Source organism: Heloderma suspectum, chromosome 3 (assembly GCF_057233095.1).
Source record: "Heloderma suspectum isolate Gila_16-S chromosome 3, 16-S_ref, whole genome shotgun sequence".
Lineage (NCBI taxonomy): Eukaryota > Metazoa > Chordata > Lepidosauria > Squamata > Helodermatidae > Heloderma > Heloderma suspectum.
The window spans coordinates 12,057,644-12,346,001 of record NC_139460.1 but is presented as its reverse complement, the minus strand read 5'-3'; the positions used below and the strand labels follow the sequence as shown (position 1 = coordinate 12,346,001).

At 46.4% G+C, this 288,358-nt stretch overlaps 2 protein-coding genes across 2 annotated transcripts; both read left to right on the top strand.

The window, feature by feature from the left end:
• Window positions 1–33,459: 33,459 nt before the first annotated feature.
• On the top strand, window positions 33,460–34,428 carry LOC146349352 (taste receptor type 2 member 9-like). Its single transcript, XM_084845395.1, has one exon. It carries the CDS (start codon window positions 33,460–33,462, stop codon window positions 34,426–34,428), a length of 969 nt encoding a protein of 322 aa, XP_084701521.1.
• An 18,306-nt stretch (window positions 34,429–52,734) lies between these two features.
• Window positions 52,735–53,658, top strand: LOC146349351 (taste receptor type 2 member 40-like). The gene has a single exon (XM_084845394.1). The coding sequence runs from the start codon at window positions 52,735–52,737 to the stop codon at window positions 53,656–53,658; it is 924 nt and encodes a 307-aa protein (XP_084701520.1).
• The last annotated feature ends 234,700 nt before the right edge of the window (window positions 53,659–288,358 follow it).

Genomic DNA, 288,358 nt, shown 5'->3' with positions numbered 1-288,358 from the left:
CGCAGCCGGATTTCTGGCTGCAGAGGGCTCTGGGAAAAAAAAAATTGCATACGCAAATGGCGGCGGCTATGGCTGCTGCCATTTGTGTTCCTTATTTTGGGCCATCTTAGTCTACATAAATAATTACGTAGACTAAGACGGCGAAAATAAGGGGAATCCAAATAGCGTCCACTACGCTATTTGCGTTCCCCTTATTTTCGACGTCTTAGTCTATGTAAATATTTACGTAGATTAAGATGTCAAAAATAAGGAACACAAATGGCGGCTGTAGCGTATGCAGTTTTTTTTCCCCAGAGCGTTGCCCTTATTTTCACCATAGTCTACGTAAATCTTTACGTAGACTAGACGTGCCAAAATAAGGAACGCAAATGGCGGCGCCCATGGGCCGCCGCCATTTGCGTATGCTAGGGTTGGCGGAGAATTTCTCCCTGAAACTTCGGGGGGCCGAGCACCAACATGTTCGGCCCCCCGAACAAGTTTCGGGGAGAAATTCTCCACACACCCCCGCCCCCCGCCCTCCCCCGGGACGTGACTTACCTTTGGCGAATGTCCCTCCCAGCGGCGGGTCTGGCCGGCGGTTCGTTGGGTCTTCGTCCGGGGCGGGAGCGGCAGCCGGTCTTTTGACCGGCTGCCGCCGCCGCCATTCCAATCAGAGAAAAAAAAAACGCCCCCGTGATAGGCTACGTGATGATTAATGTAGCCTATCACGGCTAACTTTCCAGATCTAGCCATGATAGATAGCGTTGCCCTTATTTTCGCCGTAGACTACAGCGACCAAATAAGGAACGCAAATGGCGGCTCCCTATGGAGGCCGCCATTTGCGTACGCGCTTTTTTTTTTTTAAAGTCACCCATGATAGGCTACGTGACGATTTACGTAGCCTATCACAGCTGACTTTGCAGATCTAGCCGTGATAGGCTACGTTAATCGTCATGTAGCCTATCATGGGGGCGTTTTTTTTTTTTAAAAAAAACTTTTTAGTTCGCGGCCGGGCGAGGCGAGGCACCTCCTCCCCGGCCTGAATTTCGGCCGGGCGAGGCGAGGCGCCTCCTCCCCGGCCTGAATTTCGGCCGGGCGAGGCGGGAAGCCTCCCCCCCGGCCTGAATTTCGGCCAGGAGAGGCGGGAAGCCTCCCCCCCGGCCTGAACTTCGCAGGGGGAGCAGTGAAGTGCCTCCCCCCACCGCGAAAAGCTTCGAGGACACGTAAGTGATTTTCGTCCATCCCTAGCGTATGCGCTTCCCCCCCCCCACAGTCACCCGTTATAGGCTACGTGACGATTAACGTAGCCTATCACGGCTGACTTTGGAAATCTAGCCGTGATAGGCTACGTTAATCGTTACGTAGCCTATCACGTTTTTTTTTTTTTTACTTTATTTTGTAATGGCGGCGGCGGCAGCTGGTCGGAAGACCGGCTGCTGCCCCCGCCCCCGCCGAACTGCCGCCGAACCGCTGCCGGGACCCACCGCCAATAGGGACACTCGCAGGAGGTAAGTCCCATCCCGTGGGGGGTGGGGGGGTGGAGAATTTCACCACCAATTTCGGGGGGCCGAATGCATTGGCATTCGGCCTCACCGAGATTCGTGGAGAAATTCTCAGAAATTCTCCGCCATCCTTAAGTAGAAACCTACATAGAAAGCCTCTCATCTCCAGTTATCTAAATGACTGAGTGAAAAACTAGAAGTAGAAGATGCTTTTAGGGATGTCAGAGAATTCTGCCATGGATTCCAGTGAGGCCGGATTGTAAAGAATCCATGGTGGAACTGTCTCCTGCCCCCCGCCACCCTGCGGAATCCCCCCGGGATGGAACTTATCTGGGGTGGATGTGGCGGCGGCTCCAGCGGTGGCGGCTGCTCTGGCTGGTCTCCTAGCCAGCTGCAGCCGGGCTGCTGTGGCCGCCATTTGCATCCTTGCAGCCGTGATAGGCTATGTAAGTATTTATGTAGCCTATCACGGCAAAGAGCAGGGACGCAAATGGCAGCCACTACGACGGCTGCCATTTGTGGCTGCAGCAGCCCGGCCATGACCGGAACTCTGGCTGTGGCTGGCCCTGGCTGGCAGCTCTGCGGAGTCACCGTGGAGCGGAGCTGGCCGGGGAGGATTCCGGGGGGAGGGATGGAGTGCCTCCCCCCCACCGTGGATGCCCTGGTGCGGTGCCAGGTAAGCGATTCGTACATCCCTAGATGCCATCCAAAGCAAAAACACAAGTTTTATAGGATTGTTAGGTTAGGAATTGGAGTTTGACATTGTGCAGAATAGAAAGAGCTATATGAAGCAGATTCAGAAAAGCATTTACGATGGAGACATTCTGACAAAGAGGGTGGGTGACAGAAGTAAGGATGGGGGATAAATCTACTGAGTTTGCATTTTAATAATGCAGAACATGGCAATATATTAGGGGAAACTGTTTGCCAAATATGCATATATTAGGCAGAATTGCATTACAATGTTCATGCTAGGTGTACACATTTTTCTGTGGACTCTAAGAAAAATCTCAAACTGATGTGGATACAGGACAAAATGAACTTAAGATGGGAAAAATGAGAAAGGGAGAGACACTGGAATTGACAGATTTGTCCATCCCATAGCCATCCATTGAAGCCAATAAGAAGTATACCCTGGCAAAATCCCTGCCTGAACAGGAAGACTGTAGAACCCTTTCTGTTGAAAAGAACCAGTGGCCAGCCAGGGGTGAGGTGGGGTTAACATTAATACCTGGGAACCTTTTACTGACAAGGGAAACTCTAACCTGTGGCCATGATCGCTCAACACAAGAGATAAATATGTACAGAATCCTGAGTTCCTGGATTTGGCCATGTGGGGGACCTACAGGCACTCTGATGAAATGTAGATGGTTGGCATGGACACAGCTCTGCTCTACAACATACCCCAACTTTACCTTGGTAAAAAGTGACTGCTACTACAGAGCTATTTGTCCCCCCACCCCCAGACTGCAGGGCTCCAGACTAGGAATGCCACCAAATTTCCTAAGTAGTCAGCTTGTTGGTCGAAAGTTGTCCATTCGTAGTGATGTATGAATCAGCAAAATTTAATTCTCTGAATTCCATCTCAAATCTGGTTCTGTCTCGAGACTGTATCAGATTGCAAGCTTCGTTCTTTTTCTTTTTGCATAAAATCTACGTGTATTTCCCCAAATGTGCACATCAATTGTGCACACATTTGAAATGTACACATTCTTCTCCCATTGATTAAAGTGTAGTTGTGCACTTTTTAAAAAAGTACACATTTTTTATGCACATTTTTCAAATGTATGCATGCTGTTGAACACATATTTTGGGGGCTTGTGAATCACATTGCAAGCTCAGAAATGTACAGACTTCAGCTGCAGATTGCATCCAAGTCCATGTTCAGTCCGGAAGATGCAAACTGGGTAAAATCCTGATCAAAAATGAACTGAAATGAATTTCTCATACACCCTTATTCATTAGAAATGCTTACCTTTGTAGTGAGCCTGGATCAATGTATTACAAGTTTGCTATTAATTTCAGAATTGATTGTGAGCTTCGAAGAATGCATAGTAAAGTAGTAGTACACAGATCCCCCCTAACATTTCGGCAGCCTTACCATTTAGACCCCCCCTCAACCTACTTGAAGTAGTCTCCTTAGCTGCTTTCTTCATCATCTTCACTGCCACTGGAGCTCTGGCTCTGAGGAGGAGAAGAGGAGGACTCCGAAGGGTCCATCTTTACCCTGGCAATTGGGACAGTGAGTAAACATCACATGGCATTTTCACAGAGGCAGACCACATGAAAACAACCAATCAGAAAGGTGGCACACAATGCGGTGGCACATGATGTCATGCTGCACTGTGCAATGCCAAACTACAGCTCCCAAGATGCACCATGGTACTGTGCATGCACAAAAAATGGTTGTACACACAGAATGAGATTTTGTAATAAACAAGAACTCTTGCCTGAGCTCACATGGATGGATTCATTACTTTCCAAGTAAATAACGAATGCGCTTCAGGTGAGTTAACCCATCACTACTCCAGAGCTCTGCCCTGCTGCTTAGAGCTAATGATGCTACTGAGTATGGGCAGGTGAGCTGGGGATGGGGTGAGGTAACTCCCTTCTTTTGTTGTGATGTTGAGTAAATGGCAGCATAATGGGGCCATTTACACATTACATTTCTGGAAGAGGGGCGGGCGGCTGGCAGGCGCTCAGGGACCATGGGGTGCTAGGTGAATGGGCCTCATAAGTGTGTTGTGGCTCAGCGAGCGGGGTCTGGGAGCCTGAGCAGGGGGGAGTCTGCCAGACTCCACCCCCCTCTTGGACTCCTGTGACATCCCTATTCAGGACAAAAACAACTTTTAAAAAGTGGGAGAAACTGAAACTGATTGATCCATCCCGGCCCAGGGCTTTGCTGCTGAAAGCCTGGGTTTGAATCCCTGTGTATCCAACCATGTTAGTACTGAATGAAGGTTGCCAGCTCTTTTGTTTCTGACAGGCTCCTAATTTTTAACAGCTATAGGGCAGGCAGGTACAGCAGGGTCCTCTCCATGCTGGAGAAAAAAGCTGTATCTATTGAATTTGGCTGGTGTGACTAGGGATGGATGGGCACCCCTCCATGTGGGTTCTCCTGGCGCCTGCCTAGCCCCTGTTTGTGCCCACCCCCCGTCCTGCTCACCAAGTCACCTGCACTCACCCGGGCCTAGGGATGTATGGACTGTGTAAAATCCGCTCTGTCTGTGTTTTGTGGATTGTCAGGAGCCTTTCGTTCCATCATCCGCCCACAGACGGATGCAAATATTATTTTTTTCATCATGTGGAAAAATACATAAATAATTACATACGTATTTACACAAGTATTTACATAATTTACTTCAGTATGTAACATTCAGTGTATTGTCCCCCATTCCATTCAACATTTCCTCAGCAGAAACCTAAGTATTTTCTACGGATTTATATGCATTAATTTCGGGAAAGTAAAAAAATCATCTGAAAGTCCACGGATTCTTCACGGCCTGAGGGAGTTGCTCCGTAGTAGATTCCGCAGGTTGGATTCTTAGAAATCCGAGCTCATTTTAATCTGTCTTGAATTTCTCCAGCATCCCTACCCAGGCCTGTCCGGTGATCTCTGTGGCTGCCATTTTGCAAAAAAAAGAAAAAAGAAGTTGGCACCCACAGATATGCACACATTTGCTCTTACGCAAAATGGCACTGTGAATGGCTGATACGCAAGGTTACAGACATAAATGGCCCATTTACTCCTGCAACCTTGTGTATATTGGCCATTCACAGTGCTATTGGGCATAAGAACAAATCTATGCAAATCTGTGCCTGCCATTTTTTTGCAAAATGACAGCCACAGGAATCGACAGATGGGCTTGGGGTGAGTGTGGGTGGCTTGGCAAGCAGGGGGGTGTTGGGTGGGGCAGGGGTCTCAGTGGGCGCTGCTCAGGGTGGTGGGCAGGGGGGAGTCAACTGGACTCCTGGACCTGATCAGGTGCCCATGCCATCCCTAGGTGCAACTGAGCAGGAATTTTGTTTCAGTTTGTTTTTGACAAGAATTTACCAAAATCCATTAAGTACAGATTTGGGACAGAAAGAACCTGAGATTTAAATAATTTGAATGGAGGAATAGGCAAAGTTGATAGATTCACCCATCTGCCTGAGACCTTGAAAGCTACTGCCCATCAGAGTGGATGATACAGGGTTAATATGACCTGATAAAAAGCTGCTTCCCTGTTCCTATTTTGCCCAATGTGCCAGTCACTTTCAATGCAACTTCAGTTAGAGATAACAGGAAAAGTTAAGTAAAGTATTTAACAGCCCATAACTATTAGGATTATCTTGAGAAGCAGAGTGGCTATTGTTAGTTGCCAACCTGTCTTATTCAAAATTATATAGATGAATGAATCGCTTAATGTAACAAAACGAGAGAAATCTTATCTGCAAAAGGATATAAAAAATACCTTCCCAGCCATCAAAGCAAATGCACTCAGAGTAATTTATGCTTTTGCCTTAAGTCGGCGAACAGCAACACAGAGTTAAAGTAAATTCCTTTATGCCCAGTCACTAAATCCTCTAATATACATGTCATTAAAATAAAGTATGGAAGGAAATATGCGACTCTATCAGAAATTGGGGTCAATTAGGGACTCATTATGAAGGAGCAGTGAAATTGATTTGTAAGTGTATCTCTTCAGGCCGACTGCCGTTCCATACAGCTAATAATAAAATCTGAATTCTGACAAGGAAAGTCATTAAGGCTCTTCACAGGCAAGAGTTATTCATTACTTTAAAACTTATTATCTGGAATTTATTCCCTCCTGCTAGTGGGATTCATCATGTCCAAGAGATTAATGATTTTGAATACAAAGGAGTTGAGCTGTTATCTGTGCTAATATTCCCCCATTTCTGGCAGTGGATGGGCCATGTTTCCACATGCTTAGAAAGAGCTCCATATCCTAGGTAGTGGCTTTACCTGAAAATCTGGAGAGATACTGCAAGTCATTGCATTTCTGTATGTATGTATGTATGTATTTGCAATATGTATGTACTGCTCCATATCTAGAACAGATTTCAGAGCTGTGAACACAAAGGATAAAATAGGAAGAGCATAAAATATTCAAACACCACATTAAAACCACACTTGCTTACAAACACGGTGCCAATTACAAAATGTCACTGGTCAATTAAGGAATGCCTCCTGGAAGAGCGCTGTTCTCAGGAGGCACCAGAAACTAGGGGTGTCAGAGAATTTCTCGCTGAAACTTCGGGGGGCCGAGTGCCAACGTATTCGGCCCCCCGAAGTAGTTTCAGGGAGAAATTCTCCGCCCCCCGCCCCCCCCGGGATGGTATTTACCTTTCCCGAATGTTGCTCCTGGTGGCGGGTCGCAGCGGCGGTTCGGCAGGGCTTCGACAGGGGCGGGGGCGGCAGCCGGTCTTTCGACTGGCCGCCGCCGCCGCCATTCCAAGAAAAGTAAAAACAAAAACAAAACGCCCCCATGATAGGCTACGTGACGATTAACGTAGCCTATCACAGCTAGATTTGCAAAGTCAGTCATGATACGCTACGTTAATCGTCACGTAGCCTATCACGGGTGACTTAAAAAAAAAAAAAAGCGTGTATGGCTAATGGCGGCCCCCATAGGGAGCTGCCATTCATGTTCCTTATTTGGTCGCTGTAGTCTACGTAAAGATTACGTAGACTACAGTGACCAAATAAGGAACGCGAATAGCGGCTCCCTATGGGGGCTGCCATTAGCCGTACGCGCTTTTTTTTTTTAAAGTCACCCGTGATAGGCTACGTGACGATTAACGTAGACTATCACGGCTGACTTTGCAGATCTAGCCATGATAGGCTACATAAATCGTCACGTAGCCTATCACGGGGGCGTTTTTTTTTTTTTTTTACTTTTCTGTTGAAGTTCGCGGCCGGGGAGATGGGGCGCTTCTCCCCAGCCTGAATTTCAGCCGGGGGCGAGGCGGGAAGCCTCCCCCCCGGCCTGAATTTCAGCCAGGCGAGGTGGGAAGACACCCCCCGCTCACATGAACTTCGGGGGGAGCAGCGAAGCGCCTCCCCCCCACCGCGAAAAAAGCTGCGGGACAAGGTAAGTCCCTTTCGTACATCCCTACCAGAAACAACACAGTGTTGGTGCCTGCCTGACTTCCAGAGGCAGGAAGTTCCAAAGAAAGGGGGTCACCATGCTGAAGGCTCTTCCCCTGGTGGATTCCAATCAGGCCATAGGTCCATGTAGAGCCAACAGGAGCAAGCCCTCTGATGACCTCAGTGATTGGGCAGGTTGGTAAGGGAGAAGGTGCTCTCTCAGGTATCCTGGTCCCAAGTTGTTTTGGGCTTTGTACACCAATACCAAAACCTTAAACCTGGCCCAGTAGTGAATAGGCAGCCAGTGCCATTCCCCAGCAAAGGAGTTACATGCTGGAAAGGGGCAGTTCCCGACGACAAGCCCACATAGAGTGTATTGCAGCAATCTAGTCTTGAGGTTACTAGTGCCTGTACCACTGTGGCCAAGCTGTCCCTGTCCAGGATTGGCTGTAGTTGGCGAACCAGCCATAGCTGGTAAAGGAAAGGGTGCTCTGAGCTGCCATGGCCACTTGGGCTTCCAGGGATGGATCTAGGAGTACCCTTAAACTACAAGCCTGATCTTTCAGAGGGAGTGCAACCCCATCCAGAACAGGCAACTGGCCTATATCCTGGACCCAGGGACCACTCACTCACAGGGCTTCCATCTTCCCAGGACTCAGCTTCAGTTTATTGGCCCTCATCCAGCCCATTGCTGAGTTCAGGCACTGGCCCACTAGTTGAACAGCCTCTCCTTATTCAGATGTCACAGGAAATTTGAGCTGCATGTCATCAGCGTACTGGCTGTAGACAGTCTGGGGCTAGGAAGGCTAAGGTAGACCAAGTAACTACTAGTCATTACTGGGGTAGACATTACTGTTCATGGGGACCAATTGTGGGACTCATCATAAAAAGGGCGGTGACTTAGGCAGCTTGAAAAAAAGAGGACAAAAGGCAAAACAAATCTGTAGAATATTTGCATGAGCTTATATATGCACAAATATAAAAAGTGCTGGACTTTAAATAGAAACACAGTAAATCTCACCATAGTGGGGACGACTGTGATGAGGTGACCTATATGGTGACTGTTTGCTCTGCTGTCCAGATGCTAACTACGAATGGGCAATGTCAAGGCACAAAACAGCTTCCTAGTTGCTTCCTAAAGGTTCTAAAATGAACATGGGAGGTTTCTCTGTATTTTTTCCCCTCATGAAGGTGCAGTATTTCTATCATGTCAATAGTGATGTACAGATTGTGTAAAATCCATTCTGCCTGTGTTTCACTGATTGTCAGGTGCCTTTCATTCCACCATTCGTCCATCACTGGAATTCAGAAGTTTCGTTTCTGAATTTGCACAGATTCGCATTTTGCACATTTCTGCAAATTGACACCTGCAAAAGTGCACGAATTCCCCCCAAATGCACATTTTCAGGCTTTCGCTTATGAAGAAATGCACATTGTGGGCTAGATTGTGTGTGTGTGTGTGTGTGTATTTCTATGATGAAATTTGTACAAAAATCAGGAAAGTTAGAAAAATAGTCCATACCTTTGCACAGTCCATCTGGTAGGGATGTTGGAGAAATCCACCATGGATTCTTTGGAATCCTGCCCCCCTGGAGTCTGTGGCAGAACAGCCTCCCCCCCCCAAATCCCCCCCAGGACGGACCTACCTAGCAGTGAATGCGGCAGTGGAGGATGCGGTCGTGAATGGGGCGGTGGCTCTGGCTTGTCTTCCGGGTGCTGCCAGGCTGCTGTGGCTGCAAATGGCCATCGTAGTGGCTGCCATTTGTATGTCTGCATTAGGCTGTGATAGGCTACATAAATACTTACATAGCCTATCACAACCTAATGCAAGGATGCAAATGGTGGCCGCTACAATGGCCATTTGTGGCCACAGCAGCCCAGCAGTGGCTGGAAGTCCGACTGCGGCCGGCCCCGGCTGGTGGCTCCATAGCCTTGCCACGGAGTAGAGCCAGCTGGGGAGGATTCTAGGGGGAGGGACGGATCGCCTCCCCCCCAGTGGACCCATGCAGCAGACTGGTAAGTGGGATTCGTACATCCCTACCATCTGGTGTGGGAGGAAGCTGGCCTGCTGTCAAATCTGTGGATTGGAATCATGAAAATCCAAACTCATCTGGTTCCATTGCATATTTCACCAACATCCCTACATGTGATCCCCCCTCCCCCCAGTCTAAAGTGGTATTGTCCAGAATCACAGGTATATCTTTTCAGGTAGAAATAGGCCCGAACTCTTCTATGTATAACACAGAGTTAATGAAGTGTTGAACTGCACTACTTCAGGCAGCTAGTGAGGGTGGTGCTGGTAGGGATGGGGGAATGGGCAATGTCCAAGCTTCTAGAGGATCTCTGTTTTCTACCTCAGTCCTCATCTTGCTGTGTCCTTGCTCCTGAAAACCAGTGTCTTTTTTTGTTTCAAACAACAAAAGTGCAATTTTTGAACATGCACCCAAATGTGCACTCGCCCCCATAGGCTAAAGTGTGAAAATGTGGAGGGGTGAGGGAACATGTGAGCTCAAGCTCAGGAAACAGAGAACATATACCCAAATGTGCATGAACATTTGAATGTCTTTTTGACATGTGGGAACATGAACATATGGGAACATGTGGGAACATGAATCCAAATGTGAGAACATGCACTTAAATGTGCATAAACATTCAAATGCTTTTTTGAACATGCAACCAAATATGCACTCCCTCCCCCATAGGCTACAGTGTGAACATGTGGAGGGGTGAAGGAACATGTGAGATCAAGCTCAAGAAACAGAGAAAATCTCCAGAGAATTATGCTCCCCCTGGCATTCGGGATTGCGAACTGGAGATGTTCACATCATGATTTGTTGACAGGGATGATGTTCTCATGAATCCCCAGCTGGTGGTCACATTTTAAAAGCTTCCCACAATAAAAGGAAAACTGTGCTACATGTGGTCAACTAGTATATACATGGGCTATGCTAAATCTTGCTCCCTGGTTGTTAGTTTCCTACATATGGGGATGACAATTGTGCGAAATCTGGCCCTTTTAAAGCCTTTTAAAGATTTCCCCAGAGCCCCCGGCTCCGCTTGTATTTGTAAGCTGAGCCACAGGCTTTTGCCCAGAATCCGGGCACTTTTCTTGGCTTTTTTTGTCTTAAAGTAATATGTGCAAATTGCAGCCATAATATGCTTAATTTGTGCAAATTGTACCTGCAAATTACAGCTGAAATTAGCATAAATGTCTCTCTAAGAAAGAAAAAACAACAACCAAAAATCTATGCGCTGGCCTGACTTGATCTGCATCGAGCCAGGACAGTTCATGGATAAACAAATCAAAGTATGAGGGCCGAGCTGTGAATGGTTCAGTGAACTTTACCTCCCAGATGGATTCCCCAACATCCCTACCTACATACAGGGAGTGTTTGCACATGGAGGAGCACCCAAAATTTCAGAGCTTACTCTAGAATAAATATTTGAGAAGAGTATGATATTCAAACAAGATGTCAATCAAACACCGCACCCCCTGTTACTAGGGGTTGACCATTTAGAAAAAAAGTTGAGCTCATTGAGTTTCTCTGATTTCCATGTTGAAGGTAGTTCTGCCCCATATTTGTATAGGATGGTGAGCTTTGGGGTGTAGGGCAGAGGTTGAACAAACATTTTCAAATGTACACATAAACTGTGTGTACTTTCTAAATACACACATTTTTTTTCTCCCATTAACTGAAGCACTTTGGTGCATTTTCAAACAAAAAATTATTTTACATGCACGTTTTTCAAATATATGCATTGATCACACAAACTGCAAGCTCAGAAATGCATGGTCCACATGGTGCATTTGAGTCCAGAATGGTGGACAAGATGGACCTTTGGTCTGATCCAGCATGGCTCTTCCTATGAGTTGGCATTTGGTTCTGAGAGGCATGCCTTTCATAAATTCTGGTCAAAACTGAACTGAAGTGAATTGTTCACCCATCTCTCTACTCATTACTTGTTGAAAATGAATATTTGCTAGCTGTTAAGTTCTGTTTTATGGTTAGGTACAAAGCAGAAAAAACAAACAAACATTTGTTTACTCCCCACCACCACCCCTCCACACCACCACCACCACCAAATGGCACTGTGATTTTACAATATAAAAATTATATTCTTTACTGCTGAAGTTAACTTCCACTGTTTGGAAATATGGGTGTAAATTCACTGTTTTGGAAGATAGAAGTGGTGGGGGTGAGTGGGGAAGTGCTGAGGAAGGTAATAAAAGGCAATGAGGCTTACTGATTCTTGACACTTGGGGCATTTGGGGATGATTTCTCAGCAAGCACAAAAACAGCAACGAGACTTTTAAAGGCAACCCTGAAAAAACCTCAAATGCACTTTCTGAAGCAGTCAGGGGGAATTCATTACTCAAATGCCGTGTCTGCTCTGATGATTATCAACGTCACTTGCTAAATGGGCTAAGGGATGGGAACACAGGCAGCTATTTCCTCATAACCTTTTGAGCCATGATTTGGATTATTAACAAAGAGGTCAGAAGGGTGTTAGCATTTGCAAAGATTTCTGTTCCGTCTGCCCCTTTCCGTTTGCTCGCACCAGCAGAAAAGAACTGGCTGTATGACTCTCTATTAGGGATGTACAGATTATGTAAAATCCATCCCATCCCTGTTTCATGGATTGTCAGGTGCCTTTCGTTCCATCGTCCACCCATCAACGAACAGGATTTGTAAAAAAGATTTCGTATTTGCATGAATGTGCAGTTGCACAAATGCACAGTTGTCAAATTCACAAACATGAATATGCGCAAATTTCCCCCAAATGCAAATTTCACACTTTAGCCAATGGAGGAAATTCACATTTGCATATTTTTCTATGATAAATTTTGTGCAAAATTCAGGAAAGTTAGAAAACTGGTCTGCAAGTCCTTGGAATCTGCCCAACAGGGGGAAAGCTGGTCCACTGTGAAATCCACAGGTCAGATTCATGGAAATCTGAACTCATTTGGTTCCATTGATGATTTTTCCAACATCCCTACTGTCTATGCTGTAGCTTGTTTGGGGTAATGCTCTTACGAACACCCAGTAAAAAAAAAAGGGGGGGGTTAGAAGTAGGGATATATGAGAAATTTGTTTCAGTTCATTTTTGGTCAGGATCTACCCAGCTCACACCTTCTGGATAAAACATGGACTTGGACACTATTTGTGGTCAACATCTGTACGTTTCTGAGCTTCCAGTGTGATTTGTGGACCAAAAGAAAAGCATATGGCATCATGCGTACATTTGAAAAATGTGCATGAAAAATTATGCTTTTTTGAAAAATGCACACAACTATGCTTTAATCAGCAGGAGAAGAATGTGTACATTTCAAATATGTGCACAACTGATGCGTACATTTGGAAAGAAAATGTGAACAAATATATGGAAGAATTTTCATTTGAAAAGGAAAATAAAAGCTCACAGTCCAATATGGACTCTAGTTGGAACAAGCTTCCTGATGGAATTTAGAGAACTTCCGTGAGCTTGAGTTTTGCTGATTCTCACATCCCTAGTTGGAAGCCTTCTTACAACTAGCACAAAGCTTCTTCTGGTTCCTGCCTGAGCTTAACAGACTGAGCAACCTAGGGAATAGAGCTTTTCAGGGATGCCCCAAAATGACTCAGAAGGTGCTTCGTGGCTTCCAAGATGGGCCCGATTTGCTTCAGGCTGATTTGGAGGAGGGGCAATCAACCTCGGCCCTGACCCAGAAGTGGGATTGGGAAGGCCAAATCCCACTGCACCCTGCCTTCCCATTGCCCACCCCACAAACCCCCAATCCCCCCCACAAACATGGGCTACCACCTCTGCCACATCCATGGCCTCCACCTCTGCTGCTGCTGCCACAGCTATCACTGCCAATGCCATCATCGCTACCGCCACCCGCCGCTGCCAGTTCCTGAGCCCCAGACATGTGCTGGCTCTTGTTGCAGGGGGGTGGTGTTTTTAAATTGGCAACCCCCTGCAACAAGAGCTCTTGCACATCCAGGGCTCAGGAGCTGAAGGAGGCAGTGGGCAGTGGCAGCGATGATGGTGACACCAATAGTGGCAGCGGTGATGGCGGAGGCGGTGGTGGAGGCAGAGGTGGTTATGGAGGCAGTAGCGATGGTGGTGGCAGCAGTGGAGGTGGTGGTGGCGGTGGCAGCAATGATGATGGGGACTCCTCCTGTGATGGCTCAGGGAAGGAACTGGAGGTGCTGGCGCAGCTGATCCGGGGTGCTGAAATTCCAAAGAGCACCAAAGCACTTTGGAGTGCCTCTGACCCAGTTTGGCTTGGTTCATGCCCTCTCTGTTTCACCTCAGAAGGGGCCTGATGTGGCCTGAAGCGACCCGCTTCGACTCAGGGTTCCGGCCTTGGGCCAAAGCAGTGCACAGCCCTGCTAGGGAGGGGAGATGGGTGGGCACACAAGCCCCACCTACAATATCCCCACATGGCTTTAGAGATCTTAGACCATTTAGTGTGATGATCTCAAAGGGGGTTGTAAGCCCATTCTGTTGCATGGGCTGACGACTAGGGATGGGAGAATCAGTGAGGTCTGTGCTCATCATGATTCCACTTCAAAGCTTGGCGGTCCTCATTCCCATTCCCAGCTGTGAGTTTCCCTACCTGCATTTGAATGGGAGAAGTATGCATTTGGTTGTGCATTTTAAGTGCACACCCAAATATGTAATTTCCCCCATTGACTGAAGTGCTAAGATGCACATTTTCTCAAAGTTCTCATTTTTCTAATGTATGCATTTTGCTAATGAGCACTGCAAGCTTGGGAAGCTGTGAGCTTTGCCCACAAAATGCACTCACATTCAGGGATGCAAATGGGGCAAGTTCTGATCTTCAGGGAATGGAAACAAAATTGTCATATGTCCATACTTACACCCCTACCTGAGATTGTGAATCCTGATAGGCTGGTTGCACTTACACCCATCGTTCCTATCTTCATGCACACAAAGATATCTAAAGCAGCCAGGTTGTGGGACATTGGGGGCAGGCCTTGTCTGGGCACCTATATACCCTCCCTGGTTTAGTGGATGGACAAATCTGTCAATTTCAGTTCCTCACAGTTCCTTGTTTTTCCCATCTTACAGGCAGTTCATCCTGAACTTAGAGAATTCTTCCAATCTTACAATCAAAATTGTTTTTTTTAAGACATTTATAAAATGCGATCAGCAGGATGTGCCCATAGACTTATACGCAAAATAGAGTGGTGAATCTTGTGTATAAGTCTATGAGCACATCCCCCCAATCGCCATTTTTTTTTTTTTAAAAAAAAAGACTTTTTTTTTTAAAGGCAATCGGCAGGGACAGGGAGGAGGCAAATGGCTCTGGAATCTGAGCAGAGTGGAATCGCTCTGGAGGATTCCAGGGGGAGGAACGGATCTCCCCCCCCATGGATTCCCCACCGGAACAGACGGTGGGGAATCTGTACACCCCTACTCAACAGAGATGCTGATCTTCACAGCCTATATAACATCTATCAGTTCTCAGCTAGTATTTATTTATATATTTATTAGATTTATTAGCTGCCCATCTGGCCAGCTACCTGTCCACTCTAGTAGATGCATCAAAATATACCAACCAACCAGACTATTGAAGTTTGCTTGCAGAAAATGTCCATTATATTTACTTTGCACAACACAGTCAGCAAGCTCAAAAAACACACAGGGATGTTCAATCTGCTGCTTCGGGGGGCAATTTTGCAGGGAGGTATACAGACACATTACATTCTGCAGATTAAAACTGTTGGCATGTTAGAGAGAAGGGAATGTGGGTTTGTTATCTTCCATTGTGATTGCTATAAGGCTGAGAAACATATGTTCAGATGCTCAGAGCTGCTCATCTGCCAAATCAGAATTATATTCACAATATGGTTCTCCAAGTAATTCCCTTTCCTGGGGCTACTAAAAAGGTTGTGTAGATGGAAGGAAGATGGGGAAATAAACCAAATTTCTCCCTGTCTGCTAGGTTTCTTGATCGTGCCTGGCTTCTCATGCAAGGCCTCTCATCTGGCTTGGTTCTTTGCTTTGATGGATATGCTGGTTGCTTTGTTACATGATCTAGATGGGCTTTTACCACTCACTCAGCATGCCTGCCACACAACTGCTGAACCACCTGAGCAGCTGGATCTAACACAGAGGAATATAATTTAGGGGCTTTTCTGGCCAAATAGGAGAAACAAGTAAAGCCAGGGCAGCTCTCCAAGCCCAACTAAAACATGGCCTGTATGCCATGCAAAAATTACTCTTTCTTTCTTTCTTTCTTTCTTTCTTTCTTTCTTTCTTTCTTTCATATCCTGCCTTTACACCAAAAATGGTGCTCAAAGCAGCTAACTTTAATAAAATACAGATTAAAAACAAAATCTTAATTCAGACAAGGATGGCAACAGATCCATTAAAACACAATTTAGAACATGGTAGTAAAAGAAATAAACAGCACTCGACCAATTAGCAACCCCTTCAGCAACAGACCAGCTTACATGCCAAAGTCCTGCCTGAACAACAACAACAACAACAACAACAACAACAAGTTGTCTCCCTGCTGGTTGAAGGTAAATGAACACCTGAAATCTGTGGAATGTTGATGTGTACACCACACATGACATCATGTGTAATCCACATGGAAAGGCAGTTAACCAGCAACCGTGATTGCATGATAAAAGCCTTGCACAACAATGCCCTTACAAGGCCGGCCTACCCATGTAGCAGAGTGAGGCACCCACATCACGTGGCGGAGTGGGGAGTTGCTCTGCTCCACTTCCCTCCCCTGCCCCCACCAGGAGGGCCTGCTGCAACAATCTCCAGTGGGTGTTCTGGAGAGCTCCACCAGCTGCCCTCCCACCATGGCATTTGCCAGAATGAGAGAACAGCTGGTGGGGCTCTCTTGAGCAACTGCCCACTCTCCCCTTTCCACATTGTGCATGGCCTGCAGGAATGGCTGCAGAACTCTTGCAAAAGCTCACTCTGTGAACTCCCATGAGACCCCGCTGTCAGGAATGCCCTTGCTGCCTTCTGAAATCCTCAAGTAGCCAGAATCAACACACAGATGATAGGGCTCTTTTCCAAGGCTTTATTTCCATTCAACCTAATGACACTTACAGATGCTAATTTCATGAGCCTAATGAGGGAAACTTAAGAGAGCTGCCTACTAGGGGTTTCTAGCCTTGATGAATCAGTTGATCTCCATTTGGAGGTAAAGGCGGGAAGCCTCTGAACTTAAGGGCTAGGAGGCATAAGTCCACCCCTTTCTCGTGGGGCATTGGGGTGCAGCTATTGACATCATGCCAAGCAGGCTGAGCATCTCCTTTCGGCGCCCTCCATCTTCTGCTTGTCTCTACACCAGCGCCTAGCATCCCAAAGCTCCATTTGTCCCTCCCCCTGCCTGCCAGGGTGGCTACCTTTCTCAGGAATGTGAGCAAGGAGGGACTCTCCCTGCGGCGGCACCTCTGAACAGCGCGTGGGTTCCTCTCCCATGGTTTCTATCTCTTCCACAGAATCAGAACTGCTTTGGGGCTCTATGGGCTCTGATCCAACCCTGACACCCTGCAAGGGCCACGTCTTCCAGCCATGTGGCTCTTCATGCACCAGGCCTGCAACCTTAGATGCAGAGCTGGGAAAGGCAGTGCTCTGCCCAAGGGCCTGGAGAGCTACCACCTCGCACTGTTGACCATACCTAGAAAGATGAACAAATGATCCAACTCAGTCAAGGTCAACTTCATATGTGGGGTTTAATAATAGGCTTAACACACAAGTTTCACACTCCTGTTGTCTTTTGGTTTCTTGTGACGTACCCTGCTAGAACTCTCAAACACAGCAAGACTGCAGTCCTACACTTTTTCCTGGGATTCAGTCCCGTTAAGTTCAACTGGGCTAAGTTCTCAGTCAGCCTTGCCGAACCTGGTGGACTCCAGAGGTTTTGAACTTCAGCTCCCATCAGCCCCAGCCAGCATGGCAAATGGTCAGGAATGTTGGGAGTTGTAGTCCAAAACATCTGGAGAGTGCCAGATTGGGGAAGGCAGTTCTAAGTAGACACATAGAGAATTGCACTGTAAGGCTGCAGCCCTGTGCACACTTTCCTGTGAGTAAGCCTCATTAAAAACAGTAGGGCTCATTTCTGAGTAAACATGGATAAGATTATCGCTTCAGTTGATATCCCCCATGCTTTCTGCATGACAAAGCACTACAATTCTGAGGCTAGCAATCAGGACTAAGTAAACTGGATCCATTAATATACCACATGCTCTTCATCCTAGCTCTTATGATCCTTCAGAAATTATAATACTGTATATTAATGAATTAACTAATTCATTATCAGAGTTCTGGTATGCAGTGTAGTATGCAAGTACTGTACAGGCTTAGTTACTATGGGTACCACTACTGTATCAATAATTTAAAGCACCTTAACCAAATAATATAGGGGGGAAAGCTAAAATATAGGTGAAAAGACTTAGGTGCCAAACTAGTGCTGTTACTTAGGGTTAAAGTAGACACAACGCAGCAGATACTGCATTAGGATCTCCTGGATATGGATGCTTTGCTGCAAAGGTGTATACGGTAGGCCTGCATTTACTAGGGAAGTGCGAAACCACCTGGGTCTGGCCTGGGGGATGTCTATTGCAGGGAAATCTGGCCCTCTTGGGGCTTGATGGATTTCCCCAGAGCCCCAGCCCAGTTTGTGGATGTTGCATCTGTAATTTGCTCAAGATAAGCACATTGCTTACACAATTTGCATTTCTTGCCATTTTTAAAGGGAAAAAATAGATGGAACTCACAAACAGCACACGACACAACCCTTCTCCTGTCCCTGCCAGTGCCAAGCAGGGAGAGAGGGCCTTCTGTGGATTCCTAAGAATCCACCCTCATTTAAATCCATTGAGGATTTCTCCAACATCCCTACTATCTAGCACTGTGGATGGTGAGTAGACATCATATTTGTTAGTACCAGCAAGTAGCTGTTCTGACTATTTCTACCATAGGGCAGAACTACATGTTACCTGAAGCTCTGCACTTTTCTTTGGGAACATTTTTTTTAAAAACACAAAACGCAACACAACTAGGGATGTACAGACTGTATAAAAGCCGCTCCGTCTGTGTTTTGCAGATTGTCATGTGCCTTTCGTTCCATCGTCCACCCATGGACGGATGCGAATATTTTTTTCCTCGTCACGTGGAAAAATATGCAAATAATGACATAAGAGGTTTCATAAGTATTTACATAATTTACCTTAGTACATAACATTTAGCGTACTGTCCCCCATTCCATTCAACTTTTCCTCAGCAGAAACGTGCATATTGTCCTATGAATAGATATGTGTAAATTTTGGGAAAGTAAAAAAAATCATCCAAAAGTCCACGGACTCCGTGCGGCCTGAGGGGGCCACTCCTCAGTGGATTCCACAGGTCAGACTCTTAGAAATCCAAGCTCATTTTAGTCTATCTCTAATCTCTCTAACATCTACCACAACATCTGAGGCTGCAGTTTGAAGTGGAAGACTGCTACAGGGAGAGAGAGGCTTCTTATCCCTATATCTTATAATCTTAGTGGGCTTGTTTTTATTGAAAATAGCTCCCCTCCCAGTTGCTTTTCCACCCTACTAGGGGAAATATGAATGCTCCAGTTCCGAATGGCCAGGCTTTTTAACTCACTGCAGTAGAATGGGCATTCCTTTCATGGAATCTCTGGACTGGATCACTTCTCTGTGCTTGATGTTCTTTCCACAGACATCAGATGTCTATCCCCCCAAGTGCCGTGATATCAGGAATGCTCTGCTGGGCTTCTAGCATTCCAAATATTGACTATTTGCTCACCTCATTGTGTTAGATACCCTCTTAATACTGAGTGCTAAAATGAGGTTGCAGAGGATAAGAGGAATGGAAAGTGGAAACTCAGTAGTCAACGACGCAAAGACAGTACTAATTGAGTGAAACAGCCTGGAACAAAAACAAAAGCTTGGATCCAGACTTAGTCATACTTAGAGTAGACCCATTCAAATTAATGGGGCATATGTTAGTCCTGACTAACCTAACATAATAACATATTAAATAGAGATCTGAGAACCCACCCCTGTCTGGGTTCTCTAGGTGTCCGCCTATCCCCTGCCCCCACTCACTGGTCCCGGGACCACTCTCGAACCCCCCAAGCTCAGCGAGCAGCCTGCACTCACCCTCATGACCTCATCGAGCTCTGTGGATGCCATTCTTTGAAAAATAAAATGGCAATCACAAAAATGCACATCTTTGCATATGCAAGATGCACATTTTGTGAATGCACATATTTGCACATGCATGAAAATGTGCATTTTCACAGGAATGTGCATTTCCATGCATGCACAAATATGCACATTAGCAAAATGCACATTTTTGAGATCGCAATGTTATTTTTCGAAAAACGGTGACTGCAGAGCTCAATGAGGCCGCCAGGGTGAATGCAGGCTGCTCGCTGAGCACGGGCGAGGGAGGCAGGGGCTTAACGAGTGGGGCTCCGGGGTGTGAGCAGTGGGGGTTCTGCCAGATTTCTGGATGGAATCAGGCGCCTGCACCATCCCTAGTAATAAACCAGTGGATCAGTGATGGAATTCTTTAGCCGTGTGTGTGTGTGTGTGCATGTACGAGAGAGAGAGAGAGAGAGGGAGGGAGAGGGAGAGAGAAATAGTGCAGCAGAAAGTGGTCATGAAATGTACACACCTTTGGATAAATTAATACTGGCTTACAGCAGTGGTTTTCAAACTTCCTTCTTCGGGGAACCAGTTTCTGTACTTGGCTCCTAAGGAGCTCCTGCACATGAAGTCCAAAGCATAGTAGAGCAGGAGTCCCCAACCTTTTTGGGCTGGTGGGCACATTTCAAATTTTAAGTGTATGTTGCTTTCACAAAATGGCTGATATTGTGGGTGTGGCCAGTCCCAAAACACCCATTCCCTGGAAGCTTAAGCTCATGAGGTTAAAAGAAAACTAGATTCCCCAAGAACCTGAATACAAAGGTACAGGTGGAGTCTGAGGTCCCTCTTTTGAACTCCCAGTTATCTGCTGCAACACCTATGTCACAGAAGGCAAACCAATGAGGCTGAGAGACAGTGAGGGACCTGAGTAGAAGGCAAAGATGGGCTCTGAGCCCCAAATGTCAAATCACTTAATTGCCCCATAAAGCACCACAAAATACACCCCCCTGGGATAATCCCCTGCCCACAGCTCACCTTTCTTTTTTCTGGGTGTGCTTCAAAATGAAGTCCTGAGAAGTGGCAGCCCACCATTCCCCCCCCCCCATAACAATGCCACTGGGGCCCTGGTGCATTCTTGGAAATAAAGGTAGTGCTGGAGGCTGGTGCATTGCTTTGTACTTTATTTGTTCTGAGGCCTCCAAGGTGCAGAGAAAACTATGACATTGCCACCTCCTTGGTACTCTACAGGCCTCAGAGCCTTCAAGTCCTACAGCAGTCTGGGGCTACGGAGTGGCCCGTTTGTGTAGGCCTCTCTGTGCATGCTCCAAGGGTGTCAGCATGCCAATGGGGTGTGACCTCAGCCTGCTTCAGCCAAAGGCCCAGCCAGTCTGTCTGAATATATCTGGGATCGGTCATGATATTTGTTCAGGGTGCCACACTGGTGTTGTGGTGGAATGGAATGCCATCATTCCCCTCCTTCCAGCTATTTGCTTGATAACCATTTAAACAGGAGTAACCACAAGAACTGCATGGCAAAGGGAGCTCTGTATCTGAAGTCCAGTGTAAGGATATCTCACATCCAGTGAGAAGTGCCAGACCTTCAGATGGGAGAGCAGGGGCCTTGCCCATCAAGAGTCAGTGCACGGACAGCAGACTGAGCAGGCATGCAGGCATCCTGGTTAGCATCTTCCCCACTATTGTGAGATGCATTGTATTTCTATTGAAGTTATACTAATGCTTCCTACATTTCCCTCTATACAAATGAATCAACAAATGCAAAGTTTATATGCACATTGGTATCCTCATTCGTCCTCTCTTTTGGGAGATGCGTAAGTGGACACCCTATGCTAATAACACTGCTATAGTGATTGCGACATATGAAAAAAAGAAATCCTAGAAGTAAGGATGTGTGAACCCACCCCGCCCGGATTCTCCGGGGCCCCCCTCCCAACCCCTGCCCCCCCTGTTTGCTGGTCCTTAGAACACACATGAACTGCTCCTGCACTCACCCTGGCAGCCTCATCAAGCTCCCCACTCACCATTTTTAAAAAAAATAAAATGGCATTCGCAAAAATGCACATTTTCATGCATACGCAAATATGCACATTTTTGCACTCCCCATTTCATTTTCGAAAAGTGGCAACTACGGAGTTTGATGAGGCCTCTGGGGTGAGTGCGGGCCATTCGCCAAGCATGGGAAGGGGGCAAATGGCGGCAGGGGCTCAGTGACTGGGGCTCGGGGATCCTTGTGTGTGTGGGGTTCCACTGGATTCCCAGACAGAATCAGGCGCCAATGCCATCCCTACCCAGGAGGTTGTTCTTAAAATACACTTTCTGCAATCAAGAGGGGAGCTTCACAAATGTCGACCCTCACCTTCCTTTACTACAACCATTCTCTTTCTTGTCCCTCCAGTTACCAAATGAGTTTGTTTGCTTCTTTTCATGTGTTGGTTTATGAAGAGCATCCCCCCTACATCAGGGGTGCAGAACCTCAGACTCAATGGGCCACTTCTGTCCCTTTGGGGTCCTCTAGATGGCCCCATCCCTTTGACTGCCCCCTCCCTCTTTCCCTGGCCCTCGTAGTTTGGCAGTTTCCTGGCTTTGTGCAGCTCTGCCTCCATTCTAAAAATTTGAAATGCCTCTCTCAAGGCTTAGTTACTGGCAGTAAGCGCTTTAAGCTAAAACATACTGCCATTTTTGTCGGTTTGCCCTGTCCTGTTTGCCTTTGGCCCAGCCTGTCACTGGGATGCATCCTGCAAGAGCTTCTCCAAAATGGAATTCAGCCTTCTGGCTGCAAGAGGTTAAGGACTCCTGCCCAACAAGAAGTACATGACCTGTATTAGCTGCAACCTGACTGTTCCATGAAGTGCCCTGCTCTGTCTGGCCAGGTCTAGCCTCCATCCATGGAAAACCCTGAAGGTGCTTTTCTTACCATGATTCAGCACGACCTGTCTCGAAGCATAAAATGTCACCATGTCCCCTGAGTGAAGCAGGTCACCAAGGTCTATTGCTCTGACTGATGCAATTAGAGATGTCGATTCCAGGGGCAATGTACAATCACTACCATTTGGGCACAGGAGCAGAAAGGACACAAGGGAGACCTCCGTCACTATAACAACCTGGAGAGCTTGAATAATTCAGCTGGCTTCAAAAACAAACAAACAAACAAACAAACAAAAACTTGTTTATTTATGGAACACCTTAATTACAGCAAAATAAAATCTCCGAGTTACTGAAAGACTTCCCTTTGGAGATGCTTGCTCTTATTGCTTATCAATTATTGAAAGCTGGCTGGATTATTTATTTATTTATTAAAGAAAAGGAAGTCACCCTGGATACAAAGGGTTTTGTAGAGCTCTGAAATAAGAACATGCAGGGCATAAAGCCTTACCTGTCATGCAAAACCATTTGCCCTTTTTCTTGTTCCCCTACCTCCAAATCACCAAAAATGTGAGCAGGGGATACTTACAGGAGGGTAACAGGTTTGCAAAATGTATTCCCTTCTGCTCAACCCTAGTAATATGCAATTGTAAAAGGGTAAAGGTAAAGGTGTCCCCAACCAGTCGTGTCCGACTCTAGGGTGCGGTGCTCATCCCCGTTTCTAAGCCGAAGAGCCAGCGCTGTCCGAAGACGCTTCCGTGGTCATGTGGCCGGCATGACTGAACACCGAGGTGCACGGAACACTGTTACCTTTCCTGCCGAGGCGGTACCTATTTATCTACTTGCAATTTCTTGCTTTCGAATTGCTAGGTTGGCAGGAGCTGGGACTGAAGACGGGAGCTCACTCCATCATGTGGCACTCGGGTCTCGAACTGCTGTCCTGCCAACCTTCCGGTCTGCAGTTCAGCATCTTAACCACTAAGCCACCGCGGCCCTCTCATTGTATTTGAATATAATTGATTGCTCCATTCAAAGGCAGTTGACTTACCATTGCTATAACTGACTGACAACCCTATAACTCATAAGCAGACAGACAATTACTTGTCCATGTCCATTGTGAGCATCATGGCTGACTGAACATCTGGATTCTTGTTTCCCCAAGGCAGTACAACACTTGATCCAGTGTTGCTCCTTCGGCATGTCTGATTTGGCTTTTTGTTATTATTCCCAGTGCAAACATTGCAGAATTGTAACTATATGTAAGTGCCTTGAATAAAACAGCATGTTTCAGAAATGTTTTCATGGAGACATGAAACAAATGAGAAGAAAACTGCAATGCGCTATGCAGTGGACTGTGCTAATAAGCTATTTGCATATAATAGGAAAGGAAGTGCAATAGTCCAGCCTTTTAAAGTCCAGCCAGACCATGTGCAATAGCAAGCGGTTTAACATTTTTCTGGTAAATAAACATAAGCAACATAAACAAACAAACAAACAAACAACATAAAAAAAACATAAGCTGGGAAAGACTGAAGGCAAAAGGAGAAGGGGACGGCATAGGATGAGATGGCTAGATAGCATCACCGATGCAATGAATATGAACTTGAGCACACTCCAGGAGAGAGCGCAGGACAGGAAGGCCTGGCGTGCTATGGTCCATGGGGTCACAAAGAGTCGGACACGACTGAATGACTGAACAACAACAAAACATAAGCAAAAGCAACCTGATTGGCAGTAGAGGTGCTGGCAAAGTTCTCCAGTTCAGGCTCAAATAAAACCTTTGGGGGCCCAGGAACCTAGGTCAAAATGAGTAGGGGTGGACGAAAGTCACTTACCTGTCCTCGAAGGCCGTTCGCGGTGGGGGGGAGCGCTTCGCTGCTCCCCCCGTGAAGTTAAGGCCGGGGGGGGAGGCTTCCCGCCTCGCCCGGCCGAAATTCAGGCCGGGGGGGAGGCGCCTCGCCTCGCCTCACCCGGCCACGAACGCGAAAGTAAAAAAAAACAAAAAAAAACGCCCCCTGATAGGCTACGTGACGATTCACGTAGCCTATCACGGCTAGATCTGCAAAGTCAGCCGTGATAGGCTACATGAATCATCACGTAGCCTATCACGGGTGACTTAAAAAAAAAAAAAGTGTACGGATAATGGCGGCCCCCATAGGGAGCTGCCATTCGCGTTCCTTATTTAGTGGCTGTAGTCTACGTAAATGTTTACGTAGACTACGGCGAAAATAAGGGCAATGCAAATAGCGTTGCCCTTATTTTCGCCATAGTCTACGTAAACATTTACGTAGACTACAGCGACCAAATAAGGAACGGGAATGGAGGCTTCCTATGGGGGCCGCCATTATCCGTACACTCTTTTTTTTTTTTTTAAGTCACCCATGATAGGCTACGTGACGATTCACGTAGCCTATCACGGCTGACTTTGCAAATCTAGCCGTGATAGGCTACGTGAATCGTCACGTGGCATATCAGGGGGCATTTTTTTTTTCTTTCATTACAATGGCGGCGGCGTTCGGGGGGGCCCAACGCGTTGGCGCTCGGCCCCCCGAAGTTTCGGGGAGAAATTCTCCGCCATCCCTAAAAATGAGAGATAAGCTTTATGTGCCCCAAACATGTTCTCTGACCCAGATAAAAATCAAGCCATAGAAGGATTCAAGTATCTCCCATGCCCAACCAGCCCTGCCCCCTGCCCCCGCCATCAAAAGCATCCCCTTCCATTATCTACATTAGCAGGATCCCTTAGGAGTAGGAGTGCACGAAAGCCACTTACCTGGTCTCGCAGCTTTTCGCGGTGGGGGGAAGGCGCTTCGCTGCTCTCCCCACGAAGTTCAGGCCGGGGGGGGAGGCTTCCCGCCTCACCCGGCCGAAATTCAGGCTGGGGAGGACGCGCCTTGCCTCACCCGGCCGCGAAATAAAAAGTTAAAAAAAAAACGCCCCCGTGATAGGCTACGTGATGATTAACGTAGCCTATCACGGCTAGATCTGCAAAGTCAGCCGTGATAGGCTACGTCAATCGCCACGTAGCCTATCACGGGTGACTTTAAAAAAAAAAAAAGCGCGTACACAAATGGCGGCCCCCATAGGGAGCTGCCATTCGCGTTCCTTATTTGGTCGCTGTAGTCTACGTAAACCTTTACGTAGACTACGGCGAAAATAAGGGCAATGCAAATAGCGTTGCCCTTATTTTCACCATAGTCTACATAATCTTTACATAGACTACAGTGACCAAATAAGGTCCCGCCGGGAGGGACATTCGGGAAAGGTAAGTCCCGTCCCGGGGGTGTGTGTGTGCGGGGTGTGGGGGGGGGGTGCGGAGAATTTCTCCCCGAAACTTGTTCGGGGGGGCCGAACACGTTGGCGCTCGGTCCCCCAAAGTTTCGGGGAGAAATTCTCCGCCATCCCTACTTAGGAGAAGTATATCTTCAGAGTCCCTGCACCCTTGAATTTGGTTATCCACTGCAATGGGACACTACAGATGTAAGAGGGAGGGGAGAATCAAAACAAAAGCAACATCCCTACTCTCTCCTCCATTTATGCCTTTCCTGCAGCTCCTACCATCACTCATGTTCATAGGGAAAGGGAACCAGTGTTTGGGGGTGGACGGAAGCATTTGAAGTTAGTGGTGAGGGGAGCATCTTCCTGAGCCCTTGGATTGGCTCATGATTTTTTCCCCCAAGTTTTTCTTCTTCTGGAAAACTGGGAAAAGTCATTGGCCAATTGGAGGAGAGCTACAGAGAGCTCACTGATCTCCACCTTGAAGCTGGAAAAAGATGCACTCGTACTAGAATATGAACTACATAATTCAGAAAATCCTATCCTGGTGAAAATTACACATTTGCTTCATGGGATAAATACCCTGAATGCTTGTGGTGACTTTTTGGTGAAGTTGAAATATTGGTGGTAATAACAGAGAAGTTTGGGTTTGTTTGTTTGTTTCAATTCCTTAGTAATCATTTCTCAGAAAAGAGACCTAGATGCTTCATTTGTTGTCCTTGAGGATGCAAATCCAAGAAGGATTTCATTAGTGAGTGTTCAGATTACTTGTGCACACAGTATTTACATAAATCTCATCTGTGGTGTTGTGTACGGATTGCCGGCTGGGATTTTGCATAGCATTGTCCAGTGTTTCATTGAAATTGTTTTCCTGTGTTTTGTATGGAGAATAGGTGAGAGAATGCTCCTGTGAGGAGAAAGCTGTTATCTAAGCTATTCATTTTTGCAAAGTATTTTTTAGGGAAGCAGAATCTCATAACTGAGAAAGCAAAACCTAGCCATGGCGAGAGTGGTAATTTATCAGAAGCACTCAAAAACTCATTTCAAAGTAAGCAAACAAAACAGAACAGGGCAAAACAATCAGGCACTGGTTGCTTAGAGATGTTTGCCACCTTATGTTTCCTGATTTCTTTCTTAGGCTGTGAGTGGAGGTTTCTCGAGGACTGGAAAGTTAGCCATAGCTCAGTGGTAGAGCACATGCTCTGCATACAGAAGGTCCAAGATTCAATTAGTGGTGCATCCCATTTCATAATTAATTGGCTTGTTGGTTGAAACTCATCTGTTCATAATGCTCACCGTGGTAGCAGGCCTGGATCGATGTCTTATGAATTGACTAATAAGTTCAGAAGTGATTGTGAGTTTCAGAGCATGCACAGTAAAGTAGTACAGAGCTTCCTTTCCTAAGTCATCCTACCACCTGGACCATCCAAAACTTACTTGAAGCAGTCTCATTAGCTGCTTCCTTCATCATAATTTCTGCTGCTGCCACAGCTCTGGCTCCAAGGAGGAGGAGGACTTTATGAGTTCATCTTTATCCCGGCAATCAGTGATGGTAAGTAAACATCACATCACATCATCACGCAGGCAGGCCATGTGAAAACAACCAATCAGAAAGGAGGCACATCATGTAGTGATGCACGACATAGTGTTTCACTATGCGATTCTAAACCACTCCTCCCAAGATGCATCTTGATATTGTGTGTGTGTGCAAAAAGTAATATACAAAGTATGAGACTCCATATCAAAGGAGAACTTTCATCTGAGTTCACATGGACTAGAGATGGCAGACGAATTTTCCATCGATTCAGATGAGTTTAGATTTCTATGAATCTCACCCGTGAATTCTGCAGCAGACTGGCTTTTTCTGAGTCTCATGAACTCCACAGACTTGCGGGCCAATAGCCAGACTTGCGGGCTATTGAACATTAGCACTCATGTGCAGTTGTGCAAGTGGAACAAAATTCTCCAACATACCTAAAAGAAATCTGAATCCATCAATGAATGGACGATGGAATGGAAGAAGCCTGACCATCTGGGAAACACAGAGATAATGGATTTAACAAAATCTGTACATCCTGAACATGGACAAATGTGTACTCCAAATACAAATACAAATGTGTATTCCAAGTAAATAATAAACTATCTCTGGGTAAGTTTGCCCATCACTTGATTCAGTCTCCAGATGCTCCAGTACACTTATTCCAGAGACCTTGGAGAGGTGTTGTCAGTCGGAGTAGGCAATACCAACATAGAGTGGGGATGAGTGAGAATTTAACTTAGGGTGCTCAGCTATGTAAGCTCGCCATCTCAAATTGTAGTGAGCAGAATCGATTTTGTTCCCACCCCCAGCTGCAGTGCCATCCCTCCTCCCTTAAGGCTCAGTGCACAGCAGCCTGAAGAGGACTCCCACAAAACAGGCGGGCCCTCCTAGAAGGTATCATTGATGAGAGCAAATGTTACATAGAGCATCTTTTTCAATGGAGGAATTATGCACCAAGCAACAAGCCACATGATTCCCCAGCATTGCAAGAAATGATGTTCTGCTTGCCATTTCTGATGGGCTGAGAAGTTCTCAGCAAGCCCCTACCCCCCGCCCCCATCATCCACCAGCTGCTCCTCATCCACTTTCCCCCAGGTGAGATGTGGTGGTGGGGAGGGTTGTCTTGGGAGATGGGATAATAATAATGCCTATCATTTGTGTAGCACTTTCAAAGTTCTCCACATGCATTATGTAGTGACATACATTATGACAATCCTGTATGGTTAGTAAATCAGTATTATTTCCCTCCATCCAGCAGATGGGGTGGAGGCCAGTCGGAACTGAGGCTGAGAGGAAGTGGTTTGCCTATGGCCACCTAGTGAGGTCCTGGCAGACATGAGATAAAAACTGAGGATTTCTTGATTTGGAGTTATGGTTATTAGCCGTGATGTTCTACTGGATAGTCCCCTTGAGGCTTCCTGAGCATTCAGCTTTAATGTTCATGGGGCACAAATGCTTTTCAGGAGGAGCACAAAGCCATCTTCAGACTTCATGGAATGATCATCACATTATATAAAGTGGCTTCAGATGTCGACATTCATGATATCCTGCAAGCTTTTGACCCATGATATCCTGATGAGCAAACTAGCTCAAAGTGGGCTAGATGAAACAACGATCCAGTGGATCCACCATTGGCTACAGAATTGGGCTCAAAGAGTGCTTATCAATGGGACCTTCTCAAACTGGGGAGAGGTAATGAATGGGGTACCACAGGGCTCAGTCCTGGGCCCAGTGCTCTTCAATATTTTTATGAATGACTTCGAGGAGGAGGTTCAGGGAATGCTGATCAAATTTGCAGATGACACAAAATTGGGTGGGATAGCTAATACTTTGGAAGACAGAAACAAAATTCAAAGTGATCTTGATAGACTGGAGTGCTGGGCAGAAAACAACAGAATGACATTTAATAGGGATAAATGCCAAGTTCTGCACCTAGGAAAAATAAGCCAAATGCACAGTTACAAGATGGGGGATACGTGGCTCAACAACACTACAAGCGAGAAGGATCTTGGAATTGTTGTCTGTCACAAGCTGAATATGAGCCAACCATGTGATGTGGCTGCAAAAAAGGCAAATGCTCTTTTGGGCTGCATTCATAGAAGCATAGCTTCCAAATCGCGGGAAGTACTAGTTCCCCTCTACTCAGCACTGGTGAGGCCTCATCTGGAGTACTGTGTCCAGTTCTGGGCACCACACTTTAAGAAGGATGCAGACAAACTGGAGAGGGTTCAGAGCCGGGCAACAAAGATTATCGGGGACTGGAAACAAAGCCCTATGAGGAGAGACTGAAAGAACTGGGCACACTTAGCCTTGAGAAGCGAAGACTGAGGGGAGATATGATAGCGTTCTTCAAGGACTTGAAAGGTTGTCACAGAGAGGAAGGCCAGCATCTCTTCTCGATCAACCCACAGGACACGGAATAATGGGCTCAAGTGACAGGAAGCCAGATTCTGGCTGAACATCAGGAAAAACGTCCTGACTGTTAGAGCAATACGACAGTGGAACCAATTCCCTAGGGAGGTGGTGGGCTCTCCCAGACTGGAGGCATTCAAGATGAGGCTGGACAGCCATCTGTCAGGGATGCTCTGACTTGGATTCCTGCATTGATCAGGGGGTTGGACTCAATGGCCTTGTAGGCCCCTTCTACAGGTACTGGCTGTGCCTCAGGCTCATTTCCTCTAATGGTGTTAGCATGAGTGCACATTAGTGCTAATTCCCATTCGTGCAAGTGCACATTAGTGTAAAGGTTAATTATCACAAAGCATGAATTTGTGTAGATCTCCACCCAAAAGCTTAAAAAAAAAAAAAATGGTCCTCAAGTCCGCAGAATCCATGCAACTCGGGAAAAGCCAGTTGACAGAGAAACCTATGGGTCAGATTCATAGAAATCTGAGCTCATTTGAATCCATTAGAAATTACTCCGATATCCCTAGTTGCCACCTCTTTTTCTCTGTCAGGCTCCTCGTTTTTAATAACTGTATGGCAGGCACGTATAACATGGTCGTGTTAGGAATAGCTACACCTATTGAATCTAGCTGGTGCAGATAGGTGAAAATTTTGTTTCAGTTTCTCATGAGAGAATGAATTTGAGATGTTAATAGGGATGTATGAGAATTCTGTTTGGGGGGTGAAATCCCCCCCCCCACTTGGGAAATGATGAAAATTGACAAGTTATTTGACAACTATAGAATATGGTTCTGCTGGACTAAACAGAGTAGTGTGTGTGAAACTGACAAGGATATTATTACGAGGGGAATATGCCTCTGCGGGGTACACAGCAGACAGGCAGAGCTGTGATCGTGCTCATGTGTGCAAGATCACTGATTAAAAAAAAGTATTAAAAATTATGAGCCCATTTGTGCAAATTTTAGAGACCCCCCAAAAGGGGGTGGTGCTGGAGAAGACTCTTACAAGTCCCCTGGACTGCAAGGAGGTCAAATCAGTCCATCCTCAAGGAAATCAACCCTGAGTGCTCATTGGAAGGACAGATACTGAAGCTGAAGCTCAAATATTTTGGCCACCTAATGCGAAGAGAAAACTCCCTGGAAAAGACCCTGATGCTGGGAAAGACTGAAGGCAAAAGGAGAAGGGGACGGCAGAGGATGAGATGGCTAGATAGCATCACCGATGCAATGAATATGAACTTGAGCACACTCCGGGAGAGAGCACAGGACAGGAAGGCCTGGCGTGCTATGGTCCATGGGGTCACGAAGAGTCGGACACGACTGAACGACTGAACAACAACAAAAAGGGGGTGGGTAGTGGGTGGGAAAGAACCTATTTCCACAAATCACAATTTGTGCAAATTATGCCCCCCCAACATGCCAATTCAATGTGTGCAAAAAAAAAAAAAAAAAGTGAACGTTTCTAGAAAAAGAAAAAAAATCTGCTACAGTCTGCCGCTGCTTATCAGAATGGAAACACTGTGAAAGCCCATCCGGCTTAAATGGAATGGAATTTCCAGCGCCACAGTTCAAATGTTAACCACTCAACATTTGGCTGGGGGCTGGACTTGATGGTCTTATAGGCCCCTTCCAACCCTATGAAATGCATGAGAAAGGAAAACTGACAGGTTTGGCCATCCCTAGATAATGTCTAGCAGGGCAAGGAGCACATTCAGAGACAAGGTTGTTGGGACTGCAAGGGAGTTATCCAGCCAGTTAGCTAGAGTGGAAGCATGAATTGTTTAGAAGAGATGTTGCACTAGGAACTTCTAAACAGCAGAAACACCTTATAGTTGGCCCTGAGGTCCCACCCATTGCTGGTGAGTTTGTGGGGTCAATCTGAAGCCTCACCCCTTCCTGGTGCACACATGGGACCTATCCTGGTCACATTTAGGTCAACAGTGCTAGGAACAGGAGGGCTCCACTTTGCAACACAGGCACTCAACTTTCTATTGTTGTCTTTCAGTCAGACCTGATGGCATCTTTGTCCTGGGATTTGTGTGTGGTGGGGAGACATGTCCTACATTGGGAGGTGTGTCGAAACTTGAGTCAATGGGCACACAGTTATATCCCAAGATTCAGCAGGGAACAAGCCTGGAATGTCCACTGTGGTGGATCCTCCAGGGTACCCACTAGGGTGTGTTGACTCTTTGTGTAGCCTTTCACATGAAAAAAAAGCAGGGATGTAAATGGCATCCAGGATGCCATTTGCGGCTGTAAAGGTCTTAGTTTATGCTAAATGCAGCCATTTACGGCTGCATTTACCTTAAACTATGACATTTATGGCCACAAATGGTGTCCTGGACACCATTTGCGTCCGCAGTCAATACCCCATAGCCAGTGATACAGCATGGTGGCCATATTGCTGGTGCTTCAGAGCTGGCCAGCCACTCTGCAGAATCTTCGTGGAGCAGAGCTGGCCGAAGAGGATTCTGGGGGGAGGAACAGATTGCCTCCCCGCCATGGATGGATTCCCCACGGAGTGGCAGATATGGAATCCGCCCATGCCTACTCCTCATAGGGCTTTGTTTCCAGTCCCCTGATTATCTCCCTTGCCCTCCTCTGAACCCTCTCCAGTTTGTCTGCATCCTTCTTAAAATACAGTGCCCAGAACTGGACACAGTACTCCAGATGAGGCCTAACCAGTGCTGAGTAGATGTCCATTCTTAGTTTGGCTTTGGGAAATGATGGGACAGGACACAGCCAGGGCAGGATGGGATAAATAAATTGTCCTTAAATGATTTGCTCCCCCCTTACCACTTGTTTTTACCTCTGAAGAATGAATGTCTTGCTGATAGGGATGTGCGAGAACATTGTTGTTGCTTGCCAAACATGTGAGCCTGCCCTATTCGAAGCTCTAAACATGAGCATCAGCAGGAGACCCCTGAAAATAGTCACAAGTTGTGACACATGTGCTCACATCCATCTCTTCCCAGTTCCCAGTTGGATTTGCAGACATTTCCTAATTTGCACAAATTTCCCCCGTAGACTGAATCAGTTCCTCTCTAGTCTAGGGTAGAAATGTATGCCAATTAGGGGATTTGCATAAACTTTGGGAGATACGTGCAAACCTCCCATTCTATCACTGCTCGATTTGCAGAAGTTTCCCATTTGCGCAGAGCGAGATGTGATCACAAGTGCAAATGAGAATCAGGCATGAGATAAGTGGCAACGCAATGTTCGGAAAATCCTAGCAATTTTGAACACTGTTTGTTTGCCGTTCCCACTTGCTCATAGCCTAAGCCTAAGTGGGATACAGCCCTGCCTTTGGGAAGCTTGTGACAGTCTAGAGATCCATAATGTCACATGTACATGATTTTGATATTAGTAATCAGGATGATCGAAAAAATAACTCATCATGGTACCTGATAGTAGGTACACACACAGGTATGGAAAAGAGCATGCAAATGTTCTGAGCAGGATGTATGCCTAGCCATATAATGTTTATGTTACCAGGAATGATCCTAGGTTAAATCTATATAATATTTCTAGCTCCCCTGGATAAAAGACAGAGAGATGTGTGGTGCATTAGCCACATATCATCTGCTGGCCAGAACACTGGAAGTTTCCCACCAGCTTCTGCTTGCTCACAAATTGAGGGAAGATGTTGAAACTGGATCCTCTCAGTTTGCTCTATCTAATTATCATCGCAGCTGTGGTTGTTGTCGGGCTGATGGGTAACGGTTTCATCACCATTGCAAATGGCTATGACTGGATCAGGAGCAAAACGTTGTCATCATCTGACATGATCCTGATGGCACTGAGTCTGTCCCGACTTCTTTTTCTTGGGTTGACTCTGAGCGTCCATTGTTTTTTCTTCATCGATCTGAACAAACCAAAATATTTGACGAGGCCCATTGTTTTCCTCTGGGCATTTTTCAATGCTCTCAGCACCTGGGTGGCTACGTGCCTTGCCGTCTTTTACTGTATGAAAATCATCAACTTCACCCATCCATTCCTTGTGAAGATGAAGCTAAGCATTTCTGGGATGGTTCCCCAGCTGCTCCTAGGATCTGTGTTGACTTCCTTGGTTACCTCTCTTCCTTTTATCTGCATAGAAAATTGCTACTATTGTTGTAATAGAACAAGGATTCCTCTGAATGGCAGCAACGAGACATGCCAAGTTCAGATTCCCCGGGCTCCATTATCTCCTCTTCTATACATTGCAGGGACATCTCCATCTTTTATTATATTTTTAATTTGTTCGGTCTTCTTGATTCACTCCCTTCTGCATCATGTTAAGAAGCTACAGCAGAACACAGAAGGTTTTAGAGATCAGAGGATGGATGTCCACATGAGAGCTGTTAAGACCTTCATTTCATTCCTCATCTTGTACAGTGCCACCTTTGGATCCATGATCTCAATGACATTGTTCCCCAGCCCAGTGGGAATCGCCATATCCAAAGTTGTGATTACTGCATACCATTCAGGACATGCCATTATTTTAGTTGTCACAAATACCAAACTGAAGGAGGCATTAGGCAAGACTCTGTGTGATACCATGGGGCACTATATGAGGAAAACAACTTCATCTTCCTATCCTAAGACCTCCAAAGGGACTTGCCCTTCTTAGGGATGCATGGACCATCTTGTCAAATTTTGCTACCCTTGTCAAAACCCTTCCCCCTGCTTTTTGCCTCCCTCAATATTATTTGCAAGCTTTTATTGAGCATAATGCTGCATGTTTACATCAACGCTTCACTTTAAGCAAGACTAGGTGGCAACTTGCACATGAGAGGAACTTAGGGATAGACACATCTGCCAATTTCTGTTTCTCTCAGTTTCTCATTTTTCTAATCTTGACTTTGGTTCATCCCAAACTTAAAAAACAAACCAACAAAACCAACAAACAAGCAAACAAAAATGAAGTGAAAATGAATTAAAGGTCCATGAAAATGTATAGGCCTTTTAAATGCATTTTTCCTAATATGTACAGTTGTTGTATGCAATACTCATTTTTTTGCAAGGAATTTTCCTAATATAATGCATTTTAATGTTATTTTTAATTAGGCATTTTGTATGCATTTTTATTGAAAACTCAATTGCAAAAGAGTGTCAGTTCTGAAGGATAACTGAGGTTTGGTTCGCATATTGATTTGGAAGTATGATATTAGATACCATCACATGAGAATGCAAACCAAATGAAATTCTTACTCCTTCCTAGTCGAACAAACCTAGGAAGGGATGAATCCGTCAGTTTCACTTTCTTTCACATTCATTTAAAAACAAAACACCTCAGTTCCATCTATCCTCTTTATGAAGAAGTTTGTGAATTACGGTAAATTTGTCTCAAAAACTATCCAAACAAAATTAACACCCAACTGCACTGGCTAAATTCAGTTGGTATAGCTATTCCCAGCAGGGAGAGGATCATGTTGTAAATGCTTATAGATGTTAAAGATAAAGAGCCTGTCAGAAAGAGAGAGAGAGTTGGAAACTGTAATTCATTAGCACACTTATGGCTGAGCACACAGGGATTCAAATGCAGACTGTAAGGACTTTTAAGCATAGACTTTTAAGACTTTTAGCATAGACTTTAAAGACTTTTAAGCATGGACATTTAATTCATACCCACCTGCAATTGTTAAATTCAGTGGGTATAGCTATTCCCAGCATGGAGAGAATCATGTTGTACCTGCTTATAGCTGTTAAAAGATGAAGAGCCTGTCAGAAAAAAAGAAAGTTGGCAACCATAAGTCATCAACACACTTACAGCTGAACACAAAGGGATTCAAATGCAGACTTTAAAGACTTTTAAGCACTCAAAGCCTTCTGCCTGGATAGATGAAACTGCGGAGCACAAATCTCTGAGTTTGCCTCAAAATATTTTTCTTTTTTGTGGGGTAGGGGAAGTATGGAAACACTTCTTAGACAAGGTAAAACCGAACTTAGGCTTAACATTCCTACCCACCTTATTCTTCAAAGGCAATAGATGAATACAAGGGGCCACACTTTAGGATGCAGACAAATTGGAATGGGGTTCAGGGGATCTCAACAGTGATGGTCAAAGGTATGAAAAACAAGTCCTATGTAGAAAGTTTGAAGGAAATGGGTACATTTAGCCTACAGAAGAAAAGACTGAGGGGCGATGTAATACCACTCTTCAGATATCTGTAGATCGAACAGGCTTATGTCTGGCTTTTGACACCAGCCAGGGCACTGGCTGCACCCCTGTTTCCCAGGAATAATACCAAGCCAAAGGGGAGACCAACTTAGCCCCTCCATTGGCCAGAAAAAAGAGCATCTGCAGGAAGCTTGCTTCCCCGGTCCCTGACAGAAGGAGCACTCGACTGCAACTGATGGTTGGCCTGGAACTGCAGAAGTGAAATGAGAAAGAATGCTTTGGCTCCATCCATTGGACTAAAGAACAAGAGCCTCATTCAAGCAAAAATACCAGCAAGGGAAAATCAGCCTGGCCTAAAGTGTATGTAAATTTCTACTTATAGCTCAACACCTTGTTCTGGCCTTGAAAAACTAATCCCTCTCCTTTTTTTAGTTTGTAACCCTGATGGCAGGGTCTATATCTTTGTGGTGGGGGTGGGGGTTGATGTGAGCTGTTCTGGGAGACAACAATTGTCTGAAAAGTGGCCTAAAAATGCAGTAAATAAATCAATAAATAACAAAGGTCACAGGAAGGTAGATTTTTGATTGAATGTTAGGAGAAACTTCTAAGAATGCTTCAACAATGGAACCAATTACCAGGCGTGGGGGATCGGTGGGGGGCATTCTCCATCACTGAAGCTCTTCAACCACAGGGTTGGCAAATAACTGTTGGGAATATTCCAAGTATGTGTTTCCTGCATCAATCAGGGGGCTGGTCTAGATGGCATACAAGTGCCCCCCTTCCCCCCGATTCTATAACACAATTGTTTTCCAAGTGGTTACTTACGCAGTGGAGGCTGGTGGCTCTGATGTCAGTGGGCTGGTGAATCCATTCTGGGTTTCAGTCAGAACCACTCAGAACTCTAAAGGTCTAAACAAGGTGTCACTAAGGATGTACGGACTGTGTAAAATCCACTCTGTCTGTGTTTTGCAGATTGCCAGGTGCCTTTTGTTCCATCCTCCTCCCACCGACGGATGTGGATTATTTTTTTTATCATGCAGAAAAATCCACAAATAATTATGTAATATTTATGTAAGTATTTACATAATTTACCTCAGTACATAACATTTATCGTATTGTCCCTCATTCCATTCATCTTTTCCTCAGCAGAAACGTATGTATTTTCCTACGAATTTATATGCGTACATTTCGAGAAAGTAAAAATAAAATAGGACTGTGCAGGGATCCCCCGCTCCGACTCGGAAGCTGCTTCATGGCTTCCGAGGTGGGCCCAATCTGGCTCAGGCAGATTCGCCCCCCCGACCCACCTTGGCCCCAAACCCAAAGCAAGTTTCCCTCTGACGCCCCCACGCAACCCCCCAGCTCCTTACCTCTGCCGCCACCTCCTCTGCCACCGTTGCCACCTTCTCCATTGCATTGCCTTCATCACCACCAGCTGCTGCTTTCTTCACTGCCTCCACCGCCTCCACCACCTCCTACCACAGGAGTTGGCAGCAGCGGGTGTTGGTGGGCGGCAGTGGGCTGCTCTCACCCACTGCCGCTGCCGCCATCTCCTGAGGCCTGGACATGCAGCAACTCTTCTTGCAGGGAGTCACCATTTTTAAAATGGCAACTTCCTGGAACTTCCAGGAGGTTGCCATTTTAAAAATGGTGACTCCCTGGAAGAAGAGTCACCTTGTGTCCAGGCCTCAGGAGGCGACATGGTGGCAGAGGCGGCACAGTGGCAGAGGTGGTGGCAGTGAGGAGAAGGATCTGGAGGCACTCGGGGTGGGCTGGGCTGGGGGCCAAAGCACACTGAGCTCCTGAGCTGCTCTGGGCTGCTTTGTGCCCCTCTGCATCGCCTCGGAAGGGGCACAAAGTGGCCTGAAGCAGCCCGCTTCGACTCGGGGTTTGGGCCTCAGGCTGAAGCAGTGCACAGCCCTAAAATAAAGCATCCGAAAGTCCACAGACTCTGCACGGCCTGAGGAGGTCACTCTGCAGTGGATTCCACAGGTCAGATTCTTAGAAATCTGAGCTCATTTTAGTCCATCTATAATTTATCCAGCATCCCTAGGTGTCACCAGCCTCTGCTGGATTTATCTATGCAATTTGGAAAGCTGGTTGTCTGTATTTTCCTGCCCAAGAGTATCTTAGCATTAGCCTGAATCTTGTCCTATTGTAGAACAACATACCACTCTTCAGCCTCTATAGCTTTCTGAACACTTGCAGAATTGTGGTATGGTTTTCATCACCATTTGGCAGGACAGTACAGATGGCCACGGTATGAAGTGATTATATGCACACCATGATATATCAAATTCTGCAAAGGTATAACTCCATGTATAATATATTGCTTGATCATAAACAAGGGAATTACATCCAAGTTTCTTTTTTTTTACATAGTTATTTGTTCTCAGACTTCACTAGGTGCAGGAATACCCTTAGGAATATATGCAAAGATTATAAAAGTATTGTCTATTTGCCATGTCTTGGCTTCGTTCACACACCTGTCTCTATCACTTGATTACATTATGGTTGATCAATCTTGAGCTCCTTTCACACATTCTGATGAATGCACATGTTTTTACCCAGACCCCCAGAAATGACAGGACAAGGCACATAAGGTTGGGTTAAACCAGGACCACCATTTTATTCAATAAACAACCAGAAATCTGCAAATGGTGCATTGGTCTTTCTAACTTAGCGAACAAGGATGAGCCTAACCCAGTCCTCAACCCAGATCTCAGCCCTTCGAGTCCCATGACTCTTAAGTGTGTGACCCATTCGAGCTCCATGCCCTCCTCCTGATGTGGATTAGAACATCTGAAAGGGGCTTTGATAACTCCCAGATGAATGCATGAAATGACTCCACTTGAAAGGATTCATGTTTCAGATTCATTTAGTATAGTGTTACTTTGCTTTTATACTGTAGTTTTAAAGCTTTGGATTATATTTGATCATGCTGTATTTTATGGTTTTAATTGTTGCAGACTACCCAGAGTGCCTTGACTATTGGGCGGTATAGAAATGTAATAAATAAATAAATATCATCATAATGGATTACTTTAAATTGTGTGCTGTTAGTAAGGATGCTGGAAAAATTCAAGATGGATTAAAATGAACTCTGATTCCTAAGAATCCAACCTGCGGCATCTGCTGCAGAGCACTTTGCCCCCCCGCCCCCAGGCAGTTAGGAGTCGGTGGACTTTCGGATGATTTTTAAAATTTCCTGAAATTTATGCATACAAATCTGTGGGAAAATACGCATGTTTCTGCTGAGGAAACATTGAATGGAATGGGGGACAATACACTAAATGTTACGTACTGAGGTAAATGATGTAAATATTTACATAAATACTTACATAGATATTTACGTATTTTTCCACATGGTGAAAAAAAAAATATTCGCATCCGTCTGTGGGCGGATGACAGAACGAAAGGCGCCTGACAATCCACGAAGCACAGACGGAGCGGATTTTACACAGTCTGTACATCCCTAGCTGTTAGCCCTTCCAATTACTTGTAAATGTAAGTTGTTTTGAAACTGGGAATTAATAAAAGACATAACTTTTTAAAAAGTCAAAAAGAAGAAGAAGAAGATAGGGTTTGTGGCAGTGGAGGCTGGTGGCTCCCTTTTCGGTGGAGCTGTGAATCCATTCTGGGTTTCAGTCAGAACCAGCCAGAACTCTAAAGAAGTTTTGGTGGTATCCCCAAAATATGTATTCTGGCTGGTCCTGACTGAAATGGATTCACAGAATGGATTTACAGCCCCACCACAATTGGAGCCACCAGCCTCTACTGGATTGTGGCGATCTGAGGATTCTGTCCATGATCTTAGGTACTGAAAGAAGGATAAGGCCTTATAGCAGGTCAGACCATTTCTCCATCGAGCCAAACATTGTGTATTTGGATTGGTGCTGGCTCTTCGGGGTCTCAGGATCAAACTGCACATTAACGTTAATCTATAGTAGGGATGGGGGAGAATTTCTCCCCGAAACTTCGGGGGGCCGAGTGCCAACGTGTTTGGCCCCCCAAAGTAGTTTAGGGGAGAAATTCTCCGCCCCCCCTGCCCCCCGCAGCCCCCCTGGGACGGGACTTACCTTTCCCGAATGTCCCTCCCGGCGGCGGGTCCCAGCGGCGGTTCGTCAGGTCTTCGACAGGTGCAGAGGCGGCAGCTGGTCTTTCGACCGGTGGCTGCCGCCATTCCAATAAAAGTAAAAAAAAAAAAATGCCCCCGTGATAGGCTACGTGACGATTAACATAGCCTATCATGGCTAGATTTACAAAGTCAGCCGTGATAGGCTACGTAAATCGTCACGTAGCCTATCACGGGTGACTTTAAAAAAAAAAAAGCGCGTACGGCTAATGGCGGCCCCCATAGGGAGCTGCCATTCGCATTCCTTATTTGGTCCCTGTAGTCTATGTAAAGATTTATGTATATGGCGAAAATAAGGGCAACACAAATAGCATTGCCCTTATTTTCACCGTAGTCTATGTAAATCTTTACATAGACTACAGGGACCAAATAAGGAACGCGAATGGCAGCTCCCTATGGGGGCTGCCATTTGCGTATGCGCTTTTTTTTTTTTTTTAAAGTCACCTGTGATAGGCTACGTGATGATTAACGTAGCCTATCACGGCTGACTTTGCAAATCTAGCCGTGATAGGCTATGTTAATCGTCACGTAGCCTATCACGGGGGCGTTTTTTTTTTAACTTTTTATTTCGCAGCCGGGCGAGGCGAGGCACCTCCTCCCCGGCCTGAATTTCGGCCGGGCGAGGCGGGAAGCCTCCCCCCTGGCCTGAACTTCGGGGGGAGCAGCGAAGCGCCTCCCCCCCACGGCAAAGCAAGCTGCGAGACCAGGTAAGTGGCTTTCGTGCACCCCTAATCTATAGTGTGCAGCTCCATATGGTTTCTTCACCTTCTTCTTAAAGGTAAGCATGAGGAGGGCAATTAAGATCAGGATGGTAATGTGTGGGGCAGTTTGATCCTTCCCTCCCCAGTTGTGTCCCCCTTACATTCCACCCTGCTCATTGGAAGTTAGTGAGAGTAAAGACAAACTCCCATTGGCACCAATGAGATTTTTTTTGGTTTTTGTGTTTTTACTGTCACTAACTGGCACATTGGAGGGAATTTTGAGGGTGGGATATGGCTGGGGAGGGAAGGACTAAACCTCTACACAAGGGATGTACGAAAGTCACTTACCTAGTCTCGCAGCTTCCTTCGCGGTGGAGGGGAGGCGCTTCGCTGCTCCCCCCGAAGTTCAGGCCGGGGGGAGAGGCTTCCCGCCTCACCCGGCCGAAATTCAGGCCGGGGAGAAGCGCCCCGTCTCCCCGGCCGCGAACTTCAAAAGAAAAGTAAAAAAAACACCCTGTGATAGGCTACGTAACGATTTACGTAGCCTATCACGGCTAGATCTGCAAAGTCAGCCGTGATAGGCTACGTTAATCGTCATGTAGCCTATCACGGGTGACTTTGAAAAAAAAAAAAGCGCGTACACAAATGGCGGCCCCCATAGGGAGCTGCCATTCGCGTTCCTTATTTGGTCCCTGTAGTCTACGTAAAGGTTTACATAGACTACAGGGGCCAAATAAGGAACGCGAATGGCGGCTCCCTATGGGGGCTGCCATTAGCTGTATGCGCTTTTTTTTTTTTTAAGTCACCTGTGATAGGCTACGTGATGATTAACGTAGCCTATCATGGCTGACTTTGCAAATTTAGCCATGATAGGCTACATTAATCGTTACGTAGCCTATCACGGGGGCATTTTTTTTTTTTTTACTTTTCTTGTAATGGTGGCGGTGGCAGCCGGTCGAAAGACTGGCTGCCGCCCCCACCCCTGACGAAGACCTGCCGAACCGCCGCCGGGACCCGCCTCCGGGAGGGACATTCATGAAAGGTAAGTCCCATCCCGGGGGGGGGGCGGCAGGCGGGGGGGAGAATTTCTCCCCGAACAACCTTCGGAGGACCGAATGCGTTGGCACTCGGCCCCCCGAAGTTTCGGGGAGAAATTCTCCACCATCCCTAGGGGAGGTTCTCCATCCTATAGCCCTGATCCAGATAGCCACCCCTATCTACAAACTACTCTGACTTGGATTCCTTCAATGAGCAGGGGGTTGGGCTCGATGGTCTTGTAGGCCCCTTCCAACTCTACTATTCTGTGATTCTATGATCTACAAATATAAAATATGGTAGGGCTGTGCATGGACCCCCCGATCTGCTTTGGATGCTACTTCAGATCCTCCAGAGTGACGCCTATCCACTTTGGGCCAATTCAGACCCCCTCCTCTTTGACTCAGATGTGAATCTGAAGCAAGATTAAAATATCCGGATCACCTGTTTTTGGCGTTTTCCCATTGACTTGCATGGGAAAACACAAATGGTCATAACTCTTTTAGTTTTTAAGACACAGCCATAAAATTTGGGAAGCTCTGCACCCCCCTGGAGATGAGGCCATCTGCCAAATTTCAGACAGTATGGCCCAGTGGCTTTTGTGCTAGGTGGAGTTAAATTTTGATGTTTTCCACAGAAACTCTCAAAGCAAAGTGCTATAACTTCTCCCTGTTTCCACACATGCACATGACACCTTGCCCCCCCAGCCCCCCCAGAAGGCATAGCACCCCCCAAAGTCCAGGCAGTTTGGTCTACTGGCTTGTGTGCTAGGCACAGGTGACATTTGAGTTTTTCCAGGAAAACCCCAAAGCAAAGAGCTGTAGCTTCTCCCTGTTTCCATGTATGAATGTGACTCCATGTATGAATGTGACTCCTTGGCCCTTCCCAGACCCTCTCGAGGGCATCGCACCCCCCAAAGTCCAGGCAGTTTGGCCCAATGGCTTGTGTGCTAGGAGCAGGTGAAATTTGAGTTTTTCCAGGAAAATTCCCAAAACAAGGAGCTGTAACTAGGGATGTATGAATCTCTTACCTCGTTCTGTGTGGGGGCATCTCCGGTGGGGGGGAAGTCACTCTGTCCCTCCCGCCAGAGTCCTACCTGGCCTGCTCTGCTCCACGGTGACTCTGCGGAGCCACCGGCTGGGGTCGCCCGCAGCTGGAGTTCCATCCGCTACTGGGCTGTGCCAGCTGCGAATGGGGGCTGCCGTAGCGGCCACCATTTGCGTCCCTACGGAGGCCGTGATAGGCTACGTATATATTTACGTAGCCTATCACGGCAAAAGGCAGGGACGCAAATGGCGGCCGCTACACCGTTTGTGTCCCTGCCTTTTGCCATGATAGGCTACGTAAATATATTAGGGATGGCAGAGAATTTCTCCCCGAATCTTCGGGGGGCCGAGCGCCAACGCATTCGGCCCCCCGAAATCGGCGGTGAAATTCTCCGCCACCCCCCCGCCACCCCCAGGATGGGACTTACCTTTGGCGAATGTCCCTCCCGGTGGCGGGTCCCGGCAGCAGTTCGTCGGCCTTTTGTCGGGGGCGGGGGCGGCAGCCGGTCTTCCGACTGGCTGCCGCCGCCACCAATACAAAGTGTAAAAAAACAAACAAACCCCATGATAGGCTACGTAATGATTAACGTAGCCTATCATGGCTGACTTTGGAAATCTAGCTGTAACGGGCTACATTAATCATTACGTAGCCTATCACGGGTTTTTTTTACACTTTGTTTCGTGGCCAGGGAGACGGGGCGCTTCTCCCCGGCCTGAATTTCGGCCGGGCGAGGCGGGATGGCTCCCCCCCCTTGCCTGAACTTCGGGGGGAGAAGCGAAGTGCCTCCCCCCCATCGCGAAGCACCCCCTGCGAAAAGGTAAGTGACTTTCGTACATCCCTAAAATATATACGTAGCCTATCACGGCCTCCGTAGGGATGCAAATGGCAGCTGCTATGCCATTTGTGTCCCTGCCAAGCTGTGATAGGCTACGTAAGTATCTATTACGGCAAAAGGCAGCCGCCGCCGCCAGGTAGGCTCCGTCCCGGGGGGGTTCTGCGGGGTGGCAGGGGGGATTGCCCCATTTCACCATGACTCCAGGGGGCTGGATTCTAAAGAATCCAGCCTCACTGAAGTCTGTGGCACAATTCTACAACATCCCTCGTTGTAACTTCTCCACAACTCTGCCCTGGCCAACACCCCAAAGATGCCTTATATTGCACTGGATTGCTTTGCCACACAGTGGAGTGTTATTTGAATAAGAAGTTAATTAATATAAATAGTATGTGTGTAGTACTCTATGGACATATTGTGTTGCAGGAACACCACACAAGCACACACACACACGCACACACACACATGGACACAGACACACAACAGCAAAAGAAAAGCAGAACTACCTCAGCAAATAAAGTTTTTTTTTAAATATTGTTTTATATTTAATTTTCTTTTAGGGAAGGCAGGTAAAGTTCAAGAAATACAGGAGGACAGTGGAGGCAATGGGGTGGTATATAAATGTAGATGATGATGATGATAAGAGCCAAGTCCAAGGAAACAGGGAAACTCTTCTTTAATTTCTGTTTTGGGAGGAACAAGACAGAAAAGAAACAGAAAGATCACTAGGGATGTTAGAGAATTCTGCCACGGATTCCAGGGAGGCCGAATTCCAGTGCATTCGGCCCCCCTGAATCTGTGGCAGAACGAAGCAACCCCCCCTGCCACCCCCCAAAATGGGCCCAGAAAGGAACCTACCTGTTTGTGTCTGTCCGGTGCTCTGTGAATAGCTGCTGCGTCTGCGGCCGCCATACGCCTTCCCACTAGGGATGGGGGAGAATTTCTCCCAGAAACTTTGGGGGGCCGAGTGCCAACGCATTCGGTCCTCCGAAAGTTCAGGGAGAAATTCTCCGCCACCCCCCTGCCCCCCGCACCCCCCCTGGCATGGGACTTACCTTTTACGAATGTTGCTCCCGGCGGCAGGTCCCGGCGGCAGTTCGGCAGGTCTTCGTCAGGGGCGGGGGCGGCAGCTGGTCTTTCGACCGGCTGCCGCCACCGCCATTACAAGAAAAGTAAAAAAAACACACGCCCCTGTGATAGGCTACATAACGATTAACGTAGCCTATCATGGCTAGATTTGCAAAGTCAGCCGTGATAGCCTACGTTAATCATCACATAGCCTATCACGGGTGACTTAAAAAAAAAAAGCGCATACGCTAATGGCGGCCCCCATAGAGAGCCGCCATTCGCATTCCTTATTTGGTCCCTGTAGTCTATGTAAAGATTTACGTATACGGCGAAAATAAAAACTTTGCAAATCTAGCCGTGATAGGCTACGTTAATCATCACGTAGCCTATCACGGGGGCGTTGTTTTTTTTTTTACTTTTATTGGAATGGTGGCGGCGGCAGCCGGTCGAAAGATTGGCTGCCGCCCCCACCCCTGACGAAGACCCGACGAACCGCCGCCGGGACCCGCCGCCAGGAGGGACATTCGGGAAAGGTAAGTCCCGTCCCGGGGGGGGGGCGGAGAATTTCTCCCCGAAACTTCTTCGGGGGGGCCGAACACGTTGGCGCTCGGCCCCCCGAAGTTTTGGGGAGAAATTCTCCGCCAACCCTAACAGAAATAGAAGGCAGGTGGAATGGGTGCCCAGGCAGAAAACAAACTCTCCCAGAGGGGAAGCTCATGCACAGAGCAAAGGACTGATATCAGAAGAAATGTAGCCATTTTGCTTTTAGAAATCTAGCAAAGCCTGGATGATAGCAATCAAGAACAAAGGAATAGAAAGAGTAGGAACTGCAAGGAATGTACACATCCTCACACACCCAATCAGCTAACCATACGCCAGCCCTCACACAATAAACAAGCACAGCCATTTGCTGAACTATATATACTACCCCCCCATTCTCTCTGATTGGAGACTGTTGGAGTGGGTTCCACCCCAGAATTCCCATTCACCAAAGCACACACCCTTCTCCCCCTCCACTCGCCTTCCCTCCTGCCTCCCCCCACCTCCTGCACCCACTCGCCTTCCCCTTCCTTCCTTCCTTCCTTCCTTCCTTCCTTCCCTCCCTCCCTCCCTCCCTCCTCCTCCTCCTCCTCCTCCTCCTCCTGCCCTCCGTGTGAGCATTCTGAAGTTGATACAGTTTGGAGACAGCCTGTCTGGACTGCTCAGGCATTCAGAAGAGCTCTGAATATATGAGGCAGAGGAGGCACTTCGTGGGGGAGGCGCCTCACCTTGTGGAGCCTCGGTTCTGCTCTGATCCACTTCATATCATGAGGAGGGTCCTCCGAATCAGCCGCTTTGCCTCGTTCTTCGGACTTTGTAATGAGGCAGTGCACAGCCCTAATATATGCTCTGAATCTCAGAGAGATTTTTTTTTTTTTTCCCCATCACCTGCTACCTGGACCTTTTTACTTGGAGATTCTGGGCATGGATCCTGGGATCATCTATATGCAATTTCTAGGGATGGGTGAACTGTCCATTTTGCTTTCTCTCACAGTTTGATTTGTTGTTGTTGTTGCTTAAGCTCAACTTCTTTCTCTCCTGCATCTGAACTTTGTGGATTTTGGTAAATTTTCATCAAAACCAAGTGGTAACAAAAAAATCTCAAACATCTGCCCCAGCCAAATTCAATAAGTACAGCTTCTTCCCACCATGGAGAAGATGGGGATGAAGAAATTCCTAGGGATGTATGGAAGTGACTTACCTTTCACGGATTATGTTGATGGTGGGGGGGAGGCATTCCGTCCCTCCCCCCGGAATCCTCGATGGGGGGGGAGGCGATCCGTTCCTCCCCCCAGAATCCTTGATGGCTGGCTGTGCTTCGCAGAGCTGCCGGCCAGGCCCAGCCCAGCCCAGAGCTGTCCACAGCCGGATTTCTGGCCGCGAAGGACTATGGGGGGGGGGAAACCGCGTATGCAAATGGCGGCGGCTACGGCCGCTGCCATTTGCGTTCCTTATTTTTGGCCGTCTGAATCTACGTAAATATTTACATAGACTATGACGGCGAAAATAAAGGGGAACGCAAATAGCGTAGTGGGCGCTATTTGTGTCCCTTTTTCATTCCCCGTTTTAGCCTACGTAAATATTTACGTAGGCTAAAACAGTGAATCAAAAAGGGACGCAAATAGCGCCCACTATGCTATTTGCGTTCCCCTTTTTTTTTGCCGTCATAGTCTATGTAAATATTTACGTAGACTAAGATGGGCAAAAATAAGGAAGGCAAATGGCAGCGGCCGTAGCCGCTGCCATTTGCGTATGCAGTTTTTTTTTTTAAAACCCACCCAGCCATGATAGGCTATGTAAAGATTTACGTAGTCTATCACATTTTTTTTTTTTTTAACCTAGCCATGATAGGCTATGTAAATATTTACATAGCCTATCATGTCTTTTTTTTTTTTAACAACACTGGAAATGGCGGCGGCGGCAGCCATTCGGAAGACCAGCTGCCGCAGCCGCCGCTGTCTGGAAGGTCCGCCCCAGGTAAGTTTCATTCCGGGGGGGATCTGTGGGGGGGCAGGGGGGCCAGGCCATTCCGCCACCGAGTTCAGGGGGCCGAATGCACTGGCATTTGGTCTCACCGAGATCCGTGGCGGAATTCTCTGCCATCCCTAGAAATTCCCCCACATCCTGTTCAGGCACCACTTGCCAGACTCCCACCTCTTGCCCGACCCTGGCAGGTATGTGTGATGAGCCACCAGATGGTCCACAGGTGCCCTGAGAGAGCTTGCGGTTTCCCACTTTTCAGTAGGTATGTCAGAGAGTTCCGCACGAATTTTAAATGGGATCGAATTCTGACAAATCCTCCACAGAATGGGGTGGCCCAGTCGACCCAGACCTTTTTGTTTCTTGTCCACCAAACAGTGGATTTTACTAAAATAATCACGAAAAGAAATCCGTCCATCGGAAATGGAAGAACAACGCGAATGGCTTTATCCTTTTTACGATATAGGCATTTTCCCTGTGACACGAGGCTTTATTTCGCTGGGGCTGAGTCGCGAAGTCCATAGAAATCTTCCATCTTTTCTGTTTATTGTCTGTGGAGGTGAGGTGAGGTCAGGTGAGGTGAGGTCAGGTGACCAGAAGTTACGTGGGGAATCCCTGTGAAGGGCTTTACCCTTACAGAGACTGACGGCGGGTGCACAAAAAAGGATTTTTTGGTAGTACTTATGGAATTATTTTCATAAGTTCAGGGAGTCAAAAAACCTGAGGGAATCTGGGGCATGCGCATGGCAGAACGGGGTGGGCATCGGCTCTACAGAATCCTGCGGCTCCACTCCGTGAGGATTCTGGGGTGGGGAGAAATGGATCACCCCCCCCCCCCGTGGATTCCCCACCGGAATAGACAGTGGGGAATCCATACATCCCTACTTTTCAGCAAGCCGCCATTTTGCACAAAATTGCAGGTATAATTTAGCTATTTATGGAAATCACAATTTGTGTAAGATCTCAGCCATAAATAGCACAATTTGCATACAATTGCAGGTGCAAATTGTGTTATTTATTGCCATGATTTTATGCAAATGATGATTTTGTTAATTGCTATACTCGTGATTTTGCACAAAATGGTGGCTCATGAAAAAGTGGGCACTGAGTTGGGCAAGCTCAGGGATCTGCAAACTGGCATCGGCGGGTGGGGCAATCTGGCAAAAACTCACCAAGTTCCACCCACAAACTGGATTTCCTCGACATCCCTAGGAGAGGACCATAATGTACCTACCTTTAATGTTTCTGTTAAAGAGGAGGAGCTTGTCAGAACAAAGAGGGGTTAACTCTAGCATGGTTATATACTCAGGGATTTAACCCCCAGCCTTTTAAGCGGTAAGCAGTCACACACCCTGGCCCTAGAAGGATGAATCTGTCAGTTTTAGTTTCTCCCACATTTTTTTTTTTTAAATTTCAACTTCTTTTTGTATTGAATATGGAGAATAGCACGCCCAATTCCATCTGGGAATCCGGCAGAACCGCCCCTGCCTGCACTCCCGATCCCCACTAGCCAAGCCCCTGCCCCTGCTTACCCCCTGCCCATGCTCAGCGAATGGCCCGCACTCACCCTGGCAGCCTCATTGAGCTCCACAGTTGCCATTTCTTGAGAAATAAAATGGTGATAGCAAAAATGTGTATATTTGCAAGCACATGAAAATGAGCATTTTGCGAATGTGCATATCCATGTGTACAAGAATGCACATTTTGTGCATTTGCATATTTGTGTATGTGCCAAAATGCACATTTTTGCAAAAATGCTCATTTTGCGCATATACAAATATGCACATCTTTGTGATTGGTATTTTATTTCTCAAAAATGGTGATCGCAGAGCTTGATGAGGCTGCCAGGGTGAGTGTGGGCTGCTTGCCAAGTGCAGAAGGGGCTTGAGTGCGGTCCAGGTACTGGTGAGTGGGGCCAGGGGGTGGGTGGGTGCCTGGGGAACCCAGACGGGGGTGGGTCTGCACATCCCTAAGGAAAACTTTACAGATTTTGGTATTTTTTTAATGACAACCAAAACAAAATTCTCAACTGTCTCTACATAGAAAGCATGGACTCTGCCACTGAGTTCTGGTCCCTTCCTTGGGATTGCCCATTCGAACATTTCAGTCATTACTGAATCTTGTAATTACCAAGTGATGTTTGATGTGTGTCTCAGCCCTTCATAACCTAGCCATGCTCGCTGGAGAGATGCTGGGAAGAAATGGAGACACTGAGCAACCTTTAGCAATATCTTTCCACTTTAATTGGCCAAGTTTCAATACAGCATCTTGCCCTCCTGTCATCTTGCTTGAAGAAAAGATTACTTGCTATGAACAGCTGAGGAACACACTTGGTTCATCACTGAGGCATCTTTTCATGTTTCAGTTAATAAGTCTTGATGATTCAGGCTATGATCTTCTGATGCTGGTGCCCGTGTATTCCATTGGCTTTGCATACTCAGAAAACAGGAGTGTGTGGACAACTGCAGCTTCAGTTGTTCCAGCACACTGCCACCATAGGTCAGGGGTGGGCAACTCCAGAGGGGCCTGGGGGGCATTTTCTGCCCCACCTCCAAACCAGTGGGGTTGCACCCGCCAGATATTGTCACCACTGAAGTGCAGCTGACTTTTGGTGGGAATTTGGTAGCCAAGAAAGAAGGCACATTTCCCTTTCCAAATACAGTGTGTGCAGAGTGTGCATCCTTTAAAAAAATCAGAATAGCATTCTTGGAAGCCGGGGTGGTGGTGGTGATTTTGCATTCAAACACGATTAGCCCCTGCTAGGGATGTACAAAAGTAACTTACCTTTCGCAGATTATGTTGATGGTGGGGGGGGAGGCATTCCGTCCCTCCCCCCGGAATCCTGGCCGGGGGGAGGCGCTCCGTTTCTCCCCCCCGGAATCCTCCATGGCCGGCTGTGCTCTGCGGCAGCTCTGTGGAGCAGCCGGCCAGGCCCAGCCAGGCCAGAGCCGTCTGCAGCCGGATTTCCGGCCGCGGAGGGCTCTGGGTAAAACAAAACAAAACAAAACCGCATACGCAAATTTGCGTTCCTTATTTTTGCCCATCTTAGTCTACGTAAATATTTACGTAGGCTAAAACGGTGAATCAAAAAGGGACGCAAATAGCGCCCGCTACGCTATTTGCGTTCCCCTTTATTTTCCCCGTCATAGTCTACGTAAATATTTATGTAGACTAAGACGGGCAAAAATAAGGAACGCAAATGGTGGCGGCCGTAGCCACTGCCATTTGCGTACGCGGTTTTTTTTTTAAAAAACCCACCCAGCCATGATAGGCCACGTAAAGATTTACATAGCCTATCACGTTGTGTGTGTGTTTTTTTAAACCTAACCATGATAGGCTACGTAAATCTTTATGTAGCCTATCACGTCTTTTTTTTTTTTTTACAAGAGTGGAAATGGCAGCGGTGGCAGCTGGTCGGAAGACCAGCCGCCGCTGCCGAAGCTGCTGCCGGAGCTGCCGCCACCCGCAAGATCCACCCCAGGTGAGTCTCATCCTGGGGGGGATCCGCAGGGTGTGTGTGGGGGGGTGTCAGGCCATTCCGCCACAGAGTTCGGGGGGCCGAATGCACTGGCATTCAGCCTCACCGAAATCCGTGGTGGAATTCTCTGCCATCCCAACCCCTGCACACTTTGTTTTAAAGGCAAAATTGAGCTTGTTTTTTTCTCAGCGCTGAGATTTGGAGCAGCGGGGGCCTACAAATGACAGGGAGCTCCATGAACCCCATGGACCATGTGTTTCCCATCCCCTGCCATACGTGATTTAAGGATGACCTGATGACTGACAACCTAGGATGCCAAAGAGGGCAGGATGACTCTAAAGAGAGCCCTGTTGGGTTACTACTGGGAGTCTACATATGTCAGTATTATCCCATTCCCAACAGTGACTACCCAGATACATCAGGACAAATAACAGCAATTACTTCTTCATACAACACATAGTTACACTATGGATTTTGCTGCCACAAGATGTAGTGATGGCCACCAACATGGATGGACTTAATTGAGGAATGGTCAAGTTCATGGAGGATAAAGCTAACACTGGTTACTAGTCATGATGGCTGTATGGTATTTCCAGCATCACAGGCAGTATGGTGGGGAAAAACAATGCAAGAGGGCAAAGGGAGACAGAGAGAGAGAGGGGAGAGAGAGAGAGAGAGAGAGAGAGAGAGAGAGAGAGAGGAAGAATAAAACCTAGACAGAAAGGATTGTTCAATCATTATTGGGAGAGGAATAGTTTTGGTTATATTTTATTTTATACGATGCTTTCAATGTACAGGACACTTTAGCCAGGGTGGCCAATCCTTTGAATGTTTGAAAGTATGCTTTGAGTAGAGATGAAGGAGAAATTCATTTCAGTTCATTTTTAAATCAGGATGTACCCACTTCACACCATCCGGATCAAAAAGGGACATGGACGCAATCTGCAGTCTTCCGAGCTTGAAATACAATTTGCAGACCAGAAAATTTGCATTCGACAGCAAGTTTACATCTGAAAAATGCACATGACACAGATGTGTACTTTTGAAAAATGTGCACAAACACACTTTATTCAAAGATCAATACATTTGGAAAAATACACCAGGAAATATGCATGGATTTGTATGCAAAAAGAAAAAAATAGCTTGCAATCTGGTATGGACTTGAGTTGGAACGAGCTTCAAGATGGAATTTGGAGGCGATTGGTGAGCTCAGGTTTTGCTGATTCACACAAATCGCAAATTGAGATTTAGGAGGTGGGTGGGGGATGGTGTTGATGGCAAAATTGGGGAACAAAATGTTGACTCCTCTTCTGCATTTCAGGAGGAAACAGATTTGGGGGAAAGTCAGAACTTCACCAGAACTCCCTTGCAACTCTCTTGGGCTGGTAGGCACCATGTTCCTCCACCCCCCTCAAAATGCCCTGTTTGGAAAGGCATTCTGGTGGAAAACAAACCCCCAACAACTGTATGGCCTGCAAATGGGGCCTTGAAAGGGTGGGGGAGAAGATCATTTTTTGCCCCAAGGAGCTTAGCATCTAAAGTCTGACAGTAGGGAGAGAATGCATAACAGGAAGGGGAAACAGTAACCAGATACTAGTTGGAACAAAGGATATTGCAAATATTAGGTGTTCATGAGAGAGATTTGGATAAAAGCCAAAATGGAATTTGACTCCAAATTTGCATGCCCTGAAACAGCACCAGAATAAAACACACAGTATAGATTTCAAGTGACTTCCTTCACTCAGAGAATGAGACATGTTTGAGGATACGTTCTGAAAGGATACCATGCCCATGGAAGGATATAGATATGAGTCTACTAGGTCAGGCCAGTAGTTCATATTGCCCCCGATATCCTGTTTCCAAAAGTGGCCACATCTACATGCTACCATTGAAGGGTACCAACAGAAGACCACCTGGTGGCTTGTCCAAAATAACTGATTACTTCTGGATATTAGCAGAATAAAGCAAGAAAAAAGGCCAGGCAAGGGTGAGGATCAGGATGTCCACTCCTATTCACACCACCTTTCAAGTTGTTATCATGTTCCACAGTGCTGTGGGAGTGATAGCCAGTTTATTTATTGTGGCTGTGGACTACATAGACTGGGTGAAACGGAAAAAGCTGCCCACCTGCGATGTGATCCTGATGTGCCTCAGCTCATCTCGGCTTCTTCTCCAGGGGACCGTCCTGCACTCTGCGCTCTTCCCAGAGATACACCAGTGGAACGTGCTCAGAACACACACAGTCCTGCTGGTGTTGTCCAGCACAGCTTGTCTTTGGTTTGCCTCTTGTCTCAGTGCCTTCTACTGTGCAAAGATTGCCACTTTCACCCACCGGTACTTTCTACTAATGAAGCTGAGAATCTCCAGAATGGTTTCCCAGTTGCTTCTAGGGTCAGTGTTGGTCTCTTTGATCTCTTCCCTCCCTTTCATCTGGATGGATTACAGTGCTCACCTCTGCAACTCAACCAGGCGCCATCTGAAAAATGCCACTATTGAAAGCCCTATTGGAAACATCTCCTACTTCAAGGTTTTCAGCATGTACCTGACTTGGGCTATCCTTCCCCTTCTACTCTTTCTAGCATCCTCCATCCTGATAATTGTATCTCTGTGGAGACACACCAGGCAGATGAGAGACAGCACAGTGGGCTTCAAGGATCCGAGGACTGAAGCTCACATCACTGCCATCAAATCTCTGATCTCTTTCCTAATGCTCTACATCTGCAGCTTTGTAGCTGACATTCTGCTGGGAATCCCTTCCTGCCGAGCTAGGAACAGATGGAAATATAATATCTGTACGCTCGTGATTGCTGTATGCCCTTCTGCCCATTCCATCCTTTTGATTCTCCTTAATTTTCGATTGAAACTGGCACTCAAAAGCATTCTGCTTTACATGAAATGCCATTGGAAAAAAGACTTTTCATAAGCCCATTGTAAAGGAAGAGGGACCAAGCCATGTAGCTAGCAACTGGAGCTGAAAGGGATTTGAGGGAGTAAATCCTCAGACCAGTTTTCTGACCGTAAATGTGTTTGCAAAGTTCCACATTTATATTTCACTCCTTCACATTGTTTGCAATCTCACCCAATTAGCAATGTTTTGGATGTAACAAAAACCACAGTGTAGATTGTTGCATTTAGGAAGTTAAGACTTATTAGCATTGCCTGGATACTATTAAAGCTGTTGTTATTGTTGCTGTTGATATAGCACCATCTCCATGCATATGCAAAAACACAGAGCACTGCCCTAAATAACGTAACATCTGAAGTAGGCCTCTGCAGATGGTTTTAATTTATATAAATGGTTTTGGTTTTTGGCTTTTGGCTTTGTTTTTAAGATCAAATAAAATAAACCAGAGGAATCTGCCTTACATGGAGTTAAACAAGAGGTGGGGAAACTTTCCCATTGAGATCTGCATTCCAGCAGTTGATAGAGTGGCCAGGTATCCTACTTTATGGTGGACACTCCTCTGTTGGAAGAATTGTCAGAGGGCTGTCATCTCTTTGAAGGTGTCCTTTATTTGATAGGCTGGCCAGTCTAGGATTGGTTTAAAGTTGAAGAACCATTAGATCCCTAAACCAAACCTGGACTGGCCAGCCCATCAAATAAAGGATGCCTTCAAATGTCCTTGAGCAGGGGCCGTGAAGCTGCCCATCAAGAATTAGCCCCTGGACATCAGACTGAACAAACAAACACACAGGTCACCTGGTCAGTCTTCCCCACTATGATGATATGTACTGTATTTCTATTTAAATTTTATAAATTATTTCTAATGTTGCATTTTTACACATAGATCAGCATACACCACTGTTATGCAAATTGATATCCTCCATTTTGGCTGATGCATTTCGGCTTTTTTGGCAATGCATAAGTAATGATGTGCGAATCAGCAAAACTCAAGCTTGCCGACGTTCTCCAAATTCCATCTTGAAGCTCGTTCTGACTTGAGTCCATATCAGATTGTGAGCTTTGTGAGTTTTTTCCCCCTTTTTGCATGAAGATCCGTGCATATTTTTCATGTGTATTTTTCCAAATGTAGCAATCAATTGTGCACATCTTTCAAATGCATGCATTCTTCTCCCATTGATTAAAGGGTTGTTGTTCAGTCATTCAGTCGTGTCCGACTCTTCGTGGCCCCATGGACCATAGCACGCCAGGCCTTCCTGTCCTGCGCTCTCTCCCGGAGCGTGCTCAAGTCCATATTCATTGCATCAGTTATGCTATCTAGCCATCTCATCCTCTGCCGTCCCCTTCTCCTTTTGCCTGATTAAAGGGTATTTGTGCACATTTTTTCAACTGTCATGGATTTATACTCAAGCCAGGAGAGTCTTTCTGCAGGATCCATCCCCTCAGGTGCTCTATCTGGCTGTTAAAGGGCCAGCCACCTTTCCTGTAGGTCTTGGTTGGATAAGGAGCTGACTGGGGATACTCGTCACGATCTTCCTGGTCACTAGATGTGTCGGAGGTCCACTTTTCAGAGTCAGGGGCCATTGCGAACTCCAGGGGGTCAGATTGATAGGATATGAGATCTGAAGCATTGGGCCTCAGTTCAGAAGGACTAGGGACTGGTTTTGGTACTTGCTCATAGTCACTGTCGTTAGGATATTCAGTCTAGAAGGGCTTCTAGTCCTAGGCCATGACATTGCTATTATTCACAGGGCTGTATATTTTTAGGGTGCATATTTCCCACATGTTGCTGTGGACAAGACTGGATTTTCATGACCCACTTCCTATTATAAACTAGTTTTAGGGATGTTACTTTTCTATGTGCAGGGATGTATTACTACTACTACTAATAATAAGGAAAAGCCTCCAATCATTTGAGTTCTCACCTGCAGTCTGAAGAGGTAAACCAAGACACACATTGATCAGCTCACCTGCTGCAGCATGTAAGGAGCCGCATGATGGGGCAAAGAGGACCTGAACTTCTGTTGTTTCTGTTGTTTCCATTTGAGTGACAGAGAATGTCACAATTTGTCTGAGGCAGGATGTAGACTCCACAGTGAAATATTTCCCGGATTTGCATCCCAAGCGACAGCAAGCCCAAATGTTCTCCAACAGTGTTTTGAGATAGTTCCTGTTCTTAGATAAACATTATCCTACAGCACAGCCTCCCCCAACCTGGTGCCCTCCAGATGTTTTGGACTAGAAGTCCCAGTATTCCTGATCATTGGACATACTAGCTGGGGCTGATGGGTGATGAAGTCCAAAACATCTGAAGGGCAGCAGGTTGGGGAATGCTGCAATAGCAGGTGTATTGGGTTGCTATAGTAGCTGATCCAAACATTATGATGCAAACGTTAGCTTATATAGAAATCCTACCAAGCATACCTTATGATAGTATCACCCCCAATATGACTTCTCATGAGATGCCATCTCAGGAATGGCTGGATGACTGGGATCTATGCTGGAATGACTTTAATGATTTTCTACATTGAGAATCTGCTGAGATGTCCACTCATGATGTGAAAACTGACACAAAATTCTGAAATGGCCGTTGAAGACTCCACCCTTTCTGGGATAGATGTCATGAGGAGATCTAAAGGCAGAGAAACAGCCTTCTACAAAGACCTGCAGGGAGAATGCCAGCAGGGTGAAAGCAATGGAGGCTGGTGGCTCTGATTTCGGTGGAGTTGTTCTGGGTTTGAGTTAGAACCAGCCAGAATTCTGAAGAAGCTATTCAAGGTGCTGAACCTGATCCCCCAAATTAGGTTCAGCAACTTGGATAGCTCCTTTAGAGTTCTGGCTGGTTCTGACTGATACCCAGCATGGATCCACAGCCCCACCAAAGTCAGAGCCACCAGACTCCACTGGGTGATAGGGAAGAAATTTCAGCTTTTTCCTTTCCCCACCTTTTGGGGTGGGGGGAGGTTTAGATATTGTTTTTTCTTAAACAGTTTCCCTCCCATTGTTTGCAATGGGAGGGGGGATGAACTATGTCAGCTCCAGGGCTAGTGCAGTTCTTTTTCCCCATTAAGGGGAGGTGTCAGGGGCAGAGCAGGGCTTTGGATTCTGTCGAGGCATCCCAACCCCCCTGCCCCCTGCCCCCAGTATGCTTCCTTTTTGTGCTTTCTAAATTCTAATGTTGGAGAAGCACTGGCTGCAGGCCTTTCTGTAGCTTTATCAGGGAGGTAGGCAAGTGCAGGTCTTCTTCTCCAAGTACTGACCTCTCTCTCCATCTTTGGATGGGGAGAGCCAAAACAATCCTATGGCTCCGGAGTACAGAGGTATGGACTGTGTAGAATCTCCTCCATCGGTGTTTCACAGATTGTCAGGCACCTTTTGTTCCATCGTCCCCTCACAAACAGATGTGATTTTTCCCCATCATACAGAAAAATACGCAAATGTAAGAGGTTTCATAACAATTCACATAATTTACCTTAGTACGTAACATTTAGCGTATTGTTCCCCTCCATTCAACTTTTCCTCAGCTGAAAGTTGCATATTTTCCTACAAATAAATCTGGGTGATTCTCAGGATTTTTTTTTTTAAATCCCAAAGTCCACAGACTCTGAGCAGCCTGAGGGGGTTGCTCCGCAGCAGATTCCACAGGTTGGATTCTTAGAATTCCAAGCTCATTCTAGACCATCTCAAATTTCTTCAGCATCCCTATTCCAGACACCATAGGTTTGCAGCCTTAATCTCCAAGACTGACTACTAGGGATGCTGGAGAAATTCGAGATGGTCTAAAATGATCTCAGATTTCTGAGAATCCGACCTGCAGAATCTGCTGTGGAGTGACCCCCTCAGGCTGCACCGAGTCCGTGGACTTCCGGATGATTTTTTTTTTTTACTTTCCTGAAATTTATGCATATAAATTTGTACGAAGCCATGTAAGTTTCTGCTGAGGAAAGGTTGAATGGAATGGGGGACAATACGCTAAATGTTACGTACTGAGATAAATTATCTAAATACTTCCATAAATACTTACGTAATTATTTGTGTATTTTTCCACATGTTGAAAAATATATATTCGCATCTGTCTGTGGGCGGATGATGGAACAAAAGGCAGCTGACATTCCATGAAACACAATCAAAGCGGATTTTACACACTTTGTACAACGTGATGTAGTTTGGGCTGCCCTTGAAGATGACTCAGCTACTTCTGCTGCTACACAGCACTGCTGCTCACCTTCTAATAAACAGTGGGAAGTGTGAGGGACTAGCTGCCTATGGTATTTGGGAAATGTGTTTTTTGTGGCCCAGTTTGTAACGGATGCAGTAGCAAGGCTAAAAAGAAGATTTTTTTTTTGCAACATGGTAATCGTGGTGCAGGAGGATGGGGCCCGGGTGAGCGCGGGCAGTTTGGCAAGAGCATGTGTGTGTATGTGTGGAGTTGGCTTGGTGGGAAAGGCTTGGGGGAGTCTGGGCAGGGGTGGTCCACTGGACTCCCAGACTGAAACGGGTGCCCCCACCATCCCTACCCACAGTAATAATGAATGAATGAATGAATGAATGAATGAATGAATGAATGAATCACATGTTGTTTTCAACCTGAATATGGGCAAGTCTTTATAAATTCTTCTCACAACTGGACTGAAAAAAAATTTCTCACTCATCTCTTGATTCAGTCAGCTTGCCAGCACAATTTGTGTGTGTGTGTGTGTGTGTGTGTGCATATATCACCTCTTTTTGTGTCAGGGAGAGGACAACAGATCCACAAATTTGCTTAATTTTTCACTATTTTTAAAGTAAGGCGCCTGACACTTTAATGAGCACTGCATAAAAATTTATCTGGAGCACCTGTTCATACTCCTATTTTTGTTCCCAACCCATTCATTATTTTTCAATCTTGGTTTAAGCTTCCCACCATAGGGACTCGAGGAGACGGTAATCAAACCAAGTTAGTGACAGACAACAGGACAGTTGACTGCTAAGCTGGCCTTCTGCCACATTTCAAGTGGTCATTCATTACGGTGCCGCCGGAGGGATTATTTGACATATCGTCCAAGGTATCATGTGTTTCTCATTAGAAGCGCATGACGCAGCCACTGAAGACTGCTACGAGCCAAATATAACTGATCAAATGAGGTCAGCATAATGGAACTTTTCCTACTGTGGTAAAGTTACACTTGTAATAAAATCAGGACAAATACCTCTCTTAGGAAAAGTCATATAGAGACTCCAAGTCGCTTGGAGACTTTTCTTAGGAAAAGTCCAATTTCAGTAGAGCTGAGAATCCTTTCTGGGTTTCAGTCGGAACCAGCCAGAACTCTAAAGGTGCTGAACCCTGTCCTCAAAATAGGTTCAGCCCCTTGGATAGCTCCTTTTGAGTTGTGGTTGGTTATGACTGACACCAGCTGGAACTTGGGTCAAATGAGGGACCAAAGCAGACATTACTACAAATTTGGGTCTAGCAGCTATGTCTTTCTTCATTTTTACTCTAGAGTAGATAAAATGGTAGAGCATGGGGCCTGACCTAGATCTTCAAAGCCCACTCCACCACACATGCTAGGTCTGCAATCTGGATTGGGGCCCAAGCACCTACTTTAGAATAAAAAAAGGGGAACAAATACATCATGGCTAAACACATATTTAAGGCACAATCCTATGGGGATAGGCGGCCGACTCTGATGCAGGGCAGGAGAAGCACAGAGGAGATTGTTCCCTCTGAGCTTCAGCCGCCCTGCATTTGTGGCTACACAGCTGATTTCAGCTGTCTAGCCATGGGAAGGCGGAGCAGGGGAGGAGACTGCTGGACAACACGTTGGATGTGTCATACCAGCATATCCACCTTCCCCACCCCAGAACACACCCCGGAATGCCCCGTTTTGGCTGCTCCGTGCTCCTCTTCCAAGCACGGAGCATGGAGTCATTCAGCACTGCCTGTGAGGCAGCACAGAACGGGGGAAGGTCAGTTCTCGAGGAACTGACTTTGGAGTGTGGGATCCAAGGTCTGTTCCCAGAAAACCACATATCCTATGGATATGGCCGCTGACAAGTGGCCATAGGATTGCTCCTTTAAAGTAACATCTGTTTTGACCCTAGACCTGACATCAAATGCATATTTTCATTAAGCTCCATAAATAAATAAATAAATAAGCAAGCAAGCAAGCAAGCAAGCAAGCAAGCAAGCAAGCAAGCAAATAGCAGCTGCTGAGAAGGTTGGCCATTATGGAGTCATAGCAGAGTTTAAGCCTTTCCTCCCCTCCTACCATCCTGACATAAATCACCCTGCTAAACCTGCTATTTGCACAGGGAGGAAGGTTTCTATTGGCCCTGATCACAAGAATCATCAGCTTGACCCCCACCCCTTGGCTGCTGTTGAATTGGTAACAGATGTGCACTTTAAAAAAAAATGTCATGTCTATTTTGGCCTTCAGTTCTGTACTCCAATGTTCGGTAGAGAATAGGATTGAACTCTCAACTCCTCAGGGCACATATGACTGGCACCTCCCCCCACTCTGCCAAGCAGGGCTCCTTGGCCTGCAAAAGCAACACAGAAGGCAGAAGGTGCAACTATTCTATCACTACTAAGACACTGTGGTGTAGTGTCTCTTTGAGATCAACTGTTTCCCAACACAGCTGCAGAGTATTTAACTAACCAAGTACCTTCTGTTAGTCTGTTCCTACCACTGAGGTTATGCTGGTGCTGGGCTTGTACTTGGATTAAAGAATAAATCTTTGTCTGCTATATGGGAGCTGTCATTTATGTGTGAGCTCATTCCATGGAACCCTTGAAGGAAGAGTCATCTCATGGTGTCAGAAGTTGGTGTGGATTTTGTTTTTGATTTTTCCTTTGCAGTTGGGACTTTGTGTTAATTGAAAATATGGACTTGTTCCGGCCTCCACCTTCACTTGCTTTGCAAGGTAATTTGGCTGAGAATTGTAAACACTGGGACCAGTGATGGTGGAGAAATCTGCTGCGGACCCCAGTGGGGTTGGATTCAAAGGAATCCGGCCACCGGAGTCCGCAGCAGAACAGCACCACTCACCTCCACCTCCCTCTGCAATCCTTTGGAACCAGATCCTCCCCACAGCCACTCTGCGGAGCTGCTGGCCAGCTTTGTATCGCCAGTGATATGGCTGCCATTGCTGTGCGATATCGTTAGGTTAAGGGCTGACTCTGGATGCAAATGGTGTAGTGGATGCCATTTGTGGCCATAAAGCCCTTAGTTTAAGCTAAATGCAGCTATTTACAGCTGCATTTAGGTTAATCTAAGAGCTTTACAGCTGCAAATGGCATAGTGGACACCATTTGCATCTGGAGTCAGCCCTTAACCTAGTGATATGGCACAGCAATGGCGGCCAGCCATATCACTGGCGATATGGAGCTGGCGGCCGGCTCTGCGGAATCACTGCAGAGCAGAGCCAGCCAAAGAGGATTCCGGGGGAAGGGACAGATCACCTCCCCACGTGGGCGGATTGCCCCCTGGAGAAGCAGGTAGGGAATCCTCCCATCCCTACTGGGGACAAGCTTTTAAAGTATATTTAACTGCAGCAGGACTTGATAATCTTTCCAAGAAACAGCAAGTAGCTATTCTGCTTCATTGTGTGGGAGAAGCTTTAATGGTATAAACTGCTCTTGATTTTTCTGTGGAAGGGCCAAAAAATATAGCAGAAGTTCTTGAACCATTTAAAATACACTGCACTCCATGTAAGAACCTGGTGTCTGAACAATATTCCTTTTGGAGCTATTTACAGAGACAAGGAGAAGCCATTGAACTAATTCTTACTGAACTTAAACTTAAAGCTATGAATTTGGGAGTGCAGCTAATGATATGGTGAGAGATAAGATTGTGTACAGTGTGAAGGAGGAGAGATTAACGGAAAGACATTTGAAGGAAACTGATCTTACTCTTGAGAAAGCAGGTGAAATATGTCAGGTGGCTGAGGTAACAAGAACTCAACTGCAGACTATGGCAATTTCCTCCAAGGAGCTGTATGACATATATGTGACTGAGAAGAATCATGAAGAAATTCCAGTTCAAGTTCTTGGAGGCAAAATGTCACAATTTGAATGTAGATATGACGAGACTAGAGATAACAAGTGCCTAGGGATGTACGAAAGGGACTTACCTTGTCCCGCAGCTTTTTTCGCGGTGGGGGGGAGGCACTTCACTTCTCCCCCCGAAGTTCATGCGAGGGGGGGGTGTCTTCCCACCTCGCCCGGCCGAAATTCAGGCCGGAGGGAGGCTTCCCGCCTCGCCCGGCCGAAATTCAGGCCGGGGAGAAGCGCCCCGTCTCCCCGGCCGCGAACTTCAAAAGAAAAGTAAAAAAAAAAAAAGCCCCGTGATAGGCTACGTAACGATTTACGTAGCCTATCATGGCTAGATCTGCAAAGTCAGCCAAGATAGGCTACGTTAATCGTCACGTAGCCTATCACGGGTGACTTAAAAAAAAAAAAGTGCGTACGCTAATGGCGGCCCCCATAGGGAGCCGCCATTCGCGTTCCTTATTTGGTCCCTGTAGTCTGCGTAAAGATTTACGTAGACTACGGCGAAAATAAGGGCAACACTATTTGCATTGCCCTTATTTTCTCTGTAGTCTACGTAAATCTTTATGTAGACTACAGGGACCAAATAAGGAACGCGAATGGCGGCTCCCTATGGGGGCCGCCATTTGCGTACGCGCTTTTTTTTTTTTAAGTCACCCGTGATAGGCTACGTGACGATTAACGTAGCCTATCATGGCTGACTTTGCAAATCTAGCCGTGATAGGCTACATTAACTGTTACGTAGCCTATCACAGGGGCGTTTTTTTTTTTTAACTTTTCTTGTAATGGCGGCGGCGGCAGACAGTCGAAAGACCGGCTGCTGCCCCCGCCCCTGACGAAGACCTGCCGAACCGCCTCCGGGACCTGCCGCCGGAAGCGACATTCGTAAAAGGTAAGTCCCATCCCGGGGGTGGGGCGGGGGGTGGCAGGGGGGTGGGGGAGAATTTCTCCCCGAACCTTCGGAGGACCAAATGTGTTGGCACTCAGGCCCCCGAAGTTTCGGGGAGAAATTCTCCCCCATCCCTACAAGTGCCCTTATTGTGGTATAGTGCACAAGCCTTGAAAATGTCCAGCATTTGGGAAGACTTGTAATAAATGTGGCATGAAAAGTAGGGATGGCAGAGAATTCCGCCATGGATTTCAGTGAGGCTGAATGCACTGGCATTTGGCCCCTCGAAATGCGTGGCAGAATGGCCTGCCATCCCCCCGCCCACCTGCGGATTCCCCCCGGGACGAAGCTTACCTGGGGCGGATGTTCCGGATGACAGCGGCTCCAGTGGTGGCTCTGGCGGTGGCAGTGGCAGCTGGTCTTTTGACCGGCTGCCATGGCCGCCATTTGCATCCTGGTCTTTGCTGTGATAGGCTACTTAAGTATTTACGTAGCCTATTACGGCATGCCAAGCAAAAAACAAAAACAAAACGGCATATGCAAATGGCGGCGGCTACGGCAGCCGCCATTTGCATTCCCTATTTTTCGCTCTTTTATACTACGTTAATATTTTCGTAGGCTATTACGGTGAAAAAAAAAGGGGGAACGCAAATAGCGTAGTGGGCGCTATTTGCGTTCCTTTCCCCCCCCCTCGCCGTTTTAGCCTATGTAAATATTTACATAAGCTATTACGGTGGGAAAAAAAGGAACGCAAATAGCGCCCACTGCACTATTTGCGTTCCCCCCTTTTTTTTTTCACTGTAATAGCCTACGTAAATATTTACGTAGGCTAAAATGGTGAAAAATAGGGAACGCAAATGGCGGTCATTTGTGTATGCCGTTTTTTTGTTTTTTTGGTGCCCAGCCATGATAGACTATGTAAATACTTACATAGCCTATCATGGCAGCCTGGCTGGACGCAAATGGCGGCTGCTACGATGGCCGCCATTTGCATCCGCAGCAGCCCGTCCGCAGCCGGAAGTCTGGCCGCGGATGGCCCTGGCTGGCTGCTCCGCGGAGCTGCCGCAGAGCGGAGCCGGCCAGGCAGGATTCCGGGGGGGAGGACCAGATCGCCTCCCCCCATCGAGGATTCTGGGGGGAGGGATGGAGCGCCTCCCCCCACCGCGAATCAATTCTGCGAAAGGTAAGTGACTTTCATGCATCCCTAATGAAAAGTAATTATGTAAAGCAGCATCTTTAACTCTTGATTAAGGACAACAAAGGTATCAGACTCATGAGTTTGATGTAAGCAGTTTGTTGATAGGGAAATTATTTCAAGAGACTAGTGGTTTAGATACAGCCAAAGTGCTGGATGGTATGTTGATATAACTATACAAGGATCTTCAGTGAAGTTTAAATAAGATACAGGAGCTGAGGCAAATGTTTTGCCTTTCAATATATTTTGTGAGTTACCAGGCAAGAAAGTACTAACCAAAACTGATGCAACTCTTCTGGCTTATGGTGGGACTCACATACAGCCCAAGGGAACTATTATTCAAGAACAATGAATGTCACACTCCAAAGGAAGTAGCTAGATAATTGTTTTATATAACAGACTGCTCAGCAATCCCATTACTGGGTAGGTCAGACTGCGGGACCTTGGATTTGGTCTGTAGGGTTGATGTTGTACATACAGCTGAACCTTGTGACACGGGAATGGCTGCTTGCTATGTACTCTGATGTTTTTGAAGGTTTGGGTGAGTTTGAAGGTTCTCACTGCATACATATTCATCAAACAGTTGTTCCTGTTGTTCGTGGATGTCAGAAGGTGCTTTTGAAATACTTGATAGGCTGAAGGATACTTTGTGCCAGATGGAGGGTACAGAAGTGATATCTAAAGTTACAGGCCCCACAGATTGGGTGAGCAGCCTTGCAATTACAGACAAAAAGAATGGGAATCTGCGTATATGTCTTGACCCTCATGATCAAGCAGTTTGAAGGCAGCGTTATCCTATCCCTACAGTTGAAGAAGTTTTGAGTCACCTAGCTGGAATGAAAATCTTTACTATTATAGTTGAGAAAGGTGGTTATTGGCAGGTGAAGATGGATAAAACTTCATATTTTTATGTACATTTAATATGCCCTGGAGAAGATATTGCTTTCATCTTCTGCCATTTGGGCTTAAATCCTCTAGTGAAGTGTTTCAGCAAAAAGAATGAGGAGACTTTTGGGCACATAAAAGGGATGTTGTAAGGTTTTGCACAAGATAATGCACCATGAATTGCTTCGAATACTCAAACACACACCATAAATCAAGGGTAGACAACCTGGTGCCATCCAGATATTTTGGATTACAACTCCCAGAATCTCTGACCATTGGCCATGTTGGATGGGGACTATGGGAGCTGAACTCCATCTGGGGGTAACCAGGTTGTTCGCACCTGCTATAAATGCATGGGCCTCTGAAACCACACTGTAAGTGGCATTTTTTTGGTGCAAAGGTGGGGTATAAATCAAATAAATAAAATGAAGAGATGTGTTGTTTTCACATTGCCTCAATCACACAACTGCAATGCCTATGGAATTGGCAAACACGAGGCAGTAACCTCTACTGCCCGACTGCTAGCAGAATTGACCGCTAGCGGCGCTAGCACAATGAAAAATTATGGCTTCAGAAACATCCAGAAATGAGTGGCAACACTCATTTCCAGAATGGGGCAGGTCAGCAGAGCTCACAGAAGGGAGCTTGGCACACCAGTTTCTTTCCAGAAATGAATGTTGGAACTGCTAGGTCCTGTTGGTCCAGCAGTCGGCACCACTTGCACAAGAGAAGTAGTGAAGGCACAGCAGCACTATAGGATACTGTGACTTAGGGATGTACGAAAGTGACTTACCTTTCACGGATTATGTTGATGGTGGGGGGGGGAGGCGTTCCATCCCTCCTCCCGGAATCCTGGCTGGGGGGGGAGGCGCTCTGTTCCTCCCCCCGGAATCCTCGAACGGCTGGCTGTGCTCTGCGGCAGCTCCGCGGAGCAGCCAGCCATGCCCGGCCCAGCCAGGCCAGAGCCGTCCACAGCCGGATTTCCGGCTGCGGAGGGCTCTGGATAACCCCTCCCAAACCCACATATGCAAATGGCGGCGGCTATGGCCACCGCCATTTGCGTTCCTTCTTTTTGGCCGTCTTAATCTATGTAAATATTTACATAGACTATGACGGCGAAAATCAAGGGGAATGCAAATAGCGTAGCGGGTGCTATTTGCGTCCCTTTTTGATTCCCCGTTTTAGCCTACGTAAATCTTTACGTAGGCTAAAATGGTGAATCAAAAGGGTACGCAAATAGCGCCCGCTATGCTATTTGCGTTCCCCTTGATTTTCGCCGTCATAGTCTATGTAAATATTTATGTAGATTAAGATGGTAAAAAGAAAGAACGCAAATGGCGGCGGCCATAGCTGTCGCCATTTGCGTATGCAGATTTTTTTTTTAACCCACCCAGCTGTGATAGGCTACGTAAAGATTTACATAGCCTATCACACCTATTTTTTTTCTTTAAACCTAGTCATGATAGGCTACCTAAATCTTTACGTAGCCTATCACGTCTTTTTTTTTTTTACACAAGGCAAGCCTGGAAATGGCGGCGGCGGCAGCCGGTCGGAAGACCGGCCGCCATCGCCATCGAAGCCGCCGCTGGAGCCACTGCCCAGAAGATCCGCCCCAGGTGAGTCTTGTCCTGGGGGGGATCCGCGGGGGGGCAGGGGGGCAGGCCGTTCCGCAACGGAGTTTGGGGGGCCGAATGCACTGGAATTCGGCCTCACCGAGATCCGTGGAGGAATTCTCTGACATCCCTACTGTGACTAGTCCTGATGGTTCTGTGGTACCTCCAGGATCAGAGGCAGTGAGCCTCTGTACACCAGTTGCTAGGGAACATGGGTGGGAGGGTGCTCTTGCACTCATGCCCTGCTTGTGGGTTCCTGGTCGACAGAATGCTGGAGTAGATGGACCCTTGGTCTGATCCAGGATGGCTCTTCTTGTGTTCTTATGGAAGTGGCATCCAAAGCATGGACATCAGGTGGGCTGCTGGAAGGTACAATCCTGATCCACCACCTCACACAGGACCACCTCTGCACAGGGCTGTCCTTGTTAACAGGGGTCCAGCAGGGATCTGTATTGGGCTCAGTGCTTTTTCAATTTACTCATAAATGTAAGTATTTATAAGTATTTATGTAGCCTATCACAGCAGGCAAAAAACAACAACAGTGGCCGCCATTTGCATTCCTTATTTTTCGCCGTTTTAGCCTATGTAAATATTTATGTAAGCTATTAGGGCGAAAAAAAGGGACGCAAATAGCGCCCTCTACGCTATTTGCGTTCCCCTTTTTTTGCCCTAATAGCTTACATAAATATTTACGTAGGCTAAAACGGCGAAAAATAGGGAACACAAATGGTGGCTGCCGTAGCCGCCGCCATTTACGTACACTGTTTTTGTTTTTGTTTTTGCTTGCCGTGATAGGCTACGTAAATACTTACATAGCCTATCACGGCAAACAGCAGACGCAAATGGCAGCTGTGGCAGCTAGTCAAAAGACCAGCCGCCGGCACTGCCGGCGCTGCCACCGCCGGAACATCCGCCCCAGGTAAGCTTTGTCCCAGGGGGAATCCGGGGGTGGGGGTGGGGAGTGGGAGGCCATTCTGCCACGGATTTTGGGGAGCGAAATGCACTGGCGTTCAGCCTCACTGAAATCTGTGGAGGAATTCTCTGCCATCCCTACTGGCATCCCTAGCCATAAGCAGGTGCCTGACAAAGCTGAGCGTGGGCAAGTCAATCCGTCCTTAATCCAGATTACCACAGGCTGACACACGTTTTCTTGTGTCTACTCTATTATTTATTTATTATGTTAAAAAATTGCTCCATTTTTCATCTCCATCCCCTCCAAAGATGGAGTCACTCGGAGACGCTTATAAAATGTTGAAAGGCTTATAGCAACAACCAATCATTAAAATACTTTAGGGACAAGTAAAAACAGCAGCAAAGACAAAATCTCAAGTATCAAAACTGGTGGCCAGGAAATAACAATTATTGTACTGGTTGGGAATGAGATATAGTGTTGGGGGGCAGGTATGACCTAAATCTTTTCAGCAAGTTATTTGGTCATAAGGGCAGGGTTGTGCAGGAAAAGTAACACAGATGGGGTGTATGGATTCCCCACCATCTGTTCCGGTGGGGAATCCATGGCGGGGGAGGCGATCCGTTCCTCCCCCCACCCCGGAATCCTCCAGAGCAGCACCGTTCTGCTCAGATTCGGGGGGGGGGAATGGCTTGGAGGCCACTTATCTTCCCTCCTGCCAGCCAGAGCTGTTGGCCTCCTTCATGTCCCTGCCGATTGCCATGTCATTAAAAAAAAGGTGATCTGGAGGATGTGCCCATAGACTTATACGCAAAATTGAGCTGTGAATCTTGCGTATAAGCCTATGGACACATAGACCTAGATGCAAGATTCATGACTCTATTTGTGTCTAAGTCTATGGGTACATCCTCCCGATTGCCTTTTTTTTTTTTTAAGAAAAGAAATGGCAATCAGCAGGGACAGAGAGGAGGCGAACGGCTCTGGCTGGCAAGAAGCAGCCAAGTGCTCTTCCGCCTCCAGTCCTCCTGGAGTGGAGGTAAGTGGTCCCTATCTGCTATTGATTCCTGAGGCCAGATTCCAAAGAATCTGGCCTCATTTGAATCCACAGCGGATTTCTCTGACATCCCTAAACAGACAAGTAAGAGCATTGGTGAGCTCTTTGCACCTTCTAGGTGATGTGGGGATTCTCACTATTTCGCACTCAAGGGATTGGGACCAGGATCAGTGGGGTATGGAAGCCCTTGGGGATGGAACCTGTCTCACCCACCTAGAGTTCTGGGGCTGGGTGGGGGAGGTGATTCAGGAAGGACTCCCTCAATACCTGAAAAGGTGTGACAAGTAGTGGCAAGGATGAGGTAGTTCTTAACCAACCTCAAACTCATGGCCAGGTATGACCCACCTTGATTCAAGGGAAGGATAGACCTTGACTTTGGCTGTATGAGATTTCTGTTGGGTGTGTGTGAAAACTAGATGGATTTGTTTGGCTTGGCCCTTCAGATTTTGTTTCATTTCCCCCCTGCTTTTTTGTGTTGACTCGCTCTATAGTGAGTCAAGCCAATACATGTATTTCCATTGTCTTTAATGGCTTCAATTTGCACACACCCCCGCTTCCACCATTTGCACAAATTGTAATTTGTGTATTTTTTTAATGGATTTTGAAATGTGCATAAATATTGTCATGTCATTTTTTAAAAAAATTGCTGCTCTTGTGCAACTGCACAAGATTGCAGGTCCACCTGTCTGCTATGTAGGTCTGCAGAGGCATATTCTTCTCTTGTTAGTATCCTTGTCAGTTTCATCCTCTCCCCATATTACTTTGTTTAGCCCAGCAGAACCATATTCTGTACTTGTGAAACAACTTCTCAATTCTGCCCACCCTTCCTTAGGGATGTACGAAATCCCCTTACCTGGAGTCTGCTGGGGGTTCTGTGGGGGGGGGAGGCAATCCGGTCCTTCCCCCCAGAATCCTCCCTGGCCAGCTCCTCTCCACGGCAACTCCGTGGAGCTGCCAGCCGGGGCCGGACAAAGACAGACTTCCGGCCGCAGCCAGTCTTCAGACGCAAATGGCGTCCAGACTAGTGGATGCCATCTGAGTCCATTCCCCTTCCCATGATAGGCTACGTAAAGAATTACGTAGCCTATCATGGGAAGGGGGAAGGGACACAAATGGCATAATGCATGCCATTTGCATCTCTGGTTTTTACCATGATAGGCTATGTAAAGACTTACGTAGCCTATCAACGGGAAGGGGAAGGGATGCAAATGGCGTCTGCTAGGCAGGATGCCATTCACATCCGAAGACCGGCTGTGGATGGACCTGGATGGACTCAGCCCTGGCGGTGCCAGGTAGTATCCAGTCGGGTTGGACTTTGTGGGGTGGTGGGGTAGGGTGGCCTATTCCCCCTGGAGTCTGTGGCGGAATTCTCCACCATCCCTACCCTTCCTTGGCTTGGGAAGTGCTGCATGGTTACTGCAAATGGGAGCTGGGAAACGGGGGTCAAGGTCTGTGTTAAAAGCACTTGCCTGAGACTCAACCAAGTGTGGAATGGAAGTAGGGATGGGGGAGAATTTCTCCCCGAAACTTCGGGGGGCCGAGTGCCAACGTGTTTGGCCCCCCAAAGTAGTTTCAGGGAGAAATTCTCCACCCCCCCGCCCCCCGCACCCCCCCCCCAGGACGGGACTTACCTTTCCCGAATGTCCCTCCCGGCGGCGGGTCCCGGCGGCGGTTCGTCAGGTCTTCGTCAGGGGCGGGGGCGGCAGCTGGTCTTTTGACCGGCTGCCGCTGCCGCCATTCCGATAAAAGTAAAAAAAAACAACACGCCCCCATGATAGGCTACGTGACGATTAATGTAGCCTATCACGGCTAGATTTGCAAAGTCAGCCGTGATAGGCTACGTAAATCGTCACGTAGCCTATCACGGGTGACTTTAAAAAAAAAAAGCGTGTATGGCTAATGGCGGCCCCCATAGGGAGCCGCCATCCACGTTCCTTATTTGGTCGCTGTAGTCTACGTAAAGATTTACGTAGACTACAGCGACCAAAAAAGGAACGCGAATGGCGGCTCCCTATGGGGGCCGCCATTTGCGTACGCGCTTTTTTTTTTTAAGTCACCCGTGATAGGCTAAGTGATGATTAACGTAGTCTATCACGGCTGACTTTGCAGATCTAGCCATGATAGGCTACGTTAATCGTCACGTAGCCTATCACGGGGGCGTTTTTTTTTTTTACTTTTTATTTCGTGGCCGGGTGAGGCGAGGCGCCTCCTCCCCGGCCTGAATTTCGGCCGGGCGAGGCGGGAAGCCTCCCCCCCAGCCTGAACTTCGCGGGGAGCAGCGAAGCGCCTCCCCCCCACCGCGAACAAGCTGCGAGACCAGGTAAGTGGCTTTCGTGCACTCCTAAATGGAAGTGGGGTACATCCAAGTTTCAGTGCCACACTTCAAACCCTGAGGATTAGGTTATTATATGGGCAGTGTTCCCTTTTCCCGAGCTGTCAGTGACAAAGTGTCTGCAAAGTACTCAGTGATTATACTCACAAACATGCACATGCACGCACACACAATTTGTACAAATGGCAGATTCCAAGGCGGAAATGTGCAGATTGCAGCCATTAAACAACAACAACTGGGAACTGCAACAAATGTTGCAGTATATCCTCCCCACTCTTTAAGGCAGGGGTGGGCGGAAGGTAGTTCTCCAGATGTTTTGGGCTTCAACCCTCAGAAGCCTCTGCCAGTATGGCCAGTGCTCAAGTATGCTGGGAGCTGAAGCTACTTTCTGGGAAGCTACATCCTTCCCACCTTAGAAGGTGCCTTAGAGAGTGGGGAAGATATACTGCAACATTAGTTGCAGTTCCCTCTTGTAAATATATTCATGTACTAATAGAAATATGAATAAACAAGTAAATATATCAATAGACTAATTAGTATAGCAATATGCTAATGAATGAATACTGAGTTTTAGGCTATGTGGGCATTACGATGTGGGCATTATGTGGGTGTTCTGGGAGTCGTGAGATTAGCATTGTGATACAGTTTTCATTTTAGATGTGTATCAGTGATCAGTATTGCCATAGGCATATTTTAAGGGCATCTATAAATCTGCAAAGTAGGGATGGATGAAAGTCCCTTACCTGGTCCCGCAGCTTTTTTCGGGGGGGGGGAGGCGTTCCGTTACTCCCCCTGAAATTCTTGGTGGGTGGGGAGGGGCCCCATCCTTCCCTGCCGAAATTATGGCCGGGGGGGAGCGCCCCGCCTCTCCTGCCACGAAAGAAAAAATAAAGTTAAAAAAAAGTGATAGGCTACATAATGATTTACGTAGCCTATCGCGGCTGACTTTGGGGGAAAAAAAGTGCATACGCAAATGGCGGCGCCCATGGGCGCCGCCATTTGCGTTCCTTATTTGGGCATGGGTAGTCTACATAAAGATTTACGTAGACTATGGCGAAAATAAGGGCAACGCTATTTGTGTTGCCCTTATTTTCGCCGTAGTCTACGTAAATCTTTACGTAGACTACCCGTGCCCAAATAAGGAACGCAAATGGCGGCGCCCGTGGGTGCCGCCATTTGCGTACATGCGCTTTCCCCCCAAAAAAAGTCAGCCGTGATAGGCTACGTAAAGATTTATGTAGCCTATCACGGCTGACTTTGAAAATCTAGCCGTGATAGGCTACGTAAATCTTTACATAGCCTATCACGTTTTTTTTTTTTTTTTACTTTACTTGGAAATGGCAGCGGCGGCAGCCAGTCGGAAGACCGGCTGCCGCTGCCGCCACCACCGAACCACTGCCGAACCACCGCTGGGACCCGCCACCGCGAGGGACATTCGCACGATGTAAGTCCCATCCGGGGGGGGGGCGGGTAGTGTCGGAGAATTTCCCCACCAATTTCGGGGGGCCGAATGCGTTGGCATTCGGCCTCCCGGAGATTCATGGAGAAATTCTCTGACATCCCTACTGCAAAGTGGCTTCACAGAATAATACTTCTTTCAGCCAGCCCACTGAAACAGAAGGTTTGCTGAACTGTGCCTTGACCACATGTTCCTGCTCATCCATTGTTTCATTTCATAGCTGTAAGCAAATACTAGGCATGGTAGAGAATTCTGCCATGGATCTCAGTGAGGCTGAATGCCAGGGTATTCGGCCCCCTGAAATCCGTGGTGGAACGAATCCCCCCTGCCCCCCCACCCTGCAAAACAGGCCCAGAACAGAGCACCTACCTGCTGCCATCCACACTGCATTGTGAATGGCGGCCGCGTCTGCGGCCGCCATTTGGTTCTTCCATATAGTCGTGATAGGCTATGTAAATACTTACGTAGCCTATCACTGCTAATGCAGGGACGCCATTTGCATAAGTATTTACGTAGCCTATCATGGCAAAACTAAGGGAACGCAAATGGCAGCAGCTATGGCAGCCACCATTTGCACTCCCTTTTTTTCCTGCTGTGATAGGCTATGTAAATATTTATGTAGCCTATCATGTCGGGAAAAAAAGGGAATGCAAATGGTGGCTACTGTAGCCGCTGCCATTTGTGTTCCCTGTTTTTTTTTTTGCTGTGATAGGCTATGTAAATATTTATGTAGCCTACGGCGGGAAAAAAAGGGAACACAAATGGCGTAGGGGACGCCATTTGCATCCCTGCTTTAGCTGTGATAGGCTACGTAAATATTTACGTAGCCTATCACTGGCCAGCGTAGGGATGCAAATGGCATCCCCTACACAGGATGCCATTTGCGTCCGCACCAGCCCGGCAGCGGCTGGAGGCCCCGCTGTGGGTTGGCCCGGCCGGTGGCTCCGCGGCCTGGCTGTGGAGCGGAGCCAGCCGGGCAGGATTCCGGGGGGGAGGAACAGAATGCCTCCCCCCCGTCGAGGATTCCAGGGGGAGGAACGGATTGCCTCCCCCCACCTGCGGAACCCAATGGAGCCAGGTAAGCAGGTTTTTGTACACCCCAAGAAATACTCATGCCTTATTAGGTGCAGACAGGAAATCTGGAGAACATGTGGAGGCTTTCCTGAGAGTGGGCACCATAATGACGCAGGGTGCCAGCTCATACAGAGCATGCACACAGCAACCTTCCCATCTGCAGACATGCTAGCGATGGCATGGGCTCCCAATTCAGCCTGGGAATCTGGGGAAGCTGCACCTGCCTGTACCACCGAGCCCTGCTTGCTTAGCCCCTGCCCCTGCTTGCTTCCTGCCCATGCTTGGTGAATGGCCTGCACTCACCCTAGTGGCCTCACTGAGCTTTGTGGTCGCCATTTTTTTGAGAAATAAAATGGCGATCACAAGAATGTGCATATTTGTGAATGTGCGAAAATGCACATTTTTGCTAAGGCACATATTTGCATATGCGAAAATGCGCATTTTTAAACTATGCTCATTTTGCACATAAAAATATGTGCCTTTGCAAAAATGTGTGCTTCGATGCGAGTGAATATGCGCATCCGCACAATGTGCATTTTAGTGCACACAAAAACATGCACATTTTTGTGATTGCCATTTTGTTTTTGTTTTAAATGGTGATCACAGAGCTTGATGAGTCTACTGGGGTGAGTGTGGGCTGCTTGTCAAATATGGGAGGGGCTCAAGCCCAGTCTAGGGACTGGCGAGCAGGGGCAGGGGCTGAGCAGGCATCTGGAGTACCTGGACGGGGGTGAGTTCGCACATCCCTAAGACTATGCCCACAATGCATGGACAGCATGGGGAATAGGGCCAGCAGTAGACATGATGGCATGAGAGCTATCAGCACACGTGACCTCTCACTTGTGGAATAATCAGTGAAGCTGAATGGGGTTATAGCAAGGGTGGGCAAAAGGGAGACTGGGATCTACTAGAACTGGTAGTTTTCTAGGTGGTTTCTAGAAATAAATAAATATTTATTTATTTATCTATATATTTAATTTACAATATTTATATACCACTCCACCTCAAAGATTTCAGAGCGGTGAGCAACAAGATAACAGAATAAAACACTATATTAAACAATTAAAACTTTTCAAAAGAAGCAGATTCTGAACTTAATAAACTGCAGATGGTCACTCAGGGAAGGTCTCTCGAAATAACAATGTCTTCAGGAGGCACCGAAAGCAACACAATGTTGGCACCTGTCTGAATTCCAAAGGTAGGGAGTTCCATGGGAAGGGGGTCACCACTCTGAAGGCTCTTTTCCCAGTGGACTCCAGCCGGGCCATGGTTCCATGTGGAACCACCAGGAGCAAGCTCTCTGATGACCTCAGTGACCAGGCAGGTTGGTTTAGGAGGAGGTGCTCTCTTAGGTATCCTGGTCCCAAGTTGTTTGGGGCTTTGTACACTAGTACTAATACCTTAAACCTGGCCCAGTAATACATAGGCAGCCAGTCCAGTTCCCTCCGCAAAGGAGGTGCATGCTGAAAATGGGCAGCTCCTGACAACAGCCAAGTTTCTGCATTCTGCACTATCTCCAGCTTCAGAACCAGCCTTGAGGGAAGCCCCACATAGCGTGCATTGCAGTATTCTAGTCTTGAGGTCAGTAGTGCCTGTATGGCCATGGTCAAGCTATTCCTGTCCAGGAGAGGCTGTCTGACAGATTGAGGAAGGCTGGTCTAGCCTGACTCAAAACACAGCTAACAGAAGAAAATATCAAGAGCTCATGTCATCTGAACTCATGCTCCCAGCAACAGCCAGCCAGATGTGTTTTGAAAGCCCACCAGCAAGACATAAGTGTAACAACTAAGGATGGAGGGAACAAGGGATGCTTGAGCTTATTGAAATTATCCTAGCTTTACTTCAGAGCTCAGTTTGACCCCCCCTTTTTTCAATCTGATGTTTTTGGGTTGTGGAACACTTTTCCAAACTGCGCACTTGTCCCCCATTGACTAAAATGTGAAAATGCACAACTTTAAAAATGCACAATTTCAAGTCTGCAGTTTAAAAAGTGCACAGTTTTAAAAGTGTGCCCTTCGCCCCATAACACATGGAAATGTGAATATTTAAAAGTGTGCATTTTTTAAAAAAAAACACACTCACTTTTAAAAATGCATACTTTGAATTATGCATTTTTAAAATTGTACAATTTTGAAAGTGTACATTTGCGAATCTGAAGGCGTGCCTGGGAATTTTCAAAGAACATGGCTCCCATTCACATTCAGGGTTGTGAACATGATATTTTTGAGTGGTTTGAAAAAAATAGGGATGGACGAAAGTCCCTTACCTCATCCCGCAGCTGGCTTCGCGGTGGGGGGGAGGTTAGGGATGCACGAAAGTCACTTACCTGGTCTCGCAGCTTGCTTCGCGGTGGGGGGGAGGCACTTCGCTGCTCCCCCCGAAGTTCAGGTACATAAAGACTTACGTAGCCTATCACGGCTAGATTTTTTTAAAAATACCGTGATAGGCTATGTAAATCCTTACGTAGCCTATCACGGCTGACTTTGGGGGAAAAAAAAGTGCATACGCAAATGGCGGCGCCCATGGGCGCCGCCATTTGCATTCCTTATTTGGGCACATGTAGTCTACGTAAACATTTACGTAGACTGCGGCGCAAATAAGGGCAAGGCAAATAGCGTTGCCCTTATTTTCGCCGTAGTCTACGTAAATCTTTACGTAGACTACAGCGACCAAATAAGGAATGCAAATGGCAGCACCCATGGGCACTGCCATTTCTGTACGCGCGTTTTTTTTTTTTAACTCAGCCGTGATAGGCTACGTAAAGATTTACGTAGCCTATCACGGTATTTTTTAAAAAATCTAGCCGTGATAGGCTATGTAAGTCTTTATGTAGCCTATCATGTTTTTTTTTTTTTTAATTGGAAATCGTGGCGGCAGCAGCCGGTTGGAAGGCCGGCCACCGCAGCCGCCACTGCCGAACCGCTGCCGAACCGCCGCTGGAGCCGCCGCCACCAGGAAGATTCGCCCAAGGTAAGTCCCATCCTGGGGGGGGGGCAGACCATTTTGCCACCGATTTCGGGGGGCCGAATGCGCTGGCATTCGGCCTCCCAGAGATTCGTGGCGAAATTCTCTGACATCCGTAATCTCTGCTCATTGCAGGAATCTAAGTCAAAGTATCATTGACAGAGAGCTGTCCAGCCTCATCTTGAATGCCTCCAGTGTGGGAGAGCTCACTACCTCCCTAGGGAATTGGTTCCATTGTTGTACTGCTCTAACAGTCAGGCAGGTTTTCCTGAGGTTCAGCTGGGATCTGGCTTCCTGTCACTTGAGCCCATTATTCCATGTCCTGCACACTGGGATGATTTTTCCCAGTACTGGGAAAAAGGCGGGATATAAATAAGGCGGGATATAAATAAATATAATAAAAATAATAAATAAATGATCTAGGAGAGATGCTGGCCTTCCTCTCTGTGACAACCTTTCAAGTACTTGAAGAATGCTATCCTATCTCCCCTCAGGCTTCTCTTCTCAAGGCTAAACATGCCCAGTTCTTTCTGTCTCTCCTCATAGGGCTTCTTTTCCAGTCCCCTGATCATCTTCCTTGCCCTCTTCTCAACCCTCTCCAGTTTGTCTGCATCCTTCTTAAAGTGTGAATGCAGCCAAAACTGGTCACAGTACTCCAGATGAGGCCTAACCAGTGCTGAGTAGAGGAGAACTAGTACTTCCCAGGATTTGGAAGCTATGCTTCTATCAATGTAGCCCAAAATAGCATTTGTCTTTTTTTCAGCCACATCATATTGTTGGCTTATATTCAGCTTGTGATGGACAACAATTCCAAGATCCTTCTTGCTTGTAGTGTTGTTGAGCCAAGTAGCCAAGAATGAGTTTTGTTTCCAGGATATAAAAGGGTACTCCCTTGTGAAGCTGCAAAATTGGAATTCATTAGCAAATCTGACACTATGGAACTTGATCTCAGTGAATCCATGAAAAAATTAGTTAATCAAAGAAAGTAATAATTCCCTTTGATGTGATTATTTGCCCCCCACTGATCGAATCCTGTAATCATTTGAATGGATTCTGTATTCATGTTTCTATGGCTGACTTGGGATTCCTTGATCTTTCCAGCTGGCGCATATATATATATACACACACACACGCACACACAATTATTTCAGTGTTTTTATACCATCACTGAGTTCATAAGTCCTCTCAATGTAGCGTACAAAGAATATAATAAAACAGTCTAAATATTAAAACATGTTGAAGGTTTTATTCTGGTTTTATTCTGGCTGTATTGTTATACTGTGGTTTTAATGTTTTATATATTTTATATTGTTTGATTGTGTGCTCTTTGGTTTTAATTTTTGTGAACCGCACAGAGAGCTTTGGCTATTGGGAGGTATAGAAATGAAACGAATTAATGAATAAATAAATTTAAAACTAACACAACAGCCTAAAGCACTAAAAACATATTAAAAACTGAAGCAGCTGTACACATCCAATCCAGGCCAGCAATCCACCTAAAACAGATAAACCAAATCAACAAATATATCCCATAAAAGCATCAAGTATTTCCATTCTCTCTGTTTTCAGGGTATAAATAGCTACTTGCTCAAGTTATCAACTTCTGCATCTGACCAATCGGGCCATGAAAACTTATGCCACAATACATCTTTGGTGTTTTAAGTTGTCACAAGGTTCTGTTGTTGGTTTCCTCTAGGATCTGATATTTAGAGGAACAGTCAGTCTGTAAATGAAGGTTGCATTAGATACCATGGCCAATTGCCTTTGGTAGATCTATCTCCCTCAATGAATTTGGCTATGTCCCCCCAACCCCCAATTTTAGATAGCGGACAGTAGGGATGTACGAAAGTCACTTACCTTTCCGCGGATTATGTTCATGGTGTGGGGGGAGGCATTCTATCCCTCTCCCCGGAATCCTCGAAGGGGAGGAGGTGATCTGTTCCTCCCCCCCGGAATCCACGATGGCTGGCTGTGCTCTGCGTCGGCTCCATGGAGCAGCTGGCCAGGCCCAGGCCAGAGCCATCCACAGCCAGATTTCCGGCCGCGGAGGTCTCTGGGTAAAAAAAAAAAATGCGTATGCAAATGGCGGCGGCTACGGCCGCCGCCATTTGCATTCCTTATTTTTCGCCGTCTTAGTCTACGTAAATATTTACATAGACTATTACGGCGAAAATAAAGGGGAATGCAAATAGTGTAGCGGGCACTATTTGCATCCCTTTTTGATTCGCTGTTTTAGCCTACGTAAATATTTATGTAGGCTAAAACGGTGAATCAAAAAGGGACACAAATAGTTCCCACTACGCTATTTGCGTTCCCCTTTCTTTTCTTCATCTTAGTCTACGTAAATATTTACGTAGACTAAGATGGCGAAAAATAAGGAACACAAATGGCGGCGGCCGTAGCCACCGCCATTTGATTACGCGTTTTTTTTTAACTCAGCCATGATAGGCTACATTAGTCTTTACATAGCCTATCACGTCTCTGTAAAAAAAAAAACCCGACAAGACTGCAAATGGCGGCGGTGGCAGCCGGTCAGAAGACCAGCCGCTCTGCAGCTGCCACCACCAGAGCCGCCGCCAGAGCCGCCGCCGCCCGGAACATCTGCCCCAGGTAAGTCTCATCCCGGGGGTGATCCACAGGGGGGCAGGGGGTGGCAGGCCGTTCCACCACAGATTTCAGTGTTGTAAACTTCTACCTTGTCCTCCCTTTAGACTAGTCCTATGCCAAAAAATTCTCCTGCATTTTTTTGACCATTCTCATTCAAATTGACAGAAGAGAAATTGCTTTCAAAAAGAAATTCAGTGGTGAAGAAATTTCAGAGAAATTCTCCTGGGTTGGGTTTGGGTTTCTTGGGCTTGCCTTACTTACGAGGTGGCTGAGGAGTGAGCCCAAGTGCCCTGTTTTTCATTTTACAGTCATCTCTCTGGCCGCCTGTAGCCTCCTCGGCTTCCTACACTTCAATTAAAGCCCGGTTTAAGGCACCGTGAGGTAATTCCCCCCATAGGGCTTTTTCTGATCAGGACGTGCAGGCAGCCTGGGAGGCTAGATGTGATTAGGAAAGCTCAAAAACAGCACAAAAATAAATTATAAAACATCCTGAATGAAACAGAACAAGAGAAGGCTCTGTCATGGGAGGAGAAAATGTTCAGGACATTGGAGGAGAGATTTTGGCAAAGCACTGACTGTCACCGCATCCCTGGAGCTGGACACAAGACTGCCCCCATCTGGACTGCAGTGGATGCAGACTGGAGGCCAACACAGTTGATGCTGTTCCAGCACACACACACACACACACACCAACCCCTGACTAAAAAAGCAATAAGCTGTGCTACAAGCCCTGCCAGTGGGGAACTGTACCTGGTAGAAATAGTTGAGAATTTCTCCTCCCCCTGGATAAATTCGGTGAAATTGTCTCCCAAATTTCTCCACCCACAAGTAAGGTGGAGAATGTCAAAAGGCCATTTGTGCACAGCTCTACTTTAGTCTGCAATCCTATACACACTTATCTGGGAGTAAGTTTCATTAAATTGAATAGGACTTACTACTGAGTAGACATGGATAGGATTGTGCTGTTAATTATCTTTTCCCTAAATTGGAAGTCAAATCAAACATGAACCAAAAACCCAGAACAAAGCTTATTTCCTTCCTTCCTTCCCTAACAAATGGCGTGACATTTTCGTGTTTCTCTAAAACCTATATTGTGATAGGGATGTCGGAGAATTTCTCCACAAATCTCTGGGAGGCCGAATGCCAACGTATTCGGCCCCCCGAAATTGGTGGGGAAATTCTCTGACAACCCCCCCCCCACCGGGATGGGACTTAACTCGTGCGAATGTCCCTCACAGAGGCGGGTCCCAGCGGCGATGCAGCGGTGGTGCGGCGGCGGCAGCGGCCGGTCTTCTGACCGGCTGCCGCCACCGCCATTTCCAAGTAAAGTAAAAAAAAAAAGTGATAGGCTACGTAAAGATTTATGTAGCCTATCATGGCTAGACTTTCAAAGTCTATCACGTCTGACTTTGAAAAAGAAAAAAAAAAGCGTGTACACAAATAGCACCCATGGGAGCCACCATTTGCGTTCCTTATTTGGGCATGGGTAGTCTACATAAAGATTTAGGTAGACTATAGTGAAAATAAGGGCAACGCAAATAGCTTTGCCCTTATTTTCGCTGTAGTCTATGTAAATCTTTACGTAGACTACCCGTGCCCAAATAAGGAATGCAAATGGCAGTGCCCATGGGCACTGCCATTTGCATACGCGCTTTTTTTTTTCAAAGTCACCCATGATAGGCTACGTAATGATTTACGTAGCCTATCATGGCTGACTTCTAGTTTTCTAGAAAATCTAGCCGTGATAGGCTACGTAAATCTTTACGTAGCCTATAACGTTGTTGTTGTTTTTTTACTTTACTTTTTTCTTTCATGGCCAGAGAGGCGGGGCACTCCCCCCTGGCCAGAATTTCGGCGGGGAGGGATGGGGCGCCTCCCCCCCGGCCAGAATTTCGGGGGGAGAAACGGAGCGCCTCCCCCCCCCGAAGAAAGCTGCGGGACCAGGTAAGGGACTTTCATCCACCCCTAATATTGTGTTATAAGAAGGAACATACGGACTTATTAAGCTCAGTTAATAGAAAAGTTATTGAAGATATATACCTTATTTATTTATTTATTTAAAATTTATTCATGCATTTATTTATTGTCAATATTCATATACCACCCTTCATTAGAGATGTCAGAGAAATCCGCAACGAAACCAAATGAGTTGAGAGTTTTATGAATCCAACCCTTGGACTATGCAGCAGACTGACTTTTCTCCAGTTGGGCAGCGTCCGCAGACTTGCAGACTGTTTTTCTAGCCTTCGAGAATTTTGTGCAAATTTTGTCAAAGAAAAATTGGCATTTTTTTTTAAAGGCTGAAAATATGCATTCCCCCATTAGCTGAAGCATGGAAGTGCACATTATGGTGGGATTTGTGCATTTTTGGGGAATTTGCACATTTTTGCGCATGCAAATTTGTGCAAATCCTGAAACTAAAAAATCCAATTCTGTTGACAGGTGGATGATGTAAAGAAAGGTGCCTGACAACCTGTGAAACACAGACGGAACAGATTTTTCACAATCTGTACATCCCTACCCTTCTTTATCAAAACACACGCAGTGTACAAAATGCTTTAAAACAACAATTAAATAAAATACAAAAAATAAAAACAACAAAAAAGAAAATCCACCAAGCTAGGCATTAATATCAGCAAATGCCTGCATATATAGATCCATTTTCAGCAGGAGCCTAAACACATTAAAGAAGAAATGGAAAAACCTGACCTTTTGTCTTTACACTGAACTTTGATTTCACACTCTCTAGTTTCATAATGGGGGAAGAAAAAAAAATTAAAGGTTCAATCCTATGCATGTTTAGACAGAGAAAAGGCCTACAACTCCCAACATTCCCCAGCCAGCCCTGCTGGCTGGGGAATGCTGGGAGTTGTAGGCTTTTCTCTGTCTAAACATGCATAGGATTGTGTCCTAAAATGACCAGAATGCTGTATCTAATGGTCATCTGAATCTCTTGAAGACCGGCGGTGCATTAAGAAGTCCCTGCCATCCTGCAGCAGTGAGGTTCAGGCTCTAGGTCCTCAACACAACAAGAGAACATGGTTGCCCTTTTGCATCCCTGTCAAACCCGCAGTCACGCGACAGTCTCAGATTTATAATAATTTAACCACTGAACAATTATGACAGGTGATGAATTGAGCACAAGGAGCTGGTTCTCAGTGTGCTATTAATCACCAGGCCACCATGCAGGGAGCGAGAGAGAGCAGTCTATATCAGTTACAAATGTTGTAAGGCACACATTACTCTGACAGCGTGAAAAGGTCATTGTGCAGCTGAAAAGCAGGATGAGTAGATTTAGCTGGATTGATGAGAGGGTCTGATTTTCTGTATTTATTTTCAAGGAAAAATACCTCATTAAATCTGTACAAACACTATAAATAACCAGCTTAAGTGGAAGCAGGGGGTGGAGAGAACAAATTTTCCATAGCTTGATCAGCATTTGTGTATTAAAAACTTCCATGGAGCTTTGTTGTTCAGTCGTGTCCGACTCTTCGTGACCCCATGGACCATAGCACGCCAGGCCTTCCTGTCCTGCGCTCTCTCCCCGAGTGTGCTCAAGTTCATATTCATTGCATCGGTGATGCTATCTAGCCATCTCATCCTCTGCCGTCCCCTTCTCCTTTTGCCTTCAGTCTTTCCCAGCATCAGGGTCTTTTCCAGAGAGTTTTCTCTTCGCATTAGGTGGCCAAAATATTTCAGCCATCCCCTCATTTTTGTTGTTGTTCAGTCGTTCAGTCGTGTCCGACTCTTCGTGACCCCATGGACCATAGCACGCCAGGCCTTCCTGTCCTGCGCTCTCTCCCGGAGCGTGCTCAAGTTCATATTCATTGCATCGGTGATGCTATCCAGCCATCTCATCCTCTGCCGTCCCCTTCTCCTTTTGCCTTCAGTCTTTCCCAGCATCAGGGTCTTTTCCAGAGAGTTTTCTCTTCGCATTAGGTGGCCAGAATATTTGAGCTTCAGCTTCAGTATCTGTCCTTCCAATGAGCACTCAGGGTTGATTTCCTTTAGGATTGACTGATTTGACCTCCTTGCAGTCCATGGAGTTAGATAACTATTAACCTGAACTTTGCTTCTTTATCTTGAGCCTGTTGCCCTGGTCCAGAGATTATGGAGGAATAAAACGTGGTGGTGTGTGTACTGCACACATGTTGATAGACAATTAGGGATGTCACGAGTGCCCAATGCGGGGATGGAGTCCAATGGACTCACCAGACACACACATTCAGCCCCCCGGACTCCTGTTCATGGACCGCACAGCACTTACCGGACGGGTTTGCCAAGCGCCACATGGTCTGCGAACAGGGGGTGGCTGCCCGCTCCTTCCCCGAGCCACCATTGTTATCCAAAATGGCATCTTGGATCTTTCCAGAAAACTAACACTGCTTAGATTTCATCCAAAAAAAGTCATCTCTGTGACATTGCAGGCGTAAAGGGCTCATTTAGACCTGTAATATTGCATAGATGGCCCCTTTATGGCTGCAATCTATGCAACATTAGTTTTTCGGAAAGACCCAAGACCCCTGGGGGCTCACATAATGCAATGAGTGGGCACAGGCCGTGGTGACAGCTTGGCAAGTGACCGTTGTCACTGGATGGAGGTAAGTCCCTACAGACAACGCTAAGCACAATTTTGCAGATGACACAAAATTGGGTGGGATAGCTAAATACCTTTGAAGACAGAAACAAAGTGATCTCGATAGACTGGAGCGCTGGGCAGAAAACAACAGAATGACATTTAATAGGGAGAAATGCCAGGTTCTGCACCTTAGGGGTGTACGAAACAGTTACCTGGTTCCGCTGGGCCCATCCATGGTGGGGGGAAGGCGCGCCATCCCCCCTCCGGAATCCTCCCCGGCCAGCTCCGCTCCGTGGCGACTCCACGGAGCTGCCGGCCAGGGACGGCTGCAGCCGGATGTCTGGCCGCTGCCAGGCTGCTGCAGCCGCAAATGGCGGCCACTACGCTGGCCGTCATTTGTGTCCCTGCCAAGACGTGATAGGCTACGTAAGTATTTACGTAGTCTATCACAACAAAAGGTGATAGTGCTACGCCATTTGTGTGCCTGCCTTTTGCCGTGATAGGCTATGTAAATACTTACGTAGCCTATTACAGCAAAGAGCAGGGGTGCAAATGGTGTAGCGGCAGCTGTCATTTGAGCCCCTGCTCTTTGCCATGATAGGCTACGTAAGTATTTATGTAGCCTATCTTGGCCTAATGCAGGCACGCAAATGGCGGCCACTACAACGGCTGCCATTCGCGGCTGCAGCAGCCCGGCAGCAGTCAGAAGACAAGCCGGAGCAGCTGCCGCTGCCTTCTCCACCAGGTAGGTCTGTCCCGGGGGGGATTTTGGGGGATGGAGGGGGGGGAGGCTGTTCCGCAATGGACTCCAGGGGGCCAGATTCCAAAGAACATCCCTACTGCACTTAGGAAAAAGAAACCAAAAGCACAGTTACAAGACGGGGGATACTTGGCTCAACAACACTACAAGAGAGAAGGATCTTGGAATTGTTGTCGATCACAAGCTGAAGATGAGCCAACAATGTGATGTGGCTGCAAAAAAGGGAAATGCTATTTTGGGCTGCATTAATAGAGGTATAGCTTCCAAATCACATGAAGTACTAGTTCCCCTGTACTCAGCACTGGTTAGGCCTCATCTGGAGTACTATGTCCAGTTCTGGGCACCACACTTTAAGAAGGATGCAGACAAGCTGGAGAGGGTTCAGAGGAGCGCAACAAAGATGATCAGGGGACAGGAAACAAAGGCCTATGAAGAGAGATGGAAAGAAGTGGGCATGTTTAGCCTTGAGAAGAGAAGACTGAGGGAAGGTATGATAGCACTCTTCAAGTACTTGAAAGGCTGTCACAGAGAGGAAGGCCAGGATCTCTTCTCAATCACCCCACAGTGCAGGACAGGGAATAATGGGCTCAAGTGACAGGAAGCCAGATTCCGGCTGAACATCAGGAAAAATGGCCTGACTGTTAGAGCACTATGACAAAGGAACCAATGACCTAGGGAGGTGGTGGGCTCTCCTACACTGGAGGCATTCAAGACGAGGCTGGACAGACATCTGTTGGGGATGCTCTGACTTGGATTCCTGCATTGAGCAGGGGGTTGGACTTGATGGTCTTGTAGGAACCTTCCAACCCTACTATTCAGTGATTCTATGATTCTGTGTGGGGTTGTGTATGTGGATTTGAATGTATTAAATGATGTTCTAAATATTTGATTTATAATTCCAGAATCAACAACAAAATGAAAATGTACATTTACTCCTCTAGATAAGTATTCAGAAAGGGCAGCACATTTGTGATTATCACTGTCAGATCCATGGAAGAAGAAGAAACATAATCAACCAGTGGCAGGTTAATTGCACATGTTGCTGTTGCACTATTTATTTATTGCATTTATTGTTGTTGTTCAGTCGTTAAGTTGTGTCCGACTCTTTGTGACCCCATGAACCATAGCACGCCAGGCCTTCCTGTCCTCCACTCTCTCCAGTAGAGTGATCAAGTTCACATTCATTGCATCAGTGATGCTATCTAGCCATCTCATCCTCTGCCATCCCCTTCTCCTTTTGCCTTCAGTCTTTCCCAGTATCAGGGTCTTTTCCAGAGAGTTTTCTCTTTGCATTAGGTGGCCAAAATATTTGAGCTTCAGCTTCAGTATCTGTCCTTCCAATGAGCACTCAGGGTTGATTTCCTTTAGGATGGACTGATTTGACCTCCTTGCAGTCCAGGGTACTCGTAAGAGTCTGCTCCAGCACCACAGTTCGAAAGCATCAATTCTTTGGCACTCAGTCTTCCTTATAGTCCTTCCTCTCACAGCCATACGTTACTACTGGGAAAACCATAGCTTTGATTGTATGAACCTTTGTCGGCAAGGTGATGTCTCTGCTTCTTACTATGCTGTCTAGGTGTGCCGTAGCTTTCATCCCAAGGAGCAAGCATCTTTTAATTTCATGGCTACAGTCACCATCTGCGGTGAACTTGGAGCCCAAGAAAGTAAAATCTGTCACTGCTTCCATTTCTTCCCCTTCCATATGCCAGGAAGTGATGGGGCCAGATGCCATGATCTTCATTTTTTTAACATTGAGTTTCAATCCAGCTTTTGCACTCTCCATTTCACCCTCAACAACAGGCCCTTTAGGTCCTCTTTGCTTTCTGCCATTAGGGTGGTATCGTCTGCATATAGGAGATGGTTGATAATTCTCCCGGCAATCAATTCCGACCTGTGATTCATCCCACCCCGCGTTTCTAATGATATACTCTGCATATAGATTAAATAAGCAGGGAGACAATATACAGTCTTGCTGTACTTCTTTCCCAATTTTGAACCAATTGGTTGTTCCATGTCCGGTTCTTACTGTTGCTTCTTGACCTTCGTACAGGTTTCTCAGGAGACAGGTGAAGTGGTCTGGTACTCCCATCTCTTTAAGAATTCGCCACAGTTTGTTGTGATCCACACAATCAAAGGCTTTAGCATAGTCAATGAAGCAGAAATAGACATTTTTCTGGAATTCTCTTGCTTTCTCCATGATGCAGCGAATGTTGGCGATTTGATCTCTAGTTCCTCTGCCTCTTCGGAACCCAGCTTGTACTTCCGGTAGTTCTCGGTTCACATGCTGCTGAAGCCTAGCTTGCAGGATTTTGAGCATAACCTTGCTGGCATGTGAAATGAGCACAATTGTGCGGTAGTTTGAACACTCTTTGGCATTACCCTTCTTTGGAATTCGAATGTTAACTGACCTTTTCCAGTCTTGTGGCCACTGTTGAGTGTTCCAAAAGTGTTGGCATATTGAGTGCAGCACTTTAACAGCATCATCTTTTAGGATTTTAAATAGCTCAGCTGGAAGACTGTCATCTCTGCTAGTTTTGTTGTTAGTAATGCTTCCTAAGGCCCACTTGACTTCACTCTCTAGGATGTCCGGCTCAAGTTCAGTGACCACACTATCATGGCTATCAGGGACATTCAGATCTTTCCTGTATAGTTCTTCTGGGTATTCTTTCCACCTCTTCTTAATTTCATCTGCTTCTGTTAGGTCCCTGCTTTCTTTGTCCTTGATCATGCCCGTCTTTGCACAAAACGTTCCCTTGAGATCTCCAATTTTCTTGAAGAGATCTCTAGTCTTTCCCATTCTATCGTTTTCCTCCATTTCTTTGCATTGTTCATTTAAGAAGGCCTTCTTGTCTCTCCTTGCTATTCTCTGGAGCTCTGCATTCAGTTGGATATATCTTCCCCTTTCTCCCTTGCTTTACGCTTCCCTTCTTTCCTCAGGTCTAATCCCTTAAATCTATTCCTCACCTCCACTGTATATTCATAAGGAATATGATTGAGGTCATACCTGAATGGTTTAGTGGTTTTCCCTACATTCTTCAATGTAAGCCAAAATTTTGCAAGAAGCAGCTCATGATCTGAGCCACAGTCAGCTCCAGGTCTTGTTTTAACTGACTGTATAGAGCTTCTCCATCTTTGGCTGCAAAGGACATAATCAATCTGATTTCGATATTGACCATCTGGTGATGTCCATGTGTAGAGTTGCCTCTTGTGCTGTTGGAAAAATTGTATTTATATCCCACCTTTTTTCCACTTGCAAGGAACCCAAGGCGGCGTATTTTATCCGCCTCCTCTCCATGTTATCCTCACAACAACAACCCTGTGATGTAGGTTGGTCTGAGAGTGTGTGAATGGCCCAAAGTCACCCAGTGAGCTTCCATAGCTGAGTGGGGAGTAGAACCTGGATCTCCTGGCTCTCAGTCCATCACTCTCGCCACTACACCTTCACTGGCACAATGAAGCTAGTTGTGAATGTGACAAGGTACAATTTTCCAGATCCATACCGTTCTCTGGAGAAAGGAATGGGGAACATGATGTGCAATTCACTAATATCATATGTGATGTGCAAATTAATCCAATTGGGCATGTGATGAGTTGCAATTAGGGATGTATGGATTTTTTAAAATCCATTTTGTCCATGTTTTGTGGATTGTCAAGCATCTCTTGTTCTGCCATCCGTTCATTGACAGAATAGGATTTTTTGTAGAAGATTTTCATTCTACTTGTGCTAATTTGCATGTGGGCCAACACTTGCACAAATCTCCCCCCAAATCTGCATTGTCACACTTTACTTTATGGAACAAAAATGTGTATTTTTGGTATTTTCCCATTCATATTTTTATACGAGTAAATTTGTGTACAACACCAGAAAGTAAAAAAAGTAGTCTGCAAGTATGTGGAATCCATGTGACTCAGAAAAAGCCAGTCTACTGTATAATCGGGACTTGGATTCATAGAAATCCAAATGTATTTTAATCCATTACAGATTTCTCTGACCTCCTTAGTTGCAATGATTTAATTCTGTACTGTGCTTTTGAAGGGGAAACTTGGAGAGCCATCAGTGATGGCCGCTGACCTATATGGCTTTAAAAGGGGCTACACATATTCACAGAGGAGGGCAGGTCTATCAATTGTTATTAGTCACAACGACTCTATGGAATTGCCAATATACCACTGGATATCAGTTGCTGGATATCAGCCACAGTTGTTTTCATGCCATATCAACTGCAGTTGCTTTTATGACTTGGTTTGGTTATGATCTTCTGAGATGTATTAGATTGGCTCCTCTGGGAAGTAGAATGCTGGGTTGGAGGAATGTTTGGTCTGATTCAGCACAGCGCATATTATTGCAGATAATAAGGAGTGTACAATGGTGCAACAATTATTCATACTTTTTAAATATTTGTTTTACTATAAATTTCAACAAAAGAGATCATACAAAAGAAAAGAAGATGATAGATAGATAGATAGATAGATAGATGAAAGAGAGAGAGACGAGGGGGGAAGAGAGGTTGGTATAAAATGGCACAACAGCAAAGCAACAAGAAACTTCCAGGAAGCAAGTAAATAATTTAAGAGAATATGTACATCAATAAATATTAAAAAGTATTCCGATACAAAGTTTATCCATAGAATAACTTCTTCCCCAAAGGAGGTAACTATTGGGCAAAACGATCATTCATATCTGTTTTGTAAAAATCAAATCCCTGCTTTTGTGGATAAATGCCCTGAGCACATGATACCATTGCTTTTGTGGGAAAGTGAAAACATCCATGAAACAAACAAATAGGTTTTTCACATGCACCACCATATCTCTGGAGGAAGTCTGGAGGAGACATGAGTACGCAGTATGCTCAATGAGCATGCAGAAAACCATTTAAACTGCATTCAGTATGGTCCTCTCCATGCTGTGAATAGCTGTACCTATTGAATTTGATCAGTGCAGATGGGTGAAAAATTAATTTGATTCATCTTTTGATAAGAACTTCCCAGCATCCACAAATTTCAAGGGGTATATGAGAATTTGTTAATGTTCGCAAATCTTGCAAACACGACATGATTGCAACCCCAAACGTGAATGTGAGCAAGAGAGAATGTTCTCCAAAAATGCTCGTAAATTCCTGCACTAGTGTTTGCACTGGGGGGGGGGTGCATTTTGGGTGAGCTCTTTTGAAAATGCACCTGTTTCCTATTCAAAATGTGAACTTTTCCCTTTCAACTGAAATGAGAAAAGTGTGCAAAGTGTCAGGAATGGATCTGAGTGTGTGGAGATAGTTAGCAGCTCAGACTCAGAATGGGATCAGCCAGAACCGAGGGAGACTCCCTCCCTAGTGAGCTCAGAGATATAGATAGGAGTTCTTCTTAGGACCTTGGCACACAGATGGCTCAAGCTGAAGTCCCCCCATTTCTTCGTCCATGAGAACTCAGGTCTTCGGGAAGGAGGAGAGTGAGGGGTGTGACTTGAGGGATGCTAGGGTCCATTGCAGTGTGAAGCGGGAAAAGGTAGAGGTGGAGCTCAGACGCTCTTCCAGTTTGGCTATGCATGATAGCCTACATGGGGAGGTAAGGGAGGGGCACCCCCCAAGCTAGTTTGGCCAGGAAGTTCTTGTTCAAACTGCTGGCAAGATTTATAACTTCCACTTCAGCTCCTCTATTGGTATTCATAATTGTGTGGAGTAGCTGTTTCCTTTGTAGCCTGAGAGTTTCCTAGAATGTGCATCTGTAAAGAATCTGATTGTTAGGGATGTACGAAAGTCTTACCTGGATCCACTCTGGGGCATCCATGGTGGGGGGGAGGTGCTCCGTCCCTCCCCCCGTAATCCTTCCTGCAAATGGCGGCCATCATAGTGGCTGCCATTTGTGTCCTTGCAGTCAGCCGTGATAGGCTATGTAAGTATTTGCATGGCTGCCTCAACCGTGATAGGCTACGTAAATACTTACGTAGCCTATCATGGCAAAGAGCAGGGGCGCAAATGACATAGTGGCCTCCATTTGCATCCCTGCTCTTTGCCGTGATAGGCTACATAAATACTTATGTATTTAAGGACGCCACCGCAGCTGACTGCCGCCGCCACCGCATCCACCACCAGGTAAGATCCATCCCAGGGGAATTCCGTGGGGTGGGGGGGGAGAGGCTGTTCCGCAACAGATTCCAGGGGGCCGGATTCTAAAGAATCTGGCCTCACTGGAGTCCATGGAGGAAATCTCTGACATCCCTACTGGTCGTTAACTAATAAACTAGTGAGCCTGAAGCCTGGTATCTTGGAGTTTGTTGATTGCAAAGAGAGAGAGGATGAAGGAACTTAACAGAAATGGATGTGGGGAAATAAGGTGAGACGGGATTAATTTTGGTGTTCAGATAATTGGGGCAATCACAAAAATCACTTGTTTCCCCATCCCTACAAATTTCTTCATGGATGGAAATGAATAGAACTTGAAATGAAAATGTTTTTTGGGGGGCGGGGGGGATTAGCGAAACTGACAAAGGTGCACATTCCTAGTGAGTGGTACTTTCATCACTCCCAGCTCACAGTTGTTACATGTACACACTGAATTGTGGCCATGATAGGCAACTTCCCCAAAGGTATTCTTCTGAAATTCCCATCCTTTGAATTTCACTGGCTGTCTCTGTCTGTTTCCCAGTCAAATTCAAGGTGCTGGTTTTGACCTATAAAGCTCATAGCTGAGGACCACAATACAGGACAGAGCACCTCTCCCATCATGAACTTACCCATAAACTACAATCATCTGAGACCCTTCTCCAAGGTAGGTTCAGATAATAGCAATAAAGGAGAGGAACTTCTCAATTGGTGGTGGCCCTCCAATTGTGGAATGCAGTCCCAGTGAGTTCTGCCTGGCACCAACATTGTCTTCTTTTCAGTGACAGGTTAAGTCTTTCCTCTACTCCTAGGCAGTTGACAGCATATGATGGGACATTTTAATGTTACCTTTTTTATTGGGTCCAGGTACTTCTATCATTAATTGCTTTTAACTGTTTCAAATTGTTCTAAATGTTTGTACGTTAAAGGTTTTACATTATATTCATTCATAGACAAAGTGCCCCATGATATCCTGATTAGGGATGCTAGCGAGGGATGCTAAAAGCAACAAAAAGGCTTTCTTCAGCTACGTGCATAGTAAAAGGCAGAGGAAAGAAATGGTGGTTCATCTATTAAATAAGGATGGCAAAATGATACCTGATGACAAAGAAAAGGCAGAGGTGCTCAATTCCTGGTTTGGCTCAGTCTTCTCCTGAAAGAGGGTCTATGACCCCCCAGCGAAGGCGAAGTACAGGCTGAAAGGGCAGGATTGCAGCTTGAGATTGATAGGCATACAGTCAAGGAACACCTAGTTACTTTGAATGAGTTCAGATCTCCAGGGCCAGATAAACCGCATCCTACAGTAATAAAGGAACTGGCAGAAGAGCTCTTACAACCACTGTCTATTATCTTTGCGAAATCATGGAGGATGGGTGAAGTGACAGATGACTGGAGGAGGGCAAATGTTGCCCGTCTTCAAAAAGGGCAAAAAGGAGGAACATGGGAACTACAGACCAGTCAGTCTGACATCAACGCCTGGGAAAATTCTGGAGCAGATGATAAAGCAATCCATCTGGAAGCACCTTGAAAACAATGCAGTGATGACTCAAAGCCAACATGGATTTGTTAGGGATGTCAGAGAAATCCGCTGCAGATTCAAATGAGGCTGGATTCTTTGGAATCTGGCCTCAGGAATCCGCAACGGATCGGGACCACTTACCTCCGCTCCAGGAGGACTGGAGGAAGAATGGCACTCGGCTGCTTCTGGCCAGCCAGAGCCGTTCACCTCCTCCCTGTCCCTGCTGATTGCCATGACTTTTCTTAAACAAACAAACAAACAAACAAACAAATAAATAAATAAATGGCGATTGGCAGGATGTGCCCATAGACTTAGATGCAAATAGAGTCATGAATCTTGCGTATAAGCCTATGGACACATAGACTTAGATGCAAGATTCATTATTGTATTTGCATCTGAGTCTATGGGCACATCCTGCAAATCACCTTTTTTTTTTTTCAAGAAAAGACATGGCAATCGGCAGGGACAGGGAGGAAGCGAACAGCTCTGGCAGGCAGGAGGTAAGTTTAGCAGCCCACAAGCTGTTCCCCCCACCCAGAATCCATATGGAGCAGAGCCGCTCTGGAGGATTCGGGGGAGGGGACAGATTGCCTCCCGCCCCACGGATTCTCCACCGGAACAGACGGTGGGGAATCTGTACACTCCTAGGATTTGTCAAGAACAAATCCTGCCAGACTAATCTGATCTCATTTTTTGATCAGGTAACCTCCCTTGTGGACTGTGGGAATGCTGTAGACATAATATACCTCAACTTCAGCAAAGCTTTCGACAAAGTGCCCCATGATATCCTGATGAGCAAACTAGCTCAAAGTGGGCTAGATGAAACAACGATTAGGTGGATCCACAGCTGGCTATAGAATTGGACTCAAAGAGTGCTTATCAAGGGGAACTTCTCAAATGGGGGAGAGGTAATGAGCAGGGTACTGCAGGGCTCAGTCCTGGGCCCAGTGATCTTGAACATTTTTATTAATGACTTGGAGGAGGAGGTGCAGGGAATGCTGATAAAATTTGCAGATGATACAAAATTGGGCAGGATAGTGAATACCCTGGAAGACAGAAACAAAATTCAAAGTGATCTTGACAGGCTGGAGTGCTGGGCAGAAAACAACAGAATGACATTTAATAGGGATACATGCCAAGTTCTGCACCTAGGAAAAAGAAACCAAATGCACAGTTACAAGATGGGGGATACTTGGCTCAACAATACTACAAGCAAGAAAGATCTTGGAATTATTGTCGATCATGAGCTGAATAAGAGCCAACAATGTGATATGTCTGCAAAAAAGGCAAATGCTCTTTTGGGCTGCATTAAGAGAAGCATAGCTTCCAAATCCCAGGAAGTACTAGTTCCCCTCTACTCAGCACTGGTTAGGCCTCATCTTGAGTACTATGTCCAGTTCTGGGCACCACACTTCAAGAAGGATGCAGACAAACTGGAGAGGGTTCAGAGGAGGGCAACAAAGATGATCAGAGGATAGGAAACAAAGCCCTATAAAAAAATGGAAAGAACTGGGAATGTTTACCTTTGTGAAGAGAAGACTGAGCAGAGATACCGTAGCACTCTTCAAGTATTTGAAAGGTTGTCACAGGGAGAAAGGCCAGGATCTCTTTTCCAGCATCCCAGAGTGCAGGACACGGAAGAATGGGCTCAAGTTACAGGAAGCCAGATTCCAGCTGAACATCGGGAAAAACTTTCTGGTTGTTAGAGCAATACGACAATGGAACCAATTCCCTAGGGAGGTGGTGGGCTCTCCCAAACTGGAGGCATTGTAGATGCCGCTGGACAGCCATCTGTCAGAGATGCTTTGACTTGGATTTCTGCACTGAGCAGGGGGTTGGACTTGATGGTCTTATAGGTCCCTTCCCACCCTACAATTCTATGATTCTGTGTTGTGAACAACCAGAGAACTTTGGCTATTGGGAAGTATAGAAATGTAATAAATGAAGGAATGAATGTCATCCTAGAGAATCTTAACTACCTGATTTTATCTATGGATTGGCACCAATGGGTTGGTTTTCTGCCAGTCTTTTGGTCTACATTTCCAGAATGTATAAAGGCCATTGTCCAGGTTGGCTTGCTCTTCCTGCAGCTTTTTCTTCATGCCATTCATTCACCACAGATGGGAGAATCAGAGAAACTTGATCTTTTTGAGGTTCTCCAAGTTCTGCCTTGATGTTTGGTCCACCTTGTTTCCATTCCCAATTGTGTGTTCCTCCCCCCGCCCTTTTTCTTTTTGTTTAAATAGGAAAAGTGCACATTTGAATGCACATTTGTTTTTAAGTGCACACGCAAATGTGTACTTCCTCCTCGTAGATGACATTGTGGAAATCTGCATTTTCCCCAAATCCCCATTTTTAAAGGGTTGGATCCAGCTTCCTTGAGAAGAAGGCCTCCACTTGCAGGAGATCCCTCCATGTAATTTTTTTTTGGAGGGTCCCCCTCCCCACTGCACCATAGCTCACCCCATTCCACAGGTTCTCCCAACTCTCTGTGTAGCATTTTCAGGGGGCTGGAGGGACTGTCGAGGGAATAAGGTAGGAATGTACGGACCCACCACTGTCTGGTTTCACTTGGTGCTTGCTGAACCACTGTCAGTGCTCACTTCCTCCGGACCCACTTGCTGAGCCTCCACACTCACCAAGACTGGCCTGCTGAGCAGTCATGCTCCTGGCGAGCACCCAGCAGCAATCTGTCCCCTCAGTGATCTGTCATTTTTTATTTTTTAAAGAATAGAATCTTTTTTTCTTACCCTAATTGGGCCCCAGCTGTGGGTTGTAGATGGAGAAGCTGAGCAGGGCTAGTGCCAGCAGCTTCTCCTGGCCAGCTCCCCCAGCCATGGGGGCCACCACCATCCTGGGTCTGAACAGAGAGAGCATGGGGCCAGCTGCCTTGGTCACTATACACCATCAGGAGAGGGGGGAGAGGAGGGCACAGCTCTGGGCCCATTACCGATGGCCCCAACCAACCTATCTTTCATTCAGCCAGCTGGCCAGCTCTGTCATGGCCTACCTATGGGCACCGTCCCCCATCTCGCCACACTTCCTCTTCTATCCTGGAAGGGAAGTGGTGCTACCTTGGGCCTGTTCTGCCTCACTGTCCTTCCTTCCCCCCTCACAGGCTGGGCCTGCTGTCTCCTGCAATGTTGCATAAATGGTTCCTTTATGGCTACCTTTTACACAACATTAGATTTACGGAAAACCTTGAGCTGCCCTTTTTAAACAACATGGTGGCTTGCTTAGGAGATGGGTGGCTTCTGGGCACTCACCGGGTGTGCAGCTGCTCAGTGAGCAGGTCTGGGTGAGCATGGAGGCTCAGTGAGCATGTCCACGGGGGTGGAGCAAGCGGTGGGAGTCTGCTGGACTCCACCCCCTTCTCAGACTCTTGCAACATAGAATCATAGAATAGTAGGGTTGGAAGGGGCCTACAAGACCATCGAATCCAACCCCCTGCTCAGTGCAGGAATCCAAGTCAGAGCATCCCTGACAGATGGCTGTCCAGCCTCATCTTGAATACCTCCAGGGTGGGAGAGCCCACCACCTCCCTAGGTCATTGGTTCCATTATCATATTGCTCTAACAGTCAGGAAGTTTTTCCTGATGTTCAGCCAGAATCTGGCTTCCTGGAACTTGAGCCCATTATTCTGTGTCCTGCATTCTGGGATGATCAAGAAGAGATCCTGGCCTTTCCTCTCTGTGACAACCTGTCACGTACATCCCTAGAAGGAGGTGGTGAGGAAATCCACTTACATCAGTGCCATTGATCCAGCATAAATCTGGATTGAACTCCAAGTGTGCATTTTTTGAACCAGCATCGCAAGATCAGGAATGTGTGAGCTTTGTTCACAAAATGCATTCATATTTGTGGGTGCAAATGGGGCATGTTATGGTCACAAATGAACTGTAACATAGTTCTTGTACATCCCTACTTCTACTACATCCCTACTGCTGCTGCTGCTGCTACTACTACTATTACTACACAAACACATCCACACACACACACACACACACACACAGATTTTATATGTAAGGTAAGCCATGCACATGAACAATCATGAATCTTAAAAGACAGTGTGTGTTTTTATGCTAATGGAAAGCACAACAATCACATTTAAATTTCTTAAATTTCCTTGAAAAATCCCTACTGAGAAAAGTGCCCTGGGGGGCGGGGGGGTGGGCAGATTGCTTGGACAGCAATTTAATTCCAGAGAAAGCCAGGCAGAACTGTTTCCTAGTTTCACCCTAATCCAGATAAGGTACAGAACCAAGAGCAGTATGGAAAGCTGGCTATTCAGTTCCATTGAGTTCTTCCACTTGCAAAAACACTCAGTCTGGTTTGCATACCCTCAAACATATAAAAATATAGAACCTGAAGCAGGGATTTTGCAAGTGCTCAAATCAGGGGCACTGTATTGGCCGCAGGAGTGTAGCCAAGTCACCTACAGTGTTAGAGGGGCCTAGAGATCCATAATGCTTGCTAAATTCATTATTGGTGGAATTCCCTTCTTAGTAAGCCTCTGAGCATGCGCAGATGAGTCAAAAGGCCAATAATAGCCTTCTCAGCGCATTTCTTACTAACAAGTCGAAAGCCTTATCAGGCTGTGCCTGAGACGTGAAGCTATGTGTTTATGCTGAGCTTCAGGTGGCTGTGCTGAGAACCTAGTACTGTTAGTCTATGCTGGGAATGAATGCTAGGGGGCGCTTGCTGCTGTCATGCTGCCTGATTGCTAATATGTATGGTATAAAACCCATTGTACCCCATGGCTCATGGTTCAGAGAAGCTGTCTGAGCCAATCACTGGGTACACCTGTGTGCTGTAAGTTACCCAATAAAGTCTCCTTGTAAGTAAACGTTTGAATCTGATTTATCACTATCTTGGCACCTCTAACCTAAGAGTTCAATGCCCACAGCCGGGGCAACACAGGCACTCAAGAAGCGAGTGCCCCTGCTCATTCAGGGTGAGCAGGTTGCTCCTCACCGTTGGCTGAGAGCGAGGAGGTTAATGCCCTGCTCATCTTGAACTTGCAAGTACCCATGGCTGCAATTAGGATGGCCATGTGTCCTCTTTTACAAATAGAGGACAGGTAACTTGGCCCTTGGGTCAGGGGAGTGGAGAATCGGGGGCAGTTTGAGCCGCTGCAAACCCTTTGTGAATGTTTGACATGGTCATTCGCAAAACTCAATCCTTTTCAGGTCAACGTTCAGGATCATCATGTATTCCTAGCTACAGGCCAGAAGGGTAGAAATACAATGTGTGTGTGTGTGTGTGTGTGTGTGTGTATGTGTGTAAAAATTCTGAACAATGCTTCTCTTTGTATTAGGGTGGCCATGTGTCCTCTTTTACAGGACCCACCTTTTACAATCTTGTGCAATCACATGTATTTGGATTTGGACAAATCTAGTGGGTGCAGGGAAGCCCTTGCCATGATTCCTCAAAGGGGAGAGTGTTGTTTTGCACTGTGATTTCACTCAGCTGATCGAGTCCCATTTGAAGACTGCTTGAGTCTCCAGTGGGTTTTCATGATGTCCCAGAATTGTAAAATGGGTAGAGTGCTCTCCAAAAGGGAGCAAGTCAGACATGGGACAGCACCATTGCAGCAAGCTTTGGACTGGGGCCATTTGAGCCCACATACTCAACTACCTAATCCATGTGAGTTCTGCTCCATGACTTTGTCCAACACCTTTTAAAGCCATCCAAAGTGGTGGACATCATGACATCTTGTGGTAGCGAATTCCATAGCTTAACTCTGTGCTGCGTGAAGAAGCCCTTCCTTTTTTCAGTCCTGAATCTCCCACCGATCAGCTTCATGGGGTGACCTCATTGGGTTCTAGTCTTGTGTGAGAGAAGAATGTTTCTAAAGTATGCCTTTTGCGAATGTGAGCTCAAGGATGTGCAAGCCTTCTCCAAAAACTGTGTTCCCGTTTGTATTTGGGGTTGTGAATGGGGCAAATCCGAGTTACAAATTTATCAAAATGACTTCCTTGCACATCCCTAGTGACAGCAGCCTCTTAAGTACAGCTGCCTGCTTCCTCCTGATTGGCTGAACAGCCTCACAGGCCGGGGATGGCCTTTTAACAACAGCAGCAGCAGCAACAACAACAACAACAACAACAACTCCTGCTGTTCACTTTGGTTATGTTCCCACCGTGAAACGGTATTACTGCCCTGCAGTCAGTAGAGGCTGCTGGCTGCAATTTCATTGGGGCTGTGACTCCAGCCTGGGTTTCAGTCAGAACCAGCCAGAACTCTCAAGGAGCTATCCAAGGTGCTGAACCCTATCCCAGAAATAAGTTCAGCACCTTCGATAGCTCCTTGAGAATTCTGGCAGGTTCTGACTGAAACCCAGAGTGGATTTACAGCCACACCAAAACTGAAGCCACCAGGCTTCACTGTCTGCAGCACCTCATGTCTAAGGTCATACCAGCTACATTTACAATTCATTTCTTTTGCTGTTACGAGCTCCACAAACTAACACAGACAGAAAGCACAGGGTGTTACTCTCTCTGCAGCTTTACTATTAGCAGCAAAGGTTCTGACTCCAATCTTTATTGGGAGTGATATGTGAGGCAGGCATCAGGCAGAATGCCCTCTGTGTGGTTGCAGTTACAGAAAACTTGGCGTTAACTAGCACACCAGCTTTTATAAGCTTGTTAGCAAGGCAAAATAAAGACAGAGCCAAAAGATATCATTTCACAAGTTCTTTCCCCTTTGAGATACAATTTTTAGCTTCTTACGGTATGTTGTTTTGCATCTTCTGTGGCTTGTTGAAAAGCAAACACTAGTTATGAAAGATGCATGGGCAGAATATATAACTTAGAAAGGTGCCACTGCCTTATAATGAGTAAGATCTGGTGGATCCACAGTTGGGTACAGAATCGGACAAAGAGTGCTTATCAATGGGATCTTCTCAAATAGGGGAGAGATAACGAGTGGGGTGCCGCAGGGCTCAATCCTGGGTCCATTGCTCTTCCACATTTTTATTAATGACTTGGAGGAGGAGGTGCAGGGAATGCTGATCAAATCTGCAGATGACACAAAATTGGGCAGGATAGCTAATACCTTGGAAGACAGAAACAAAATTCAAAGTGATCTTAATAGACTAGAGCGCTGGGCAGAAAACAACAGAATGACATTTAATAGGGATAAATGCCAAGTTCTGCACCTAGGAAAAAGAAACCAAATGCACAGTTACAAGAGGGGAGATACATGGCTCAACAACACTGCAAGCAAGAAGGATCTTGGAATTGTTGTCAATCACAAGCTGAATATGAGCCAACAATGTGATGTGGCTAGGGATGTATGAAAATCACTTACCTGTTCGCAGATTATGCTGATGGTGGGGGGGAGGCATTCCGTCCCTCCCCCCGGAATCCTGGATGGGAGGGAGGCGATCCGTCCCTCCCCCCGGAATCCTGGACGGGGGGGGAGGTGCTCCGTTCCTCCCCCCCAGAATCCTCCTTGGCCGGCTGTGTTCCGCGGCAACTCCGCGGAGCAGCCGGCCAGGCCCAGCCAGGCCAGAACCGTCCGCAGCTGGATTTCTGGCCGAGGAGGGCTCTGGGAAAAAAAAAAACGCATACGCAAATGGCAGCGGCTACAGTCACCGCCATTTGCGTTCCTTATTTTTGACGTCTTAATCTACGTAAATATTTATGTAGACTAAGACGGCGAAAATAAGGGGAACGCAAATAGCGTAGTGGATGCTATTTGCATTCCCCTTATTTTCGCCATCTTAGTCTACATAATTATTTACGTAGACTAAGACGGCCCAAAATAAGGAACGCAAATGGTGGTGGCCGTAGCCGCCGCCATTTCTGTATGCCTTTTTTTTTTTACCTAGTCATTTTAGGCTACGTAAGTTTATACGTAGCCTAAAACATCTGGGTTAAAAAAAAAAGGCGTACGCAAATAGCAACGGCTGTAGCCGCCACCATATGCATATGCTTTTTTTTTAACCTAGACATTTTAGGCTATGTAAAAACTTACGTAGCCTATCACATGGCTGTAAAAAACAAAACCTGCAAATGGCAGCAGCGGCAGCCGGTCGGAAGACCAGCTGCCGCCGCTGCCGCCGCCGCTGCCGCCGCCGGAGCCGCCGCCGGAGCCGCCACCACCTGGAAGATCCGCCCCAGCTAAGTCTCATCCTGGGGGGATCTGCGGGGGGGTGACGGGGGGGTGGCAGGCCATTCCGCCACAGATTTCAGGGGGCTGAATGCACTGGCATTCGGCCTCCTCGAGATCCATGGCGGAATTCTCTGCCATCCCTAGATGTGGCTGCAAAAAAGGCAAATGCTATATTGGGCTGCATTCATAGAAGCATCGCTTCCAAATCCCGGGAAGTACTAGTTCCCCTCTACTCAGCACTGGTTAGGCCTCATCTGAAGTACTGTGTCCAGTTCTGGGCACCACACTTCAAGAAGGATGCAGACAAACTGGAGAGGGTTCAGAGGAGGGCAACAAAGTTGATCAGGGGACTGGAAACAAAGCCCTATGAAGAGAGACTGAAAGAACTGGGCATGTTTTGCCTTGAGAAGAGAAGACTGAGGGGAGATGTGATTGCACTCTTCAAGTTCTTGACAGGTTGTCACTGAGAGGAAGGCCAGGATCTCTCCTTGATCATCCCACAGTGCAGGACATTGAATAATGGGCTCACGGTACAGGAAGCCAGATTCTGGCTGAACATCAGGAAAAACTTCCTGATTGTTAGAGCAATACGACAATGGAACCAATTATCTAGAGAGTTTCAGCTAGTGGGCAGTATAGAAATAAATAAATAAATCTAGGGATATGGTGGGCTGTCCCACACTGGAGGCATTCAAGGTAAGGCTGGACAGGCATCAGTCAGGGATGCTCTGACTTAGATTCCTGCACTGAGCAGGGGATTGGACTCGGTGGTGTTATAGGCCCCTTCCAAACCTACTATTCTTTGTTTCTATTATTCTAGGGATGGCGGAGAATTTCTCCCTGAATCTTTGGGAGGCCGAGCGCCAACGCATTCGGCCCCCCGAAGTTGGCTGGGAAATTCTTCGCCGGCCCCCTGCCCCCCCGGGACGGGACTTACCTTCGGTGAATGCCCCTCTCGGCGGCGGGTCCCTGCGGCATTTCGGCAGTGTTTCGTTGCGGGTGGGGGCAGCGGCTGGTCTCCCGACCGGCTGCCACCGCCACCATTGCAAAAAAAAAAAACTAACGTAAAAAAAACCCAAAAACACCCGTGATAGGCTACGTAACGATTTACGTAGCCTATCATGGCTAGATTTCCAAAGTCAGCCGTGATAGGCTACGTAAATCGTCACGTAGCCTATCACGGGTGACTTTGAAAAAAAAAAGCGTGAACAGAAATTTTGGCTCCCATGGGGCGCCACCATTTGTGTTCCTTATTTTGGCACGTCTAGTCTACGTAAAGATTTACGTAGACTATGGCGAAAATAAGGGCAACTTATTTGCGTTGCCCTTATTTTCACCGTAGTCTACGTAAATCTTTACGTAGACTAGACGTGCGAAAATAAGGAACGCAAATGGCGGCACCCCATGGGCGCCGCCATTTGCGTACGTGCTTTTTTTCCCCCCAAAAGTCACCTGTGATAGGCTACGTGACGATTTACGTAGCCTATCATGGCTGACTTTGGAAATCTAGCCATGATAGGCTACGTAAATCGTCACGTAGCCTATCACGGGGTCTTTTTTTTTTTTACTTTTTGTTTCGTGGCCGGGGAGACGGGGCGCTTCTCCCCAGCCTGAATTTCGGCTGGGCGAGGCGGGACGCCTCCCCCCCTCGCCTGAACTTCGGGGGGAGAAGTGAAGCACCTCCCCCCCACCGCGAAGCCAAGCTGCGAAAAGTTAAGTGACTTTCGTACATCCCTATATTATTCTATGATTCTAGTATGGATTTCCAGGCCTGATTCCAAGCCCAGTTTCAGCAGAATTTGCCCCACCACTCATTTTTCCTCAGGATTGTTCAGGTGTTTCACCAGAAGATGATCCCCTCCCTCCAAATTTCCTTCAAATTTTAGTATACATGGAGCTATATTCTACATCTCACTAAAATCTTTCTGAAAGCCTTGGCATCATCCTTAAGGGTTTTCTTTTTATCTTAGCATCAAGCTGTGAACATGTGCTTTCCTACCTAATATGATCTCCACAGAGGTCTGTATAATATCTGTCACTGTCTTCAAGAAGAGGGATCTTCCTGGATAAAAACATTGATGTTTGGATGCCCACTTCAGTATTATTTTGAAAGCAAGCTCTATGGCAAGACTCATCCCAACCCTAACTATAGGTTACTCCCCTAAAAGCAGTACTTATGACCCCCCAAACCTCATGGGGGCCATAAGCACATTCAGCACAGCTCTAGTTAAAGTGCTTTACATATGCCATCCTAGAGTAATCTAGAGCAATCTCATTATTCCTGATGGAATATATGTCATCAGAGCTTTATTTGCATTACAGTCTATATGTTCTGGTGCCATCTAGCTATCTTCCAAGGTATATCCTTTATATCTTCGAAGAACTATATTTTAACAAATGTAATGCATTGTGTTTAAGACACTGAACTGCAGACCGGAAGGTCGGCAGGACAGCAGTTCGAGACACCAGTGCCGTGTGACAGAGTGAGCTCCCATCTTCAGTACCAGCTCATGCCAACCTAGCAGTTTGAAAGCAAGAAATTGCAAGTAGATAAATAGGTACTGCTTTGGCGGGAAAGGTAACAGCGTTCCATGCACCTCAGTCTTCAGTCATGCCAGCCACATGACCACAGAAGCATCTTCGGACAGCTCTGGCTCTTCGGCTTAGAAATGGAGATGAGCACCAACCCTAAAGTCGGACACGACTGGTTGGGGACACCTTTACCTTTACCTTTTTAATGCATTGTGTTGTCAACTGCAGGTGGGAAAAGGGGTAGGAATAGGAAAGATGTACACTAGGGATGTCTGACACTGGGAAATCCAGTTCTTTTTTGGCTTGATGGAGTTCTGCAGTGTGTAGGACTTGCTTTTGCATCTGGGAGCCAAGCTGTGGGCTGTTCCCTGAACCATGGGAACTTTTTTTGCACATTTTTGGAAGGTTCTGCAATTTGCACAAATTAGCCTGTAATTTGGGCAGATTGCTTAGAAATTTGCACAGATTGGAGAACCTTAAAATGCATGAAATTCCCAGAAAATTTGGCCTGACTCACTTCAGATAGAGTTGGGCACCACAGGGGGAACACAAACAAAGTCTGGGGGTCTGAGCCTAGGAAAACCTGTCAAATTCCTCCCCCCAAACAGATTTCTCTGACATCCCCGATGTAAGCAGACTATGCAGTTAACATTGCTAATGAACTTGGGCAGAGCCAGCTCTACAAGTAGGTAGAGTGATGTAGCGACTTCACTCTAGTGGATGCTGGTGGAGTGCTGTGGGATGCAGCATTAGCAATGCTTCTGGTTGTTCCTCCTGAGACCCCTGGCCATTCCCCTATGTTAGAGAGTTGTATGTGCTACATAGGCTGCCCTGCTACTAGGGATGGGTGGATGAGTAATGTTCTACATTACTAGGATTCTCTGAAAATCGTCACGCTGCTCAATTCATGCCCAATTCCCATTCATGTTTGCAATTGCCGCTGGGTCTGCACGAACGGGGAAATCGCACAAATTGAGCAGTGACTGAATGTCAAATTTGCAAAACTTAACCACATTTTGGAAAATCAGAAAATGTGTGCAACTGTCTTCCATAGACTAAAGGGGGGCTATGGGGAAATTTGTGCAAAATAGAATTTTGAACAAAATCGAACTGGGAACGTTGCACAAATAAAATGCAAGCACATGTCCTGCAAATTGCAAACATATTCAGTGGACACATGTTTGTGCTCACAATCATGTTCAGGGCTTTGAACAGGGCATCCTTGTATGTTTTGCAAGCAAATGTGACATTCTCATATATCTAGGGATGGACGAAAGTCACTTACCTGTCCTCGAAGCTTGTTCGCGGTGGGGGGGAGACGCTTCGCTGCTCCCCCTGCCAAGTTCAGGCCAGGGGGGAGGCTTCCCGCCTCGCCCGGCCGAAATTCAGGCTGGGGGGGAGGCTTCCTGCCTCGCCCGGCCAAAATTCAGGCCGGGGAGGAGGCGCCTCGCCTCGCCCGGCCGCGAACTAAAAAGTTTTTTTTAAAAAAAAAAACCCGCCCCCGTGATAGGCTACGTGACGATTAACGTAGCCTATCACGGCTAGATTTGCAAAGTCAGCCGTGATAGGCTACGTAAATCGTCACGTAGCCCATCACGGGTGACTTTTTTTTTAAAAAAAAGCGCGTACGCTAATGGCAGCCCCCATAGGGAGCCGCCATTCGCGTTCCTTATTTGATCGCTGTAGTCTACATAAATCTTTACGTAGACAACGGCGAAAATAAGGGCAACGCAAATAGCGTTGCCCTTATTTTCGCCGTAGTCTACGTAAATCTTTACGTAGACTACAGCGATCAAATAAGGAACGCGAATGGCGGCTCCCCATGGGGGCCGCCATTTGCGTACGCTTTTTTTTTTTTTAAAGTCAGGCTACGTGACGATTTACGTAGCCTATCACGGCTGACTTTGCAAATCTAGCCGTGATAGGCTACGTTAATCGTCACGTAGCCTATCACGGGGGCGTTTTCTTTTTCCTTTGATTGGAATGGCGGCGGCGGCAGCCGGTCGAAAGACCGGCTGCCGCTCCCGCCCCAGGCGAACACCCGCCGAACCGCCGGCCGGACCCGCCACCGGGAGGGACATTCGCCAAAGGTAAGTCCCGTCGCGGGGGGGTGCGGGGGGTGGGGGGGTGCAGAGAATTTCTCCCCGAAACTTGTTAGGGGGGCTGAACACGTTGGCGCTCGGCCCCCCAAAGTTTCGGGGAGAAATTCTCCGCCAACCCTACATATATCCCTTCCTGCTACTGGGGATGTAGAATTTGTTATTAAATGTGCACAGTCTACTGACCTGAGTGGAAACTTCCTGACTCTAGCCAGATATGTTTAGTTAGCCTAGCCTTCCCTTTCTTTTGCCCTCCAGATATGTTGGGATACAACTCCCTTCATCCCTAGCTAGGGGTTGTTGGAGGAATCTGGTTGGGGGGTAGAATTTGGTGAGTTATTGACAGCTCAGCCCCCTAAATGCCAGCTTGCAGATTCCCCAGCTAGCTTGAGTCAACACACACTAAGTCAGGCAAGCTCACAGTTTTCCACTTGTTTATTTTTGCAAAAGGATGGGTATAAGTATTTGTTGAAATCGCAATTTGCACAAAATGGTGGCCATAGATAGCACAATTTGCACAAAACTGCAGGCATAAATAGGACTGTCCAGGCTGTAGTTCAGTGAAGTCTGACCAAGTGAGCCCTGCAAAGTGTTGCAGTGTATATTATTCCATTTAAATGGAGTGCTTGTGTTCAAGGATCCACCCAGTCACTCCTTACAAGCAGGGCATTCCACTACTCCCCACCCTCCATTTTGTCTTGTTCAGCAATCAATCTTCATTCCTTGTATACTGAGCATGCTCAGCACTCATTAGGTTGTGTATTTCTATGTGTTGGGTGGGAGGGGTGGTGCTAGGGATGTATGAAAGTGACTTACCTGTTCGCGGATTATGTTTATGGTGGGGGGGAGGCGTTCTGTCCCTCCCCCCAGAATCCTCAATGGGAGGGGAGGCACTCCATTCCTCCCTCCCCCTGGAATCCTTGAATGGCCGGCTGTGCTCTGCGGCAGCTCCACGGAGCAGCCGGCCAGGCCCAGCCAGGCCACAGCCATCCGCAGCCGGATTTCCGGCCGCGGTGGGCTCTGGGTAAAACAACAATAACAAACACCCACGTATGCAAATGGCCATGGCTACGGCCACCGCCATTTGAGTTCCTTCTTTTTCGCCATCTGAATCTACGTAAATATTTATGTAGACTATGAAGCCTACATCTGAATCTACGTAAATATTTATGTAGACTATGAACTTATGTAGCCACCGCCATTTGCGTTCCTCCTTTTTCGCCATCTGAATCTACGTAAATACTCATATAGACTATGACGGTGAAAATAAAGGGGAACACAAATAGCATAGCGGGTGCTATTTGCGTCCCTTTTTGATTCCCCGTTTTAGCCTATGTAAATCTTTATGTAGGCTAAAATGGTGAATCAAAAGGGGACGCAAATAGCACCCTCTACGCTATTTGCGTTCCCCTTTATTTTTGCCGTCATAGTCTACATAAATATTTATGCAGACTAAGACGGCCCAAAAGAAGGAATGCAAATGGCGGCGGCCGTAGCTGCCGCCATTTGCGTACACGGGTTGTTGTTTTTTAAAACCCACCCAGCCATGATAGGCTACGTAAAGATTTACGTAGCCTATCACGTCTTTTTTTTTTTAATCCACCCAGCCGTGATAGGCTACGTAAATCTTTTACGTGGCCTATCATGTCTTTTTTTTTTTTACCAAGACTGGAAATGGCGGCAGCGGCAGCCAGTCGGAAGACCAGCCGCTACAGCTGCCGCAGCCGCCACCACCTGGAAGATCCGCCCCAGGTAAGTCTCGTCCCAGGGGGGATCCGCGCGGTGGCGGGGGGTGGCAGGCCATTCTGCCACAGAGTTCAGGGGGCTGAATGCACTGGCATTCGGCCTCACCGAGATCCGTGGCGGAATTCTCTGCCATCCCTAGGTGGCGCCACTTTAAACTTGAGTTTCGATTAAAAAAAAAAACTTCCGTAACTCTCTGGAGTATATGGGTTTGGGTCTGAACCAGCAAGGCAGTACATTCATTCTGCATCCAGTTTTGGGTGCCACCCTTTAAGAAGGATAGAGGAAAACTGGAACTGGTTCAGAGGAGAACAACAAAGATGGCAAGGGGTATGGAAAACAAGTTTTACAAGGAAAAGTTGAACTGGGTTAGGGATGTATGCAAATTTCATTTTTGCTGACCAAGCATGTAAGCATGCCTTCTGTAGCTCTGAACACGAATATGAGCACAAGTACGAGGAAGCATTCACCAAAAAATATTTGCGAATTGTCAAGTATGTCCTGGGGTTCATCTCATTCCTGATTCCTGGTTTGATGTGAGCCAATTTCCTAATTTCACCAAATTTGCTCTGTAGACTGGATCAGCCCTGCTTTAGTCTATGGAGGAAATCTGTACAAATTAGACACTCTGGGCAAAGTTAGGGAGATTGATGCAAATCTCCCATCTGACTGCTGCTTGATTTGCAGACGTTTCCCATTTGTGCAAAGCAATTGCCCACGGGAGCAGGAATCGGGTAGAAGGTGGGTGGCAAGATGAAGTTTGGAGAATCCTGGTGATTTCAAGCATCACTCATTCACCCATCCATAAACTAGGTATCCTTAGCCTGGAGAAGAGAAGAGAGCAGGACAAGGTGGAGGGAGTAATCCTGTGGCCACTAGTCAGTGGCTAGATGGACATACGATATGTGGTTTTATGGGAACAGACCTTGGAGCCTGCCTCCAAGGTCGGTTCCAGGAGAACCGACTTTCCCCACTTCTATGCTGCCTCACAGGCAGTGCGGGATGGCCCCATGCTCCACGCTCACAAGAGGAGTGTGGAGTGGCCAAAGCGGGGCATTCCAGCGGGTGCTCCAGGGTGGGGAAGGTGGAAAAGCCGGTACAACACATCTTATGTGTTGTCTGGCAGCCTCCTCCCCTGCTCCACCATCCTGCGGCTAGAGAGTTGAAATCAGCTGTCTAGCCACAAATGCAGGGCAGGAGAAGCACAGAGGGAACTTCTCCTGCCCTGCGTTGGATGGGCAGTAGCCTCCAAATTCGGTGGCAGCCGCCTATCCCCATGAGGTTGTGCCCTTAATTGTTTTAAGTTATGGGAGGAGATATTTTGGATGAAAATTATGACATTCTTAATGGTAAGAGCAGTCTAACAGTGGAACCAATTTCCTAGAGGATGGTGGACTTTCCCTCGCTGTACAGACAATGGATGGACAGCCTTTTATTGGGATGCTCTAGCTCCAGGTTTGATCCATTGGGCAGGGGCTGGACTAGATGACCCATGAGACCCTCTCCAACTTTGTGGTTCTCTGAATCTTCTATGGGTCCTGTACACATATGTGTAAATGGGAACAAGATAATGTTGAAGAACACTGGTAATCCTAAGCACATTGAAAGCCCAAAGCTCCCACAGAAGCCCAGCAATAGTTTCAACAGCAAGTAGGCATGAGCTGTTATGTCATGGGAGTGGTCATTCTAATATGAATCCTCAAATAGGTATGTTATAAAATTATTACAGAGTAACTTGCATATTAACTCACAAGGCACTTTGGATTGCTCCTTTAGAGTTCTGACTAGGGATGCTGGAGAAATCCATCGTGTACTCAAATGAGGCCGGATTCCAAAGAATCCAACTTCCAGAGTCCGCAGTGGACCAGCTGCACTCACCTCCACATCCGGAAGAGTTCCTGCAGGGTGGCTTTCCAGATTTCTAAAAAAAATGTGATAGCTTATTGCAGGAAAATGACAGCCGTAAATGGTGTATTGTATCATATGCCATTTGCGGCCATGAAGCACTGACTTTTATCTGAATACAGCTGTAAACAGCTGCAATTTAGGTAAGCGTAAGTGCTTTACAGCCACAAATGGTGTAAAATATGCCATTTGTGGCTGTAATTCTCCCGTGCTATGCTAATGGCAGTAGCCATAAATGTATCACATTTTTTAGAAAGCTGGAGAGCCACTCTGCCAACTCCAGCGGACACAGCAGGGCTCCAGGGGAATCTGTGGGGCACCAAGGGGCCTGAATTGCCCCATGGCAGACCCCCCCCCCGGACTGGATATTGGGGGGTTCATACATCATTAGTTTTGACTGGTTCTGGCTAAAACCCAGAGTGGATTCACCGCCCCACTGATGCCAGAAGCACCAGCTTCCACTGGTGGTATAGTAGTAGTAGTAGTATAAAGCTCCCTTCCTTGAGGGCCGCAGTTTTAGATTTCAATGCCGGGCAAGTCAGCGTAGGATTATGCATATTCTGAATGTATGTAATGGCTGATTTTTCAGCCACTAAAATATTATCCCTGAGGCATTACAAGCCTCATCCCTTTCAAATGTGATTCAGGTTGTTGCATTGCAGGTAACGGAATTTCATCATGCAGGGTTGAAGGTGGACTTGCTTGCCAAGATAAGAACGTGCTTTGCAAAATACTGTTGATTTATTGCTGGTTACCGGAAGATGAAGCAGGACGGCATGCTTAGCAACTGCTAGATAAATGGTAATTAGGCTCATCCAGGACTAGGGATGGCGGAGAATTTCTCCCCGAATCTTCGGGGGGCCGAGCACCAACGCATTCGGCCCCCCAAAATTGGCTGTGAAATTCTCTGCCCCCCCGCCCCCCCGGGATGGGACTTACCTTTGACGAATGTTCCTCCCGGCGGCGGGTCCTGGTGGTGGTTCATTGGCCTTTCGTCGGGGGCGGGGGCGGCAGCCGGTCTTCCGACCGGCTGCCGCCACCACCATTACAAAGTGTAAAAAAACAAACAAACCCCGTGATAGGCTACGCAACGATTAACGTAGCCTATCATGGCTAGATTTCCAAAGTCAGTCGTGATAGGCTACGTAAATCTTTATGTAGACTACCGGGACCAAATAAGGAATGCAAATGGTGGCGCCCATAGGGCGCCACCATTTGCGTACGCACTTTTTTGTTTTTTTTTCAAAGTCACCCGTGATAGGCTACGTAACGATTTATGTAGCCTATCACGGCTGACTTTGGAAGTCTAGCCGTGATAGGCTACGTTAATCGTTACGTAGCCTATCACGGTTTTTTTTTTTTTTGCACTTTGTTTCGCAGCCGGGGAGACGGGGCGCTTCTCCCCGGCCTGAATTTCGGCCAGGCGAGGTGGGATGCCTCCCCCCCTCTCGCCTGAACTTTGGGGGGAGAAGCGAAGAGCCTCCCCCCCACCGCGAAGCACCCCTGCGAAAAGGTAAGTGACTTTCGTACATCCCTATCCAGGACACATTAACTTCAGGGCCAACAGGCAAGGCTGGCCCAAGGTTTTCTTGCTATCCTAGGGAAATTGAAATCCCCATTCCCATGTCTTATTATAGCTGAACAGCATAACAATACCCCATTAAATGATCAAGAGTTGACCGGCTGTTTCATCATTTACATGTTTTTTAAATATATATCAAGTCTTTACTTCCTCCCCGTTACTACTTTTATGTAACCCAGGCCACCAATAGATTCGGAAACACGGGGGTGTCACTAGGGATGAATAGATCTGTCCATTTTTAATTTATCCAAGTTTCTCATTTTTCTGACCTTAACTGCAGTTTATCTTTGATAGGTTCTCTTCAGTTCAGTTCCATTCATTCATTCATTCATTCCATTTCTATAACACCCAGTGACCAAAGCTCTCTGGGTGGTTTACAAAGATGAAAAACCTTAGAAATAGAGTAGTGCACATAATATAAAACTGTTGACATACAAACATATAAATCAACAACACACACGCACGTGCAGCCACTCTGCCAGACTCTGGAGGTCAGATTCTTTGGAATCTGGCCTCGTTTGATTCTATGGAGGATTTCTCCAGCATCCCTAGGACCAGCCCTGCCAATAGATATCTGATGACACAGAAGGAAGAACGGGTGGGGAGGGAAGATGAAAAAAGCAAACTCAGATTAGGGATGTACGAAAGTCCCTTACCTGGTCCCGCAGCTTGCTTCGCAGTGGGGGGGAGGCGCTTCGGTTCTCCCCCCGAAGTTCAGGCCGGGGGGGAGGCGCCCCGCTGTGCCCGGCTGAAATTCAGGCCGGGGAGAAGCGCCCCATCTCCCTGGCCACGAAATACAAAAGTGAAAAAAACACACACCACACACGTAATAGGCAATGTAATGATTTATGTAGCCTATCACAGCTAGATTTCCAAAGTCAGCCATGATAGGCTACGTAAATCATTATGTTGCCTATCACTGGTGACTTTGGGGGGAAAAAAAGCGTGTACGCAAATGGCGGCGCCCATGGGCACCGCCATTTGCATTCCTTATTTGGGCACGGGTAGTCTACATAAAGATTTACGTAGACTACGGCGAAAATAAGGGAAACGCTATTTGCATTGCCCTTATTTTCGCCGTAGTCTACGTAAATCTTTATGTAGACTTCCCGGGCCCAAATAAGGAACGCAAATGGTGGCGCCCATGGGCGCCGTCATTTGCATATGCACTTTTTTTTTCCCCCCAAAGTCACCCATGATAGGCTACGTAATGATTTACGTAGCCTATCATGGCTGACTTTGGAAATCTAGCCATGTTAGGCTAAGTAAATCATTACGTAGCCTATCACGTGTGTGTGTGTGTGTGTTTTACTTTATTTTGTAATGGCGGTGGCGGCAGCCGGTCGGAAGACCGGCCATCGCCCCCGCCCCTGCCAAAATGCTGCCGAAACACCGCCGGGACCTGCCTCCAAGAGGGACATTTGAGGGAGGTAAGTCCCATCCCGGGGGGGGGGCGGGGGGGGCAGAGAATTTCACCAACAATTTCGGGGGCCGAATGTGTTGGCATTCAGCCTCCCCGAGATTCGTGGAGAAATTCTCCGACATCCCTAACTCAGATGCCAGTTCTTAAAGTACATAACTTCCTATAAGGACTAGTTGGAATGGAAACAGTCCAGGGAGAGAAGGAATCCACAGAACTGTCTTTGTAGCAGAGATGGTGGAGTGGTGCTGCTTCCCATCTTCCTCTTTGCTGAAGCCTGATGAAATCCTAAAAACATTTGCTGGGAGGGGGAAAGCTCCATTGTGAACACATTGGGACTTACCTCTGAGGAGACATGCCTGGGATTTTGCTGTTAGTCACCTTCACCAGCTTTGATGCTATTATTTCAACATTTTAATTTGTGCAGGACTCGAAGCACTGTACAAATTAAAATGATAAAACTACAGCATCATTAACAAATGACATCAAATTTAAATGTAGCCAGCAGTCTTATTGCAAATATTATCAATGTCAGCAGCAAACATCTATGCCTCAATTAATCAGTAAACAACAACAACAACAACAACAACAACAACTTTAAAACAAAGCAAACTACATGGAAACATCGGGACTGGTATGAATATGTCAATCATTAGGGGACCTTTTTCTAAATGAAAATGTATTTCTTTGGGAATACAAATAAAGCAGAGACGGACCACTTTGGGGGAGGATCCTGAATTTTAGGAGCCACTAATACATACAGTATAACCATATAGCTGTGTTTATTTATTTATGAAATTCATAAACCACCTTTTTTTCCAAAGAGATCTCAGGGAGGTGTGTGTACATTATAACATGAGATATACCATATAATGACAACTGTAAACATTTCAAAAATAAATATTAGAAATCTATTTAACCACCAGCAAACAAACAAGCCAATCAATCAGTTAATAAAGTCAAAATGCCTGGGCAGAAAGAGATGTTCTGATTTGGCATTGAAAAGAAAGCAAGGTCAGCATCCATCAGTGCTCCCTTGAGAGGGCCTTCCAAAGTTAGGGTTAAGAAAATGGTTGTCGAGCTACTGAGAGGGTAACTATGTTATTGCTGATGCCACCATTTTTTTTATTTAAACACACGCACATGCACGCACGCACACACACACACTATGAAGATGCCAACAGTAAGCATAGCATTCCACCCCCCTCCATGGTGGATAATTTTGCTAGTGCTGCTGAAAAACATCAGTGAACTTGCCTCCTGTTTGGAGGCCTGCATTCCCTCCTTCTGCCAATGAGATGTCCATGGGTAGCCATCTTTCCCCCCAGGAATGTCCATGGGTATCACACTACATCACAACAGTGCATCTATCCCATGGGGCATTCTGGCCCATGTCGGTAAAAGAATTGCAGCCAGTCCGTTGCGCAGCCAAACTGCCATTTTGGCTGTGCAATGGCTGTGCAACATGAGATGGCTAAGCATTTGACTTAGCTCTGTTTTAGGGATGTCAGAGAATTCCGCCACAGATCTTGGTGAGGCCGAATGCCAGTGCATTCAGCCCCCCGAAATCTGTGGCGGAACGGCCAGCTACCCCCCCCCCGCGGATCCCCCCCGGGACGAGACTTACCTGGGGCAGATCTTGCGGGCAGCGGCAGCTCCGGCGGCGGCTTTGGCTGTGGCGGCAGCAGCCGGTCTTCTGACCAGCCGCCGCCATTTCCAGGCTTGTGAAAAAAACCAAAAAGACGTGATAGGCTACGTAAAGATTTACGTAGCCTATCATGGCTAGGTTTAAAAAAAAAGAAAAAAAAGACGTGATAGGCTACGTAAATCTTTACGTAGCCTATCATGGTTGGGGGTGGGTTTTTAAAAAAACAAAAACGCGTATGCAAATGGCGGCGGCTATGGCCGCCGCCATTTGTTTTCCTTCTTTTTACCTTTTTGATTTGCCATTTTAGCCTACGTAAAGATTTACGTAGGCTAAAATGGTGAATGAAAAGGGGACGCAAATAGCACCCGCTATGCTATTTGCATTCCCCTTTATTTTTGCTGTCATAGTCTACATAAATATTTACATAGATTAAGATGGCCAAAAAGAAGGAATGCAAATGGTGGCGGCCGTAGCCGCTGCCATTTGCGTATGCGTTTTTTTTTTACCCAGAGCTCTCTGAGGCCGGAAATCCGGCTGCGGACGGCTCTGGCCTGGCCTGGCCTGGCCGGGCCTGGCCGGCTGCTCCGAAGAGCTGCCGCAGAGCACAGCCGGCTGTTTGAGGATTCCGGGGGGAGGGACGGAGCGCCTCCCCCCGGGGCAGGATTCCGGGGGAAGGGACGGAGCGCCTCCCCCCCACCATCAACATAATCCGTGAAAGGTAAGTCACTTTAGTACATCCCTACTCTGTTTTAAGTTTGAAAAAGCAAAGGGGAAACCATAGTGAAAACCCTCAGCCACCTCATTGCCATTTTAAGTCCCCAGACCCCCCCAAATACTTCAATGTTCACCTCCCTAACAAAGATGATACCATCTTTCACCCCAACAGCCCACCAAAGATGCTGAAAAACACAGGGCTGAAAACTCTGGCCAAGCAGCAGCATCACAATTGCAACGCCAGCTGGAGTGCCTACATCCCCCATTAACTAACCTAATTCCAATCACAGCATTCTACCACCACAGCAGAGGAGCAGGGAGGGAACCTGTTCTCGCAGTGCAGAATAATTCCAGCCCTTTCAAGTGAAGCCTCTGGGTGACCCTGGTTTGCCCATTTGTTCTTCATAATGGGACAGCACTTAGAGAGTGGCCGCTTCTTGGTTAATTTAAGGTTCTCTTCAACTGGGGCGAAAAATAATCTTCAGCTGTTACCGAAGTCGGAAGACCCTGTAGGCCTTCTGGTGAAGGAGCCAATGCCATTGCAGCAATTTTCAAGAAAGCAAGCGTACTTCCCTGGGAGCCACTGATTATAGCCACATTAAGCAACAATTACTATAATGGAAATTATTGGAGCAGCAAGGTACATGGCCAGCTGTGTACATCTGGACAGCTCGTGTGTTTCGATGCAGAGGGCTAGGGAAGGCTTGTGGAAAGAGAGCCAGAGCTGAATTTTTCACAGGAGAGCTCTAATGCACATGGCAGTTCGGCCGGGGGGGGGGGGATCTTCTCCCTCAAAGATGAGCTAATACTTCTGCTGCTGTTCCTCATTTTAACTCCCTCCTTAGGTTCCATTCTCAGATTACCAAGGAGGGGAGGTCTTCAAACAGAGAGTGCACTGTATATTGGGAATGCCTTAACTAGGGATGGGTGAGCATTTTCTTTCAATTCATTTTTTTTTTAATGAGGATTCATTTCTCCATATTTCAGATGGAAGGACCTTGAGATTTCCCCAAAAATCAAATTTTGGATAGAGAGAAACTGAAAGAAGTGTCCCTCCAGCTTTGAGTTCTTAGTAGGGATGTACGGACTGTATACACTCTGCTTGGTCTGTGTTTCGTGGATTGTCAGGCACTGTTTCTTCTGTCGTTCGCTCACAGATGGATGCAAATCTTTTTTCATCATGTGGAAAAATATGCAAATGATTACATAAGAGTTTCCATAAGAATTTACATGATTTACCTTAGTACATAACATTTGGCATATTATCCCTCATTACTTTCAACTTTTCCTCAGCAGCAACTTGCACATTTTCCTACGAATAAATATGCATACATTTTGGGAAAGTAAAAAAAAAAGAAAATGAAAGAAAGTCCACAGACTCCATGAGGCCTGAGGGGGTCATTCCACAGCATATTTTGCAGGTCAGATTCTTAGAAATCCACGGTCACATTAGTTCATCTTGAATTTCTCAAGCATCCCTAGTTTTTAGTTCTTAAAAGTTTGTATCCCTGTGTATTAAACCATGTTAGGCTTCACTTACAACTTAACCTGCATACCCCCACAACTTTTCTTGGCCTTTCAGGTCTCCAACTCCAGATGGGAGGATGGAGTGCCTGGGACCAGCAAAGATGCCCTACATTGTGCTGGTCCAATATTACCTTAAGAAGCATCTGAGCCTTACCCACCACTCTGTTTTTTTCTTATTTTATTGTTGTAAGCTGCCTAGGGAAGTACGAAAATCACTTACCTTTCGGGGATTATGCTGATGGTGCAGGGGGAGGCGTTCCATCCCTCCCCACAGAATCCTCGCCGGGGGGGAGGCGCTCCGTTCCTCCCCCCCAGGAATCCTGGTCGGCCGGCTGTGCTCCATAGCGATTCTGCGGAGCCGCTGGCCAGCTCTGCCAGCAGCTGGACATCCAGCCACTGGCTAGCAGGGACGCAAACGGCGGCGGCCGTAGCCGCCGCCGTTTGCGTCCCTGCAGTCAACCATGATAGGCTATGTAAATGTTTACGTAGCCTATCACAGCTGATTAAAAAAAACACACAAAAAACGTGTGTACGCAAATGGCGGCGCCCATGGGCTCCGCCATTTGCGTTCCTTATTTTGGCACGTCTTAGTCTACGTAAACTAACAACAACAAAAAGATGTCCTCTTCATCATAGGGGATTGGAATGCTAAAGTAGGAAGTCAAGAAATCACTGGGATAACAGGCAGGCATGGCCTTGGTGTACAAAATGAAGCAGGACAAAAGCTAATAGAGTTTTGCAAAGAGAACACGCTGATCATAGCAAACACTCTTTTCCAACAGCACAAGAGACGACTCTACACATGGACATCACCAGATGGTCAATATCGAAATCAGATTTATTATTTCCTTTGCTGCCAAAGGGCACTGACTTTGTGAGGGTATATAATGGGGTACATGGAAGAGATCTGGGTCTTCTTTCTTTACTCTGGGCCAAGCCTGCTACACTGTGGTCTATGTTATAGGCCATGGTTGAAGCCAGGGTTCAGAGTGGGAGAGAGTCCTTTTACCATTTTGGGTAAAGTAGCACTTCATGAATATGGCTTTGCTTGGTTGAATGTTTGTGTGCTTGGTAAACTTTTTGTTATCTTTCTTTAATAAATGCATTTAGCTTATTTTGTATTAATCCTTACTTATAGAATTTAAGTCATTCTGGGTGAATGTGAACACTCTGGTCTCAGTCCCCAAAGGAACCACGCCTACCACATCAGGGCCAAACACAAGCTGTTTAAAGTAGGTGTGCCTAGGTACCCAATACCAGGAAAGGAAAGGTTCCTCCTGTGCAAGCACCGAGTCATTTCTGACTCCAAGAGGGACGATGCTTTCACTGGTGTTTTCATGGCAGACTATAGTGGGGTGGTTTGCCATTGCCTTCCCCAGTCATGACTACCTTTCCCCCAGCAAACTAGGTACTCATTTTACCAGCCTCGGAAGGATGGAAGGCTGAGTTGATCTGAGCCGGCTACCTGGGACTCAGCTTCTGCTGGGATTGAACTCAGGTCGTAGGGAGAGTTTCAGTTGCAGTTAGGCTTAGGTAAGCCTAAGCCTACTGCTCTGTGCCACACGAGGCTCTACCCAATACCAGGGACCCTGAAATTTTAGCCTCCAGTTTTTCCCTTACAATACAACTTTGTCCTTCGTTCTGGCCATAGGCTGTAATGAGGAAACCTTAATAACTCTTGAACTCAGAACTACCCCAAACAAATGAAGGGCACATCTCGACAAGCCTGAAAGAAGCGCATCAGTAGTTTTCACCAAAATTTGAAATAAAATTATGGTATGCCATGTCACGGGCTGGAGAAAAAAGGATCAGTTTGTCAATTTTCAGCACTTTTTAACTTTCTGTTTCTGTGGCCATTTTTATCAGGTTGGCTTGACATTTTGCACAATTGTAGATTCATCAGGTAGATCAGGGATGCCAAGTTTCAAGTTATTAGGTCAACTGGTGCCATTTTTATAACAGTGGGACCTTTTTTGTGATTTGCCTCCTGTGCCTCTTTAAGATATGAGGTTACTCTCTGTAACCTTGTTTATCTGTACTTGTTATCTCTCCCCCCCCTTCATTTTGCATTTAGGTGTCTTTTTTCAACTTAGGCTTCTCACCACTGGAGAAACAGGTGCTCTACCAAAAACATATTGAACCGCTTAGGCTTCCGTGGGGTCAGGTATGTTGACTGCTGGCAGATCGGATTAAAGGGGGAGCCCACTTAGCCTTAATTGGAGTAAATGATGCACATGTGGGAGACCAGAGGAGGCAACTTGATCAGGGAAAAACAGCAGGATATCATTATGAAGCAAGTAAACAACACATTGCTAGATCTGCAAAGCAAATAGAAGGAAATATTAGAATATATTAATGCTGGGGTGGAAGAAAGGAAACTTTCGTCCATCCTTATCCTAACCTAATGTAATGAATTTTTACAGGCAACTTTCCTAATGTAATGAATTTCTTGAACATAACTTCTGCTAATATATGCATTTCTCTATGCATTTTTCAATTGGAGGACTGGATTGCAACATTCGGAAAAGTGTGAATTTTAAAGTGTAACTGAGTTTCGGTTTGCATAGTGGTTCTAACGTGCAATATTAGGTAAGTTGGCCTGTGAACTGAACAAATTTCTCCCCAATCTCTATCTGTGACTAGGGATGGATGGATGGACACCCCCGTCTGTGTTCTCTGGGCTCCCACCCAGTAGCTACCCCTGCTCACGTGCCCCTGGACCTGCTTGTTCCCTCCCCCCATGCTCATTTACACCTGTAATATTGCACATATAGGGCCTTCACAGCTGCTATGTGTGCAATATTATATTCATGGAAGTTCCTGAATCACCATTTTGCCAAAAGAAAATGGTGATGGCAGGAAGCATGGGTGCTCAGGAATGGCTTCAGGTATGTGGCGGCAGCTCGGCAAGCATGGAGGGGGAGCGGGGGTACAGCTCAGTGGGTACAGACCAGAGACGTGAGCGGAGGGGAGTCCATTGAACTCCCAGGCTCAGCCAAGCACCTGTACCTTCCCTACCTGTGACAGGAGATGCTTTGATCAGGAGCATCCAGGCTTTTAGGACAAAGACGTTAAGCCTCTCCTGTTTCCAGCCAGGCTTCTCAGTTGCTGGTCCCCACCCCCATAACAGGGACTTTGCTTGGGAATTGGAGCTAGCAGGGAGGAGCTGGAAGGGCACATTTCCCTAGGATTTATCTTTCCATGCTTCCTTGGGAAACTCTCAGAAACTCTCTGATTTTCCCTGCTCCCTGAGATTTCTCTAAGAAAGGATGGAAAACTCAAAAAAATAATTATGGAGAGAGCTTCCCTATCACAAGTCAGGAGGACCTCAGCAAATAATCTCTTGTAACGTATGGAAAATATCATGAGGTAGGCCTGTTGTTAAAGCATGTTGTGCCTGGAGGGCACTTGTAGGAATGAATGATTCCTCCACCTCCACTGTTAATGCTCCACCAAAACTAATGGTCCAGGTCAAAAACTAATTAGATCATTAGATGCTCTACTCTTTGCAGAGTTAGGATAGTTGAAATCCCCTCTTACTACTATTGGTTGTCTCGGTGAAAGTTTTGCCATCTGTTCCAGGAAGAATCATCCATGCCTTCTGGCTGGCTGGGTTGTCTGTAATAAACTGCCACAACAATATCATTCTTGTTTCTCCCTCCCTCTATCTTCACCCAAATATTTTCAACCATGCTTCTATTCTGTCAGGAACTACATCATCTTTCCCCTTCACATCAACATCACCAAGAGACAAAGCTTCAGGCTAATATGACTTTATTTTGCTACAGACAAGCCTTTTTTACAAATGCAGATTCAAGGAAACACTCAGACTGCCTCAGGCCCTAAATAACTAATCTGAAATCTCTAATCATGGAAGATGAACTGAGGGTAGTGAAGTTGCTGACAGTTTGCCAAGAACTTCACAGTCAAACTTGCTTCACAGTGATGCCCCTCCCTTAGGGTGGCTCCCACCTACGTTGGCTTCTAAGAGTGGCTATCTTGGCAGAGCATTTAAGCCCTGTCCCTAATTTTTTCCACTTTGCTTTGTGATGCATCCTAGGATCTCTCAAGCTACACCCCTCTTCCTCCTCCTCAGAAACTTGAGTTCTCACAGTGGAGGGAGGCGGCAGCAACTCAGCCTGGACTATCTGTTTGTCAAGGCCTTCAGAAGAATCTCTCCCAGAGTCTTAGGGCTCTACGGAAGGTCCCTCCCCCAGGGTCTGATCTAGCTGTTCCAACTCTGATTCAGAACCAGAGCTGGCAGACATCTCAAGGAGTTTGGACTCATTCCTCCCCTCTTTTCCTATAGTGTCTTAATCCTTTTGAACAAGGTATACCCTTCAGTGCCTATAGTCTAATCATGTGTCTCCTCCCTGCAAGTCTCAGTGATACCTATCAGATGGTACTTACCATCTTGTGTTAGAATTAAGGATGTGCAAAACCCCCTTACCTTGAGTCCATGGGGGTTCCACAGGGGAGGGAGGTGATCCATCCCTCCCCCCCAGAATCTGTGTGGGCAGGCTCCACTCCGTGGCAATCTTGAAGAGCCAGCCACTGGCTCTGCTCTGCTGGCAGTACACCTGGCCGCCGTTGCCGTGGCGTATCACTGGGGTAGGGTAAGCGATTCTCCGGACGCACATGGCATAGTGGGCGCCATTTGCGGTCATAAAGCTGGTAGATTAGCCTAAATGCAGCTATAAATGGCTGCATTTAGGCTAATCTGCCAGCTTTACGGCCGCAAATGGCGTCCACTACAATTTGTGTCCCTGTTCACGTAATAGGCTTTGCAAATATTTGTGTAGCCTATTGTGGAAAAACAGGGACGCGGATGGCGTAATGGACGCCATTTGCGGCCGTAAAGCTGGTAGATTAGCTTAAATGCAGCCGTAAATGGCTGCATTTAGGCTAATCTGCCAGCTTTATGGCCACAAATGGTGCCCACTAAGCCATTTGCATCAGGAGACTCACTTACCCTACCCCAGTGATACAGCACGGCAATGGTGGCTGGCCGTATCGCCAGCAGAGCGGAGCCGGCGGCCGGGTCCTCAGGATCAACACACAGATGGAGCCGACCTACACAGATTCCAGATGGGCATGGAGGTGAATGTTCCGTTCCGCCACGTGCCCCATTGGGGTCCGTGGAGGAATTCTCCCCCATCCCTAGTTAGAATTTCAAGTTCATCCTGTTTGTTTCCCCTGCTCCTTGCATTAGGATATAGACCCTGGAGGTGTTAGTATATGGACATCACCTTCTCTTCCAGTAGAGCTAGTACTTTGCACTTGCTCCAAGTGTTGTCCTCAGGCAGGAAGACAAACATGGTGCACATCCTACAGGTCACTGGAACTAGTCCCTCCATTTCCATAGTACCAGACACTCCAGATGACTCTGTCATTTCCATGGACTCCCCCACAACCTCTCCCACTAAATTCCCATGCAAAACTCCCCTGTTTGCTCACTCTGTTCACTCACTCCAGTTACTCCCAGGAAACAGAGAGCTTTGCTACAGAGCTGACCTGCCATGTCCTATGTATCACAGTCTTTGTCCCAGCCTTTGCTGAATGCAAGTGTTATAACTATTGGAGACAGACCATGCCCCATAAATCTAGGTAAGTCCATTAAATTTAGACTGCCAATTACCACTTCAGAGACTTCTGCAGGTTTTGCATATGATTGGATAATCATAGAGCCCTGATTCTAATTAGCTTCAAGCTTTTGCTGTTTATAGTGCAATAATATAGCAAGGTCATTCGCCACTTTGGTTTCATGTGAAACACAAATCAGGTGTCGGTGTAGTTGCCATTGTTTCCAAAGAAAACAAGCTAAACTATGTCCTGGCAAATGGTAATCTATGTAGTAAAGGCCCCCAGGACATTCCTAGAAGGTTCTTCTTCTTACTGCCATGGTGGCAATAATGGCATCACTAGCTTGCCTGACAAATAGTTTACACTGGATGGGAGGGAAAGAGAAAAAAAAATGAAATCACTTTGAGGTTTCTGGGCAACCACAGAATGGTCTTCTAATTTATTTGTTTATTTATTAATTTACAACATCTCCATACCACTCCTCATCCAGACAAGTTCTGGAGTGGTGGACAATAAAAATACATAATAGGATAAAACAATAAAACACCATGTTGAAATAATTACTATTTTTTAAAAAGAAACAGAATTCTGATAAAACTGTGTCCTGTCAATCAAGGTAGGGTTCCAGTCTCCTCCCCTGAAAGAATGACAGTTTCAGAGGCACCAGAAACAACACAACGTTGTTGCCTGCCTGACCTCCAAAGGCAGGGAGTTCCACAGGAAGGGGGCCACCACACTAAAGGCTCTTCTCTGGTTGGATTCAGTTCAAGGCTCAGGCTATGCTTCTTGCCTGTCTACCCAGTGATTGTGACTCAGTTGGTCCATTGGCCAACCCCATTAAGAACATAAAAAGAGCTCTGCTGGATAAGACCAAAGGCCTATTTTCATGGATAGCTTTATCTTTTCTGAATTTTTTCTGATCCCCTTTTAAACTTGTCCATGGTGAGGCCATTGCTACATAATGAGGTAGTTCCATAGTCTGACTATGCAGTGTGGGAAGAAGTATTTCCCTGTGTCTGTCCTGAATCTCCCACCATTCATGCCCTTTCCCCCTAAACTGAAACGCTCCAAACATTGTTGCTGACAAAGGATCTAAGCATGCACAAGTTCTGTTCAGGCATTATGTGAACAAAGTACAGGACTGCATTTAAGTGGCACAAGACCATACAGACCAGCCCAGTCACACAACATCTCTCTACATTTTGCCCCCTTTTTCTGTTCCTGACCTGACCACTTTGAGCAAGGAGGTCTGAAGGAGGCTGGAAGCCCTAAATGAATTGGGACCAGAATACCTAACTGACTGCCTTCTATATAAATCCAGCTGACCCATGCGATCTTCAGAGGAAGACTTCTTGGCTGCTCCATGATCAACAGAATGTCACCACATAACATTTTGAAAGTTGGCCTTCTCTGTAGTGGGAGTCACCCCCTGGAACACCCTCCCCCATAGAGTTTGGGCAAACGTGGAGTGTGTTTTTAAAAATATCCTGAAAATGTACCTGTTCATGGATGCTTTCCATGGCATACAATTGATCTTCCTGATTCTGCACTCTTTTTACTGATTTCTCCTTACCTTACCTTTGTTGTTGTAAGTTGATTTTTTAAAAGCATGTATTATATTATACATGTTAACTGTGATATTAATAGTTTTGTATGCCAACCAACCCCTTCATGGATCACTGCCTTGTTGTGGCGAAGAGGCTTGCGTAACTCAGTGAAGCCATAAGCTATGCCGTGCAGGGCCACCCAAGATGGACAGGTCATGGCGGAGAGCTCTGACAAAATGTGGTCCACTGGAGAAGGAAATGGCAACCCACTCCAGTATTCTTGCCGAGAAAACTCCATGGAACGTAACACAAGGCTAAAAGAGATGACACCGGAAGATGAGCCCCTCAGGTTGGAATGTGTCCAATATACTACTGGGGAAGAGCAGAGGGTATTTCCAAGTAGTGCCAGAAAGAGTGAAGCGGCTGGGCCAAAGCCGAAAGGACACTGAGCTAGGGATGGTGGAGAATTTCTCCCCGAAACTTCGGGGGGCCGAGCGCCAATGTGTTCGGCCCCCCGAACAAGTTTCGGGGAGAAATTATCTGCACCCCCCCACCCTCCCACCCCCCCTGGGATGGGACTTACCTTTGCCGAATGTCCCTCCCGGCGGCGGGTCTGGCCGGCGGTTTGGCGGGTGTTCGTCCGGGGTGGGAGCGGCAGCCGGTCTTTTGACCGGCTGCTGCCGCCGCCATTGCAATAAAAGAAAAAAAAAACAAAACGCCCCCATGATAGGCTACGTGACGATTAACGTAGCCTATCATGGCTAGATCTGCAAAGTCAGCCGTGATAGGCTACGTAAATCGTCAAGTAGCCTATCACGGGTGACTTTAAAAAAAAAAAAAAAAGCCCCGTATAGATAATGGCGGCCCCCATAGGGAGCCGCCATTCCCCTTCCTTATTTGGTCGCTGTAGTCTACGTAAAGATTTACCTAGACTACAGTGACCAAATAAGGAACGCGAATGGCGGCTCCCTATGGGGGCCGCCATTTGCATACGTGCTTTTTTTCTTTTTTTTTTAAAGTCACCCGTGATAGGCTACGTGATGATTAACGTAGCCTATCACGGCTGAATTTGCAGATCTAGCCATCATAGGCTACGTTAATCGTCACGTAGCCTATCACAGGGGCGTTTTTTTTTTTAAAAAAAAAAACTTTTGAGTTCGCGGGCGAGGTGAGGCGCCTCCCCCCCGGCCTGAATTTCGGCCGGGCGAGGCGGGAAGCCTCCCCCCCCAGCCTGAACTTCGCGGGGGGAGCAGCGAAGTGCCTCCTCCCCACCACGAACAAGCTTCGAGGGCAGGTAAGTGACTTTCGTCCACCACTACACTCAGCTGTGGATGTGTCTGGTGGTGAAAAGAAAATCCGATGCTGTAAAGAACAATTTTGTTTAGGAACCTGGAATGTCAGATCAATGAATCAAGGTAAGTTGGAGGTGGTCAAACATGAGATGGCAAGATTGAACATTGACATCTTGGGAATCAGCGAACTAAAATGGACAGACATGGGCGAATTTAATTCAGGTGACAATCATATCTACTATTGTGGCCAAGAATCCCTTAGAAGAAATGGAGTAGCACTCATAGTCAACAAAAGGGTGGGAAAAGCAGTACTGGGGTACAATCTGAAAAATGATAGAATGATCTCAGTACGAATCCAAGGCAAACCATTCAACATCACAGTAATTCAAGTCAATGCCCCAACCACTGAGGCCGAAGAAGCTGAGGTTGATCGGTTCTATGAAGACCTACAACACCTTCTAGAACTAACACCAAAAAAAGATGTCCTCTTCATCATAGGGGATTGGAATGCTGTAGTAGGAAGTCAAGAAATCACCGGGATAACAGGCAGGCATGGCCTTGGTGTACAAAATGAAGCAGGACAAAAGCTAATAGAGTTTTGCCAAGAGAACATGCTGATCATAGCAAACACTCTTTTCCAACAGCACAAGAGCCGACTCTACACATGGACGTTACCAGATGGTCAATATCGAAATCAGATTGATTATGTCCTTTGCAGCCAAAGATGGAGAAGCTCTATACAGTCAGTCAAAACAAGACCTGGAGCTGACTGTGACTCAGATCATGAGCTTCTTGTTGCAAAATTTCAGCTTAAATTGAAGAATGTAGGGAAAACCACTAAACCATTCAGGTATGACCTAAATCATATCCCTTATGAATACACAGTGGAGGTGAGGAATAGATTTCAGGGATTAGACCTGATAGACAGAGTGCCTGAGGAACTATGGATGGAGGTCCGTAACATTGTTCAGGAGGCAGCAACGAAATCCATCCCAATGAAAAAGAAATGCAAGAAAGCCAAGTTGCTGTCTGATGAGGCTTTACAAGTAGCTGAGAAAAGAAAGGAAGTGAAAAGCAAGGGAGAAAGGGGAAGATATATCCAACTGAATGCAGAGTTCCAGAGAATAGCAAGGAGAGACAAGAAGGCCTTCTTAAATGAACAATGCAAAGAAATGGAGGAAAACAACAGAATGGGAAAGACTAGAGATCTCTTCAAGAAAATCGGAGATCTCAAGGGAACGTTTTGTGCAAAGACGGGCATGATCAAGGACAAAGAAGGCAGGGACCTCACAGAAGCAGATGAGATTAAGAAGAGGTGGAAAGAATACACAGAAGAACTATACAGGAAAGATCTGAATGCCCCTGATAGCCATGATAGTGCGGTCACTGAACTTGAGCCGGACATCCTAGAAAGTGAAGTCAAGTGGGCCTTAGGTAGCATTACTAACAACAGAGCCAGCGGAGATGACAGTATTCCAGCTGAGCTATTTAAAATCCTAAAAGATGATGCTGTTAAAGTGCTGCATTCAATATGCCAACAAATTTGGAACACTCAACAATGGCCGCAAGACTGGAAAAGGTGAGTTTACATTCCAATTCCAAAGAAGGGCAACGCCAAAGAGTGTTCAAACTACCGCACAATTGCGCTCATTTCACATGCCAGCAAGGTGATGCTCAAAATCCTACAAGCTAGGCTTCAGCAGTATGCGAACCGAGAACTACCGGAAGTACAAGCTGGGTTTCGAAGAGGCAGAGGAACTAGAGATCAAATCGCCAACATTCGCTGCATCATGGAGAAAGCAAGAGAATTCCAGAAAAACGTCTATTTCTGCTTCATTGACTACGCTAAAGCCTTTGATTGTGTGGATCACAACAAACTGTGGCAAATTCTTAAAGTGATGGGAGTACCAGACCACCTTACCTGTCTCCTGAGAAACCTGTACGAGGGTCAAGAAGCAACAGTAAGAACCAGACATGGAACAACCGATTGGTTCCAAATTGGGAAAGGAGTACGACAAGGCTGCATATTGTCACCCTGCTTATTTAACTTATATGCAGAGTACATCATGAGAAATGCTGGGTTGGATGAATCAGAGGTCGGAATTAAGATTGCTGGGAGAATTATCAACAACCTCTGATATGCAGACGATACCACCCTCATGGCAGAAAGCGAAGAGGATCTAAAGAGCCTCTTGCTGAGGGTGAAAGAGGAGAGTGCAAAAGCTGGTTTGAAACTCAACATTAAAAAAATGAAGATCATGGCATCTGGCCCCATTACTTCCTGGCATATAGAAGGGGAAGAAATGGAAGCAGTGACAGATTTTACTTTCTTGGGCTCCAAGATCACCGCAGATGGTGACTGTAGCCATGAAATTAAAAGACGCTTGCTCCTTGGGAGGAAAGCTATGGCCAACCTAGACAGCATAGTAAGAAGCAGAGACATCACCTTGCTGACAAAGGTCTGTCTAATCAAAGCTATGGTTTTCCCAGTAGTAATGTATGGCTGTGAGAGCTGGACTATAAGGAAGGCTGAGCGCCGAAGAATTTATGCTTTCGAACTGTGGTGCTGGAGAAGACTCTTATGAGTCCCCTGGACTGCAAGGAGGTCAAATCAGTGCATCCTAAAGGAAATCAACCCTGAGTGCTCATTGGAAGGACAGATACTGAAGCTGAAGCTGAAATATTTTGGCCACCTAATGCGAAGAGAAAACTCTCTGGAAAAGACCCTGATGCTGGGAAAGACTGAAGGCAAAAGGAGAAGGGGACAGCAGAGGATGAGATGGCTAGATAGCATCACTGATGCAATGAATATGAACTTGAGCACACTCCGGGAGAGAGCGCAGGACAGGAAGGCCTGCCGTGCTATGGTCCATGGGGATACGAAGAGTCGGACACAACTTAATGACTGAACAACAAAGCCAACCAATTAGAGATTTTATTAAGGGTGCAATCCTATGGGTTGTGCCCTTGATAAGTGTAGTAGGGATGTACGAAAGTCACTTACCTTTTCCAAGGGTGACATTCGTGGTGGGGGGGATGCGCTCCGTCCCTCCCCCTGAAATTCTGGCCGGGGCGGGAGGCGCTCCATCCCTCCCCCATGACTCCTGGCTGGCCAGCTCTGCTCTGCAGGGATTCTGTGGAGCCGCTGCCCGTTTGCGTCCCTGCAGTCAGCCGTGATATGCTACGTAAATGTTTACATAGCCTATCACGGCTGATTTAAAAGAAAAAACAAACAAACTTTTTTTTTTTTTTTTACTCAGCCATGATAGGCTACGTAAACATTTATGTAGCCTATCATGGCTGATTGCAGGGATGCAAACGGCGGCGGCTACGGGATTCGCGGCGGGATTCAGCCAGGATTTGTGGCGGGAGGGATGGGACGCCTCCCCCTGGCCAGAATTTTGGGCGGGAGGGACGGGGCACCTCCCCCCCGGCCAGAATTTTGGGGGGAGGGACAGGGTGCCTCCCCCCGGCCAGAATTTCAGGGGGAGGGACGGAGCGCCTCCCCCCCCACCGCGAATCAAATTTCGGGCAAGGTAAGTGAGTTTTGTACATCCCTAGTGGATTCTGGCAGAGTCCCCCTCCCCAACCACCCAGTCCCCTCCCACTGGGCCATGGGGGGAGGGTGTGCTTGCCTGCTTGGTGACTGTGGGAAGTGCAGCAAGGCCATCTATCTCTTGACCAAGCTCCCACCATGTGCAGAAAACACAGCTCGGTTACTTCTGCATATCTAATGTTGCATCTGTGGCTGTCTTAAAAGGGCAATGACTCAGCATTACAGGGGTAAAGGGCCCTTAAACCTGTAATGCTGAGCATTCACCCCTTTAAGGCAACTGTGGGTGCAACATTAGATATGCAGAAGTAACCGAGCCATGATTTCTGTGCACAATGGGAGCTCGGTAAGGCAACGGATGGCCTTGTGGTGCTTCTTGGGCAGTTGCCAAGCTATCCTGTAGCTCGCTGCCTGCTCACATTGGAGGGCAGTGACGATGGGTCGTCGATCACCTGAAGGGACTGGATGGAGGTGAGTCCATCCATCCCTAACTCTAGGGCCTTCCAGAAACAGGTGTATTTAATCTGAGACAATGTGACACTTGAATTGCTCACAGATGGACTCCATTCAACTAATTATGTGACTTCTGAAGGCAGTTGGTTGCACCAGAGCTTATTTAGGGTGTCACAGCAAATGCAGTAAATACTTATGTAATTCAGACTTTTCCATTTTTTATTTGTAAGTCAAATGTGTGTGTTTGTGTGTGTTTGTGAGAATGTGTGTGTTTGTGAGAGAGTGAATACTTACACAGGCACTGTAAAATAGCATCTTGGCTTCTGTATTCAATAATTAAAAGGACTTTCCCCCCAAAAAAACAATTCCACCAGTCTCTGTGCCATGATGGTTCATTAAAGACCAGATTTTATTACATATTACATGCTTTCTGCTTTTCACACAAACTTATTATAGCAGTCTGAGAAGGTGATCTTTTAAAGCACATTAGACTAATGTTCCTGAAACTCCAGCTAATGTAAGTTTTATTGAATTGCTGTGACTTCTTATTATCACTTTTTTTAAAAGGGTCATCAAATGATTTGCTCTGATAATAGTTTTGGTGAAAGGAAAACAAAATGAATGGCTTATTGGAGGACATGCAAAACTGACATACATTTAGTGCTACTGGGATTGATGAATATTACCACAAAAAAGAGACAAACAATATATTTGTGACCAAGATGTCTGCTGCTGTTATAGAAGGGAGGCTTAGTATGAGACAAATTATCAGGTTGCAGATCTATGGCTGGAAAGAAAACAGTTGCAATATTGCACTTGGAATACAGTCAGCTCATTTTGTATTAATGTCTGATAAGAATTTTGTCTGAGTCCATGTTTGGTCCAGAAGGTGAGAACTAGGGTTGCTGGTAGGGATGGCAGAGAATTCCGCCACGGATCTTGGTGAGGCCGAATGCCAGTGCATTCGGCCCCCTGAAATCTGTGCCGGAATGGCCTGCCACCCCCCTGCCACCCCGCGGATCCCCCCCGGGACAAGACTTACCTGGGGCGGATCTTCTGGGTGGCGTTTGTGGCGGCGGTGGCGGCGGCGGATGGTCTTCTGACTGGCTGCGCCGCCGCCATTTGCAGGTTTTTTTTTTTTTTTTTACAGAGATGTGATAGGCTACATAAGTTTTTATGTAGCCTAAAACGTCTGGGTAAAAAAAAAAAAAAGGAGGCATACGCAAATGGCGGTGGCTATGGCCGCCGCCATTTGTGTTCCTTATTTTTGGCCATCTTAGTCTACGTAAATAATTACATGGACTAAGACAGCAGAAATAAGGGGAATGCAAATAGCGTCCGCTATGCTACTTGCGTTCCCCTTATTTTCGCCATCTTAGTCTACATAAATATTTACATAGATTAAGATGGCAAAAATAAGGAACGCAAATGGCGGCGGCTGTAGCTGCCGCCATTTGCGTATGTGGTTTTGTTTTTTTTAACCCAGAGCCCTCTGCAGCCGGAAATCCAGCTGCGGATGGCTCTGGCCTGGCCGGGCCTGGCTGGCTGCTTTGTGGAGCTGCCGTGGAGCACAGCTGGCCGTGAAAGATTCCGGGGGGGGAACGGATTGCCTCCCCCCCATCCAGGATTATGGGGGGAGGGATGGAATGCCTCCCCCCCACCATCAACATAATCCACGAAAGTTAAGTGACTTTCGTACATCCCTAGTTGCTGGAGAATTTCAAGACGAACTAAAATGAGCTTGGATTTCTAAAATTCCAACATGTGGAATCTGCTGCAGAGCGAACCCCTTGGGCCACATGGAGTCCATGGACTTCCGGATGATTTTTTTTCCTTTCCCAAAATTTACACATATAGATTTGTAGGAACATAGTAAGTTTATGCTGAGGAATTGTTGAATGGAATGGGGGACAATACACTAAATATTACGTACTAAGGTGCATTATGTAAATACTTACATAAATACTTACATAAATACTTACATAATTATTTGCATATTTTTCCACACTGCAAAAAAAAGAAAAAGAAATTGCATCCATCTGTGGGCGGTCAACAGAACAAAAGGCACCTGACAATCTACAAAACACAGAGGGAGCAGATTTTAAACAGTCCGTACATCCCTAGTGAGAACTGGGTAAATCCTGATCAAAAATAAACCGAAACATTTTTCTCATACATTCCTATCTACAACTCCCATCAGCCCTAGTAGGGATAACCAATGGTGAAAGATCATGGGGACTGCAGACCATGTCATCAGGAGGGCCACATATTTCCCACATCTGTTCTACATGAACAAGCTTTCAAGAAATCTACTGGTAGTTGCCCATCCACGGGGATTCTAGGAACATACTAGACTTTTTTCTGTTCTTACCCCACTCAATATAATGATGGGGATTTTGCTAGAATAAAGAAATAGGCAATCATATGCACCAGCTGAGAATATTTCCCCCTCCTCCTGTTTCTGTAGAAACCTGCCGACAACCTGTGCGGAGAGGTGAGAAATTGCACACCTCTTGCTTGAAATGCCATTATGATGAAAAATACACCAAAGATATCCAGACTTTGCCAGTTTGTCATTTCAGATATGAAAGTGGAAGATCTTACAGCATTGTATGCTTTTTGTTTCAAAACTTACCAGATCCATCAGCAAGACAGGGAGGTCCACAACATAATAGAAATGTGCATAGGGATGTTGGCGGAATCCACCGCGGACTCCAATGAGGCCGAATTCCAGTGAATTCGGCCCCCCGAAGTCCACGGCGGAACGAACACATTTACCGATGCCTCTCCTAGGGGTGGACGAAAGTCCCTTACCTTTCGCCAAAGCTTTTTCGCGGTGGGGGGGAGTGCTTCAATGCTCCCCCCGAGAAGTTCAGGCCGGGGGGGGAGGCTTCCCGCCTCGCCTGGCCGAAATTCAGGCTGGGGGGGAGGCTTCCCGCCTCGCCCGGCCGAAATTCAGGCCGGGAAGGAGGCTTCCCGCCTCGCCCGGCCGCAAACTCGAAAGTAAAAAAAAAAACAAAAAAAAAACACGTCCCCTGATAGGCTACATGACGATTCACGTAGCCTATCACGGCTAGATCTGGAAAGTCAGCCGTGATAGGCTACGTGAATCGTCACGTAGCCTATCACGGGTGACTTAAAAAAAAAAAAAAGCGCGTACGTGAATGGCGGCCCCCATAGGGAGCCGCCATTCGCGTTCCTTATTTAGTTGCTGTAGTCTACGTCAATGTTTACGTAGACTACGGCGAAAATAAGGGCAATGCAAATAGCGTTGCCCTTATTTTTGCCGTAGTCTATGTAAACATTGACGTAGACTACAGCGACCAAATAAGGAAGGGGAATGGCGGCTCCCTATGGGGGCCGCCATTATCCGTACACACTTTTTTTTTTTTTAAGTCACCCGTGATAGGCTACGTGACGATTCACGTAGCCTATCACGGCTGACTTTGCAAATCTAGCCGTGATAGGCTACGTGAATCGTCACGTAGCCTATCAGGGGACGTGTTTTTTTTTTTCTTTCATTGCAATGGCGGGGGCGGCAGCCGTTCGAAAGACCGGCTGCCGCTCCCGCCCCGCTCGAACACCGGACGAACCGCCGGCCGGACCCGCCGCCGGGAGGGACATTCAGGGAAGGTAAGTCCCATCCCGGGGGGGGGGCGGGGGCGGGGGGGCGGAGGATTTCTCCCCGAAACTTGTCTGGGGGGCCGAACACGTTGGCGCTCGGCCCCCCGAAGTTTCGGGGAGAAATTCTCCGCCATCCCTAGCCTCTCCAGACTGAATATCTGGCCCCGGGCAGTTCCATTCTGCCATCTGTGCTGACCCCAGAAGTAAGTGATTGGACTCAAATGGCATCCGCTACGCCGTTTGTGTCCCCGTTTTTCCTCGCGATAGGCTACGCGTCTCTATTTATGTAGATACTTATGTAGCCTATCGCGTGAAAAGACAGGGATGCAAATGGCGTAGTGGACACCATTTGCATCCCTGGTTTTTCACATGATAGGCTATGTAAGTATCTACATAAATAGAGACACGTAGCCTATCGCGAGAAGAAACAGGGACGCAAATGGCGAAGCTGATGGCATTTGTGTCTGGAGAGCGCTGTAGGAGCTGGGATGGAGACGGCCAGTGGCTCTGCAGAGTGGAGCAGGCCAACTCGGATTCCGTGGGGGGGGGGAGGAATGGATCGCCCCCCCCGGTGGACCCCTCCCACGGACACGAGGTAAGGGGATCTGTACATCTGTAAATGTGCATGCTTCACACTCATAAGTTCCCAGTTTAATTGCTGGCATCTCCAGTTAAAGGAGTTGAGGTCATTGGGCTGGAAGGAACTCAACCTCAGGCCTTGGAGATCTGCTGTCAATTCAAGCTCAGTATAAGGCAGCTTCATACATATGCTTAGTACAATGGTGACTCTTACGGTTGATTTGAATTATGGGCTTCTCTCTCCCTTCATCCCTACTTGCCTTCTTTCTCTCCTCTCTGTGTTTGGAGATGTATGTAAAGGTGTAAAAAAAAAAATACATGCCAGGAATTGGATAGCATGTTTTGGGGAGCAGGTTTAACTGTGGTCATTATTCTCTGAACTGATTTAAAAACAACAACTAAGCCACTAATTTATTTTGAAAAGCTTTGTTGTTTTCTTATAAAACAAAAGGTGATGTGTGCGTGTACAAAATAAGTGAATAACTGAGTATGCAAAATAATGAGGACTAGATGCATGCATGATAGTTGCAATTTAAAGACAGCAATCTTGTCAACACTTGCTTGGGAGTATGCCCCATTTAACATACTTCTGGGTGTTACTTTTGAGTAAACATGGTTAGGGTTGCACCTAGGGATGTACCAACTGTGTAAAATCCGCTCCGTCCATGTTTTGTGGACTGTCAGGTGCCTTTTGTTCCATTGGCCGCCCACAGATGGATGTGATTTTTCTCCATCATGCAGAAAAATACGCAAATAATTACACAAGACATTTCATAACAATTTACATAATTTACCTTACTACATAACATTTAATGAATTGCCCCCCATTCCATTCAACGTTTCCACAGCAGAAACTTGTGTATTTTCCTACGAATAAATAAGCGTAAATTTGGGGAAAGTGAAAACACACACACACACATTTGAAATTCCACAGACTCTGTGAGGCCTGAGGGGGTAACTCCACAGTGGATTCCACAGGTTGGATCATTTTAGTCAATCTTGAATTTCTCCAGCTTCCCTAATTGTACCATTCCACAGCAATATTCTTGCCAGAGAACCAAATGTTAGCTTGAACTGGGGAATGGAAGACATATGAGGCAACAATGTGATGTGGCTGCAAAAAAGGCAAATGCTCTTTTGGGCTGCATTAATACAAGTATAGCTTCCAAATCACATGAAGTACTAGTTCCCCTCTACTCAGCACTGGTTAGGCCCCATCTGGAGTACACTGTCCAGTTCTGGGCACCACACTTTAAGCAGGATGCAGACAAACTGGAGAGGGTTCAGAGGAGGGCAACAAAGATGATCAGGGGAGTGGAAACAAAGCCCTATGAAGAGAGACTGAAAGAACTGGGCATGTTTAGCCTTGAGAAGAGAAGACTGAGGGGAGATATGTTAGCACTCTTCAAGGACTTGAAAGGTTGTCACAGAGAAGAAGGCCAGGATCTCTTCTTGATCATCCCAGAGTGCAGGACATGGAACAATGGGCTCAAACTACAAGAAGCCAGATTCTGGCTGAACATTAGGAAAAACTTTCTGACTGTTAGAGCAATATGACAATGGAACCAATTCCCTAGGGAGGTGGTGGGCACTCCCACACTGGGGGCATTCAAGATGAAGCTGGACAGCCATCTGTCAGGGATGCTTTGACTTGGACTCCTGCACTGAGCAGGGGGTTGTACTTGATGGTCTTATAGGCCCCTTCCAACCCTACTATTCTATGATTCTATGTGGGTGGGATTATGTGAATGTGTGTGTGTGTTACAGTTTTTGTGTTCCAAGTTTGCAATTTTAATACAGGAGCTGGTCTGTACTGGACCAAAACATGTGTCCAACTTGGGCAGTATTGCCTATGCAGGCCAGCAGTGAATCCCCAGCATTTCAGGCAGAGGTCTACCATCCTCACTGACAGGCAGTGTCAGTAATTGAACCTGTGGCCTTCTGGTTACATGGCATGTGCTCTACTGCTGAACTACAGCACCTCTCTGAGCATTTGCTGTGCATTGAAATTCAAGTATTGTGAACTAGGTTGGTCCATTCATACCAAGGGTTGATTGCTCAGGGGCTGGACCCATGCTGGGTCATGACAAAGGAGATGGAAGCTTGGTTCCAATTATTGAAATGAAGATATGGGGGGTCTCTTTGTCTCTTGATTAATGTTATGCTGGCTAGGAATTCAAGGTAGATTAGTCTGGGATGGAGAACAAAAGGAGTCATTAAGGGTGTTTAAAGTGGCAGTGCCTGGGCTCAGACATTGCTCACGTGGTAGGTAGGTGAAGATGCTTCATGAGTCATGACTGGGTAATTTTCCTACCAAGTTTTTTAACTGAACATAAGAACATAAGAGCCATGCTGAGTCAGGCCAAACGTCCATGTAGTCCATCATTTTGTTCACACAGTGGAGAACGAGCTCCCTGTGGAAGCCCACAAATAGGTAGCGACGTACGAAAGGCACTTAGCTTTTGCGGATTATGCTGATGGTGGGGGGGAGGCGCTCCGTCCCTCCCTACGGCATCCTGGATGGGGGGGAGGTGCTCCATTCCTCCCCCCCCCGGAATCCTGGCTGGCTGGCTGTGCTCCGCACGGATTCTGTGGAGCTGCTGGCCGGCTCCTCCAGCAGCTGGACATCCGGCTGCTGGCTAGCAGGGACACAAATGGCGGCGGCTGTAGCTGCCTCCGTTTGCATCCCTGCAGTCAGCTGTGATAGGCTACATAAAAGTTTACGTAGCCTATCATGGCTGACTTAAAACAACAACAACAACAACAACGCGTGTATGCAAATGGTGGCGGCCATGGCCGCCGCCATTTGCATTCCTTATTTTGGCACGTCTTAGTCTGCATCAAGATTTACGTAGACTAAGATGGCGAAAATAAGGGGAACGTAAATAGTGTAGCGGACACAACGCTATCTGCGTTCCTCTTATTTTCGCCGTCTTAGTCTATGTAAATGTTTACATAGACTAAGATGTGCCAAAATAAGGAACGCAAATGGCGGCGGCCGTGGCCGCCGCCATTTGCATACACGCGTTGTTGTTGTTGTTTTTAAGTCAGCCGTGATAGGCTACGTAAACATTTACGTAGCCTATCACTTTTTTTTTTTTTTAACTGGAAATGGCGGGGTCAGCAGCCGGTTGGAAGAACAGCCGCCGCCGCTGCCGCACCGCCACCGGAGCCGCCGCTGCCAGGAAGATCCGCCCCAGGTAAGTCTCGTCCCGGGGGGGTGGGGGAAAGACCGTTCCGCCACCAATTTCAGGGGGCTGAATGCGCTGGCATTCGGCCTCCCCGAGATCCGTGGTGGAATTCTCTGACATCCCTACAAATAGGTTGTAGTACTCGGTTGTTTCTGTACTTAAGCAACCATCCAGATGTAGCTTGCTGTGGCACCCCCTAGCCCTTAAGGTACCTCAAGCACGCCTGCATCTCACTGCCTATCCTGATACCTCTCTCATAATACTAGAACCTGGGGTCATCCCATAAAGCTGATTGGTGGGAGATTCAGGAAAGATAAAAGCAAGGGCTTCTTCATACAGCACATAGTCAAACTATGGAATTCACTACCACATGAGTAGTGAATATTGATAACAATGTTTGCAATCTTTGTAATCTACCCAGAGAGCTTTGGCTATTGGGTGGTATAGAAATGTAATTGATGATGATGGTGATGATGATGATGATAAATAACATGACATAGTGATGGCCACCAGTTTGGATGGCATTTAAAGGGGGTTAGACTAATTCCTGGAGGAGAAGGCTATCAGTGGCTACGAGTCTTGATGGCTATGTGCTGCTTCCAGTGCCAGAGGCAATGAGCCTATGTACACCAGTTACAGGGGAACATGGGTGGGAGGGTGCTGATGTGCTCATGCCCTGCTTGTGGGTTCCCGGTTGACAGCTGGTTGGCCACTGTGTGAACAGAATGCTGGACTAGATGAACCCTTGGTCTGATCCAGCATGGCTTTTCTTATGTTCTTGTGTTTTTATGATGCCCTCTCACTCTCCCAGCCTCTTTACCAATATGCATGTTTTTCTGCCTGCATCCTGCATCCAACCTTCCATCTTTAGACTTCTTGAATCTTCATGGTTTGTCTCAGTCTCTGGATTGAGGGACTTACTAGATGTGATATGAATGGGGTCACTCGAAACCAAGCAGTGTGTGTGTGTGTGTGTGTGTGTGTGTGTGTGTGTTCAGTGAGACCACAGCATAGAATCATAGAATCATAGGGTTGGAAGGGGCCTACAAGACCATTGAGTCCAACCCCCTGTGTGTGGGGGTTACCGCTTCCTTTCCCAAAAGTGCCCCCAACAGGTGACCCCCCTACCTTTGGAAAAAAACACCCCCCATTGGCTAGTGTGAAGATTAGCACAAGAGCGAGAAATGCTCCACTTCCTGCCTTTTCCTTGCTCTGCTAGATTTGTTCTAATGGCGGGTTATGCAAAGGAGCATTCAAACATGTGGTATAGTCCACCGTACCACTTCAGTCTGCTCTCTGCTGGATGTATAGACTAGGCAAAAGGCCTACTGAGTTTGAGCAATGTAACGGCACTGCATGTCTTCAGACAATCTTCTGAGTTAGAGGCATGGAGAGCCAGTTCAAGAAACTCTGTGGATGCTGTTCAGGAATGCTGTTCTAAATCTTCACTCAAACGCAAGTAGGAACAATTGTTCCCTGCCCCTCTGTGAAAAACCATTCAAATAGCATGCATTCCCATCGGGTTTAGCAGTGTTTGCAAATGAATAACGTGGATCGGAATATTACCTGTCGTTATGTGCTTCTGAAGTAGCTGGAAGTAGGATTTTTCCCCCCCCTAAAGGTATGTAAGCCTTCCTACGTGGAGGACAGGATTGCCATGTGGAGAGTGCTATTAAGGCAAAACACAGCTGGGATTAAATTCCATGTAGCACCAGATTCTCCTCTCCTCACTCTTTAATATACCCATAATGGTCTTACTGCTTAAACCACATCTATAAAGCACTTCATATTCCTCCCTCCCCTCTCTCTTTTTACTATCTTACATTCAGAAATAATAGGCTTTAAAAGAAGCTTATTTTTTCTTCTTGTATGTGTAAGGAAGAAACACCCTCATGTCGTGTCTTAGGCAACCATAGGAAAATGCTGCAAATACAATGTGAATTTTGTTTCAATTCGGCTTTGATAAGAATTCACCAAAATTTGTAAAGTTCCCTTTATTCAAGATGGGGAAAAAAACTGAGATTAAAAATAAAGATAAAAATGAATGTGGGAGACAGCACTAATAGATCTGTCCATCCAGGCCTTAAATACTTAGACCTGAGCTTTACATACATAGCTCTCCAAAGTCGGGATGTCAGAGGAATCCGGTTGGGGGGTGGAGCTCAACGAGCGTTCATTGGCTAGGCCCCCTGGACTTTGGTTCGTCTTCTGCTAGCTGGCCTGACTTGGTCTGCAATGACTCATGTTTGGTAGAAGATTCTTGGTGTGTGTGTTTTTAAAATTTGTGCAAATTTACTATGGCAATGGTGCAAATTTGCCTAATTTATGCATAATGCACCAATTACAGCCACAATTTGCGCCACTTATGCACATTTGGGGTGTAACTATGCACATTTTAGGTGTACCTTGCACAAGTTATGCAAAGTGGAGCCGGAATTTGAGCAAATAATGCAACATGGTACAAATTTTGGCTGTAATTTGGGGAAACGTCTATTTGTTCAAATGATGGCCAACCCCAAAAAACAAACATCATCAACAACATAAAAAGTCCCCGGAGTTCCGGGAAAATCTGTGGCTCCATTCCCAAATATCAGCTGAGTTGGGCACACTATGGAATTCCAAGAAGCCCCCAAAGGACTGGATTTCCAAGTGTCGGGCATCCCTAATACAAAGTGTGGTTTTGAATCCCTGTTTATTCAGCCACGTTTGTGATGCTGAATTTGGGTTGCTGCTTCTTTTTTTCTGACAGGTCCTCATCTTAAACAGCTATATGGCAGGCAAGTACTTCATAGTCCCTTTCCGTGCTGGAAATAGCTATACCTATTGCATTTGCCCGGTGCAGATGGGTGAAAAATTTATTCTTCATATTTGGGTGAGAAACAACCTGAGATTTAAAAAAATACAAATGTGGGAGAAAGTGAAACTAACAGTTTTGCTCATTCCTATGATCAGTAGTCTTTTCAGGTAAGGCAACAAGGAATCTAACCTGGCTGCAACCTGGCTAGGGGTACAAAAGGGGCATAAAAGAATGTGTAGTATGTTGACAATTATTTAAAAACAATATGAACATGTGTCACGTTTTCTTCTTTGCAGTTTAGAATAATTAGGCTTGTTTTCCAGGTGGGAGAATGGTCGGATATCAGATTGCTCAGAGGCTTAACAAGGGCAGTAGGCCAGGCAGAGTGGCACTGCTGAAGGTTTCCAGTGGCTCTCTGCCAGCAGCCCAAGATGCTGAGCCACTGAATACTTTTCCCTGCCCTTAAAAATGAATGTGGCACTCAAGCTGGTGCTAGAACATCAACCAGAAAATTATGTTGTCAGCTTAAAGGAGATATCACATTTCAGTGTGTTGTACATCTTTTCTGCCCCACCCCTCAAAAAATGGTTGTGAGGACTGAGCTTGTATTCAGACTTCAAACACAGCATTGTGTCCTAACTGTGTACACCAAGTTTCATACCAGTATCTACATTTTAAACGAACGTATTGCATTGAAATATATTTTGCATTTCCCTGCCCTCCCACACACAAACTTTTAGAATGGGTATAGAGGCCAAGTTGCTATTCATTTCCAAAATACAGAACTCAAAGTGCATGCTAAATTTCGTCCCAGTCTTCCCATGTTCAAGCATAAGATTATTTTACAAACGAAGCAAGAAATTTACAATCTGAATGCCAAATAGCTAGGGGTGTACGAAAACACTTACCTGTTTCCTAAGTGGCATCTGCGGTGGGGGGGGGAGGCGCTTCGTCCCTCCCCCCGGAATCCTCCCTGGCCGGCTCCACTCTGCGGCGACTCTGCGGAGCCACCAGCTGGGTGCATCCGCAGCTGGACATCTGGCTGCAGCAGGTCTGCGGACACAAATGTAGGGTTGGCGGAGAATTTCTCCACGAATCTTCGGGAGGCTGAGTGCCGACGCATTCGGCCCCCTGAAAGTATTGGGGAAATTCTCCGCCGGCCCCCCGTCCCCCCCGGGATGGGACTTACCTTCGGTGAATGTCCCTCTCGGAGGCAGGTCCCGGTGGCGTTTCGGTGGCGTTTCGGCGGGGGCGGGGGCGGCAGCCGGTCTCCCAACCGGCTGCCGCCACCATTGCAAAAAAAAAAAGTAAAGTAAAAAAAAACAAACACACCCGTGATAGGCTACGTAACGATTTACGTAGTCTATCACGGCTAGATTTCTAAAGTCAGCCATGATAGGCTACGTAAATCGTCACGTAGCCTATCATAGGGGTGCACGAAAGCCACTTACCTGGTCTCGCAGCTTGTTTGCAGTGGGGGGAAGCGCTTCGCTGCTCCCCCTGAAGTTTAGGCCGGGGGGGAGGCTTCCCGCCTCACCTGGCCGAAATTCAGGCCAGGGGGGAGGCTTCCCGCCTCGACCGGCTGAAATTCAAGCCGGGGAGGAGGCGCCTCGCCTCGCCGGGCCGCGAAATAAAAAGTAAAAAAAAAAAAAACGCCCCCGTGATAGGCTACGTGACGATTAACGTAGCCTATCATGGCTAGATCTGCAAAGTTAGCCGTGATAGGCTACGTTAATCGTCACGTAGCCTATCACAGGTGACTTAAAAAAAAAAATAGCACGTACGCAAATGGCGGCCCCCATAGGGAGCCGTCATTCACGTTCCTTATTTGGTCGCTGTAGTCTACGTAAGTCTTTACGTAGACTACGGCGAAAATAAGGGCAATGCAAATAGCATTGCCCTTCTTTTCGCTGTAGTCTACGTAATCTTTACGTAGACTACAGCGACCAAATAAGGAACGTGAATGGCGGCTCCCTATGGGGGCCGCCATTAGCCGTACGTCCTTTTTTTTTTTAAAGTCACCCGTGATAGGCTACGTGACGATTTATGTAGCCTATCACGGCTGACTTTGCAAATCTAGCCATGATAGGCTACGTTAATCATCACGTAGCCTATCACGGGGGCGTTTTTTTTTTTTAACTTTTATTGGAATGGCGGCGGCAGCAGCCGGTCGAAAGACCGGCTGCCGCCTCTGCCCCTGTGGAAGACCTGACGAACCGCCGCCGGGACCCACCACCTGGAGGGACATTCGGGAAAGGTAAGTCCCGTCCTGGGGGGGGGCTGGGGGGGGTGGAGAATTTCTCCCCGAAACTACTTCGGGGGGCCGAACACGTTGGCACTCGGCCCCCTGAAGTTTCGGGGAGAAATTCTCCCCCATCCCTAAGCCTATCACGGGTGACTTTGGAAAAAAAAAAAAAGTGCGTACGCAAATGGCGGCGCCCATGGGGCACCGCCATTTGCATTCCTTATTTTGGCACGTCTAGTCTACATAAATATTTATGTAGACTACAGCGAAAATAAGGGAACGCTATTTGCGTTGCCCTTATTTTCGCCGTAGGCTATGTAAATCTTTACGTAGACTAGACGTGCCAAAATAAGGAATGCAAATGGCGGTCCCCATGGGAGCCGCCATTTGCGTACATGCTTTTTTTTTTCGAAAGTTACCCATGATAGGCTACGTGACGATTTACATAGCCTATCACGGCTGACTTTGGAAATCTAGCTGTGATAGGCTACGTAAATCATCACGTAGCCTATCACGGGTGTGTGTGTGTGTGTGTTTACTTTTTTTTTCGTGGCCGGGTAGACGGGGCACTCCTACCCGGCTTGAATTTTGGTGGGGAGGGATGGGGCGCCTCTCCCCCTCACCTGAACTTCGGGGGGAGAAGCGAAGCGCCTCCCCCCCACCGTGAAGCAAGCTGTGGGACAAGGTAAGTCCCTTTCGTCCATCCCTACGCAAATGGTGGCTGGCGTAGCGGCCGCCATTTGTGTCCCTTTCCTGAGCCGTGATAGGCTATGTAAATATTTACATAGCCTATCACGGCAAAAGGCAGGGATGCCAATGATGTAGTGGCTGCCATTTGCATCCCTGCCTTTTGCCGTGATAGGCTATGTAAATACTTATGTAGCCGATCACGGCTTAATTAGGGGTGGACGAAAGTCACTTACCTGTCGTCGAAGGCCGTTTGCGGTGGGGGGGAGGCGCTTCGCTGCTCCCCCCGTGAAGTTCAGTCTGGGGGGGAGGCTTCCCGCCTCGCTCGGCCGAAATTCAGGCCAGGGAGGAGGCGCCTCGCCTCGCCCGGCCGCGAACGCGAAAGTAAAAAAAACAACAAAAAAACGCCCCCTGATAGGCTACGTGATGATTTACGTAGCCTATCATGGCTAGATCTGCAAAGTCAGCCATGATAGGCTACGTCAATCGTCACGTAGCCTATCACGGGTGACTTTTTTTTTAAAAAAAGCGCGTATGCGAATGGCGGCCCCCATAGGGAGCCGCCATTCGCGTTCCTTATTTAGTCGCTGTAGTCTACGTAAATGTTTACGTAGACTACGGCGAAAATAAGGGCAACGCAAATAGCGTTGCCCTTATTTTCGCTGTAGTCTACGTAAACATTTACGTAGACTACAGTGACCAAATAAGGAATGGGAATGGCGGCTCCCTATGGGAGCCGCCATTATCCGTACACTCTTCTTTTTTTTTTTAAGTCACCTGTGATAGGCTACGTGACGATTGACGTACCCTATCACAGCTGACTTTGCAAATCTAGCCGTGATAGGCTACGTGAATCGTCACGTAGCCTATCAGGGGGCGTTTTTTTTTTCCCCTTTCATTGCAATGGCGGTGGCGGCAGCCAGTCGAAAGACCGGCTGCCGCTCCTGCCTCGCTCGAACACCCACCGAATCGCTGGCCGGACCAGCCACCGGGAGGGACATTCGGTAAAGGTAAGTCCCGTCCTGGGGGGGGGTGCGGGGTGCGGGGGGGTGCGGAGGATTTCTCCCCAAAACTTGTTCAGGGGGCCGAACACGTTGGTGCTCGGCCCCCCGAAGTTTCGGGGAGAAATTCTCCGCCATCCCTAGGCTTAATGCAAGGATGCAAATGGCGGCTGCTATGATGGCCACCATTTGTGGCCGCAGTAGCCTGGCAGAGGCTGGAAGTCCGGCTGCGGCTGGCCCCGGCTGGCGGCTCTGCAGCCTTGCCGCAGAGCAGAGCCAGCTGGGGAGGATTCCAGGGGGAGGGACGGATCGCCTCCCCCCCACTGCTGAAGCCCCAGACCAGAACCAGGTAAGGGATTCGTACATCCCTATTTCCATATGAAGGAACCTTCTGTTCTATTGCCTCATTCTTGGGGTGCTTTAGAATGTGTGTGTTGTGTTGTGTTGTGTTGTGTGTGTGTGTGTGTGTGTATGTTTTGAGTTTATCTTACTATTATGAGGTGGCTGAGGTTAGTGTGCCCCCCCACCTATTACACATCTCTCCACCCCTCTGCAGTCTCCCCGGCTGCCCACACTTCCTGATCCGAAAAAGCTTCATGAGAGGAGTTACCTTATGATGTCTTCCCCTAGGCTTTAACTGAAGTGTGGGAAGGCTGCAGTCCAGCAGAGAGATTATTGTGCAATGAAACATAGCACACACACACACACATACACATCCAGCACCTTGGACATCACATAGCTAAGGTAAGTGCAAAAACCCTGCACATCTCCTACAAGATTTTCACCAACATTTTATTCTCTTTTGAATGTTTTTAAAGCAATTCCCATCCAACTGGATGAGAACTGATTTTAAAAAAGAAGTGGCACAGCACTCGTTTAGTACAGAAAAACAATTCGCATCACCAGGATGCCTCAAGAAAGCAGAGATGCGTTTCTGTCAGCTTCCTGCATTTGAATGTGCATTGGAATGCTTACTTGGATATGCATCCAAACGTGCACTCAAGCATACCTCAAACTTTTGACCATACTTTCCCTGGGCTCTAGTGTGGGAAGCTGGTGATGTCAGGACTGATTCTGAGCACATGGAGATAGTTCAGATTCAGAAGGGGTACAGCCAGAACCGGGGGAGGCATCTTCCTGAGCGAGTTCAGATATGGATAGGTGTGCTTCTTAGGATGCTAACACCCAGATGGCTGGGCCTGAAGCCCCCTTCCCTCTTCTATGAGAATCCAGGAGGAGAGGAGGAGGACGAGGGGAGGAGGGGGAGAGCACAGGGTGTGACCTGAGGGATGCTAGACTGCGGTGCAGAGCAAAGCAGGAAAAGTTAGAGGCAGAGCTCAGATGGTTGACCCGGTTGGCGATGCATGAGGGTTGACGTAGGGGAGCATCACTGGATGGGAGGGATTTCCCTCCCTAAGTTATTCTAGCCAGCAAGTCCCTGTTCAAACTGCTGGCAACATTGTAGTTCCAATTTGGATCCCCTGCTGTTATTCCTTTGTAGCCTGAGAGTCTTTGGAGATTTGCATCTGTAATGAACCTGTTAATAGTGAATTAAAGGCATGAGACTGAAGCCTCTCTTCTTGTGTGTGCATGAGGACAGTGGGGGCCAAGGGAATGTGACAGATGAGGCTGCAGTGGTTATTTGCAGCAATGCAGTGTGGCAAAAGAGAGATCACTGCTCCACTTGCTAAGCCAGTGGGGACTAGGGAGGTATGAGAATTTCATCATGGTTCTTTTGTGACCAGAACTTGCCCCATTCCCACCCCTGGATGCAAAATTGAATGCAAACATATTTTATGGGCAAAGCTCACACATATCTGCACTTGTGATGCTGGTTAAAAAATGTGTACTGAAGAAAATGTGCACTTTAAATATGGTCATTTTGGGAAAATGCACATTTTCATGCATTAGTCAATGGGGAGAAAGTATGCATTTGGGTGTGCACTTAAAACGTGCTTACCCAAATGCACACATTTCCTGTTCAGATGACAACAACTTGCAAATGGGAATGGAAATGAAGGGGACCAAGCTTCAAGGTGGAACTTGGAGAACTTTGAGCAGCTCAGGGTTCGCTGATTGTTCCTCGTGGGGCCACATTACTAGGGATGTACGAAAGTCCCTTACCTTTTACGAAAGTTGATTCGCAGTGGGGGGGAGGCACTCCGTCCCTCCCCCTGAAATTCTGGCCAGGGGGGGAGGCGCCCCGTTCCTCCCCCCCAAAATTCTGGCCGGGGGGGAGGCTCCCCATCCCTCTCCCCTGAAATTCTGGCTGTGGGGGAGGCGCCCCGTCCCTCCCGCCGTGAATCCTGTTCTGCCGGGACTGCAAATGCCGGTGGCCATAGCTGCCGCCGTTTGCGTCCCTGCAGTCAGCCATGATAGGCTACGTAAATGTTTACGTAGCCTATCACGGCTGAGTGAAAAAAACAAAACAAAAACCGTGCGTATGCAAATGGCAGCGCCCATGGGCGCTGCCATTTGTGTTCCTTATTTTGGCACGTGTAGTCTACATAAACATTTACGTAGACTACGGCGAAAATAAGGGGAATGCTATTTGCGTACGCGCGGGGTTTTTTTTTTCACTCAGCCGTGATAGGCTACGTAAACATTTACGTAGCCTATCACGGTATTTTTAAAAAATCTAGCCATGATAGGCTACGTAAATGTTTATGTAGCCTATCACATTTTTTTGGTGTTTTTTTTTTTTTTTACTGGAAATGGCGGCGGCGGAAGCTGCCGCTGCCAGGGACATTTGCACAAGGCAAGTCCCGGGGCGGGGGGGCAGACCATTTCACCACCAATTTTGGGGGGGCCGAATGCGCTGGCATTCTGCCTCCCCGAGATTCGTGGAGAAATTCTCTGACATCCCTACACATTACATCTCTCCCCATAAACATGTTCATACCCTTTTGAAACTAACCCTCCCTGAAAAATAACTAAAAATGGGGAGTGCTTTTCAAGGGGTGTAAAAAAATGTTCACAAAACCCAGCACCCTAGTTTGGTTTGCCTCAAATTAATCCAAACACCGCACTGCTCTTGGCCAATAAGATGGTTCCTCTGAGAGTTCTGGAAGTGCTTTGCCATTTAATATAAATTTGTTTTTGTTTTGTGTTTCCTCTTTCCACAGACTTCAATGAATGGTATGTGAGTGGACATTTAAATGACAGACTGGTAAGTCACACTTGGTTGGATTTTTGCATCTTATTGCTGTATTGCTTTTAGAGAAATTATGTGAGAACATTTGTGGTTTGTACTGGATGGCTTCCTTTGCATATTGCCTTCTAAGGAAGATGCAGACATTCTTAAAGGATGTTAGATAAATTACTGTATAGTGCCATATGTCTTCCTTCCCCTTCTACTTGTACATCATTATTAGTTTTAAAGCTTCAATAAATGTACTACTCTAAAGAAGGCTTGCACAATTCATGACTATGAAATTGACAATTCTGCTCTGTTTTTGCAGTCTTGGGTAAGCAGTTGAAGGTTGTAGATGATGTTCAGCTTGATGGGTGAAAAGTTGTGTAGGTCAGTTCTAAGGTTTTGCTACCATTATATTATCTAGCTACGTAGCATATCTCTCATCCTTTTTCTTTCCCCTGAGTCAAAGCTTATTCCTTCTACAACACCAGAGTGCATCCATCTCAGACTACATTCAGAAGTCAGTTGTGCATTAAACTTCTGATAAAGTGGCACAGATGGATTGGATATGCACTACATCAGGGATGGGCAGGAGGTAGATCTCAAGATGTTTTGGACTTCAAGTCCCAGAAGACTCTGCCAGCATGGGCAGTGGTCAAAAATGCTGGGAGTTGAAGTCTAAAACATCTGGAGTAGGGATGTCATAGGCGTTTGGTTGGGGCTTGAGGCCCAGTGAGCAATTGCCGGCTTGGCTCTCCAGATGCCAGTCCATGGATTGGACTGGCATCTATCTATCTATCTATCTATCTATCTATCTATCTATCTATCTATCTCTTGCTCACCTTGGCACACACTATGCGTGGCACCCCCCCAGTCCCTCGCCAAGCAGCAAAATGGCAGTTCAGCCTTTTTCATAAATTCTTGTTTGCACAAATGGCAGCCGTAAAGTGGCCATTTATACAAGAGTATATAAGAGTGCTTTATGTCTGCCATTTGTGTAAATGAGGATTTATGAAAAAGGCCAAGTCACCATTTTTCCATAAAATGATAGATCAGCAAGGGATCAGAGGGGGGACGTGCCACTCGCCAAGTACCTGCAGACCACCCAGGGCTCACTGCACGTGGCGAGCAGGGGCAGCCAGCCAGTGGGGGTCTGGCGAGCAGTGTATGGTGTGGGACCTGATAAGTTTATCCATCCCTAATCTGAAGATTGACTTTCTGCCCACCCTTGCACTAGGCTATGGGTCAGTTGTGAATCAACTATGCTATGGGATTATGGGATCCCTACTACAGAAGGGCGTGATCAGTGGTTTAATTGGTAATATGTGTTGAGCCTTCCTTCTAAGAAGCTAAGGGACATACATCTGTCATCCACTTTATTTTTGCAAAGACAAGAGATTGTGGGGAGAGGAGTGCTTGCAATAAGTTTGGATTGGGATCAGATAAGTGATACTTGGGAACTGAGACTTAATGACTATCTCTATCTATCTATCTATCTATCTATCTATCTATCTATCTATCTATCGTCTTTTTTGTCTTAGGACAGGATAATCAAGAGTTTTTGCTCCAGTTTTATGATTTTGCAGTAGTTCCTGGGTAACACTGGTGATGGTTACACTATTGTGTGCAATTATTTTTGAAATGTTGAGAAGTCTTGATCCCCTGGTTGTCAGGTGGCTGATCCTCTGGTTGTAACTCCAGTTGTAGAGAAGTACATTAAAAACAAAACAAAACCATACTAGGTGCTGAGCAAAACACATAACAAGCCGTGCCCAATGGGGTTATGTCAGAATTTACTATAACATAATCAATCCCTGTTGCATTTAAGATAGTGCTGGAAGGGTTGGTGTGGCAGTAACGTTATGTGAGTGTATGTGTGTCTTGAATGAATCTTTACCTCCGCAGGTGGGAGCTGGGGAAGTGACAAAGAGGAGATGCTGATGAGAGCAGGGAGGAAGGCCATAAGTGAGAGATGTGTCTGCTCACCAATGGGTTAATTGTGGAGAACCCAATGTTGCTCTAGAGGACCGTAATGCCCCACATGCCTTTAAAAAAAGAAAGAAAAAACATCTCTGTGCTAGGCATCATTCTATTTCCTGATTCAATCAGTTTATTTGTATTGTTTGATACAAAGTTGTATGGATTGGTATTTTTTTAATATGTATTTACTTATTGACACTATGTGTATTTGTCCAATTTACTGGTTCTATTACTTTTTTTTTTCTTTTTTTCCTGAATTGTTATATCTATTGCTATTCATTTGATATCTTGTGAGCCTCTCTGGGCACAATCTTATGGGAATGCTGGATTGTGTGGTTAAAGGCCAGCATGTGGGGAAAATAAAACTAAAAAACTGGAGGAGGAGAGTGTCAAAACACAATTAGATGTGGGGTTAGCTAAAGTAAATGTCAGTCAGTCATTTTATTGCACATAACCACAGGTTCTTACAATTGCGCCAGAGAAAAGGCAGTCATGCACGCACACGCGCGCACACGATTGAACAAGCTAATCAAGTCAACTCATCATGTGTCAATTGATCATGTGCATAGCTTACAGCAACAGTTTGTAGGACCTTTGCTTTAATCGTCTCAGCCACAGCCAATAAAGCTACTTGATCGGTTACATAAAGTTCCATATATGCAAGTAGTTCACATATTTGCTCAGTCAAGGTTCTGTCAGACATTCCTCTCAACCAGGTGCAAGAAATCTTTTGCTGGGACCATTGTACAATTTACAAAATAATATATAATGAATATTTGTGGAGCCTGGTATATGCGAAGATGTTGAAATATGGGAACCTTTGCATATCTTCCATCCAAAGATGAAGAAGTGTGGAAGTATAATTCCATGAATGCCTTCCTTAGCTCAGGGTGAGTCAAAGAATTAAGATAATGAGAGGAAAAATCAATCACACTAAAATAAATGAGTCTGCAGAAGAGATGAGTGAAATCCTCCCATCTCAATGCAAAATGGGCTAGGTTGTTCTGAGGGCTCCTTCAACACTGGCAGAACTTTCATCTGCATGTTTCCCTCATCTTTCCCAAACTTTTTTACACTTGCAAACTGTGGCAGGTGAGGAAGGGAAAACTGCAGCCAAGAGAACATGCAAAAGCTAAAGGCTTTCCCTTGAATGTTTCTGGGCATGCTCAAACCTTGCATTGTCCATTGGGTCTTTGGGCATTGTAGCTTTGTAGTCCCCCCTGGTAAATGAATCAGAAAGTAGGGATGGCAGAGAATTCCACCACAGATCTCGGTGAGGCCGAATGCCAGTGCATTCAGCCCCCCAAAATCTGTGGCGGAACGACCTGCCACCCCCCCACAGATCCCCCCCGGGATGAGACTTACCTGGGGCGGATTTTCCAGGCGGCAGCAGCTGCGGCGGTGGCGGCTGGTCTTCCGACCGGCTGCCGCCACCACCATTTGCAGACTTGTGTTTTTCTTTTTTTTTCAAGATGTGATAGGCTACGTAAAAATGTACATAGCCTATCATGGCAGGGTAAAAAAAAAACCATGTACACAAATGGCGGCGGCTACGGCCGCCGCCATTTGCGTTCCTTATTTTTGGTGTCTTAGTCTATGTAAATATTTACGTAGACTAAGACGGCGAAAATAAGGGGAACGCAAATAGCATAGTGGGCGCTATTTGCATCCCTTTTTGATTTGCCATTTTAGCCTACGTAAATATTTACAGCTGTAGCCGCCATTTGCATTTGTGTTTTTTGTGTGTTTTTTACCCGGAGCCCTCCGTGGCTGGAAATTTGGCTGCGGACGGCTCTGGCCTGGGCCTGGCCGGCTGCTCCGTGGAGCCGCCGCAGAGCACAGCCGGCCATCGAGGATTCTGGGGGGGAGGAATGGAACGCCTCCCCCCCCCATAAACATAATCCGCGGAAAGGTAAGTACATTTCGTACATCCCTATCAGAAAGAATAAAGAACTACACCAGAGGTGGGGAACCTATGACCAGATCTGGTTGGGCTTCAACTTCCATTAGCCCTAATCAGCATGGACAATGGTCAGGGATGATGGGAGTAATAGTCCAACAACAGATCCCTGAACGACACACTCCAGTGTTAGCAGGGCAAATGCTGAGCATGACCAGAAGTTTCTAGTGCAGAGTGAGGAACTGATTAGAGCCTGGGTGGGGAACCTTCAGGGGCTGAGGGTTGCAATGCCCCCTGGAACCCACCAGGGGGAGCACCCCATCCCTTCAAAAGTTGCTGCCACTACTGAGTTTGCCACAGCAAAAATCAAACCAATTTCGTGGGGGAGCAAGGCATTTGGAAGCACTCGCCTTGTTTGCAAGTGGAATTGCTCTTCTGAGAGACTTCCAGGAGTGTGATAGGGCTTCCTGTGCACCTTGTTTCCTTGTGAAATCATTGCAATGTTGCAGCCATGGCAAATGCAGCAGTAGGGATGGGTGAACTCACCATTTCTCATCCCATGAGGCACTCTCTGGACCCCCGCCAGCTGCCTGACCATACGAGGAGCCCCAACGTGGTCTCCGGGCACCTGGTGAGTGGCATCTGGCCACCCACTCCCTTACCAAGCCACCATTTTGCATAAAAATGCTGCATTGGACTTTTTTGTGAATAACCATTCACGTGAATGGTGGCCATAAAGGAGTCATTTACCCACCATTACAAGGATAAATGGTCCAAGTTGGGCAAGCAAGAGAATCAACAGGCTGGAGTCTGGGGGGCCGAGCCAATGAGAAATCACTGAACTTTGAGTCCCAGCCAGACATCCGCACCATCCCTATGCAGCAGTAGCAGGAGAACATAGCAGGGCCCACAACAACAGCCATGTGGGTGCATCCGGCCTGCGGACAATATGTTGCCCACACCTGCTTTAGGATTTTGAAACTATATTTTGCTGTATTATTATTATTATTATTATTATGCATTATTATTCATTTGGATTTCTCTCCACCAATGAATCAAGAGGAACATAAAACAACAACAACAGGCAACTCCTACAATTCTCAGCAGCCTTTGATTGTAGCCTCCTTTGACTCCCATCCTTCCCCCATCCGGGCAAGTGAGGAAGCTTGCACATGAGTGGATGAGCCCAGCAAGTCCTCTTGCCCCGTGAACTCCACTGCCGCCACAGTAGCTGGGGGGGGGGAAGAAGGGAGCTCTACTGGCCTCTCCTCTTCCCCCCAATCTGGCTACGGCACTGGTATAGGCAGGTCAGGAGTATGACAAGAGGGAACCCCCTGTTGTTGTCTGCCTGCCCCACTGGCACTGCTGCTGGCATGGTAGTCACAACTGGGAGAAGGAGGCAGCGGCCCCAGAAGTGAGGCATGAAGTGATCCCAGGCACTGCTGAACTCTGGGGAGCTCAGTGGCTGGGTCCATCAGAACCCTACGTCTGGTGTGATTGGCCTCTAGGTGGCTGAGAGCAGAGGAGCCCTCCGGCCTCCCAGACCCAGTCAGGTGTCCACAACGACCATAGCATTGCAGCCTGGTATCTTTGTGGAAGTGTGTAAAAGTTTTGGAAAAAATGGAAACTGTTGGAATAGGGCTGGCACTGAACCATCATGAACCAAAGTGAAATACAGGAGGGGTGGTGGGGACAGGCTTGGTCTAGAACCTGTAATGGGTTTCAGTTAAGGATGTGCGAACTCACCCTTGTCTGGGTTCTCCGGATGCCTGCCCAGCCCCTGCCCCACTCGCCAGTCCCCGGACCACACTCAGGCACCTGCCATGCTCCACGAGCAGCCTGCGCTCACCCCAGCAGCCTCGTGGAGCTCTGCAGTCACCTTTTTTTGGAAAAATAAATGGTGATCGTAAAAATGCGCATGTCTTTGTATGCGTGAAAATAAGCATTTCTGCAAATGCGCATATTCTCATGTGCAAAACATGCATTTTGTGAAGGCTCACATTTGTGTGCGTGCAGAAATGCACATTTTTTAAAATATGCATTTTCACACATATGCAAATATATGCATTCACAAAAATGCGCATTTTTGACTGTGTGCAAATATGTGCATTTTTGCGATTGCTGTTTTATTTCTCAAAAATGGCGACTGCAAAGCTCAATGGGGCTGCTGGGGTGAGTGCAAGGCATTCATCAAGCACAGGCAGGGGGCAAGCAGATGCAGGGGCTTGGCGAACAGGGCTCAGGGGTGCTGGCAGGGGAGGTTCCACTGTATTCCCGGACTGATTCGGGTGCCCACACCATCCCTAGTTTCAGTTTTCCGAATGGCGGGAAGTCATTTTCAGTCTGCTCAGTTCTGCAATTCTTCTCCATGCTTAGAAGAACCAATTCAGCCGAGACCAGCGGGTAAATAGTTCCATACAAAACTAAATAAGAAACAATAAGGGGGAAAGCACAAAGACATGGAATAGCAGGAAATATGGGGTTTGACAAGCAACAAAGGACCAGAAAAAAGCCAAAGACGGTAGGGAATATACAGAAATCAGAGATGAAAGCTAATTAGATGTTAGAGAATGAATTGAAAGTAAGTACCAGAATGTAAAATGTGGATGTGAAAAGGTCTATTGATAGGTGACCTGCCTCCCCACCACAGAAAATGGCTCAGAATTAAGCTGAGCTATTTCCCAAAACAATGGGGAAACAAAACAATGGAAAATAGCATCCACTCATTTCTGAACTGATCTGGATTCAGACCCCTAACGTGTGTGTAATATCTAAATGGATTGTATACATGCTCCAACATCATAGTATTTTCTAGTGTGGGATATGTTCTGGAGGAAGAGAGGAATAAACCCTTCAGAAAAGATGTGCACTAAATGTTCTTCAATTCTGATTTCTGCATTAAATGTCATGCTGCCCAAAGGATTTGAAAACCACCACACCCACCCCGAAGTTGTGAGAATGTTGGTCTCTTTCAAACAACTTTACTGCCATTGTTTCCCCTGTCTCTCCATTCTTATGCTCCATATATATATATATATATATATATATATATACACACACACACACACACACACACACATACACACTGGGTGACTATGTATAGTTAGGCAAGGTATGTACAGCCAAATCCTCAATTTCCCAACCCTAAGTGGTTGGGGAAATATCTCCCATGCCCTCCCTTGGGCGGGGGGAATCCCTCCCACAAATGGCAGAAAACAATGGGCTGAAAAATCCACTCCAGCATTAATGAAAGAAATCTAGGAGTCGCATACATGTATGACAGGGGTGTTGAATCTCTTTCAGCCTGAATTTTCGGCTGAATTCAATTTCAGAGAAGCTCTCTGGGGCCCCATTGCAGTGGTGGATGAGGCTGAAGGCAAAAAGGGGGCAGGGCCAAAATATTATCACGATATTGTAGAGCTGGAAAAAAGTGCAGAAGGGCAACTAAAATGATCAAGGCGCTGGAGCAAATCCCCTATGAAAGAAGGTTACAACAGCTGGGATTGTTTAGCTTTGGAAAAAAAGTGAAAGGGGAAACATGAGAGAGGTCTACAAAATTATGCATGGTGTGGAGAATGTGGATAGGGAGACATTGTTCTCCCTCTCTCATAATACTAGAAACCAGGGCCTCCCTATGAAGCTCATTGGTGGGAGATTCAGGACAGATGAAAGGAAGGACCTCTTCACACAGTGCATAGTTAAGCTGTGGAATTTGCTATCATGGGATGTAGTGATGGCCACCAATATGGATGGCTTCAAAAGGGGGTTGGACAAATTCCTGGATGAGAAGTTTACCAATGGCTACTGGTCCGGATGGCTATGTACTGCCTCTAGTACCAGAGGCAGTGAGCCCTTTGTACACCAGTTGCTGGGGAACATGGGTGGGAGGGTGCTGTTGCACTCATGTCCTACCTTTGGGATTCCTGGTCTATACCTTGTTAGCCACTGTGTGAACAGAATGCTGGACTGGATGGACCCTTGGTCTGATCCAGCTTGGTTGTTCTCATGTTCTCATGTTCTTGATGCTGGTAATTAAGTCTTAGCAGAGGCATTGTTACCAAGATGGGGACAGTGGAGGGGATGCGGCTTTCTGGGGAACACCGGAAGGCCAGATTGAGGCCACTGGAGGGTCAGATTTGGCCCCCTGGCCAAGGTTCTGCACCCTGATGTAAGACATACATGGAATAAGAGAGTCTGAGGGAGGGGTGGAGACTGATGGACTCCCCCCTGCCTGGCTTCCCAGACTCCCATCTCTGGAGCACTGCCACTTACCCACCCTGTTTGGATGGACCATTCATGCCCGTAATCTGGCATACATGATTGTTTTACAGGAGCCATTTGTGTAAGATGTCTTTTACGGAAAACCATGAGCCACCATTTCTATGCAAAATGGCGGCTTGCAGAAGAGTTGGGCACCCACACCTGCTTGTCAGGCAAAGCTTGCCCAGGGAGCCAAACAAGAGCGGGAAGGTGGCGGAGGTTCAGCGAGCTGAGTGCGGGTTGGGGTGGGGGTTGGTTTGTTCCTTCCCTACATGTACGGACGTACGAAAATCACTTACCTTTCGAGGATTATGCTGATGGTTGGGGGGGAGGCGTTCTGTCCCTCCCCCCGGAATCCTCGCCGGGGGGGGAGGCGCTCCATTCCTCCCCCCCCCGGAATCCTGGCCGGCCGGCTGTGCTCTGCAGCGATTCTGTGGAGCCGCCGGCTGGCTCCGTCAGCAGCCAGACATCTGGCTGCTGGCTAGCAGGGATGCAAATGGCGGCGGCCGTAGCCGCCGCCATTTGTGTCCCTGCAGTCAGCCATGATAGGCTACGTAAATCTTTACGTAGCCTATCACGGCTGACTTAAAGAACAACAACAAAAATGCACGTACACAAATGGCGGCAGCCATGGCTGCCGCCATTTGTGTTCCTTATTTTGGCACGTCTTAGTCTACGTAAACAAGATGGCGAAAATAAGGGGAACGCAAATAGCGTAGGATCTATGCTATTTGCGTTCCCCTTATTTTCACTGTCTTAGTCTACATAAATGTTTATGTAGACTAAGACGTGCCAAAATAAGGAACACAAATGGCGGCGGCCATGGCCACCGCCATTGGCATACGCACATTTTTGTTTTTTTTAATCAGCCGTGATAGGCTACGTAAACATTTACGTAGGTTATCATGGTGTTTTTTTTTAAATCTAGCCATGATAGGCTACGTAAATCTTTACGTAGCCTATCAGGTTTTTTTGTTTTTGTTTTTTTTAAATCTGGAGATGGCGGCGGTGGCAGCCGGTCGGAAGACTGGCCGCCGCAGCCACCGCCGCCGGAGCTGCCGCCGCCAGGAAGATCCGCCCCAGGTAAGCCCCATCCCGGGGTGGTGGAGGGGTGGTGGTGGGCCATTCTGCCACCGATTTCGGGAGGCCGAATGCGCTGGCATTCGGCCTCCCCGAGATCCATGGTGGAACTTTCGTACATCCCTACCTACATGGACTGCACAAAATAAATCAAAGAGATTTCGAATATCTATGTCTTACAGCTTTAAATTTTTCCCCAAACCTCTCCCTTCTGATAGAAACTGAGCCAATGTCCTTTCGTACCATAATTCATGTTTGCTAGGGTCAAGAGGTGACAAATTAAACTTCCACAGGATGGACTGGTAGCTTGACATCCCTGCACCTGTGTGTTTGAAGAGTGAGGTGCAAATTTGATAAATGAAATGAGCACTATATTCCAGAATGTTTCAATATATGGAGCAATTCAAACTGAAGCAAGGCAAATCTAAAAGCCCATTGCATGTGATGTGTTATCCTCATAGATCATTCCCAGAGAATGAAAAACAACAACGACAAAACGTTGTAATTATTGGTGCAGCTTCACGATCACCCTATACCCATGAATATGCACATGAACAGCGTGCGCTATTTTCATCTATAACATTTTGCTGCAACTCAGAAGAACTACACAACACAAAGCTACGCAGTCAATTTGATTACATTAATTAGTGTGATGTGTTAATCAAATGCATATCCCGATTAACGTCATTTTGTTTATTGCCATGTATTTTTTAAAAAGTGTGTTCTTCTGTTGCTAGGCTGCTAGAAGCACAGTGTATTTTTTTTCAGAAATAAACCAGGATGACGGTAAAGCATCCTGCAATTCATTGCAGGTTGATCCCTTCAGTGAAAACAACAATTCTAAATTGTGGCATAATGCTAAAATAAAAGGCAGGATCGATTGCACAAAAGATAAAATGTCTGATGTCTGAGCTGCCGCCGTTGAGGTCTGACAATGGATGAAAGGATTTGCCATTGATACAGGGCTTCCTACAACATGATCAGGTGACAAGGAAATCGATGGGAAGAGAGAAGACATTGTCAAGGATTCTAGATTTTGAATTGAGAAATATGTAGCTTATCCTGGTAACCTACTTCTGCTTATAGCTGTCGTGAAGAACTCGCCTGCCCAAAATTCTCAACCCCATTCTTAGTGGGTAAACTGGGGGAGGGATTTCAGAGATGGGAGTAGCATGGTTAAGTTTGCTTCAAGGTTTGGGGTGTTTCTTTTCTTCATTGCTGCACACCCCAAATCTTCAAAACACAAACAAACAAACAAAACACCCCACCCACATTTGAGAGGCCTGAAATAAACCTGAGCCATTCATCATTTGTGGTTGGACTTGATGGTCTTGTAGGCCCCTTCCAACCCTACTGTTCTATGATTCTATGATTCCTTTTTGAGAACGTTGGGCTCAGAGCTAGGGATGTGAGAACTCACCCCCATCTGGGTTCTCTGGACGCCTGCCCAGCCCCTGCCCCTGCTTACCGGTCCCTGGACCACACTTGAGCTCCTCCCATGTTCGGCAAGCAGCCCACACTCACCTCGGTGGCCTTGTTGAGCTTTGCGATCACCATTTTTTTTAGAAATAAAATGGCCATCACAAAAATGTGCATGTCTTTGTATTGCACAAAAATGTGCATTTTGTGAAGCCCACATATTCTCATGTGTGAAATGCACATTTTTGTGAAGATACATATTTTTGTGTGTGCAAAAATGCATATTTATGGACAATATGCATTTTCACGCATATTTAAATATACGCATTCGCAAAATGCACATTTTTGAGTGTGCGCAAATATGTGTATTTTTGTGATCGCCATTTTATTTCTCAAAGAATTGTGACCTCGAAGCTCGATAAGGCCACTGGGGTGAGTGCAGGCCATTTGCTGAGATTGGGCAAGGGGTGAACTGGCGCAGGGGCTCAGTGAGCGGGGCTCAGGGATGTGGGCAGGGGTGGCTCCGCCTGATTCCCAGACTGAATCGGGCACCCATGCCATCCCTACTCAGAGCTATCTTGTACTGTGGGCACTTGGGCTTCAGTGTCCCATTCAGATACAAGAGGGAAGATGAGGCTGTCTGCAACATTTGACCCTTGCTGTCAGTTGGAATGTAGCCTTGAAAAATAAATTGTTTTATTTTGTTTTCCTTTTTCATTTCTCACAGCCCAGTTCATTTTCCAGTCCTGTCTGATTCATTTCCTTTGTCTTGTATTACCATTTTGTTTGCCTTTCATCTCTCATTTGTTCCATTTCTCCACTGGTTACAGTGGAGACCCAGCTTGTCTTCTGATGCCTATAACTTTGGAGGTCTCCATCCAAATGCCATTTTTTTTCCAGCCGTTGTATTACACCCCTAAGATTCCAGACTTGCTAAGTATTGGACAAATTGTCCCTATTTTATAAGCAATTGAAAAGGGGTGACCTGCTCTATGCTCCCGTTAATGTTGATGATTTCCATCCAAATGGCATGAAATGTTCAGGTGTTGCATTACCCCTCTCCAACATCGGATCTGCCAATTTTCAGACAATGGACAAAGGGTCCCCACTTATAAGCAATGTGATTTTGAAAATATTATTTACTGAAACATTATGTATTTTGAGTCAGAAAGGTTCCCAGAATGCCTTACAGATAAAATAAAAATGAAACAGTACCTCTGCCGCCCCGCCCCAGTTTACAAACAAAAAATATATGACACAAAAGGGGAAAAAAGGGATGGGGCCAGAAAGGAAAAGAAGAAAACTGAGACACCAGTTCTTAAAGTTATACAACTGTGATGGAAATGGAATGCTCCATGAGCCTCCAAGAAATAGCCTGGTGACATCCTTGAAATTATGTATTTATTTAATAATTGATATTAACATACATTTCTAAGCAATGCACAAACATGCAGTAGAAGATCATAATTACATATTTATTTATTTAGAACATATTTGCATCACTCTTCACCCCCCGGCCCCCCCGGCCCTGGCTTCCAGCCTTTGCCATCTTGAAAATGGTTGTATGAGAAAGCATGTTTTCAATAAGTGCCTCAAAACTTAGAAGGGTTGGTGCCTGCCCAGTTTGTAGTTCCATGGAGTTCCAGAGAGTGGGTGCTAGAATTAGGGATGTTGCGAGAGTCTGGGAAAGGAGTGGCCTGGTGAACTCCCCCCCCCCCCGCCCTGCTAATGCCCTCCCGACCCACTTGCCGAGCTTCCGCACTCATTAATCCATTTTTTTGTTCATTTCTCATAGAAACAAATGGGCTGTGTGTGTGTGTGTGTGTGTGTGTGTGTGCGCGCAGCCATTTTGCGTTTCAATAGCAATATCCAAAATCCCATCCATGCTATTTCTGCAAAATGTCTGACAAGTGTGCACATCAGTATACAGATTCTCCGTTCTGCTCATGTGAACCAGGACATGGTTACAGGCACCATACAATGCATTCATTGTGCACTTGAAAAAAATAAACACACACACACACAACTCCTTCTTTAAAAAAAATACTGCAGATAACTGCTCGGCACTTCATTCCTTGGCATAAGTTGTGCAAGCTGCTAAATATGTATCAGTGAGACAATCTTCTTTTTTTTTACCCTACGACTCACCTTCTGAAACCAACAACTGCAAATATGATTAATCTCTCTTCTCACTGGGTCGTTTATTATAGATGGCTCATACCGATGCTGCATAGGCCAGGATCCCAAAGAGGGTGTGTGTGTGATAAAGTGAAGGACTATACAAATTGGATTTTTGCTTGGCTGATGACCATTCCCATTACCCACCTGAAATTGCTCGAGTCCTGCAGGCTGTAATGTGCTGAGAAACAATGGCAGTTTCCTGGGGAGGGGGCAGGGAGAGGGGGCACAAAAACTATAGTTCCCAAACTTTTTAAATAATGTTAGCACATGTGGCTTTCCAGCAGTTTCTGGGCTGTTCTAGAGAAGCTAAAGGCTATTTCTGCCATTGTGAAAGATGAGGCTTGTGGTGAGAAGCTGTCCTTCCCCTTTAAGGGTACCTGGCCAGTGGGATGGGGCCAAAAAACTCCCTCCTTACCATCTCCTGGCCTTGGTGATCAGGTACAGGTGTGGGTGTGGGCATGTGCAAGCTAGCCTGGTTGCCTTGGAATCAATGGTGGCTGATGGCACTAAAGGAGCTATCCAAGATGCTGAACCTCTAATTTCAGCACCTGGGATAGGCCCTTTAGAGTTTTGACTGGTTCTGATGGAAACCCAGAGCAGATTCACTGCCCCACTGACATCGGAGCCACCAGTATCCATTGCTTGTAATCTACCACTTAAAAGGAGGGGCTGAAAGCCCATATTAGCAGACCGGGGAGGGGCAGGTCCATTGAGAGCTGCTTCTACACCAGACCAGGAACTGTTCCCAAAGATGGAGTATATGGAGCAGAGGTTCCTCCCTGGGAGAGTTGGTCAGGTTAGGTAGAAGTGGGCATCATATAGGTTTACTTTCTTGTCTCTATGTATGCTTTGTTTGTACCCTTACCCTATGTGTTTTGTTCACTGTTTAATAAAGCTTGTTTGCTTTTTTTTTACCAACTGGTAAAATTTGAGGTGTCTGAGACCTCAGGGAAGGGACCCCCTGCCTGGCCTGACCACTCAGAAATGCTACCTGAAAGTAAGATTTAACATATAAAAGGGTGGTGAAAGGGAATAAAACATTTCCCAGAGAGGAAAAAAATATCGTAAGGTTATTAATAGGTTTCTCCTAAAAGTGCAGTGTTTGTGCTCTCAAAGAAATTGAACAATTCCCTGGAATCTAGAGGTCAGTGGATACAGTAAGGTAACAAGCAGAACAATTCTGGTCCCTGGGAGGATGTCCCAGGAACCATAGGATGGTATGGATCCCCATCCTATCTTCAGGGGGTGGTTCCAAGCAGGGATTATTTCAGGCTTCCCAATCACTGTGAAAACCACCCCAGCAGCAGCTCCCCTCTCAAGGTCACTGTTGTGACCTTGGGTAATAGTTGTAGAAGGGGCAAAAAGGGCAGGAAGGTGGCAGAGAAGGGGATGGAGGGGAGAGACATGGACCCACTAGATCCACAAGTGCTTCTGTTGTTTATCCTGTCCAAAGCAAGCTAAGTCAAATAGAGAGCCTGAGAGGCCCATCTAGCTGAAACTGATTATTAAAGTGGAACAGATGGAGGAGAGAAGGCCTGAACCATTCCACCTGCCAGCAGGGCTTTGAATGGGGCAGAGAGCTCCAGTCTCGGAGCATTCCATCTAAAGAATGTAAATCTAGAAGTATCTAGTAGCACAGCCTCTCCACTGGGCCCAGATTCACCACAAACTTTACCACAGTATCCTGTAGCCACTATCTACTGAGCAGTAAGACTCTCTTGAACCCTGGTTGATTGTGTGGCTAAAGGCTGGCATGTGGAGGGAGGTAATATATTACCCTAAAATTCATCCAGACCCAAACACATTGAGCATTCAATTCAGCAATTTTATTTATTTCAGGGACATGATACCAGATTAGGGATGTCCCTGCCCGGATTTTAAATGGGATCGAATTCTGACAAATCCAGTCCATGGAATACTCCTTGGAACAGGGAGGCCTGGTCAACCTGGACTGGAGCTCATGTGGAGCCTTTTTTTTTTTGTCCGCCAAACCGCAGATTTTACAAAAATAATCACGAAAAGAAATCCGTAAATCGGAAATGGAGGAAGAAGAATGCGAACGGCTTTACCCTTTTTACGAGGCATTTTCCCGACACTTTCTTTTGCTGGGGCTGAGTCACGAAGTCCACGGAAATCCTTCATCTTTTCTGTTTATTGTCTGTGGAGGTCAGGTCAGGTCAAGTCAGGTGAGGTGAGGTCAGGTGAGGTGAGCTCAGGTCTGGTGAGGTGAGGTCAGGACAGCTCTGGTGAGGTGAGGTGAGGTCAGGTCTGGTGAGGTCAGGTCCAGTGAGGTCCGCTGAGGTCATGTGACTGGAAGTTACGTGGGGAATCCCCGCCGAGGGCTTTACCCTTACAGAGACTGATGGCAGGCACACGAAAAGGATTTTTCAGTGGTACTTACGGAATTATTTATGTAAGTTCTGGGAGCCCCCCAAAAATGGGGGATTCCAGGGCATGCGGATGGAGGAACAGGTCGGCCCACAGCTCTGTGGAAACCTCACAGAGTGGAGCCGCTCCACGAGGATTCGGGGGGGGAACGGATTCGGGGGGGGGAATGGATCACCTCCCCCAGTGGATTCCCCACCAGAACAAATGGTGGGGAATCCATACATCCCTATACCAGATTGCAAGGGGAAGACCATCACACCCATCTATATAAGAATACGTTAGTATAATGCTTATTACTAGAGCTCTACCAGATCTATTTTGCTCATTTAAAAAACAAAACAAAACAACAACTGGAGCTTGAGCAGCGTAGATGAGTAGAACATTTTGAAATGTCAGAAAAGTTCAGAGCTTGAGCTTTAAAAGCAAAATAGTCTATTTATTTGCTCCAAACAGCACCTGATCTGACATCACATATTTTTAACCTCCACTACCTGCATCATCCAACTTTCCTTTGTTCTGTTTCTGTTTCTGTTTGCTTTTATTTGTTATGCTTCACAGGCAGGCTTCATGGGGCTCTGGTAGGCCTCAGAGTGGTTGCTAGGGGAAACAGCCACAATCCCTGCCCCCAGATTGTATTGTTTCGAATGGGACAATTCAGAGAGTGAGGAGGGAGGGGTTGCTGCTGCTCCTTCCATGATGCTCTGCACCCGATTTGTTTATTTGTCTCTGTATATGTGTGTATGTGGGAGAGAGGGGGGTAGTTGGCAGGGCTACATGGCAGGAGTGGGCAGGGCACAAGAAAGACACCATATTGGATGGCTCTGACTCAGGGCAGATGAGAGAAGGGTGGTGTTTTTTCTTCTCTCCCACCATCTCACTGGTTGTTTTCCAGACCCAGGTAAAGGTGGGGTTGGGGCTTCTGTGGTAGGGGCTTGGAACACCCCCTTTCCCTGCAATAGAGATGGGGTGGGTCTCTCTATTCTTTCATGTAATGGAATTCTGTAATGTAATGGAATGTAATGGTCAGAGAATTCTGCCACGGACCCCAATGAGGCTGGATTCCAAGAATCTGGCCCCATTGGGGTCCGTGGTGGAACAGAGCATTCACCTCCATGCCCCTCCAGAATCTGTCCAGGCCGGCTCCTGCACATGGTGATCCAGCTTCACAGCGCTAGCGATATGGCCAGCTGCCATTGCCGTGCCGTATCGCTGTGCTAAGTCCGGACGCAAATGGTGTCCACTACGCCATTTGTGTCCCTGTTTTTTTTCACGTGATAGGCTATGCAAATATCTATGTAAATATAATTTGAGTAGCCTATCGCATGAAAACAGGGATGCAAATAGTGCAGTGGATGCTATTTGCGTCCGGACTTAGCACAGAGATATGGCACGGCAATCGTGGCCGGCCGTATTGCCAGCGCTGCAGAGCTGGCGGCCAGCTCTGCAGGATCACCACAGAGCAGAGCCTGCCTGGACGGATTCCAGGGGGAGGAACGGATTGCCTCCCCCTGTGCGGAGCCCCCCACTGGAATGGGGTAAGTGATCCACCCATCCCTAGTGGGTGAATGAGAGGGAGGGAGGTGGGTTGGAAGACCCCATTTGCTATGGCAGGGGGAGGCTTGTTTTAATGTAGTGGGAAGTGGTTGTATGGTTGGGGTGCTCATTGAAGGGAATTTGATGTGGGTCATAATTGGAAAGTTGAGAGAGGAAGAGGGATGGAAATAAGGAAATTCCCCTGGAAAGTCATTCCAGTCATTTGAGAAACACCCAAATATATTTTCATCCCAATCATTCTCAGACTACTAGCACCCATGGTGACACGGGCTTTATACTAGTTGACCAGAGAAGGAGCAGCTGGATGGACTTAGCTACCCCACACCCCACCAGGAAGAAAAATCAGTTCCAACTTACTGTTGCTCTGATGCTGCAGAACTGAAGGGAAGCAACTCTGGCTGCACTGTAACTTTGAATATTGACATATGAAGTTGCGTTATATGGAGTCATACCATTGGTCTATCTAGGCCAGTACTGATTGGCCCCTCCTCATTACGTACTCATGTGACATCATATTTTATCTGGAAGTGCCGAGGATTGAACCCAGGACCACCAACATGTAAACTGTGATGTATAAGAATTTCAATTTTAACCACAGAACAGATGAGCATGCCCTGTTCAAAGCGACTGTGTACATGTGTCCCCCGAAAATGCTCAAAAATTGCCAGATGTGTTCAGGTTCAATTTGTGCAACTTTCCCAGTTCAAAGTTGTGCAAATTTCCTAATTTGTGCAAATTTCCCCCTTCAGACTGAAAGCCTCGATAGACTGAAGGTCTATGGAGGAAAGTTCCATGGATTAGGAAATCTGCATAAATTTGGGGAAATTTGCACTAATTTCACATTCAGTTGCTGCTCAATTTGTGCAGCTTTCCCAGTTGTGCACAACAAGACGCAATCACAAACCCAAACATGAGCTGGGCATAAGACAAGTGATGAGACTATGTTTGGAGAATTCTAGAGAAGTCAAACATTGATCCTTCGCCCATCCCTACATGCAAAGGATGAGCTCTGCCATTGTGCAATGACATCTTGAAGTTCTAGAAGATGAGTTGCCTGTTGCCTCTCCTTTCATCCCTCCCCTCCTCAACCTCTGTTGAACCCATTGGTTCAAGTCTTACCTTCTGACACAGCAGAGAGAGAAAAAATGCTCCACCACGTATGGGTCAGGCCTACAAACGTTTGAGGAAGGCTATCATATCATCTCTTAATTTGCACTAATTGTCTCTTCTCCATGCTAAACATATCCACTTCTTCCAACCTATGCTCATAGAACTTCATCTCCAGCCCCCTTACCATATTTCTTGCCATCTTCTCTGGAAATATTCCAGTTTATCAATATCCACCTTAAACTGCAATGCGCAGAACTGGATACAGTTCTCCATGTGAGGTTTAACGAAAGGAAAACAGAGTGGTATCATTAATCCTCTTGATCTGGGCACTATACTTCTGTTGGTGCCGACTAGGGGCACCGTCCTGCTGTGTCATTGTGCTAATGCAAATTACATTGCATGAGCATTGGGGCCTCTAGTGCAGTGCTGGGGAATCCTGGCACACAAGTGAATGCGATTCACGTTAACTCAATGTATCATACTCTAGGGAAACATAATTTGCAATGATGTGGTAGGATACTGCCCTAGGGTTACATTTGCAATGATGTGGTAGGATACTGCCCTAGGGTTACATTACCCATTTTTGCAACCACATTGCACTGCTGATTCATTTTTAGTATGTGGTCTACCAAACCTTCCAAATCGTTTGCACATGTAATTGCTGTCAAGCTAGGTGTCACTCATCCACCATTTCTGCCTCTGATGTTTCTTGTGTAATTGAAGGACTTTACATGCATCTCTCTTGAAATCCATTTTGTAAGTTTTGCTCCAGTTTTCCATCTTGTTTCTGTCATCTAAGGTATTAGATACCCCTCCCCATTTGGTGTCCTCTGCAAAGTCAATGAGCATCTCCTCTATGCCCTTGTCCAAGTCAGTTACAAATGTATTGAACAACACTGGGCTCAGGAAAGAAGCCAGTCATACCCCACTTCTTATTTCTGTCCAAGTTGTGAAGGGGCCACTGATGAGCACTCTTTGGATACAGTCCATCAGCTAGCTACAAATCCACAATATCTTGGCTTCTGAACTTTTTCCCCCCTAATGGATCAACACAGCTACCTGCAGGTGTGTGTGTGTGTGTGTGCATGCATGGGCATGTGTGTGTGTTTATTCATAGGTTAACCAAAGTTTTTTCTAGCCATGAGTTGTAGTCCTATAAACCGGGGTGGCAAGTTGTGGCCCATAAGATCTTTTGGCTTACAACTTCCATCATCCATCAACATTGGCTGTTCAGGCTAGGGAGTTGTAGGCCCACCTCTGCCATACATACTTACCTGGAAGTAAGTCCCATTGAACTCAAACGATCTTATTTCTGAGTAGGCATTTCTAGGATCGTACTGATGTATACTGGTGGTGGTATACTGATGACCCATGTGATTTGAACTTGGTGTACAGAGGACATTAAGAAGAAACTTAAGAGGGGGTTGGACTCAATGGCCTTGTAGGCCCCTTCCATCCCTGCTATTCTATGTTTCTAAACATTACTTTGATTGTATGTTCAGATTAAACACTTTACCACTTAACACTTGGCCTTGATCCCAGACCTGCAATCCAGACCTGACTTAGAGCTTTTCCCATTCACTTCCATGGATGAGGCAGCTCCATATTTAAATATGTTAGATACACTGCTTAAAGAAGAATGGGGTACAATAATAATCCCACAGATTACACACACACACACGTACAAACACACACACACACACACACACACCTTCCAGAGTTAATACTCTACTATCAAAGGGATGCTGATTAGTTAGCATGGAACAGCTGTGGCTTTAATTAAGCTGAGTAGCCATACTAAGAGAAGTGTATGGAGCATATTAGATGGTGAATACTTCATGCTTACACTGAAATATCAGAAAGTTTTCCCTCAACCCACATGAAATAAAAGAGGATAAAAAACATCCCACTGATTTCAGAACTCTGAGGAAGTCTAAAATATATGAGGTTTTCCCTTCACAACTCACTTTTTAATTTTCTCCTCAGGAACCTACTCTTCAAACACATTAAAGAGTACACGATTTGAGGAGTCCAGCTGTGCTGCTCGCAAGTCCTCACAATGCAAAAGAGCTGTTTTTTGCCTCCCTTATGGCACCAATTTTATTGCAAACAGGAGCGCTCCCCTCCCACATTTTTCTCCTGCCTTCTTTCTTCAGTGGTTATATCATCTTTCTTACCAGCTTATGAAGGATAGTCATGTTTGTTACTTTCAACAAGACCAAAAACAAGTCCTGGGATACCTTAAAGCAGGAGTAGGCAAGCATGTGGGGCCATGGGAAAATTAGGCAATTCCAAAAACTGTCCTAGGCACCACCACAAAATGGCTGCCATGGGAGCTGTGGTAAAGGACAAGTAACCTGCCTCAAAGACTGAGTCCTAGGTAGGGATGTACGAAAGTCACTTACCTTTTCGCAGCTTGGCTTCGCGGTGGGGGGGGAGGCGCTTTGCTTCTCCCCCCGAAGTTCAGGCGAGGGGGGGGAGGTGTCCCACCTCTCCCGGCCGAAATTCAGGCCGGGGAGAAGCGCCCCATCTCCCTGGCCGCGAAACAAAAAGTTAAAAAAAAGACCCCGTGATAGGCTACGTGACGATTTACGTAGCCTATCATGGCTAGATTTCCAAAGTCAGCCGTGATAGGCTACGTAAATCGTCACGTAGCCTATCACGGGTGACTTTGGGGGAAAAAAAAGCGCATATGCAAATGGCGGCGCCCATGGGGCGCCGCCATTTGTGTTCCTTATTTTGGCACGTCTAGTCTACGTAAAGATTTACGTAGACTACAGCGAAAATAAGGGCAACGCAAATAGCGTGCCCTTATTTTCGCCGTAGTCTACATAAATCTTTACGTAGACTAGACGTGCCAAAATAAGGAACGCAAATGGCGGCGCCCCATGGGTGCCGCCATTTGCGTACGCGCTTTTTTTTTTTCAAAGTCACCTGTGATAGGCTACGTGATGATTTACGTAGCCTATCACGGCTGACTTTGGAAATCTATCCATGATAGGCTACGTAAATCATTACGTAGCCTAACCACTGGTGTTTTTTTTTTTTTACTTCAGTTTTTTTTTTTGCAATGGCAGCGGCGGCAGTCGGTCGGGAGACTGGCTGCCGCCCCCGCCCGTGATGAACCGCCGCCGGGACCCGCCACCGAGAGGGACATTCGCTGAAGGTAAGTCCCGTCCTGGGGGGGGCGGGGGGCCGGCGGAGAATTTCGCAACCAACTTCGGGGGGCTGAATGCATCGGCGCTCGGCCTCCTGAAGATTCGGGGAGAAATTCTCCGCCATCCCTAGTCCTAGGCAGAGGTGGGGTCGGAACCCCGACATAATAAACAACTCATTTGAACCCACAATTTTCAGCACCAACAGAAACCTATTTCCCACCAAGCCCAGCTTCTAGAAAGATTTCTTTTTTTAAGTGGGAGGAGTTGGGCATATTGGCAGGCATCAAGAAAGGTGTCTGTGGGTGCACTGGTGTTTGGGGAAAACACATTGCCTGCTCCTGCCTTGGGTAATAGTAAGTGTATTGTGGCATGATCCCACAGTGGCTGGTTGGCCACTGTATGAACAGAATGCTGGACTAGGTAGGCTAGATAGCCAACATGGCTCTTCTTGGGTTCTTATCTGCTTGTCTTTCAGACGATTCTATGATTCTATGATTGTAAGTCAGAGCCCACTCCATCTGATGCATGTGTGGTCAAGTACAAGCCACAGTATTGCTGTGAATAGGGACGTACTGATATTGTAAAATCTGTTCCATTTGCATTTTGTGGATTGTCAGGTGTCTTTTGTCCCATTGTCCACCCATTGGCAAAATCAGATTTTTTCCATTTTCCCGAATTTACACAGATCCTCATTTGCACAAATTCATACTTGCACAAATGCTCAAATCCCCCCCCACCCCACACACATACACACACGTGCGTTTCCATGTTTTAGCCTGCGGGGAAAATACACATTTTCAGGTGTTGCTGTTCTTGGTTGTTTCTTTAAAAAACATATTTATCTATGATGACATTTGCGTAAAATTCCAGATTTTTTTAAAAATGGTCCACATGTCTGCAGAATATGTGTGAATCAGGAAAAGCTAGTTCACTGCAGAATCTATGGGTTGGATTCATAGAAATCCAAACTCATTTGATTCCATTGCGGATTTTCCCGACATCCCTAGTTGTGAGTGAAGAGTTAAGGAGGGGCCATCTGACTCACAGAGGCAACATGAAAACTGTTGTTGTTGTTGTTGTTGTTGTTTTTAGGAGATGATTAGTTGTATTTAGGGGCTGTAGGCCTCAAATTGTGTTTTATACTAAAACAGGCAGCTTAAGTTAATTCCTAATCTGTTCTTACTGGAAAGCAGTGAACACCCCTGAAGTCTCTCTTACAAGAGCATGATGAACACGGTATAGTGAACTGTGTTTTAGAGTGTGACAGGGTGGGGGGCGGAATTATTTGGAGTATGAAATGGTAAGGCAAAAGGGGGGGTTGAGTCTACTGGAGGGCAAAATGTTGGGGAAGGAGCAGCTGGGATTTGTCACTTAAGGCTGCAATCCTATGGCCCTTGGGAGGGTGCCCTAAAGGGCCATAGGATACTTTGGCCTTCCCTCTCCACAGGGAGTGTGGAAGGTCTGCCCCTGGAGGCTTCCTCATTGCAGTGGTGGAAAACTCACTGATGTCCCTCCTTCAACACTGCTGCTCCAATGGCATAAGGGGAGAGGGGGCGTATTGAGGGTGTGTCAGGAAGATCGAGGAAGGTTTTGCCCTGCCAGATCTGACAATGTCGTGTTCACGTGACACACTCCTGTCAAGGGAAAGGAACTATGTGGGTCCTGAAGCAGGCATACTTGTTTTCCCTCCAGAAACACACACACACACACACACACATCAGAATGCCCCCTTTGCTCCCCCTCCAAGGTCACTTTTCCAGGCTCGGGGGGCTGTTGGAAGCCGGCTGTGAGGAGTTGGGGTTGGGGGGATTTCCGACTTCCCCTCCTGAGGTTGAGTGCTATCTCTGACCTCAGAAGGGTTTTTCTGAGCAATCCTATTGTCCCAGGGATGCTCTTTCTGGGATCATAGGATCATTCTCTAAATCAGGTAGTGGTTCTTTGGACCAGGGGAGTGGAGGATGGATGGGATTCTTAGATTAGGTATAGGTCTAGGAGACGGGATCTTCTGTTTTGAAGTTTTCTTTGTAAAAAAGGAAAAAAGGGAATGAGAAAAAGAGAGAGAGATGGAGAGAGAGAGGGATGGAGACAGAGGTTCATATTGATATAGGGCTGCACTCAGCAGTGAACATAGCTCAATATTTATTTGTTTTCCATTCACTCATGAATAAAACATGTAAACATAGCTAATCCTAGACTGTCCCCCACATAATTAACATTTAAGGGTTCAAACACCACTGCCAAAGCAAAGTATTCATGGTGAGACTATGTTAACAGTAAAGATGACGGATAAATGTTATGCATACATGAGAAAGTAGAAGGAAAATCTGTATTTTGCATAGTGATTTTAAAAAGATGTACACATGAACAACCAAATGAGGCATTATACTAAATGTGCATTTAGCTCCCTTTCCTCCTCTGTGTTGTGACATTACAACATTGTGTATTTTCCTGCCCACCCTCCAGTTCATTGGCTGTCTGGATCAGGAAAATACAGAAGATCATAATGTCTCAACTAGGGAGGTTCTATTTAATGGGGTGAAATGGGAGAGCTAAATATGTGATGGTTGTTTCTGGAAGCAGATACACATTTGCAGTGCAATCCTATACATGTCTACCCAAATGAAAGTCCTTTTTTTCAGTTATACCCATTGAATATCAATTTGCCAGAGGAAAAGGAAACCCCTACAATTTTTAAAAACAACAACAACAACAAAACAAAACATGGGAGACTGCCTTTCAGGAAGCCCAAGGAGAAAGTCCTGTTGGGTTTTCAAAATGAGTTAGATGGTTCTTTTGATCCTGGACAAAACTTTTTTTAAGAAGTTAAACCAATCACTTTTTATCAGTCTCTCTCTCTCTCTCAAAGGAAAATGTTCAAAGGTATTCGAAATAATGCAGTTGTTGCTTTTGAGGATAAAAGCAACAAAATCCATCAAAGACTTGATGTTTCTCTTTGGAAAACATTAATCCCTTTCTATGGTGGCGGGAACATGTCTAAGAATGTTGACGTATTCAAATGAACATGAAGCCTGTATCTTTGAAAAGGATGAGTCTAGTCCTAGGAGAAAGATGAATGGAGAGGAAAAGACTAAATTGCCTCTTGTACTTGAGCGTTGTTGCTTTTGTTTTAATTTCCTTAAATAGTCTGAGCCACCAGATGTCAGTACAGTTTAAGCAATAGGATGTTGAGTTCTGTAATGTGAAGTGTACTGAAAAGGGTGAAAATGGGAAAAAACAGCACCAAATTGTGAAATACATTTTTTTTTTTAAAGAAATAAAGTATGTCCATGTGGTTCACAAACCAATTGCCTGGGGCTTTGTAAATGGTTGTAGTGCAATGCAAGAAAGCACACACTGCAGGTTTGAAGTGCAATGGCATTACAAGGACATCACAAAATGGGAAGATAAAAGGGATACAACATCCTCCAGTTAAATTTAGTTTGGGAGGATTAACTTAACACCCACCACCTATCATTCAATGGACTGAAGATCTTACTGTTCTTGCTACCTTGGAATGTATCTCCTACAGCCCACAAGTTCATAGAGATTCTTATTTAGATACATGGACTCCTTATATTACTGTATATATTTGAAATGAAAGTGTTAAATCAAGGGTGATGTGAATGATTATTGCATATAGATATATTTTATTATCTTTCTTTTCTCTTTCTTTCCCTCCCTCTCTTTTGTAACCCTTTTTGTTGGTTTGTTATTGTTGTATTTGAAAATAAGGATTAAAAAACAGAAAAATGTTTGAGAAGATTGTCCCAGATGGATGACTTCTCTTCCTAGACTTAGATTTTGATGGGGCTGGAAATGATATTAAGGGTACAATCCTATGCATGTTTAGTCAGAAAAGGTCCTACATCCCGAAGCATGCCCCAACCTGCCAACTCTTAATGGTGGGAGTTGTAGGACTTTTCTCTATCTAAACATGCATAGGATTGGACCCTAAGTGATCCAACTGTCTATCTCCAGACATGATCCTACAAGACCATTCAAACACTATGGGATGGTTCAGAGGTAGCAATAGCAATCCTGTTCTATAAACCTTGATTTATTGGACTGGCAGTGAGTCCTGTGTCTGGGCTCTTTCCTCCCCCATTTATATTCTAAACAAAAACATGTATTAAGATTTAAATTTAAAACCATTTATAATTATAATTTTTTAAATCTGTTAAAATTTTAATTTAAAACCTGATATACTTTTTATAAAGCTTTTTTAAAATGTACATTTTAAATTCTTTAAAAATGAACATGTGATTTGTTCAAAGAAGTATATGTTTAAAATCTTCTGACATCCAAAACAGTAATCACAGTCAATTGACTAATAAATATCTCATTGAATAGCAATAACTAAACCAAACCCCAAATCACAGTTGATTACATGGAATGACATCAGTTAACGTTTGGTAGTCAATTAGCAGAAAAGTGATCAGTTTACAGATTCAGGGTGTGCTGCTTACCAACAGACACAGATGCACACACATTCACTGAACATGCATATGCTGAGTAGAAGTGCACATGGTACATTCACACTCAGATTCATGCCCAGTGGGCCCATGTACAGCATTCATGAGAAATGGCCCTGTACTCAAATTACTTTATGCACATTGGGTTCTTTTGTACAATTTGGAACTCTGGAATAGTAGGGACTCCCAATCACATTCAGGAGTCCTATTCACCTACAGCTGTACATGTATAGCACACTTTCTCATTAATGCTGAACATGCGGCATAGCTGGCAGTCACTCTGATGTTTGATGTGGCTAGAAGATGCAGCCCCATTTCCCCCCATGTGTCCAGTGCTTATGTAGGGAGGGGTTCAAAAAATAGGTTAATAAAGGCTTAAGCAGATGAGCCAAATTGCATGATATAAGGGTAAGCCAAAAAAGGCACACACAACTCTTCAATGTCACTAGCTACCCTTCCCTGGGGAGATCGAAATGTGGAGATCAGGTGTACCTTAAGCATTCAGCAAAAGTATCTGCTATTTCTCCTCCAGGACAATCAGTTCAGTATCCTTGTACAAATTGGCCTGCCCCACCATCCACCTATAGGTAGGGTATAAAGCCTCACAGAGAGAAAGCTGGTAGTGGCAGGGTATATTAAATGCTCTGGCCATCTGTTGCAAACCCTGAAAACCTGTTTCCCATTGCATACTCAGGAAGAAAAATACACATTCATGGGGCAATTGACATGAATTTATGTATTTATTATTATGTGCCTATACTGGCTAATACCCAAAGCTAGGGATGGCACGGGTGCCTGATCAGGTCTGGGAATCTAACAGACCCCCCCACTGCCCACTGCCTTGAACCATTCCCACTGGGCCTCCTGCCCTGCCCAATCCCCCCCTTGCTCACTGAGCCACCCACTCCTACTGGGCCCATGTTCATTTTGTGAAGAAATGATGGGTGCAGATATGCGCACATTTGCTCTTCCACAAATGGTGCTGTGAATGGCTGATATATGCAAGGTTACTGGGGGGGGGGTTGGGCACAGGTCTGGGTATGTGCAAGTGGGGGCAGGGGCTTGGGAGGTGCCCAGAGAACCTGGATGGTGGGGGGGGCTCCTGCCCATCCATAGCCGAAGCTCTCTGGGCAGTTACCAACAATTAAAATGATAAGATACAGGAGCAAATAGAACCTAGCAGCAGTACAAATATTTAAAATACAGTACAAAATTTACAACAGAAACTGAACAGCTAAAGTGCCTGAGAAAATAATACAAAAAGGTCTCCACCTGGTGCTGAAAAGAGCACAACAGAGGTGCCAGGGGAGCATCTCTGGGAAGCTCATTCCACAACTGGGGTGCCACAGCAGAAAAGTCCCTCTTCTTTGTAGCCACCCAACTCATTTAAATGTTAAGTGTTAAAACCAGCACTTTTTGAAGCAGTCCCAGAACAGGACTGGCAGCCAGTACACATGGAAAACTACTAGTATAATATAATATGATCATGTTGGCCAGTCCCCATTAACGATATCACTGTACTATTTTGGACCAAGTCAAGTTTCCAGACCATTTTCAATTCAGTATGCATTTTTGTTGGGGCTTACCAAATGCACACTACCCAGACCCATACATGGACTTGACTGCAGTTAAACAATAATATTCCTCCTTTTCTAAAGTTTGTGAAGAAATTGCATCCAAAGAATGTGCATGGTACAAAGTCTGCATGAAAATATGTATATTACAGACAAGTGTGTACAAGAGAACACTTTATTTTAAGGGGAATTGCCTGCGAATAAAAGTGCATACTTTAAAGAAAAATGCATACAAAATCTGTACATTTTAAGAAATGTCCACTAAATTACAAACAAACTTCCATGTGGAGAGAGGGAGAAAGAAATTCCATAATTTTGTAGACCTCTATCATTTCATCCTGTAGTTGTCTTTTCTAGTAATATTTATAGATAAAATAAAGGTATTACTCCAATGTGGATTTTGGAATTTCTAGCTATGTTTGAGCAAAACATGAAATATTAATTAGAATTCATATTAAAGGTTAATAAAACAAGGTTATCACTTCGGAAGTTTTGTCTCAGTTTGAAGGTTTATTCTCCAATGATGTGTATTTTTTTTAAAAGCAAGCTCAGTTTATTTGAATATCTTTAACGATCACCCTACACAAGCTTGGGAGTGAATACCTTTCCATAACAATGGTTACATATAATGGACAGTTAATCACAGAGATTATTCATTAGCTGAATATCCCTGGGAGACTAGAGATAGTGAAGCAAATGAGTGGTGAGGTTTCATTTGGTGATGAGAGCACTCCTAATAGCCATTTCTGCTTTACGGAATTGGGTGGAGAGTTAACTGCAGTGCAAATGGGTATTAGAACAAGGCCAGCTACTTCGAACACAAGGGCACAATCAAATGCCAACCAGGAAACCTTGGCACCTCTTTCACCAAGCAGTTATCAGGGGAGAACAAATCTGATATTATGTAGTGACAGACAACATCCCCTCAGTTTGATTTTGAATTGGCTCAACATTTAAGAGTAACGAAGGATGAACTGACCCCCGAAGAAATGATAATTTGCTCACCAAGTGTTGAATTCCTCAGCCCAATCTCAGATGAAAGTTCTCCAGTATTCTGAGATCTCCTTGTATATATATATATATATATATATATATATATATATATATATATAAAAAAACACTGGTTACCAGTAGTTTTCCAGGCCAAATTCAAGGTGTTGGCTTCAAAACCCTATACGGTTCCAGCACAGCCTATTGCAAGGAGCGCCTCCAGCAACACCAGACAGACTGCTCAGCAAGATCAGCCTCGGACGGCCTTCTCTCTGTCCCATCAGCCAGGACAGCTAGGCTGGTGAGGATGAGGGAGAGGGCCTTCTCTGTGGTGGCCCCCACTCTGTGGAACTCCCTCCCTAGGGAACCCTGCCATGCCCCCTCTTTAATGAGCTTCCGCCACACACTGAAAACTTGGTTATTTAGGCAGGCATTTGGGATGGGTTACGGTATTTCAAAGTAATGTTTAATGTGTAATTTTATTGTTTTAAATTGTGCTGTTGTACATCACCCAGAGTGGCTGGGTGACTGGCCAGATGGGCGATTAAGAAATTTAATAATAAAATATATGAATTGTTGCACTTGTGCATCAACAATACACTTCTTGGGAATTGCAGTATGGCACATGCTAGGCATCACACAGCACTGCATTGTGTTCTAGCTCTGAGTAACTTCCACATGCCTTACTTTAGGGCCCCCAAATGTGGCACCCATGGTGGGGTGCTGTGGCAGCTGCAGGAAACTTGAACAGTGCCCACAAAGCTATCCACTCCCTGCCACATCCAAAATTCATTTATTTTTTAATACAAAACCTGAAAAACCTGAGAGTGCCAGGTTCTCCTTTCTATTCCTGAACCTGCTGCTAATCTGTTGTTCACCAGGCCGGAAGAGAAGGAAAAATTGCTTCTTGGACCCACACAATCTTCTTCCATCCACACAGACCTTTTTGATCTCTCTCTCTCTCTCTCTCTCAGTCTCCCCTTGCCATTTCTCACCATCCAACCCTTTCCTCACTACCACTCTCCTTCCCCATCCCTAGCTGTCCTCTTCCCCTTCCTCCCTCCCTCCCTCCCCCACCCTAGCCTTGCTCTCTCTCTCTCCCCCCCACTCACCCCTTTATCTTGCTGTTTCTCTCCATTCCCAGCTTCTAGCTTCACTCTTTCTCTCCCCACTATCCCTTTACCTTGCGGTTTCTCCTTCCTTTCCAGCCTCTAACCTTGCTATTTCTCTCTCCCCCTCCACATCTTTTGAGTAGCCAGGCCCCACAGCAGCCATTATGTGACTAGCCACATCCTCCATGGGATCCATTTTGTGGTGGTGCCCACAGCAGGTTCTCAAATTCCCAAATGTGCCCACCAGTCCAAAAAAATTGGGGATCCCTGCCTTACTATTTACCCTACAGTTGATAGGGAGCTGCCAGAGCCGGTGTGAGCAGCCCCAGCAGAACTAGGACATGTGGAAGAGTCACCTCCATCTTCTGAAGCCCAGATCATTGCCTGCCAGCCACCCAGGGATGCACCACTGCCCACCCAACCTCCTCCACCTTGGATTGCCTTCCTAGTATCCCCACTGGAACTGAAGTCTAAAGGAAACTTTTACTTACCTAGAGGGATGGATGGACTCAACTGTGCCCTTGCCCACTGGGCAGTGGGCACGCATGCCCATATTCACCTGTGCCCATGCCCACTTGGTGCTCATGCCCATGCTCACTGCGTACCCATGCCCACTGGGTGCTCATGCCCATGCTCACTGGGTACCCATGCCCATGCTCACCTTTGGCCATGCCCACTGGATGCTCATGCCCATGCTCACTGGGCGCCCATGCCCATGTTCACCTGTGCCCATGCTCACTGGACGCCCATGCCCATGCTCACCTGTGCCCATGTCCACTGGGCGCTCATGGCCATGCTCACCGGGCACCCATGCCGATGCTCATCTGTGGCCATTCCCACTGGGCGTTCTTGCCCATGCTCACTGGGCGCCCATGCCCATGCTCACCTGTGCCCATGTCCACTGGGCGCTCATGGCCATGCTCACTGGGCACCCATGCCCATGCTCACCTGTGCCCATGCCCACTGGGTGCTCATGCCCATGCTCACTGGATGCCCATGCCCATGCTCACCCCCACTCACTTTGCTGAGTGAGCCACTGGACAGCCCCATGAATGCCCAGCAAGCTCTGTGCAGCCACCCACTCCCCTAGTGAGTTGCCATTTTGCATCATAATGGCAGCTTGTTATTCTGTCTTTTATGCAAATTGTGGCCGTGAAGCTGCCCTTTATGCAAGATTCACACCTTTAATCTTGAGTAAATGGTGGCTTCATGGCTACCATTAGGGATCCTGGAGAAATTCAAGACGGACTGAAATGAGCTCAGATTTCTAAGAATCTGACCTGTGGAATATGCTGCGGAGTAACATCCTCAGGCCACGCAGAGTGCGTGGACTTCTGGATGATTTTTTTACTTTCCCGAAATTTACGCATATAAATTCGTAGGAAAATACATAAGTTTCTGCTGAGGAACCATTGAATGGAATGGCAACAATAAGCTAAATATTATGTACTGAGGTAAATTATGTAAATACCTACGTAAATACTTACATAATTATTTGTATTTTTCTGCACAACAACAACAACAAAATATTTGCATCCATCTGTGGGCAGACAACAGAACAAAAGGCACCTGACAATCTGTGAAACAAAGACAGAGTGGATTTTACATTTTACTAGCTACCATGTGTGTAAAAGAGCTTTTACTCAGAATAATGAGCTACCATTTTTATGCAAAATGGCGGCTTGCTAGGGGACCAGTGGGCACATGGAGTTTGCTGGGTGCTTGCCAGGCCGTCCAAGCTGTTTGCACAGCATGACGAGTAGGGGTAGGTGGCCAGCAGGGACCATGGACCCCAGTCCAGAAGGCCAAGTGGAGGGGAGTCCCTTGGACTCTCCACCTCCAATGTATTGGATGCCCACAACATCCCTAATTCTGAAACAAGAAAAAAATGGTATGATACTAGAAATACCATCGGCTGACTATCTAGATACAGAAAGGAAACCAAGCCACAAGTGAAAAAGGAAATGTTGAGCAAGGGGTGGATGCAAACCTACAGGGCTGTTTATTCAGATGTGATTGGTTTGATGAAGGATTTCAAACACAAACGTTTACACTGATTGGTTTGGAAAACAGTAAGAAAGGGGTTAAATGACATCATTCTGGAACCATGAGCATTGCAAATAAGTTGTTTTCATTTCCTTCAGAAAATAGAGAGTTAAAACAACCAAAATCAGGAAATGTCCAGAAATGCCAGAGTTTAGATGCTTCAGGGCATGATTCTATACATATTCAGATAGGAAAAAAAGTCCTACAACTCCCAGCATTCTTTCTTCTGTCTAAACATGCATAGGATTACATTCTTAGTCATGCAGACCAGGCAGGGACACATAATCAATCTTGGTTTAAAAAACAAAAGTACTAAAGTTTGTTAGACAGCCATCCATGGGTATTACAAACATAACATGGGTATTACAAACATGGGTCATTGCAAACGTGATAGATCCTACCAATGAAGTGCCCAATTCTGAGTCTCGTCGGTATCCATATTTATGGACTTTTTGAAGAGAACTCTTGGGAAAATCTCATCTGATGTCTAAGTTTCGAGGAAGGGGCTATTGTCTCCATGTCTTGCTTGTGGGCATCTTGGGGGCATCTGATTCGCTATTTTATGTGAAACAGGATGCTGGACTAGATGGACCTTTGGTCTGATCCAACAAGGCTCTTCTTAAGGCGCAATCCTATTCCAATGCTCATAAGCTACCAAACCCAAAGGCTTATGGGCATCCAGTGCAGTGAGGTGAGTGGTCGAAGAGATCTTTGCCTCTGTACTCCTCCCACTCTGCATTTTCACTGGACGGGCTTTTGCACCTGTCTAGTTGGGGCACTGCAGAAGGGAAGGCAGCTGGGGAGGCCTGTGGATACCTCATAAGCCAGCCTCTCCATTCACCTCCTCTCCCCACCCACAGAAACACCCCCTTTACCTCCTCTCTGAGTTTGCTATTGTGACCTCGGAGAGGCAGCTAGGGATGTTCTCTCTGCACTGGCTGTGAGAGGGAGGGGCTGGGAGGATGGATTCCTGGGCCTGAGGTCAGAACGCTATCTCCATCCTTGCATCCAGGAATCCAAAATATTGGATTGCTTCCCTACATTCTTATATTGGCGGTGTCTTTAAAATTTTACTTACACTTTTCATTAATTGTTAGGAACTGCATTCTCAGCCAGAATCAGAGTGAAGAGGGTGAAGAATAGGCACGGTGACAAGAGCTGGATCAATTTCCCCTCCTCCACCCCTGAGTTCAACTCTTGTGTAAATAAATTGATAATTCCAAGCATGTTCCATGTTCCATGTTGGATTGTGGTCTTTATCACAGCTGGGCTGAATATTCTTTGACTTTAATATTCCTTTTTGAAAGAAATGATGTGAACATGCTAGCACCAATATAGAACTTTAGAATGAGTGCAAAACTTCATATACATTATCTCAGTTGATCCGGTTCCTTCCAAGAGGGAAAAAAAGGTGGGATATAAATGTAATAAATAAATAAATAAATAAATAAATAAATAAATAAATAAATAAATAAATACATTCCTTTCGACTTCTCCTGCAATGGTAGCTCAGTATTTTTATGCCCAGCCATGGCTGGGAGATAACTAGTCAACTCACCTACAGTCTCATACTTGGACTTTAGCAGAGATTTGAACTAGGGACTTCCTATTTCACAGGCTAGTATCTTTGCCATTGCACTGGAGTAGCTCCAAGGCTCTAGTCAGAAGTCACTTGATGATGCTGCCTGCTGAAGCTGAGAAGGTCTGGGTTTTTGCAGCATCTAGATAGGAGGTTGCTGGGATGTGCGAATCAGCAAAACTCAGGCTCACCAAAGTTCACTGAATTCTATCTTGGCGCTTGTTCTTACTTAAGTCCATATCAGATTGCGAGTTCTGGGTTTTTCTTTCTTTTTTCATGTGACAATCCATGCATATTTTTGTGCACATTTTCCCAAATGTTTGAATCAATTTGCACATCTTTGAAATGTATGTATTCTTCTCCCATTGAATGAAGCATATTTGTGTGCATTTTGTAAAAGTACACCTTTTTCATGCACAATTTTTCGAAGGTGTGCATGCTGTCGAATACCTTTTTTTGGTCTGCAATTTACATCGTAAGTTCAGAAATGTATGGACTTTGACTGCAGATTGCATCTGAGTCTGTGTCCAGTCTGGAAGCTGCAAACTGGCTAAGTCCTGATCAAAACCTAAGCAAAACAAATTTCTGATAAATCCATAGCGGTTGTCTGAAAACTCTGCATATGTCATCTTGAATTATATCATGGAAGGAAGGTTATCTCAATTGCACAGTTAATGCAATGAATGAATCACCCCCAAACTCCAACTTCACAAAACATGTTTATTGTTTTCAGTACTGTTTGGCACACCTCTGCTCCCCAGTCTTCAGCTGGTTCTCATGGGCATTTTCCCTACCATTTCATTTTCTCCCCCTCACAGAAGATACATTTGTGGCCATAAACTAAAGGAAGAATGAGAAGCCATTATCATTCAGGCCCAACAATCACACTTCCAAGTTACACAGCATCCTTGGGGGCAGCGTAATTTCTACACTATGCCTCTGAAATATTTCCACATGTGCACATGATAAGTGAATTGATTTCTGCTAGCAATGTTGGCAAAAGATAAGTCTGTAGTGATTCAACGAAGTGCCAGCATCATCCTTAAAGAAAGCAAAAGGCTGTTGGAAAGTCTTCTACCCATCCTTGGGTTAAGTGCTGATTATGCTTGTTAGAAAACAGCAATTGAAGGATATAACTTGTTCAAAAAGAACAGGAGGAACAGAAAGGGAGGTGGAGTTGCACTATATGTTAAAAATACATTTCTCTGCACAGAAATACAGGAGGATGAGCCTTGTAGCCCCATCGAGAATGTCTGGGTTAAAATAAATGGAGCAAAGAATAAAAGGAACATGGTGGTCAAAGTCTACTACCAGCCACCCAATCAAGGAGAAGACAAGGATGAAACATTTGAAAAGAAAATTGCTGATGTTTCAAGGATGCATGATGTAGTAGTAATGGGGACTTCAATTTCCCCAATATTTGTTGGGAGACAAATTCGCCAAAACATGGCCCCTCCAAGAGATTCCTGACTTGTGTTGATGATAATTTCCTCCTACAGAAAGTAGAGGAAGGAACTAGAGGATCAGCTATCCTTGACTTGATCCTAACCAATAGAGATGACTTAGTGGATAAAGTAGCAGTTACAGGAACTCTGGGGGAAACTGACCATGCTATACTTGAGTTCTTGGTTCTAAAGGAAGCAAAAGCCAAGTGTAGCCAAATGCGTACCCTGGATTTTAGGAAAGCTGATTTTAATAAACTCAGAACAATGATCAGTAAGGTCCCATGGCAAGTGACTCTAATGAGAAAAGGAGTCCAAGATGGGTGGGAACTTTTAAAAAAGGAAATTCTAAAGGCACAATTACAAACAAGTTCAGCAAGGAAAAAAAAGTTGGAAGACAACAGAAGAAGCCAATGTAGCTTCATAAAAAGCTTAGAGATGACCTGAAAACAAAGAAAAAAAGAACACAAGTAGGAAGTGGAAGGAAGGCCAAGCTACAAAGGAAGAGTACAGGCAGGTAGCACAGAATTGCAGGGATGGCATCAGGAAGGCTAAAGCTGAGAACGAGCTGAGGTTAGTGAGGCATGCTAAAAGCAACAAAAAGGCTTTCTTCAGATACGTGCATAGTAAAAGACAGAGGAAAGAAATGGTGGTTCAACTATTAAATAAGGATGGCAAAATGATAGCAGATGACAAAGAAAAGGCAGAAGTGCTCAATTCCTACTTTGGTTCAGTCTTTTCCCGAAAGAGGGTCCATGAGCCTCTTGGCAAACATGACATACAGCACAGGCTGAAGGTGCAGGATTGCAGCTTGAGATCGATAGGCATATGGTCAAGGAACATCTAATTACTTTGAATGAGTTCAAATCTCCAGGGCCAGATGAACTGCATCCTAGAGTAATAAAGGAACTGGCAGAAGAACTCTCAGAACCACTGCCTATTCTCTTTGAGAAATCATGGAGGACAGGTGAAGTGCCGGATGACTGGGGGAGGGCTAATGTTGTCCCTATCTTCAAAAAGGGTAAAAAGGAGGAACCTGGGAACCAGTCTGTCTGACATCACTCCCTGGGAAAATTCTGGAGCAGACGATAAAGCAATCCATCTGTAAGCACCTTCAAAACAATGCAGTGATTACTCAAAGCCAACATGGATTTGTCAAGAACAAATCCTGCCAGACGAATCTGATCTCATTTTTTGATCAAGTTACCTCCCTTGTGGACTGTGGGAATGCTGTGGACATAACATCTCAGCTTCAGCAAAGCTTTCGACAAAGTGCCCCATGATACCCTGATGAGCAAACTAGCTCAAAGTGGGCTACATGAAACAACGATCCAGTGGATCCACAGTTGGCTACAGGATCGGACTCAAAGAGTGCTTATCAATGGGACCTTCTCAAACTGGGGAGAGGTAATGAGTGGAGTACTGCAAGGCTCAGTCCTGGGCCCAGTGCTCTTCAACATTTTTATGAATGACTTGGAGGAGGAGGTGCAGGGAATGCTGATCAAATTTGCAGATGACATAAAATTGGGTGGGATAGCTAATACTTTGGAAGACAGAAACAAAATTCAAAGTGATCTTGATCGACTGGAGCACTGGGCAGAAAACAACAGAATGACATTTAATAGGGATAAATGCCAAGTTCTGCACCTAGGAAAAAGAAACCAAATGCACAGTTACAAGAGGGGCTTGTAGTATTGGCTCAACAATACTACAAGTGAGAAGGATCTTGGAATTGTTGTTGATCACAAGCTGAATATGAGCCAACAATGTGATGTGGCTACAAAAAAGGCAAATGCTATTTTGGGCTGCATTAATAGATGTATAGCTTCCAAATCCTGTGAAGTACTAGTACCCTTCTAGTCAGCACTGGTTAGGCCTCATCTGGAGTACTGTGTCCAGTTCTGGGTGTCACACTTTAAGAAGGATGCAGACTAACTGGGGAGGGTTCAGAGGAGGGCAACAAAGATGATCAGGGGACTGGAAACCAAGCCCTATGAGGAGAGACTGAAAGAACTAGGCATGTTTAGCCTTGAGAAGAGAAGACTGAGGGGAGATATGATAGCACTCTTCAAGGACTTGAAAGGTTGTCCCAGAGAGGAAGGCCAGGATCTCTCCTCGATCTTCCCAGACTGCAGGACACGGAATAATGGGCTCAATTGAGTGGAAGCCAGATTCCGGCTGAACATCAGGAAAAACTTCCTGACTGTTAGAGCAATATGACAATGGAAGCAAAGGGCCAGATTCACCTGATCTCGTCTGATCTCAGAAGCTAAGCAGGGTCAGCCCTGGTTAGTACTTGGATGGGAGACCACCTGGGAATCAGGCTTCCTGCATTGAGCGGGGGGTTGGACTCGATGGTCTTATAGGCCCCTTCCAACCCTACTGATTTAGTTTGTCTGCTTCTTATCATAGTAGTGAATGGAGAGTGTATGAATCAGACTGAAGTAGGGGTGGGGGAGATCAGATGGTGCATTTCAAGAGGAAAGTCAAATGCTAGGCAGAGAATTGATTAGGACCATTTAGGATTGCAATTTAGATCAGACATGGCAATTGACTATGTCCCTCTCTTCTAGCATGTTACGAAGTGTGCTTTAATTTATATAGACATGCATATCACACACATGTAAACCAAACACGTACCTGACGGATCTTTTGGCGTTGAACTCTGGCCGCTTAGGAAAACCTGATACCCCACAAAAGTTGACAAGAGTCGGAGACCACAACTAATTCTTTGAAAGCAATTCTTTGATTTATTAATGGGGAATTTAAATGAATTAAAATCACACATCAGGGGAATTAGAACTATATACATACATTTGGAGAATTCGAATTGTACATTAACACTCAGAAGGTTAAAGATAAGCATTTTAAGTCAATAGTGAAGTACACTGGGATGTATAGAAAAGTGTGTGTGTGTGTGTGTGTGTGTAGGAGAGAGAAAGGCGGGGAAGGAACTTTCAGCTTGGGATGATTTGAATGGGGGACTAACCGACTATTTGGGGGGACTGAGAGAGAGTTTTAGAGCAAATGCAGGGTTTGGGGAGAAAGTGGATGGAGAAAGAGCTAAAGCCTAGGAGTTTTGGAGTTCGGTATGGGGTGGAATACTAGGAAAAGGGAAGAAAAGAGAGAAGGGGAAGAAAAGAGGATGCAAAGATTTACCTCCCCTTATCTGCTGGCTTGTGAAGTGATGGGAAGCTCTGTTGAGTTCCTTTTCTGACAAAGAAGGGGAGCAAAAGGGAGCAAAAGGGGGGTTGTTGCTCTTCTGAGCAGAAAGGATGGAAGTCGTCCTCTTTCCTTCTTTCCCTTTCTGCTGTTCTAAACAAAATTTTCATATGGAACAAGAAGGTTAGACAAAAAGTAACCTGGGGAAAATGGTCAAAATTCTTGCCCATAATTTGAAATGTCTGTGGGGAGGAGGAAGGGATAGACTTGTGTACACCACCCTGAGATCTTCAATTTTCTTTCTTTATTTGAGTATTTATATGCAGCTCTTCCAGGCAAATGGCCTCCACAATCTAACTAGACCAGTATAAATACCTCTCAAAACTATAACTAATCATCAAAAAATCAATTTAAAAAATAAAACACTTACAAAATACATGAAATATAAGCCAGCAGCATTACCAGGACCCACCATGATTGACACCAGCAAAGATAAAACACAGAGCAATGATGTACTCAGAGTACTGGGGGAGTAACTGCAGCCATCAGACAGTGACAACCAAGAGAGGTACTTAGGGATGGCAGAGAATTCCGCCATGGATTCCAGTGAGGCTGGATTCTTCAGAATCCAGCCCCCAGGAATCCGTGGCAGAATGGCCTCCTGCAAATAGTGCCCACTACGCTATTTGTGTTCCCCTTTTTTTCTCCGTAATAGCCTACGTAAATATTTACGTAGGCTAGAATGGCAAAAAATAGGGAACGCAAATGGCGGCCGCCATAGCCGCCACCATTTGTGTACGCTGGTGTTTTTTGGGGGGGGATTAGCCGTGATAGGCTATGTAAATACTTCACGTAGTAAGTATTTTTTTGGGGGGGTTAGCCTATCATGGCAGCTTGGCTGGACGCAAATGGCGGCCGCTATGGCGGCCGCCATTTGCATCTGCAGCAGCCCATCCACGGCCGGAAGTCTGGCTGTGGACAGCCCTGGCCAGCTGCTCTGCGGAGCCGCAGCAGAGCAGAGCCGGCTGGGCAAGATTCCGGGGGGGAGGACCGGATCGCCTCCTCCCTCGTTGAGGATTCCGGGGGGATGGATGCAGCGCCTCCCTCTCCCCGCGAATCAATTCTGCAAACAGGTAAGTCACTTTTGTACATCCCTAGAGGTACTATGCTGGGCCAGTGAATTTTGTGTGTACCCCAAATGTCACCCCCAATCCTGGGAAAAACCCCAAACATCATCCCAGATTCTGCAGTGGAACACGAGATTTTTTGGCAGGATTAACACATAAATTCTCCAGAAGCAAAATTCCAAGCCAATGAGGATCTTCCTCCACAGGAGAAAAATCTGAGAAATTTCAAGGGACAGGGGAAAAGGTTCAGTAGTTCTAGTAAGGTTTCCCAATGGGATTTGATACATCCCTACATTGCCTCCAAATTTCACCCACCACAAAATTTATGAGAAATCAGAGGACATTTGATGTCCTCAAGGCATGTTTAGCCTGGAGAAGAGAAGACTGAGGGGAGATAGGATAGCGCTCTTCAAGTACTTGAAAGGCTGTCACAGAGAGGAAGGCCAGGATCTGTTCTTGATCACCCCAGAGTGCAGGACACAGAATAGTGGGCTCAAGTGACAGGAAGACAGATTCTGGCTGAACATCTGGAGAAACTTCCTGACCATTAGAGCAATACGACAATGGAACCAAGGACCTAGGGAGGTGGTGGGCTCTCCCACACTGGAGGCATTCAAGATGAGGCTGGACAGCCACCTGTCAGGGGTGCTTTGACTTGGATTCCTGCACCGAGCAGGGGGTTGGACTCGACGGTCTTGTAGGCCCCTTCCAACCCTACTATTCTATGATTCTAAGTATAACAAAAATATATGTTTATATTTCTTTTTATTTATTGCATGTAGATAAAAGTTCTGGCCAGGCTGATGAAATGATGGAAATTTGAGACACCCACCATAACTGCTATTTTTCTGCCCTGATTCATTTCCCCTAAGCATTTGTCGGTTCCTGACTTTTCCACCCATCTCGGTCTTGCCAGGTTGTGGCAGCTGCCTTATAAGCCTCCTTGGAAGCTAGGTCTCCTTCAGAGCCTACTACTACCACTACTTAGAGGGGAGTACTTCATCTGGAGTCAAATACACCATGAACTCTTCAGTGTGTTCTTGTAACATGGCTGAACTAATGGTGGATACCTTTTAGTCTCTGACCTTGCACACACAGAAAGAATGTAATGGGTTTTAATAAAACATAGAGCGATAAAACGGCTAAATTTATAGTTCCGTCTACTCTTCTGTTAATCTCTTGTTAGGGTGTATTAACTTGTAAGTGGTGTATGCTAGGAATTGGTTATTAAGGTTATACTAAATGGGTCAATATTGCATCAATAATTCAAAGTGTGATTTAGCAGTATAATTATACAACATTACATTAGTGCAGTCCCCTGTTTTGGACAAAGCTAATCTTCTATGCAAGAATGTTCTAGTTTACATCCATGTTGCAAGCATTACCATTATCAGCATTACTGATGGGTGTGGGTGGAGGTGGGACTTAAATTTTAGAAATCCTCTTCTGACAGATTGTGACCCAGACATCCAAATTCTGCTGTACTGCATGAGCTTATTGGAGTGGAACTCAAAATGTCAGAATCCATTATTGTTTTAGAAGTAGATTTGCAGAATTTTGCAAGATAAGGGGGAGGAGAGATTCCTACTTCCTTTACCATCTTTTTCAGTAAAAAACCCCTAAAAACATGAATAGAAATCAATTAAAAATTACTCCCCCCCCCAAATAAGGGGAATATATGAGGAATCCAGGCTAGAGGAAACAAAATATTACAACATTCAGGGCTCTTCAATTTAGAAGAAAAAAAAGCAATGTATGGGGGCATGGTAGAGGTGTATGAATAAAATTATTCTTGGTGTGGAGAAAGTTAATAGGAAATAGTTTTTCTCCCTCTCTCATAATGCTAGAACCCAGGGTCATTCAATGAAACTGAATGGTGAAAGGTTCAGGACTGATGAAAGACACACAGCACATAGTCAAACTACGGAATTCACCAGTACAAGATGTAGTGATGGCCACCAACTAGATTAGATAGATTCATGGAGGATAAGGCTATCAATGACTACCTGCCATGATGGCTGTTGTTGTTGTTCAGTCATTCAGTCGTGTCCGACTCTTCGTGACCCCATGGACCATAGCATGCCAGGCCTTCCTGTCCTGCGCACTCTCCCGGAGTGTGCTCAGGTTCATATTCATTGCATCGGTGATGCTATCTAGCCATCTCATCCTCTGCTGTCCCCTTCTCCTTTTGCCTTCAGTCTTTCCCAGCATCAGGGTCTCTTCCAGAGAGTTTTCTCTTCGCATTAGGTGGCCAAAATATTTGAGCTTCAGCTTCAGTATCTGTCCTTCCAATGAGCACTCAGGGTTGATTTCCTTTAGGACTGACTGATTTGACCTCCTTGCAGTCCAGGGGACTCGTAAGAGTCTTCTCCAGCACCACAGTTCGAAAGCATCAATTCTTCGGCGCTCAGCCTTCCTTATAGTCCAGCTCTCACAGCCATACATTACTACTGGGAAAACCATAGCTTTGATTAGACGGACCTTTGTTGGCAAGGTGATGTCTCTGCTTCTTACTATGCTGTCTAGGTTTGCCATAGCTTTCCTCCCAAGGAGCAAGTATCTTTTAATTTCATGGCTACAGTCACAGTCTGCAGTGATCTTGGAGCCCAAGGAAGTAAAATCTGTCACTGCTTCCAATTCTTCCCCTTCTATATGCCAGGAAGTGATAGGGCCAGATGCCATGATCTTCGTTTTTTTAATGTTGAGTTTCAAATCAGCTTTTGCACTCTCCTCTTTCACCCTTAACAAGAGGCTCTTGAGATCCTCTTCACTTTCTGCCATTAGGGTGGTATCATCTGCATATCGGAGGTTGTTGATAATTCTCCCGGCAATCTTAATTCCGACCTCTGATTCATCCAACCCGGCATTTCTCATGATGTACTCTGCATATAAGTTAAATAAGCAGGGTGACAATATGCATCCTTGTCGTACTCCTTTCCCAGTTTTGAACCACTCAGTTGTTCCATGTCCAGTTCTTACTGTTGCTTCTTGACCCTCATACAGGTTTCTCAGGAGACAGGTAAGGTGGTCTGGTACTCCCATCACTTTAAGAATTTGCCACAGTTTGTTGTGATCCACACAATCAAAGGCTTTAACGTAGTCAATGAAGCAGAAGTAGATGTTTTTCTGGAATTCTCTTGCTTTCTCCATGATGCAGCGAATGTTGGCGATTTGATCTCTAGTTCCTCTGCCTCTTCGAAACCCAGCTTGTACTTCCGGTAGTTCTCGGTTCGCATACTGCTGAAGCCTAGCTTGTAGGATTTTGAGCATCACCTTGCTGGCATGTGAAATGAGCACAATTGTGCGGTAGTTTGAACACTCTTTGGCATTGCCCTTCTTTGGAATTGGAATATAAACTGACCTTTTCCAGTCTTGCGGCCATTGCTGAGTGTTCCAAATTTGTTGGCATATTGAATGCAGCACTTTAACAGCATCATGTTTTAGGATTTTAAATAGCTCAGCTGGAATACTGTCATCTCCGCTGGCTTTGTTGTTAGTAATGCTTCCTAAGGCCCACTTGACTTCACTCTCTAGGATGTCCGGCTCAAGTTCAGTGACCGCACTATCATGGCTATCAGGGACATTCAGATCTTTCCTGTATAGTTCTTCTGTGTATTCTTGCCACCTCTTCTTAATTTCATCTGCTTCTGTTATGTCCCTGCCTTCTTTGTCCTTGATCATGCCCGTCTTTGCACAAAACGTTCCCTTGAGATCTCCGATTTTCTTGAAGAGATCTCTAGTCTTTCCCATTCTGTTGTTTTCCTCCATTTCCTTGCATTGTTCATTTAAGAAGGCCTTCTTGTCTCTCCTTGCTATTCTCTGGAACTCTGCATTCAGTTGGATATATCTTCCCCTTTCTCCCTTGCTTTTTGCTTCCCTTCTTTCCTCAGCTACTTGTAAAGCCTCATCAGACAGCCACTTGCCTTCCTTGCATTTCTTTTTCTTCGGGATGGATTGAGTTGCTGCCTCCTGAACAATGTTACGGACCTCCGTCCATAGTTCCTCAGGCACTCTGTCTATCAGGTCTAATCCCTGAAATCTATTCCTCACCTCCACTGTGTATTCATAAGGGATATGATTTAGGTCATACCTGAATGGTTTAGTGGTTTTCCCTACGTTCTTCAATTTAAGCCAAAATTTTGCAAGAAGCAGCTCATGATCTGAGCCACAGTCAGCTCCAGGTCTTGTTTTTACTGACTGTATGGAGCTTCTCCATCTTTGGCTGCAAAGGACATAATCAATCTGATTTCGATATTGACCATCTGGTGATGTCCATGTGTAGAGTCGTCTCTTGTGCTGTTGGAAAAGAGTGTTTGCTATGATCAGCGTGTTCTCTTGGCAAAACTCTATTAGCTTTTGTCCTGCTTCATTTTGTACACCAAGGCCATGCCTGCCTGTTATCCCGGTGATTTCTTGACTTCCTACTTTAGCATTCCAGTGCCCTTTGATGAAGAGGACATCTTTTTTTGGTGTTAGTTCTAGAAGGTGTTGTAGGTCTTCATAGAACCAATCAACCTCAGCTTCTTCGGCCTCAGTGGTTGGGGCATAGACTTGAATTACTGTGATGTTGAATGGTTTGCCTTGGATTCATACTGAGATCATTCTATCATTTTTAAGATTGTACCCCAGTACTGCTTTTCCCACCCTTTTGTTGACTATGAGTGCTACTCCATTTCTTCTAAGGGATTCTTGGCCACAATAGTAGATATGATGGTCACCTGAATTAAATTCGCCCATTCCTGTCCATTTTAGTTCGCTGATTCCCAAGATGTCGATGTTCAATCTTGCCATCTCATGTTTGACCACCTCCAGCTTACCTTGATTCATTGATCTAACATTCCAGATTCCTAAACAATATTGTTCTTTACAGCATCGGATTTTCTTTTCACCACCAGACACATCCACAGCTGAGTGTCCTTTCGGCTTTGGCCCAGCCGCTTCACTCTTTCTGGCGCTACTTGGAAATACCCTCTGCTCTTTCCCAGTAGTATATTGGACACCTTCCAACCTGAGGGGCTCATTTTCCGGTGTCATCTCTTTTAGCCTTGTGATACGTTCCATGGGGTTTTCTTGGCAAGAATACTGGAGTGAGTTGCCATTTCCTTCTCCAGCATGATGGCTGTACATTACCTAAAATACCAGAGGAAGTATGCTTCTGAATACCAGTTGATGGGGAACATGAGTGGGAGGGTGCTACTGAGCTCATGTCCTGCTTGTGGACTTCACATATGCATCTGGTTGGCCACTTTGGGAACAAAATGCTGGATTAAAATAGGCCTTTGGTGTTTGGTGAGATCCAACATGATTCTTCTTCTGAATCTTCTCATGTTCTTATTCCAAGCTGGGAGTGCACAGGGGACTCAGGATGAAGTTAAAAGGAAGGGTACAAAAGTTTGGTTATGTGGAATTAAAGGAAACATTTCTGAATTAAAGTGAGCTGACGAAGCATTGCAAAAGCCATGCTTCTGAGATACACCTAGGGAGTTCTTTAGAAGAAAGGGAGCCATGAGAGATGTTTAACCTGCTGGTTTATCTTGCATTGAGGACCTTCTTAGTATTGGAACATCACTCCTACCAAGACTATAGCTTGGTCACTTTAAAGGTACGCTCAGAGGTTGCTTGACTAGGGTGGTCACTTGGTAGTTAGGAAGGTGCTTGCATTTATCCTGAGTTGCCAAGCTTTGCATACTGCAACAGGGCAACTCCTCTTTGATACAAGTAGTGTAGAGTACATACAGGTCTATGGACTTCAATCAATAAGAATGACAAATGTAACCTAGAACACTAACATCAGGACCCTGTTGCTCCTAGTGGTTAGGAAACCCTTGCTCATGCAGTCTTTCTTAGTGCAACAATCTATGTTAGACAAGGTGCTAGGGTGATGCCAAGAAAAATACCAGATTATACACCACGTGTGCATAAAACCATTATGGCTGAGCTTCTCAGTAACAGGAAATGCTGCTCCCAAGTCTCATGTTTTTGGCATCATTCCAGGTGCCAAAAGGCACAAGCAGCTTACACAGTGCCAGACTTTTCCATTGCTGTCATCCATTCCAGTCTATTCCCGAATGCAGTGATTCCTTCAGCCTAGCAGAGATGGATTAACATTCTTTGGGCAACTTCAAATCTTTGGTGAGAAGAACTAGGGATGTGTGAAACCACCCCCGTCCGGGTTCTCCGGGTGCCTGCCCAGCCCCTGCCCCTCTCTCGCTGGTCCCCGGACTGTACTCAAGCCCCTCCCATGCTCGACAAGCAGCCCACATGCACCCTGGTGGCCTTGTTGAGCTCTGGGGTCACTATCTTTTGAAAAATAAAATGGCAATCACAGAAATGCTTTTATTTGTGTAAGCAGATTTGTCACACTTGAGCATTTTTATTTTGGCTGGGGTCCACCTATAGAGAGCTTACAAAAGCTCACCTTTTCTCAAGTGGACCCATGGGATGTTTGTGAATCCTTACCTCATGTTTATACTGAAATGAATACTAAAATTAATAAAATACACTTCAAAAATTGTTTACATCCAAGATAGTTGTTAACACCATGGGGTAATCAGGATGTTTGATGGATTTGTTTGACATATTCAGAGCATGCCAGGATGCTGAAATGTCATTCACTCATCGCTGAAAATCAACAAGCATCCACAGTGGTTCATATGGAGCTATCTGCTGTGACTAAATGCACAGAAGAAATTGGATGGTGTTTTAAGTATGTGATTGGCTGGTTCCCAGGCAGGCAAGGTATTTTTAGCAGATGAAACTTGGAGGAGGTATAGACATCTTTGACACCTGCTTATATTTTGTCCACAAACATTATTGTGTTTGCATAACAGTTTTTTTTAATACATTATTATGTATTATATGCTGTTGGAAAAGGACTTTGAAGGAGAAAAGGAACAAGCTTTCTGGGTTGACGGCTCATTGGCCACTGTGTGGACACAGTGCTGGACTGGATGGACCCTTGGTCTGATCCATCATGGCTCTTCTTATGTTCTTACATTATTAAGCTGGACTGGATGGACCCTTGGTCTGGATGGACCTTTGGAAATTGGACTGGATGGACCCTTGGTCTGATCCAGCATGGCTCTTCTTATGTTCTTATGTTGTTAACCTGAACTGGATGGACCCTTGGTCTGGATGGACCTTTGGGAAGTGGACTGAATGGACTCTTGGTCTGATCCTGCTTGGCTCTTCTTATGTTGTTAAGCTGGACTGGATGGACCCTTGGTCTGATCCAGCATGGATCTTCTATGCTCTTAAGCTTTAGAATAGGACAATTTCCAGGAGATTTCCAGGAGGAAAACCCAAAAAATCCATAAGCTGTATTGTGAGTGATTTATAGCCAACAAATTATAGCTGTTGATTACTCTCGGTCATGATCTTGGTAAAGTTATTTTCCTCAGGTATTAATTAGAAATGGAGGGATCTGTTGATTTCCATGTCTTTGAGAATTTCTCCACTCTTAAAATGTGTTCATCCTGAACCTTAAGATTTTTAGAAAGGTAACAGAGGTTTGGCTGGCATAGTGGCTTGAAAGTATGAAATTAGGTCAGTTCTCATTAACATGTGAACTGAACAAATTTCTACCTCATCCCTAAGTCTTATTCCAAACTTTAGCGGGACTGCTGTTGCTCAAGTAGACAAAATGGCTCCGCACATGTTCAAGAGTGAAGTATCTTTTGAGTTTTTTGCCTGCTTCATGGAAATGAATGAATGCTCAGCCTAAATGGATTATCTGACCCTCTTGACAGCTGAAAGACTGATATCACAACTTTGGAGGATAAACAATCACCTCTTATAATGCAGTGGATTGAGGACTAGGGATGGCTGAACCCCCCAACCCAGTCTGGAGGTGGGGTCCTCCACAGGGAAATCCTGGCCTCTTGAGCCCCTGCAGATTACCCCAGAACCCCGTTGCATCCATCGGTTTTGTGGGGTGTCTCTTCAGCATTATAAAAGGCAGGGCAAGCTAATGGTGGTAGTTGTTATGATTGCTATATATGATCCCCAGTACCAATTGCTTGGGGGCTCAAGTGGGAGGGTACTATTTTGCTCATGTCCCACTCCCCTATGAGCACCTGACTGATCATGGTGGAAACAGAACTCTTTGCTAGATATGCCTTTGGTCTGAGCCTTTGTGGTTCTTTTCTTCTTACTCTTGTATATGTGCAGTCTATCTGAGGCAGCCAGGAATGATGGGCACTGTATTTCTGCTCCCTGTGTGTCACCTCACACCTATTTTTAGAAACAGAATACCAGTAAAAACCGTGACTGGTCAATTAAGGAATGCCTCCAGGAGCAATGCTGTTTTCAGGAGGCGCCAGAAACGGCAAGGTATTGGTGCCTGCCTGACCTCCAGGGGCAGGGAATTCCAAAGAAAGGGGGCCACCACACTGAAGGCTCTTCTTCTGGCAGATTCCAGTTGGGCCATAGGACTATGTGGAACCACAAGGAGCAAGCCCTACGATGACCTCAATGACAGGGCAGGTTGGTAAGAGAGGAGATGCTCTCTCAGGTATCCTGGTCCCAAGTTGTTTAGGGCTCTGCACACTAGTACCAAAACCTTAAACCTGACCCAGTAGCAAATAGGCTGCCAGTGCAGCTCCCTCAGCAAAGGGGTTGCATGCTGAAAAGGGGCAGCTCCTGAGAGTGCTGGACTCGATGGTCTTCTAGGCTTCTTCCAACCCTGCTATTCTATGATTCTATGAGTCAGATAAAAATGTTTTCTTATCCACATTCTCCACATCATGCATAAGTAGGGAAGGATGGACTCACCTCCTCCAGGTCACGTGGGAGCTTGATGAGCTGCCACCCCTGCTTGCGTGGCCTGGACCCACTCAGCAAGCCTCCCTGCTCACCCTGCCCCTGCCCACTGAGCTGCGTGAGCCTCCCATCCTCTGTGCAATGAGGACTCTGTCAGTCAAGCCCTTGTATGCACAAGGCCTTTATGCACACAAGAGCTTGACTACTTGAGTCCTTGGCGCTGTGCACATGCCAATCACTTTGACTTTCACTATCTCCACCTTGGAAGCAGGAGATGGGGAGAGTGCTTGGGGCACATTCATCACTGAAGACTCATCCTGCCTCTGCCAGCTGTCAAGTCCTTAACAGCCAGTGGGGACAGGATGAGTCCTCAGTGCTACACTCACTCCAACTGCTCTTGCCATCTCCTCCTTGCAAAGGGGAGATAATGAGAGTCATTGGGGCACGTGCGGTGGCAAGTATTCTGGGCTGCTCCTGGCCACTCGCCAAGCTCCGGGGGGCTGGGTGACTGGGTCCATAAGCATCCCATTGCTTGGTGAATGGAGTCTGGGCAGCCAGGCTTGGGAGAGTCCACCAGCCTCCCAGAGCCAGCTGGGCACTCATGAGATCCCTATGCATAATTTTGTACACCTCTATCAGGTCTCCCCTTACTCACTTTTTTCCTAAGCAAAATAGCCCCAATGTGGTGTAATGGTCTGAGTGTTGGGCTGGGACTTGGGAGATACAGGGTCTAGTCCCCACTTAGCCATGAAGCTCACTGGGTGACTTTGGGCCAGTCACTAAATCTCAGCCTACCCTACCTCACAGGGTTGTTGTGAGGATAAAATGGAGAGGAGAACCACCATGTAAGCCACCTTAGGTTCCTTGGAGGAAAAGAAGGTGGGATATAAGTGTGATGATGACGACGACGATGATATAACCTTTCCTCATGGGGGCATTGCTCCAGCCCCTTGATCACTTCAGTTGCCCTTTTCTGAACATTCTCCAGTTCTCCAATATCATGTTTTAGATGTGGTGACCAGAACTGTACAAAGTATTCCGAGTGTGGTCGTGCATAGATTTGTGTAAGGGAAGTATGCTATTTGCAGTTTTATTTTCAATTTATTTCCTAATTAAGCCCGCCATGGAATTTTCCTCTTTTCATAGCAGCTGCACACTAAGTCAACATTTTCATTGCGCTGCCTGCACCTGGGTGATGTTGCTGGATGTTCTAGTTCAAGGCTCAGTTATCTTACAGGGTCTGCTCTGTCACTGTGTCCTAATGATAGTGAACATCCCTTAGCCTTAGTGGGTAGTTCCTGATAAATATTTAAACTTTATCTTTCTTCTTTTTTTTCTAGAAATACCAACAACATAGTCCCCAAGCAGATTGGCAGGTAAATGACATGAGAACACCACTTTGGCAACATATAGCTCTGTAAGGTCACAAAGAAATTCCTTCAGCTGTTAGGGCTGTCTTGGCAGAGCCAAGCATTATCCCGCTCAAACTCACAATCCTGATTAACACCTGGACTGTCCCATACCTGGGAGGGAAGCAACAGGCTTGTTCAACAGCTGGGGAGGTTACAATGATGAGAAGTCCCTCTAGGAATACTTGCCATCTCTGTTTTTCTGCTGAAAAACCAGATGTAGCATTTAACATGTATACCTTCCCCCAAACCTCTCTGGAGCATATTGTTGGAGATGGTTATAGCAAGGTTCAAAGAAATAATGGCGTGAAGAATGAAGGAAAAATTACTGTTAAAGGGATAAAAATTAATAATGAGAGGCAATGATGAAATTGTTCTTTGGAACCAATTCCCTAGGGAGGTAGTGGGCTCTTCCACACTGGAGGCATTCAAGATGAAGCTGGACAGCCATCTGTCAGGGATGCTTTGACTTGGACTCCTGCAATGAGCAGGGGGTTGGACTTGGTGGTCTTATAGGCCCCTTCTGACCCTACTATTCTATGATTCTATGATTCTTTGAATTAGGGCGCAGCATCTAAATGTCATTCCACAAACTCACAAAGAAAGCACTAGCAGAGCTCTGCTATATCTTCCCATTGTGCAAGTGGTTGCCCATTATGTGTGTGCAACTGGTTGGGCAAGCCATTGCACAACCTGTTGCGGTCCGGGTTGCACAACAGCTTGCACAAGCATAATGCACAACCCCTTGTTCAACTGCACTTCCACAAACGTAACTTTGGTTGGATGTTTCTCTTGTGCATAGTTCAGAGCCTAGTTTTCACTGGCACATCATTTCTGCTAACAAAATAACACAGTTAGATACTGCCAAGGGAGTGCTCATGTAGTTCAGAGCTGTAAGCCTATTTATGAGCTGAGTCCAAACTGGGGTGATACTGCAAATAGTGGGGAGCATTTCGGATTTCCTGCATTGAGCAGGGGTTGCAATAGGTGGCCTACAAGGCCCGCTCCAACTCTACTATTTTATGATAGCGAAGTTGGATGAGTTCTCTGTTTCAGACCTTGGGGAGCTGCTGAAAGTCAGAAATGGCAGGACTAGGCCAGGGTCGGGATGTATGGATGTTGTGAAATCTGTTCTGTCTGTGTTTCATGGACTGTCACATGCCTTTCATTCCATTGCTTGCTCATTGACAGAATTGGATTTTTATTTTTAGTATGTATGAGAATGTCATTCCTGTTTGCAAATGTACACTTACACAAAGGCACATTAGCATGAAAGAAATCAGTCCACATGTCCGCAGAAGTTGCGTGACTTGGAAAAAAGCTGGTTTGCTGTGGAATCCACAGGTTGGATTTATTTATTTATTTATTTATTTATTTATTTACTTACTTACTGCCCAATAGCCTGAGCTCTCTTTTGGAGAGAGCTCATTCGAATCTGTTGTGGATTAATCTGACATCCCCAGGTGAGAAGGACCAGGGGTCTGACACAACTCCTCTGCATGTTGTGTTTTAAATGCTCAGGCCATTTTTGCCCACACGGGGATATCACTGACAGGATGGGTGAGGAGGGAAATGTGCATGCACTGGACCAGGGACAGGTATCATCCGATCTGGAATGGGGTTCTAGAGAAATCCGCTGCTGACTCAAGTGAGGCTGATTTCCTGGGAATCTGACCTCCGGATTCCACTGTGGACAGGCACCCCCTTACCTGGTGTGTCCACCATACCACGCAGAGCAGCTCTCCAGTTATCTGAAAGGCATGATATTGCAGAAAAATTATGGCTGTAAATGGCATAGTTTATGGCATTTGCGGCTGCAAAGTTCTTCCTTCTAGGTAAATTGTGGTGTAAAAGGCAACAGTTTACCTAGAAGTAGGGATGGTGTGGGCACCTGTCTTGGTCCACAAATCTGTCAGACCACTGGCACCCACACCCACCAAGCTGCACCTGCTGAGCCCCCCCCCCTGCACACCAGTCCCCAGACCACCCTCCCATGTTCAGTAAGCAGCCTGCAACTTACCCGGGCCCGTCCATCTCTGTCCCAATCGCCATGTTTTTGAAAAACATGGCTCTCAGCAGCTCGTGCCCATTCACTTGTATGCAAAAAGTGCTGTGAATTGCCCATATACTCTAGTTTCACGGCACTATGTTATGTATAAGTCTATGGGCAGAGGCTGCTGATCATCTTGCTTTAAAAAAAAAAAAAAAGGCAATCGAGACTGAGACAAACAGGCTTTAGGGCAGCAAATGCCATGAACAATGCTATTTATGGCCATAGTTTTCCCGCTATCACACCTTTTAGACAGCCAGAGAGCTGCCCCACAAACTATGGTGGATGTGCCAGGGCTCTGGGGAAATCCACAGGACCCAAGTAGGGATGTATGGACTGTGTAAAATCTGCTCCATCTGTGTTTCACGGATAGTCAGATGCCTTTCGTTCCATCATCTGCCCACAGATGTATGCGAATATTTTTTTTCTTTTTCATCATGTGGAAAAATACACAAATCATTACGTTAAGTATTAACATAATTTACCTCAGTACATAATGTTTAGTGCATTGTCCCCCATTCCATTCGATGTTTCCTCAGCAGAAACTTACATATTTTTCTACGGATTTATATGCGTACATTTCAGGAAAGTAAAAGAATCATCTGAAGGTCCATGGACTCTGCACGGCCTGGTGGGGGGGAAGGGGGCATTCCGCAGTAGATTTCTCAAGTCAGATTCTTAGAAATCTGAGCTCATTTTAATCTGTCTCAAATTTCTCCAGCATCACTAGGCCCAAGTAGGCCAGATTTCCCTGTGGTGGACTCCTCCTGGAGGGTTCACTAGTGATGTACGAAAGTCACTTACCTGGTCCCGCAGCTTGCTTTGCAGTGGGGGGGAGGCACTTTGGTTCTCCCCCCGAAGTTCAGGCTGGGGGGGGAGGTGCCCCGCCTCGCCCGGCCGAAATTCAGGCCGGGGAGAAACGCCCCGTCTCCCCGGCCGCGAAATAAAAAGTGAATGGAAAAAAACACACACACCCGTGATAGGCTAGGTAACGATTAACGTAGCCTATCATGGCTGACTTTGGAAATCTAGCTATGATAGGCTGCATTAATCGTTACGTAGCCTATCACGGGTGTGTTTTTTTTTAACTTTATTTTGTAATGGCGGCGACGGCAGCCTGTCAGAAGACCGGCCGCTGCCCCCGCCCCCGCCGAACCACCACCAAACTGCCGCCGGGACCCGCAGCCGAGAGGGACATTTGCATGAGGTAAGTCCCATCCCGGGGGGGGGGCAGGGGGGGGCGGAGAATTTCACCAAAAATTTTGGGGGGCCGAATGCGTTGGCATTCGGCCTCCCCGAGATTCACGGAGAAATTCACGGCCATCCCTAGGGTTCACCCATCCCTAGATCTGGACAGTCTCCTGTTGGAGTTGCTCTAGCTCTGGATTTCCTGTGTCGAGCAAGGGGTTGGATTAGATGACTTACAAGGTTCCCTCCGACTCTATGAGTCTCTAATTTGATATATTTGTTGCCAGTTAAGTATGAGTATTCCTTTGATTGAGAACATGTTTGTAATCAGCTATCATAGACCATGGACAATGTGGGAAATAACCTGAGGCAATATGAATAGTGCAATCAACATTTCTCTCATGGAAACAGGAAGTGGCTTTTGTCCATTCTGTAAACACTACGCAGCATCAAATGCCAATAGCTGGCAGTTTCGTGTGCCCTTCATATTCTGCATAAGACTTTCCCAAGCACCATCTGGTGCCCATCAACAAGGGCTCTTGAACTCTGGGCAGGAATCGCTATGTAGGGATGTACGAATCCCCTACCTGCCAGTCTGGGGGGGCGGGTCCACGGGGGGGGAGGCGATCCGTTCCTCCCCCCAGAATCCTCTTCAGCTGGCTCCGCTCCATGGTGATTCCACGGAGCTGCTGGCCGGCTCCGAAGTGCCAGCAATACGGCCACCATGCCGTATCGCTGGCTGAAGGGGACTATTGACTGCAGATGCAAATGGCATCTGGGATGCCATTTGCAGACATAAAGGCCTTAGTGTAAGGTAAATGCAGCTGTAACTGGCTGCATTTGCCTTAAACTAAGGCCTTTACGGCTGCAAATGGAGTCCTGGACACCATTTGTGTCCATGCTTTTCATTAACGCGATAGGCTACGCAAATATTTGCGTAGCCTATCATGTAAAAGCAGTGACTCAGGGACTTCACTTTAGAATGTCATTGTTGTCACTCAGGTTCCTTTTTGAGGATTCTGGCATGCTGGGGATAGAGTCCTATAGGAGTAGGAGGAGCTATGTGGAGTAGAAAAAAGGAAAATCTTTGGTCAAGGCAACATCTGGTACATGGTTTGGTTTGCAAAGGAAGCCTATCTTTCTTGAGAGCATCTTCCTGGATGTTGGTATGTGAGAAAGACATCAAATTCAAATGCTGATACAGCAGAGAGCTGGATCTAAGACAATGAACAACTTTGGGAGGAGATACAAAGTATGGCACTCTTTATCCACCCTCACTGGGTGACTTTCATAGGCCTTGCATATACCTTGATACCCCAATAACACTTGGGAATGTGTCAGTCCCCTAAAGCTGCTTTTCAGGTTTCTACCCCCCCCCCAACCCATGTCATTGTCAATCCAGAACCAAATTTCATCATCAGGATGGAGTTACAGATACTTGGACAGCTGTAGACAATCTGCTCCAACAACATCTGGAACTAAGCTGAAGCCTTTTATGACCTCTCTTGGGGCAAGCTAACCTTCCCAGGCCCTGTCCCCTAAAGAGTGAAATGTCTTCCAGAGGTAGTCCTCTGTCCTAGAGCTAGAACTGTCCATCACCTCTCTTCAGCTCCCACCATGTGCTTTCCTTGTTCTGGTGAGCAAGCACCAGGGAGTCTGAGGCCCATGGTGTAAAGGTGACCAATTCCTACCGCAATCTGTCTTATGGAGTGCTATTTCTGGGTGGCCCCAGTTCAGAGGTCTAAAGGGCTCCTGTCAGGCACAGGGATGTGCAAATTGGCAAAACTCGAGCTTGCCAAAGTTCTCCAAATTCCATCTTGCTCATTCCAACTTGAGTCCATATCAGATAGTGAGCTTTTTACATTTTCTTTTGGCATGAAAATCCATGCGTATTTCTGTGTGTATTTTTCCAAACACAGGCATCAGTTGTGCACAACTTTGAAATGTACTCATTTTTTCATGTGCACTTTTCAAATGTACACATGCTGTCGAAGACATTTTGTTTTGGTCCGTGAGTCACATTGCAAGCTTGGAAATGTACGAACTTCAACCGCAGATTGTGTTTGAGTTTGTCTTTTATCCAAGAGGTGCAAACTGGTAAATTCTGATCAAAAACAAACTGAAACAAGTTCATGCTTGGTGCCAGGATTTGAGTCTGGATTCAGCACCTCTCCAGCTTGTGCTTCTGGTATTGTTGATCTAGTTGGTTCCTCTGGCTGCTGCTCAAGGTTGGAGCAGTCATGACAGCTACATTCATCTTTATTGACCCCAAGCCATGCAGGTTTGCTGTACACACCATCCACCATGAGCTTTGTGAAGGAAGAGCAGGATTTAAAGCAAGGATTGCCTAATTGTGTTGGTTTTGTTTCCATACTGCTAGTATGACAATGAGTCACTGATCCTTGACGGAGGTTTTAGTTGCAACTCTAATACAGATTATAAATAACACCACTTAGGCTCTATCCTATTATTTGCCAATGTGTCTCATATGTTCCACATCCTTGATCCGTGAGAATCCTTCATTTCGATGTAGCTTGCAGTAGTATGGGCCATTAATTACACATTTGCATCTAAGACACTTTCCGTGTGCAATTAATAATTCATCGTAAGAAGGTAGCTTGCCATTTGTAAACAAACAAGGGGATTAGCTGTCTGAATGCAGTGAACAATCTCGGTATAAAAAGCTGGAATTGTGGACTACCATGGTAGGCTCATTCAAAATGCCAAGAAACAACAGTCCATTCAAACAGAGGCAATGGGTCTTAATTTTCTGCAATGAATTGTATTAATTACCAGGTACGAATTTACTTTGTGTTCAAATGTCATGGGTCAAAAGGATTTAAAATAATTACATGCAGGATAATAATGGGAAAAGCTCTTTGCAATGGTCTTTAATGGAAATCTCAGACAGGCGGTGAAGACGAAACCAAGATGGCTTCCTTTCCCAACCTCTATGACTGGGACACTTATTGACTGACTGACTGACTGACTGACTGATTGAAAAGTTTATCCTGTCCTGTCCTGTCCTGTCCTGTCCTGTCCTGTCCTGCCCTATCCTATCCTATCCACCACAAAGTTTGCTTTCACTCTGAAAACAAAACTGCAAGTGGGAAACAATATTACATCTTTCTAAGGCACACAAAAAGTTGTCCACAAAAACTTTAACATCTCGAACTTTGCTCATTGAACTTGTGAACCTGTGTGATTCACTTAAGGCTGGAGACATCTGAATAACTGCTGGATTCTATATTCACAAAAACAGTGAACCAGCCATGGTGTGTTTGTGACCAATGCAGACTGTATGGCTTTAACACCAAACCATCCCTCATTCATTCATTCATTCATTCATTCATTTTTGCTTCTTAACACCCAGCCTGATGGTTTCCAGCTCTTTACATTTTTATAGACACTACAGCAACAAGACAAAGACAAACAAATCTGGAAGCTGGGGTGTGGGATAAATTCACACTAACGTTGCTCCTTTGAACTGCTATGCAAACCAGAATTCAATTATCCTTCAAAATGTGCACTTTTTCAAATTTTGCAATGGAGTTCTCCAATCAAATAATCAATGTTTTGGGGAAAATATCATTCAAATGCATTATAGTAGGAAACATGCTTACAAAGATGTGTATATTACAGACAAAAACACATTTATTTATTTATTTATTTATTTATTTATTTATTTATTTAATCTGTATACCACCCAAGTGGAAACAACCTCAGGGTAGTTTATAAACATAAAACCAAAAACTGAAAACAACAAAATAACAACAACAACAACAATGAGAAACCTCAATAAGGGCACAACCCTATGCATGTTTAGACAGAAAAAAAATGTTGTAGGGCATGCTGGGAGTTGTAGGATGTTTTTTTCTGTCTAAACATGCATAGGATTGCACCCTAAAAGTATCAAAATAATACAATACTAAACATCTACATTTTTTAAAAATGCAATATTAAGGAGCAAGCAGTAAAATTAATAAGTAATGCAGTAGATTTAAGATTAAATGCCTATTTAAAGAGGAAGTTCTTAATCTGGCATCAAAATATATACAATGAAGATGCCAGGGGGATCTCCCTAGGAAGGGATCTCACTAGGAAGAGATGAAGATGCCACAGGGATGAAGATGCCAGAGGAATCTCCCTGGGAAGGGCATTCCACAAAAGGGGAGTGGGCATTACAGAGAGGTCTCTTCCCTGGTGGAACTGAGAGATAAGCCTCCAAAGATGATCTTAGAAATTCAGCAGGAGCAAAATGTATGTATTAGAAGAAATGTGCACAAAAAACGGTTATGAATTTTCATGCAAACTTAAAACAAGTAAACACAACCCTCAGTGTTTGGGACAAACCAATCTGGAATGAGCTCCCTAGAGAGGTTCGCCTGGAAAGTGTGGACAAAATGCATGCATTTGAGAAAAGTGTGCACAAAACAGCATTTCAATAATATAAATTAATTGGAATAAAATGTGTACATTTACAAATGTACACAAAACATGTACATTAGTGTACATGAATGCATACATTATGAAAAATGTGCACACAAACTACATATCACATAATGTATTTAGCAATTAAAAAATTGTTAGAAGCATTTCTGGACTTGGGGGAGTAAGCAACCTCATGCCAAGATTTTTTTTTTTTTTAATGAAGGCAGGGATGTCGAGCCATTCCGGAAGGAGGGATGTATGAGGGTTTTTTTTTCTTTCAGTTCATTTTTTTACCAGGATTTTACCAATTTCACACCTTCCAGACTGAACATGGAGTCAGTCAGACACAAACTGTGGTTGGAGACCATATACTTCTGAACTTGCAGTGTGATTTGCAGACCAAAAACCATGCATTCGACAGCACACGTACATTTGAAAAATGCACATAAAATGCATACTTTTGAAAAATGCATGTATGCTTTAATCCATGGGAGAAGACTGCATACATTTCAAAGATCTGAACAACTGATGTTTATGTTTGGAAAATCTGCACAAAATACATACTGATTTTCATTTACAACAACAACAACATTTCAAAGCTCGCCATCTGACACGGACTCGAAGAGGAATGAGCTTCAAGATGGAATCTGGAGAACGTTGGTGAGCTTGACTTCTGCTGATTTGCACATCCCCATCTGGAAGCACCAAGATGGCTTCCAAACTGGCTAGTACAAGAAAGCCCCCTGGTTATCTCCAGCTCAGCCACTGGACCACCACCAGTGTGCAAAGCATGTAGTAACTACAGTTACTATTGGACATGCATCTGCTGTCAGCCATCACTGCCTCCAAGATCTTGTAACCTATTGAAGTGAATCTCTATACCACAGGAACCAGATTTAGGTGGGGGACTGAATTGCCACCCATCGAGCCCTGCGCAGGCTGGATGATATCAGTGGGTGTGGCCAGGCACACTTAGGTAATTGCCCTGCCCAGGGCCATTTTGCCTTCCTCCATGCTGAGAAAGGCACTGCATTCTGAGTCCCTGATGTTGAGTGATGCATGCATGAGCCATGCAAATAGGTGGAGCTGGGAAGAGAATTTATACCATTATCCTCCCAGCTTCAATGCATTATTAGGGATGCTGGAGAAAATCAAGATGGACTAAAATGAACTCAGATTTCTAAGAATCCGACCTGCAGAATCCACTGCCAAGTGACACCCTCAGGGCGCATGGAGTCCATGGACTTCCAGATGATGTTTTTACTTTCCCGAAATTTATGCATATAAATTCATAGGAAAATATGTAAGTTTCTGCTGAGGGAGCGTTGATTGGAATGGGGGACAGTACACTAAATGTTACGTACTGAGGTAAATTATGTAAATACTTGCATAAATACTTTCCATATCTTTCTGCACGACAAAAAAAATAATTTGCATCTGTCTGTGGGCGGAGAATGGAACAAAAGGCTCCTGACAATCCATGAAACACAGATGGAGCGGATTTTATGCAGTCCGTACATCCCTATGCATTATTACCAAACATGCATGCAGAATATAGAAATGGTGTGGGTGCCCAATTGGGTCCAGGATTCTGGTGAACACCCCCCCTGCTCCTGCCCCTGCCCCTCTCAGCCCCCACCTGTGCTCGTTGAGCTGCCCGCACTCACCCAGAACCTGTCTGCTAGTACCACCAACACCATTTTGTGGAGGAAAATGGCAATTGTGAATATGCACAGATAGTCTTATGAAAAATGATACTGTGAATAGCCCACATATGCAAGATTACAGGCATAAATGGGCCATTTATGCAGGTCCAAGGGTGCACAAATGGGAGCAGGGGCTCAGTGGGCACCCGGAGAACCCAGGCAGGGGGAGGGCATCCGTCCATCCCTAGCAGAACATAAATCCATAAGTTATAGTAAACCTTAAAAAAATTCTAACCTTGTCATAGCTCTGTAAACTGAAGGTTCATTTTTAACAATACACACTGATTAGTAAAAGCAGTACTTAATTGGAAGGTCACTGTTCCAGCCTTAAGCTCTGAATACACTTTCAGCGTTGCTTTTTCAAATTAAAATAGAGGAGAGAAAATGCATGCAACCCACTACTGTTCCTTTCCTGTCACCCATCATACTGTATGCAGTTTACAGCTCTGCTTTTGTTATCGGAAACGTGGCTGGTGGTGTCTAAGGAAGACCCAGTGACAGCTGTCATGGAAAATTAAAAGTCCTTGACAACAGTGTCCCCATTTATTCCTGCAACTATGACACAGTTCAGAGAAGATTAAGCTTGATAATATAAGTTGGAAATACGACAAGTTTGTTAAGACTACTTCAACTGTGTCACAGCTGAAGGAGAGAGAGAGAGAGAGAGAGAGAGAGAGAGAGAGAGAGGACTTCAATCACACTAGGGATGTGCTGATGCTGAAATATTTGTTTGCTCACTTTTGATTTTCAGGATAAAAGTAATGCTTCCAGAGGGTCCCAAAGTAAGGGCCAATGTCAGCATCTGACATCCTAGGGCAAGTTGACAGGGTCTACATTCATGGGCTCCCCTTTGATGAGCTCTGGGCAACTTGTATCTTCCATATATATTTCCCATAATGCTTGGGAGCTATACTACATCAGGGGTGTTCCAGGGCATCATAGGAAATGGAGATGGCTGCTTCAATGTGTACAACACCTGTTAGAGTGCCAGGTAAGTCCAACAGGCTCATGGGGGAGGAGGCACCATTATAAGAGGAGTGCTCACCAGTATGCAATATGCTGAGGGCCTCCTTACAAATTGAACCATCTCTACCCCAAATATTCTCCTGCAAACACCTTTACTTTTAGGGTCTCCATGTGTCCTCTTTTACAGAGGACAGTCCTCTATTTGAGGGCATCCTCTGTTTTAAGGTTTGTCCAACCCAAGACTATAAGAACTGTTGGCCATCCCAAGTTAGCATCTGAACAGCAGACTAAATAGGGTCACCCACTCTCAGTCTTCAGCACTATGATGAGATTTACTTTATTTCTATTTAAAGTATTTCTAAATTTGCATCCATACGTATAAATTTGCATGAGCGAATTTTATACAAATTTGTATTCTCTTCTGTACTCTTTTTTTGTTGATACATTTCCTCTTTTGGGGGCCAATTCACAAGTGGCCACCATTTTTATGCAGAGTTCTCCATCTTCTTGGCAAGATGAATGTGAGATGGGGGGAAAAATTAACGTGGATGAAACTGAAACTAGAGGTATCTGTCATGGGAAAATCTGGCCCTTTTAGGGCTCTGCGGATTTCCACGACGCCCCTGGCTCAGCTCGCTTTTGCAAGCTGAGCCACGGGTTTTAATCCAGGGGTTTGATCCCAAAATCCAGGATTTTTTTCCTTGGCTCCACCCACCCCCGGGAATGTGATGTTCTGCAAATTACAGCTGTAATTTGCAATTGCATTTATGGAAGAAAAAAAGAAAAGAAAAGAAAATGTTCCCACTGCTGCACAAACCTCTGTCTCTCCCTGCTGGTGTGAATACTGGCAGGGAGAGAGGGAATGTTGCACCCTGGTGGTGGTGGTGGTGACAGGGTGGGAGGGGAGTGCCATGGAGCTCCCCTCCCTCCCTGCCAACACCACAGCCATGGAAAGGTGGAACATCTGCCAGCTGGCCCGATTTGCTGTGGCCTGAGTCAGGCCAGCTGTTAGATGTTGGGTCAGAATTCAGGGGGCCAAGCCAGCAAAAGCTCACCAAGCTCAACCCCCCAAAATGGAATCCTCCACCTAAGGATGTACGAACTGTGTAAAATCCTCTCCATCTGTGTTTTGTGGATTGTCAGGTGCCTTTTTTTCCATTGTCCACCCGCAGATGGATGTGGATATTTTTCTTTTATTGTGCATAAAAATACACAAATAATTACATAAATATTTACATAATTGACCTTAGTATGTAATATTTAGCGTATTGTCCCCCATTCCATTCGTTTCCTCCCCAGAAACTTAGGTATTTTTCTACAGATTTATATGTGTAAATTTCGGGAAAGTGAAAAAATCATCTGGAAGTCCACGGAGCCCTCACGGCCTGAGAAAGTTGCTCCGCAGCAGATTCTGCAGGTCAGATTCTTAGAAATCCGAGCTTATTTTAGTCCGTCTCAAATTTCTCCTACCTCCACCATCCCTAACCGATGCTGACAGATTTGTCCATCCAGTGCTAAATGCTTAAAGGTCTGGGTTTGAATCCCTGTGTTAGTGTTGTCCTTTTTTTCTGACAGTCTCCTCATCAGTAAGACCTATATGGCAGGTGGTCCTCTCCATGCTGGGAACAGCTGTACCTGTTGGATTAGACTGGTGCAGAAGAATGAGAATTCCGTCTCTGTTGTAGAATCAGAAGGGACTTTACAGAACTTCTAGTCTAAATCCCTGCTCAATGCAGTCTGTACCTTGCAGGATGCTGACACAACATCCCAGTAGAAGGTAGTGGTTGTTTATTAATGCTGCAGCTCAGTACATGGATAAGGAGGAGTAAGAAGTAGGGATGGTGGAGAATTCTCTGCCACGGACCCCAGTGAGGCCAGATTCAAAAGTATCCAGCCTCCAGAGTCCATGGCGGAAAGAATCACTTACCTCCTCCTCCATCCGGAATCCTTGTGAGCTGGATCCTCCCAGCAGAAATTCCACAGACGTGCACCAGCTCCATATTGCTGGTGATACAGCAATGGTGGCCGCCACTGCCATATCACTGAGGAATAACTCCAGAAGCAAATGGCGTAGTGGACACCACTTGTGGCCGTAAAGCTCTTAGATTAACCTAAATGCAGCCATAAATGGCTGCATTTAGGTTAATCTAAGAGCTTTACGGCCGCAAGTGGCATCCACTACGCCATTTGTGTCCAGAGTCATTCCTCAGCGATACAGCACGGCAATGGCGGCCATATCGCCAGTGATACAGAGCCAGTGGGTGCCTTCACGGAATTGCCGTAGAGTGGAGCTGGGTCACAAGGATTCTGGGGGGAGGAACGGATCACCTCCCCCCGCGGGTAGATTCCCAGAGGACCAAAAGGTAGGGAATCCGCCCATCCCTAGTAAGAAGTTTGTTTTCGTTTGCTTTTAATATGCCCTTACACAAATTTATTCTTCTTTGAGATGGAAATAACTTGAGATTTTTTTAAAAAAATGAATGTGGGAGGAACCAAAACTGGCAGATTCGTCCGTCCAGGTGTTGAGTGCTTAGATCTTAGAAGTCTGGGTTCGAATCCCTGTGTTAGTGATGAAGTAGGGTTGCCGCCTCTTTTTTTCTGACAGACTCCGTATCAGTAATAGGTACATGGCTGGTGGCTACGTCATGGTCCTCTCCAGGGTGGGAATTGCTGCTCATGCAGATGGGCGAGAATTCCATTTCAGTTATTTTTTTATTAGGTTTTACCAAAATTCACCAAGTTCTTCATATTTGGGAAAGGACTTGATATATGTGTGTGTGTGTGTGTGTGTATACACACACACACACACACACACTAATTGAATGTGGCAAAAGTGAAACCAACAGATATGCCCATCCCAGGAGAGGCTTTTTCATCACCTGTTATCTGATCCTTCTAAATGGAGATGTGCTGGATTGAATCTGGGACCTTGGGGATGCAAATAGGGATGTATGAAAGTTCTGCCACGGATCTCGGGGAGGCCAAATGCCAGCGCATTTGGCCCCCCAAAATCGGTGGCAGAACGGCCCCCCCGTGCCCCCCGGGTGAGACTTACCTTGGGAGGATCTTCCTGGCAGCGGCGGCTCCAGCGGCGGCAGCGGCGGCGGTTCGGCAGCAGTGGCTGTGGCGGCCGGTCTTCCGACCGGCTGCCGCCGCCGCCATTTCCAGGTTAAAAAAAACAAAAAAACAAAAAAAAGGTGATAGGCTACGTAAAGATTTACGTAGCCTATCATGGCTAGATTTTAAAAAAACACCGTGATAGGCTACGTAAATCCTTACGTAGCCTATCACGGCTGACTTAAAAACAAAATGCGTTTACACAAATGGCAGCAGCCATGGCCGCTACCATTTGCGTTCCTTATTTTGGCACGTCTTAGTCTACGTAAACATTTACATAGACTAAGACGGCAAAAATAAGGGGAACTCAAATAGGGTAGACGCTACGCTATTTGCGTTCCCCTTATTTTCACCGTCTTAATCTACGTAAATGTTTATGTAGACTAAGACGTGCCAAAATGAAGAGCGCAAATGGCGGCGGCCATGGCCGCCGCCATTTGCATATGCGCGTTGTTGTTTTTTTAAATCAGCTGTGATAGGCTACGTAAACATTTACATAGCCTATCACGGCTGACTGCAGGGACACAAACGTCGGCGGCTATGGCCGCCGTCATTTGCGCCCTGCTAGCCAGCGGCCGGATGTCCGGCTGCTGGCGGAGCCAGCCGGCGGCTCCGCAGAATCACTGTGGAGCACAGCCGGCTGGCCAGGATTCCGGGGGGGGGGAGGAATGGAGCGCCTCCCCCCCCAGCCAGGATTCCGGGGGGAGGGACGGAACGCCTCCCCCCCCATCAACATAATCCGTGGAAAGGTAAGTCAGTTTCGTACATCCCTAGATGCAAAGCAAGGGCTCTCTCGCTGAGCCACAACCCCTCATTGTTGAAGAGGCTCGATCTGGATACATTCACCAGTGACTGAATACAGATCAAAGCCTTCAGTTCTGAACAACCCTGCCCTGCAATTTTGCATCGCTCCCCAGTTTGTCTTGGCTGATGTCTGTCGCTTCCCTTACACGTTCTCACTTATCATTACCATTGGCTTTTGGCAGGTTCTTGCTGCTGCCAAACCATCTGCAAGAGCTACTGTGCAGCATGGGGCTGACGTCTGCTGGAGAGAGCTTTTGGGAAGCATGATTAATGTGAGGCGGTGGTTCCCTGTTAAGTCAGTGTCAAGCCTCATGTTATCCGCTTCACTCAGTTGAGAAGGACTGAAAATGGAGGGGGAACAATGGAAAGATGAAAAGTCAGGGCTAAGGGGAAATCAAGAGTTTCTCCAACAGGGCAGTTTGTATTGTTAGAGAGCTGGAGTGACAGTTAAATCATGTATATAAACAGCAGCCTGAAGGGAACAGACTTTGCTGCAGCAATTCCTGCCACCATTTTTTTTTCCTTTAGGGATAAATTTATTATTTATGTTAAGAAGCATCAAGGATTGGTAGGGATGTATGACAAATTCATTTCAGTTCATTTCTGATCAGCAGTTCACACCTTCCAGAGCGAACATGGACTCATATGCAGTCTGAGGTTGAAGTCTGTCCATTTCTGCGCTTACGATGTGATTCGCAGACTAAAGAAATTAATAAATGGACTGTGCACATACATTTGAAAAATGCATGTGGAAAAATATGCACTTTTGGAAAATGTGCACAAAGATGCACACAATTGATGCATGCATTTGGAAAAATCTGCATGGATTATTTATTTATTTATTTATTTATTTTATTGATTGCCCATCTGGCTGGTAACGCAGCCCCTCTGGGAGATGTACAACAGTAAAAACAGTTTAAAACAGTAAAATTCCACATTAAAACATTGCATTTTTAAAACTACCCTAACCCACCCCCAATGCCTGCCTGAGGAACCACATTTTCAATGAGTGCTGGAAGCTCATTAAAGAGGGGGTATGGTGGAGGGAGTTCCATAGAGTGGGGGCTCTTTAATTAATTAATTAATTAATTAATCAATTAATTACATTTCTATACCACCCAATAGCTGAAGCTCTCTGGGTGATTTTCATGCAAAAGAATAGAAAGAAATAAAGAAAGAAAGAAAGAAAGAAAGAAAGAAAGAAAGAAAGAAAGACAGACCCCCCCCAGCTCACAATCTGCTATGGACCCATGTCAGAATGGGCTTTAAGATGGAATTCAGAGAACTTTGGGAAGCTTGAGTTTGCTAATTCACACATCCCTAAGGACTGGGTAGCACTGACCTTGAAAACAATGTTATTAGAACATGACTATCTGTCTTGACTGAAACACACATACATGCAAGCAAACCTAGGGGAGGGGGGGCGGTCAATGTGATCCTTTCAACTCCCTTAGTTGTTCAAAACACTACAGAAGAGAAAATGCATCTCTTTCCAATTATTCCCCATATTTGGATGAGAAGGGTGATTAGCCCTGCTCATCTGGTATTCCTTCCACAGCAAGGCTGGATTCCAGAGCCAGATGAGCACCCACCATGGTACTTGAAGAGATAGGATGTTGGGACCTCCCTAGAGTTGCCATGTCTTCTGAGGTCCAGGACACTGAGATGAAGGGGTAGAATGAATCGCAAAATCTCTCAAGCCAAGCCCCATAGAGAGATAGAGATAGAGAGATAGGGATGGGGTGGATGCCCAACTGAGTCTGGGAGCCTGTTGGGCTCCCCACCCCCCTGCCCACACCCCTGGACCACACCCTGCTCGTGCTCTCCTGGATGCTCCCCTCACTCACCCAGACCTGTCCACAAGTGCCTGTAATTTTGCCTAGCTTTTTTTTTTGTAATGGAAAAAAGGAGCTAATTAAAAATGTGCATATTTAAATATGGGCACATTCAGGCTGAGAAGGCTTGATCTACACAATATTAGTGCAGATGGCTCAGCAAGCTCATGGGGGCTGGAGTGCGGGTCTGGGGGGGCTTGAGCGGGGCCAGCGGTTCAGCGGGTATCTGCTGATCCCGGACAAAGGTGGGTTCGCCCATTCCGAGAGAGAGAGAGAGAGTTAGTTTCCTTGGCTTATGTTTCTTTATCCTGAGATTTGAATCCAATTTTTTTTTTGCAAATGCGCATATTTGTGTATGCGCAAAAATGCTCATTTTCGCAGAAATGTGTGCATTTTGTGGTCACCATTTTATTTTTCAGAAAATGGCAACCACGGAGCTCAATGAGACCACCGGGGTGAGTGCGGGCTGCTCACTGAGCAGGGGCAGGGGACGAGCAGGGGCAGGGGGCAAGCGGGGCCAGGGGCTTGGTGAGCGGGGCTTGGGGCTTCAGGCAGGGGGGGGTCTGCCAGATTCCCGGACAGAATTGGGCACCCATACCATTGCTAAGTTCGACTCAGATGAGAAAAGATATGGCTACAATCCCAGCTCCAATAGCCACATGCCCCCCGCCTTCACTTTGCTTGCTTCTCTGAATGGGGGGCGGGGAGCTCTATACGTACATCCTTCTTTACACTCACAGCCATCTCCTCCATTGAAGTGTATAGGGAATGAAAATCTTGGTAGTTGCAAGAACTATGTATAATTATTTGAGTGTGCAGCGGTGCAGACCCTGACTTTCTCATCTGGGGAGTTTCCTCCTATTTTACTGAATGTCCTCCACTACGTAATAATCTAAATCTCCAGTCCTGGTGATTCCATAATCTGTATGGAATGTATTTCTGTATGCAATTTTCTCTAAGGTATGTATGCACTTTTTGATAAGAGAATTCACAAAATTCAGAGAAGTGTGAATACTGAAGTATACTTGTGTGCATTCATTTGTGTATTAGATTTGTGTATTCATTTTGGAAGTGTGAGTTAGGTTCATATTCAAATGTGAACCATACAAATTTCTTGCCCGTCCTTATTCTGAACATTTTTTCCCCCCAGATTGACCTTTCAAAAATGAATGCAAAGTCCATATGCTACTATTCTATTAGTCCTTTCCTCTCGCCTCCTGCCTGAGCTGAATTAATAATAATAATAATAATAAACAATAAATGCTAGATTTCATCAGGTTGAACACATTTTTATGGACAATGAGATTTTTTTGGGGTAGTTCTTGTTACAAAGAAAGAAAAGGACCTCACAATGAATGCCAAAGAGACCTAACTGAAGGAAAGGAGGATTTAGCCTTGCTGATAACAGCAAAGAAGGCAGAGATGTGAGATAAAATGCTGTCAGTATGACTGTGAATTCACAAAGACTTTTAAGACCTGCTAGAATGTATTATATAAGAAAAAAATGTCCCAGAAGGAAATCTTTGGGTTGGGAGGGGGGCTTCACTTAGAATATTAGAGAGAATAATATAGCCATCTACCCAAAGATAACACAGAGCAAACATGATCTCTATACGCTTTCCTTCTTTTATAGTCAAGGCTACCTACATTATGAGAATTTTTGTGTGTTGATACTGGTACTCAGATGTCAACATTCTGAAGCTGCTTCTGTTTCTAAACCACTTCTTTCTAAGCTCAAGGCAACTAACAAAAATACATTTCATAAAGTGGTATACCCGCTTTATATCAGTACTGAGCAAAAATGGGGAGCACATTTGTAACAGACAAGTCACACACCTTTTCAGTGTAGACCAGGCTGGTAGGTGCTCCATAAAGGTAACTGCTACTACCACCATGTTAACTGGACGCATGTCACCCAGATCTGTGATATTTATTAGGGATGTACAAGAATTTCATTTCTGCTCTCAAAATATGAGCCTACCCTGTTTGCAAGCCCAAATGCAAGTGCAAAAACATGCCTGCTGAAAATGTTGACAGACTTGCTGCCACAGTCGCTATAAGGGATGGCACAGGCTCCTGATTACATCTGGGAATCCAGCAGAACCCCCCCATCTGCATCCCCAAGCCCGACTTGCCAAGCCTCTGCCCCAAGTCACCCCCTGCCTGCACTTGGTGAGAGACCCACACTCACCCTGGTGGCCTCGTCAAGCTCCACAGTTACCATTTTTTAAAAAATAAAATGGCAATCGCAAAAATGCACATATTTTTGTATGGGCAAAAATGCACACTTCGGTGAATGTCCATGTTTGCGTATGTGCGCAAATGGCCATTTTTGCAACAATGCGCATTTTGCGCATTCACAACCATGCACATTTTCACACATGCTCAAATGTGCGCATTTTTGCAACCGCTTAAAAAATGGCAACCGTGGAACTCGAAGAGGCCACTGGGGTGAGTGCAGGCTGCTTGCCGAGTGTGGGAGGGGCTCAAGTGCAGTCTGGGGACTGGCGAGCAGGGGCAGGGGCTGGGTGGGCACCTGGAGAACCCAGATGGGGTGGGTTCTCACATCCCTATCTGCTCTTGCCCGCTGGCTGCTCTGAACGACTCTCTCGAGGAAGAGAGCTGTGCAGAGCAGCAGGCAACAGGGATGGTGGCGGCGGCAATGACAGGCAGCGGGCAAGTCCAGGGCCCATCTCCTGTCATTATGCACAAGTCTCCCTTCTCCCTGCTGGCACCTCAGCAGGAGGAAGGGAGACTTGTGCACAGTGAGAGGAGAGTCCGGGAATTTCACTCCGAAGCCGTGGCTCGGTCCACGAATGCAAGCCGATCTGGGGCTCCTGGGAAATCTGTCGAGCCCCAAGAGGGTCAGATTTTCCATTGCCAGACATCCCTATTCATCAATCCCTAGTTTTAATTCAATTTTTAAATTAAGGATTTCAGGTAAGTCAACTGACAGAAATAGGAGGTCGACTTAAAATAAAGATAAAAAGACATCCCTAATTTTTCTGCAGCTAGTGCAAAATGTAGCAGCTAGGCTGCTGACTGGAACATCTCATAAAATAAATAAATTTAAAAAAATCATATAGCACCAGTTTTAAAGGGATTGCACTGGCTGCCAATATGCTTTCGGTCAGAATTTAAGGTTTTGGTGATGATGACATTCAAAGCCCTAAGTGGCTTGGGACCTTGATATTTGAGGGAGCCCCTCTCCCTATATATGCTGGCCTGACGAGGACTGAGATTTGTTGGAGAGGCCCTCCTCTGCATCCCACCAGTGTGAGACATATACTTTGGTGGGGCATGGGAGAGGGCCTTCTCTGCTGTGGCACCCCAGTTGTAGAATGCCCTCTCCTTGGAGGCCCGATTGGCAAGTGCACTGGTTTCATTTAAGTGCCACGTAAAAACATGGCTTTTTACCAAAGCCTTGAGGGCTAAATGCATTCCCTAAAGTAGCACGCTGTTTTAACTGTTTTGTTATTTTAGGTTTTAATTGGTATGAGCTTGTTTAATGTTTAATATGTTTTTAGCTGTTTAAATTATTTATTGTTTTATACTCTTTAAACTGATTTTATCTTTATGCCACCCTGAGATCTTAATGATATAGGGTGGGATGTTGTTGTTTATTCGGTCAGTCGCTTCCGACTCTTCATGACTTCATGGACCAGCCCACGCCAGAGCTTCCTGTTGGCCGCCACCCCCAGCTCCCCCAAGGTCAAGCCCGTAACCTCCAGAATATCATCCATCCATCTTGCCCTTGGTCGGCCCCTCTTCCTTTTGCCTTCCACTTTCCCTAGCATCAGCATCTTCTCCAGGGTATCCTGTCTTCTCATGATGTGGCCAAAGTACTTCAGTTTTGCCTTTAAGATCATTCCCTCAAGTGGGCAGTCTGGCTTTATCTCCTGGAGGATGGACTGGTTTGATCTTCTTGCAGCCCAAGGCACTCTCAGAATTTTCCTCCAGCACCACAGTTCAAAAGCATCTATCTTCCTTCGCTCAGCCTTCCTTATGGTCCAGCTCTCGCAGCCATAGGTTACTATGGGGAATACCATTGCTTGAACTATGCGGACCTTTGTTGTCAGTGTGATGTCTCTGCTCTTCACTATTTTATCAAGATTTGTCATTGCTCTCCTCCCAAGAAGTAAACGACTTCTGATTTCCTGGCTGCAGTCAGCGTCTGCAGTAATCTTTGCGCCTAGAAAGACAAAGTCATAGGGTGGGATACAAATGTTTTAAATACATACGTACAGACAGACATACATAAATTTAGACTGGTACTAATTTTAGACATTTTCTGTAACTTACAAATAGAGTATCTTACATTGACACACTCCCAGTCCAGGATTTGTCTTGGTGGGAAGTGGCAGAGTTTTCCCAGGCAATCAAAGATGATGACCAAGCATACTCAAGGAGACAGCCTTGCTTTTGTTACATCACCAACTGCTACTCCCTTCTTCACCTTCACCATAAACCTATTCACATACCTACAAGGCAGAGTACTTCACATTTCAAATGGGGAAAAGGCCACCATGTTGAACAGGTTTAGCAGCAAAGATTTGAAAAGTGGTGTGGGCATACACATTTTTATTTCTTTAATTGGGCTTTGAAATCAGATTAGAATCTCTGCTCTCTGGCCCAACATTAAAGATATCAGATTGTCAGGAACCAGGAACAGAGTCTTTTCAGTAGTGGCCCCTCAGCTGTGGAATATGCTCTTTCAAGGGGGCCTCTGATCTGATCTCAAGGCCCAGGAATGTTCATAGAGGTGCAAATGCTCCTTCCAAAAAAACTGGGCACAGAATAGGTGTAACGTGGTCGGAAACCTTGGCCCCCACAAACATTCTGGCATTCGCATTCTGAACCAGTTGAAGTTTCCATATTTTCAGACCCCTGTATTTATTACATTTCTATACCATCAAATAACTGAAGCTCTCTGTGTGGTTATTTGTATTTGAAATATTTTTATGCTGTTCCTCAGCCAAAAAGGCTCCCAGAGTGGCTATATAATCAATTAAACAAAAGAGCCCCTGCCCACAGGCTTACTATCTAAAAAGACATGACACACAAGGAAAAAAAAAAGAATGGGAAGAGAAAATGGGTGGGTGGGGGGATTCTTTCAGCAGGGCTGGTGGAATGGCCCTGAGCTCCCCTCCAAGTAGAGGATGCAGAGAATGTTACAGTGATGTAGTTTGCAGTTAACCAGGATGTGTAACTGAAGACAGATCCACTTTCTACAGATACAGTTCCACCTGGTGAACCAGCCTAGGCTGGTAAAAGGTACTCCTCCTGGCTTCCAAAGCCATGTGCCTCCATAGACAGTGATGGGTCTAGGAGAATTCCCAGACTCTGTACCTGGCTTTTTAGAGGGAGTATGGTGCTGACAAAAACTGGCTGCAAATCTCCATTAAGACCATCTGTTTTCCCACCAGTACCTCCATCTTATCGGAATTAATTTTTAGCAGTAGTGCGCTGGAAATTTCTCCCACATGTTTCCCAACCATTCTCATTCGATGTGATATAAAAGAAATTGCTTTTGAAAAGAAATTCAAAGAAGACGAAAATTTCGTAGAAATTCTCATGCGCTGCATTTGGGGTTCTTGTGCTTACCTTACATGGGAGGTGGTTGAGGATTGTGGGCAAGTGCCCTGTCTTTCATTGTACAATCATCTCTCTGGCAGCTAGCAGCCTCCTTGGCTTCCCACACTTCAGTTAATGCCATATGGTGGCTGCCTTCCCTCTCCCCCCCCCAAATGCCCCGGAACAGTGCTATGTATGGGACATAGTGAAGGATGTAAAATGGGGGCCAGTCTGCTGATGCAGTTGCTACTGTTGCCTCTTGACATGGCAGAGCAACCCCCCTGCCCCCCCCAAACCCGACCCTTAGGAAAAGAGAAAAAAGTTGTGCTACAACCCTTGCCAATGGTGACCCTTACCTGTGAGAAAGTGTTGGAGAATTTCTCCTCCCCTGGAGAATTTCAGTGAAATTGTTTCCCAATTTCTCTGCCCATAAATAGGCTGGAGATTTTTAAGAGGCTATTTGTGCACAACTCTAATTTTTAGCTTGCTTGCTCATCCCAGATGAGAATTAAAGGTCCTGCTCCTGTGAAAATCTAGGGAACTGTCATCAGTACCATTGACTGGCCTTGTAGTGCTGCCATCTCTGTTTTCCATGGATAGGTTCATCTAGCAGTACCTATACTTTTGAATTTATGTGTTTGATGGAAACTTTGGAAGACACCTGTTCTTTCTTTCTTTCTTTCTTTCTTTCTTTCTTTCTTTCTTTCTTTCAACTATATGCATTACTGCAGAGCCATAATATTAAATTAATTCTTAGCTCTAAATGTAGACAACCTATTTATGGGGAAAGCTGTTGGTTCCAACAGTCTGTGGTTATGGATCTCTAGACGTTTACCAGAAAGGGAGTTGTTGCTGCTGTTGTTATTGTTGTTACTGTTGTTGTTGCTGCTGTTGCCATTGTTGTTTTAAGCTTGCAGTCATTTATAGGGCAGACAAGAGCAAAGGACCATTGCTCTAGTGGTACTAAATGTCAGGAAAAATGGAGGGTGGGGGGAGGTTTTATGGATATCGCTAAGCAACTTCATTAGCTTTTCTAATTAAAAAAAATGAGAGATGTATAGGACATCTTTTTCTCAGGACAGTTGTCAATGCCAACAGTAAGCACTACACACAGCTCATTGTGGTTTCACCCTTGACAATCTGCACATTTCAGATTCATGTGCTAGGTATGTGGTTATGACTGTTTAATGGAAATGGCTACACGTGTGATACAAATGAAGTGATGTTATGCTGTTTTTTTCATAGTAGACTAGTGGATGGGTTTACCATCTGGCTAAGGGAGCTGCGGCCCCTGGACCATCATCTCAGAGGGCTCACCAGCTAGCCCTGATCCCTAGGTTTCAAATAAAAAAGGAGGAAGCCTCTAGCCCTTGTAGAACCTGTGATATGAGACAACATGCTCTGGCACCATTCTGTTCAATCATTTTGTGAGAACTGAGACCTTTCAGGGTCTTTAGCCAATGAGTGAAGTCGCAACTATGATTGATATTTGGCCACATAAATACGTGTAGAGCAGTCTTCCCAACCTGGAACCATCTAGATGTGTCGGACTACAACTCCCAGTGTCCCAGCCAGCGTATAACATCTTTTGCTTTCATTTCTCTAAATGGTATGGTGTGTGTGAGGGGGAGTGGGGACAGGGGTTGAATGTCAGACAGTTCCACCTTCTAGTAATAGAACATGTTTTACCAGGAGCTCTCCAATCAATGTGCTTTGGGGGGAGGGCAAAGATGGGACTGTGAGATGGATATTCTTCCAACACCACTATATATATATATATATATATATATATATATATATATATACACACACACACACACACACACCCTTAAACAGTTTTCAATCACCATACCTCCCTACCCATGTACCTATCTTTCTAAAATGTTTCAGGCTTCATGTCTGGAGACACCTCTATGATGTGTGCCATTGTCATGCAAATTACTCCCCCCCCAAAAAAAAAACAATGGTGGGAGGGAAGGGGAAGCAAATCACACCACCCCCAAAAAGTTGAGAACTCCCTTCCATGTAAACTGCTCCACCAAACCTTCTGAACCTTTGCAATCTCTCTCTCTCTCTCCCTCTCTCTCTCTCTCTCTCTCTGTGTGTGTGTATGGTGATACCTCTAAGCCATCTGTCATTTTCAGAAAAAAAAAATGTTCTGCAAGGAACATAGGGGGATAATGTCAAGGCTTCTCTCGCATGAAAACCCCTGTGCCTATTCACTTGAAACTTGGCATTCTTGAACCCCCCCCCAGGAGAGTCAACTATCCCTGCCAATTTCATCCAATTCTCCCCCCAAAAATCATTTTTAAAAATATGAAAGCATGTAGCACAAAACCCCCTGTATCTATTTTTCTCACATGTGGTAGGTGCAATCCTCTGCAAAGCCTGCTACATTCATCTGATTCTAACAAAGAGGAAAGAAAATCATAGCCATTAAAATAAAAATAAAAATCCATGATTAATAGGAGGCATGAAGTCTAGGGTCTGAACCTTGACTCAGGTTCAGTAACAAGTTGAAGATGGTGCCCTCTGATTCAGTCCAAGCCGAAATGGACCATTTTCTGAAGTGCCAAATTGGGGTCTACGTAAAATCTTGGGTCAGTGCATGTCACTACTGCTTGACAACCACACAAATGTTCTAAAATGTGTGTGAGGGGGTTGTTGTTTTTTTGCTAGTATGGCCAAATAAACATCTTTTCTGCACCATAGCAAACACATCTCTCATTTAAGCAGCACTGATAGTTTCCAGCTGACCTTTTCATGCCTTCTATAAGGGAAGCAAAATGCAACTCAGATTTCACATTCAATAAAAAGACAATTACTGTGTTCTAGTTGAATGCATATCTATGTCATCATGGGTGGTGAGAATAGAGAGACATTTTGCACTTCAAGTTAATCTTACCTTCAAAGTTCAGTTTTTAGGCTTCTGAGCACAGAATGTATCAGCTTGGTTTATTCATAAGCCCCATGCTGTCCTGAGATGAAGTCACTGGAAGTTCAGGCTAAAGTCTTCTGGCCACTGCTCAGTCAGAACTGCTTGTCAATATTATTGAAATGACACATTTGAAAGAAAAACAAAAACAAAACAGCAATGGAAACTTGATTGAGGATTAACCACCGCATTTCAACTAAGGTGAAACGTTGAGGAAGGACGTCTGAAGATTTCTTAAAGGAAAAAAATAAACAAATGAACAAAAACAGTTCCAGTAACAATGGCAACATTTCCCAAGGGGATTCCATACATCCCCTTGGTTGCTACCATGTTTTACTTAAAGCAAAATGGATTCCACTGGTAACACAATCAAGCTAGGAAGGAGAAAATAACAAGAAATAGATGTTGAATTTGAAAAGGAACCTCCAATTTGGTTGAAATTCCACCTTAGGTACTATGCAGTGGCAACTTAGGGACATATGAAAGGCTCCTGAGATAGATAGATAGATAGATAGATAGATAGATAGATAGATATGGGTTTACTCTCCCTCAAATTTCAGATTAAATTCAATGCACACTCCTATGCATATTTATTGGGAAGTAAGTTCCACTACTATGCCAAGGATGCTTACTCCCAGGTTAATGTGCATAGGATTTAGGCCTGGATGAACTCATCAGGCCCCACACTCCATGCCAATTGCCAGGCCTCCACTGGCTAGCCACCCCTGATCACTGCACACAGCGAACCACTGAGTGGTCCATAGGCACCCAGTGAGTGGTGCACAGCCTCCCGATCACCCGCCATTTCGCTATTTTAGGTTAAAATTGTAGCTTGGCCTTTTTCATATATTCTCATTTGCACAAATGGCAGCCATATAAAGCATCCATTTGTGCAAGATTAAGATTAAGTAAATGGACCATTTGATAGTGGTTATTTTTAAATCTCCTCCTTCACCCTCACCTCCCAGAACCAGTATCAACAGGGAAGTAGGTCTTTGGGGGCAGCAGGTTGGCAAATAAATGCTTTGGACATATCTGGAAGACTGATTTTGCCTCTAAAAAAACCCCAAATCACTAAAAACACATTATTTTGATTTCCATCAACAGGGACACAGGGACACCTTCAGGGGAAAAAGATGAAAAGAAAAGGATGCTGAATGAATGAACATCTGGTAGTGGATATCATCAAGGGTTTCCTCAGAATTTTTTTACACTCTCTGAAGTTTGCTTGCTTCCAAGGCAAGATTCTCATGAACATGATCATCCTGGAAACTCTTTCTAAAAGCCGCCATTAACTCTTTGTTGCCTGAATCACTGTGTCAATATATTAAGTGAGATACAGGAGAGAGAAGGAAGCTTTTCCCCATATCCCTTGGACAGATGTTTACCCCATTGGCTCGGTAGGATAAGAATGAGTCTCAAACTTATTTATATATGTAATCCACCTTGGGAGGACATTTCCCTGAAAGGAGGCACAGAAATACTAAAAATACATAAGTAAAGACTTATTGAAAATGGAAATGATGCTGCCGCTATTGACTATCTAGGCTTAAACAAAAAAAATCACTGCATTTTTGTATCCTATAAACCACTTTCAAAATTGGTTATTGAAAATGGAGCCATTTAAAGGTTTCCACACTAGTCCTGACTCTGAGGGCCATAAAAATCACTTCATAGGAAGCTGCCTTGTTCTGAGGCAGACCATTGGTTCATCTGTTGTTGTTGTTCAGTCGTTCAGTCGTGTCCGACTCTTCGTGACCCCATGGACCATAGCACGCCAGGCCTTCCTGTCCTGCGCTGTCTCCCGGAGCGTGCTCAAGTTCATATTCATTGCATCCGTGATGCTATCTAGCCATCTCATCCTCTGCCGTCCCCTTCTCCTTTTGCCTTCAGTCTTTCCCAGCATCAGGGTCTTTTCCAGAGAGTTTTCTCTTCGCATTAGGTGGCCAAAATATTTCAGCTTCAGCTTCAGTATCTGTCCTTCCAATGAGCACTCAGGGTTGATTTCCTTTAGGATGGACTGATTTGACCTCCTTGCAGTCCAGGGCACTCGTAAGAGTCTTCTCCAGCACCACAGTTCGAAAGCATCAATTCTTCGGCGCTTAGCCTTCCTTATAGTCCAGCTCTCATAGCCATACATTACTACTGTATATTCATCAGGGATATGATTTCTTGGGCTCCAAGATCACCGCAGACGGTGACTGTAGCCATGAAATTAAAAGATGCTTGCTCCTTGGGAGGAAAGCTATGGCCAACCTAGACAGCATAGTAAGAAGCAGAGACATCACCTTGCCAACAAAGGTCCATCTAATCAAAGCTATGGTTTTCCCAGTTAGCCATTAGCTTTTGTCCTGCTTCATTTTGTACACCAAGGCCATGCCTGCCTGTTATCCCAGTGATTTCTTGACTTCCTACTTTAGCATTCCAATCCCCTATGATGAAGAGGACATCTTTTTTTGGTGTTAGTTCTAGAAGGTGTTGTAGGTCTTCATAGAACCGATCAACCTCAGCTTCTTCGGCCTCAGTGGTTGGGGCATAGACTTGAATTACTGTGATGTTGAATGGTTTGCCTGGGATTCGTACTGAGATCATTCTATCATTTTTAAGATTGTACCCCAGTACTGCTTTTCCCACCCTTTTGTTGACTATGAGTGCTACTCCATTTCTTCTAAGGGATTCTTGGCCACAATAGTAGATATGATGGTCACCTGAATTAAATTCGCCCATGCCTGTCCATTTTAGTTCGCTGATTCCCAAGATGTCGATGTTCAATCTTGCCATCTCATGTTTGACCACCTCCAACTTACCTTGATTCATTGATCTGACATTCCATGTTCCTAAACAATATTGTTCTTTACAGCATCGGATTTTCTTTTCACCACCAGACACATCCACAGCTGAGTGTCCTTTCGGGTTTGGCCCAGCCGCTTCACTCTTTCTGGCGCTACTTGGAAATACCCTCTGCTCTTCCCCAGTAGCATATTGGACACCTTCCGACCTGAGGGGCTCATCTTCCGGCGTCATCTCTTTTAGCCTTGTGATACGTTCCATGGGGTTTTCTTGGCAAGAATACTGGAGTGGGTTGCCATTTCCTTCTCCAGTGGACCACATTTTGTCAGAACTCTCTGCCATGACCTGTCCGTCTTGGGTGGCCCTGCACGGCATAGCTTATGGTTTCACTGAGTTACGCAAGCCCCTTCGCCACAACAAGGCAGTGATCCATGAAGGGGATTGGTTCATCTAGCCCAGTATTACCAGCATGGACTCTCTAGGGATTCAGGCAGCAATTTTTCCAGCCCTACCTGGAGGTGCATATCCTCTACCACTGAGTTATGCTCCCTCCCCTTCTCTTACTTTTTGGGGTGTTTGCTTAGCTCTTTCTATCCTTTGAGGTATCACCAGCAAATCTGAATGCATTCCCACAAGATGCTTGATTAAACGGCAGACATGAGGCCTGTGGAGCAAATTATGATAAATTGCAAATATTGATTGCCAGACGGAAGATACCTTCTGGTGTTTAAATATAGGAATAAAGCCAAAGTTACCATGACCTCACCTCTGCACTGACAACCTGCATGAAATTAATGTGAGCTGTCATTCAGGGAGCAGTCAGAAGTATATGATGGCTGATTTATTCATATAAAGAGAGAACTCTGAGCCAGATGTGTTCTCAATTGGAGGATGACTCTGGTGGCTTTCAGTTGTTAACTAATGGAGAACTTCAAGATGTTGCCGGTCTTGGTTGAACCCATATGACACATTACATTTTTCACGGTAATTAACATGTACTTTGATCAGCGATAAACAACTTCAATTCCTTCTCTTTTTTTCTGTTATGGCTAATTAGATGTTCTGCTGAATATAGCTAATCACTGTTTGCTTTTCAAGGTGTCGGTGCTTTTCTGGTGATAATGAATTTCCAACAGAATGTTTCATTCAAAGAGCCACTGCACTGGCAAATGAGACCCATCATGTGGTACATTTTCTCTCTGCACAGAAAGCATAGTCATGTTGAAAATAACATGTAATAGTATGTGTATGTGGGCTGGGGAGGGGATTGCATTAATCATGTATGACAATAACATGTTCATAGAATTGCCATCAAGTTTTACATAGTTTTTGAGGAGAATATGGAGGTTCTTTAAAAGACAGGAAGGTGCTTTAAACTGTGGTACACCACTGATTCATCTCACTCAGTATTGTCTGCACTGACTGGTAGAACCAGTCCACTACATCATGGACCCTGATTGGCTGGGACTTGTGGTGTCCCCCTGCCCCCAATCCACTTTTCAGACATGAGTTTCAGATAGGGGTATGTGACACATATTCTCATGTGTGAAATGCATATTTTTGGGAAGGCACATATTTGCGTGTGTGCAAAATAGGGATGTACGAAAATCACTTACCTGTTTGCGGACTATGCTGATGGGGGGGGAGGCACTCCATCCCTCCCCCCGGAATCCTGGATGGGGGGGAGGCACTCCGTTCCTCCCCCCACCGGAATCCTCCTTGGCCGGCTGTGCTCCGCAGCGGCTCCGCAGAGCAGCTGGCCAGGCCCAGCCAGGCCAGAGCCGTCTGCAGCCGGATTTCTGGCCACGGAGGGCTCGGGGGGGGGGGGGAAACTGCGTACACAAATGGCGGTGGCTACGGCCGCCACCATTTGCATTCCTTATTTTTCACGTCTTAACCTACGTAAATATTTACATAGACTAAGACGGCGAAAATAAGGGGAACACAAATAGCGTAGCCGCTGCCATTTGCGTACGCCTTTTTTCCCCCAGTCGTTTTAGGCTATGTAAAAACTTATGTAGCCTATCACATAGGTGTAAAAAAACCCAAACAAACCTGCAAATGGCAGCGGTGGCAGCCGGTCAGAAGACCAGCCGCCGCCGCCACCCAGAAGATCCGCCCCAGGTAAGTCTCATCCCAGGGGGATCCGTGGGGGGGGGGAGGGGCAGGCCATTCCACCACAGATTTCGGGGGGCCGAATGCACTGGCATTTGGCCTCCCCGAGATCCGTAGCAGAATTCTCTGCCATCCCTAGTGCAAAAATGTGTTGTTGTTTTTATAAAAATGCTCATTTTTGCACAAATATACACATTCACAAAATGTGCATTTTGGCGTGTGCACAAATCTTCACATTTTTGTGATCACTATTTTATTTCACAAAAGATGGTGACCATGAAGCTTGACGAGGCCACCCGGGTGAGTGCAGGCCTTTTGCTGAGTGTGGGCAAGAGGCTAGCAGGGGCAGGGGCTTGCTGAATGGGGCTTGGGGGTGCGGGCAGGGGCAGTTCCACCAGATTCCAGGAATGAATTGGGTGCCTGCACCATCCCTAGTTTCACACTAGGATTTTTCTCTACCCATACTTGGAGATGAAAAAGATGGAGCCAGGGTCATTCTGCTTGCAAAACGTGTGCTCAGCACTGATCTTCGGCCCCTTCCTGTGATCAAAGCTACACAAAAAGGGGTTGTGAGAAAAGTAGGGAGGGTGTGGGTGCCCAATTCCATCTGCATCCCCAAGCTGCACTTGGCAAGCCCCTACCCCCACTCTTCAAGGGCTTGAAAGAGGATAGTGCTCTTCAAGGACTTGAAAGTTTGTCACAGAGAGGAAGGCCAGGGTCTCTTCTCAATCATCCCAGAGTGCAGGACACGGAAAAAAGGGCTCAAGTGATGAAGCCAGATTCTGGCTGAACACCAGGAGAGACTTCTTGACTGCTAGAGCAATACGACAATGGAACCAACTACCTAGTTTAAAAAAAAAACCAAAAACACGTACGCAAATGGTGGCGGCTACGGCTGCCACCATTTGCGTTCCTTATTTTTCGCCGACTTAGTCTACATCAATATTTACGTAGACTAAGACGAAGAAAAGAAAAGGGAACGCAAATAGCTTAGTGGGCGCTATTTGTGTTCCCCTTTCTTTTCTTCATCTTAGTCTACGTAAATATTGATGTAGACTAAGACGGCGAAAAATAAGGAACGCAAATGGCGGCAGCTGTAGCCGCCACCATTTGCGTACGTGTTTTTGTTTTTTTTTAAAAACCCAGACGTGATAGGCTATGTAAGTCTTTAAGTAGCCTATCACGTCTATGGGGGGAAAAAAGAAAAAGACCAGACTGCAAATGGCGGTGGCGGGAGCCGGTCAGAAGATCAGCCGCCACCACCGCCGAATCCGCTGCTGGAGCTGCTGCCGTCTGGAACATCCGCCACAGGTAAGTCTCATCCCGGGGGGGATCTGTAGGGGGTGGGGGGGGTGGCAGGCCATTCCGCGATGGATTTCAGGGGGCCGAATGCACTGGCATTCGGCCTCATGGAGATCAGTTGTGGAATTCTCTGACATCCCTAGCAATGCCCTGTTCTGTGAGCGGAATCAAAAACAGGCAAAATGGTTTGCCACACCACCTTTTGCCTTTCCCTTCCTGTATAATTTTCCACTGTGACCCACTGGAAATCTTTATTTCTCTGACTGCAGCCACCAAACCAGTCTCAAAATTCTCTAGGTCTCAGGTATCTACTTTAGGTTAGGGATGTCAGAGAATTCCGCCATGGATCTCAGTGAGGCCGAATGCCAGTGCATTCGGCCCCCCAAACTCTGTGGCGGAACGGCCTGCCCCCCGCCCCCCCGGATCCCCCCTGGGACGGGACTTACCTGGGGCGGATGTTCCGGACGGTGGTGGCTCCAGCGGCGGCTTTGGCGGTGGCGGCTGGTCTTCCGAAAGGCTGCTGCCACCACCGCCGCCATTTGCAGTCTGTTTTTTTTTTTCCCATTCATGATAGGCTATGTAAAGACTTACATAGCCTATCACATCTGGCTTAAAAAAAAAAAAAATGCGTACGCAAATGGTGGCGGCTACACCTGCCGCCATTTGCATTCCTTATTTTTGGCCGTCTTAGTCTACGTAAATTTTTACGTAGAGTAAGATGGCCAAAATCAGGGGAACGCAAATAGTGTAGCGGACGCTATTTGCGTTCCCCCTTATTTTCGCCATCTTAGTCTACGTAAATATTTACGTAGATTAAGACAGCCAAAAAGAAGGAACGCAAATGGCGGCGGCCGTAGCCGCCGCCATTTGCGTACACGTTTTTGTTTTTGTTTTTAAGCCAGACGTGATAGGCTACGTAACATAGCCTATCACAGCTGACTACAGGGACGCAAACAGCGGCGGCTACGGCCGCTGCCGTTTGCGTCCCTGCTAGCCAGTCGCCGGATCTCCGGCTGCTGGCGGAGCTGGCCGGTGGCTCTGCGGAATCCCCGCGGAGCGGAACCGGCCGGCCAGGATTCCGGGGTGGGGGAGTCGCAGAGCGCCTCCCCCCAGTGAGGATTCCAGGGGGAGGGATGGAGCGCCTCCCCCCCCCAGCGGAACCTGGCGGAGCCAGGTAAGGGGACTTTCGTACATCGTTACTTTAGGTAGTATGGGTTAGCTATTAAATGTGGGGTGGGTAACTTCCCAAAAAGAGATCACGGAATTTCAAGTAACAAGGTTTAAATATTACTGAAGAAAAATGTGAACAGGAAATTAAAAAAAAATCTGAAAGGATGCACACACACACACACACACACACACACACACACACTGAGGAATAGGGTAATAGAAACAACCAGGGATAAACACATCCAGGGATAAACACATCGAGCAAACCTAATTAGATTGTATCCCCATTTTATCCAGGTCCCTTACCCAAGCAATATGTTACTGTCATTGTTCCAGCTCCCTCAAAAAGTTCTCCAGTTGCAGCAGCTCTGACTCTTTCTTTCCTTTAGGACTCTAGCCTGCCTACCTGCCTGCCTTCCCTTCCCTTCTTCCTTCTGCCCCTCTGTCCTTCTTGCTCATATCTTCTCTTTTTTTGTTGTTCTTCTTTCCAACTCCAACCAGTCAGGATGGTTGGCTTCATTTCTGCCAACTAAGTTCCTGTTTCCTGAGTTAAAACTTCCTTTCTTCTTTCCCTGTCCTTCTGCAGAACTTTATAATATCCTACTTCCTGAACTTAACTTCCTTTATTTCTATACTCTAACTAGATTTTGACCTCTAAATCTTTACACTTTTGGCTGAAACTGGCTAGCACATACAGCAAAAATTGGGGACAGCTCAGTTCATTCACATGGGACATTCAGATATTGGAAGCCCTACCGGTAGGTTGATGTGACACAACCCCTTCTACCACCTCGGGATTCTACCATCTCATTCATACTACATGTGTAGACTAGGTGTCAGGAATAGTATAAGAGAAAGCATATATATATATATATATATATATATATATATATATACACACACACACACATACACACACACACATATACATATATACACATACATATACACACACACACACACATACACACAGTGTGTGTATACATGTGTATATATATTTCCACTCTTTCCATGCAGCTATATTTTCTAGAAAATAAATAAACACATAAATAAACAAACAAACAAACAAACATCTCTCATGTTCTCCCCTTCCCTCTCCCTCCCAGTTCAGTTCTGTAGCTTTCAGAAGAATTTGACAGGCTGCCCTTCCCCTTCTGCAGCCTGCCCTGAAGTGGTACAGTTTATTCTACTGCCTCAGGACTTTGATTATCACCTCATTCCCGCCTCGTTTTGTGGCATGCATAGCTCAGCCCCTATTCTCACCTGAGCAGAAGTAGAATGAGGTCCAGAAAGGTCAGTGCATCCATCAGACAGAAAATCACAACCTTACCAAAGTACCAGCCTGGGTTGCAGCTGCTCAAGGCACTGAGTTTTGATCCTCTCTGCAGTGTAGCCTGGGGGGAGATATTGTAAATAAGTTGCCTATTGCTGTTGTATTGAGAACACACAAGGAAAAAGAGTGCAGAGGAATGCTTCGCATCGTTACCATCATAGACTTTACCACCAGTCTTCAGAGGATACACAGTCAAAACAAGCTGTATTCTCTGAGAAGCAAGCACTTTTGCTGAAACACAATGCCCTTTGCGTTTCTTGTGACAGCTCTTCTGAATGGTCCCTTTTTAGTGACTGAAAATGCCCTGCAGGATGAAACTAGCAGAATGCTATTGAGTGACAATTTACAGAAATTTAGAGTGCATAGGTGGATTTATTAACCTTCTTGCAGAATACTTTTCTTAAGTTGGATGGAGGAATAAATCTCGGGTAAGGGATGACTGGTCTCTGAGATGCATCTCCTGGATTAATTGTCTTTGGATGCAATTCTGTGCATACTTACATGGAAGCAAAACCCATTGAACTCAGGGGACTCTGCTGTAGGTCTTTTTATTCTGTATGTGTGTGTGTGTGTGTTTAAAACATGTATATACCACTCTTCATCCACTAGATTCCAGGGCACTGAACACATATGAATAGAATATTTATATCATAGAACATTAAAACATACCGTTAAACCCTAATATTAACAATTATATGAGGCAGAGGCTAAAAAAGTAAATAAATACTTGAACCTCAGGTATTGCAAAACTTTAAATGCCTGACTTAACATACACACACACACAGAGAGAGAGAGAGAGAGAGAGAGAACCCTTCCTTAACCTGTCTCCAAAAGGGTTGTAATAATGTAGGCACCAGACACACCTCTTAAGATAAGGCATTTGCAATGAAGCTATCTGGCAGGTTTGACAGCAGGGCCTGAACAACTGTCTATGAAGATGGAGCCCCCTCCTCCTTTACAGATTCCAGGAGAGGAAGGGGGAGAGAAGAGAACACCTCACTGATAGTTTGGACTTGTTTGTTAGGAAGAAAAGGCAGTTAGCTGAAAGAGAGAGAGAGAGAGAGATGATGTGGTTTGACCTAAGCCACTCCCTGTTGCATATATAGTTCTCCTATGTGTTAATGACCCTAAGAATAGGGATAATGTAGCTAGAAAATGTATGCAAGTTTGCTTCTTTGGGGCTTGAGTGCATGATCCACAGGGATGGGTGAACTCACCATTTCTCACCCCCCGCATATTGCACCCCTGCTGGCTGCCCAGCCCTCCTTGCCGCGTGTGGCAAGACCCCGGGTGGTCCACAGGCATCCGGTAAGCAGTCTGTGGCTGCCTACTCCCTTGCTGAGTCACCATTTTGCTTAAAAATGGCTGCTTAGGCTTTTTTTCTTTTGGAAAAAACCATTCATGCAAATGGTGGCCATCAAGCGACCATTTGCGCAACATTACAGGTATAAATGGTCCATTTATAACTTGGCAAGGGAGCAGACATCCCACGCTTACCAGACTTCGTCTGTGCCAAGTCAGGAAAGTGAGGGGATCCATGGGGGATCCACAGACTGGCATCTGGGGGGGGGGCTGAATCAGTGAGAAATTGCTGAGCTTCGAGCCCCAGCTGGACACCCAGGCTATGCCTAATGCTCTGTAAGTTCACTTCTGTTTTCCATCCCTACATTACGGCTGTGCAGGGACCTCCCGAGTCAACTTGGAAGCTGCTTTGCAGCTCTGGAGGTGGGCCTGATTCAGCTCGGGCTGATTCGGGGGGCCCCAACCTGACTCGGCCCTGAGTGTGAAGCTGGATTTGGCCATCTGAATCCTGCTTCGGGGAGCCCTGACGCCCCTGTGGAAACCCCCAACTCCTTACCTGGGCCTCTGGTTCCACCTCTGCCACAGCCTCCTCCTCCTCTGCCACTGTAGCCACTCCCACTGCCTCTGTTGCTGCCACCGCTATTGCTGCTGCCATTGCCGCTGCCCCCTGCTGCCAGGTCTGAGCCCTGGATGCATGCCGCTATTGTTGCAGGGAGTTGCCATTTAAAAATGCCAACGCCTGCTAAAAAGAGCCGCCGCATGTCCAGGGCTCAGGAGCTGGCAGTGGCGGGTGGCAGTGACAGCAGCAGTGGTGGTGGAGATGGAGGTGGCAGTGGGACCAGTGATGGTGGCGGTGATGGCAGCAGCAGTGACATTGGTGATGGAGGCTGTGGCCATGGTGACTCCTCTGAGTCACCTCAGGTAAGGAGCTGGAGGTGCCAGCATGGCTGGGCTGGGATGCCGAAGCTCTGGAGTGCACCAAGTGCTTCGGGGAGTTCCCAACCCACTCCAGATCACTTTGTGCCCCTTTTGCTTTGCCTCAGAAGGGGTCCGAAATAGCCCACAGTGATCCACTTCGACTCAGGGTTTGGGCCTCGGGTCGAAGCGGTGTACAGCCCTACCATACATCCTTTCTTTTCAGCCTTTGGGGAATTTAGTGAACCCTGTAGTGTGGTTGTTACTGGAGAACATACAGAGGTAATACACACCATAGTGTTCCATAAGAGGGGAGCCACCACTGAAAAAGCCCTCTCTGATGTTTGTTTGTTTATTTCATTTATACCACCCAACAGCCAAAGCTCTCTGGGCGGTTCACATGTAGTTATGTAGTGAACTTCCATCAAAGAAGGTTCTTAGAAAAGAACTTCAGCAGAAGAGCTGAAGTCATGGGCAGGCTGATGAAGATGACTGCCTTGACATGCATTTTTTTTTTTTTTAAATCAAGGGTGTGATCCAGCCAAAGTTCAGTAATTTTAAATACAGTTGATAAACAGAAGTTGGCTACTGTTGCTTCTTGGCATACTTTGCATTCTCCTTTACCCCCCCCTGTCCTTGGGTTCATGAGCCCTCAGCCTTGTTTAATATAATTGGCTTTGGTGACCCACACGATCTTGTCAATAATGTCACCATGCAACATCTGGTCTGATGATGTCACAGATGATTTATGTATTTCTACTGCAAATGTACTGCGTTTCCATCCCGCCCCATAGCTGAAGCTCTCTGGCTGGTTTACAGAAGTTAAAATATTATATACAATATAAAAAGTTTAAAAGCCATAAAAGCACACAGTCGTCGTCGTCATCATCATCGTCATCATCATCATCATCATCATCATTTCTCACAAATACATTCATGTGGGCTTCCAAAGACAATTGGATTAACTGGGCAGTGAAGACTAGCTAAGAACAGTGAAGAGGAGGAGGGAAAATGGTGCTAAGAAGAGAGATGGATCAGCGGGAGAAAGGGGAGACAAGCAACATCAAAACAATGCAAATATTCAATGAGGAATTTTTATTTATTTATTTATTATTAAATTTATTAATCGCCCATCTGGCTGGTCACCCAGCCACTCTGGGCGATGTACAACATACAATAAAAACAGTTTAAAGCAATAAAATTCTACAATAAAAACATTTTCTGAAATACCCTAACCCACCCCAAATGCCTGCCTGAACAACCACGTTTTTAATGCACGACAGAAGCTCATTAAAGAGGGGGCATGATGGAGTTCCCTAGGGAGGGAGTTCCACAGAGTGGGGCCACCACAGAAAAGGCCCTTTCTCTCATCCCCACCAGTCTAGCTGTCCTGGCTGATGGGACAGAGAGAAGGCCATCCGAGGCTGATCTTGTTAAGCGGCCTGTCTGGTGCTGCTGGAGGCGCTCCTTAAGATAGGCTGGGCCGGAACCATATAGGGTTTTAAAGGTCAAAACCAACACCTTGAATTTGGCCCAGAAAACAACTGGTAACCAGTGCAACTCCTTCAGCACTGGAGTGATGTGATCTCGCCGGCGGCTGCCTTTAATCAGGCGAGCTGCCGCGTTCTGTACCAGCTGCAGTTTCCGAACCATCTTCAAGGGTAACCCCACGTAGAGCGCATTACAGTAGTCTAAACGAGAGGAGACCAGGGCATGTACTACCGATGGGAGCAGATGGTCGGGAAGGAAGGGGCGCAGCCGCCGTATCAGATGGAGTTGATACTGGGGTCCATCTGGGGGTTGGACTCAATGGCCTTGTAGGCCCCTTCCAACCCTCCTATTCTATGATACAGTGCTGCCCAGCTCACAGCTGACACCTGAGCCTCCATGGACAGCTGGGAGTCCAAAATGACCCCCAGGCTGCAGACCTAGGGTAGCCATACCCCATTCAACACCAGGTCAACATCCTCCAGCCTCCTCTTGTCTCCCACCAAAAGTACCTCGGTCTTGTCAGGGTTCAGCTTCAGCCTATTCCTCCCCATCCAGCCACTCACCGTCTCCAGACATTTGGACAGGGATTCTACGGCCAACCTTGGTGAAGATTTAAATGAGAGGTAGAGCTGTGTGTCATCCGCATATTGATGACACTGCACCCCAAACCTCCTGATGATAGCCCCCAGAGGCTTCACATAGATGTTAAATAGCATCGGGGAGAGGATGGAACCCTGTGGCACCCCACAAGTAAGTGGCCATGGGTCCGAAACCTCCTCTCCCAGTGCTACCCTCTGTTACCTGCCGGAGAGGAAGGACCGGAACCACCACAATACGGTGTCCCCAATGCCCAACCCCTCCAGGCGGTCCAGGAGGATACCGTGGTCAACGGTATCGAAAGCCGCTGAGAGGTCGAGGAGGACAAGGAAGGAGCATTCACCCCTATCCAGAGCCCTCCTCATATCATCTACCAAGGCAACCAAGGCCGTTTCTGTCCCATGCCCAGGCCTGAAGCCCGACTGAAATGGGTCTAGATAATCAGTTTCTTCCAAGTGTGCTTTCAACTGCACCGCCACCACCCACTCAATCACCTTGCCCAAAAATGGCAGATTTGAGACTGGGCGAAAGTTGTTCAAAACTTGAGGATCCAAGGAGGGCTTCTTTAAGAGCAGTGTTATCACTGCCTCCTTTAGGGCTGATGGCATCACTCCCTCCTCAAGGGAGGCATTCACCACCGCCTTGATCACCTCACCCAGTCTCTCTCTGCAGCTCATAATGAGCCAAGATGGGCAAGGATCAAGTAAGCAGGTGGTCGGCCGTACCGATGAAAGCACCTTGTCCACTTCATCAGGAGAAAGAAGCTGGAACCGATCCCACAAAACCGGTTTGCCACAGGCCGCCTCTTGCTCACTAACTGTATCCACAGCGTGCAGAGTAACACACCTAATCTGATCAATTTTATCTGCAAAGTGCCTTTCCAAGGCCTCACAGGAGGCCTTAGAATGCTCCAGTGGTTCCGGAGCCACAGGACCGACCAGGCTCCGGACCACTTGGAAAAGCCTCCTGGGACAGCACTCTGCAGACGCAATAGAGGCAGCATAATATGAAGTACCATTCCCCTGGAAGTTTGGGAAAATAACATAGTCTCAACATTACAACGTAAGACAGTCAATGCAGCATTAAGTTGTAATATGTCCGATAAAGTTTAAAGCAACAACTTCAAAGGAAGCACAAAACTTGTGCAAATAAAAATGTCTTGGTCTGACATCAAAGGCTTATAAAAGCAGGCAGACGTGATGGAGGCAGCATAATATTCCTTTTTTGTTGCCTTCACCGCCACGTGATAGGCTGAAGATACAGCTCTAGCCCATGTCTGATCGTCTTTGGAGCGAGACTTCCGCCACCGGCGCTCTAGCCATCTCACCTCCTGTTTCAGAGCTCGTAACCGCGGATTGAACCATGGTGCAATCCGAGCCCTGTTCAGGGGGAGAGAGCATTTCGGAGCCACCTGATCTAATGCCCCAGTGATTGCGGCATTCCAGCCACCCACCAGGGTCTCGACCGAGTGGCCGTTGGCATGCCCCAGAGAATCCCCAAGCATGTTCAGGAATCCATTCGGATCCATAAGACGCCTGGGGTGGACCATTTTAATGGATCCTCCACCCCTGCGGAGGGGTTGTGGAACCGAGAAGTCCAACGTCACCAGATAGTGATCTGACCATGACAAGGGGGTGGTAGATATACCCCCGACTTCCAGATCACTCCCCACTTCTCCAGAAACAAACACAAGGTCTAGTGCATGTCCGGCTACATGGGTGGGCCCAGTTAGAATATGGTGCAGCTCTCAGGAGACCATGGTCTCCATGAAGTCCCGAGGTGCTCCTGTGAGGATGGCCTCCGAATGTACGTTGAAGTCCCCCAACACCAGTAAGTTAGGGGACTGCACATGCACATCAGAGACCACCTCAAGCACCTCGGCCAGGGAGTCAGTCATGCAGCAGGGTGGACAGTACACGAGCAGAATCCCCAGACTGCCCTTTGGGCCCAACCTCCAGTACATGCACTCAGCAACCTTGGTCTCCCAGAGATGGGGTCTGGTGAAGACCAAGGACTCTCAGTAGATAACAGCCACTCCCCCTCCCCGATCCCCAGCCCTCAGCTGCTGTGCATACGAAAATCCAGCTGGACACATGGCTGCAAGGGTTGGAGCAGCAGCCTCGGCCAGCCAGGTCTCCGTAATACATGCCAGGTCTGCACCCTCATCCAGGATCATCTCATGGATGAGGGAGGTTTTCTGGGTAACAGACCTGGCATTGCAGAGCAGCAAACGAAGGCCAGAAAATGGGGTCACGCCTCCCCCAGCCATCCTTTGGCTCTGGACAGGCCCGGAGCAGGGGACAGATACTACACATCTCTCCCTTGTTCCCCTTACCTGGCATGGCCTGCCCCTAGCGCTCCACCAGCGCCTGCTGCCCAGCCTTGGTATCTTCTGGCCCCCAACACTCCCCCCACTGCCTCCATCAGGTGGACACATGCCCCCTCGCTCCCGCCTATCAGGCAGGCTACCCACCCCTAAAACCACAATTCTTTTTGTTGCTGCTGCTGCTTTTATTGTTGTTCTTGTTTTTGTCAATCCATTCAGCCTTTTGAATATGCTAATTATGAAGTGAATATTGAAATTAACAAAATACTTGATGCAGCCCCTTGCAACTCTGGTTTGTCACAAGATGGGCAGATGAGTGTGGAAATATTACATACCTTCGCTATTCACATATAAGTCTATGGGCACAGACTGCTGATCGCATGTGCTCATAGACTTAAATGCAAAATAGAGCCATGAATCTTGCTTATAAGCCTATGGATACATAGACTTATACACAAGATTCATGACTCTATTTGTATATAAGTCTATGGGCACATCCTCCCAATTGCCATTTTTTTTTAAAGACTTTTTTTTTAAAAGGCAATGGGCAGGGACAGGGAGGAAGGAGGCGAATGGCTCTGGCTGGAAGAAGCAGCCGAGTGCCGTTCCGCCTCCAGTCCTCCTGGAGTAGAGGTAAGTGGTCCTGATCCACTGCAGATTCCTGAGGCCAGATTCCAAAGAATCTGGCCTCATTTGACTCCGCAGTGGATTTCTCTGACATCCCTAATCAGACCATTAAGGCAGCCATAGACACAATATTTAGAGATTGAGCGTCCTGCTGGGTCTGGAGCATCTGGTTGGGGCTCAAAGCCCAGTGAGAAGTTGCCGGTTTGGCCTCCCAGACACCAGTTTGCAGACCTCAGCTCTTGCCTGTCTCATGGCATGCTGAGTCTGACGAGAGCACAGGCACCTACTCCCTCAGTGAGCCAGCCGCCTATCGCCAAGAGGGGAAGAAGGCAGCACCTCTCCTTCTTCCCCCATTCTTGCTACATGAGCAGTGGCATGGGGCAGGCTAGTCATTTTCCGTAAGTGTAAGATAGGGGTGGACGAAAGTCCCTTACCTTTCGCCGAAGCTTTTTTGCGGTGGGGGGGAGCGCTTCGCTGCTCCCCCTGCAAAGTTCAGGCCGGGGGGGGGAGGCTTCCCGCCTCGCCCGGCCAAAATTCAGGCCGGGGGGGGAGGCTTCCCGCCTCGCCCGGCCGAAATTCAGGCCGGGGAGGAGGCTTCCCGCCTCGCCCGGCCGCAAACTCGTAAGTAAAAAAAAAAAAAAAAACACGTCCCCTGATAGGCTACGTGACGATTCACGTAGCCTATCACGGCTAGATCTGGAAAGTCAGCCGTGATAGGCTACGTGAATCGTCACGTAGCCTATCACGGGTGACTTAAAAAAAAAAAAAAAAAAGCGCGTACGCGAATGGCGGCCCCCATAGATTTCCAGATCTAGCCGTGATAGGCTACGTGAATCGTCACGTAGCCTATCAGGGGACATGTTTTTTTTTTTTCTTTCATTGCAATGGCGGGGGCAGCAGCCGGTCGAAAGACCGGCTGCCGCTCCCGCCCCGCTCGAACACCGGACGAACCGCCGGCCGGACCCGCCGCCGGGAGGGACATTCAGGGAAGGTAAGTCCCGTCCCGGGGGGGGGCGGGGGGCGGGGGGGCGGAGGATTTCTCCCCGAAACTTGTTCGGGGGGCCGAACACGTTGGCGCTCAGCCCCCCGAAGTTTCGGGGAGAAATTCTCCGCCATCCCTAGTGTAAGAGCCTTACAGAAAAAGACCTGCTTGTACCTTGCTGCCTCTGCTGTAGCAGGTGGGGGCAGAGGGAAGAAGGAGGCACCTATCCTCTCCTCCCCCGCCACCTAATGGAGGCCAGGCCAAGAGGCTGGGGGCTGGCTGCCGAGGCCCTCCTTCTCCATGCCAGCCCTTGACAGCCGGCATGAGGAAGAGGGGCAATGGCGGCACCCCAGCGCTCTCACCCTGGCCTCCTCTAGAGTAGGCCAGGATGAGAGGCTGGGGGCTGGCTGCCCAGGCCCTTCATCCCCATGCCAGCCCTTGATAGCTGATGTGAGGAAGAGGGGCGGCTCGCGCAGCGGGGAAGCTTGCTGAGCAGGTCCAGGCCATGCGAGCTGAGGGGGGCAGTTTGCTGTGCTCCCCCCATCCCAGATGGAGATGGGCTCATCCATCCCTAGAAAGAGTACTATGCAGAGGTAACCAAGCTGCAATTTATGTGCACAATAGGAGGCCGGTAAGTCGACGGGTGGCCTCGCAGCACTTCTCGGGCTGTCACTGAGCTATCCTGTAGCTCCTGCAGCATGTCTCACGTGGGCGGGTAGCAATGATGGTTTGTCAATCACCCAAAGGGACCAGATGGAGGTGAGCCCATCAATCACTAGTTGTGGGCAGCAGCAGGGATGGGGGGGGCAGCACAGTGAAAAGCGCCATGTGAAGAAGGTGCAGCAGTCATCACTACCTTCATTTCCCCAGAATGCCTCTCACCTCAGCTACACCAGAGCCCAGAGGAATTCTGGGGAAATGAAGATGGTGCTGACTGCTCTAGCAGCTTCGCCTGGCTCTTCTCTTCTTACCACTGGCCTGAGTGCTGTCACCCCCAAATCTTCTTTTTATTTTATTTTTAAAGGTGGGGGGATGCTAGCTATGGATGGGAGAATGAGCAAGGCTTGAGTTCACTGAGGTTTCCTGAGTTCCACGTCAAAACTTGGTCTACCTTGTTCCTATTCCTGAAGGCAAAATTGTTTTATTGTTGTTATTCACCTTGAGAAAAGAAAACTGAGGGGAGATACAATAGCGCTTGTCAAGTACTTGAAAGGTTGTCACAGAGAGGAAGGCCAGGATCTCTTCTCGATCATCCCAGAGTACAGGACACAGAATCATGGGCTCAAGTGACAGGAAGCCAGATTCCGGCTGAATATCAGGAAAAACTTCCTGACTGTTAGAGCAAGATGACAATGGAACCAATTCCCTAGGGAGGTGGTGGGCTCTCCCACACTGGAGGCATTCAAGATGAAGCTGGACAGCCACCTGTCAGGGATGCTTTGACATGGATTCCTGCATGAAGTCAGGGGTTGGACTCAATGGTCTTATAGGCCCCTTCCAACCCTGCTATTCTATGATTCTGTCTTTCTGTTTGAATGGGAAACATTTTTTAAAAAATTGCGCACCCAAATGTATACTTTCGCCCATTGATTAAAAGTATTAAAATGCACGTTTCCCCAAAATGCACATGTTTAAAGTGTACATTTTTCTAATGAATGCATTTTGCAAGCATAACAAACTTGGGAATGTGCAAGCTTGGCTTGAAAAACATGCTCACATTCATGTCCGGGGGTGCGAACGCAGCAAGTTCTGGTGAAAGATATATCGAAACAAAATGATCATGCATCCCTAATGCCAGCAACTAATGTTGGTGATGGTGGGTCCCTCAGGGCTCATGAGACTCAGCATTTGCCCCAACACCAGGTAAGCTCTTCTCTACTCCAACCAACGATTATGGTGGTGCAGAAAGCAAAGCAGTTGAGCCCTGCTGTGTGATCTCTAGGGATGTACGAATCCCCTTACCCACAGGGGGGTCTGTGGGGGGGAGGTGATCCATTCCTCCCCCCCCAGAATCCTCGCTGGCTGGCTCCACTCCACGGTGAGTCCACAGAGCCTCTGGCCGTCTCCGTTCCACAAGCAATACAGCTGCCATTGCAGTGCCATATCGCTCCTGATGAGAAACAGGAAGTGATCCAGACGCCATTTCCGCCCTGTTTCTTCTCACAATAGGCTACGCATCTGTATTTATGTAGATATTTATGTAGCCTATCACATGAAAAAACAGGGATGCAAACGGCATCCACTACAGGGCCGTTTGCTTCCCTGTTTTTTCACGCGATAGGCTACATAAATATCAACGTAAATACAGATGCGTAGCCTATCTTGAGAAGAAACAGGTCGCAAATGGTGTAGCAGATGCCATTTGTATCTGGATCACTTCCTGTTTCTCATCAGCAGCGATATGGATGGCAATGGCAGTCGTATCGCTTGCGGAATGGAGCCGGTGGTGAGGAGGATTTGGCTCCGCGATGGTCCGGCAGGAGGCGGAGGTGAGTGGGATCATTCCACCATGGACTCCAGAGGCCAAATTTCCTGGAATTCAGCCTCATTGGAGTCCATGATGGAATTCTCCACTATCCCTAGTGATGTCCTGTTCAAGCCCCCTGGCAGTTTACAGTTGATCATAGGATCATAGAATAGGATAGGATCATAGAATAGGATCATAGAATCATAGGGTTGGAAGGGGCCTACAAGACCATTGAGTCCAACTCCCTGCTCAGTGCAGGAAGCCTGATTCCCAGGCAGTCTCCCATCCAAGTACTAACCAAGGCTGACCCTGCTTAGCTTTCAAGATCAGATGAGATCAGGCGCATCCAGCCCTTGATGGCAGCTCACTAAGCAAGGAGAGAAAGACCATCCTATTCTGGAGGAAAAGACTGTCCCAATAGTGTTTCCTACCTTTAGGGAGAGTGGAGTAGGCATGCAAATTAATAAAATACAGTAGTTACTCAAATGTTGCTTAGAGAGAAAATGGAGGGTGTTTGTTTTCAGGTGAAACATCTAAGGATTTATGAGGAAAAGCAAAAGAGTTTTGACTAGTATGATTTCTCAGGGGGATATCCCTAAATACAATCAAAAGTACAACTCATCACAGATCTTATACTAGAATATTAAAATCAGGCTTTCATAGGAAAGATGGAAATGGATGGCCTTTATTATACTGAGCAATGCCTGTGGTTAAGAAGCATTTCCAGCTGGCTTGGACAGAACAGAGCAATGGAGGAAGCCTAAAGAATCATTTCCTTGGTCTACTGGGACTCCAGAGAACAAGCTGACCTTGGCCAGAGTGGGGGACTTATGGAGGAATTGGAAGGAGGAAGAGGAGGAAGGGGGGAGGGAGATGGAAGAGGAGGAGGAGGAGGAGGAGGAGGAGGAGGAGGAGGAGAGGGAAAGAGAGGGAGAGGAACAGGGAGAGGGAGGAGGAGGAGGAGAAGAGAAAACACAGGAATTGATGCACTCCCCAAACAGCCAGTATGGAAATGTGAAATAGCATGGAAATTGCTCTTCAAAACATTGTCTAGCCTATGGTGCTGCAATCTCTGAAAAGCCAATTGCTTCAGATTGTGTGCCTTTAGGTTGGTGTGAGCAAAAAAGTCCCTTTCATTAGAATCAGCAGGGAAAACTCAGCTGTTGGACAGCGCCACAATGGCTTCTTGCAGGAGTCGCCCGTGAGCGAGTGAGTCAGCTTCTGGCATACGGTTATGCAGCAGTTAGAAAAAGGAAGACCGGGGTGGAGGGGAGAACACGGAGAAATATCAGTCCACTGAAGGTGCTACACAGGAGCTTCTATGTGGGATGGGGTGGGGGGAAGAGGTTGATTCACACTGAAGGAACCAGAGACCATAGGAATTATCCCTTGTGAAGAATTATGCCTGCATACTTGGGCTGCTGGCCAGTGAAGGGAATTGTTAGTTGAAGTAATAGCCTGCTTCTCTCTAACTAATAAATTAATACATTTCATCTAAATACAGTTGCATATTGCCATATTGCTTATAAAGCAAGGGTGTGGAAGATGTTTTTCCTCTGTTTCAACACTCCATTAATTTATGTTGCTAAAATACTCTTTCAATTTGTTACCCATTCATAAAAATCGCATTTATTTTCTTATGCATTTGTTAGATTTACATTTGTTTCATTATTCCCAATCATTTTCATTCTGTGCCTCTTTTCTGTTTTTAACAGTTGTTTCTCTGCTGCCAACTATAGTGGTGGAAACAGTGACAGTGCCGCTCATTTCGGTTCTCTCTTCTAGCAGCTGTCATATATTCCTAGAATGCCCCAGATGTTGTATTGTTCTCGGGCATTCTGGGATATATTTTTTTAAAGGTTGCTTACAAAAATGGTGCTTTCTCCCTCCGCCAGAATGCCCTTACAAATGACACTTAATGTTCAGGGCATTCTAGGAGGAAAAGAAAACAAAACCCACCTTTGTGCCCATTCTTTGTGGCCATTTTTTGTGGCAGCCACAAAGAATGGGCACTCCACTCTGCTGCTGCAGGAATAAGGTAAGCACCCCAATCCCTCAGTTGTATGAAGGGATCCAAATGAGATTCCCATTCATACCTCTATACATACATTTCAGAAAGAATGAAAATGGAACCAAATGTTCCAAAATGGATTCACTCTCTGAATAATAAGCATTGGAGTAGTGATTTAGGGTGCAGTCCTATGCATGCATAGACAGAAGAAAACTCCTACATCACCAGCTGGGGTATGCTGGGAGTTGTAGGACTGCCCCCCCATCTAAATATGTCTAGGGTTGCAGCCTTAGAGTGTTCAAAGCACTACCCATATTTTATTTCAGTGATCCTTACAACAACCCAGCACATTCTGAAAAGCAGGCTATAAATCTAAATAACAACAACAACAACAGTTCAATGTTGTTTTTAGTTATATGTTGTTTGTGTATATTGTCTGTGTGCTTTTATGTGTTTTTTGTAAATGGCTTTTACACTTGTTATGTTGTATTTAATGTTTTAACTTCTGTAAACCACCCAAAGAGCTTCAGCTATGGGGCAGTATAGAAATGCAATAAAATAATACATACATACATACACAATTTTCTCCATCTAGTCTAGCATTCTGTTCACACTGTGGCCAACCAGCTGTTCACACTGTGGCCAACCAGCACACTGTGGCCAACCCACAGGAAACCCACAAGCAGGACATGAGTGCAACAGCATTCTCCCACCCATGTTCCGGCAGCTGGTGTACATAGGCATAGTGCTTCCGATACTGGAAGTAGCATATAGCCTTATAGGACTACTAGCCATTGAAAGCCTTCTCCCCCAGGAATTTGCCTGAAAACCTTTTAAAGCCATCCAAACTGGTGGCCATCACTGTGTCTTGGACTTGTAGTGGATTTGTTCCTAAACTAAGCTGCTGGAAGTGGTGATGGAACGACAACAGTGGGCAGTTAGGCAGGTGCAATATCCTCTCACAAGGGTGTCCAACCCTCCTCCTCCTCCTCCTCCTTCCTCTTCTTCTTCTTCAGCCACCACCACCACTTCTGCTGAATTTGCCATAGCAGGAATCCTCTAGGAAGCACCACATTGCTTCTAAACAATGCACACACTCACTGCATGCCTTATTCTCAAGGGGGAAAAAATGCACTTTTTTGAAATATCAATGGATTTCAACAGTAAATTCAGTGGTGCAGTGGGCAGGGCTCTGGTCCCTGGTGGAGTTGCGAGGGGCTCTGCTGACCCCTACTCCTGGAAGTTAAGAACATAAGAAAAGTCACATTTGTTCAGACCAAGGTCCCATCCAGTCCAGCATTCTGTTCATGGAGTGGCCAACCAGCTGCCTGTGGGAAATCCACAAGTAGGACGTGATGGCAATAGCAAATATGGATGCTGAAGAAATCCTCTGAGGATTCCAAATAATCTGACCTCCAGAGTCTGTGACAAACCAGCTGCACTTACCTCTGGGTCTGGAGGAGTTCTCCAGCTTCCTAAAAAATGTGATAAACTAATGGCAGCTGCCACTGAATTATTGCGGGAAAGTTACAGCAGTAAGTGGTGTATTGTATGCCATTTGTGGCCGTAAAGCACTTACTTCTACCTAAATACAGCTGCAAACAGCTGAAATTCACAATCCAATAGTACAACGAGAAAAACAACAACCAACGAACACATGTTGACATTTAACCCTCCCTGGTTTTATTAAGTCTTAACTCAGTCCCTAGCAAGTGTTACTTTGTGTTCCTTTAGAATGACCTACAAGGTCACCTTGCTGAAGATGCTATTTGGAACAGAAGCCCCTTTTAATGGTTGACCAGGACTAAATTAAAGAGAATCATGGTGAACACTCAATAATGAGATTCAATTATTTCCAGTGAGGCATTTAAGTCCCCCGGGAGCCCCATCTTCTGCTTACTGTAAGCAAAGCAAAACAAAACCTTTCCAAGTGTAACGTGATACCCAACCCTTCCTCTTACACCCTGTTCCTTTACATTGTGCTGGGTGTGAAAAAAGGAAGTCAGATCTAATCAAACCCATGGATTTTGACACACAAATATTTTCCGTTCTGACTTCTATTTAAATTGCCAAGTCAGGCTGCAGCTTAGCATGGAGGACTGAAGTCTGACTGCATTGGTTCCATGTAAGTCAGTGTTTTCTAAACTTTTGATAGCTAGGGCACTCATCACCCCCAGTTTCCTTGGTATCTGCCTATCTGTCACTTTTTCCCAGTGGTGCCATCAGGGCAGGACTTTGGGGCAGAAGCCCAGGGACCCACTAACCAGAATGAGCAGAAGGGCCCTCAAATGCAGCAGGGCTGGCTTACCAGATTCTGAAGAAAGTCAAGTCAGTGGAGGGTGGTGGTTCCGATTTCAGTAGGGCTGTGAATCCATTCCGGGTCTCAGTCAGAAGAACCAGCCAGAACTCGATCCAAGGTGCTGAAACTCTTTGGGGGATAGGGTTCAGCACCTTGGGTAGCTCCTTTAGAGTTGTGGTTGGTTCTGACTGAAACCCGGAATGGATTCACAGCGCCAGCGAAATCAGAGCCACCAGCCTCCAATGAATTAATAAATATTACTGTCTATAAAGTGTGTGTGTGTATAAGACTGTTAAGTACAGACAGAGTGTAAAAATGCCTAATTGCACCAATGTTCTGAATTAGATACACCTTTGCAGTGGGACTAAATTTGCCATGGCAAATGCAGAGTTAGGGAAGAAGGAATTTGATTGGAAGCTGGGAAAACACATTATTAGTATTATTATTATTATTATTAGCATTTAAGCAATGCATTACAAATATTTAGCATGTGAAATTCATTTCACATGGAGGCACACTGAGGCAATAGGCAAGTCTCTTAACAGATCTCATGATTGCAAGGGAGTGTTTGAGTCTGTTCCCCACAATGCAGTGCTTTGAGCCCACATCACTCTGCTTTGCAGTAGGAACCCATGTGAAAGAAAAGAGAAACTGAAACTGAGGACAATTAACTTAAAAGTCATGGCTGAAAAGCAGAGTAAGTAGGTCGGTGGGAATAAAATTGTCCAGCAAGTAGGGATGTATGTGTATAAAATCCACTCCATTTGTATTTCGCAGATTGCAGGACGCCTTTTGTTCCATAATCAATCCACAGATGGATTCGATTATTTTTGTTGTTGTTATAAGGAAAAATACGCAAATAATTCCGTCAGATGGTTCACAACAATTTACATAATTTACCTTAGTACATAACATTTAGTGTATTGCCCCCCCATTCTTCTTCTTCTTCTTCTTTTAAATTAAATTTTATTTTATTTTTGCTTACAAAAAACAAAAACAATACAGAAAAGAAAACAGCAATAATGCCCCCCCATCCCCCACAACAACCCACTGGTATTTTTTTTTTTTATCAAATCCCATCAACAAGGTGAGTCCTCAAGTATAAACATATATTGTCCTTGATGAAAACTGATACATAACTAATACATAAATTTCATGAGCTTATTCCTTCAACCTCGCCAAAACATTTCAAATGTGCTGGGTAGTTTAGCCCTTGTTGCAGACGTATTTGTATGTATAATAAAAGGTCATCAGTCCACACAAAATGATTATTTCTGTTTTATGCCCTTTATAATTCCCAGTTTTTCTATGGGTTTTTCCAAGAGGGCAATTTCCTATGTTATATTATACCAACTTGCAATAGTTAAGCCCTTAGCATCTTTCCATTTTCTGGCCATTGGCAATCTTGCTGCAGCTAACAAAAAAAACACCAAGCTTTTATTCAACAGATTTTGATGTTCCCCATAGTATAGGTTGAGTAAAGCCAACTGAGGTGTTTTGAAAATCTCTTTTCCCCAAAGAAGTGATATTTCCTGAAATATCATCTCCCAAAATTTTGCAACCTTCTCACTAGGGATGTACAGAGGTCACTTACCTTTTTGAAGGGTGACATTCGTGGCAGGGGGGAGGCACTCTGTCCCTCCCCCTGAAATTCTCTCCGGCCGGCTCCACTCTGCAGCGATTCCATGGAGCCACCGGCCGGGGCTGCCCGCAGCTGGACATCCAGCCGCTGGGCAGCCTGCATGGACGCAAATGGCAGCTGCCATAGCCACCGCCATTTGCGTCCCTGTATTTTGCCTTGATAGGCTACATAAATATTTACGTAGCCTATTACGGCAAAAGAGATGGGCGCAAATGGCAGCCACTATGCAATTTGCACCCCTCTCTTTTGCCGTAATAGCCTACATAAATATTTACGTAGGCTATCATGGCCAAAAAAAAAAGGGAACGCAAATGGCGGCTGCTGTAGCTGCTGCCATTTGCGTTCCCTTTTTTTTTGCCGTGATAGGCTATGTAAATACTTATGTAGCCTATCACGGCAGCCTGGAAGGACGCAAATGGCGGCCACTATGATGGCTGCCATTTGCAGCTGCAGCAGCTGGCTGAGCAACCAGCTACCGCCGGAGCCACCTCTGCCCCAGGTAAGCTTCATCCCGGGGGGATTCTGCAGGGTGGCGGGGGGTGGGAGGCTGTTCCACCACGGGTTTCAGGAGGCCAAATGCCAGTGCATTTGGCCTCACTGAAATTCATGGCGGAATTCTCTGCCATCCCTACTTCTCACAAACCCACCACTTATGCATTAAGGTACCTTTCTGGCCACATCCCTTCCAACAATTAGTGGAGAGTGATCCACATTCCATTCAAATTTCCCCACATATATTTACCACTCTCAGCAGAAAGTTGTGTATTTTTCTATGAATAAACATGCATAATTCTTGGAAAGTTAAAAAAAAATCCAAAAGTCCATGGAAAATTGGAAAGAGAGAGAGAGAGAGAGAGAGAAAGAGAGAGAACCCACAAGAAGTTTTAAATAAAGGAAACCAGTTTATTTTTAAAAGGGAAAATGACCTCCCCTCCTAAAAAAAAAAAGTTCCCCAAGCAAGTATGTTCCCCTCCTCCTTCTCCTTTACAGCAGCCACTGCTTAAGGGAGGATGGGGAGCAGGAGAAGATGAAAACAGCAGTGAAAAATGATTTTAAAAACTCCAAACCAAATCAAATGGCAATGATACAAGCTGATGCAAAAGACATTAAGAGAAAATAAAAGTTGCAAAACTCAAGTTCCTTTAGGGCGCAATCCTATGGCTGCTAGTCAGCAGCTAGACAGTCGTAGGATAGGTTGGTTCCTGGGAACTGACCTGGGACCCCACTCTCCGAAGTCGGTTCCTTGAGAATGGACCTCCACTCCCTCCTGCACTGCCTCGTAGGCAGCATTGTTCAGCCCTGCACTCCACGCTCATAAGAGGAATGTGGCGCAGCAAAAACAGGGCATTCCTGGGGGCAGGCTGGGGTGGGGAGGGCAGATGTGCCTTTCTGATGCTTCCTATAAGTTGTCCGGCATGTTCCGCCCCCCCGCTCCAACTTCCTGTGGTTAGACAGCCAAAATCAGCTGTCTAGCCACAAATGTAGGGTGGCAGAAGTGCGGAGAGGAAGATCTGCTCAGTGCTGCTCCTGCCCTGCATTGGATAGGTGGTTGCCTCTGAGTTTGGAGGTGTCTGCCTATCCCAATAGGATTGCGCTCTTACCCTAGCTGCACTTAGACTTGTCTGGGCTGCTCCTTCCTGCTCTGGTCTTAGAATCATAGAATCATAGAATAGTAGGGTTGGAAGGGGCCTTCAGGGCCATCGTCCAACCCCCTGCTCAATGCAGGAATCCAAGTTAGAGCATCCCTGACAGGTGGCTGCCCAGCGTCATCTTGAACGCCTCCAGTGTGGGACAGCCCACCACCTCCCTAGGGAATTGGTTCCATTGTCATATTGCTCTAACAGTCAGGAAGTTTTTCCTGATGTTCAGCCGGAATCTGGTTTCCTGTCACTTGAGCCCATGATTCTGTGTCCTGCACTCTGGGATGATCGAGAAGAGATCCTGGCCTCCCTCTCTGAGACAACCTTTCACGTACTTGAAGAGCGCTGTCCTATTCCTATCTCCCCTCAGAGAGTCTTTCTGACTCTCTCTTTTTATACCCTCCTCCCCCATAACGAAAAGTACAGCTTCAGATCTGAAGAAATGAAACTTATCTGGAGAAATGAAACTGAAACATAATGGGGGAAATGAAACTACTTCTCTCAGGGATACCTCTCCCCCAACCCCCCCTCCAGGCTTCTAAGCATGACCTTTTTTCTCTTTGCCTCTGTAGGCCTCAAACTTTCAGACACACCAACATTTATAAGTTGAAGTTCTAATGGCAGGGAGCTAAGTAGTGGAAAAGGCTTCAGTAGCAAAATATTTGTGTGCAAGGCTTCTGTTAGTGTCACAAGCACAAGGCAAGTCAAACCAACCAACCAACCAACCAACCAACCAACCAACCAACCAAAATACTGGCAATGTTAATTAGCAAAGCTTTATTGGCCTGAACTGGTATCAAACCAGAACAATTCCAGTGGCAACCAAACTAGAACAAGCACAGAAACCAAACATGTAAATAACTGCGTAAGGACATATGAAACCTCTCTGAGATTTAATTTATTTATTTTTTGCTAGTCTTACTGAAACACTTTTAGCTTCTTTAGAAATTCTTCAGGTGGTCCTCCCAAGAAAGAGCTCCCAAATTCGCTTAGGGATGTGGGAAAAATTAATTCAGTTTGCATTTTCTCTTGCCTAATTTTGCATTTTTGAACTGCTATACAAAACGAAACTCAGTTATCCTTTGAAATCCACACTTCCATGAATTTTACAATGGATTTCACCAATCACTAAAAAGCGTACGTAAGTGCATATATTAGGTGAAATAACATAAAAGAATGTGTTAGGTTAGGAATTTTTTTTGCAGAATGTGTAGCAATGTCTGGTTTGGGGGAAATCTGGTCCTCTTGGGACTCTACAGACCCCCCCCCCCAGCCCACATCTCAGCTTGCGTCAGTGAATCCAACCATGGGTTCCCTGCTGGAACTCGTGGATTCCCAGCTGTGAGAGGGTTGTTGTGTGCAAGTCTCTCCTTCTACCTCCTGGACCCTGGGAGGGAAAAGGAGAGACTTGTGCAGAGCAACTCTGTTGTGCACAAATGGCTTCATCTCCCTCTCAGGGGCTTGGAAGGAGAAGGAGCCATTCGTGCATAGTAGTGGGGTTGCTGTTCATGAATCTCTCCTTCTCCCTCCTGCAGCCTAGGTGGGAGAAGGAAAGACTTGCACACAATGGGTGGCAGTTTTGGGTGGCCACCACTGCCCACCTCCGTCGTGCGCAAACCCCTTGCACTCTCCTTGCTGGTACCAGCAAGGACAGCCTGAGGGGTCTGCACACAGCCTTCCCTAGAAATGGTCTATTAGGCAAAAAATGCATGAAAAATGCATGTACTGAGAGATATGTATACAAAAAAAAAAAAGTTTATATTAGGGATGGACGAAAGTCACTTACCTGTCCTCGAAGCTTGTTCGCGGTGGGGGGGAGGCGCTTTGCTGCTCCCCCTGCGAAGTTCAGGCCAAGGGGGGAGGCTTCCCACCTCTCCCGGCCGAAATTCAGGCTGGGGGGGAGGCTTCCCGCCTTGCCCGACCGAAATTCAGGCCGGGGAGGAGGCGCCTCGCCTCACCCGGCCGCGAACTAAGAAGTTTTTTTTTAAAAAAAAACACCCCCGTGATAGGCTACGTGACGATTAACGTAGCCTATCACGGCTAGATTTGCAAAGTCAGCCGTGATAGGCTACGTAAATCGTCATGTAGCCTATTACGGGTGACTTAAAAAAAAAAAAACTGCGTACGCTAATGGCGGCCCCCATAGGGAGCCGCCATTCGTGTTCCTTATTTGGTCGCTGTAGTCTACGTAAATCTTTACGTAGACTACAGCGACCAAATAAGGAACGGGAATGGCGGCTCCCTATGGGGGTCGCCATTATCCGTACGTGCTTTTTTTTTTTTTTAAGTCACCCGTGATAGGCTACGTGATGATTTACGTAGCCTATCACGGCTGACTTTGCAAATCTAGCCGTGATAGGCTACGTTAATCGTCACGTAGCCTATCACGGGGGCGCTTTTTTTTTTTCTTTGATTGGAATGGCGGCGGCGGCAGCCGTTCGAAAGACCGGCTGCTGCTCCTGCCCCGGGCGAACACCCGCCGAACCGCCGGCCGGACCCGCCGCCGGGAGGGACATTCACCCCGGGGGGGGGTGCGGGGTGTGGGGGGTGCAGAGAATTTCTCCCCGAAACTTGTTCAGGGGGCTGAACACGTTGGCGCTCGGCCCCCCGAAGTTTCGGGGAGAAATTCTCCGCCAACCCTAGTTTATATATTGCCATGTGAATGGTAAAAACAAAACAAAACAAAAAACTCAAACTTGAGGACAAACCAGAGTTAAGACTGGAGAAATTTTCAAAGGTCAAGATGAACTGAATTTAAGACTGGAAAAAAAAAGAGAGAAACAAGGAAACCGAAATTGACGGGTCCATCCATTTGCTATGGATGCTGCTTTCAATGGTTATTTTTTGGTGATACCTGTATGCCGGCTTCTGGGATCTATTGTGTCTTTTCATTAGAACCTCAAGGTCCACTGATTGGAGCCAGATGCAAAATTGTGTCTCAGAGGACAGAGCCAATTACCTACCACAACCCACGAACCATACCCTGGGATGACTTCCATATCCAAGCACAAATCCATATAATAGATTCTTAATTGACTAATTTAGACCAAGAAATTGCTGTTGGTAAATGATGAGGAGTTGAAGAGCCTTGCTGATCTACAGCAAATCACCCAGAGATCCATCAGTAAATCTTCATCTATTTCTGCTTACCCCTTTTCTAGTCTGACGAACACAGTCAGAATTGAGTATTCTGGCATTTCACTTCCATGCCTTTTATTCTAGCACTGCCTTAGATTCTCCCCAGGTTTATTTTTTCTTTCTTCTTGTAAAAAGCAGGCTTCCTTCTCTCCTTCAATAACTAGAACTTTAAAATATTTAGCACATTTCAAATATGCCTGGTTCTGCTTTTGCAGAGAGCCCACGCAAGGTAACTTTTCAACCGTTTCTCAAAATGGACACTGGGTGTCTGTGTCCAAGAACACTGGTCATTCTCTGAGCTCCCCCTTACCCCCTTTCTCTTCAGCCCTGGCATAAATGCGCAAAGAATTCTTGCTGAGAAATCCCGCTTCCAGGCCACTTAACAAAAGCGTCCTCAAGCATAAAGAAACACCTCCCAGAGCCCGCAGAGAGAGAGAGAGAGAGAGAGAGAGAGGAGAGAGAGGCAAAGTGTGAAAAGCTGCTTGGAGCAGTTAAAAGATGCATGCCCCATGGACATCCCTAAAATTAGTCATTTTAAACACCTGAAGCATGAAACGACATCTGCATGGGCTGTGATCAAACACAAATGCAAAATTAAAAATGAAATGCGTCGCTATTGAGTTTGGATAAAGCCCAGTGTGCCATAAACAGAATGCAGCTTCCTCTTGTCCTTTTCATCTTCGTTCTGCTTTTGCCTGTGTATTGAATTTTCTCCCCCCAACCGTGTTCCATTTCCCTGGCTCTTTATACTTTTCCTCTCCATGCACCCTGCAGCAAACCATAATTTCTCACTCTTACCTAACATCCTACTGAGGCTAGCCTTAAGCACAGTTCATTCATCTGGGCCTAAAGCAGGCTGGCTTAGTTTTCAGCCGACATGCTAGTAAGAAGCAAAGTGAGATCACTTCTGCGGCAACGTGTTGTAAGTGGAATAATTCCATGCTTCAGCGTTTGGATATGATCTTAGCAGTGGTGAAGCTGCACTATGGGGAAACACCAACCCCCCCCCCCCAAACCAGCAGGTGCAGGGAGAATGGCTTAATGATTCAACAGATATAATGCTGATCCTCTTTATCACACAACAGGAAATGTTGATGTCTTTAGAAGACTCATCCTAAAATGAGTGACTGACTCCTTCAGTAGTAACTGACAATTTCCGGGGACCTATGTGATGCCACCATGACATTCGCACACCAGCTGCAAATCAGCTCCAAGTGCTGGGATTTTGGTCCCAGTTCCTAAATTCCAATGGGGAATGGGGGGGGGGACCCATGATGCTCCAAGGTCCCATGCTCAAAGAGCACAAATTTGGAACTACAAAAGCATCAATCCCTGGGAAAAAAAGCATGGAGGAAGTAGATATACAGTTGAGTGCACAGCACTTCCTGATGAGAGGACATACCGTCGGTGGGGAGCATCAGCAGCGAGATGGAAAGGATCCATGGATTTCAGTCAGCCAACCAGCAGTTGGGAATGAAACAGTAGAGTCTAGTAGGGTGATTCTATGGTGATTCTATGATTCTGCGGTGATTCTGTGGTGATTATAGTAGGGCGATTCTATGGTGATTCTATGATTCTGTGGTGATTCTATTAGAGATGGCAGAGAATTCCACCACTGATCTCGGTGAGGCCGAATGCCAGTGCATTCGGCCCCCCGAACTCCATGTCGGAACGGCCTGCCCCCCGCCCCCCTGCGAATCCCCCCCAGGACGAGACTTACCCGGGGTGGATCTTCCAGGCAGCGGCGGCTCCAGTGGAGGCTGCGGCGGTGGCGGCTGTGGCGGTCGGTCTTCCGACCAGCTGCCGCCACCACCATTTCCAGTGTTTTTTTAAAAAAGACATGATAGGCTACGTAAAAATTTATGTAGCCTATCATGGCTAGGTTAAAAAAAAAAAACAATGATGTGATACGCTACGTACATCTTTATGTAGCCTATCACGTCTGACTTAAAAAAGAAAAAAATGCGCGTATGCAAATGGCGGCGGCTACGTCCGCCGCCATTTGCGTTCCTTATTTTGCCCCGTCTTAGTCTATGTAAATATTTACGTAGACTAAGACGGCGAAAATAAGGGGGAACGCAAATAGCGTCTGCTACGCTATTTGCATTCCCCTTATTTTCAGCATCTTAGTCTACGTAAATATTTACGTAGACTAAGATGGGCCAAAATAAGGAACGCAAATGGTGGTGGCTGTAGCCGCCATTTGCGTATGTGCGTTTTGTTTTGTTTTTTTAAGTCAGACGTGATAGGCTACGTAAAGATTTAAGTAGCCTATCATGGCTGACTACAGGGACTCAAACGGCGGTGGCTACAGCCGCCGCCATTTGCGTCCCTGCTAGCCAGTGGCCGGATGGACGGCTGCTGGCAGAGCCGGCTGGCGGCTCTGCGGAATCCCCGTGGAGTGGAGCCGGCTGGCCAGGATTCCGGGGGAGAGGCGCGGAGCGCCTCCCTCCCTGGCGACGATTCTGGGGGGAGGGACAGAGCACCTCCCCCCCCAGCGGAACTCAGCAGAGACAGGTAAGGGCAATTTCATACATCCCTAGATTCTATGGTGATTCTAGTAGGGTGATTCTATTAGGGATGTATGAAAGTCACTTATCTTTCACGGATTATGTTAATGGTGGGATGGAGGCATTCTGTTCCTCCCCCCGGAATCCTCGAGGGGGGAGAGGCACTCCATTCCTCCCCCCTGGAATCCTCCGCGGCTGGCTGTGCTCCGCGGCAGCTCTGCGGAGCAGCCAGCCAGGCCCAGCCAGGCCAGAGCCGTCCGCAGCCAGATTTCCAGCCCCGGAGGGCTCTGGGTAAAAACAAACAAACAAACAAAACCCGCATACGCAAATGGTGGTGGCTACGGCCGCCGCCATTTGTGTTCCTTATTTTTGCCCTCTAAATCTACGTAAATATTTACGTAGACTATGATGGTGAAAATAAAGGGGAACGCAAATAGCATAGCGGGCGCTATTTGTGTCCCTTTTTGATTCACCATTTTAGCTTATGGAGGCTAAAACGGTGAATCAAAAAGGGACGCAAATACCGCCCGCTACGCTATTTGCATTCCCCTTTATTTTTGCCGTCAAAGTCTACGTAAATATTTACGTAGACTAAGACGGCGAAAAAAAAGGAACGCAAATGGCGGCGGCCATAGCCACCGCCATTTGCGTACGCCTTTTGTTTCTTTTTAAGCCAGCAGTGATAGGCTACATAAATCTTTACGTAGCCTATCTCGTCTCTGTAATAAAAAAACGACAAGACTGCAAATGGTGGTGGCAGCGGCGGCAGCCGGTTGGAAGACCAGCTGCTGCAGCCGCCACCGCAGCCGCTGCCCCAGGTAAGTCTCATCCTGGGGGGGATCCGCGGGGTGCGGGGGATCAGGCCGTTCCACCACAGATTTCGGGGGGCCAAATGCACTGGCATTTGGCCTCACCGAGATCCGTGGCAGAATTCTCTGACATCCCTAGATTCTAGTAGGGCAATTCTATGGTGATTCTTTGATCCTGTGGTGATTCTATGGTGATTCTAGTAGGGTGATTGTATGGTGATTCTATGATTCTGTGGTGATTCTATGGTGATTCTAGTAGGGTGATTCTATGGTGATTCTATGATTCTGTGGTGGTTCTATGGTGATTCTAGTAGGGTGATTCTATGGTGATTCTAGTGGGGTGATTCTATGGCAGGAACTATCTGCATCCGCTGCAAGATGATTGGGGATGGGGTGGGGGTGGGGGTTTGTCATAACAAACAACCACAAGGGAGATATTGTGGAGCCAGGGGCAGCTCAGGCAGCACCTTGCATCCCTGTGGTTGCTGCTTAGCTATCAGCTCTTAGCAAAAGCCACAACTGGCCCATGGGCCTAATCCAGTGAAGGCTGGTGGCTCTGATTTTGGTGGGGTGATTCAAGGTGCTGTACCCTATCCCCCAAATAGGTTTGGCACTTTAGGTAGCTCCTTTATAGTTCTGGCTGGTTCTGACTGAAAGCCAGAATGGTGTTAGAGCCACACCAAAAGCAGAGCCACCAGCCTCTGTTGGTCGAATTTGCCTGGCTCCCTAGTCTGGTCTGTGGAACCATGGATTCCCCCAGTGGGGAGAGTTAAGCCTCCAAGACGTGCACTCTGGAGGGATCCCCACAGCTATCTCTCATCAGAGATAGTAGTAGGGATGCAGGTGGCTCTACCTGCATAGATGCTATGCTATTTGCGTTCCCCTTATTTTCGCCATACTCTACATAAATGTTTACGTAGACTAGACATGCCAAAATAAGGAACGCAAATGGCGGCACCTATGGGCACCGCCATTTGCATACGCGCGGGTTTTTTTTGTTTTTTTTTACTCAGCCATGATAGGCTACGTAAACATTTACGTAGCCTATCACAGCTGACTGCAGGGACGCAAACGGCGACGGCTACGGCCGCAGCCATTTGCGTTCCAGGCCGGCCAGGATTCGCGGCGGGAGGGACGTGGCGCCTCCCCCCCCAGCCAGAATTTTGGGGGGGAGGGACGGAGCGCCTCCCTCCCGGCCAGAACTTTGGGGGGAGGGACGGAGCGCCTCCCCCCCACCGCGAATAAAATTTCATTACAGGTAAGTGACTTCCGTACTAACTGGAGCTGGGAGGAATGGCTGTTCTTCCCACTACCAGCTGAGTAGCTTTCTCTGTGCAGACAAAGACACATGATGTGATGATGGCCACCAATTTCACAGAATCATAGAATCATAGAATAGTAGGGTTGGAAGGGGCCTATAAGACCATCAAGTCCAACCCCTGCTCAATGCAGGAATCTAAAGCCATTTGGATGCCTTTAAAGGGGGACTGGACAAATTCCTGGAGAATAGGCTATCGCTGGCTACTGTTCCTGATATCCATATGCTACCTCTAATATCAGAAGCAGTATGCCTCTGTACACCAATGGGAGGGAGGTTGCACTCATGACCTGCTTGTGGGTTTCCCATGAGCAGCTGGTTGGCCACTGTGTGAACAGAATGCTGAACTAGATGTACCTTTGGCCTGATCCAGAAGGGCTCTTCTAATCTTCTAAAGTTCTTGTGCCTACACTAGATAAATGAATATTTTTTATAACGATGTTTCCAAAGCACTTCCCCCACCCCCACCCCAATCTCAACTCCTAACCAGCTGGTAGTACTGTCTAATAGGCAGATGTGTGCATGAACCAGTTCAGAAGGCCACCTTTTCACAAAACAAGTGAATGGTTCTGTTGAGCTTTTATGAATGGCAATGCACTGTTATAAATAAGCTGTTATCTGTTTGGTTTCAGAAGGCAAATGCAGGTGCCACAGCGGTTTTCCTTTAACGCTTCTTTTTTGAAAGCACCTGACAGTTCATACAAAATGTTATTCATGCCTTGAAAACTCGCAAGAGAACAATTAGCAAAAGTAGGGCAAATTATCTCTGACAGTTGTGTGATAATACAAACTCTGAAGAGTCGCTCGCAAAAATTATGAGGAAGAAAAACAAAGGCTTTGTATGTGTTCATTCTTTTGTCTACCACCTCAGAGATTACTTCTTCCTTTCTTTTTTCCCCACAATGAAGTTATTAATTAGCTGTTGTACAAGTTACCCAAAGTGGAAAAGAACCGGGAGGAGGGGTATGAATGGAAGAGTAGGCAGACAAAAGTGTAATAAAGAATCTAAAAATTCATCATAGAGACAGTTGAAGATATTTTGGTGCTTGAGGCAGAAAATCCAAATGATGTCCCCTACCCCCCACCATGGTGGTAAAAAATATAATAATAAACTACAATAATTGTGAATTTGCTCACCTTTAACGGTACCTTAAAATTTGTTGCTTCAGACTGGCCTTGCATCCTAACAGAACAACAATGGCTTTTAAATGAATAGACTCAAAAGTCATAAATCAGGTAATCTGTTATCCCACAGATGTGAATTGTTAGAGGTTTGCTAGAAATTTGTAGGGATGGACGAAAGTCCCTTACCTCGTCCCGCAGCTTTTTTCGGGGTGGGGGGGAGGCGCTTCATTTCTCCCCCTGAAAATTCTGGGTGGGTGGGGAGGTGCACCACCCCTCCCCACCAAAATTCAGGCTGGGGGAGAGGCGTCCCATCCCTCCCCGCCAAAGTTCTGGCTGGGGGGAAGCGCCCCATCTCCCCGGCCGCGAAAGAAAAAAATAAAGTGTAAAAAAAACACAACGTGATAGGCTATGTAAAGATTTACGTAGCCTATCACGGCTAGATTTTCAAAGTCAGCCGTGATAGGCTACGTAAATCTTTATGTAGCCTATCACGGCTGACTTTGGAAAAAAAAAAAAGCGCGTATGCAAAAAAAAAAAAGTGCGTATATAGTCTACGTAAATCTTTATGTAGTCTACCCATGCCCAAATAAGGAACGCAAATGGTGGCGCCCATGGGCACAGCCATTTACGTACATGCTTTTTTTTTTTTTCAAAGTCAGCCATGACAGGCTACATAAAGATTTACGTAGCCTATCACGGCTGACTTTGAAAATCTAGCCATGATAGGCTACGTAAACCGTTACGTAGCCTATCAAGTGTTTTATATATATATATATATATATATATATATACACACATATATACTTTATGGGGAAATGGTGACAGCGGCAGCCGGTCAGAAGACCGGCTGCTGCCGCCGCCCCCGCCAAAACGCCAGCCAAAACGCCGCCACGTCCCGATGCCGAGAGGGACATTCGACAGAGGTAAGTCCCATCCTGGGGGGGGGGGCGGGGGAGGGTGGAGAATTTCACCACCAATTTTGGGGGGGCCAAATGCGTTGGCATTCGGCCTCCCAGAGATTCGTGGAGAAATTCTCCACCATCCCTAGAAATTTGTAAACTCTTGCCCAGAAAAGGATAAAAAATAAGATATATGATTCATTAATCGATAGATAGATGATGATGATGATAGATAGATAGATAGATAGATAGATAGATAGATAGATAGACAGACAGACAGATGGACACATCTATCTATCTCATAAAGAGTGACTTAGGGCTAGGGATGGATGAAAGGGACTTACCTCATCCCGCAGCTTGCTTCGCGGTTGCGGGGAGGCGCTTCGGTTCTCCTCCCAAAGTTCAGGCGAGGGGGGGAGGCACCCCGCCTCACCCGGCCAAAATTCAGGCCGGGGGGAAGGCGCCCCATCCCTCCCCAGTGAAATTCAGGCCAGGTTGGAGCGTCCCGTCTACCCGGCCGTGAAAAAAAAAGTAAAAAAAAAACCCAAAACACACACACCCGTGATAGGCTACGTAACGATTTACATAGCCTATCACGGCTAGATTTCCAAAGTCTATGGGTATATATACATAGCCGTGATAGGCTATGTAGATCGTCACGTAGCCTATCACGGGTGACTTTGAAAAAAAAAAGCACGTACGCAAATGGCGGCTCCCATGGGGACCGCCATTTGCGTTCCTTATTTTGGCACATCTAGTCTACGTAAAGATTTACGTAGACTACGGCAAAAATAAGGGCAACGCAAATAGCGTTCCCTTATTTTCGCCGTAGTCTACATAAATGTTAATGTAGACTAGACGTGCCAAAATAAGGAACGCAAATGGCGGCGCACCATTGGGCGCCGCCATTTGCATACGCGCTTTTTTTTTTCAAAGTCACCCGTGATAGGTTACGTGATGATTTACGTAGCCTATCAGGGCTGACTTTGGAAATCTAGCCATGATAGGCTACGTAAATCGTTACGTAGCCTATCACGGGTGTGTGTGTGTGTGTTTTACTTTACTTTTTTTTTTGAAATGGCGGCAGCGGCAGCTGGTCGGGAGACCGGCCACCGCCCCCGTCAAAACGCCGCCGAAATGCCGCCAGGACCTGCCGCCGAGAGGGACATTCGCCGAAGGTAAGTCCCATCCTGGGGGGGGCGGGGGGCCGGTGGAGAATTTCCCCAACACTTTCAGGGGGCTAAATGCATTGGCACTCAGCCTCCCGAAGATTCGTGGAGAAATTCTCCGCCAACCCTACTTAGGGCACTATCCTATGGCTGCTAGATAGCGGCTAGAAAGCCATCAGATTTTATGTTTTGGGGAAACTGACCTAGGAGGCAGTGCAGCCACCATTTTGCAAAAAAATAAAAAAATAAAAATGACGGGAGCAGATATGCGTATATGTGCTCTTATGCAAAATGGTACTGTGAATGGCCGATATATGCAAGGTTGCAGGCATAAATGGGCCATTTGCACCTGTAACCTTGTGTATATCAGCCAGTCACAGTGCCATTTTGTGTAAGAGCAAATGTGAGCATATCTGCGGCTGCCATTCCCCCCCCCCAAATGGCAGCCACAGAGATGGATGGATGGACCTTGAGTGAGTGTGGGTGGCTCGGCAAGCAGGGGGGTCAGGTGTGCATCTGGGGGTGCATGAGCAGGGGTGTGGTGGGCACCCGGAGAGCTCAAACAGGGTGGGGGGGTGCCCATCCATCCCTTGTTTCAGTCTCTTATTTCATTTTCAATTCCTGATCAAAATGCTGCAAGACAAAACATCCCAGACCCAGTTAGATTGTGCACCATTTGTGCAGGATCTGGTTCCAGAAATACAGGGAGTCACCATTTTAAAAACGGCAACTTCCTGGAACAGGAAGATGGCTGCCAGTACATATCCCAATGGCCCAGGTAAGGAGCTGGGGGCTGGGCAGTAGCAGTGCAGCTGGCCTTCCAGATCACTCCAAAAGTGACTTCGAAGTGCTTTGGAGCAACCTGATGCACTTTGTGCCACTTTGTGCCACTTTGTGCCCCCTCTGTCTCGCCTAGGGATGGATGAAAGTCCCTTACCTCGTCCCGCAGCTGTTTTCAGGGTGGGGGGGAGGCGCTTCGTTTCTCCCCCCGAAAATTCTTGGTGGGTGGGGAGGCGCCCTGCCCCTCCTCGCCTAAGTTCTGGCCGGGGGGAGCGCCCCGTCTCCCCGGCCGCGAAATAAAAAAGTTATGGGGAAAAAAACACGTGATAGGCTACGCAACGATTTACGTAGCCTATCACGGCTACATTTTCAAAGTCAGCCGTGATAGGCTATGTAAATCGTTACGTAGCCTATCACAGCTGACTTTGAAAATCTAGCCGTGATAGGCTACGTAAATCGTTACGTAGCCTATCACGTGGTTTTTTTTTTTAACTTTACGGGGAAATGGCGGCGGCAGCAGCTGGTCGGAAGACCGGCCGCCGCCCCTGCCCCCACCGAAACGCCGCCGAAACGCCACCGGGACCCGACGCCGAGACAGACATTCGACAGAGGTAAGTCCCATCCTGGGGGGGCATCGCAGAATTTCCCGACCAATTTCGGGGGACGAAATGCGTTGGCATTTGTCCTCCCGGAGATTCGTGGAGAAATTCTGACATCCCTAGTCTCACCTCAGAATCAACCCAAAGAATTCAGGCTTCGGGCCAAAGCAGTGCACAGCCCTAAATGAAACCCCACACACCCAATTTCTCCTGTGACACCAACATCCTTTCCATCTTGAACTGGTGGCCGCACCTGAATGGGCAGGTTGTAAGCATTTACTTTCTGTCCTTGCAGCCCTGGATTTTTTTCCTGTCCAGATAAACATCAATAAATCTCCAGCCTGCTGATATTAATTTTAAATGCCCCAGCCATGCCTGCTTGTAAAATGTACATCCATACAACTTAACATCTGAATATCTTGTGTAAAATGCAAAGCTCTTAGCGGAATTTCAACTAAACAAATTACACTTTGCGACTCTAATTTATGAGAGCTATGTAAATACAGAGGATTTCTGTCACTGGTGCTGCTAAACTGCACACACAAGCTACTAATTATACACTCTTTGGTTCCAGTATATGCAGATAGAATGCCACTGAGAAAGAAAGCATTTGGTACTGGAATTTTAAAAATTCAACTGCTTATCATTTTGCAACAGGAGAGTAGGGATGTACGAAAGTCACTTACCTGGTCTCGTAGCTTGCTTCACGGTGGGGGGGAGGCACTTCGCTTCTCCCCCCAAATTTCAGGCCGGGGGGGGAGGCTTCCCGCCTCGCCTGGCCGAAGTTTAGGCCAGGGAGAAGCGCCCCATCTCCCCGGCCGCGAACTTCAAAAGAAAAGTAAAAAAAAAAAAAAGCCCTGTGATAGGCTACGTAACGATTAACGTAGCCTATCACGGCTAGATCTGCAAAGTCAGCTGTGATAGGCTACGTTAATCATCACATAGCCTATCACGGGTGACTTTAAAAAAAAAAAAGTGCCTACGCAAATGGCGGCCCCCATAGGGAGCCGCCATTCGCGTTCCTTATTTGGTCGCTGTAGTCTACGTAAAGTTTTACGTAGACTACGGCGAAAATAAGGGCAACGCAAATAGCGTTGCCCTTATTTCGCCATAGTCTACGTAATCTTTACATAGACTACAGCGACCAAATAAGGAACGCGATTGGCGGCTCCCTATGGGGGCCGCAATTAGCCGTACGCGCTTTTGTTTTGTTTTTTAAAGTCACCTGTGATAGGCTACGTGATGATTTACGTAGCCTATCACGGCTGACTTTGCAAATCTAGCCGTGATAGGCTACGTTAATTGTCACGTAGCCTATCACGGGGGCGTGTTGTTGTTGTTTTACTTTTATTTATTTATTTATTTATTTATTCATTTCATTTCTATACCGCCCAATAGCCAAAGCTCTCTGGGCGGTTCACAAAAAGTAAAACCAAACAACACACAATAAAACAATTTAAAATATATAGAACATTAAAACCACAATATAACAATACAACCACAATAAAACCTAGCAGCAGTACAGGAGTTTAAAATACAGATTTAAAACAGCAAAGATAAAAATTTAGAAAGCTAAAATGCCTGGGAAAATAAAAAGGTCTTCACCTGGCGCCGAAAGGAGTACAATGTAGGCGCCAGGCGAACCTCACTAGGGAGCTCATTCTTTTCTTGGAATGGCGGTGGTGGCAGCCGGTCGAAAGACCGGCTGCCGCCCCCGCCCCTGTCGAAGCCCTGCCAAACCGCCGCTGCGACCCGCCACCGGGAGCGACATTCGGGAAAGGTAAGTCCCATCCCGGGGGGGGGGGCAGGGTGTGTGTGTGTGTGGAGAATTTCTCCCCAAAACTACTTCGGGGGTCCGAATACGTTGGCACTTGGCCCCCCGAAGTTTCGGCGAGAAATTCTCTGACACCCCTACAGGAGAGTGATTGTTGTTGTTCAGTCGTTAAGTTGTGTCCGACTCTTTGTATCCCCATGGACCATACCACGGCAGGCCTTCCTGTCCTGCGCTCTCTCCCGGAGTGTGCTCAAGTTCATATTCATTGCATCAGTGATGCTATCTAGCCATCTCATCCTCTGCCGTCCCCTTCTCCTTTTGCCTTCAGTCTTTCCCAGCATCAGGGTCTTTTCCAGTGACTTTTCTCTTCGCATTAGGTGGCCAAAATATTTGAGCTTCAGCTTCAGTATCTGTCCTTCCAATGAACAGTCAGGGTTGATTTCCTTTAGGATGGACTGATTTGACATCCTTGCAGTCCAGGGGACTCATAAGAGTCTTCTCCAGCACCACAGTTTGAAAGCATCAATTCTTCAGTGCTCAGCCTTCCTTATAGTCCAGCTCTCACAGTGTCTCAGGTCTGTCACAGATATATACAAGATAAGAAATTTAGGGCCATACCAGGGCTACAGGCAACTGTCTCCAAATCCAGGCCTGGAGTGTACATTCCAGATCCTCTGACCAAGATTCCTGGAGCTTGATCTGCAGAAAGTAGCTCCAGAAATGCAACAGAGCTAAAGTACTCTCAAGGGCTGATGTGTAGGTTCCTAGTATTTATACCTAGGTAGGGATGGGCAACCCCCACCCACCCCCGCACACATCCACAGCTGCTCAGCTGGACCACTGGCAAAGTGGCTGGGTGGTCCACAGGCACACAGTGTGTAGTGCACAGCAGTTCTTCTCTCTGCAAAGCACCATTTCACGTAGAAATTGTGGGTTAGCTACTTACGTAAATCACAATTCTGTAAAATGGCAGCTGTAAATGGCATCACTTACACAAAATTACACAAAGTTACTTACAAAAAATGTCTAGTTAGACCATTTATGCCTGTAAATTTGCATAAATAGTGCTGTTTAAAGCCTCCATTTTGTGGAAATTTCAATTTAGCTGCCTGCAATTTCTATGCAAAATGATGCCCATGGGTAAGTGTGTGCTGAGTTGGGCAAGCATGGGGATCTGCAGACTGGCATCTGGGGGGCCAAGCTGGAGAGAACTGGCCCACTCAAGCCCCAACCAGATATCCTGCAACATCACTATACCCAGGGATGTCGGAAATATCTGCAATGGAATCAATTGAGTTCAGATTTCTTAATAGGGATGCCAGAGAATTTCTCCACGACTCTCAGGAAGGCCGAATGTCAACGCATTCGACCCCCCGAAATTGGTGGAGAAATTCTCTGACATCCCCCCACCCCACCCGGGATGAGACTTACCTTTGGCGAATGTCCCTGCCGCCGCCATTTCCAAGTTAAAACAAACAAACAAAATGTGATAGGCTATGTAAAGATGTACGTAGCCTATCACGGCTAGATTTTTAAAAAACACCGTGATAGGCTACGTAAATGTTTACGTAGCCTATCACGGCTGAGTGGGGAAAAAAAAACACACGCGTATGCAAACGACGGCGCCCATGGGCGCCGCCATTTGTGTTCCTTATTTTGGCATGTGTAGTCTACGTAAACATTTACGTAGACTACGGCGAAAATAAGGGGAACGCAAAGAGCGTTCCCCTTATTTTTGCCATAGTCTACGTAAATGTTTATGTAGACTACACGTGCCAAAATAAGGAACGCAAATGGCGGCGACCATGGGCGCTGTCATTTGCGTACGTGTGCGTTTTTTGTTTTTTTTTCCCACTCAGCCATGATAGGCTATGTAAATATTTACATAGCCTATCACGGCTGACTGCAGGGACGCAAACGGCGGCGGCTATGGCAGCCGCCATTTCCAGTCCCAGCAGGACAAGATTTGCGGCGGGAGGGACGGGGCACCTCCCCCGTGGCTAGAATTTTGGGGGGAGGGATGGAGCGCCTCCCCCCCACCGTGAATCAACGTCCGGATTCAGGTAAGTGGCTTTCGTACATCCCTAGATTTCTATGACTCCAACTGGTAGATTCAGTGGTAAATCAGCTTTTCCCAAGTCACACGGATTCTGCATCCTTGCAGACATTTTTTTTTTTAACTTTCTGGAATTTTAGGGAAATTTAGTCATAGAAGCATGAAAATGTACATGGGGGATTTGGGCATTTTTGCAAGTGCAAATTTGCACAGATATGAATTTGCAGAAAGGTGAATTTGTGCACATTTGGGAAGTGGGGAGGAAATGTGATTCAGTCAACAAGCAGATGACAGAACGAAAGGCACCTGACAATCTCTGAAATGCAGATGAAACAGATTTTACAAAATCTGTGCATCCCTATTCATACCAGGGGTGGGCAACCTGTGCCTCACTAGATGTTTTTGGACTAACTCCCATGATCCCTCCCCATTGGCTATGCTGGGTAGCACTAGGGATGTTGGAGAAATCTGCAAGGGGTTCAAATGAGTTCAGATTTCTATGGATCGATGATTCTATGATCCTGCAGCAGAGCGGCTTTTCCCGAGTCACGTTGATTCACCAACCATTTTTGTTTTAGGTTTTCCAGGAATTGTACACAAATTTAGTCATACAAAAATACGAAGGGAAACAAAAATACCAACCAAGAATGCACAGGTCTCCCCATGGGCGAAAGCATGGAAATGTTGATGGAGGGGGATTTGCAACAACTTTCATTTTATTTTCACTTTTGGGGAGATTTGCATGAATTTGCATCTACTAATGTGGATTAGCATTAGTACACAATAGATGTGGATTAGCAGACATGAATGAGCTCAAGTAGAACAAAATCGTTCTACACTTCTGCCAATTTATTTATTAATTTATTTTATTTCTATAGATGAAGCTCTTTGGGAAGTTCAAAAAAATTAACCGCTAGTGAATGGATGATGGGATGAAAGATGCCTGGCAAGTGACAAAACACAGATGAAATGGATTTAACAAAATCTGTATATCCCTAACTAGTGCTGATGGGACTTGCAGTCCAATTCACTCTGAAGAGCCACAAGTTACCATCCCCAGCCAATCTGAAGACCTCAAACTGCTTGCAAAGAACCTCGGTTACTGTTGCAGAATGTTCTGAACCACTGGGAACTGGCTCTAAAGCCCCAACCCAATCTACCTGGGTTGGTGTTTTTCTGGGCACTTGTAGGGATGTACAAAAGTCACTTACCTTTTTGTGGATTCTGTTCCTGGTGGGGGAGCGCGCTTTGTCCCTCCCCCCAAAATCCTCGATGGGGGGGAGGCGATCTGGTCCTCCCGCCTGGAATCCTGCCTGGCCAGTACTGCTCTGCGCCGGCTCCGTGGAGCATAGGGATGTAGGAAAGTCAGTTACCTTTCCACAGATTATGTTGATGGTAGGGGGGAGGCATTCCGTCCCTCCCCCTGGAGTCCTCGATGGGGGGGAGGTGATCTGTTCCTCCCCCCCGAAATCCTCCACGGCCGGCTGTGCTCCGCGGCGGCTCTGCAGAGCAGCCGGCCAGGCCAGGCCAGAGCCATCCGCAGCCAGATTTCTGGCCGTGGAGGGCTCTGGGTAAGAAAAAAACAACAACAACCGTGTATGCAAATGGCGGCAGCTACGGCCGCTGCCATTTGCGTTCCTTATTTTTGGCTGCCTTAATCTATGTAAATATTTACGTAGACTATGATGGCGAAAATAAAGGGGAACGCAAATAGCGTAGCAGGCGCTATTTGCGTCCCTTTTTGATTCACCATTTTAGCCTACGTAAATATTTACGTAGGCTAAAACAGCGAATCAAAAAGGGACACAAATAGCGCCCGCTACACTATTTGCATACGTAAATACACTATTTGCATACGTAATTATTTACGTAGACTAAGATGGCCAAAAATAAGGAATGCAAATGGCGGCGGCCGTAGCCGCAGCCATTTGCGTACGTGGTTTGTTTTGTTTTTTTCCCAGCCATGATAGGCTACGTAAATATTTACGTAGCCTATCACGTCTTGTAAAAAACAAACAAATGACAAGACTGCAAATGGCGGCAGTGGCAGCCGGTCGGAAGACTAGCCACAGCAGCCGCTGCCGCTGCAGCTGCTGCCGCTGCCCGGAACATCCGCCCCAGGTAAGTCTCGTCCTGGGGGGGATCCGTGGGGGGGGTGGGGGGGTGGCAGGCCATTCCACCACGAAGTTCGGGGGAATTCACCGAGATCTGTGGCAGAATTCTCTGACATCCCTAGCGGAGCAGCTGGCCAGGGCCATCCACACCCAGAGTTCCGGCCGCAGAGTGGCTGGTGCAGATGCAAATGATCGCCGCCATAGCGGCTACCATTTACGTCCAGCCGGGCTGCCATGATAGGCTATGTAAGTATTTACATAGCCTATCACGGCAAGCCAATATATAAAAGAAAGGCATATGCAAATGGCGGCGGCTATGGCGGCAGCCATTTGCGTTCCCTATTTTTTGTGGTTTTAGTCTATGTAAATATTTACAAGGCTATTACAGCGAAAAAAAGGGGAATGCAAATAGCGTAGTGGGCGCTATTTGCGTTCCCTTTTTTTTTGCTGTAATAGCCTACATAAATATTTACGTAGACTAAAACAGCGAAAAATAGGGAACGCAAATGGCGGCTGCCATAGCAGCCCCCATTTGCTTACGCCGTTTTTTTTTAAATTGGCTTGCCGTGATAAGCTATGTAAATACTTATGTAGCCTATCACGGCAAGGACAACGATTGAAATGCCGGCCGCAGCAGCTGGTCGAAAGACCAGCCGCCGCCATCCAGAACATCCACCCCAGGTAAGCCTCGTCCCGGGGGGAATCCATGGGGGGGCAGGGAGTGACAGGCCATTCCACCACGGATTTCAGGGGAGGGCGAATGCCAGTGCATTCAGCCTCACTGAAATCCATGGCAGAATTCTCCACCATCCCTAGGCAGTTGACAATTCTGACTTTCAGTATCTGGAGTTTTGCTTAAGGCACAAACACAATCCTATGCATGTTTAGACAGAAAATAAATCCTACAGCTTCAGTGTGCTGACTGGGGCATGCTGGGAGTTATAGGGCTTTTTTCTATCTCAACATGCATAGGACTGTGCTGTACCCTTAGGGCAATCTTATTCAGATAGGCGACCACCTCTGAACTTGAAGGTGACCGCCTATCCAATGAAAGGCAGGAGAAGCATGGAGGGGGTCATTCCCTCCGTGCTTCTCCTGCCCTGCATTTGCGGCTAGACAGCCAATCGCGGCTGTCAAGCCATGGGAGGGCAGAGCAGGGGAGGAGGCTGCTGCATGACACATTGGATGTGTCGTACAGGCATTTCTGCCCTCCCTGTCCTGGAATGCCCCTAGACACCCCTAGACACGCCCCTTTCCAAGCAGTCAGTGCTTCTCTTGTGAACGTGGAGCATAGGGCTGCCACTGAGGCAGCGTGGAAGTCGTGGGAGGTCGGTTCCTGGAAAACCAGATATCCTATGTCCATTTAGCCACTGTCTAGCAGCCATAGGATTGCTCCCTCTGTGATTAAATTAGGGATGGATAATCTGTCAGTGTGGGCTACTCATTTCCCCAATCTTCAGTTTGATTCATCCTCACCTGAGCTATGATTTTTTTTCTTTTTTTAAAAAAAAATACTAGAATATCTGTATGCATTTTTGTGCACCTTTCTTCTATATATGCATTTTGTAGAAATATACACATTTGTTTGCAAGCAATTTTCCTAATATGATGCATTTTGATTATTATTTCCCCTAACGTACACATTTTCATATGGATTTTCTTGACTGCTGAACTCCACTGTAAAATTCAGAGACATGCAATTTTCAAAGGATACCTAAATTTCAGTTCACCTGTTGGTTCAAAATTCCAAAATTAGGTAAGTTAAACAGTGAACTGAACTAATTTCTACTCCATTCCCAGATTCAATATATGCATTTTGAATTGTGCTGTGTTCCCTACAGTCACTGGGTTGCCAGACCATTTGTGCTGTGTTCCCTACACTGTGACCCTGTGTTCCCTACAATGCCAGACGATTGTGCTGTGTTCCCTACAGTCACTGGGTTGCCAGACCATTTGCCTAGTATGTAAAAACTGAAATATGCTCCCAGATGTTCAGCCTGTCTTACTTTCTTGGTGTCAGTCTTCCCTGCAAGGTGCTAAATTGCTGAGGTACCAAACGGGCTGACCTTTGCTTGCCTTCCTCAGGCAAAACCACATTGGCTCGTGAGGCATTTCAGTTGCCAATTATTACAGGTACCTCCAAACAGATGTGTAGCTGTCACCTCTATTCCATGCCAGTCCATTAAGAACAACAACTATAATGAGGTACTAAAACCATTTGTACTGTTCTCTGAAGGATTTCGTGTAAGGTCAAAAACTGCCTAAGGAGGAATGTTAAAGAGATACCGAACGCAGTAGGCTTATTCGGGAACACACATACTTCCTTAGTTAGGGAGCAATCCTATATGGATAGGCAGCTTCCTCCGAACTCAGAGGTGACCACCTATCCAATGCACGGTGGGAGGACTGTGGAGGGGGTCATCTCCTCCATGCTCCATCCACCCTGGATTCACAGCTAGATGGCCCATTTCAGCTGTCTGGCCATGGGACGTCAGAGCAGGGGTGGGCAGGCCGGACGACACATAGGAAGTGTTGTGCCAGCACCTATTAATGCCCCGCCCCCAGGAAAGCCCCCTTTTGCGCCACTCCACACTGCTTTTCTGAGGTGGCGGGGGATGGGGAGGCAGTCCTCTGGGAACCAACCAATCCTATGGCCATCCAGCAGCCATAGGATTGCGTCCTTACCTACTTTACGTCTGTACGTCTGTATGAATGAATGAATGTATTTCTTTAAAGCATATTTATCCAACTCCCCCCCCCCCCAGCACAGTCAAAAGGCTCCCAGAGCAACTGTCAAAGATCTGTAAGAAAGCCCCTGCCCTCAGGGGCAATCTAAAGAATAACGTGATACAAAAGGAAAAGGGATTAAAGGGGAGGAGGTAAAAAGGAAATTGAGCCACCTCTTTTCAGTTACATATTTGGTTAGCAACCATTTAAAGATTTTGAACTGTGGTGCTGGAGAAGACGCTTATGAGTCCCCTGGACTGCAAGGAGGTCAAATCAGTCAATCCTCAAGGAAATCAACCCTGAGTGCTCATTGGAAGGACAGATACTGAAGCTGAAGCTCAAATATTTTGGCCCCCAAATGTGAAGAGAAAACTCTCTGGAAAAGACCCTGATGCTGGGAAAGACTGAAGGCAAAAGGAGGAGGGGACGGCAGAGGATGAATTGGCTAGACAGCATCACCGATGCAATGAATATGGACTTGAGCACGCTCCGGGAGAGAGCGGAGGCCAGGAAGGCCTGGCGTGCTATGGTCCATGGGGTCACGAAGAGTTGGACATGACTTAACGACTGAGCAACAACAAATGAGTATTATAAACTTACTCAGCAAGTGCAGTAAGCAAGGAATCCTAACTTAAGAATGATATTATGGCAACATGGTTTTATATGTGTGACTGGAACAGGAATTAAAAATAAGATATTATTTGACAATCTAGATGATATTAGGATTGTGTATTAAATTGTGAAATATTATTTATTATTATTTTCGCCGTAGTCTACGTAAATCTTTACGTAGACTAGACATGCCAAAATAAGGAAAGCAAATGGCGGCGCCCATGGGCCGCCGCCATTTGCGTACGCGCTTTTTTTCCCCCCCAAAGTTAACCGTGATAGGCTACGTGACGATTTACATAGCCTATCATGGCTGACTTTGGAAATCTAGCAGTGATAGGCTACGTAAATCGTCATGTAGCCTATCACGGGGTCTTTTTTTTTTTTAATTTTTGTTTCACGGCCGGGGAGACGGGGAGCTTCTCCCCGGCCTGAATTTCAGCCGGGCGAAGCGGGAAGCCTCCCCCCCTTCGCCTGAACTTCGGGGGGGAAAGCGAAGCGCCTCCCCCCCACCGCGAAGCCAAGCTGCGAAAAGGTAAGTGACTTTCGTACATCCCTGGGGGGGGTCATGTTCCCAAACTTGGATTTGCATTCAAAAGATGCACACAAACATTTTTTCCATGCTTTAGTCTATGGGTGGGAGGAAACCTGCATACTTGGGTGTGCAGTTTCAAAAAATGCATTCTGAAATGTGCACTTCCTTCATTCAAATGAAAACAAAAAACAAAAAATAGAATATAATGGAAAAGTCTGAGCTCTGAGTGGAACCTGGAGAACTGAACAAGCTCAAGCTGGATGTTGACCTTACTGATGTCTCATCAATCCCTTATAGAAATTAATTCTCAGGCTAGGGATGTCAGAGAATTTCTCCATGGATCTCGGGGAGGCTGATTGCCAGCGCATTTGGCCCCCTGAAATTGGTGGTGAAATTCTCTGACATCCCCCCCCCCGGGACGGGACTTACCTTGTTCGAATGTCCCTGGCGGCGGCGGCTCCGGCGGCGGTTCAGCGGCGGTTCGCCTGCGGGGGCTGCGGTAGCCAGTCTTCCGACCGGCTGCCGCTGCCGCCATTTCCAAGTAAAAAACAAACAAAAAACAAACAAACAAACAAACATGATAGGCTACGTAAAGATTTACGTAGCCTATCACGGCTATATTTTAAAAAAAAACTGTGATAGGCTACATAAACGTTTACGTAGCCTATCCCAGCTGACTGCAGGGACACAAACGGCGGCGGCTACGGCTGCCGCCATTTGCATCCCAGCAGGACAGGAGGTTTTGCGGCCGGAGGGATGGGGTGCCTCTCCCCCGGCCAGAATTTGGGGGGGAGGGACAGGCCACCTCTCCCCCGGCCAGAATTTCGGGGGGGGAGGGATGGGGCGCCTCCCCCCGCCAGAATTTCAGGGGGAGGGACAGAGCACCTCCCCCCCACCATGAAGCAAGCTTCAGGATCAGGTAAGGGACTTTCGTCCATCCCTATCTCAGGCAGGGAGGGGGTGGTGGTGGTGGTGCAGAAGATATTCAGATGATGGTGATGATAATAATAATTTATTACATTTGTATGCCAGCCCATAGCTGAAGCGCCCTGGGCAGTTTACAGAAATGACAACATTAAAATACAATATACAACATTTAAATGCTATTTGAATAAAACACACAGACAATATACACAAACACAAATGATAAAATAATTGTCGACAGTGGGGGAAATGGAATATTTAGGGTGAGTGTTGTGGAGGGGGGCAGGGATAGACATGCAACAAGGTGGGCCAGAATTCTGTCCTGTAAAGCTTCCCTTTTGAGTTTGCCACAACTTGACTCAGGCTCAGCGCCCACCTTGGTCAGTTCCAGCCAGAGCTTCTACTCAAGCTCCACAATCCACAGCTGCAAATCACAGCATCACACAGCCAAGAAGGCCCCTTCTCCTCTTCTCTGTTTGTGGCGGGAGATCATAGGATTCCCTGCAGGCCTGTCACCAGACATTTTGTGGTGGGTGGAGCTAAGGAGACACAGAATCCTTGCAGAGCAACTGGGCCAGGAGCACAGCTAGTCTATTCTCTGTGGCATTCAAGGGCCCAGTCCTATGGGTTGCGCTTGCATGGGACGGAACCCTCTGAACTCAAAGCCTTCCATGTATCTAGTTCCCTGCACTACAGAACTACTGCCAGCAGCAGGGCAGGAGTGACACAGGCAATAGTTGCCTCTCCATCCTCTAGAGAGGGCACACTGGTGGGGGTGCAACTGGGGCTTGTATTCTGGCATCTCCCCTCCTCTTCTTGCCTACTAGCACACCCCTTTTCTGACCTCTCCAAGGCTGCTTTTGCAACCCCAGGAAGCAGCCGGCATGGTCCTTTCTGTGGTGGCTGTGAGGGGGTGGGGGAAGGGTCAGATACTGTAGCCCCCTTTGCAAGCTAGTAGCCATGGAGGGGGAACTCTGAAGGATCCTATGTTCCCTGGGATGCTCTCCCAGGACCAGAGGATTGTCCTCCCCATCTGTTTCTTTTTAGTATTCAGGCTTTCTTCTTACATCAAGGGATGGATGGACTCACCCATGCCTGGCTTCGCTGGATGCTTCCCAAGTTGCACCCGCCCCTGCCTACGGCACCACGCAAGCATCATTATGGCCTTGCAAGCACCCAACGAAGCTGCGGGTAGGGATATATGGATTCCGTTACGGTGGGGAAGCCATGGGGGGGAGGCGATCCGTTCCTCCCCCCTGGAATCTGTGCGAAGAGGTTCCGCTCCACAAGGATTCCGCAGAGCCGAGGGCCACCCCATTCCACTGTCCGCATGCCCTGGATTCCCTTTTTTTTTTGGCTCCTTGAACTTATGTAAATAATTCCATAAATACCACCCAAAAATCCTTTCCACGTGCCTGCCATTGGTCTCTGTAAGCCTCGGGTCATAGGGAAAATGCATATTTATTTTCGTAAAAAAGGGTAAAGCCCTTTGCAGGGATTCCCCATGTAACTTCCGGTCACCTGACCTCACTGGTCCTCACCGTACCTGACTTCACCTCCATAGACAATAAACAGAAAACATGGACCTTTTCCATGGAGTTCAAGACTCAGCCCCAGTGAAACAAAGCCTCGGGTCACAGGGAAAATGCCTCGTAAAAAGGGTAAAGCCGTTCGCGTTCTTCTGCCTCCATTTCCAATTTATGGATTTCTTTTCATAATTATTTTCATAAAATCCGCCATTTTGTGGACAAAAAACAAAACAAAACGGTCCATGTTTCCACCAGGCTGCTCCGTTCCAAGGAGGATTCTGCAGACCGGATTTGTCAGAATTCGATCCCATTTAAAATCCGTGCAACATTCCTAGCTGCGGGAGCCCCCATCCTTCCTAGCGAGCCACTGTTGTGCACAACAGTGGAGCCTCGGGCGCTTCTGGGTAGGTAATGTTGCATACTTGGTGGCTGTAAAGGGGCCATCCATGCAACGTTGCAGGCGTGGGTGCTCCATTCATGCCTGTAATGTTGCATCGATGGCCTCTTTATGTGGAGCCATGGGATGCTTGCAGAGTGTGTGTGTGTGTGCCCCATGGTTCAGGAAGCAGGACCCAGGAGATCCAGCGAGGGGAGTCCGTTGGACTCCACTCCCCCCGTGGATACTCATGACATCCCTATTTATATCTAGGGATGGCGCAGGTAACCGATTGTGTTCAGCCATCTGGCAGAACCTCCCTGCCGTCACCCCTGAGTCCCTGCCCCACTCGCCCCTTACCTATGCTTGTCATGCGGTCTGCACTCATTCCAGTGGCCTTGTTGAGCTCTGCAGTTACCATTTTTCGAAAAATAAAATGGTGATCGCAAAATGAGCAAACAACATTTCAAAAAATGATGACCGCAGAGCTTGATGAGGCCACTGGGGTGAGTGTGGGCTGTTTGCCAAGCACAGGAGGGGCTTGAGCGCAGTCTGGGGACCTGAGAGCGGGGATAGGGGCTGGGCAGGCTCCTGGAGAACCTGGACGGGGGTGGGTTCGCACATCCCTACTTATATCTCCTTGAGGAAAAGCTGAAAGTCCAGAGCAGGGGCTTCCTAAATGTGCAGATCCACACACTTGCACGCACCTGAGATAGGAGAACCAGGGATGCTCAGGCTTGCAGACATTCCCTGATCGCCACTTCAAAGCATGGATCTCCTTGCTCCCAATCCATTTGTGACCTGCTTTTCTTTCTTTTTGTCTGTTTTTGAACAGGAAATGTGTGCATTTTGAATATCAAAATGTACCTTTCCATGCATTTTTTTTTTCTTTTAAGATGGGCAATTTCCTCCCATTTACTAAAGCATGAAAATGCGTATTATACGGTTTGGAGATGTGGAAGCCTTATCCTGCCAAAAAAGGTCTCCCATTCATGTCTGTGTTCAGGGTTTTGAACGGGGCAAGTTCTGATGATTTGCAAACTGAAATTATTTTTTTGTGTGCTCAAGTTATGCAGGCGCACTTTACAGATTTAGGGCTATGCAAAAGTGCCCTTCATCCAATTTCGCAGCCGGTGTGCCAGCCACAAAATAGGTGGGTCAGCTATTTTGCGGGTTGAGATGCATGATTTTCAAGGAATGAAGTCACTTGAGATCCCTCACATTATTGATTGGTTGATGTTCACCCCCCCCCCAATGACCCTCAGAACAGGACATTTGGGCTGTCGGGAAATAGGTTGTCTGTAGGGATTTGAGAACCAGGAATGCCCAAGGTCACTGAAAATCTCCAAACTTTACTTCAAAGCTCAGTTTGGCTCACTCCTGCACTTGTTTTTGATCCGTCATTTTGATTAATTCAAATAGGAAAAGTGCACATTTTTCTAGGGATGTACGAAAGTCACTTACGTTTTTGCGGATGTGATTCGCGGTGGGGGGGAGGCGCTCCATCCCTCCCCCTGGAACCCTTGACAGGGGCGAGGCAATCCGGTCCTCCCCCCTAGAATCCTGCCTGGCTGGCTCCGCTCTGCAGTGGCTCCACAGAGCAGCTGGCCAGGGCCATCCGCAGCCGGAGTTCTGGCTGTGGACAGGCTGCTGCAGATGCAAATGGCGGCCGCTGTAGCGGCTGCCATTTGCGTCTAGCCAGGCTGCCATGATAGGCTACGTAAGTATTTACATAGCCTATCATGGCAAGCAAAAAAAAAAACAAAACATAAACAAAAAAACAGCGTACACAAATAGCGGTGGCTACGGCGGCCACCATTTGCGTTCCTTTTTTTCCCGCTGTTTTATCCTACATAAATATTTACGTAGGCTATGACGGCAAAAGAAAAGGGAACTCAAATAGCGTAGTGGGTGCTATGTGCGTTCCTCCCCCCTCCGCCGTTTTAGCCTATGTAAATATTTACATAAGCTTTTACGGTGAAAAAAAGGAATGCAAATAGCACCCACTACGCTATTTGCATTCCCCTTTTTTTGCCATAATAGCTTACGTATTTTACGTAAGTATTTATGTAGGCTAAAACAGAGGAAAAAAAGGGAACGCAAATGGTGGCCGCCGTAGCCACCGCCATTTGCGTACGCAGTTTTTTTTGTTTTTGTTTTGTTTTTGCTTGCTGTGATAGGCTACATAAATACTTACGTAGCCTATCACGGCATCCTGGCTGGACGCAAATGGCAGCCGCTACAGCCGTAGCCGCCGCCATTTGCATGTGCTGTTTTGTTTTGTTTTGTTTTTTGCTTGCTGTGATAGGCTACGTAAATACTTATGTAGCCTATCACGGCAAACAGCAGACACAAATGGCGGCCGCAGCAGCCGGTCGAAAGACCAGCCGCTGCCGCCGGAGCCACCGCCGGAGCCACCGCCGCCGGAACATCCTCCCTAGGTAAGCTTCGTCCAGCGCGGGGAATCTGTGGGGGGGCGGGGGGAGGCCATTCTGCCACAGGTTTCGGGGGGCTGAATGCCAGTGCATTTGGCCTCACTGAAATCCATGGCAGAATTCTCCGCCATCCCTACATTTTTCAAAAGTGCGTACTTTCCCCCATTGACTGAAGTGTGAAAATGCATTTTTAAAAATAAAGCATTTTTTTTTAAAAAAATGTACATAGCTAAATGGTGTAGTCCTTAATGGAATTAGGCTTTCCCTCCCATTACAGCACCAAAATGGTAATATATGAAAGTGTGCATTAAAGTTGTGTACTTTTAAAAAATCGTGCATTTTTAAAGATGCACATTTCTTAATGTGTGCATATTTAAAATGTGCACTTTCCACCATTAAAGCATGAAAATGGGAATATTTAATAGTGGACATTAAAAAAAAGCACACAGCTAAAAAAAACACAACTTAAAAAATGCACAACTTTAAATTGTGCATTTTAATAGTTGTGAATTTTAAATGTGTGCATTTCCCCCATTAAAGCAGGAACATGGGAATATTTAGAAATGTGCTTAAAAAAAAGAAAAAAAGCACAACTTTAAAAATGCACAACTTTAAGTTGTGCATTTTCAAAGTTGTGTATTTTTAAGTTGTGCATTTTCCTGACATGAATGCAAGTTCAGGAATTCATGAAAATCTTTGGAGAACATGTGTTCCCAGTCACATTTGTGTTCTCAGGGTTGCACATGGGGCATTTTTGAGTGCTTTGCAAACTGAAACGAAATTCTCGTATGTCCCTAGTTGTCTGCTATCTGATCAGAATTGTTAGGAAGATCTGCTGTGTTTCAGACCCTCTGAAAATTGTGCAGGACCCACCGCACAATGCAAAACTGGAGAGGCAGTTTTGCCCCCCTTTTTAGCCTTCAAGCCCCCCAAATTCAGATTGAACTTTCAGCAGTTTGAACAGCTGATCTAGCCTTAGTATTTAGCAAGAATTATGAACCAGGTATGTTTGCAATTTCTTTCCCTTTCCCTTCCTCCTCCTTCTCCTCCTCCTTTCCTCCTCCTCCTCCTCCTCCTCCTTCACCTCCTCCTTCACCTTCTCCTCCTCCTTCTCCTTCTCCTCCTTCTCCTTCTCCTCCTCCTCCTTCTCCTCCTCCTTTCCTCCTCCTCCTCCTCCTCCTCCTCCTCCTTCACCTCCTCCTTCACCTTCTCCTTCTCCTTCTTCTCCTTCTCCTTCTCCTTCTCCTCCTCCTCCTTCTCCTTCTCCTCCTCCTCCTCCTCCTTTCCTCCTCCTCCTCCTCCTCCTCCTTCACCTCCTCCTTCTCCTTCACCTTCTCCTTCTCCTTCTCCTTCTCCTTCTCCTTCTCCTTCTCCTTCTCCTCCTTCTCCTTCTCCTTCTCCTTCTCCTTCTCCTTCTCCTTCTCCTTCTCCTCCTCCTCCTCCTCCTCCTCCTCCTCCTCCTCCTCCTCCTTCTCCTTCTCCTTCTCCTCCTTCTCCTCCTCCTCCTCCTCCTCCTCCTCCTCCTCCTTCTTTTCTTCTTCTTCTGGCAATATCTCTAGTGTTTTAGTTAGCAAGTGCCAGAATTGTAAGCAAGTGGTAAAACGCTATACACTTCACTGCTCTTTTTATCCTTTATTAAATATTTAATTCCTCCCCATGCTCTGCAGCCATGAGTTAGCAGACTGTAACTTTAATACAGTTCATTGCCTCAAGTGCTAAAGCCGCCTTTTTTACTGTATGGTAGGAGAAGAAATTAGCTATCTATCCTTGGTTATCCCCCTGTTTTTTTACTGTACTATTTGAGCACCTCATAACCTTTAACATATTAATCCTTACAATGAGGAAAGACAGTGCTGTGATCTTCTTTTTACACCTGGACGACTCAGACACAAAGAAATGAAAGACTCAGGGTGAGTCGGAAATTGGTCAGGTTTCTGCTCCCCAAATGGAACATCCTCCATGAGCCATTATTATTCCATATAAATTCTGTATATTATGACACTTGTCCTGTAGGTTATAAGGCAAGTTGTAAGTAAGGATGGACGAAAGTCCCTTACCTGGTCCCGCAGCTTGCTTCGTGGTGGGGGGAGGTGCTTCAGTTCTCCCCCAGAAATTCTTGGTGGGGAGGAGGCGCCCCGCCCCTCCCAGCTGAAATTCAGGCCGGGGGGGAGGTGCCCCATCCCTCGCTGCCAAGATTCTGGCTGCGGGGGAGTGCCCCGTCTCCCTGGCCGCAAAATACAAAAGTAATGGGAAAAAAAACACGTGATAGGCTACGTAACGATTTACGTAGCCTATCACGGCTAGATTTTCAAAGTCAGCCGTGATAGGCTATGGAAATCATTATGTAGCCTATCACAGGTGACTTTGAAAAAAAAAAAGCTCATACGCAAATGGCGGAGAATTTCTCCACCAATTTCGGGGGGCTGAAGGTGTTGGCATTCGGCCTCCCGGAGATTCGTGGAGACATTCTCCGCCATCTGTAGTTGTAAGCCAGCCTCCCCTAGCCATCCTGCTGACTGGACATTGTGCAGTGAGGGCATGCAGACATCTAACATGCATAAGAAGGAGAATCTGTCAGTACCACCTTTTGTGGGAGCGCAGTCGGAGAGCACATGCATTGTACGCAAAGAGGCCCAGTTTCTAGGGATGGCGGAGAATTTCTCCCCGAAACTTCGGGGGGCCGAGCGCCAACGTGTTCAGCCCCCCAAACAAGTTTCGGGGAGAAATCCTCCGCACCCCCCCACCCCCTGCACCCCCCCCCGGGATGGGACTTACCTTCACCGAATGTCCCTCCCGGTGGCTGGTCCGACCGGCGGGTGTTCGGCGGGTGTTCGAGCGAGGCGGGAGCGGCAGCTGGTCTTTTGACCGGCTGCTGCTGCCGCCATTGCAATGAAAGAAAAAAAAAATGCCCCCTGATAGGCTACGTGACGATTCACGTAGCCTATCACGGCTGACTTTGCAGATCTAGCCGTGATAGGCTACGTGAATCGTCACGTAGCCTATCAGGGGGCGTTTTTGTTTTTTGTTTTACTTTCGCATTCGCGGCCGGGCGAGGCGAGGCGCCTCCTCCCCGGCCTGAATTTCGGCTGGGCAAGGCGGGAAGCCTCCCCCCTGGCCTGAATTTCGGCCGGGCGAGGTGGGAAGCCTCCCCCCCGGCCTGAACTTCGCGGGGGGAGCAGCAAAGCGCCTCCCCCCCACCGCGAACGGCCTTCGACGACAGGTAAGTGACTTTCGTCCACCCCTACCAGTTTCCTAAATCTGGCATCTACAGGAGGGGGCAGGAAAGCCTTCTGTCAGAAACCCTGGAGAGCTGCTATCAGTGTTTAGACAACAGGGAGTAGGGCTGTGTGAAAAAGCAAAACTGGAGCTTGACAAAGTTCTCCAAATTTCATCTTGAAGTAGGGATGTACGAAAGTCACTTACCTTTTCGAAGGGTGACATTTGCGGTGGGGGGAAGGTGCTCCGTCCCTCCCTTTGAAATTCTCCCCAGCTGGCTCTGCTCTGCATCCAGCTGCTGGGCTGCACAAATGCTGGGCTGGGCTGCACAAATGGTGGCCGCCGTAGCTGCTACCATTTGCATCCCTGTATTTTGCCATGATAGGCTATGTATATATTTACACAGCCTATCATGACGAAAAAAAGGGAACACAAATGGTGGCGGCTACGGCAGCCGCCATTTGCTTCCTGCTGTTTGCCGTGATAGGCTACATAAGTATTTACATAGCCTATCACGGCAAGCCAAAAAAACAAAAACACAAAACCCCGCATATGCAAATGGTGGCGGCTACACTGGCCGCCATTTGCGTTCCCTTTTTTTTGCAGTTTCAGCCTACGTAAATATTTACGTAAGCTATTAGGGCAAGAAAAAGAGGAATGCAAATAGCGCCCACTATGCTATTTGCATTCCCCTTTTTTTCGCCATAACAGCCCATGTAAATATTTACATAAGAGAAAATGGCAAAAAACAGGGAATGCAAATGGCGGCAGCCATAGCCACCAACATTTGCAGAAGTTGTTTTTTGGGGGGGGGGCCTGCCATGATAGGCTATGTAAATACTGACATAGCTGATCACGGCAGCCTGGCTGGACGCAAATAGCAGCCGCTACAGCGGTCGCCATTTGCATAGGGATGGCGGAGAATTTCTCCACGAAGCTCCAGGACCTCAGAAATTGGTGGTGAAATTCTCCACCGGCCCCCCACCACCCCCGGGATGGGACTTACCTCGTGCGAATGTCCCTCTCGGTGGCGGGTCCCGGCGGCGGTTCGGTGGCGTTTCAGCGGGGGCGGCGGCTGGTCTTCTGACTGGCTGCCGCCGCCGCCATTGCAAAATAAAAAAGGAAAGTAAAAAACAAAACAAAACCACACCTGTGATAGGCTACGTAATGATTTATGTAGCCTATCACGGCTAGATTTCCTAAGTCAGCCATGATAGGCTACGTAAATCATCACGTAGCTTATCATGGGTGACTTTGAAAAAAAAAAGCGCGTACGCAAATGGCGGCACCCCATGGGGCGCCGCCATTTGCCTTCCTTAGTTTGGCACGTCTAGTCTACGTAAAGATTTACATAGACTATGGCGAAAATAAGGGCAACGCAAATAGTGTTCCCTTATTTTCACCATAGTCTACGTAAATCTTTACGTAGACTAGATGTGCCAAACTAAGGAATGCAAATGGCGGCACCCCATGGGCGCCGCCATTTGCATATGCACTTTTTTTTCCCCAAAGTCACCCATGATAGGCTCCGTGATGATTTACATAGCCCATCACGGCTGACTTTGGAAATCTAGCCGTGATAGGCTACGTAAATCGTTACGTAGCCTATCACGGCTGTGGGTGTGTTTTTTTTACTTTACTTTTTTTTCGCGGCCGGGTAGACAGGGCGCTCCCCCCCAACCTGAATTTCGGCTGGGTGAGCCGGGGCGCCTCCCCCCCTCACCTGAACTTCGAGGGGAGAACCGAAGCACCTCCCCCCCACTGCGAAGCAAGCTGCGGGACCAGGTAATTCCCTTTTGTCCATCCCTACATTTGCGTCTACAGCAGCCTGTCCGCGGCCAGAACTCCGGCTGCGGATGCCCCTGGCCGGGTATTCCACAGAGCCACTGCGGAGCGGAGCCAGCCGGGCAGGATTTCGGGGGGGAGGACCAGATTGCCTCCCCCCCTGTCGAGGATTCCAGGGAGAGGGACGGAGCTCCTTCCCCCCACTGCGAATCACATCCGCGAAAATGTAAGTGACTTTCATACATCCCTAGTGCTAATGCACATTAGGGCAACTGTGTATTATCACTAATGCACAATAGCACAAGTGTCAATTTGCACAAATCTGCCCCCAAGTTAAATTTGCACAAATCCACCCCAAGTAAAAAATAGGGATGGCGGAGAATTCCGCCACAGATTTCAGTGAGGCCGAATGCACTGGCATTCGGCCCCCCGAAATCCATGGTGGAATGGCCTGCTCCCCCGCCCCCCCATGGATCCCCCCCAGGATGAGACTTTCCTGGGGCAGATGTTCCAGATGGTGGCGGCTCTAGTGGTGGCTTCGGCAGCAGCAGCAGTGGCAGTTTTGGTGGTGGCGGCAGCGGCGGCTGGTCTTCCGACCAGCTGCCACCGCCGCCATTTGCAGTCTGGTTTTCTTTTAGTTTTTTTCTTTTACCCAGACGTGATAGGTTACCTAAAGACTTACGTAGCCTATCACTCCTGGGTAAAAAAAAAACAGCATACGCAAATGGCGGCCGCTATGGCGGCCGCCATTTGTGTTCCTTATTTTTCGCCATTTTAGCCTACGTAAATATTTACATAGACTATTACAGTGAAAATAAAGGGGAACGCAAATAACGTAGTATGCGCTATTTGCGTTCCTTTTTGATTCGCCGTTTTAGCCTACGTAAATATTTGCGTAGGCTAAAACGGCGAATTAAAAAGGAACGCAAATAGCTCCCACTATGCTATCTAAATTCCTCTTTATTTTCGCCGTAATAGTCTGCGTAAATATTTACGTAGAATAAAACGGTAAAAAATAAGGAAGGCAAATGGCGGCTGCTGTAGCCGCCACCATTTGCATATGCCGTTGTTTTTTTTTACCTAGAATTGATAAGCTACGTCTCAGGGGGTACAGTTCGGGGGTCATGGGCTGGGGTTGCTCGATGAATTCCCAAACCCTGAACTGCGCTCGTGACATCCCTACCTGCACTAGAGTGCAACAAAGAGATAGAAGTCAATACGTGAATATCTCTGCCTGCCTGCCTGCCTGCCTGCCTGCCTGCCTGCCTGCCTATCTATCTATCTATCTATCTATCTATCTATCTATCTATCTATCTATCTATCTATCTGTGCATCTCTGTGTTGCATCTGGTAAGTTCTAGTTGCCAAGGGATAGGCACATTCCACCATTTTACCTACAGAAGATGGATAGATAGATGATAGATGTTCATATATAGTTTATATAGATAGACATACAGACAACTTCGTTTTTCACAAGCAGATAAAAATCTTCTTTCCTGGGTCAAATTGTTATCAGCCATCTACTGCACAACATGCAGTCTTATTCTTCCCATGTGCCTTCCAGGTCAGTGAATAAATTCCCCTTCCTTAATATTTTATAAATGTTACTTAACAAACTTCAGCCTGCAAGGCCATTAAGCAGAGTCTTCATGGCTTTCAGTGTAGTTCCATTTACTTCCAGTATATGACACACTCAAAGATCCTACTTAGCCTTTATATAAAAAGTGTAACTGAGCACCATTTCCACAAATGCAAACCCCATTCTGGCAGGCATCCCTAATAACTCCTGTTTTTAATCAACACACATAAAATTGAAACTCTCAAGAAATGTGTGTGTGTGTGTGTGTGTGTGTGTGTGATCTCTAGCTATCTCTTTCATCTATCTATCTATCTATCTATCTCTATCTATCATCTCTCTCTCTCTCTCTCTGTGTACACACACACACACACACACACATATATATATATAATCTTGATAAGCTGTGAGTCATTGCTCTCTAAAGCCTGCCCATAATTTAGCTGCATAAAAATATGACTGGTATGCTTTCTGCGGTTGGTCTGCAAACTGCTTAGAAATATGAACAAATATCTCAGGAAAACATGTTCCCAGGCATCTATATGGAAAAGCCACACTGATACATTTCAAAGGCCACTAAGTGCTTGAAGGGGACATGCTAAAGGATAGAGATGAGTTTGAAGCAAACGTCAGGTGAGCATATCCTTGTGGCTTTGGAAAAGCACACACGACACCTGTTTCTTCAAATAGCTTTCTTCTACACCAGGGGGGCAGAATCCTCTTTCCGCCTGAGGGTCACATTGAATTTTGGAATTCTTCAGGGCCACAGTCCAGTGCTGGGCAGGGCCAAAGACAAAATGGGCAGAGCAATGATTCAAAAAATACCAGCACATTGGATCTTAAAGCTTTTACTGTAACTAACTCATTCTTGAGAGAGGCATTTCAATATTTTAGAATGAGGCGGGGAGGGAGTGAAAAATCTGAAAAGCCAGCAAATGATTGGAAGTCAGGGGAAAGGGTGTGTGGCCAGGAAAAGGGGGGATGACTATGTGGGGAACTTCAGAGGGCCCTATTAGCACTCCAGGAGGGTCAGATTTGGCTCATGGGCCAGAGTTTCCCAGTTCCTGTGGTGCCCAGTTCATTTTATGATTGTCATAAGAACATAAGAAGAGCCATGCTGGATCAGACCAAGGGTCCATCTAGTCCAGCATTCTGTCCACACAGTGGCCATCCAGCTGTTGACCAAGAACCTACAAGCAGGACATGAGTGCAACAGCAACCTCCCACCCATGTTCCCCAGCAACTGGTGTACACAGGCTGTCTCTGGCACTGGGGGCAGCACATAGCCATCAGGGCTAATAGTCATTGACAGCCTTTTCCTCCAGGAATATGTCCAACCCCCTTTTAAAGCCATCCAAATTGGCGGCCATCACTACTTCCTGTGGTAGCGAATTCCATAGTTTAACCATGCGCTGTTCCAAGAGGATGAAGGCTGGGTTTCCACAGATTGGTCCCCTCCACATGAACACTGGCCCCCTCTCCTTGACTGGGGGTGTGGCTGCTGTCAAGAATATAAGGAATTAGAATGCAATAACATATGAAAACCAATCCAAAGTGGGAGTCATCTCTTGTACCAACACACTGATTTATTTATTTTTCAATTTTATATACTGCTTACCTTAACATTAATAACAACAACAAGAATAGCAGCAGCAACAAAGCGGTGTACAGAACAGAGCACAATAATACATAAAACAATATCAAAGATCAATATAAAATGCACCATTTCGGAGGCCATCCACCAAACTCAGATCCAAATTTGAAACTCAGTTCAGAAATCCGAATCTCCATGCCTCCCATTGACTGTCAGTGGAAATCATCAAGCAGCTGTAAAGGGCTGGATGTGCCCGAATAGCATTGCCCTTATTTTCGCCATAGTCTACGTAAATCTTTACGTAGACTAGACGTGCCAAAATAAGGAACGCAAATGGCGGCGCCCATGGGCTGCCACCATTTGCGTACGCGCTTTCCCCCCCCCCCCAAAGTCACCCATGATAGGCTACGTGATGATTAACGGCTGACTTTGGAAAACTAGCCGTGATAGGCTACGTTAATCGTTACGTAGCCTATCACTTTTTTTTTTTTTTACTTTATTTTGTAATGGCAGTGGCGGCAGCTGGTCAGAAGACCGGCTGCTGCCCCCGCCCCCGCCGAAACGCCTCCGAACCGCTTCCGGGACCTGCCGCCGAGAGGGACATTCGCAGGAGGTAAGTCCCATCCCAGGGGGGGTGGGGGGCCGGAGAATTTCACCACCAATTTCGGGGGGCCAAATGCGTTGGCATTTGGCCTCACCGAGATTCGTGGAGAAATTCTCAGAAATTCTCCGCCATCCCTATCCAGCACCACAGTTCAAAAGCATCAATTTGGCACTCAGCCTTCTTTATAGTCCAGCTCTCACAGCCTTACGTTGCTACTGGGAAAACCATAGCTTTGATTATATGGACCTTTGTCAGCAAGGTGATGTCTCTGCTTCTTACTATGCTGTCTAGGTTTGCCATAGCTTTCCTCCCAAGGAGCAAGTGTCTTTTAATTTCATGGCTACAGTCACCGTCTGTGGTGATCTTGGAGCCCAAGAAAATAAAATCTGTCACTGCTTCCATTTCTTCCCCTTCCATATGCCAGGAAGTGATAGGGCCAGATGCCATGATCTTCATTTTTTTAATGTTGAGTTTCAAACCAGCTTTTGCACTCTCCACTTTCACCCTCAACAAGAGGCTCTTTAGATCCTCTTTGCTTTCTGCCATTAGGGTGGTATCGTCTGCGTATCTGAGGTTGTTGATAATTCTCCCGGCAATCTTAATTCCGACCTGTGATTCATCCAGCCCGGCGTTTCTCATGATGTACTCTGCATATAAGTTAAATAAGCAGGGCAACAATATACAGCCTTGTCATACTCCAATTACAAAACTACTCCCCCCCTCCAACTTGGTGTTTTCCAAGTATGGCAGGGGTGCAAAATGCATAGCCTCCAGCCTGCAGATGGCTCCCCATGCCCTGCCCAGCACCCCCCAACAAGCCCCTAGTATCTGCTGCTACCAAAAACAACAACCCCAAACCAGCGGCGGTATTCAAGGAAAAGGAACATGTGCTCTAGGGGTGGTCTCAGTGGTTTCTGCCATAGAAGTCTCCTGAAGAGCATCTTGAAGCTTCCTAGGAAGCAGTGCTTGAAGGCTTCTGCCTGCTTTTTAGGATGCTATCAGAATGGGGCTCCTATGGCAAGAACCATAGGGTGAGAAGGTGCTGTTGCCCTCACGTCCTGCTTGTGGGTTTCTGGTGGGTAGCTGGTTGGCCACTGTATGAACAGAATGCTGGACTACATGGACCCTTAGTCTGATCCAGCAGGATTCTTCTTACATTCTTATGTTCTTAACCATACAGCCTATTCCTAGAGGGTTTTTTTTTTTTTTCCTGCCTAAAAGACCCCAGGAAATAATCAGAAATGCAGCAATCAGGTCAGGATGTCTGGGGTGGAGAGACTTGGGTGGAGGGAAGGCTGCAGCCACCTCCCTCCCACACAACCCACACACAGCAACCCATGTGAGTGTGTGTGTGTGTGTGTGTGTGTGAGACACACACAGAGAGAGAGAGAGAGAGAGAGAGCGAGCTAGAGAGAGAGAGCTGTAGGTGAATACCGGTGCATGTATGTGCATAGAATCAGAGAATAGTACAATAATAGAATAGTAGGGTTGGAAGGGGCCTACAAGACCATCAAGGCCAACCCCCTGCTCAATGCAGGAATCCAGGTCAGAGCATCCCTGATGGATGGCTGTCCAGCCTCATCTTGAATGCCTCCAGTATGGGAGAGCCCACCACCTCCCTAGGGAATGGGTTCCATTGTTGTATTGCTCTAACAGTCAGGATGTTTTTTTCCTGATGTTCAGCCAGAATCTGGCTTCCTGTCATTTGAGCCCATTATTCCATGTCCTGCATGTGCAAGCACATGTGCTGCCCCATCACCCCAGCAGATGCCCAATGTTTGTGTGGATAGTCTTATATCTCCCAGGAGAAAATAAGAAAGAACCCAGGAACAAGAAATGGAAAATATTGGGTTTAAATGTATACTGCCTCTGAAAAATGGGGTTTTATATTACTGTCTGGAGTGACGCTACATTGCGATCTCTGGGGCATTGTGAGAAAATCCCAATCACTTCCAGGCTACACCTGTGATCAAAGTTCAGGCAGGTAGAAAGGCAACACTCCTGAGTCTCTTAGACTGGCTGTTGCTAGTGGTCCTGGGATTAGGGTGGATGATCAGCAAAGGACTACTGACAGAGCTCCATTGTACCCTATGCTGCCCCCCTCCCATGCATACAGCAGCATTAGACATGTATGAGAAATACATTTCAGTTCATTTTTTATTGCGGTTTACCCAGTTCAAACCTTCTGGACTTGGATGCAATCTGTGGTCACACACCGTACGTTTTCAAACTTGAAATGACAAAAAAAAAATGCATTTGACGGCAGGCGTACATTTGAAAAATGTGGATCAAAATGTGTACTCTTGAAAAATGCACTCAAACATGCTTTAATGAATGGGAGAAGAATGCATACATTTAAAAATGTGCACAATTGATGCACACATTTGGGGGAAAATAAGCATGAAAAATGCACAGATTTTCATGTGAAAAGAGAAAAACAAAGCTCACAGACTGGTACAGATCAAGTTGGATGGAGCTTCAAGATGGAATTCTGAGAACTTCGGCAAGCTCAAGTTTTGCTGATTTGCACATCCCTGTGTAGCATCCACTGAGCAGACAGCTCGTGCCCTTTGTCTTAGTCATCCTTGATCGTTATTAATAAGGGGACTCTATCCTATTATCAGAAGCATTTATTAAATCATAAGATTTTATACCACATGCACTGACAAAGATGGAACACAGAGCTGCCAATCTTTTATCATGAAGTATCTCTCGCAGCACTGAAGTATTTCAAGCACAAGGTGGCAGTGCTACTAATAATTTCTGGTGCAGTTCCTAATTATTTCTGAGTGGGGTTTTCTTCCCCATGCAGATTGCAAGCTTTCAGAATAACTTCCACAACAATTATGTATCTCTGCAAAAGAAGACCTAATGTAAAATTCATTTGGGGATTAACAGGACCATTTAAAAAAAAAATCAATTCAAGGTGATTGCATTTCTCCCCCTACAACTATTTTATAAGAGAGATGCTGGAGAAATTTGAGATGGATTAAAATGAGCTCAGATTTCTAAGAATCTGACCTGTGGAATCTACTGCAGAGCGACCCACTCAGGCCGCGTGGAGTCCGTGGACTTCCGGATGATTTTTTTTTACATTCCCAAAAATTACGCATATAAATCCGTAGAAAAATATATAAGGTTCTGCTGAGGAAACGTTGAATGGAATGGGGGACAATACACTAACTGTTACATACTAAGGTATATTATGTAAATACTTATGTAAATATTTAAGTAATTCTTTGCATGTTTTTCCACATGATGGAAAAAATTGCATCTGTCTGTGGGCGGACAACAGAACGAAAGGCACCTGACAATCCATGAAACATGGATGGAGCAGATTTTACACAGTCCGTACATCCCTATTTTATAGTGGAGAATGATATGGAATAGGGACAGGGATTGATGGTGGTGGTTGTGGGGGGGGGGATCCTTCAGTTCACATTTAAACACTAAGTTACCTAATTTTGCACTTTCGAACCAATACCTGAACCGAAACTCAGTTGTCCTTTGAAATTGGGAGTTTCCAATGGAATTCTGAAATAACAACAAATACATACAGAATGCATATAATAGGGAAACAATGGTTTTATATAAGAACATACAAAAATTCACAAATGCATTCATAGGAGGAATCAAAAGAGCTTGAGATTTTGTAAAAAATCCAAGTGTGTGAGGCAGAAAAATGGACAGATTTGTCTGTCCTGACCCAGAAACTTGAGTGCTTAGCTCCTAACACTCTGGCTTTGAGTCCTTTTCTATTCAATGACATTAGTGCTTAGTTAGGGCTGCCAACTCTTTCTCTCTCTCTCTCTCTCTCTCTCTTTTTGACAGGCTCCTCATAGAATCATAGAATAGTAGGGTCTGAAGGAGCTTACAAGACCATCGAATCCAGCCCCCTACTCAACGCATGAATCCAAGTCAAAGCATCCCTGACAGATGGTTGTCCAGCCTCATCTTGAATGCTTCCAGTGTAGGAGAGCCCACCACCTCCCTTGGGAATTGGTTCCATTGTTGTATTGCTTTAACAATCAGGAAGTTTTTCCTGATGTTCAGTCAGAATCTGGCTTCCTGTCACTTGATTCCATTCTTCTGGTCCTGCAGTCTGGGATGATGGAGAAGAGATGCTGGCCTTCCCCTCTGTGACAGCCTTTCAAGTACTTGAAGAGCGCTATCCTATCTCCCCTCAGTCTTCTCTTCTCCAGGCTGAACATGCCCAGTTCTTTCAGTCTGTCCTCATAGGGCTTTGTTTCCAGTCTCCTGGTCATCCTCGTTGCCCTCCTCTGAACCCTCTCCAGCTTGTCTGCATCCTTCTTGAAGGATCAGCTTCAACAGTTGCATGACAGGCTGCGATCACCTGTATCTATTGGATTTTGCCAATGCAGATGCAAGGGAATTTCATTTGGTTCATTTTTGATAAGAACTTACCACAATTCACAAATTTAATCATAAATGGGATGGAAAATGACTGAGATTTTAAAAGATCAACTATGGGAGAGAGTAAAACTGAAAATATTAAATCCAATATTCATCCAATATTCCTCCTTCTGTTTGCAGAGTATTCTCAATTAACTTTTGCTGGGGGGGGGCAGTTCAGGGGAAGGGTAAAATATGAGTCAACAAATTATTTTATGAGAAGATTTGTCTCAGCTAATACTGGGGATGGCAGAATCGGGGATGCTCAAACTCTCTGAAATTCACAAGACTGTACTTCAAAGCTGGCTTGGCTTGATCTGATTCTCATTTGTGACCTATTTTTTCAGTTCATCTGAATGAAAAAAGTGCACATTTTTCAAAAGTTGTGCAGTTCTAAAGTGCATTTTTAATTTATGCATTTTTCAAAAGTTGTGCTTTTTCAGATTGTGCTTTTTTCAAGTAGTGCTCTTTTCAAAGCATTCATTTTGAGAATTGAATAGGGATGTATGAAAGTCACTTACCTTTCCATGGATTATGTTCATGGGGGGGGGAGGCGTTCCGTCCCTCCCGCCAGAATCCTCGATGGGGGGGAAGCAATCCGTTCCTCCCCCCCGGAATCCTCGACGGACGGCTGTGCTCCGCGGCAGCTCCGCAGAGCAGCCGGCCAGGCCCAGGCCAGAGCCGTCCGCAGCCGGATTTCCGGCTGCGGAGTGCTCTGGGTAAAAACAAAAACAAAAACCGCATACGCAAATGGAGGCGGCTACGACTGCCACCATTTGTGTTCCTTATTTTTGGCCATCTTAGTCTATGTAAATATTTACGTAGACTATTACAGCGAAAATAAAGGGGAACGCAAATAGCGTAGCGGGTGCTATTTGCATCCCTTTTTGATTCCCTGTTTTAGCCCATGTAAATCTTTATGTAGGCTAAAATGGCAAATCAAAAAGGGACGCAAATAGCTCCTGCTACACTATTTGCGTTCCCCTTTATTTTCGTCATCATAGTCTACGTAAATATTTACATAGACTAAGACGGCCCAAAATAAGGAACGCAAATGGCAGCGGCCATAGCTGCCGCCATTTGCGTACGCATTTTTTTTTAACCCAGTCATGATAGGCTACATAAATCTTTATGTAGCCTATCACGTCTCTGGGGGGAAAAAAAGAACAACCTCCAGACTGCAAATGGCGGCAGCGGCAGCCGGTCGGAAGACCATCCGCCACAGCCGCTGCCGCCGGAGCCGCCGCCACCTGGAACATCTGACCCAGGTAAGTCTCGTCCCAGGTGGGATCTGCGGGGGGGGGGTGGCAGGCCATTCTGCCACAGATTTTGGGAGGCCGAATGCACTGGCATTTGGCCTCGCCAAGATCCATGGCAGAATTCTCTGACATCCCTAGAACTGAAACAACAGTTCAGGAATGTGCAAAAGATTTTCCAAGGAACATGCACTGCTGTTCATGTCCACATTTGGGGTTGTGAACTGGCCATTTTTGAGTGATTTGCACACTGAATTGACATTCTCTTACATCCCTAGTTAATACTGAACAACACTCTATTAGAACAACAGAAAAGCCCTGCTGGATCAGACCAAGGGGCCATCTAGTCCAGCATCTAGTCACGCAAAGGACCGGGGACGCAAATATGCCATTTGCATCCCTGTTCCTTCGCACGATAGGCTACATAACGATTTACAGTATGTAGCCTATCACGTCAAAGAGCAGGGATGCAAATGGCATAGCGGACACCATTTGCGTCTGCAGTCCGTCAGTCCAGCCAGCGATATGGCAATGGCGGCTGTATCACTGGGGCTTCAGAGCCGGCGGCAGGCAGGATTCAACCAGCGAGGACTTCACGGGGAGGTGGAGGTAAGAGATCCAATCCTCCATGGACTTTGGGGGGCCAGATTCAAAAGAATCCAGCCTCAGTGGGGTCCATGGAGGATTTCTCCGACATCCCTACTTGCAGCATCCTCCTCAGAGCCAGAGCTGCTGTGGTTGTGGCAATGACAAGGGAAGCAGCTAAGGAGAGTACTTCAAATATGTTTTTGTGTGTGGGGGGGGGGTGTCTAGTTAACAGGACAACTGAAAAAATAGGTGGAGGTCTGTGAACTACTTTACTGCACATGCTTTGAAGCTCACAATCAGTTACAAACTTAATAGAAAATGTGTAATACATCGATCCAGGCTCACTACAAAAGTTATCAGTATAAATGGACCATCTTGAATACATGAGCCAACTAATCACAAAATTCAGCACCATCACTAATTGTTTCCTTCAACAACAGCACATATAGTGGGTTGGACTCACAGTTGCAACCAATGTTCTCCACCCTATTTGGAGGCTGACTGGTAGCGATCATCCCAGAGTGCAGGACACGGAATAGTGGGCTCAAGTGACAGGAAGCCAGATTCTGGCTAAACTTCAGGAAAAAACTTCCTGACTGTTAGAACAATACGACAATAGAACCAATTACCTAGGGAGGTGGTGGGCTCTCCCACACTGGAGGCATTCAAGACGAGGCTGGACAGCCATCTGTCAGGGATGCTCTGACTTGGATTCCTGCATTGAGCAGGGAGTTGGACTCGATTGCCTCATAGGCCCCTTCCAACCCCACTACTCTATGATTCTACGTGAGAATCAGCAAAACTCAAGTCTGCCGAAGTTCTCCAAATGCCATCTTGAAGCTCATTCCAACTTGAGGTGGTATCAGATTGAGAGATCTGTTTTTGTTTTCTACATGAGTATCTGGAAGGTTTTGTGCACATTTTCCAAATGTACCCATTAACGGTGCACATCTTTGAAATTTATAAATTCTTCTCCCATGGATTAAAACATATTTGTGTGCATGT

Excerpts from the sequence above, each read along its gene's own strand:
- LOC146349351 (XM_084845394.1), top strand. The coding sequence starts at position 52,735 with ATGTCCACTCCTATTCACACCACCTTTCAAGTTGTTATCATGTTCCAC.
- LOC146349352 (XM_084845395.1), top strand. The coding sequence starts at position 33,460 with ATGTTGAAACTGGATCCTCTCAGTTTGCTCTATCTAATTATCATCGCA.